Here is a 288,358-nt window from a genome sequence, read left to right on the forward strand (position 1 = left end):
CGAATTAAAAAAAAAAAAGTTCAGTGATATGAAGGAACAAGATTAGGTTAGAAGTAGATTTATAAGTCAGGTGGAATTGTAATGGATAAGATACCCATAATTTAATATATATATATATATATATATATATATATATATATATATATATATATATATATATATATCACTTACAACAACAAAAATTTATTTGGGACAAAGTTATTACATTAAGTGGAGTAATTCCACAAACCTATACTTATATCTAATATCCTTTCACTTATTACCTCAACCCTACACCATTGCAAATATTGAACGTCTATGGAGCTACAAAATACCTCGTCTTAGGTCTGCTCTTGTAGAATCCAGACACTCTCCTGTCTCCATATTCAAACACAAGCTTCTTTTTCATCATACACCTTTTGGCAGCTTCGTCAGTTTCATCAGAAGTTTTAGCAAATGTGGGAAGGTAACAGTAACAGATGTGCTGTTTAAACCCTCTTCTAACGTTATGGGCAACTTCCTATACATACCCACACACACACACACACATATATATACACACACACACACACATATATATATATATATATATATATATATATATATATATATATATATATATATATATATATATATATATATGTAGATAGATATATAAATATACACAACACACACACACATATATTTATATATATATATATATATATATATATATATATATATATATATATATATATATATATATATACGTGCATATATATGTGTGTGTACGAACTACAAATTTTTATGAACATTTGCTCTCAGCCACAAATCCAGTTTTATTATATTCATATGTGCAAGTTATAAAGATGAAGCCACCTTTAGGGAGAAGTGCTGCTTCAATCATTGTTTTCTTTTATAAGTATCCTGTTTTTTTCATTCTTCGTGTAATTTGCGTAAAACCTCCCCCAAAGACATCAAGTAACACAAGGTGACCATATGTTAATTTGGAAAACTTTTTTTTCTTAGGAATATTTCCATAGTGAGAGTTCCCTTTTTCATTTATTCCTCACAAGCATTCGATAATGCCTTCCAGTTATGGTAGCCGATACAAGAGACAAAGAGGCATATCGTTACAGAAAGAAGCAAAATAAGAAATGGAGATTAAATAACTATTTCATTTCAGTTCAGTTCGTTTCTTTATTCCTGTTTTGGGACAAACGAAATAATAATCTTACCAATGAAAGTAAAAATATTAAAATTTAAGCTGGTAACCAGAATTTATTATTGTTATCTAGGAGCAAAAAGAAAATCAGAACAATGAATACAATTACTGTACTTCCTAATATTTTTTGATAGAAAATATTAGTCGGCCGTGTCAGTATTTTTTTCATTTATGAAAGTTGAAGGTTTCATTAATAATGTTTTATTTGAACCTAAAATATTTTATTTTTAATTTCTCCAAAATGAAACTTCTGTTACTGCCATAAATAATCCCCTTGAGAAACGTCCGGTAATTATAACATTTCATTAAAAAGTAAATACCTGACATGCAGAGTATTTTTGGCTTCAAAGTACCAATAATTGGAAGTAGAATTCAATGCGATCTTTTCACGGTACTACATATTTCTTCATTATCTCTCCATTTTTTTTTTTTTTACATTTAATAAGTCCTGGGATTGTAAGGTACTCGCGAAATAAAATATCATGAAGCTTGCCACAGAACAGCCACTGAAATACCAAACACCTTTTCGACTACTCAAGATCTGTCATAATTGTCTGACACACTCAGCATTAAACCGAAGACTTTTCTCATTATGCTTAATGAAAAATTAACCAGCCAATTACCGACGAAAAGACTGAAAATTAGATTCTCGGTCTCTCCGAAGAAGTGATAACGAAAGAGTTTGAACTTTCGAGGATATTTTCATGAAATCTTAGAAAAACAGCCATTCCCCACTACCCACAAAACGCATATTTTCACCTCCAGGTAATTGTAACTTTTTTAACCTCTCCGGGAGGTTTGATTCTTACATTATCATTGCGAACAATATGTCGTAAGTTTAATACCATAGGTATTTAGTAAATTCTAATTTTTCGTTATGCTATTTTTGCATTTTATCATAAATCATTTTACCGTGCTTAAATATGAAACGAATGTTAATAGCCGCCTGAGATCACTTTTTTTTATTAATTCCGAGGAACCAATAACTAAAGAACACAGGACCGCTTGACTAACTACAACAATGTGATGTTCAAACATTATCCATTCTTCAGTGATGTATATACTAAATATTGTTTTCAGTAAGGACGTCAAATAATTTCCAAATTATAAACTTGATCAATTTTTACAGCAGCTTGTTTACTGTCATTATAAATATGATTAAACAACTGACTTGTGCAAGAAAAACTACGCAAAATGATTTCATCATCAAAATACACACTGTGAAATCTAACGCCTCGGGAACTCCAAACATAATTGTAAAGGTAAAAATGATTAAAGCAGCACTTCTCTTTAAACGTGGCTTCATCTTTACAACCTGCACAGATGAATATTATAAAAATTGATTTGTGGCTGGGAGCCAGTTGTTCGTAAAATTTTGAATTCGTACACACGCACACACACACACACACAACCAAGCATAGACGCCCTCATAAACTATCAAGGAGTATAAGACAATTTCTTATGTAAGATCTTAAGGAAGAATGAATGAATGGCCACCACTAAATCCGCGCTGCTTAATGCTGTGCCTTGTTAGAGATAATATATTCCTTAAGAATAGCGAGGAAGACGAGGTTAATTAACATGATTGGGTGATAACCAGTAGATATTGCCAGATCTCCAAAATTACATTGTTTGTTCCTCGTTGGACGGGTCGGTATAGTTCTCGTCTAGCTCTCTGCTGGGCCCGCGTTCGAGTCTCCGGCCGGCCAATGAAGAATTAGAGGAATTTATTTCTGGTGATAGAAATTCATTTCTCGGTATAATGTGGTTCGGATTCCACAATAAGCTGTAGGTTCCGTTGCTAGGTAACCAATTGGTTCTTAGCCACGTAAAATAAGTCTAATCCTTCGGGCCAGCCCTAGGAGAGATGTTAATCAGCTCAGTGGTCTGTTTAAACTAAGGTATACTTATTTTTACACTGTTTGTTTCGTATTGTCTGGGACGCAATTATGGATCCCAATATAGCGAATATCGTGACTCCTGTCTAGAGTAATAGAAATATTATGATTTTCTTAATATATTTCTTGGATTATGGAAGTGGCATTTGTTTTCATCTTTCGTCATACATTAGTGTTTGACGATCACTAGCAACAGATTTTGTTGAAATGAATCTCATTGTAGTTTTGAGTTGGCTGACCTCATTCCAAATGTTCCCATCTTCAAATGTTTGAGTTCGGCAACGTCTTCATCTCGCTGTTTTCAAATTTAATATCTTTCGGATCTTTAAAGAAGAACATGATTATAGTCCTGGAGGATTTGTAACACTTAACAGAAAACATCACTAACTGTAAAAAATAACTTCCTTTGTTTCGTTATTATAAACAGATTATGCACTGAAGCTGACCTTTCAACAGACACTATAATTTCTTTAATGAAACAAATTATTGAAGGTACATCAATAATTTGCTAAAACAGTTTTCCTTAATTTTTTAATACGTTTTATGTTTTAGTTTTCCGTAAAAGAAAACTATTGTGCCGGCTTTATCTGTCCGTCAGCACTTTTTCTGTCCTCCTCAGATCTTAAAATCTTCTGCCGAAAATAGATCATCCACCCTCCAATCATCAAACATACCAAATTTCAGCCCTAGCCTCAGTATTTTATTTTATTTAAGCTTAAAGTTAGCCATAATCGTGTTTCTGGCAGCGATGTAGAATAAACCACCACCGGGCCGTGGTTAAAGTTTCATGGGCCGCGGCTCATACAGCATTATACCGTGGGAGATCTATTTTCGGTGGCTTGATTATACGCTGCTGCCAAAACTCGATTGCGCCGAAAGCACGATTATGTTTGCTCCTAATTCCGCTTAATCCACTTAACACAGATATAAGCCTCATGAGAAAGATTCAGATTTAAGACTAAAAGGGTCATAATTACGAACTTACGCTATAATTAATATATGTGCAGGACACAGTAGGATGATAGAACATACCAATCTATGCATACATTCTGTTTTCGATATACGTGTCAAATAGAATTTTTCTAACGAATATAGTAGTTCTTTTGAGATCACGGGAATCTGCTTATTTATTAACCAGCTAATTTATCTTTGTTTTCTAATAAAATCTCTTCTTTCTCTGGATTATCTAATAAACAAACAAATTCCATTATCTAATAGCTTTCTTTCTGCAGTGATCTCTTCTTTCTCGGTTTCCTATTATCTAAAAGTGATCTCTTCTTTCTCTGTTTCCTATTATCTAATAAGTGAAAATCTAATAAGGACTTCTTTCTCTGTTTCCTAATCTAATAAGTGATCTCTTCTTTCTCTGTTTCCTATTATCTAATAAGTGAGCCTTTCTGTTTCCTATTATCTAATAAGTGAAAAAATCTAATAAGTGATCTCTTCTTTCTCTGTTTCCTATTATCTAATAAGTGATCTCTTCTTTCTCTGTTTCCTATTACCTAATGATTTTACTGTTTCCTAGCTAATAAGTATTAATCTAAAATATCTGAGTGATCTAATAAGTGATCTTTCTTTCTCTGTTTCCTATTATAAATATGTTTCAGATCTAATAAGTGATCTCTTCTTTCTCTGTTTCCTAATCTAAAAGTGATCTCTTCTTTCTCTGTTTCCTACTAATAAAGTGATCTCTTCTTTCTCTGTTTCTTGTTATCTAATAAGTGATCTCATCTGTTTCAAAATCTAATAAGTGATCTCTTCTTTCTCTGTTTCCTATTATCTAATAAGTGATCTCTTCTTTCTCTGTTTCCTATTATCTAATAAGTGATCTCTTCTTTCTCTGTTTCCTGTTATCTAATAAGTGATCTCTTCTTTCTCTGTTTCCTATTATCTTCTGCAATTTCTAAAAACAAAAGCTTGTTTTAGTCAATGGCCCCTGTAGACCTAGTCCATAAAAAGGGTTCAAAAAAATTTTAATAATAAATAATACAATAATATTAAAACCACGAGATATCAGGAGTCTTAACTGAGTTGTATGTAGCTTCTGTATGTGCTTAGTAAATAATGACGCAGGAAATATAATGCGTTTACATCTGAACGTTTCATGAGTTTGGTCATTTAATGGAATAAAGAACTATATATTGCCTAAAATAAGTTTCAAAAACGATGCTTTAATTAATCAACTTCAGCAGCAAAAAATTAAAAACAATAAATTAAAAATTTAAAGTTAGAAATATTCTGCAGAAGTCTAACACCAACAAAAAAAACAAGGCAGTTGTTTAAGGACATCAGTTCTATACTAAATGATAAAGTGCATTTTAAAGAAAGAAAAGGAAAAAATGCGCCAAAGTTTCTTCGGCGAAGAAGTTTTCTATACAGCGTTTAGAAACTTCAGCCACGGCCAGGTGGTGGCCCGAACACCTACCAGACGAAATCATGGCTGACTTTAACCTAAATAAAACAATTCGACAAAGGGCTAAGTTTGGCATGTTTGATGATTGGAGGGTGGATGATCAACATACCAATCTGCAGCCCTCTAGCCTCAGAAAACTAAAAGTATGAACCCCAAGGACTAAAAATTATAACATAAGGGAGCCGCTGCCCCATTTAAAGAAAAAAATCTTTACCTATATTTTACTAGCTTATTAACCGAAATATCAGAGTGACAAGACGCTTGTCTAACAATAAATATGCAGATAAAACGAACAAAATCGCTGACGGGCTCCAGCATAACAGAACTCATCCAAAAATGCTGGCTTTCTTCTTCTTGTGGAAAAGGTGGTGTGGGTCCAGTGTAACTTTATAGGTTGAAAATAGAGTGAAGTAAACTTATGGTGGTAAAACCAAACTGTTTTAGGGAATTAATAAAAAAAGAAAAAAAAAATTTTCTTAATACAATAAGATTAAAAAGAACAGGAGGCAGACGATGATGATGAGAAGATTGAGCAGGAGAAGGAGCAAGTGGCGGAAAGAAAGGAAGAGAAAGAGAAGAGGAAGAGAGGCAAGTAAGTCATTTAGCCGAAGTCTGCAGAATCCAATTTGTGACGGTTTGTTTCTTCCCTGACAAAGATAAACAAAAGAAAGGAAAAGGAAAAACTCTACCGAAGAATTAGGTTTATTCTCCTCTGTCCCGAACACTACCGGAAATCACATTATCTAATATCCAATTCGACAAAGGAAATAAGAGTGCGTCGCTTCTGAAAAGCTGACGGGAAGAAAAATAGCATGGTGAAATATAATAAATGGGAGTAAAAATTCCGCGGCAAATATTATTACTGACTTGGAAAGGATGTGTATTGCAATGAACTTGCTCTGAATGATTCACTCTCACAGAAAATTATTATTATTATTATTATTATTATTATTATTATTATTATTATTATTATTATTATTATTATTATTATTGCTAAGAAATTCACAATCTCGTGAAAAACAGTATGTGTAATAAAAATCAACAATTATATAGTAAACTATATTGATATGTAAAATACACAAGCATTGTATATTTTACAGTAAAATAGTTTACTATATAATTGTGGATTTTTATTCCACATATTATTATTATTATTATTATTATTATTATTATTATTATTATTATTATTATTATTATTATTATTATTTATGTAACTTTTGTGAATTACTCAAACACAAAGGAGATTACTGCTATATGAAAATGCTGTGAGCAACAGTCTCAAAGCAAATTATTATTATGACCTTCCCAAGCCAAGCTGAATAGCAATTTTCCCACCCACGTCTGGGTGACAAAGCAGAATATCGCAAGAACGGGTGAACGGATCTTCATGAAATTTTGCAAGTTTTCTTTTGGGACCTTCGAGAGATAATTAAGAGATCTGAAGAAAAGTAAATGCTTCAAAACCGGATATAAATTACACGGCTCATACCATAACACAGAAGTGCATTATGGTTTATGTTCAACTTTGAAATTTACTGTAAGGCCACATTAAGTCTCGTTGTCAATAATGGGAACACCCAATTATAAAAAGTTTGAGATATACATGATAAAAAGATGGATTGACTATTATGAGAGCTCTGGCTACTTTTATTAGTATCCAGCAAGCAACTGTTTCTCCTTAAAAGGATTAACTCCAGAGAAATAAAAATTGTAAATGAATCCTCTGCCTGCTAAATCAAAGAGCGAACTCACTATGCAGATGACGTTCACAAATTCTCTCTTCTACAAATTCTCTCTCTTCAGGGATATTTAGGACTTACCATTCCAAGGGTGAGTCCATACTACATTAAAACGTGTCTTAAACACACGTCAACACTCAACACACATAACACAAACAGGTTGAATACAAGTCAGCGACGTACAGGAAGTCCTGGCCAGTGCTCTACACGATTATCCAGCATTCGCCAGAGATTCATTTTCCACTTGAGGTCGTCGACTTGTTTTCAACCTGTTTGTGATATGTATGGAGTAAGTTGCTTGCGTGTATTTATGACATGTTTTACTGTTGTGTGGATGCATCCTTACCTGTTAACATTTCAGTTACATTATCAGCTTGGAACGTTTTATGCCCCAATCTCCATCATACATTAAAAATACTAACAAACGCAGGCAGAAGGCGAATATCTTCATTTCCCAAAATGTAACTTGAGCTACTAAGGGGGTTTTGAGACTTACAGGTCTGCCTGTTGTTTCTTGTCCGTTAAAATCGAGGAATTCTCCTGTTAACGATTGTTACTTCTTACTGTTTTTGAGCGAATTCCAAATCTTCTCAATTTGGTAACTTGTCACTTTATCTTTGAGTGGGATTCGAGCATATTTTGTGTCCTTTACGGTTGTTTCTTGCTCTTATAACGAGCGTTCGAAACTTTCATTATGCTTGCAACTGTCATTTCCTGCTTATTCATTGAAAATTAGGAGCATTTTCCAAGTGTGGAACTGCTGTTTCTTGCCCATTTAACGGGAATTCGAGAATTTTAGACCAATAGGTTATAGATGAAAACGGAACTTCAAGAGCCGAATCTAGCAAAGGATATTTATTGTTACTAAGAGACATTTGCGTATTAATAGTAATATAAAATGTAAAGCCAAACTGCAGCGGTTGTCCTACGTCCAAGCAAGAACTATCTGCGAAAATTGAACAAATATTCAGTGACTGGAAATTGTTTTCTCTTAGGAAACGTAATCATGTATACAAAATACTAACCAAGATTATTAAAGTACATGCAGTTTCTAGTCCTGTAACGAAGAGCATGAAGCCTAGTCAAATGTCTGGTAAGCTTAACCAGGTTATTGGAAAAGTTCAAACCCTACAATGTTCTCCAATAAATCATTGGATAAATTTTAAAGTCCAGCAACAAAATGACCAAGTAAATTGAGATTTTCGTAAATCCAAACTACCAATTTGAACATATCCTTCATTCTTGCTCCAAAAGCTTTAATCAGAACTTTGATACCTGAACATCAGAGTTTCTCGTAACAGAACCAAATTTCTACTCAGCGATCAAAGAATGATAGAATATTTCAAAAGACATAACTCACCGAGGCATGTATTGCTCTTCTGGCAGCGTAGAATCGAAAGGTGACCCACACTATCAGGACCTGACATTAACCAAAAACAAAAAGGTGAAGAGTTATTTCATGATTCAAAATGCTCCTTCAAAATGAGATTTGAAGGTTTATCACAAATATTTATACGAAGACCACCAGGAGTAGAGGATTCGAGTTCTCAGGAACGCATAAAGACTGAAAAACTGAATAAGAGAGTGAGAGAATTCTGGGTAAGACCTATTAAGAACAGGTGGTTCGAAAAAAAAATATGCAAACCAAGAAACATAAAGAATGAAGAAAGAAACAAATGAAAGGTGATAAAAAAGGGCGGAGTTGGCCGAGGCAGGGGAAAAGAAGAAGGACAGAAAAATTCGACATCCAAACTTTTATTCTTTAACAAGATTCCAGCGATATGACCTAAGGGCAGCTTGCAATCCACATAACTCTGGCGCGTCATCCCCGCTGAACTCGGGAAATGTCTTATCGTCTTATCATCTTGCATCTTGTGTTCGAGCCTTGGTACAGAACAGACCTGTTTTAAATATGGAACTGCTTTTAAAAGAACTCTAAAGGAAATTTCTAGCTAAGTGTTCTGAGGGACTTAAGTCAACGAATGTTTTATATCGTGGTGGAGCAGCTACTGTAGTGCAAGAAAAAAAAAACATTTATACTTGTCTGAACGGAGTGCTAACAAAATTACTTGACGGTAAATATGAAAAGACAAATTTGTCTCCATTATTTTTTTTTTCTAATTTAGTCAAACAACTACTTAATCTAGGCCTAGTGAAGCCGGGTAGTTGTGTCTTTATAGTGAAATGGCAAAGTCAGACAAAATGAGGATTCGTATCTTTAGTAACAGTCATAGTATTATAGAGATTTTTATTCTTGCATTGGTTTTATTTTTTGGTGGGGGCTTTTGATTCTTTAAAAACAGCCATTTGCATTTTTAATCTATATGCTGTCACACGTAAAATGTTATAGTATAGAGAAACACAAACTTGAATATGCAACGTCAGAAATGTCCCATGATATTATCTTTTACAAAATACTTTATATTACTAGTACTGACTATATTACTAGTCCCGACACTGCCGCACATGTAACTGACTTTGCGATATGTTGAAATGAAAAGTCTAAAGTTAAAAATAAATTCACACACACACTATATACAAATATATACATATATATATATATATATATATATATATATATACTGTACATACATACATACATTTGTATGTATGTATTTGTGTGTGTATGTGTATGCCCGTGTATGTGCTTGTGCGTATGTTTCTGAATGTCAGCAGCAAACATCATCACGATGTATATACTACATATATAGCAAAATACTCATAAAACAACACGGACTGTTATTTATAGATAGTTCCTTCAAGCACAGTGCATTCTTGTTAAAAGTTACAGAGGTAAAATTATTTATTGTGATACCTGGTACTGATTGATGCCTAATATAGGCACAAAATCAAGTTTTTTAAAACTATAAGTCTCCAGACATTACTTATTTCTTTTGATTTTTCTATAAATGACAACACAAAAAGTCTGAGGCCACTATTTCATTTTATTTTTTCAGTATTTTTGTATAACGGAAATTACAAAATCCCAGGCCACTATTTTCTTTTTATTTCTCCTAATTTATTGTATAAAAGGAAATGTAAAAATCTCAGGCCACCATTTTCGTTCTAATTTTCCTACATTATTGTATAAAAGAAAACCCAAAAAGTCTCAAGCCACTATTTTCCTTCATTGTTGTGTAAAAGTCTCAGGCCACTATTTTCTTATTATTTTTCCTAAATTGCTATATAAAAGAAAGTTCAATCTAGTCTGAGGCCACTATTTTCCTTCATTATTGTATAAAAGTCTCAGGCCACTATTTTCTTATTTTTCGTATATTGCTGTATAAAAGAAAGTTCAGTCTGGTCTGAGGCCACTATTTTCTTATTTTTCCTAAATTGCTATATAAAAGAAAGTTCAATCTAGTCTGAGGACACTATTTTCCTTCATTGTTGTGTAATAGAAAACCCAAAAATTCTCAGGCCACTATTTTCTAATTATTTTTCCTAAATTGCTATATAAAAGAAAATGCAGCCTAGTCTCCCTAGACCCTTGCACGCAATTAAATCGTGACGGCAGATCCCTTAATCTTTTCCCCACGGACGCCAAGTTCTCCCCTTGTTATTTTCCCTAAATCTCGATCGGCGGGAGATTTCCCAAATCCTACACCAAAACCCCAGGTTGCCAAGAGGATAGAAGGACATCCCCTGATCCTATGAAAGATTTTTCGCTCCTGAGATTATCTTTGTGCCCAGTTTATCTTTTATTCGTCTTTGATCAGCACAGAATTTCCTTCGTCTCTCTTGCTGTTTCTCTCTCTCTCTCTCTGTTGCTCGCTCTTTTCCTTCGTTTCTTGACTGTGAATTCTCTCTCTCTCTCTCTCTCTCTCTCTCTCTCTCTCTCTCTCTCTCTCTCTCTCTCTCTCTCTCAGAATTTCTTTCTCTCACTATCCCTATGTCTCCCTCTGTCTCTTGCTCTCTCATGTTTCTTAACAGTGAACTCTCTCTCTCTCTCTCTCTCTCTCTCTCTCTCTCTCTCTCTCTATATATCTCTATCATTTATCAAAGAATTTCCTTTATTTCTCGATCTCTACGTCTCCCTATCTCTCACTCTATGTTTCTTGACTGTTAATTCTCTCTCTCTCTCTCTCTCTCTCTCTCTCTCTCTCTCTCTCTCTCTCTCTCTCTCTCTCTCTCTCTCTCTCTCCCCCCGCCCTTGTTTCTTACCTCCTAGTCTGCTACTGTTTCTTCTTTCTGCCATGACATCAGCCCAATCTCTTGATTCGTCTAGCACCGTTTTTTCCTCGTAAAATCTTTCCTATTAACCTCAGCCCTGATTTACCGATGACTCTATTTCCCTCTCTTCTTCTTCTTCTTGAAATTACTTCCAGGTTTAATTTTCCTCAGTTCTCGCATATCAGGCTGGTGAAAATATTGCAGGCTTCTGTTGTCTACGATAAAGTGCATTAAGCAATTTATTTTATAAGGCTTTGATCCAATTTCTAGCGTTGCGATGCCATATTACACGAGCAAACCAAACAGTCGTGTCCAAGACATCAGCTACAAGACGCATGCGCCTGATGTATGCATGATAAAATGCATACATCGCTACAGAATGCGATGCGCTCTCTGTTTATCGGAACCTTATACCCTATATTGCACGTGTTTACAAAATAAGAGTAACTAACACCTTTTGGAGTTATTATTTTAGTGTAAGGGGATAGTTGCTATATACATACGCACGCACACACACACACACACACACACACACACATATATATATATATATATATATATATATATATATATATATATATATATATATATATATATATGTATGTATATATATATATTTATTTATATATATACATACATATACATATATATATTATATATTATATACTGTATATATAGATATATAAAAAGTATGTATGTTTGTATATTCATGTCTATCTGTTCATCAGTGGTGCCGTCATCTCTGTTTTCCGGACACTCAAAAATATACACACTCTCATACCATCATACCACTAAAAGAGTAAAGAGGAAGGTACTTATGCAAAACAAATGGTAACAAGGGTTTCCATCAGCGGCCTTTGTTAGGCGAGAGGCTGAAAGAAGTCGTTTGGAAAAGCCTCGGACGCAAAAAAAAAAAAAAAGGAAAAAAGAAAAGGGGGATTATGTGAAAACAACGAAGGGGAAGCCAACGTTCTGGAATAATAAGGATAAAGAGATCATATATATTAAATAATGCGATATATGGCAACGATTGCGGAAGGTGGGAGGAAGGTAGATGTGCAGAGAAGAGAAAGGACAAATTGAATGAAAGAGGGGTGTAGGAAAACAGACAGGAAAGGGATTAAAGGTAAACTATGTGCAGGACTATATATATATATATATATATATATATATATATATATATATATATATATATATATATATATATATATATATATATATATATATATATATATATATATATATATATATATATAATATATATATAATATGAGTGAGAAAGTAAAATAATACTTCAATGTATAATATGAGTGATATACCTATTATATACATATATATATATATATATATATATATATATATATATATATATATATATATATAATGTATATGTATATTGTGTGCAGATAATGTCCAATTCATTGTACCTCTGGAATAATACCCAAGGTGAATTATAATTGATAAATGTTTCATCTCCTGTAGGATTCGAACCGCTGCCTGGTTTAGAAACAACGATAGACAGTGACTTTCACCACCAGGCTATCAAAGAAAGTATTGAGGTGAAAACGACTATGCTATACATACGCCTGTCGAATTGAGGTTCTATACCTAGACTCAATACCAACCCTCCTCTTCCATGATACCTGATTGGTCAGTTTGTATCAGTTTGTATGACTGAAATTTATTGTAGTCGAATGGTTTTGAACAATCGAGCCTCATTCTTAGTATTTCAAAAACCTCTTTTTGCAAGTATTTCCCACTTCGTAAGGAGATAGTGCCGTCAGTGCACCTCGCATGGTACAAAGTAGGCGTGTTTGCAGCGTCCCTTCTGTGTGGCCAACTTTTAGCGTTTTACTTTACCTCCATCCCCACTTTCTTTCTTCCATCTTGTTGTCCAGTCTCTCTAACTATTACTTCTTAGTGCAACTGTGGGTTTGATCCGGGTTCCACCTTTAGATCCATGCAATTCATTGGCTTTATTTACTGGATATCCTTATCTTGCTGTCCAGTCACTCCAACTCCCTCTTTTCTTTGCCTGAAGTGGTGAGTGGCTGAAAGTGCCTGAGTGCTTGGCTTGACAGCCTAAAGTTCGCCATCAAGCGAGTGTTTCCCGATAATAACACTGAAAATTTAATATGGTTTCCTCTTTTCAGAACTCCAGTTTTCATCCGTTTCCATATTACAGTTCTTGGGAGGATTATTTTTACTTTTCTTGGGATGGATATTTTTCCTTTTCTTGGGAGAATTATTTTCACTTTTCTTGAAAGTAATATTTTTACTTCTCTTGGGATGGTTATTTATATTTTCTTGGGAGGATTATTTTGACATTTCTTGGGAGGATTATTTTGACATTTCTTGGGAGGATTATTTTTACTTTTCTTGGGATGGATATTTGTACTTTTTTGGGAGAGTTATTTTGACCTTTCTTGGGATGGATATTTATACTTTTCTTGGGAGGATTATTTTTGCTTTTCTTGGGAGGATTATTTTTACTTTTCTTGGGAGGATTATTTTTACTTTTCTTGGGATGGATATTTATACTTTTCTTGGGAGGATTATTTTTACTTTTCTTGGGAGGATTTTTTTTTACTTTTCTTGGGAGGATTATTTTTACTTTTCTTGGGAGGATTATATTTACTTTTCTTGAAAGGATTATTTTTAATTCTCTTTGGATGGTTATTTATACTTTTCTCGGGAGGATTATTTTTACACTTCTTGAAGGAATTATATTTGCTTTTCTTGGGATGGATATTTATACTTTTCTTGGTAGGATTATTTTTACTTTTCATGCGATGCTTATTTATACTTTTCTCGGGAGGATTATTTTTACTTTTCTTTGGAGGATTATTTTTACTTGTCTTGGGAGGATTATTTTTACTTTTCTTGGGAGGATTATTTTTTGCTCTTCTTTCAGAGTCTCAAGGAAGAAATATGCAAACGCCTTTCTTAGTCATTTTCCTACGTAAATGGCTTCATGGAAGGAAGAAATATCTCGAAACTTTCACCTGTGAAAATGGCAAATGTTGTCGACCAACCAAAATGTTGGGTCCAACTTTTAATTTCTTATCGATTGTTATGGGTTTTCGTCTCCTTTAATTATCATCGACTCGTATCGGTCTTGTTGTCAGCATTCTTACTTAATTAATGGGGAAAAGGCGTAGATTATAGTATCATCATAAAAATGGATTTACATATTTATTTTGAGAATACCGTACAATTGTATCAGTAAGGCTGCCAACCGTCTCCTCGAAAGATGCCAGATTCTCCCATATGATAGAATTAACGTTAGTCTTTTTATCTGTATGTCTGCAGAAATTCATATCTCAACTCATATGATATGAAGTATCTGAGGAATACGTTAGTTGCAAGGAATTCTGCCTTCATTGCGACAACCTTATTCACCCTGTCTGTTTCGATTTTCACGGGTACAAATTGCTGCCAAGTAAATAAGAAATTTTAATTACTTAAAAACGTCTTCTTAGGAGGAAATTAAGAATTACAGCATCATATGCAAACGTAACCCATTCTGACTTTTTGAAACATTTAACGGAACTTAATGTATTATTTATCAAAGTTTGATCAGTAGCAGAGTAACTCGATTTTCTATTTCATTGGAACAAGCTGACACATATCCTTACCGAACCTTGTCTCCTAATTCCATCCTCCAGACTCTTCCTACCTGGCGTCGGGTTTTGAAACTTTTCTCACGAAAAAAATGTAGTTTTCTGTTGTGCTTTATATTTAAAATGATGCATGTTACATGCAGATTAGCTTGAATTAAGATAAAAATGAATGCTGGTACTGAATTCCACACAATTATATCTTTAAGCGCACCTCAGGTGTGGTGGAATTTCATTTTTTAGTTTTCTGAAAAGAAAACTATTGTGCCGGCTTTGTCCAAGGTCTAGACCTTGGCTTTGTTTGTCCGTCCACATTTTTTTCTGTCCGCCCTCAGATCTTAAAAACTACTGAGGCTAGAGGGCTGCAAATTGGTATGTTGATCATCCACCCTCCAATCATAAAAAATACCAGATTGCACCTATCTAACCTCAGTAGTTTTTATTTTATTTATGGTTAAAGTTAGCCACAATCGTGCGCCTGGCAACGATATAAGCCAGGCCACCACCAGGCCGTGGTTAAAGTTTCATGGGCCGCAGCTCATACAGCATTATACCGAGACCACCGAAAGATAGATCTGTTTTCGGTGTCCTTTTTAATACGTTGTACAGAAAACTCGATTGCGCTGAAGAAACTTCGGCGCATCTTTTACTTGTTTTATGTTGTTGTTGTTGTTGTTGTTGTTGTTGTTGTTGTTCAGTCACCGACGATACCGACAGGCAAGATGTTTTCATTGCTTAACATTTGTTTACATTCCGTCAAAACAACCCAGTGATTTGGTTATAGATGTAAGTAAATATCGAAAAACTTCTTCGCACCTTCTATGTTAACGAAATCAGTTTTAGAAATCTGAGAACTGCTTTTTTAATTTGGTTGTTGAGAACAGCCCCTAAAGACCGAACGCCCCCGAATTCAGTAGCCACTTTCACCAGAATGATACTAATTGAGCGATATTTATTTTAGTTTACTGTGATACCTTGCGAGTCTCGCATTCAGATACATACAACCTTAATTAATACATTGTATGCTATACTCAGCGTGACGCTCTGAAATAGGGTGGCCAGACGTCCTGCTTTAGGAAGGACAGTCCTGTTTTTGAGCATTCTGTCCTCTGTCCTGCTTCACCTTAAGAAGGACTCTAATTTGTCCTGATTTTGGGTCTGTCTAAAAATATATATATATTAATACTATAAATATAAATAAATACATATACTAAAACAGTGAGAACTGATGGTCAAAATAACCATTGATTTTTTTTTTCATTAGGCCAATAATTTTATATAGTGGCTGTTGGCACAGTGAGGAACACTAGGCATGGAGCCGCAGTGTACTTGTATAAAGGCTAGTTTACACAATGACGTATGCGGCGCCGCATAACTTATGAATAAAATTGAATATTAATTAATTTCAGTTCTTTATTCATATACTATTTGACATTTAAACATTCAAGTCAAGTCTTATATATATATATATATATATATATATATATATATATATATATATATATATATATATATATATATATATATATATATATATATATATACATATACATATATATATACATATATATATATATATATATATATATATATATTATATATATATATACATATAGTACATTATACAACATTTTATATTTCAACTTATACAACATTTTATATTTCAATAATCATCATGTTTAATTTAGGTTAAAAATTGGTGTTGGAAAAAAAAATTTGTCCTTCTTTTTGGGAATTTGGAAATGGCCACCGTAATCTGAAACGATCCGTTAACTTAGATATTTAAAACTTTAATTATGTTTACGTCATCCTTATCCGTGCATTGTTGCCAGATCAGCAGAAATGTCAGAAACATGTAACTACATCTTGCAAACGAACTAAAGCAGTGCAGCATTCGTAGTGAACGTCTGTTTCAAATATGTTATTTATTATTTCTCACAAAGACGAATGCATTGTTTTTAAAGCACCATAACAAACAATTGCGTGAACTTGAGCGTATCGATAGTAGTTTCCACGTACCCTTCACAGTCCTTGTCGAGGTGGGTTCCGCTTATAGACTGTGGCTTGATGACGTCACATTGTCTGCGTCAACAGCACTCGTATGGTTTGCTCATCTTCGTAAGGCAATGCAATCTCTAAGGTTGATATACGGATCTTGGCAATGCGTTTCCTCCTGACTTCGGGACCGCTGCATATCACTTAAGCATTTTCTCTTCTGTCTTTGCAAATAGTATTAATTTATCCGTTCCTTAGATGTTCAGTTGTTTATAAGTACTGTTTTATGGTAGACGGATGGTTTGGAATTCAATTCCAGCACTTAGATCGTACATTCAGTCGTAACGTACAGACAATTGCATTGTCAATTAGATAAATGGGAAATAGATAGGTAAATGGACAGGATGTTTACTCGAATCATAATTCTGTTGACTGTTAATTAATTAAGAGCTATTTATTAATTAAGAGTCATTTATTGTAATAGTAGATCAATGCTGTTACTAACAAAAAAAGTGTATTTTATACCACTATTTACGCTAGATGCAAGAATTCATATACAAACTTTATTTTACCTTCGTTGAGCAAAAAAAAATAATAATTAATTGTTCATGTACTGCAATATATTATTCAAGTGTAGGAATATATGAAGGAAGTTTATTACTCAAAAATTGGCTGTTATAGAGTAAAAGCTTTTTGCCTTTTGAGTTTGCACTTGTTATTTTATTCTTTAAAAATTATTTGCTTCGGCGTTTAAGTAGACAGATAAATTGGTATATAAATCAAAGGGTTTGTTTTGTAAGCCTTAAATCTGCATTTTCTCCGTTACTAATTTTTATCTACTTTTCCCAAATTAATAAAGACCTCGATTTTTTCACGACAATTAATAGTCGTACATAATGATCTGTACTAAGTTCGTTACAAAATACCATCCTTTCCAGACGTGTGAATAATTGTCTGTACTAAATTAATTACTAGATACTACCACTTTCAGACGTGAAAATAACCCTCTGTACTAAACTAATTACTAAGTACCATCACTTTCAGACGTGTAAATAATTATATTACAGTACACCATCATTTCCCAGACTAAATCATTATCTGTACTAAATTAATTAAAAAATACCATCATTTTCCAGACGTCAGTAATTATCTGTACGAAATTAATTACAAAATACCATCATTTTCCAGACGCAAACAATTATCTCTACTGAATCAATTACAAAATACGATAATTTTCCAGACGCTTTCGTGAAATTATACATAACCAGAAAACAACGGAAGCCACATAGCTACTAGATGGCGCCAAAAGCTTTCAAGGAGCCAAAAGAAACGGAATGTTTTCATCCGTCTTGCCCTTCTCTGCTCCTTGTTCGAGCTAAGGTCGACCGCCTCTGAATAATGGGGGGTTGTTTGTCATTGAGTTTCGTGTTTATCGTTAGTGCTTGAGCTCAATATTTTCAAGTGATTCTGAAACTTTGGTTTGTGGTCACGATACTTCGGGGAAGATTTTAAGTGAGTACAGTCATTTATATAATTGGAGCTGTAACTGTACAGAACGACTTACTGTTTGAGTTAAACATTTCAGGCTACCGGTTCTGATGAATTTAAAAACGGCATGCGTATTTTATTACTTAAACGGGTTTGAGTACTACACAGTACGCAGTGTGTATGATTTTGGATTCACTTAGAAATGTGCCCCCACCGTCACTGTAGGGATACCATTTGTGAAAAGGGATTTATGAATATGAATTATTACACTATGGATCGCATAATATTTCTCTTGCTTGTATTTTTTTTTTAACTGTGGTAGGCATACAGTTGTAATGGGGCTTTTAATCCATCAATTCCTAGTTTATGAAAATAGTCAATTGTGGGTGTTTACTGTTCATGAAGGTAGATCTAAGCCAGCTGTCCGTGGTGAGCTGGCTATGGCAGTTGACGTTTTTCTATAGTACTTTACCTGCCGAACAAGAATTTAAAGTAATATTTTGTCGCTCGGATGTAATTAAGCTGTAAATTATCTTAGAACTGTAGCCAACGGTAAAGGGGTTTTGGGTGGGGCAAAACACTTTCGAGAATAGCTAACGGTAAGGGAGGCCCATTGGGGATTTGGGGTTTTGGGTGAGATAAATAACTTGGGAAAAGGTTTGGGCACCCTATTGTTGTATTTCCTCTTACATATGTCAGTTGGAACACGAAAAACAAGGGTAAAGAAAAGGGTGAATAAATGGAGCGGGAGCTGTTCCAAAGGCACTTTTCATGCGTTACTACTACTCCTGATTCTAGGCCCTATCACACATGCGCGGTCTTACAGGCGAGCCAATCACCTGATGCCTCCAACTGAGAGAGTAGTATTCTAAGCCAATATTCCGCATTGAGTTACTGTAGCAATTGACGTTTTCCTATGTTATTTTACTTGCTTTACAAGAATTTAAAGTAATCTTTTTACATTTTCTGTAACCCCTGTGGCTAGTGCGCACAGCGTAATATTACCACATGCCAGAACATACGAGCTTGCCAAGAATATTTCAAAAAGCAGATAAGGCACGAAGCACCACTCCGCAACCTATTTACGTTTCTTCGCCCTGACTGAAAGCTTCGAATAGTGTCCAGTTGAGCTAGACTATGGTAGTTGATGTTTTTCTGTGTTTTACTTATTTTACAAGAGTTTGAGGTAATATTTTGCCAGCTGGCTGTAGCTAAACTAATTTACCTTTGAACTGTATAGATCGGTGCAGGGGACCCGTTGGTACCATCGTGTAGCCTTCAAAGGTCAATTAGTTTAGTTACAGCCGGCCGACAAAATATTACCTCAAACTCTTGTAAAACAAGTAAAACACAGAAAAACATCAACTGCCATAGGCTACCTCTGCGGACAGCCGGCTTAGTTACTAACTCGACTGGCTAAGTCTCTTGAAAATCTTTAAAGTAAAGAGGAACTGAAAATAGGAGTTTACTTTGTGTGGCAATTGAAAAGAGCTTTACCAGCAAACTCGAAACATTGCAATAAATTAGGACTATAGGTTAAATGATACTTTTAAATAAAATTTAGGTTAGTTTACCTTAATCACAAGGTATGGAAGGTTCTGTAAGGCAGTATGTATATCCTAAATTTGTATGAATTATAATAAGTATTGATAAAACTTAATCTTGCCAGAAATGTTCACCAGTGTCAAATTCCTTGTAATTTCCTGTTGAGCCTATTTTTTTAAACGTTGGGTTGACATATCCGCTTGTATCGGGAGGAGTTTTAAGTTTTATGCAACCAATTTCTCAGGTTTGTTTTGTTATTTTTAGAGTATGGCTGATTTTTTAAAGTTATTTATGATGGGATAATTGTGTGTGCTGTGTTACAAGTATTTAGTACTAGGCAGATTAAGGTTGCTGGTGTTAGGCAGATTTTTACTTTGTCGGGTCACCAAAAGCTTAATAGTGTATAAATGGTGTGTGTATTTATGGTGATGTGGGCACTTAAACCTCATTTTTGGGTGTTGGACCCTTTTAAATGCACTTTCCATCCTGGTATCTATTTCCAGTGCATTGTTGGTGGTGGGTTCACTTTCTAGTGCTTTGTCAGTGTTAGGGACACTTCTCAGTGCACGTTTGGTTTTGGGGGCACTGCCTAGTGCATGTTTGGTTTTGGGGGCAATCTCCAGAGCACATTTGTTTTGGGAGCACTCTCCACTGTGCAATTGGTGTTGGGGGCATTCTCCATTGTACAGTTAACGTTGGGGGCACTCTCCAGTGTGCTGTTGGCGTTGGGGACACACTCCAGTGTGCGGTTGGCGTTGGGGGCACTCTCCAGTGTGTGTGATTGGTGTTGGGGGCACTCTCTAGTGTGAGATTGGTTTTGGGGGCACACACCAGTCTGCGATTGATGTTGAGGCCACTCTCCAGTGTATGATTGGTGATGGGGGCACTCTCCAGTTTACAATTGATGGGGTACTCTCTCCAGTGTATGATTGGTGATGGGGTACACTCTTCAGTGTATGATTGGTGATGGGGTACTCTCTCCAGTGTATGATTGGTGATGGGGTACACTCTCCAGTGTATGATTGGTGATGGGGTACACTCTCCAGTGTATGATTGGTGATGGGGTACACACTCCAGTGTATGATTGGTGATGGGGTACACACTCCAGTGTATGATTGGTGATGGGGTACGCACTCCAGTGTATGATTGGTGATGGGGTACACACTCCAGTGTATGATTGGTGATGGGGTACACTCTCCAGTGTATGATTGGTGGGGCGCACTCTCCAGTGTACAATTGGTGATGGGGTACAATCTCTAGTGTAGGAATGGTAATGGGGGCACTCTCCAGTGTACAATTGGTGATGGGGTACTCTCTACAGTGTACAATTGGTGTTGGAGCACACTCCAGTGTTTGATTGGTTTTGAAGCACACTCCAGTGTTTGATTGGTTTTGAAGCACACTCCAGTGTTTGATTGGTTTTGAAGCACACTCCAGTGTTTGATTGGTATTGGAGCACACTCCAGTGTTTGATTGGTATTGGAGCACACTCCAGTGTTTGATTGGTGTTGGAGCTCACTCCAGTGAACGATCGGTGTTGGGTAGGGCTTGGAGGCACACACCAGTGCACAGTTGGGCTTGGGGGCACTCTCCAGTGTGCAAATGGTGTTGGGGGCACTCTCCAGTGTGCAAATGGTGTTGGGGGCACTCTCCAGTGTGCAAATGGTGTTGGGGGCACTCTCCAGTGTGCAAATGGTGTTGGGGCACTCTCCAGTGTGCAAATGGTGTTGGGGGCACTCTCCAGTGTGCGGTTGGTGTAGGGGGCACTCTCCAGTGTGCGGTTGGTGTAGGAGGCACTCTCCACTGTGCGGTTGGTGTTAGGGGCACTCTCCAGTGTGCGGTTGGTGTTGGGGCACTCTCCAGTGTAAATTGGTGTAGGGGCACTCTCCAGTGTGCAGTTGGTGTAGGAGGCACTCTCCAGTGTGCGGTTGGTGTTGGAGGCACTCTCCAGTGTGCGGTTGGTGTAGGGGCACTCTCCAGTGTGCGGTTGGTGTAGGGCACTCTCCAGTGTGCGGTTGGTGTAGGGGGCACTCTCCAGTGTGCGGTTGGTGTAGGGGGCACTCTCCAGTGTGCGGTTGGTGTAGGGGGCACTCTCCAGTGTGCGGTTGGTGTAGGGGGCACTCTCCAGTGTGCGGTTGGTGTAGGGGGCACTCTCCAGTGTGCGGTTGGTGTAGGAGGCACTCTCCAGTGTGCGGTTGGTGTAGGGGCACTCTCCAGTGTGCGGTTGGTGTAGGGGCACTCTCCAGTGTGCGGTTGGTGTAGGGGCACTCTCCAGTGTGCGGTTGGTGTAGGGGCACTCTCCAGTGTGCGGTTGGTGTAGGGGCACTCTCCAGTGTGCGGTTGGTGTAGGGGCACTCTCCAGTGTGCGGTTGGTGTAGGGGCACTCTCCAGTGTGCGGTTGGTGTGCGCATGGGGCACTCTCCAGTGTGCGGTTGGTGTAGGGGGCACTCTCCAGTGTGCAAATGGTGTAGGGGCACTCTCCAGTGTGCAAATGTGTTAGGGGCACTCTCAGTGTCACGGTTGGTGTTGGGGCACTCTCCAGTGTGCGGTTGGTGTAGGGGCACTCTCCAGTGTGCGGTTGGTGTGGGGGCACTCTCCAGTGTGCAAATGGTGTAGGGGCACTCTCCAGTGTGCGGTTGGTGTTGGGGCACTCTCCAGTGTGCGGTTGGTGTAGGGGCACTCTCCAGTGCGCAAATGGTTGGTGTAGGGGCACTCTCCAGTGTGCAAATGGTGTTGGGGCACTCTCCAGTGTGCGGTTGGTGTAGGGGCACTCTCCAGTGTGCGGTTGGTGTAGGGGCACTCTCCAGTGTGCGGTTGGTGTAGGGGCACTCTCCAGTGTGCGGTTGGTGTAGGGGCACTCTCCAGTGTGCAAATGGTGTAGGGGCACTCTCCAGTGTGCGGTTGGTGTAGGGGGCACTCTCCAGTGTGCGGTTGGTGTAGGGGGCACTCTCCAGTGTGCGGTTGGTGTAGGGGGCACTCTCCAGTGTGCAGTTGGTGTAGGAGGCACTCTCCAGTGTGCAGTTGGTGTAGGGGGCACTCTCCAGTGTGCAGTTGGTGTAGGAGGCACTCTCCAGTGTGCGGTTGGTGTAGGAGGCACTCTCCAGTGTGCAGTTGGTGTAGGAGGCACTCTCCAGTGTGCGGTTGGTGTAGGAGGCACTCTCCAGTGAATCGTTGGTGTAGGAGGCACTCTCCAGTGAACGGTTGGTGTAGGAGGCACTCTCCAGTGTGCGGTTGGTGTAGGAGGCACTCTCCAGTGTGCGGTTGGTGTAGGAGGCACTCTCCAGTGTGCGGTTGGTGTAGGAGGCACTCTCCAGTGTGCGGTTGGTGTAGGAGGCACTCTCCAGTGTGCGGTTGGTGTAGGAGGCACTCTCCAGTGTGCGGTTGGTGTAGGGGCACTCTCCAGTGTGCGGTTGGTGTAGGAGGCACTCTCCAGTGTGCGGTTGGTGTAGGAGGCACTCTCCAGTGTGCAAATGATGTAGGTGGCACTCTCCATTGTGCAAATGGTGTTGGGTGCACTCTCCAGTGTGCAAATGGTGTTGGGTGCACTCTCCAGTGTGCAAATGGTGTTGGGGCACGCTCTGGTGTGCAAATGGTGTAGGGGCACCCACAAATGGTGTTGGGGCACTCTCCAGCATGCAAAAGGTGTAGGGGGCACTCTCCAGTGTACGGTTGATTTCGGAGGCACTCTCCGGTGTGGGATTGGTGTTGGGGGCACTCTCCGGTGTGGGATTGGTGCTGGGGGCACTCTCCGGTGTGAGATTGGTGCTGGGGGCACTCTCCGGTGTGCGATTGGTGCTGGGGGCACTCTCCGGAGTGGGATTGGTGCTGGGGGCACTCTCCGGAGTGGGATTGGTGCTGGGGCACTCTCCAGTGTGGGATTGGTGTGCGGGGCACTCTCCAGTGTGGGATTGGTGTGCGGGGCACTCTCCAGTGTGGGATTGGTGTGCGGAGCACTCTCCAGTGTGCGATTGCTGCTGGGGGCGCACTCTTGGTGTGCGAATGGTGTTGGCGGCTCTCTCCATTATGCGATTGGTTCTGGGGGAACTCTCCGTTGTGCGATTGGTGTTGGGAGCACACTCCAGTGTGCGTAGGGCACTCCCCTTTGTGCAATTGGTGTTGGGGGCTACCTCTCCATTGTGCGGTTGTTGTTGGGGGCTACTCTCCATTGTGCAATTGGTGTTGGGGCACTCTCTATTGTGTGATTGGTAATAGGGGCACTCTCTATTGTGTGATTGGTGCTGGGGGCACCCTCCAGTGGGGGATTGGTGCTGGGGCATTCTCCAGTTAAGGATTTGTCGTGGGAGGGCACTCCAGTTGAGGATTGATCTTGGAGGCACACTCCAGTGGAGGATCGGTCTTGGAGGCACACTCCAGTGGAGGATTGGTCTTGGAGGCACACTCCAGTGGAGGATTGGTCTTGGAGGCACACTCCAGTGGAGGATTGGTCTTGGGGGCACACTCCAGTGGAGGATTGATCTTGGGGCACACTCCAGTGGAGGATTAGTCTTGGGGCACACTCCAGTGGAGGATTAGTCTTGGGGGCACTCTCCAGTGGAGGATTGGTCTTGGGGGCACTCTCCAGTGGAGGATTGGTCTTGGGGCACTCTCCAGTGGAGGATTGGTCTTGGGGCACTCTCCAGTGGAGGATTGGTCTTGGGGGCACTCTCCAGTGGAGGATTGGTCTTGGGGGCACTCTCCAGTGGAGGATTGGTCTTGGGGGCACTCTCCAGTGGAGGATTGGTCTTGGGGGCACACTCCAGTGGAGGATTGGTCTTGGGGGCACACTCCAGTGGGGGGATTGGTCTTGGGGGCACACTCCAGTGGAGGATTGGTCTTGGGGCACACTCCAGTGGAGGATTGGTCTTGGGGCACACTCCAGTGGAGGATTGGTCTTGGGGGGCACACTCCAGTGGAGGATTGGTCTTGGGGGGCACACTCCAGTGGAGGATTGGTCTTGGGGGCACACTCCAGTGGAGGATTGGTCTTGGGGGCACACTCCAGTGGAGGATTGGTCTTGGGGGCACACTCCAGTGGAGGATTGGTCTTGGGGGCACACTCCAGTGGAGGATTGGTCTTGGGGGCACACTCCAGTGGAGGATTGGTCTTGGGGGCACACTCCAGTGGAGGATTGGTCTTGGGGGCACACTCCAGTGGAGGATTGGTCTTGGGGCACACTCCAGTGGAGGATTGGTCTTGGGGGGGCACTCCAGTGGAGGATTGGTCTTGGGGCACACTCCAGTGGAGGATTGGTCTTGGGGCACACTCCAGTGGAGGATTGGTCTTGGGGCACACTCCAGTGGAGGATTGGTCTTGGGGGCACACTCCAGTGGAGGATTGGTCTTGGGGGCACACTCCAGTGGAGGATTGGTCTTGGGGCACACTCCAGTGGAGGATTGGTCTTGGGGCACACTCCAGTGGAGGATTGGTCTTGGGGCACACTCCAGTGGAGGATTGGTCTTGGGGCAGACTCCAGTGGAGGATTGGTCTTGGGGCACACTCCAGTGGAGGATTGGTCTTGGGGGCACACTCCAGTGGAGGATTGGTCTTGGGGGGCACACTCCAGTGGAGGATTGGTCTTGGGGCAGACTCCAGTGGAGGATTGGTCTTGGGGCAGACTCCAGTGGAGGATTGGTCTTGGGGCAGACTCCAGTGGAGGATTGGTCTTGGGGCAGACTCCAGTGGAGGATTGGTCTTGGGGGCACACTCCAGTGGAGGATTGGTCTTGGGGGCACTCTCCAGTGCATGTTTGGTCGCTGGGGCACTCTCCAGTGCATGTTTGGTCGCTGGGGCATTCTCCAGTGCATGTTTGGTCGCTGGGGCATTCTCCAGTGCACGTTTAGCACGTTTGGTCTCGGAGCCACTCTCCAGTGAACGTTTGGTCTTGGGGCCACTTCCCAGTGAATGTTTGGTGTTGGGGCCAGTTTTCCTGTGCATGTTTGTTGTTAGGCATTCATTATTGTGCACTGTTGGTGTTGATGACTTTCCAGTACATTTTTGATGCTGAGGTTACTTTCCGGCAAGTTTTTGGTGTTTAGGCTACCTTTCTTGTGCATGTTTGGTGTTTGGGGCACATTCCTGTTCATTGTTGGTGTTGAAGATTTGCCAGTGCATGTTGTGTGGAGGCCACTTAACAGTGAAAGTTTGGTGTTGATGCAGGGGCCACTTTTCCAGTGCGTCTGGTGTTGGGGGCACATTCGTGTGTACTGTTGTGGAAGACACTTCAGTGCATGTTCAGTGTTGAGGCCATTTACCAGTTTGTTGAGGGCACTGTCTGGTGTGTGCTTGGTGTTAGGGAGCACTGTCCAGTGCAAGCTTGATGTTGGGATCCTTGTCCAGTTCATGCTCGGTGTTGGGGGCCACTGTCCGGTGCATGCTCGGTGTTGGGGGCCACTGTCCGGTGCATGCTCAGTGTTGGGGGTCACTGTCCAGTGCATGCTCAATGTTGGGGGCCACTGTCCGGTGCGTGCTCAGTGTTGGGGGGTAATGTCCAGTGCGTGTTCAGTGTTTGGGGGCACTATCCAGTGTGTGCTCGATGTTTAGGGGCACTGTCCGGTGCAGGCTCGGTGTTGGGGGGCACTTTCCGGTGCGTGCTTGGCGCTTGGGGCACTGTTTTGAAATGAGGCATGGTTTTATTGGTTGGAGAAATTAAAAATGACCCTGTGGAACTTCATAGGACCTATAATTATTAGTGTTTGTGCATTAGGATGTCAATTCGTCATGGATGACTGGTGAAATTCTAACATAAAAGGCTAAAGGGTTTGAGTATCAGACTTTGTGGGTAGTCTCAGGAGTCAATTGTATTGAATTTAGAAGTCAGGTGAATGGCAGTGCTTTGTTTATAAAGCCTTTGTTTAGATTTAACTACAGCTTTTTGACGACAAATGTTGATACACAGTGGTTTATATTTGACATTGCTAAAGAGAACCCTTAATTAATAAAACCAGATTAAAAACTTTCATATTAGGTTGTATAAAATGACTTTATATCCTTAAATTTCTAATGCAAAATTTTTCATGGATTGACAGGTCTGCTTCAAAAGTAGCATGAAGAACTAGAGGTTGTCAGTACACAAATTTCTAGCTTCAAACAACCCATCAGCATTGCAGCTTGCTTTGGACCACAAGCATTTTTGGTAAGATGGGCCAGCCACGAAGTAACAACCTGTACTAATAGATTGGTGAAGTATTCAGAAGGTGAGTAAGCCAGACCCAAAAGGTCCGCATGGGAATGCTATGGCCAGACTGATGAAAGCTTTGTCTTAAGAGGTGGTAGATGGTTGGACTAGTTGATAAAAAGCTTGGTAATCTCATTCAACAGGGATTGCATTGAGTATGTGGTGTCAATGCAGAGTTTTGACGTGTAAAATGGATCTACAGGACAGCAGTGTAAGCCAGATGTTAATCTTTGGTGCCAACAATGTGCAACAGGTGAGAATTTTGACTATGGTACCAAGCATATTCATCTATGATAACTCTTACGATATGTGTGTGAATTTAGAGGTATTAATTATATTAATGGAATGATTAGGATAACTTTGCAAAATAGTTAAGACCTAGAAAGAACTAGACCTAGATGAAATATATTTTCCTGTCAGATGGAAGTGGAAGTCGAATACAGTAGCAGGAGGCACTGTAAGGGAACTACTATCGTAGTAAACTGAGTGAAAATTTAACTTTATCAAAAATTCTAAAACTTAGCTTTAACCTTAGGGTAAGTTAGTTTTACTGTTACTTTACACCAACTGATCTGTGGAGTAGATTAGGAAGTAATTTTTTTACCATTAATTTTAGCTCTGGTTATGTTATTTTAAATCCGTAACTTTGTTTTTTATTTATCGACTATCAGTTTAAAACGCTGTGCAATGACTTACTGCTTGTGAATTGCAGCTGTGAAATATTTTGATATATTTGGGTTTAAACGAGTGAGTTAATGTTATCTCAGTCTACAATAACCCAGGCTTCGACTGACATAATGAAGTATATATAGTAGTATGAGAGATGTATAAATCTGACAGGAGTGTTATTTAGGTTCCGAAAACATTTATACAGGCAACATTTATGTTGAAACCCGTGTAGATCTGAACAGATTTTTGTGGTAGAAACTGAGCTTAAGGCATAACATGGAACCTGGCTGCTTGAATGTTCAGTAGAAAAAAAATCGAAATCTAGATAGAATAAAGCTGTGACCATTTGGAGTAATAACTAAAATGAGTAAATTAAGACAATATTTCAGACTGAAGAAGGCCAAAATAATTGGTCGCAAAGCCGTATTTCCTGTCTCTGACGAACTTGACGCACCTGGACTGTGTTGAACTTGTGAAGCAGATGGTCACATTGTTTTCCAGTTTGATTACTGTAGGAGGTTAAATGGACTTTATAATATCCGGGTAGATATACGGGTAGAAATTAAAATCTCTACTGTAATTTGCGTATTAAGTGCACATTTGTTGCAGTTTTAAAATGTAATTTGTTTGAATTCCTGAATATTCTATTAAGTTTAATATTCCTTTTTAGAACAGCTTCTAGGTTGACTGGTAAATTAGACTAAATTTGGTTTACCATATTAAAGAAACTAGTACTACCGTGAATATCTGTACTTCAGTATTAACTGAACTTAATATTGCTTTAGAGGGTAGTTCACTGTTTTAAAGCCTTGTTAAGTGAGTGAACCTACCTTGATCAGGCTTGCACTTTTATATGGAGTTTTGTGCAAAGACTGGAAAGCAAGCTAGTTTCTAATGCTGTATCTTGTTTACAAGTGTTTGATAATTTGGTATTTAGAAAAGCTAATCTTTGAAGGGGAGAAGAGAATGTGAAAATAAGGTGGTGAACATGATCCACAATTAACAAAAATATTAATAAAAAATATTCATGAGGTGAACTCGAACTTATTTCCACCTTTTCTGCGAGGTTGTCTTGTAAATTTAGACGCAACGGGACCATTGTGGCAGTGGATGAATAGTTTAGGTATAAATTGGGGTTTAACTGTTAACTAACAGACTGTAGGTAGTGTCTCAAGTTTTCCACTAAAATGAAAGTAAGAAAATTTAGGTTTGTGGTGCCTAGTTTTGACCAAATGTAAAATGGGGCATTTTTAACGATCATGTAACAATTTGAGAATTTATTTTTGCGTATTTTGCAAAGCTGTAGTTGTAAAATTTAGTGAATTCCACAGGTAAATACTTGAGATTAGAGTTACCTCGAGACAGGAAGTTGAAATAGTTACGTAGAGAAGCAACGTTATCAAGCTGGGGTGTCATTGACTTAGAAGCAACGTTGTCAAGCTGGGGTGTCGTTGTCAAGTTGGGGTGTCGTTGACTTGATTCGGACTCAACTTATAACAACGTTTAAGTTCAAAATGTTTTAACAAAATGAGTGAAGAAAGATCATTGCTGTTGATTAAAGTTTAGTCTTAATTTGCAGTAAGTTTTTTCAGTATGTAGACTTTTCGTAGTATATTTGGTATCAAAATGTAAGATAAATAATTTCATTGTGCATCGATGTCAAAACTGATTCCACAATCACCAAAAAATCAATAGTAAGCATAGTGGATTTGAACTTAGGAGTGGCATTGAATTTTTTGGTGTGTTATTGCAATAATTCAAGTGTTCTTATGCGGCATTTAATTTGCAGGTGTGTTATGAAGATGAATTTAGACAAGCTGATTTTTGAAGGGCAGAGGATTCTTAGGCTACATTGGGGTGAAGATCGCTACGAAGAGATATGGAAGAGGAAATTAGGCTAAAATGTAGAGAGGACTGTATACGGAACTTTTGTACAGACTCGGGAAAAAAATACGAGCTTGATTGTGGATTCCTAAAATTAGTGGAAATAACTTGGAGAATAGGATTCACAATAAGAATGTTAACTACGTGAATACTGAGTTTTCTTCACTACTCAGTACATTTTGTGTAGACACCACGGAATCTTTGGATGAATTAACTAGGTAAAGACATTTGAGTTTCAGAGCCTTTTTTTGCAGCTGACAATGCAGGCAGTTTTTTCCTGATGGTTCTCCATTACAAAGAAAGCTAGAGTAAAACGTTTTTTTGAATCTGATTGGCAAAAGAATTGTAAACTAGGCATTTAACGGTTTTGTAACAATTTGTACTAGTTTATTCAACTGTAATTACAAATGTAGGTATGCATATTTTGAAGAGTTTTTACTTTAATATAAATTCCACAAGTAAATCTTTTAAGATTAGTTACATAGAGAAGCAACAAAGTAGTAAGTTGTGGTGTGACTTTGTGGACTTTCAACCAAAATTGGTTAGTACCTTATCTTAAAATATTCAACCAAAATTGGTTAGTACCTTATCTTAAAATATTCAACCAAAATTGGTTAGTACCTTATCTCAAAATATTCGACCAAAATTGGTTAGTACCTTATCTTATTTTAATATTTGAAAATTATCAGTGGGGAAACGTAATTGCATTGCTGTTGATTGTTTTAAGTTTAACTCTCTCAAGGTTTTCGTAACAAATTAAGATTTGTAATTTTGATTTGATTCATTCAGCTGATGTTACGGGGTTAAGTCCACATGTTTTGATATGTTGTACTTCAATTTTTATTGTAATTGGCTTGACTTGGTTATTCAGCTGAGGCTACGGGATTTTTATTGCAATTGGTTTGGTTTTTCAGCTTAGGTTACGGGTTAGTCCGTATGTTTTGATAAGTTAAGCGTAACGTTTTTTACATTTCGCAGGTAATTGTTTGTAAAAGTTGAGCCTCGAAGTTATTTTGGTTAGTTGATTCTACCTTGTCGACTCTGAAATAACGTTAATTGGTAAGTTGCTTGAAAAATATTTTTGTTCAAAGATTTTTAAAAATCAGTGAAGAACAACTTTATTGCTGTTGACTGTTACCTTTTGCCTCTTGATTTTTACAATGTTTTCGTTATATAGAACTACTACTAGCTATATTTGCTGTAAAAATTTTTAATTATAGTGTTACTAGATTTGCCGTTGAAATTTAATGTTACTTACTTTACTAGATTTGCCGTTGAAATTTAAGCGTTAACTATAGAACTCTTGCTGTCGAAGTCATGTATTTTTTTTTGAATTTGTTAGTATTCAAACTAATGCTTTTTATAAAGCTGATTATTTCATAATGTGCTGACTTTTTTTTACAGAAGTGTGATGAAGCGGGACCAGTGAATATAAGAGAAAAATGGAAATCATCACCTGCGTGATTGAGGAGGAAATACAAGCTGAAATCTGGTCTTTGAAAGACAACTTAATTCGTAGGTTAAGAGCATCGCTACGAAAATGAGTTGAAAGAAAAACGTGGCGAAGTGAATCATGTAGGGAAAAATATTGCGGTGAAGATTCTACATGGAGAGATGATCAATTTAGACAGTCAGGGCGTTTAAGTCATCTGGACGAAGACGGCAGCTCTTCGAAAACGATGGAGGGAAATTAAAAACTGTCGTGTATTGGGGAGGTGTGAAGATTACTTGGGAGCTAAAGAAAGCTGTGGATTTTTTTTAGGATAAGAATGATCGGAACATGAAGGCGAAATGTGAACAGATGTATAGACGTAAATGTAAGCAATAAATATAATAAAAGCACTTGTATTTTTTAACTTTTAGTTTTAACTCCCTAGGGCGCTACAACAATTTACAACGAATAGTTATCTCTAATATATATAGTGTTTAAACTTTTTCCACAGCTAAAGCTCATGGTTGTGACTTTCGAAACTGTCACTTCCTTTCTCCTACGGCAATTTCTTCACTACTATACTAGGTGTCGTCGTGTTCTACGAATCTCTCCTCTTCGCCTATTTCTTAAGTGCCTCAAATTCGTTTTTTTCTTCATTTACAAAACAGCTTAAATCCAAGTTTTCCTTTAATCGTTTTTTCTTCATTTACGCCGACTGCTTCTCTGCTTCTAAAGCAATTTTCTTGTACCTTTAGCAACCATTTCATTGTCTTGCTGCTTCTATGTCCTCCTATTGTAGAGCTACCACCAAATTTTATATACTGGATACACTAGAAACCCTTCCTTGACGTACCGACTTCCTGGTTTCCATCAGATTGAAGGCGCGTGTTAAAATCATGCTCGCACCGCGCTTTACATAACGTCCTTCCGGAAATGCCTGGTGCTCAGTCCCACACCTTAATTCCCTCTTGAAGTCTCCTGCTGAAAGAGAAATATTGGGAGGTTCAATATAATCTTCTAAACACATCGTACGATAAAGAATTATTGAACAGTTAACTGGAGCTTCAAGTTAATTTATATAAAATTATGAACCTTTCACTAAAAATAATGAAATCCCTACCCTTGAAAACCTAAAATAAGATACTTTACACTATAAATTAAAATTCCCACCCCTGAAAATATGACAAAATACATTCTGATTATCGCAAGTTATACCTATATGCTCTAAAATCTCCCCTGAAAATCTCAAAATTATGAAAATTCATACTTTATCACTGAATAAAATTTATACCCATTTTATCAGAAAATACTTTTTCTACGGGATCCAATTAAGAAAAATTCAAACCTCCAGCTTTGAATAAGGAGATTTGCAAGACAAGCAAGTGGTCACCTGTTTGGTCAGGTTATCGAGAACGTTGTAACCCATACATAATCATTATGCATGAAAAACTGCACAAAGTTTCCGCTGAACAAAACAGCCAAGAAAAAAAAAAAGGAAATTTGCAATAGTCATGAAACTCCATTTTCCCATACTAAGAACAAAATCGAGCATTCAAATAACCAGAAATCCTGAGGAAGAACACTTGTAAGTCACGAATTGTACACAGAAGTTTCTTATAGTAACTGACGGTCAATATTAAACTTCTCTAGTAGCTGCTTATAATTTAGACCCTGTGGCATGTTTATTTTTTACGCTTAATCTTGGCTATTCTCGTCAAGGTTAACTGCTCTCGTTAAGGTTAACTGTTCACAGCCTTATGCTGCTTTTTCATGGACTGAAGAACTTTCAGAAGTGTAACTGCAATAACTTCAACACCAGGGTCTCACTTCACGAAACGAGAAAACTTTGCCTTTTTCGGATTAAAAACGACAACTCAAGTGTCGAACTTATCACTAACACTGACTTCATCTTCAAAGCCTGACGCTGTAAATTCCACTATCTCACCTGCTGCAGGAAGAAACTAAAGAAACTATTTTAATTACCACCATAGAACATGACTCTGCCTTTCAGTCTCTTCCCAATTCATTGCAGAGAGTTTTCAATTTAGACTCAACAGCGCTCACAATTTAGCATTTAATCAAGAATCAAAACTGGGGAAAATCCCTCTCCAAGTTCTCTGATAAAGTTAAAACAAATAATCCACCTGATGACTGTACACTTCAGCAGAAAAGTACAGCACAGTAATCTTGCGGTTAAGGTAGAACAAAATCTGTTCACAACCATAGTCCATAAAACCCAGCATTAACTGCTTTAGATATATATACAAATTAAATAGATATACAAATTAAAAATGTCTCCTTTCGTGCCAGTTTATAAAAGTTGTAAGGTTACAAGGCAAGAAATCCCTCTAGAAACGTAGTGAAAGGGAAGAATATTTTATGAAAAGATTGAGCAATAGAGAAGTGGACCAAAATAATTCCTTTCATTATGACCCTTATACAGGTAACATAGAAGTCTTTAATCTCCTGCACCAGCTTTACTCCAGTCAAAGTGGAGCATGCGAAAGATTAAACTAGATCAATCTTTGTACACCCAGCACCAGGCCACGTTCCAATTTCACACACTGGCGCCTCAGCATAAACACTGGATTGGAACTAAGTTTTCAAACTACCAGTTAAGAGGAACAAACCTGAGGTTGGAGTAAACCAGCATAATCTAAAACACTCGACAGAGGCCCAGCGCCAGAAGGTTTATTACCAATGAGTTCAGTCTAGCTTCACGAAAAACATTGTCTGCCCTCTCAAAAGGGATACTGGGGATTGTTGGCCATTCCTTGAGGTGCAGGACAAGCAAATTCCTCCCATACTTAATATGCAAAATCTTTTATTGACCGGTAATCTAATCAAAGCTGAAATTCATCCCGAGACCTAATCACAAGAAACTTGAATCTTATGACATCAGGAGACATACAGATCAGCGAATATACCTCCAAATCTTTTTGTCTTAATGCTTCACTGACCGAAATGTCCTTAGGGAAATATAAGTACGTAAGACTGACGCTATCCCAGTGTGAAAATGCTTTTTTAAATGCACTTACAATACTTAACATATATTACCTGTATCAGATATATTTTATCTCCACGCCTTTTACGTGGAATTTTTTGCACGATTCATACGATGGGAAAAATAAACAGGTGAGGTTCCACAATCTTGGCTTCCACAAGCTCTTTTGTTGCTCGAAATATATCTGGCCCATGGTGCGTCATCCTAGAAAAGAGATTGAACGCTTAAAGAAAGTTTTGAGGTTATTTCATTAAAGTTGCACAACTCTAGAAATTATAGCGAAAATAACCAGTTACAAGCTTCCGCTGTGATAGACTTAAAATTTCAATTTAACTGACAAAAAAGTTTCATTTTAGACCTTTAAGACAAAATGAATGCATACAAGGCGCCCATTTATTTTACAAAAAAAAAAATTATGTACAGCTGACAATCTAAGAGCCTTACTATTGCTATTACTTACATTGAAGCTAGGGTTACTCGAAGTCCTCCTTAATGGCATCACTATTACACTCCGTCCTTTGAGCAAGAAACACTTGATACAACAATGCCCGTAGAACATGGCCCATTAATGTACCACGTCCGTTGAGTTACATCCACCTTCGAGTTCTTCGGTAACAATCGTCCTACAAGATTCAGTTACATCAGTCGTAAATACAACACCATACCATGTGCAACTAAGGATTCCAGATTCCTAAAGTGTCAATTACATAAGCTTAAAATTGCAACCTGCTTTTACTATTGTTTTAACATACAGATTACAGAATTATATTACCTGTATTGAGACCAAGGTGACTTCGGGTACTCCTGAAGTAAGTTACATTTACGCCACGACCAACGACCAAGATCTCACGTTGGGCTTTGATTCAGAATCGTCATCCACATTATCCATTTACTATGTCAAGACTGCCTCGAACACCAAACTTCTAACCGGTCCCCTTCCACAGGCTACACCCTTCAAATATTTTCTGTCTTCATGCCTTCTGTGTAGAGTTTCGGACCAATTTCAAACGGGGGATACAACCAGGTATGCTTTCACAATCTCAATGTCTTCCACGATCTCAATGTCTTCCACGACCTCATCTTATTAAAATGTTCTACACCATCCTAGAGATATGGAAGGTTCCCAGGTTAACTTTTCGGAACTTTTGACATTTGAACAACCACATACATATTTATGCAAAGACTTAAATTTCAGCTATAATCGACAAGGTTTTCATGTCAGGCTTTTGGTAACCTTAGGGAATTTTTTCAAAAAATCAGTGCAAGATTAAACCTTTACATTTTACTAAAAAAGCAATTTTGTACATCTGACAAGAGATATGCTGCTATTACCTGTAGTGCAGTCAAGATTATTCGAAGTCGTCCTAAATAACATCATAATTACACCTCGTTCTTGGAACAAAGACTTCATCCATTCAATGACGCTAGTGAAATAAGATCTGTTGATAGATCACGACCGCTTAGTGTAGTTACCACCATCGTCCAGTTGTTTGGTAACAATCGTCCTACAAGATTAAAAGTAGCATCAGTCAAAATCAATATAATTATGCAACACCCAATGGGATCACGATTATAATGGCAACTTATGATTCAAGATTCCTAAGGAGTGCGATTTACATTATGAAAACATTAAAATTGAGACCTGCGTTTACAAATTTTTTTTTCACAGACACTATTACCTGTATTGGAGACAAAGGGGACATCAGTTCCTTCAAGAAATTGAGTTTACGCCACGACCAACCATCAAGTTCCCAAGCTGGCCTATGAATCTGAACCATTGCCCATTAATCATACCAAGACAGTCTCGAACACTAAACTTCTAACCGATCCTCTCCCACAGGGTACGGCCGTCTCGAATACGCTGCATTGTTGAAGTCCAAATAAGTCCTTCAAGGAAAAAATGCACACATTCTGAGCAACCAAATTTTCCAGGTTATTTGCCATTTTTCTTAAACACTAAACGCACTGCACGTTCACTTACCGAATGTTTGTATTTCTCATGCTACCTCAAGATGAACTTCTGTAGTAGTGTCTCAGGAATACTTAAACGCCCCACATTATAATTCCAGGATGCTTTTAGATTGTTACTAGTAACCTTCTCAATTTTAGTTTCTCAGATCTCTCTGGATCTAAATAGCTTAGTTGCGTCGAAACCTTTGGCATGTTCATTATGCCGTGTCCACACGGTCGAACTGTCCGCAGACACAAAAGACATTCTGTAAATGGGCAATTTAAGCGGACAAAACCACGAATTGTCCGTGTTTGCTGTTAGAGTGCACAAAATGCCCTTGTTCTGACTTTGAATATGAAACTACGACGCTGCCAGACAAAATCAGTTTTCAGTCTGTTTCTATCCTGACTGAGTCAAGAATTTTTTTTTCTTAGATTTACTACTGTGCATCATGTTAACCTCAAACACGTATTGGTCTCGGGATAACATTGAATTAATCGAATTACTGCACGAACATTGTTTGTGGAAAGTAAGTGATTCTTATAGGAACAGAAACCAACGTGCTGCAGCCCTTAAAGAGATAACCGATAAGATTACCAGTAAAAGCTTCAAAGTTTTGACAAGTGATTTAAGAAAAAAATGAATCTCAGGAACCAGTACCGTAGGGAAATGAGGCAAATGAAAATGTCGTAGCAGTCGGGGAGTGGAACAGATGGTATATATATACACTACCACAACCACACGCTGCCTCGACTTGCTGCCGACAGATTAGTGATAACCTAAAGCCCGTAAGCTGTCCTGTAGCTCTGCCGTTTGGACGGAGTTTCGGTCAGTTTGCATACTTTGTATGGTAAAGACAGTCTGAAGACAGTTCGACCGTGTGGATGCGGCATTAGATTGACAAAACATTGACCGTTACTATGCATGTTTACTCCATCTTCAAGCACGTAGAAAATACCGGTCTGATCAAGCTGCTTTTTAACAGACATGCTGCCTCTAATTTCATTTAGCCTGATCAAGAACGTATCTTAATTTATTAGTTTGCAGGACTGTTGGCAAACTTTCCTAACCGATTTCTGCCATGAGCATTTGTGACAGTTGGAATTTTCCCGTGTACCTTACATTGTTATTTTCGCAACCTTTACAAACCCCAGTAGATCACTGCGGTGCAACATTGGTTAATCAGATCAAGGAAGGACTAGTTAAGTTCCACGCTAATTACCCCTTTAATTACAACATATGCCCCAAGTGATCTCCCGAGTCCTGATAACTTCTGAGCTTTGAATTAAAATACTTAATGCACGTAAATGGACGTCAGCTGAAATGATTTTCACCAACATTAGGGTGAACTGAGCGTGCTTGGAACCTCTCACGCTAACCTAATTATTCTAAATACATACGTCAGTATACTAAATTAACAGAACACTGTCAAAATCTTGAAGGCATTAAGTCGTGCACTCTACATCCAAACGCTGTACAAAACATTAAGCGCAAAATTATACCAGAGTTCTCTCAGACTTACATTATCCAAAAATTACATTCCTTTACATAAAAAGTGAGATTTCAGTCAAACTTTGTCCTCTGTAGCCTACAAATGACAGTTACATATGCTGATATACACGAATGCCACTTGTGCCAAAGACGAAGCAATTACCAGACCAAATTAAAAGTGAACTTGCACGATAATACCGCAAGCTTACTCTATTCTTGACCCACCCTTCCTAGTCCTGCAAAATGGTAGTGAGCAGGTAATTCCTTTGCACTTACTACAACTATACCAGGTGTCAGTTTTTAAAAACTAGGTTTGAGATATTCTTATAGCTTCAGGTTTTTTACATATTTATAACCTATCTTCAGATTTTTAGCGAATTTTCTTTGCAGAAGCACTTCCGAATAAGATATAAAATTTTTCCTCAATATCATGTACTTATTCATCTGTTTATTAAGAGTTTAGTTGTGCTGTAACTAGTACAGTGCTCATTACACAATTTTATAGCTTAAGGTTATTGGCTCTAAACTTTAAAGGCTCCTCGTAAGTTATGCCATTAGTGAGGAATACAAGTATTCTAGGCATACAAGTACTCTACATCACAGTGTGAAAACTTTCATGCACAATTTAACAGTAATTAAGTTTAACTTAAGTTCACCAAAATCAGCTTTTTAAACACCGATACCATAAAGGAACAATAAATGCCCAAGAACATTAGTTATTTATTGAATACCTTCTACAAAGATTTTTTACAAGCAATAGAAGCCACGATATTTTTCAACAAAAGATAGTTATTTATCGTAAGTTGTCCAGTGTGTAGTTTTCTTTGTCCACGTTGTAACTAACATAACGGCGGCGGTGGAATACAGATTCCTCTATGCCATTGGCAATGCATTACCTACAGAAGAAAACATTCAAAGATTAGCTAACATTACAATTAGAATAAGCCTTTAAATGCATTAAAGTTCCTATACGAATAACCAAGATCTTTGATAAAACGATAAAATTGAAATTACGATTACTTGTCAAGTACTTAATTAAAATAGTCTTAAAATATTACAGTAATTTTCACAGTCTAATTACGAAATCTTTCATAGTTAATTCTGAAATAATTCTGCTTCGAGATTTACTGAACACAAGAAGGCTGTTATGTTAAGTTCCAATTAACTTAGGCACTAATTTGACGTGACATGTGACGACCATTTTCCTAAATCATTCCTCCGTTACATTAGACTAGAGCAAAAAAAAAAAAAAAAAATTCAAACTTTAAAAACCTATGACTTAAAGGACTTCCTGCAAATTCAAATTACTTTTCCCTTCACGTAAACACCAGTGAATCAAGATACTTAGGTTTCTCATTTTTAAGGATATTACGCGTATCACCACAACACGCATAACCTAAGGAGTAATGAATATGGCTATACCACAAATATAAATTCAGTTCAACTGCATCAGCATTAAAACATTAGCGATGAAAAAGCTGCAAAACGCCGCTGCAGCAGCACCGTTTAGGGCATCCTCTAGATAACTTTATAACGCTACACCTTACCAAATAAAATACCTTTCTACTCTACCCATGTTAGCCATGACCCACCCAACTGTCAAGGTCGTTATGCAAGGTTGACAGTTCAGGAAAATTAACTCAAATCACCGGTTTAAAAGTGACCGTTAAACTAAATATTCTAGGTTCAACGCAAACTTCACCAGTCAAGCACAGACGCCCACATCAATCTTAGTGGCATCTTTGACAACCCCTTTCACCATCCCATGAATATTTAACTTACGAGCAATAATAAATAACCCTCTGATCATGGAGCAGCAGATTTTACGATAGCCAATGACTAATTTCGTGCAGTCAACCCGTACCAAAAACTAAGGCTATTCCATTTGACCCCTTCATTGAGACTCCCAGTAAACCTGAGCACTTTCCTTTCAGATACTGAAGTTTCTTAACGGACCTGTTCCCAGTTATGGTTCCAAAGATATGGAGTTAGTTGGCCTTTCAAGGATATTACGTGTTAAACCTAGGTATCTCTCGTGCCCTGCACACCACACCAGGTTTAAAAGATGTCTTACTCTCATATTGCACTCCGGACACGAACAGCCAGTACACTATGCAAAACCAAAATAAAGGCTGCAATTGCAAGCCAGTTATGAAAAAACTGCCAACTACCCAAAAATTATAAACCCCTTCAACATATCAAAACAGAAAAAATTATTTCCTTTATGATCTACTAAATGGCCCCGAGTACTATACCTACTAAAACCGAAATCTAAAGGCAATTTACCTTTGATGTTTCGTGCGCTCAAGCACTAGTAATTTCACTATTTTCGTTCCCCCCTATACTATAAACTGTTGTAACTCACTGGCACCGTAACATTAAGCTCTAGCCATTTACTTTAACTAGGGGTTTGCTGTTGCGCCTGAGCCCGTGTAATGGTTTCTTCATTCAAATACTAAATGCTAACTACCGTAAAGACACTTTCGCTTCTGTAGACCATACACTGATCCTTTGAACAATTAAGCTATTTAATTCAAAATCCACGCTTTTAAGCGGGTTACTAGGTAAAGTTATTAGACTTCAAAAGTATTAGAAACGCCAGCAATTAACCTATGTGTCAGTTTCACAAGTATAGCTATATCTAGTTAAAGAAAAAGCTAGAAAACCTTAAAAAGTCACCAGTAATTCGAAACTATGGAAAATTTCGCTGTGATGGTCGAGCTACTAAAACCTTGAGGATTTTTTCTGCAGGATCCAGATTTATGTTAACGTTAATTAATACGCAAAGAGCTTTTCGTATTACGTATTAGTATTTCCTTCTAGTTTCAAAGGAATTTTTAGTTTGGGTGTAATATGCTCTCGTGTACTTAATTTCATGTTCAATGTCCTTTGATGCCGGACTGATCAAATCACGATTATTCGCAGTTCACCTGTAAACCCATACGGACTAAATGAAGTGACCAATTGCTGAAGTCCAAAACCACAGTTATGGAAGTTTTCCGCTGAAGGATGCATATCTCCTATCCTCAAAATTTACCACGTTTAAATTCCACAGTCCAGTTACACAGCGTCGAAATAAAAGACGCCGTAACCACCAAAAACAAACTAAACACGAGCAACCTAGAACTACTGTATATATTCCTGCCACCAACCCGGAACCCAGAATTAAGATATGAAACGAGAAAGCCATAATTTAACCACAGGGGAAAAATTTCTCCACGAGTTACTCCAAGTCTATTCAGCTCCTCAAAATATTTCAAAGGGCTTAAAAATAAACCACGAACTAATTAACCTACGTACTCATCACACCATACTAAATTGTGGGTAACCATGAAAATTATTTTTAAAGTAAACACGTGCACTATCAGCCTTACACAAATTTTGACAACTGGAAATATTTCACCAACTTCCAAAACATTTTCGTAAGGCAGTTCCACCCCAAAATAAAAAAAACTACACAAAACTCAGTACTAAACCACTGAGTTAACAGCAAGTGGGCAGTCAAATCCTTGAACAAGCTTTAATTCACTTTCGACAAAAAAAAAATATGAAGAGATCAGGACAAATGCCAAGACTTCAGAAAACCACAATATTAACTGAGCAGGGAAATACGAAAACTTATCACCGTTCACATTATAAGCAAGACCCTAGAACCACTGAAAACCCTATAAACTAAGCCACAAAATGAAAAACCCGAATTGAAAAACCAATTCAATACTCACAGAATATAGTTTCATTGCCAAAAGATGCAGATATAAAACAACTTCACCACACAGAACTAACAAACATATGACACAGTACATTCAAAGTATATCCTGTCGTTAACTTGTGGAAAACAAGGACTCTGAAATATAAGAAGTTAATATTTTGAATACCTGTGTATTGCTTTAGCATCCTTGGAAGACAAATAGCGCCATCTCCATCTATCATGAATCTTTTACATTACCTGCAAGTTATTCCCGAGGTAAGATGAAATGATTTTGTGTTAATATATATATATATATATATATATATATATATATATATATAAAACTAACTTACAGGGGTGTAATGTCAATGATTCACGATAGATGGCACTACCTGTCTTCCAAGGACACTAAGCAATACACAGGTGTAATGTAAAAGATTCACGATAGATGGTGCTAATCTTCCAAGGACACTAAATGTAATGTAAAAGATTCATGGTAGATGGCGCCATTTGTCTTCCAAGGACGCTAAGCAATACACAGGTGTAATGTAAAAGATTCATGGTAGATGGTGCTACTTGTCTTCCAAGGACACTAAGCAATACACAGGTGTAATGTAAAAGATTCACGATAGATGGTGCTACTTGTCTTCCAAGGACACTAAGCAATACACAGGTGTAATGTAAAAGATTCATGGTAGATGGCGCCATTTGTCTTCCAAGGACGCTAAGCAATACACAGGTGTAATGTAAAAGATTCATGGTAGATGGTGCTACTTGTCTTCCAAGGACGCTAAGCAATACACAGGTGTAATGTAAAAGATTCATGGTAGATGGTGCTACTTGTCTTCCAAGGACACTAAGCAATACACAGGTGTAATGTAAAAGATTCATGGTAGATGGCGCCATTTGTCTTCCAAGGACGCTAAGCAATACACAGGTGTAATGTAAAAGATTCATGGTAGATGGTGCTACTTGTCTTCCAAGGACGCTATACACAGGTGTAATGTAAAAGATTCATGGTAGATGGTGCTACTTGTCTTCCAAGGACACTAAGCAATACACAGGTGTAATGTAAAAGATTCATGGTAGATGGCGCCATTTGTCTTCCAAGGACGCTAAGCAATACACAGGTGTAATGTAAAAGATTCATGGTAGATGGTGCTACTTGTCTTCCAAGGACACTAAGCAATACACAGGTGTAATGTAAAAGATTCATGGTAGATGGCGCCATTTGTCTTCCAAGGACGCTAAGCAATACACAGGTGTAATGTAAAAGATTCATGGTAGATGGTGCTACTTGTCTTCCAAGGACGCTAAGCAATACACAGGTGTAATGTAAAAGATTCACGATAGATGGTGCTACTTGTCTTCCAAGGACACTAAGCAATACACAGGTGTAATGTAAAAGATTCATGGTAGATGGCGCCATTTGTCTTCCAAGGACGCTAAGCAATACACAGGTGTAATGTAAAAGATTCATGGTAGATGGTGCTACTTGTCTTCCAAGGACGCTAAGCAATACACAGGTGCAATGTAAAAGATTCACAATAGATGGCACTACCTGTCTTCCAAGGACCCTAAGCAATACAAAGGTGTAATGTAAAAGATTCATGGTAGATGGTGCTACTTGTCTTCCAAGGACACTAAAGCAATACCCAGGTATTCAAAATGTTTTTATATTTGCTTACAATTTATGTATATATCGATGTTTTAATATGAATTTTTGTAAGATAGTTTCTTAACAGTTGCAGCCCTGAAAATGTGGCGATAGCAACTGTTGTGAAATGTTGGCATAATAAACTGTGGTAACAATGGTGCTCTTTCCCTTCGCCTTCGAGACTGTATATACATACATACATATATATACATATATTGTATATATATAAATATATATATATATATATATATATATATATATATATATATATATATATATATATATATATATATATATATATATATATATATATATATATATATATATATATATATATATATATATATATAGAAAGAATGAAAATATCTAAATTACTGAATTTCTTATTGTGGTCTATCGCTTATAACTTATTAAAAAGACGGGTAAAAATGATAGTGTCTAATACTATCAAAGAAGAGAGAAATTTCTTCTTTAAGTGTTCCATCTACGTTTCCCAGTCGTTCTACACTTTTTCGTTTACAAGAAAGTTCCATCTCTAAAAGCCTTTTAGTTGTTTCACTATACAATTCAGAATTTTACAATGATGATTTATACAATTTAAACCTTACAAAATTCGGAGCAATATTATTATTAGGTTGACAATACTAAAAAAATATCAAATCAAGTTTGGCTTTTTCCAATTTTTTGGTGTGTTTTTCTAGAATTCTACACTTGCTAAGTACCGTTTGAGTGCTCTGGATTAGTCAGGTTTTAGAGATGGAAATTTCTTGTAAACAAAAAACTTTTTGGTTGTTTCACGATGAACGTCGGTGCCTTCTTTTATGCTATGTTATTTCTTCTCTGTCTACATTCCTTGGGAATCGATCACTTCCATCAACTCATCAGGGCTAGTAATTATAAACAAATGGAATTCAATGAAAGAACAATACTTCTCAAACGCAAATCCAGTCCAAATTCGTTTTTAGTAAGGAAATATTGTATTTAAGAAAAAGTCCCCTATTAGACATTGGATTCCTTTCCGTCCTTTCTGCTAGATATTGGATCCCTCACCCTCATGATAGACGGTAATTTATTTTCTATGCTCTGTCTGAACGACAGAATCTGGAACCAGCTTATCTTGGAGTAATTCGTTTCTGTTGTAAATGAAGTGAAAATAGCTCTTCAAAACGTACTAATTTGAATCACTGGGAATAAACAGCACCATCATCAAATACGGAAATGTGGTGCTCATATAAAACGTGAAAATATACATCTGTAATAAAACTATAAACAACAGTTAAGTTGCCCATTTAAAGTTGCTAAAACTACATTTTTCACACACTAAACCTTCAGCCGTTTACGTTTTCTGTCATGAAATGACGTCATTACACAAGGATAATAAAGCAAAAAACTAAGTGAGACACTAAAATACAAAGTATATAGCACCTCAATGAAAATATAATTAACTTGATTTCTTTGAATTGCTGATGCCTAAAACACATATGCTGATTGACAATTTTCATATATTTCATAAACTGGTCTTTGAAATAATACCGATCCTGGCACAAATTTCTCTAGACTTGGCAACATTGTTGAACAAGGGGGAAATGTAAACTAACAAACCAGCTATAAAGAATTCGTGTAAATGACAATTTTTCGAATAATTCGATATCAAATAACGGCATCGTTTTCCAAATTAAGTCAAATCCATGGTAATATGAATGCCTTTAATCACCTCAGTAGAATGGCATATGGAAGACTAATCGAAAGTCTTACAGAATATGGCATCAATCTAAGGTTTCCATGACAACGGTAGAACTTGAGGTGAAGACATTCTTAATGATAAAATTAATTGTTGTTTCTCGAGACTTTCAATGTATACTTAAGTTTCATCTAAGTAATTAGTTTGCATAGATTTAAAATTGACATTTCAAAATAAGTAGGATACAATAACTTGGACTTACTTGGAAGAGATCTCATTTCCATCTATCGGTGCTGACATAGATAGTTAACAATACTTTCGAAATCTGGATAACAAAAATCTGATGGTTTTAGTATTTGATAAAAACAATCTCAAATCGATTTTCAAGCTTACACTTCAGATGGGCATTATCATTTAATATTTCTTAAGATAATATGTTGAGAGCTATTACCCTAATCCACTGAACAAAGGAAACGGAAGTCAAGCACTTAGGTATATGTCTCCTCTGACTGAATAACCATCAAATAAGAACAATTTATTTTAAGAGAATCAGTGGTATTGTCACTAATAAATACGTTTAAAAATAATGAATCCAATAAAATCATGTCTAATGTAGTGCAATACTATAATTATTTATATGGACTAAGCGTAAAAAATTGAATGAAGCTCTGGATAATCATTTAAAAAGAACCGATAAATTTCACACAGTGGCAACGATGGGCTGATGACATCCCATTAATTCAGGGTCGTGCAAGAAATCTTGATGCTTAACTACTCAGAATCTTATGTATCATGAACAGCATAACAATTGAGTTTATCTTAAACGCAGCAACTAGCTTGAATCTGTTTACAGAACATTAATATTCAAAAGCTTTGGATGCTCATATCGATCAACAAGGACGATTTGGTTACTTCATGGTACTGTGGTAAATGTATCGAGATGGAACGATAAGGTCAAATGCTAATATTCATATTTTAGGAAAATGTCTTACCCCTATGGAAACAAAATGATAATGCGAGCAAAGGTCACACCGTACTGCTAGCGAGACAAATAATGTCCCAATTTCGAACCTGATCTGAAGTGTTGTCGAATAAATGAGAAGCATTACTTAAAATGAGACTCATTCGATCACTCGTACCTATGCAAAGAAACGAAAGCCTATATCACGAGATCAACAAACTGTTGCAAAAACAAAGGAAAACACTCAGAGAAGAGGGTCTAGTAAACCAGTCAGATGAATATTTTACTTTAAGAACGTCCAAGATTCCAAGAGGCAAGTAGAAAAGCTCACAGAGAATATTAGGTTTCATTTCGATGATCGAAGCCCACCAAGTGACATCAGAGATACCGCAAAGAATTAACCTAATCCTAAACCTCCTTACTGGATCACTACCTATTGAATTCAACACTACTTATCACAAGCATACTAAAAAAGCTCATCTGACCCACGAAATCAACAACCGATTACAATTACAACAATTTCACCAAAGACATCTAAAACTGTCCTGTTTGTCAGGTTAATCTATCGACTTGCATCATGCAAGTTTGGTTTGAAAGCTAACAACTCAATCGATACCTTCATCTTTATTCTGAAATAACTACTGAATTATTATATCCTCGCCCGTGTTTTAATATTCTTTTAGTGTGAGAAAAGTAGTTGACAGATTAAATAACATAAACCTATTCCTGAAGCTTCAGAGAAGATAAACTTCCTAATAGTTTACTATACAGGTGATTCTTCGCAAGCCAAGTCTTTGCGAAGTGCTTAACGTGCTATCAAACAACTTCGACTATCCCAGTTGACTTTCATACAGTTCATAGCGATTCCAAGTCACTGCAGTTCATTGGTTCATATATTTCTTATCACAATGAGGATCCTCAAATATTCCTTGGAACCACCATTTGGAATACGTTCATAAATTACCAAACTGGGGTATCAAAATCACTAAGGGACTGGGGATTACAGCTAGCATCGAACGGACGGGACACTTTTACACTAACGGCAGCTTGGATGCAAGGTTTGGGTCGCCATGAAAACGAAATTGCTCTTGTTTCTTTAGTAGTGCTGCATCTCCCTCGGGCGACCCTTTCACTACAAATGACATTCTTAGATAACTGACTAACCACCACCAGCTCAAGCCTCCCCCAGCCCCACTCCCGGAATTTTGCTACAGAAATGTTCCTAGAAAACTCTTTAAACAAAACCAAAATCATCATTCGATCTTTGCCCAGGATTAAAACCCACTAAATAAACTGTCAAAAATCATTAGAGTTCAGCCATACACGCATATACGATTACCTACATGCACGTATAAAACACTAATAATTATATAATACGTGGGATTCAGTGAAAGAACAATACTTTACAAACATAAATCCATTTTAAATTCGCTTTCAGCAATGGAAATCTTCCTTTCACAAAAAGCACTCTGTTCAGTATTGGATCCCTTACCGTCAAAACTGGCGGTAATTCATTTTCTATGCTGTGTTTGAAAAAGAACCTGGAACCAGCTTACTTTGGAGTAAATCGTTTCTGCTGGACATGTAATGGAAACATGTCTTCAAAACGCACTATTTTGAATCACTGGTAATATAAAGCACCCTCATCAAATCTGGAAATGTGGTGCTTTTATAAAAATCATAATTACTGAACTGAATCAAAATATACATGTGTAATAAAACTATCAACAACAGTTAAGTTATCCATCAAAAGTTGCCACAAAACAACATTTCTTACGTGGAGCCTTCAGCTGCTTACGTTTTCTTTTATAGAATGCCGTCAGTGAACAAGGATTATAAAGCAGATGACTAAACGAGCAACTAAAATATATAACATCGAGCCTCTCATTGAAGGTGTAATTAACTTAATTTCTTTAAATTGTTGAAGTCTAGAGTAAATATGCTGAACGACAATTTTCATATACTTCATGAACTTTTGCTTGAAATATTGAAGACCACTGCCCAACTTTCCCAATGCTTGGCAACATTTACTGGAGAATGTAAACAAATACACCAGCTATGAAAAATTCGTGTTGACGGTATAATTTTCAAAACAGTTCGATATTAAATGGTAGAAACGTGTTCCAAATTAAAATACGTCAATTACACGGGAATATGAACGCCTTTAATCGTTTTGAGAGCACGCCATAAGGAAAAGCAATCGAAAATCTTGCCGAACATGGCATCAATCCACGGTTTCCATGACAACGGTAGGTGAGGTTGAGACATTTCCACAACAAAATTAATTGTTGTTTCTCGAGACTTTCAATATATACTTAGGTTTCATGCAAGTAATTACTTTGCATAGATCTTAAGTTGACATTTCAAAATAAGATAGATCCAATAGCCTGGATGTTTTTGGAAGATATATCATTTCCATCTATCGATGCTGACATAGATTCTTAGTTAATACTTTCGAAATCTGGATAACAAAAATATGATGGTACTAGCATTTGATAAATATAATCCAAAATCGATTTTCAGGCTTCAACTTTAGATGGGCATTACCATTTGACACTTCTTAAAATAATATAATGAGACCTATTACTTTAATCCTTCAAACAACGTAAACGGAAGTCTAAAACATAGGTATTTTGGCTCTTGTGACTGAATACCCAACGAATAAGAACATAATTTTTTAAGAGAATCAATGGTAAAGTCAGTAATAGATACATTTACAAATATTTAATCCAATAAAAGTATATCTTACGTAGTGCAATACTACGATCACTTATATGGACTAAGCCTAAGAAACTGAATTAAGCTCTGGATAATAATTTAAAAAGAACTGTTAAAACTGAACACACTGGCAACGATGGAATGACGACTTCCCAGTAATTCCGGGTCGTGCAAGAGATCTCGATGTTGAAGTAATCATAATATTATGCTTCTTATACAACACAACAATAGTACAATTGAGTTCATCTTAAACGTAGCAGCTAGCGCGAAAAGAAATAACGCCCTTAACCCAATCTGATATTCATGTTGACAATTCATTCTGAAAAACATTATTTTCTTGTAAATCTACTAGCGGAATTTTAATAAATTGTTTCTTGCGCTAATTTAAAACGTACACGGTAAACATGAATGGAATGCGTCCATGACGTTTTCACGACGCTTGCGCGATATCCACATTCGTGTCTCATTATCGACGACAGTCATGAAGTTATCAGTTATAATATCATTAATTAAGAAAGGAGATAAAAAGCAATAAATATGATTCGTTCTGTAATGCGTTCCGATTCGGACGAATTGCAAGTTGATCAAATAAACTAGAATAGGAACGACAACTATTGCCAATTACGAGTGTTCATTCCTTGGGAAAGAAGGTACTGCTTTAACATAAATCCGAAGCACAAATTAATGGTGTTAACACCACGGAGGTCCCATGACCAGTATGCGTTAGGAAAAGGGACTGTGTAACCTTGGAGCGGTGCAGTGGCTGAAACCTGCCAAAAAAAATTGCTCGGAGATAATGTTGGGACCTCTGTAACCGGAAAGGAGCTATAGTTATTTTGGGTGGCACAAATTAGCAGTCCCAAAAGCTCTCGACAGACCTAGCAAGCCGGTGAGTTTTTCCTGAATTGCTCAAGAAACCCACGGCTTACCTCAGGATGATCTACTGGCTCTCAATACGTAGTTCCCGAGGCAGGACGACTGACAGCTTGATAGCTTCCCAGGCGTCTGGTGGAAAAGGAACATAACGAAACTAGGAATATAATCCTTTGGAACACTGTAACTACTTCATAGTGAAAATGGCACCGATTTAACCCTAAGAGGAATAGTGTTTTGCACGGAATCAGAAAGAATATGAGCAGTAAATGCGGAAAATAAAATTCATTAACTTACAATGTTTCTCTTCCTTTGAGTTTTGATATAGAGGCGCATATCTTTCACTTTACCCTGAAAGTGAACGAATTTTTATTTCAGTAAAATTCTGCAAGTATGAAAAATACATTCTTCAAAATTAGTGTTGGATGGTTATTTGAATATTATATCTATGTACTGTACCTGTTCATTTTTTTTTTTTTTTGCTATTTGTTAATTTTGTGGAGTTCTAAAGAAGTGATCTTATCATTCACTGATTATAAAACTAGTGAATATATATATATATATATATTTATATTTAAACTACAGGGGGGGTGAAGGGGGAGAGAGAGAGAGAGAGAGAGAGAGAGAGAGAAAGAAGGAAAAGTTAGAGAGAGAGAGAGAGAGAGAGAGAGAGAGAGAGAGAGAGAAGCTGGCTTTATGCCAGTACGGACTCCTGCCCTGGGTGGGACGAGGTATGAAAGAGAATAGGAGTTTTTGTTCCCTGGATCAACGGTTGTTTCTCTCATTCCATGACCTTAACCTTTCCTTCTCTTCACAGTTTTCTATTCCTTCGGGGAGGTGGCGTCCTGTTCCCTTTTCTACAGATGTTGTTTCACCCACGGTTCCCTGAGCTAGAGAAAGAGCCGCTTACCTCCTCTGGTTCCATCAAGTAACATACACCAAGCCAGCACATCCTAGACTTATTCTTTGGAATAGATTGCAAAATTCGGTTCCTCTTCTTTCCCACGTCCACCAAACTTTGGAGTACTCTGCTTCATAGTTCCCTTTCCTTCGATTCCCATACTCTCCCTCTTTAGGACCCCATCATCCTTTTTCCCTTTCTTCAATTTACCATTTAGGTACTAGTCAGGATAAAACGTTGCGTTGCCCATCCCATCTGCCTTTCCATAGGGAATATAAACATCAGCATCAACACGGGCCAGTCACAACCTGTGAGACCAAAAGTTACAAAAAAAAAAAAAAAAAAAAAACTTTAAAAGCCCTTCCACAAAAATAATAAAAGAGATACATTGTTATGGAAAAGGTTGATACCCAACCTATTTATGGTAGACCATACGACGCCCATTCATGTACCGAGCTTCTTCTAAAGTTTTTTTTTTTAATGCCTGCAGTTACTCTATTTCTTCCCCTCCATCATCCCAAATACTTAATGAGGATGAAACATTTCAATAGATTCATTTAAACGATATAACCGAAGTAACGGCTTTGTATATGCATTTTTTTTTTTTTTTTGTTTTTGCATTGGCAAACTGTGAGAATTTCGTCCAGTAAGCACAGGGGAGGAAAACGAAACGGGAATTTTGCCAATCCAGAATTCCTCATTCCGTAGGTGCTTCTAATTCCTCCGCTGTTCCTAATTACGCCTCGTGTGCCCGAATGAATTCGCCCGTCTCAGACTTCACAAACAAACGCCGAAAAATGAACGCGGAAGTGTAAAAACGAGCATCTCGGAATTAATTTCCCAAAACATCAAAAGTCAAGAACCGACCTTTTTCCCGGCAACTCTCTCTCTCTCTCTCTCTCTCTCTCTCTCTCTCTCTCTCTCTCTCTCTGCCAGAGGACCAAGTCATTACACAGCTAATTATAAAAAGTAACCGAAGGAAAACAAAATCCCTCTCAGTTCTCAGAACTTGCTTAATGGAAATACGGAAGTTTTTCAATGAATAAGGTCAGGGAAAAAGTATGGTCCGGCACGTTGGGCCTATAAAGCTTTGTGAGAATGTAGGTTACATGTTCTGCTAACGAGAATAGGAAATAATAATAATAATAATAATAATAATAATAATAATAATAATAATAATAATAATAATAATAATAATAATAATAATAATAATAACGTTCCATTTCATAATGAGAGAAAAAGACCGATAAACGAAATTTGCGTTTGAACTATTTACTCAGTCATAAGCTATGAACAGTGTCGTGTAAACAGTTCAAGTGTAAAGATGTAGCCTATATATAACAGGAAGGAAAACAGAATCGCAGACTTCACCAATGGGTCTCTTTTCCTATCAATAAAAGACTGTAGGTTCCACTGACAACAACGACAGATAAAGGACGAAAAGCAGGGTGATTAATCGATGTAATTACCGGGTTTTCACTTTGGAATTTGTAGTTATAACAGTGTGCTTTAAGACTAAAGGAAAACAGTAGACCTATGTATTCTTTCGGACCCAGAACTTAATAGTATGGTAATATCAATTTCTTCTCAAAGTAGCCGGAGCTCATAGACATGCCGTAGGCTTATGTGCCGCAGTACATTTTCATCTAATTGGAGTTTTTGGTTATAAACTGACCTAAATGCATCTGGAAACTGGGATTTCATCACATTCTCCATTATTATCATTGTTGTCTAGGCCTCATCAGTTCTTCAAGCTTTTACCAACGGGTTTAACGATCTAATATAAAGACAACATTTTACTGCAATTCCACGTCAACGTTTCCCTGTCAGTGTTGAACAATACCATCAGGAAATATGGACTATACAAGTAATAAAGAGTAGCAAATGATTTCTGGCTATGATATTTGTGAAAAAGAAATTCCGCAGACCGCCGTTTTATTTTCATGCAGCAATTTTTACCTGTACTTTTGACCGATACAAAAGAAGGAAAATTTCGATCGGAAAACCATCGGCAGTATATATAAAAAAATGACAGATTCAACAATAATAGTTTTAATACCCAATTACTTAATCATTCTCAGACAGACACAATATATATATATATATATATATATATATATATATATATATATATATATATTATATATATATATATATACTGTATATATGTACGGTATATATGTGTGCCTAGGTAACTGACGATTAAAACTATTATTGTCTAGTCTGACATTCTTTCTATATAAGGATAAGGCATGATTTATTTTATATACTGCCGACGGTTTTCCGATCAAGAAAAGGGTATATACATATATAAAGGCCATTTCTGAGCCTATACTTGATTTAAGTCTGCTTTATGAACAGAGGTTTGATCTCGCTTATCCTGAGACATTGTGTGATAGCAGGTAACGTGAGCCGGCATCATAAGTTATATCTTTCCCTAACTAAAATCTAAGGACTACTGGAATGAGATACTAAGTACAAAACTAAAACCCTTTATTGACAAAAATCAACGAAAAATAACTTCTGAAAAATTACGAAGAATGAAATCCAATGTTTCACATAACTATCAGAAAATCTTCTAAGGAAATAATGCTCCAAAATCATAAACACTCAAATACCTAAGGGAATACAGAAAATAACTGATCTGTCAAATCATGAACAGGTCAATCAGTAAAAACAGGTCATCTCAAATGTCATATATCCTTGTAGGAGGGAGAGAGGAATAAGGAATAGGAATGGAGTGGAACAGAAATACCTGTGAAAGAACAAACGTCATTAAAAATCATAAAATGTAAAAAATTGCAGAAACACACATTTCACTGTCACAGGAGATACCGTGTGTTCACAGTTCTGAAAAACAAAGTCTAAAAACGTATATGAATCTTACTCACTCCACAAGTCCTCTGGGACAGTCTCCATGTGAAAAATCACTATCTTCAGACACACATGAATCGGATCTCACAAGTCCGATTCGAACAACGGTTCCTCCCATTATATTCATTATGTAACGCACGAACGAACGTACTTTTGTATGACATCATTCGAGGTCAAAGTTCGGCAAGACACGCCTCTGTATTTCAAGGCGTCACTATCGACATGCATTCTTCAAAACCGGATTTTGTAACTAGTTCAGCTTCTAGAACGTTCTTTGCTGAAAACGCATTTGCCAGCCCGTGTCTTGTCACCAAGAGCCTTTTGCACTTCCTGTGGTATGAACGGTTCAGCACTTTTCTTATATGCTGTGTATAGTCAAAATGGACCCTGCATAGCTGACCCAACTTTTCAAAGGTCACCTTTTGATATATATATATATATATATATATATATATATATATATATATATATATATATATATATATATATATATATATATATATATATATATATATATATATATATATATATATATATTACGTGGCTTAGGCTATAGAAGAGGCCCCACACTCCTCGTATGGTGTACTTCAGAGGGTGACAATCCGACGTAATGAGTCATCAACTCAATCAGGAAGTCAATACCATCGCCTCCAGCATGCAATCAATCAGAGATGCATCTCGCTAATGGAATCAACGACGTGCCATCATCGAGAATTTGCGCCAATCGTAGGAAATCAAATGGCCAAGAGGCTACGGGATTAAGAGTGGGTGCGCATAGAAGGAGAGAGCGGGCGGAGGCTTGGTAAATGTCTCGACACCTGACCCGAGCGAGATATGAAGGGGTTGGGAAACGAAACCCCAGGGAAAGAACGAAAAGTGCTCGATAATGACGATGATGATAGTCAAGTTCTTTAAGCTTTCATGAAATTACCCAGTGTTAATTTAGATGTAACTGATAACTACAGGCTACAACAAGATGAGTTCACACGGTTATTTCTTTTCGCGCTGACTTACGATGAAAATTAGGAACTTGAATTGTGCTTAAACTAATAGTCAGACTGTGAAGACATTGTTAACTCAGTTCTCATATCTGATGTCTATCTTTCAAAGATTTTCCTTTAATCTTCGTCTCTTTCAGCACATCTAAATTTAAGACTTATTTTATAGTATGTCAAATTTTTGTAACGAAAATGTTTCACGATTAGATGAACAATTTTTGAAAGATCAACTCCGGAAAAGAACTATTTCTAAAAAACAAAAACAAAAAACATGAAGAAATCATAAGCCTCTCACAGATAATAATCGCGAGCGCGCACACATACATACACACACACACACACACACACACACACACACATATATATATATATATATATATATATATATATATATATATATATATATATATATATACATACTATGTATTTAATAATATATATATATATTATACATATATATATTATATATATACATATGTATATATCCATTTCAATCTGCCTCGGGAATGACATTCACCCAGGACCCACTACATACACCGCAAGTGGAATTATAATTGTATAAGTGCTTCGTCACCAGAGGGATTCGAACTGCCGATTTGCTGGGAAACAACGACGTAAAGGGCACAGCGTTATCATTTATAATTCCCCACTGGGTGTACGTTATTACAGAGTTAGAGTAAACTGTATGTTATGCGAAATTTGTAGCTTGCTTTATATATATATATAATTGAAAGGCATTTTGTTCTCTATCCATTTATTAAGAAGCCGACGTTTCGTATCGCTTGATACATTTTCCAGGCTGAAATAGCGATTAAAATAAGCAGTATTTGCGCATAAAAGATAAGAGATATACACATTACATACTTATTGACACCACATTAGCAGTTAAAAAACAGAACAAGGGGAAAACCAAAAGCAGAGGCAAGAAGCACAAGACACCTACCCACAATGGTAGCGTAAAACACACTAACAAGAAATACAGAATAGGTGGGGGAGAGAGAAGAGGGGCGGGGGAGCACAGACACAGAGGCTAAAAGCAAGAGCAAACTATGCAATGAACAGTTGGGTTGATACTGACTGGTGAGCAATGAACAGTTGGGCTGATGCTGACTGGTGAGCAACGAACAGTTGGGTTGGTGCTGACTGGTGAGCAATAAACAGTTGGTTTGATGCTGACTGGTGAGCAATGAACAGTTGGGTTGGTGCTGACTGGTGAGCAATGAACAGTTGGGTTGGTGCTGACTGGGGAGCAACGAACAGTTGGGTTGGTGTGACTGGTGAGCAATAAACAGTTGGGTTGATGCTGACTGGTGAGCAATGAACAGTTGGGTTGGTGCTGACTGGTGAGCAATGAACAGTTGGGTTGGTGCTGACTGGTGAGCAATGAACAGTTGGGTTGGTGCTGACTGGTGAGCAATAAACAGTTGGTTTGATGCTGACTGGTGAGCAATGAACAGTTGGGTTGGTGCTGACTGGTGAGCAATGAACAGTTGGGTTGGTGCTGACTGGGGAGCAACGAACAGTTGGGTTGGTGCTGACTGGTGAGCAATAAACAGTTGGGTTGATGCTGACTGGTGAGCAATGAACAGTTGGGTTGGTGCTGACTGGTGAGCAATGAACAGTTGGGTTGGTGCTGACTGGTGAGCAATGAACAGTTGGGTTGGTGCTGACTGGTGAGCAATGAACAGTTGGGTTGGTGCTGACTGGTGAGCAATGAACAGTTGGGTTGGTGCTGACTGGTGAGCAATGAACAGTTGGGTTGGTGCTGACTGGTGAGCAATGAACAGTTGGGTTGATGCTGACTGGTGAGCAATGAACAGTTGGGTTGGTGCTGACTGGTGAGCAATGAACAGTTGGGTTGGTGCTGACTGGTGAGCAATGAACAGTTGGGTTGGTGCTGACTGGTGAGCAATGAACAGTTGGTTGGTGCTGACTGGTGAGCAATGAACAGTTGGGTTGGTGCTGACTGGTGAGCAATGAACAGTTGGGTTGGTGCTGACTGGTGAGCAATGAACAGTTGGGTTGGTGCTGACTGGTGAGCAATGAACAGTTGGGTTGGTGGTGCTGACTGGTGAGCAATGAACAGTTGGGTTGATGCTGACTGGTGAGCAATGAACAGTTGGGTTGGTGCTGACTGGTGAGCAATGAACAGTTGGGCTGATGCTGACTGGTGAGCAATGAACAGTTGGGTTGATGCTGACTGGTGTTCCACCACCAGTCAGCATCAACCTAACTGTTCATTGCATAGTTTGCTCTTGTTTTTAGCCTCTGTGTCTGTGCTCCCCCACCCCCCTCTCTCTCCCCCCTCCTTGTCTGCATTTCTTGTTAGTCTGCTTTACGCTACCATTGTGGGTAGGTGTCTTGTGCTTCTTGCCTCTGCTTTTGGGTTTTTCCCCTTGTTCCGTTTTTTCACCGCTAATATGGTGTAAATAAGTACGTAATGTGTATATCTCTTATCTTTTATACGCAAATACTGTTTATTTTATTTTAATCGCTATTTCAGCCTGGAAAATGCATCAAGCCATACGAAACGTCGGCTTCTTAATAAATGGATAGAAAACAGAATGCCTCCCCATAGCTCCATTATGTCTACTGTCTGAGTGTCTGCTCCCGCCTTCGTATATATATAAATAAATAGAAAAGGAACAAGGCTTCAGAAAGATCAAAGCAAGCTATCAAGGCTCTTATGAAGTCCAAATTAATTTCAATTGCAATATCTCTAGTTCCATTATTTGGCCAATTTCAATTTTCTTTGATAGAAGCGGTCTCTGTCAGCCGCAAAGCGGGAACCAGTGTAAAAAGTGAAGTGATGACTGCAGTATTCTCGATTTCAAAATCGCGTATTTCCTTGTAGCCACTGGAGAATGATAAGAGCTTAGAAACACTGAAAGGTTAATATATAATATATATATATATATATATATATATATATATATATATATATATATATATATATATATATATATATATATATATATATATATATATATATATATATAAATTGATAATATAGGTGGCTTCAAAGAAAATACAGCACAGCAGTCACTGCCACACTTATTAACTAATTGCTGAATCATGGATGAAACTCCTGCGCAGTAAACTTCCAAAACACACTATTTAGCTTTCTGTGCATTAAGGTTCCTCCTTTCCAATGCCTCTTTTACACCATCTACTCAACACTTTCTAGGTCTTCCTCTCCTCCTTCCTCCAACCACAACCAAATTATGCATTCTTTTCACCAAGTTACTGCCCTCACTTCTCTCCACATGGTTAAACCATCTCAAAACACTTCTATACAACAAACATTATTCATTGTGGGTACTATTTAAATCGGGTAACGTCAGTGATAAGTTTATTGATTGACTAAGTGAATGTCCCTTATTTTGTTTACTCTCGCAATGAGACAAATTCTTTGCATCGCCAAACAAATTCATATATTAGTTTTTATATCAATGTTCCCTTTGGCGTTAACAAATTCATATCCTTTATTATCTGACTGAAGGTCTACGGCTCTCAATAGTGCAACTCTTCTATCTTTTTCTAATAAAAAAGATTGAGGATCGGTAAGATTTTCCTTGAATATAGTTCATTCATTGAATGCCCAGGGTTGTGACGCGCATGCTCAGGAGGTGAAATCCGAAAGTGGAAACTGTTGAGATCATGAACTGTAATGACTCTATCGAAATATTATTTGCACAAATCGTTCAGGTTAAGATTTATCGAACCGATTTTATTCGTTATTACTCTATATCATAGCAGCGGTATAGATTTCCGCCAAACCTCGTTGTTTAAAAAAAAAGCTGACATGATAGCCCGACACCAGTCAACAAAATTTCCGCAAATGCAAAAAAGGTGGCGCCAAAAATCCAAACTATTATCGCCCATGCATTTTAAAATCAGTGTCGAGTTTTAACAGATATAACCAAATTTTATACGCAGCTATTCACATTTTACTGAATATATTTTCATACCAAAAGCATGCAGTATTACCCGTTTCGAAAAGTGAAAACTACTCCCATTCGACCATGACAAAATATCATATACATATATATATATATATATATATATATATATATATATATATATATATATATATATATATATATATATATATATATATATATATATATATATATATATATATATATATATATATATATATATATTTATTTATATATATATATATATATATTTTTTTTTGTCATGGTCGACTGGAGTAGTTTTCACTTTTGGAAACAGGTAATACTACATGCATTTATATATAAATATATATATATATATATATATATATATATATATATATATATATATATATATATGTGTGTGTGTGTGTGTGTGTGTGTGTGTGAATCATTTTTACCAATGTGTTCTGAAATAGAACGTTCGTGCAATGGCAATATTCTGCAACTGAGCGCACATTCATTCTGGTTCTACAAGATCTTAAAGCAACGTTAACGCTTTTCCTCCTTCATTTTCCAGGAACTTAAATTATTTAAATACCTTCAGAGAACAATGAGTAATTTTACAGCCAAAGCAAATATACTCGTTTCTCGTTTTTTTTTATTTAAACACTTGAAATGAAGATAGTTTATTTAGCCGGAAGCATCACCACATTCAGCTGTCTATAAGAATACAGTGAGGTTATACTTTTCATCACCCCAGCTTAACCCTTCGAAAATGTATCTTATCAGAATTTCGGGGGAATGACGGAGGAAATTTCCATTTCTCATTCCATTCCGTTCGGGTGTTTTGCAAATGTTGCGGAAATGCTTTTTTGTTGCTCAATAATTGTAGGGATGATTCTCTCAAGACTGAATTAGCGCTGGACATTAAAACGATCTTTCCTGAGTCCATAATGTCTATTTTTACATACTTTTGTAAGAGAAATTCATCTTTAAGGAACTATTAGGTTGCCATAGAAACTGAGTCCACTGTTTCTCTGTTTATTCATCTCTTCGTTTTTTTTTATGACAAAATATCTAGCAAGGTACCACTGACTTCTTTAAATGCGTGGTTTACTTTTCTTTGACAACTAGAATAATAAAAATACTTGGTAAATAATGTTACTCTTCTGTTTCAGTTTGGCCAGATATTAAAATATTCTAGTCATAGTATTATGACTGAATATATAAATACGAGTAGGTACCACGTACTCAAGCGCCATGTAGATACACAGGTATATTACACTGTTGTCTGAATATGGCCTAAAATAGCACCTCGTGCCACCCGGATATACAGATCCAAGTACATATTGTGGACACGATTGTTATACAGGTGCGCAGGCATGTACGTACATACACGTAAGGCCGAGTAAAACAACAATAACAACAAATATCTACAGTATGCCTTAAACCGTCCTCTTGGTGGTAAGTGACAAACACTTTGACCTGAATTATTATTATTATTATTATTATTATTATTATTATTATTATTATTATTATTATTATTATTATTATTATTATTATGCAGAAGATGAACCCCATTCATATGGAACAAGCCCACAGGGGCCAATGAATTCAAATTTAAATTCTCAAAGAACATGGTGCTCATTAGAAAGAAATAACTGAAGGTAATGGGGAATACAGATGACCAATCTCATTTCCTTTAAAAATATGTGATTCGAACTGCTTTGGGTAGCATGACGATTGTTACTACAGGAAAAAGCAGGTGCTTTGCTATTCTAGTAGCATAATTTTTTTTTTTAGTTATAATGGTCAAAATAATGCTAAGTACTGAAAGAATGATCACAGCAAGCAGCTATCAGGAAAGAAGGTATGTCTCCTCTGCTTAATAAGGATCGTACTGTTTGTGGAAGAATGTACCAAAGACGCATATTTTCCGTGTTTCCATTAAACCAAGCAGTTACCTTTGAAAATAGCTAAATATCGTGAATTGCAAACCTCCCTCTTCAGCACCATTTACAGTTACGACTACCAAAACAGAATTAAGTATGTGGTTTCTTCAAATGCGTTAACTAACTCGGAAAATAAAATGATGTGATTCAAAAAGTCAATGACGTTTCTTTTTTCCTGATTTTACCATTTTGAGATAACAAAGGCTGATTATGTTGAAGAAGGTTGAAAATAAACCTGTCTTTCTTACTGAAGAGGAGTTACTAATTTTCTTCAGCAAGGAGGACAAAAACAGAATTAAGCAATGTGTTTCTTCCTTTAGCTTAACTCATTACGAAATTAAAATGATTTTGTCCATTTCTTCCTTATGGCATGTGAAATGACCAAATATTGATACACTGGCATCCAAAAAAACCTTGTCTTCCTTTTCATGGACAGAGGAGATAAATTTTCCGAGAGGAGTTTTCTTTGAGAGATGTGCAGTTCTAGTAAATCCAGTGCAGATTATTTTTTAAGACCATTAGTTCCTAGTTAAATGACCAAATGGTTTTCCCTCTGAAAAAACTTTCTTCCAGTTCTAGGTAATCTTGTGCAGTTTTTCTTTGAAAAGAAAGATGCGCACTTCCAGTTAATCAAATGCAATTTTTCTTTAAAAATATGCACAGCTCTAATTAAGCTAGTGCAGTTTTTCTTTGAAAAGATGGCCAGTTTTAGTGAATACAATGTAATTTATCTTGAAAATATGCGCACATCTAATTAATAGAATGAAGTTTTTCTTTGAATATATGCGCAATTCTAGTTAAACCAGTGCAATTTTTCTTTGAAAAGATTCGCATTTCTCGTGAATCCAATGCAATTTTTTTTAAAAGATACACCAGTTCTAGTTAATCCAGTGCCGTTTTTCTCTGAAAAGATGCGCAATTCTAGTTAATCCAGCGCAGTTTTGATGGTGGCATGCACAGTTACAGTTGATACGACGCAGTTTTGTTTTTAGAGATGCGTAGTTCTGGCTAATTCGGTGCAGTTTCGTTGGGGAGACCGGCAATTCATATTCTGGAAGACGAATTGACCTCCTGTGCCGAGCTCTTCTCAGATCCTATTTTCGTTTTCATGAACCTCATTAAGTAATGGATGAACCTTTCTAAAAGCCATTCACATCTATCTTTGCCCTCTGCTTTTCCTTGCTCTCCCACGCCTCGGAATTATACATTCATTTTTCCATATTATCCTGAATTCTTTCCACATGGTCAAACAATTGCAGAATACTCATCTACCTATTCGTTCATCTAGAGAGTCTCACACTCTGATGTATTTCCACATTTCTCGGTCTTTCAATGCACACACAACATGGATATGTACATGTATATGTATATATATACATATACAAATATATATGTTGTGTATGTGCATTCAATGTATGTATATATATATATATGTATGTATATATATACATACATATATATACACATACACACACATATATACATATATATATATATACATACATGTAGTTTGCAAGAGTGTGCCTTCGTACAAGCATATCATTTCATACAAAGATAGAGGTCATGCATAAAATACACGCACGCACTTAACAACAAATAATCTCGCAGTGACAAACCCGAACCTCACATCAAGATGGCATTTCCGTCAACCTGAGAGCAGATGGCTCCCTTGATAACTTATTCATGAAAGGGCCTTTCGTCGCCCACCCTCAATACTCTCTTCCCTCAGTGAAACTTCCAACTTACTTCCAGCGATCAAAACAAAAGGGAAAGAAAATCCAAAGACGAGAACAAGAAAACCTTTCCCACGTGCATCGAACACCTGAGGTAATCACTTGAAAGGTCTTCTTTCTTAATCCTCTTATAGTTCTCCTCTTTCTTCCTCTCTCTCTCTCTCTCTCTCTCTCTCTCTCTCTCTCTCTCTCTCTCTCTCTCTCTCTCTCCTCTCCTCTTCTTTCATTAATGTAAGAGGTAAAACCTTGGAGGATTGTCCCGGCAGAGGACGGTGTACGGCTCGATGTCCACTCAGTGACTGCTCTAATGCTTATCCTTAATCAATTTTCGTCTTCCTTATCGAGGTGTGATGATTCCCATCGGTCTGTCACCTGCAGTTCCTTGTCTTTCAGACTTTTTATCTTCATCATCAGCATCATCTCGTGACGTGAAGGGCTTCAAGTGAAACTCCACCAACCATGGCTACCCTGCTGTGCCTTGTCTTCCACAAATCTCCACTCATCTCCAGCCTCCCATCTCACAGTCCTCATCCAGGTAGGTTTGGGTTTCCCAACAGGAGCCCTGCTCACACTCTCTCTTAAATTCTCCCAGAGGTTGTTCGAATGACATGTCTAAGCCATATCCTCCATTTCATCATTATCTCATTTACATATGGAACTTCCGTTAATCTCCCTATAACATAATTTCTAAGTCTATCCGGCAATCTGACTCCTTCTTAAAGCTTCATTATCAAATCGACAAAACTTTTTAGATGTAGTGCCACCGTCATATCATGATTAATGTCCGTATTGCAGTTAAGATCGTACTAAATTTATGCATAAGCTTACTTTCCCATGCAGTTTCATGCTATTTGATATCCAAACCTTATCCAGTCTGCCCACTGCTTGATTAGCTTATTTTAGTCTTTCATTCAGCTCAAACCCAAGAGAACCTGTATTGGAAATCACTGTTCCTATATATTTGAGAGATTCAGCCTCATGAATCCTTTCTGTAGCTAATGTTATTTCAACCCTTTATGCATACTCTACTGTCTTCAAGAATTAAGAATCACAGTTCTCTCTCTCTCTCTCTCCTTAAAGATTATCGATAATTGCGGTTCGTCCACAGAATTTAAAGTGCATGAAGTAATAAAAATAAGATGAGAAATATGATAGTACTAAAGTAGCCTAGAATACATCACCTGTTCCGTAAAAAAAAAAAAATAAAAAGATTCATAAATAAGGAGAGCTGTACCTGCCCTAAATATTTTCACCTGAATCTTCTCACGGAATAACATCCGAGTCAGGTGAAATCCTCAGGATCTTCCAATTAAGAGCAAGAAGTTTCTTTTCCCTTAAGGAAATGTTAAAACTGATGCAATTCCGAAATACCAAAAGCTTGTTATCTTTTATATAAATTTAGTCTAATTTTCTGAAATAATTAGTCAGATTATCACATGAGAAGCATTCCAGGTCCCTCTAATCGTCACTTTACCCGAACGCTTATGGAATTATTTCAGTCACTTTGTAAAGAATAAGTATATCTTAGTTTAACCAGACCACTGAGCTGATTAACAGCTCTCCTAGGGCTGGCCCGAAGGATTAGATTTATTTTACGTGGCTAAGAACCAACTGGTTACCTAGCAACGGGACCTACAGCTTATTGTGGAATCCGAACCACATTATGACGAGAAATGAATTACTATCATCAGAAATAAATTCCCCTAATTCTTCATTAGCCAGGTAGGAGAGTCGAACGCTGGGCCAACAGCGTGCCAGGCGACAGCTCTATCCACCCCTCCAACGAAGAACTAAAAAAAAAACAGTTTATTTCCTTCTGGGAAATAATTCTATGAACATATAGTGAAGGTGAGAGAGACCTCTAAGGTTCCTTATATGATGCCAATATATGCATTTTAACGGAAATTCATGACGCCTGTGAAATTAAAGTATCATTAATTATATCAGAAAATTACACAAGATTTGTATAAAAATGATAATCGTCTAACGTTTCTGAATAAAAGAACAATAACAACATACCAGAGTCAAGACAACCGCGACAGATGTAAATTTGTGTTCTCGCACTTCCATATTATTATTATTATTATTATTATTATTATTATTATTATTATTAGGGGCAATCTGAAAGCGTCCATAAGAGACACAAAGGTCCTGAATAAAATTCTTCTCCAGAAACTGATGAGTCACCTGTTGCTCAGGACGAAAGAAAAACTGGCAATCAGCAAAGCTTGATTTCTTTTCTAAACGTGACCTAGATGGCCTTTTAGTTTGAGAAAAGAGGCCGTAAAGATGCAAGCTCAGCAGATTAAGGAAAAAAAAAATCTTAAATAAAAAGATGTTGCCACTGTAAAGTTGCCGCACGTCACCAGAGAGGAAATTACGCCCATAACTCCCCAGTCGCAAGTCTTGTTTAATTTAATTTAGGTGACAACACCAGCGGAATTATGTAACGGTATTTTTATCTTGTTGCCAGATATTGCCGTCCACCTCTCTCAGACAAATTATTTCCGACTCTTTCCACACAAACTTTCTTTGGCCTTATTATTTAGGCAGCTGTACCACCCACCTCTCTTCCCCCACCCTCACCTATCTCCCCCCAATCTTTCTCCACCGCATCTATCCTCCCCTACACCTTCCCCACGCCCACCTCTCCTCCCCACCCTTTCTCCACCCCCATCTATCCTCCCCTACCCCTTCCCCACCCCCACCTCTCCTCCCCACCCTTTCTCCACCCCATCTATCCTCCCTGCCCCTCCCCAACCCTTTCTCCACCCCATCTATCCTCCCCTACCCCTTCCCAACCCCCACCTCTCCTCCCCACAAAACCTTCTACCTCTTCGAATGAACAGGAATTTTCCCAAATTAAAACAACGAAATATAATACAAGGGAAGAAGTAACACTGGGTTTTGCTAATGAATGACTGCCTACTTAAACACAGAAATCACCAGTGATAACAGTCACCAAACTGCTTTAAACGAGTAGTCAACCAACTTCAAATAAGGGAGAGGAAAAACTCGACTGCTTTAAAAGGATCATCCCTTAGATTTTATAATATTAAATCTCTCCAAAATTTTGACTGAACTAGAGCGGTTAGCTCAGAAAGGTCGACTCAGACGAGCCCTTAACGTCCATGCAACTTACCTTCTATAATGAAGGAGTCCCTGCAGTCCACAATCCACAGTCGATGACAGATGGTAAAGGCTTCGCCTATACCCATACTAGCGAATATAAGTTTTCCATTCAGGAGTTCAGTTGCACAAAATTAGGAGCTATGCGTGAATGTAATTATCCCGCGATGCAGTGTACTCAACACAAATTATAATCCATTTTAATATGCGAAGTCACGTTATTGCCAATAAGTGCTGCTTGCTTACACCGTTGTTCAGGTAATACTGTAGTGTCGTGTTGACAGAACTACCGTCTGTATGCCCAGCGAAGGAAAGGACAGTTTTCTCATTTCACCTTCTGCAAGAACCGTCGGAAGTAACTTCCATCTTTAAAAAATTATTCAGTTGCAGGGAAAGAATCTATTCAGACCTTTATCAAATAAAGAGGGAAAGTTATTATTTAATCAGTAATTATTAAGAAATGATACTAATGAAGTATCCTAAAGTCTTCTAAAGGGCAGTGTTAAAGCAAGGAAACACAAATCATTGCAAATGCAAAGTACGTAATAAAAAAAATGATATACTTGCAATCCCATTTTCTTCGTTCTATGCCCAAACTTTTAAAGGTGAAATGCATTATACTTCTCCTCATTTACGGCCTCATCTAAATGTCTGTTTTTCGACAAGGAACACAGATTGTGAGGTACACAAATTTGCTCAAACAAAAGCTAATAAAATTGCAAATGAGAATGAAAGGTTCTCAATAACAGACCACAACTTAAACTTCAAAGCTTGTAGGAAATGAAGACGATACTGACTTTCCCAGAAATGGAACTTTGGAAAACAAAGTGAGTAAATAATTAAGTATGTTATTTGGCAAAGGAAATAACTAACGTTTTTTTGGTACACAACGTCATTTTAGGTAACCTTTTCAGGTACTGTATATAATGATAAGAAATTACATATCAGAATCCTTTTTCATAATCATACAATGACAGTGAACCTTTCAAGTTGTATTGCAACTTATATATACAGTGTAAAATAAGGTCAAGATAATTTGTATTAAATGACTGTCATTTCCAATGACGAAAACAATTATTGCCGGTGGACCACCGAATCTCAAAACAAAATCAACATCTCTAATTTCATAAGGAGTTTAAAGTAATTGTAGCTCTAATATCTGAGTGCCTCTTTTTCTTGTGCTAGAACATCAGACTAGTCAACTTGACCCAGTTCAACTAAAGTAATCAAATACATTATCCAAACTAAAAATTATTTCTTAACAATACAAAGTCCGCCATATTCCTACTGGTGATCTTCAGGGAAATACACAGAATTAAAAAGTAAATTTTTAACCAAGTTCCAAGCCAGCTCGTTACAATAAAAAATAATTATAGCAACTTCCAAAAGAGACCATTGACTGAATCACTTTGGCTTGTTATCTACGCGTCACCTACTCCGAGGTGCTAGTACTAAACAGGGAAGAAGCTCCTTGGGACGCCGTGTTTAGTACTAGCCCCTCGGGGATCAAAGTATTATATACACCCATTTCTATATTGTGTGGTCGACAAATTATATTAATAAACAATATCTTCGTGCGGCCGTCTACTTTACATTTAGCATACGGTGTTTAGGACTAGCACCTCGGAGTAGGTGACGCGCAGATAACAGTTCAAAGTAGCACCGTTCAGCGAATAAGATGCGATTTAACGCTCTCCCCACTGAGTGTGTATCTTTTGCCAGATTTTTTTGCGAGCCCTCAGCTGGTGTGCAAGGAATCAGTAGAAAGTTAGATCTTCTCTGACAGTTTATAGTCCTTTTTTCTAAGAACTATTCCACGCAGACTTTACTTCAGACTCCATTAGAATTTATGAGCAGAATATCATAGCAGTTGTGGCACTAGTTTCTTGAAACCAAATCAGCCATTTATGTTATTCCGCACTCCTACAGTTTACCAAAACTAGGTTTGGTCAAAATTCGACCAACTTTGAAGTCTGAGCCTATTCGTAACCCCACAAGATTCATTGGTCCTGTATATCTATTTATCTATCTATCGTCTATCTGTCTATCTATCTATATATATATTCTATCTATCTATCTATCTATATATATATAAAATATAGATATATATATAATATAGATATGTTTATGTATATACACACAGTTTATAATATGTGCCTGTCTGTCTGTCTGTTTATGTGCTATCTATCTATCTGTCTATATATCTATTTCAGCTTCAAGATAAGAAAATCTCATGACATCTCATGCTTACTCTCCATAAACAAAGCCGCTTAGAATCTGACTGACGAAAAACAATCTTCAAATGACCTTCAGAAGACTCAAAACAAATTTAAAAAATTCCTGTGTATTTCAAAACATCTGAACAAGCCTCTTGTAAACCTAAAACTCTGTAATGCAATCTTTAATGGACAAGAAATTCCAAAAGCATTTCACTCGACTTTCGGATAAAAGTCATGTTTGATGGAATAAAAAAAAAAATCTGATGCTCAAGAAGTTTGAGAACCAGGCAAAAAGTGGAAATGAATTCGGAACCATTCCAGAAAAGACAGGAAAAAATGAGATGGAATTTTCCCTCTTGCTCTCCCTGATTTTTTAAAAAGTTCTCTGACAAAGACCTTAGGTTATACGTAAACCCCCCCACCCCACCAACCTCTCTCTCTCTCTCTCATTCATTACACCAAAAAAGGATGATCAAATGAAGGGAACTAAAAAGTATGAAAATAGATGACTAACAAAAAAGGTTATTAGTTCCGTTGTCGTACTGCATAAAAATAATATATAAGGAATAAACCCATTTTTCAACCTATGTCACAAAATATGAATACCAATTATCATGGAAGTTCTTAAATTCTTCTGTGCCATCATACTACTGCGAACTTTATAAAAAAAAATGCATTTTTGCTTCCTATCCGTAGCTGAAATGCCATTTCTAGAATTTGCACATCACCCACATGTGGATAATTTCGCAAGCATTTTTCTACGATATTGTAGCAAGGCTGCAATTAACTATACGTTCCTTTGAAGCCCATGAATGTGCCAAATCCTAATATTAAAATATTTGTTGTCCGATTTCCTATCTCCTTTTACAACAGAAAAGAGAGTAGAAAAGAAAACTACTTTCGAAATGTTTATGTCACAAGACATCATAAAAAATTACATGACACTGCAATACTGAAATTTGAGGAGCAAATTCTCCAAGAACATTTTTCGAACTAAAACGACTGCATTAAAGTTAACGTAAGCGGTGAGTCTAGGTCGATCTTTCCCGGGAAAAATGGATACGCAAACTTGGCTTGCATAAAACTCCAATCTGTTTTTAACATCTTATTTCATTTCCCGCACAAACAGAAGAACGAATCCACACGGAATCGTCCATAAAATGTATGACAGAATAGAAGGAAATTCGAGGGATTTTTATACGCATTTCTGGCTGTTTTCTTATTAGTTAATGGAAGCGGAATTTTTCAGAAATAGAAGATATGAGTTTTATTTAATAGGTTTCCTCCCAAGGGAAAGCATTAGACATCATTCTCTCTCTCCCTCTCTTTGTATCTTGAGGATATAAAACAGAGAAATGATGGCCATATGACGAAGAACAGAATGCTTGAGTCGTATTTCACTTTCTTATTCGTGCAACAGTTTGTTTTACTGACTGCCCATTTCCCCGCAGCTGTGATTTATGACAGAGATTTCCCTCTTCTTATTCTTCTTCGTAATTAGGTGTAGCATAAGAATATGTTCCCGTTATATTGCCCCAAGCGAAGATGAACTCCTTAAAGAAAGGATACGGATCTGTAATTCCAGCTACAGATGAGAGCGTAATGGGGATCAGAGTAGGAAAAAGTAGAATAAAATAGGATGACGGTTTTTCCTTCTATTTGCTTCCCGCTTTGAAGCTATAATCACAAGTGTGTAAATGTAATAAAGCATGTTATTGCTCCCACAGAGGAAATTGCAGGGTCTCAAGACGGCAATGAAAGTCTCCGTAAATCATAAAGAAGCAGTTATAACAAGGGATATTTTTTTCGCGCAGCATATTTGGTGTCATGCCAGGGTAGGGTGAACCGTGAAGTAAAGTAAGTTTACTCGTAATTAGAATGCAAATATTTTAAAGTTGGCCCACAACGCGGACATACAAATTTATATATACAATGAAGGTTTATCACGAAATTTATGAGTGCTCTCTCATGGTCCATAAAAATTTTATAAATATATACAGTAAATGTATATATACATATATACATTATATACATATATAAATATATATATATATATATATATATATATATATATATATATATATATATATATATATATATATATATATATATATATATATATATATATATATATATATATATATTATATATATACATGTATATATGTCTGTCTGTATAAGTCAACAGGAAAGATATATGGTGAAGAAAAAAACACTAGAAGACTTTTTAATATTTTTTTATGAAAGCAGTCTAACTCTAATTTCTGGTTCAGTATAAATCTCTCGTACACTGTACACCCTTTTCTAATCTGCTCAATTTTTATGAAATCCTTAAGACTTAATTTGGGAAAGGAAGGGATGAAATATATTGGCGTAAGTGGAGACCGACTAACACTAAATGATCAGTGAATTCAAGAGCTGCATTTCGCGAAGCCCACGTTAGGGCGTCGACATCTTATTCTTAAGTATATGGTATCGAATGTCTATCGTTGCTAAAAGATTATTGTTTCTTGAGTAATTTAAGAGCCTAATAGAATACTATGGTGCATACTAAAAGACGACTCTTCGCCTCAGCTAACGAAAGCACCTTGCAAATTATGACTTGAGGAAATGGAAAAAGAGTAACCGAAGAATTAATAACTAGTGCTCTGAAAGAAGTCTCCTGTTCCCGATGACTATTTGTTAAAATAGCTAGTGCTCAGATGACTATTTCTTATACACGACGACAGAATAGACGAAATCCACGAGATAGAACACGGAGGCTATCCAAGTCGTAGCCGCCATGGCGTATGCTTCGGTCTCATTGTTCTTGGCGACCTGTCCGTCATGGATGTTGACATATCCTACGATGATGCCACCCACTGCGGCTAACCCGATGAACATAGTTATGTTTATCATCGGTTCCTGCGGGAAGAAATGACTTTGTGAGGATTTTTATTTGTTAATATTGGAGGAGAGATTCTCGAACTATTGTGACGAAGCATCGGGGATAAGGAAGAAGGACGAAATAAGTTGTATCATTTGCTTCTTCTATGTCATTTATGGATAATTAAAAAAAATAATTCCGAAAATACCCACACCTTACATAACGATATTAATGTGAATATAAAGTCAATGAGAAGGTATAAATAGTTCCAGCTGAATGTCATGTGAACTTAAACAGAATATTTTCCCAACTTTTCCCATTTTTTCTGTACATCAGGCACAAATCTGTATTAATGATATTTTAACGAATCGCATCCTACATCTGTTAGTTACAAGCTTACAAGCATTGTCTTAAGCAAAGGTGCACGGTATGAGAGTGGGTAAAATTACCGTGACTGATATTTTGGAGAGACCATCATATTATTCTTGTGTCGTAAAGAGGGATGATTTTAAGGTATGAGCTCTCTCTCTCTCTCTCTCTCTCTCTCTCTCTCTCTCTCTCTCTCTCTCTCTCTCTCTCTCTATATATATATATATATATATATATATATATATATATATATATATATATATATATATATATATATATATATATATATATATATATATATATATATGTGTGTGTGTGTGTGTGTTGGGGTATGAAACCGGTTTCCCCTCAAACTAAAAGTATCATAAGTAAAATATAGTTAAAAGAATGAATTCAGATCAGAAAAAAAAGCTATAGCAGATGTGAAAACATTCTATAAAACAAGTAAAAGACTATGTACAGAATAGTAAAGATAAGCAAGTACACCTTGCAATATGTTTTTGTAAGCTACGGCATTTTGGGGTTGTTCCACACGAAGATTTTTCACGTTCCGAATAACGAGGATTAAAAACGAACGTAACGGACCAATACAGAAAACGAACGAGACTGATGAAAAAAAAAAAAAACTTTTTTTAAATAATTTATTTACCAAGAACGTCTGCTGGAGGAAAGCCGTCTGCCCGACGAGATAGCAGATGGATAAGATGATCGTGATGACGGTGCCCGTAACGAACGTGCCCGAAAAGAAGGTGTCGATGACGACGGCATGGGATCCCGCGAAGGTGAGATTTGCTCCCTTAAAAATGCCCACCGAAACTATCAGAAATGTCTGTGAAGAAGAGGAAAGGATTTGAATTAGTTTGTGCAATACACGCAAACATATATATATATATATATATATATATATATATATATATATATATATATATATATATATATATATATATATATATATATATATATATATATATATATATATATATATATATATATATATATAAAATCCACAAAAGGAAACGGAAACACTGGAGTGCTGCGAAGCCTTTCGACACTAGTCCTTTACTTAGTCTGCTAAGTAAAGGACTAGTGTCGAAAGACCCTGCAGCACTCCAGTGTTTCCATTTCCTTCTGTGGATTTTATCTTTATTTATATATTCATCACGTTCCATATTTCCGTGATTCAGTTATACATATATATATATATATATATATATATATATATATATATATATATATATATATATATATATATATATATATATATATATATATATATATATATATATATATATATATATATATATATATATTCATAACAATACATATATATATGTAAATATATAAATAAATAAGTACATATATGCATATACATATATAATATATCAATGCCTTAAATAATGTGGAATGAGTAATACACTGTAATATAAAGTATATAAAGTATACGTATACATGAGATACTCGTATCTTCTGGATACATATCACTATAAATCTTTTATAGATTATTTATACTTTAAGGAGTAAAACAATGTCTGCGTGAATACAATTGATAATGTACTCTTATATTTTAAAACTGTGTAATGATACGAAAAATACATTACTGACTAAATAAAGAACAAAATAATATCAGTGAGGAGAAAAATACAAATTAATCTCTCTCTCTCTCTCTCTCTCTCTCTCTCTGTGTGTGTGTGTGGCTTAGTATGTTTAAAGTATAAAAAAAAATAACTTGTTTATCGGTAACTAAGAACAGAGCCTGAATTCGACGGGAAAATGGACAGCAGAGTCGAAATCAACTTATATCTCTCTTGATAGTCTAATGGAAGAGTCCCTGTCTCGGCCGTGTCAAACCCAAAAGGATCAAGTTTGAATCTTGGCCTGGCCAGATGCTCTTCTCACACCTAATTCCCTTTTGGGTTGCATTACTCCCAAGGTAAAGTGAACTGAATAATAAAAGGTGTTAGTGGCTTGATATTTGCAAATACATGTAAATATACATGTGATGATTGTATTCATGCATGTATGTATGTATGTGTTTTTCTTAAGCAATAAAATCCTAGTTTACATAACAACTGCGGAATAACAAGTGACGTAAGACACTGGCCACTTTGACGTCTGTTTTCCTCCTTATTTTCAAAAAACAGCCGAACACCATCACAAGGCAACGAACGACATTACGCAGGCAGAAACCGTCTGACGTTTTTGCACGAAACAAACTGGAATACATGTGGAGAGAAACTCGTAACAAAAGAAGACAGAAATATGGCTACGTAATCATGACAGAGAAATTAATCAGTAAATTGCTAAAGTAAAAAAAAAAAAGAAATTGGAGAGCAAGCAAGACTAAGATTAAAACATGGATAAACTGAGAAGTGAAATACAGGAGAAAATATCCAGGATTGCTTTATAATTTTCTTTAATACTTTGGGAACATTAGCGCTTGACTGTCTTCATCCGTTGCGATCACATGACCGTAAGTGTAATAAAAGCATGAACACTAGATAATACTGAAGAGAGAGAGAGAGAGAGAGAGAGAGAGAGAGAGAGAGAGAGAGAGAGAGAGAGAGAGAATTTACACTTAGATATCAAAGAAAGGACCAAAAATAATTATTTTTTAAAAGAAATTCTTTAAAAACTTAAGAACACTTGCGATTACGGAGGTCAAAATAAAGTAGCTAAGATAAGAGAGTTAAAGTGGCAAAATTCAGGTCTCTAGCTCCACGATGAAAAATCAGTGGCAGGATAACGCAAGTAGGCTGCATAGCCAAGACAGTGGAATCAAGAGAGCCTCCTCTTCTCGACAATAAACAAAGAACTTGAGACAGTTTACAAACCAGCTCTGACAACTTCAGGATGCCGTAGACGCTGGTCGAACGGTTTGGCTCCAAAAACATTATTGCCATTTTCTCTGGAATATATGGAAAAAGTTATGGATATTACTTTGGCAGTTTCGATAAGGACTAATTTACTTTACTTTTTTTGTGCATTTCTCTGCTATTAACTCGTTTACACCTCGGCTTAACAATAATGCTTTTATAGAGATTTTAATTTCTGTCAGGTACTCCACGTGAACAAGTGGAATCGGTGATCAAACCATGGATTTTGTATCTAAATTCCCGGAGGACAAGTTAAGGCGTCACGTTAAAAACAAAAATCTACCTTATGATAAATTATTATTCAGCATTGTTTGTCCTCCACGAAAATGAAGTTCTCATGGTGAAAAATAATGAAAACGCCTTTCATGGTTTTCGTTAACAGATACTTGAAGATTATTTTATCGTTGTAGACACTTTATTGAGAGATATCTTAGTCTAAGATATACTGCTTCAGTTTAAATTTTATGTTGAATAAAATAGAATACAGTATAGAATTTAAGCTGAAAGGGAAACTGGGTGTAGAAAGGTTTGAAAGGTGTAACTGGAGGAAAGCCTCGCAGCTGCACTGTGGATCAATTGTTATGAGAAGGTGGAAAGTAAGATGGAAGGAAGAGAATATGAACGGAGGTACAGTAAAAGGAATGAAAGGGGTTGCAGCTAGGGACCGAAGGGGAGCTGCAAAGAATCTTAAGTAATGCCCCCTCACGGCACGAACCCCCTACGGAAAGATTATATGTTGAAGAAACAATCAAAAGGTAATTAAGATGGTGACCATGTATAAGCTGCTAATACTACCAAAACCTCGCCCTATTTTTCACGTTAATAGCATTTCTGTCTCCCATTATAGCATCTGCACATCCATTCAATATTCCTACCTATGATCTCTCGTCAAAGTACATGGCGACACATGACACCTAAAAATATTAACAAATGACCACGCCTCGCGAATCCCAGAATCTTTAAGTTCATAAAATCTGAGAAATAACATTACAGTATGTACTGGGTTTGAATCTCCGGATAGGTATCATTACCTTGGCTTAATATTAATAACCATAACAAGAGTAAACTTTGATGCTGAAGGGTCGACACACGTGCTTGCAATTCGTCCGTGAAAATTGAAACAGAAGTTCATCTTCATCAGAGACAGAAAAACGTCATAACTTTTTTTCTTTTTTTGCCTCCTGACTATCAAGTATTTAGCAAATTTTTTAATCACAGAGTCATAAATATATATATATATATATATATATATATATATATATATATATATATATATATATATATATATATATATATATATATATAATATATATATATATGTATATATAAGGAAGAAACCTGACGCCATATCTTGAAGTTTTCAATGTTTGTGGATTAGATGAAGAAGAAAAGGAATGCACATTAAGTCATATCGTTTGATGAGAGATAACTGGAAATTATGACACTTTGCGGGACCAAGGTGAAAGGGCATGGTGTTTAGAACCAAAGCAGAAATGGGCCTAGTTGTTATGTCTGGGTTGATTGAGAAGTGGTGACCAAGGGAGTGAAGTAATGACAATAATTGTTCGGTCCTGAATACATTCGAAGAGCCTTCGTTGTTTTCATGATTAGCTCATCGGAGTGATCGTCGCTTTCATCCTTGCAGCATCACGCAAAAAGGAGAATAAGCATCACAGCGCTGCTCGGGACAGACATAACGCTGCTCGGGTAGACATAAAAAAAATATCCTCACTAAGGTCACCGGACCGACGCACCAACGGCAGGTAAAGCAATTAACCTTGAAACGAGCTTCAACGTTTCTTTGCAAAACGAACTCCTCATCGAAGGGCAGAGAAAAGTCGCGATCTCTCCTACGGAAATTGAAATACGTCGAGTTAATTAAGCGCGAATGTGATTTATCTGAAAGGGCTTCTGAAATAATGGATAGGGAAAAATCCAGACAATTTTCTTTTTTTCTTTTTTCGTCATGTCAAAGAGCAGCTGCAGCAGCAGAGGCGCAGTAGATGAAATCCATTTCAAAAGATGCAATACACACCGTGTGGACAAAGTGAATTGGAAAGAGAGAGAGAGAGAGAGAGAGAGAGAGAGAGAGAGAGAGAGAGAGAGAAAATGGAATCAGAAATGACTGCTGGTTTCCACTTCATACGATGTCATATGTTTTTTTTTTCATTCCGCTTTTGAATTTGTGCGCTTTTGACCTGGAAAATGACTCCGTACCTAAAATGAAAGAAATCCCGTCAATTACTAATTTTATTTTTTTTTTTTCCTGGAATTTCAAAAGGGCCGCTTTAGCAATGCTACTATGCGACTGAAAACATGAGAGTCCGAGTCATTATTGGAAATAAAACAAACTTCAAAACAGGCAATGTTTATATTCTATTACTGCATTAGTAATACTGTGCATTCACAGTCTATTTGTTTTTCATTACATAAATAAGCTCTAACCAAAAAGCTATTTACGAGCTGTTTAACCCGGACCATACGATTTCAAATGTGGTTTACAAATGTTTTAGACTCATCGCATCTACTGACAGATAAATAGACAGATAGAGAGCTAGGTAGACAAACAGAGAGATAGATAAATTCTAATTCTTTTCACCAGTTTAATAAAATCCTGTGTGAATAACACGACTCTCTACCCATCTATAGTTCCTAATTACAAGTAAAATTCAACATTACCCACAGAAGCACAATATTAACGTCCATTGAGACATCTGAAAATATGCCATTGGCGGTTGCTTACTTTTCTTCTGTTACTAGTTAATAGAAATTCATCTCTCGGTATAATGTGGTTCGGATTCCACAACAAGCTGTAGGTCCCGTTGCTAGGTAACCAGTCGGTTCTTAGCCACGTAAAATAAGTCTAACCCTTCGGGCCAGCCCTAGGAGAGCTGTTAATCAGCTCAGTGGTCTGGTTAAACAAAGGTATACTCAACTTTTTCTTCTGTTACTTAAAACCAACAGAAATAAAATCAGCTTAATAGGATATATTTTTAATACAACCACAGGAACTTCAGTGGAGTATTTAAATTCTTAGATAGCTTTAACTGAATTCTTACTTTTAAACCTGGAGCCATTCCTTCTTAGCTGTTACTCCTGTCTTCAGCAACTTCGTTGGCCTATGTACAAGTTGCGTCAGTATTCTCAGTGGTCACCCATCCAGATAATGACCGGACCAACTGTTGCTTAACTTAGCTGGCTGGTCGACCAGTGTTACAGGTGAGCATATTGCTATCGTCGGCAGCAACGTGTGTGTGTGTGTGTGTGTGTATACATACGTGTGTGTGTGTGTGTATAACTGAATCACGAAAATATGGAACGTGATGAATATATAAATATGTGTGTGTATGTATGTATATATACATATGTATGTATTTATATGCATATATATATAACATATATACTGTATATATATAATATATAAATATATAAATATATAAACTTCATCAACAAAGTACCTCCTCAGATAAGATTTGGCTCTAAAGAAAAATAAGGAATCATTCATTGGAATGTTGCCCTTCAACTGCAGAATGAAAGGGGAAACTTCTGAGCAGAAACCTAAAATGACATCGGTCGTTTTCTGAATCTGTTACAAGGCCCATCACCAGCTCGTCAACACACCTACACAAAATATACCACTTCTCTTTATCTTGTAAGCATTCTCACGCTTCCTCAGCAATATGACACTTCCGTTTCCAGTACCTAATCCGCACTCTCTACTTGATACTTATTAGATGCCCTCCTCCTCCTTTCAAACAGTACCTCCATTTTCTCTTCGTGACCATACCCTCTCAAAAACTCTGACCCATTGTTTCATATTTTTTAGTTTTTGCACTAAATCTTTGTATCCCAACATTTATGGGCCCTTCAACCATTCTTTTTAAACTTAAACTAAACAAACCAACCATCTTGAAAGCTTCGAGAATTACTCTTTCCTTCATAATCAGTACCTACACTTCACTTCCATAAAGGGTAGTAGGCTTAACAATCCCTTCATGCATCCCAACTTTGGCTTCCATACACATTCCTTCTCTTCCAAAACTCTTAGTCTCATCCTATTGCCATTCGTTAAATTTACTTATAAAGACTAAATTTAAAAACCTGCGCAAACTACCACTTCCGTCCTTTCATGGTCCAAACACATAAATTTCTCTATTTTCCTGGTTTCCATTTACTATCCTCACCTTGCTCCTGTAAACATTCACTTTCAAGTCCTCTCTACGAACTCTTTTAAATCTTCTACCAGTCTCTGCAGCTATTATTCACAATCGCCACCTTTTACTTTATAAACATCAACAACTTCACGCTTCCTTCATGACCCATTTCTAATCACAGGTTTTCTTTTACCAACGCCAAGCGGCCTCGTGTCACCTGTCAGGTGACTCCCTCCCACATGTACTCCGAGGAAATCCGTCATCCTTGGATTGCAAAGTACGATGACTTTTTTTTTATTTTTTTTTACATAAGTGCACTTCTTTCCCTTCCATACCGTTGCCATATCCCTTCCTGTTTTATTCGCATGTAAAATACCGCTAAAAAGTGTGGTGTGCAATTCGCGACGGATTCTACTGTACATCTCCCCTGCAACATACATAACAAGGCCATTGAAGTGTGTGCTTATAACAAATCATCTATAACGAAATATTCGGGACTAAAAGCTTCTTTCCTCCGCACGAGAGACGGGCGAAATAAATTTTATTCCATAAGCGGGAAGATGCGCCATTATTCATCCCCAAAAAGAGTTCTCGCGGCGCGTTTTTGCTAATTCCGGGAAAGGCGAGAGATGGAAGCTCTCTGTCTGCCTTTTGCTGGCGCTTCCTTCATATTTTCCCGGATATATTTTCCCTTCGTAATTTCGGTTCGTTTTCTACGGTCGTAAAGAAGAACCGTCGTTATTAACGGACGAATACTTCTCTCTTTTTCATGACCACTCTCTCTTTCGCTGTCATTATCTGCTTTCGTTTTCGTTATTATTTCACCGATATTCCACATGAGACTCATTTTTTCCAGAAAAGATTGATGGGTCGGGCAACCAAATGCCCCTAATGCCCTTTTCTAGCCCGGGCCAGAAGAAACCAAGAAAAAGGAAAAGAATGGAAGAAGTATAGAGCTAAACCACGCAAGGATTCTTAAATGAGGATAGGTCGCAAGTCAGGAAAAACAGAAGAAGGAAGTGAATTCCTTGGCAATAGGATAGCAACAGTCACTGAGGTGTGTTCTCTGAAAATTACCGTTTTCCACGAAGCGCAAGTGGAAAGAGGTGGCTTGACAAGTGTCACCAGGCCACCTGAGAGAGTGATGAATCGCCATCTTTAAGTTCAACAAAAGAGTGACCGTATTATTACCTGTAGAAGAGAGAGAGAGAGAGAGAGAGAGAGAGAGAGAGAGAGAGAGAGAGAGAGAGAGAGAGAGAGAGAGAGAGAGAGGTTGCCTTAGCTCGACTGAACTTCGCAATATGTCCGAATCTTTTATGTTTCAAGCAAAGATTATTATGAGCAGATTTCGTTTTCAGATGCGCATCTTAATGGCTGATGTTTTTATTAATTTTTTCATTTTTAGTCCGCGTGACTCTCAAACTAAGGAGTAGTGAAATAAAGTACAAAACCTACCTTAAGCAGACAAAAGCAAATATTAGTTTAAAGTGAGTGAGGTGGGTAGCCACTAACTAAACAAATAGCGTCTCAGTTTTTCCAAGAGAGGAGACAAACAGGGTCCCCTAATATACGGTAAACATTTCAAAACAGATTTTATGTAGCCAAAACAAAACTTCAATAACCAAGATGGAGAAAAGAATATATGACACCAAGAACGAATACGCAACATGCTGAAGGAGACTGAAAGTTTGAGTTTTACCGTATATCAGAGGCAAATATGAATTCATACGAACACTGAAGATTCATTGTAGATGAGGGAGACTACATTTTGTATACAGAAAACCGAACAGAAGAAGATCTGGGCAAGAAAATTAAAAGAGAAATAGTTAAAACAGAGCTCTGAAAGCCTTGAAATTATTTACATTACAGATTTCTCATTCAAGAAATGTTTTTAAGGTCAGCACCATTAGCCAAAGTAAGGGTGATCTGTGAATTAGATGAAAATTAGAGAATAGATGGAAGATGAGATCGGGAAAGACAAAGAATGCCAACCTACTGGTATGCGAAGGAATCGAACAAAATTAAAGAACATTTTTGGAGCTTAGTGGACGAGAGAAGAGGATCCTGAAAACCACCACAGTATGGTAAAAGGTGCCATATGGCGTCCTGAACATTTGGCGTCCTCAAGAAAGGGTGTCATTTGGCGTCCCTAATTATTATTATTATTATTTATTTATTTTATTTTTATATTTTTGCTAAAGAAAATAACATGCATATATAAAAAAAATTGTGTAGTAAGTAGGGTAAAAGGTGCCATTTGGCGTCCTGAACATTTGGCGACCTCAAGAAAGGGTGTCATTTGGCGTCCTCAAGAAAGGGTGTCATTTGGCATCCTCAATTATTATTATTATTATTATTATTATTATTATTATTATTATTATTATTATTATTATTTTATTTTTATTTTTATATTTTTGCTGAAGAAAATAACATGCATATATAAAAAACAATTTCATTTATATACCAATTAGAACTACAGACGTCGTTTCTCTCGGAAACTATTGCAAGATTCAGTAGCGTAAACTGAACATTCACCGAACTTGCACTGTTGCTAAACTTAGCAGAATACTGCTTATTAAAACTTACGCAGTATTCTTGCCAAGAATGCTCTTTGTAGCATAACCTATATTTACATTTCTCTTTCTGTCTCTCTCTCTCTCTCTCTCTCTCCCTGGCATTTCATTCCTCTACCCGAATATTGCGCTAAATAACAACACATACAATTGCCTCGATCTTTACGCTCCAAACTGCTACAGCGTGTTCATTTGTGCCGAGCAATAGTTTTCGAAAACAAATTACAGCGGCATAATTGCCTCCGATGGACCTTGATTCCCAATTACTAGAGAACTCGTTGCAGGAGCGGTGCAGAGCCAGAGCCAGACTCCGATATTAATCCACCCGAAGTTGTAATAATCGCTACAGCACATTCACGGTAGTCACAGAAATAAGCAACAACCTGTACCAAAAAATATGGTTTTCCTTTCGATGAAGGGCTGTTTGCGCGTCTTCTGTTGATCCGTGTGCTAACAAATATAGAGGGAAGTTGCGAAAACGTGAGGTCCCAAAACACAAAAGCAGTTTTGCCTGCGAGTGTTGAAGTGAATATGGGAAGCTGAAATTCGAATTTCCTGATCTTGGCTGTCTAAATATCGAGGTAATGATTTTGTATATTATTCCTGGCTGAAATTAACAAACCGTGAAAATCTCACCCTTTACACTTTATTTCCCTGACTGAAAATGAACAAACTCCTATACTGGCGACTTCCCCAGCATCTGCTTTCTCACATATAAACAAAGGAAGCTCATCAGAAGCACGTCGACCCCGAAATCCTTCCCCCTACTCACTGCTTCATACTGCATCTTTCACCTCCTCCTTGCTCATAGTTTTGTGCTTTATAAATACTAATGCCCTTCCAGTCCAGTATCTTTCACTTTATCCAGCACTTTTCGGTTGTCTACTTGTCCTTCCCCTTCTTCATGCCCTATTCCAGCTCACCTGCTTCACCTATTCTCTCTACGTGACTAAACCACCTCAGTATACTGACCCACCTTTTAACCTATGGTTATCATTTTTCATCCCTGTATCTCTACTCTCTCAACTTCTCTTCTTACTCCTCATAATTTAGGCAAACAGCTTCTTCCTTTAGTCTTTCACCACCATCCAGTATTCACACTCGGCTTCCTAAAAGGAAAGACCACTCTACAACGCCCTTCAGACAATCCAGATAAAGCTTACCTAAACGTTTGTTTCTAGTAGAGCTTTTGTAGCAGAGCTCCTGCTAATTCGCTTGCTTCACCAGTTCTGTGATTTACCTCTTCTCTCAAAATACAGTCATCCGTAACATTTACTCCCAGATATCGACGAGAATTTATCACTTCCATTCTTCAATTGAGTACACTAGCATTCACTGATTAGAATTTTTAAGTATCCTTCCTGGTAAATCGAGATTGCAGTGGGCGTACGTTCTGCAGAAACAATCATATCACTTTCTATCGCCACCTGATACGATAAGTTCGCAGGATTTTCCCACACTGAAGAGGAGACGCATTTGCGGTTTTTCATATGCATAACACTTCTGCAATTGTGCTTATGACAATAGGCTCCCAAGTCCGAGTGTGTTACCGATGAGGAACAAAAATATTAGAAATCTCATTCATAAACATAAATATTCCATTTCACATTCTGTTCTACAATTCCACTGCAACAAGTTCGAAAGAAATATAGAGGAAACAGTTCTAGGCAGAACTTTTTATCGCAAAGAAGTGCTCCTAAATAAGAAAAAACTAGAAATGCTCAGCGTGCGTGATGTTTTTGGTTGTACGTTTTGTCATGTCGTGTTCGCGGTATTGTTGCCCAGGAGGCGTTTTCAAATCAGTTTTTATCACAATGATGTGGTCATTCTCGTTGATCATCCACCCAACTAAGATCACGACAGAAATAATTGTATATATATATATATATATATATATATATATATATATATATATATATATATATATATATATATATACAAAAAAACACACACATATATATATATATATATATATATATATATATATATATATATATATATATATATATTATATATTTTGTATATTCATTTATCATTATATATGTATATATATTTCCATATAGAGTGTGAGAAGTCACATATAACAGTACTGATACACAACCGTTAGAGGCTCCATATAGGAGTGGCCTTTAAAACTCATTTGGCTAAAAATCACAATAGATTCTCAGGGGACATTGCTGATAAACAGACCATACCTCACCTACTGTCATGGAGGCGGAGTGCTTTACAAATATGATAATCTGTCCTCTTTTATTTAAACAATTTACAAATTTCTTTTGATATTAAAGGATATTACTCCCTTGACTGATATTCATATTATGGTTGTAGCTGACTGATCCCATTTATCCAGTTGCATTGTTCTCACTAACATGTACAAATATGACTGTCCCTTTTTTCTTATGTTGTTCATCCAGAAATTACTGTCTAAATGCGACATTAACACCAAAATTTTAAGAAGATGAGGGATATAAGTGTCCCATTTATCCAAATATTACTTTTTAATTGATGCTGACTGTCCCATTTAACCAGTTATTACTGTGTTGTAAGGTTCCTGCTAATGACTGCTCTAATCTTATAATAATAGTCAGGCTGAAGATATCCATAGATCTTTTATCCAGGTAAACCCCACTACTATTTCTTATAATTTTCCATTTCTGTGACTGACTGGGAACAGTGGTTTACCTCTTATCCAAGTATTACTGTAGTGACTGTCCCATTTATCTAGTTATTACTGTGGTGACTGTCGTTTTTATCCAGGTATTACTGTACTGACTGCCCCTTTTATCCAGGTATTATTGTACTGACTGTCCATTTTATCCAGGTATTACTGTAGTGACTCCTATTTGTCCAATTATTCTGTGGTGACTGTCCTTTTTATCCAGGTAGTACTGTACTGACTGTCCTCTTCATCCAGGTATTATTGTACAGACTGCCCATTTTATCCAGGTATTACTGTAGTGACTGTCCCATTTATCCAGTTATTATTGTGGTGACTGTCCCATTTATCCAGGTATTACTGTGCTGGCTGTCCTTTTTATCCAGACATTACTGTGGTGACTTTCCCTTTCATCCAGGTATTATTGTGGTGACTGTCCGTTTGTCCAGACATTACTATGGTGACTGTTCCCCAGGTGTTCCTGTGATGTCTGTCCCATTTATCCAGGCATTGCTGTCCAGTCTGTCGCTTTTATCCAGTTATTACTTTGCTGACTGTCCCATTTATCCAGGTATTACTGTGGTGACTGTCCACTTTATCCAGATATTATTTTGCTGACTGTCCCATTTAACCAGGTATTACTTCGTTGACTGTCCCATTTAACCAGGTATTACTGTGGTGTCTGCCCATTTTATCCCGATATTCTGGGTGACTGTCTCATTTATCCAGGTACGACTGTGGTGACTGTTCCTTTTATCCAAGAATTACAGTGCTGACTGTCCCTGTTATCCAGGTATTACTGTGGTGACTGTCACATTTATCCAGGTATTACTGTACTGTCTATCCCTTTTATCCAGGTATTACTGTGCTGACACTCCCTGTTATCCAGATATTACTGTGGTGACAGTCCTATTTAGCCAGGTATTGCTGTGGTGACTGTCTATTTTATCCAAACATTACTGTGGTGACTGTCCCCCAGGTATTACTGTGCTGACTGTCCCTTCTGTTCAGGTATTACTGTGGTGACTGTTCATTTTATCCAGACATTACTGTGATGACTGTCCCATTTACCCCCTACTAAACCTAAACACACACCCCACCACTTAACTGAAGCACCCCCACAAAATCTAAGCTCACCCACCCTAAACTAAACACACCCCCACTAAACCTAAACACACCCCTTGCTAAACCTAAACACATCTCCACTAAACCTAAACACACCCCTTGCTAAACCTAAACACATCCCCACTAAACCTAAACACACACCCCTATTAAACCTACACACAAACCTTGATACAGAGTTGTTATTCACAGAGAAGAAAAGCATTTTCACTAGTATATTATTATAGTACATATCTAGTACATGAACTGAGGTAGGATAAACCCCTAAAGTTTGTTTACCACGTTAGTTACAAAAGAAAGGGGGAAGGGGAAGGAAGTACGGGTTTGAAACCTGCCCTATTATTCAAGTTGGGTCAAATGATGACCACCTGCCAAATTTTGTCTAGATCGGTCAAGTGGTTACTACATAAGTTACAAAGGGAAGGGGAAGGGGAAGGGGGTACATGTTTGAAACCTACCCTATTATCTCAGTTGGGTCAAATGATGGCCACATGCCAAATTTTGTCTAGATCGGTCTAGCGGTTACCAGTTAAGTTACAAAGGGAAGGGGGAAGGGGAGCGGGGATAAGAGAAGGGGAAGGGGAAGGGGGTATGAGTTTGAACCCCTACCCTATTAACTAAGTTGGTTCAAATGGTGGCCACATGCCAAATTTCGTCCAGATCGGTCAAGCGGTTACCACATAAGTTACAAAGGGAAGGGGGAATCAAGTTGGGGAAGGGGAAGGGGGCAGGGGTACGGGTTTGAAACCTACCCTATTATCTCAGTTGGTTCAAATGGTGGCCACGTGCCAAATTTTGTCCACATCGGTCAAGCAGTTACGACATAATTTACAAAGGGAAGGGGTAAGGGGATAGGGAAGGGGAAGGGGGTATGGGTTTGAAGCCTACCATTTTTTCTAAGCTGGGTCAAATGATGGCCACGTGCCAAATTTTGTCTAGATCGGTCAAGTGGTTACCAAATGAGTTACAAAGGGAAGGGGGATGGGGAAGGGGAAGGGGGCACAGATTTGAAACTTACCCTATTATCTAAGTTGGGTCAAATGATGACCTTGAGCCAAATTTTGTCCAGATTAGTCAAGCTGTTACCACATAAGTTACAAAGGGAAGGGGGAAGAGGGCAGGGGGAAGGGGGATGGAGGAAGGGGAAGGGGAAGGGTGTATGGGTTTGAAACCTACCCTACTATCTAAGTTGGGTCAAATAATGGCCACATGCCAAATTTTGTCCAGATTGGTCAAGAGGTTCAGATTTCTATAGGGCACAAAGTTACAAACATACATACATGCATCAAACATTTACTTTTATATATAAGATATATATATTGTATATGAAAACTCCCAATAATATATATATATATATATATATATATATATATATATATATATATATATATATATATATATATATATATATATATATATATATATATATATGTTTGACTCACATCAAGATCTATCCCAGATCTTTCAATTGAACTGAACCAAACAAGTCATTAAAGAGGTTGGGACCTAAGTACCACTGCACCTAGGGCTTTTACATGGGCAAGCTTAATCTCCAGCATACCAGCAAGTTTTGCTCAACTTCCTTACTCACAGCGACCCAACTGATAGCGCTTTCGAATTATCCCTTCTGAGGGAATAAGACAGAAGCAATCAACACACAACCACGTGTGGAAAAGCAATAAATTTCTGATTCACACTGAAAGACCTGTGTTTGATCCCAATACGAGACAAATTTATTTCTGTTGCACATTGATTGTGATTACCCAATATGAGACAAATTTATTTCTATATATATATGAATGTCTTTTCCTGTAATACTACAGTGTAATATATATATTTTATATATGTATATTGATTATATATATAATCTTTTGTTAGGAGTTTTCTAGCTCTCTCTCTCTCTCTCTCTCTCTCTCTCTCTCTCTCTCTCTCTCTCTCTCTCTCTCTCTCTCTCTATATATATATATATATATATATATATATATATATATATATGAATGTCTTTTCCTGTAATACTACAGTGTAATATATATATTTTCATATATATATATATATATATATATATATATATATATATATATATATATATAATCTTTTGTTAGAGTTTTCTAGCGCTCATTATCTCTCTCTCTCTCTCTCTCTCTCTCTCTCTCTCTCTCTCTCTATATATATATATATATATATATATATATATATATATATATATATATATATATATATATATATATATATATATATACATACATATACATACATATATATACACATATATATATACAAATATATACATATATAATATCTGAACAAGGGTATTGACAATAATACCTGAAGCACATTTTGGATCTCCCTAGAAACTTAACTCAACATGAAATTCGCGTTACCATTCATTACGATAAAAAAAACTATGCGCTTTCATTTTGCTCACTGGGATTTTTTGAGATTCTAAATCAGAGCATTATTATTATTATTATTATTATTATTATTATTATTATTATTATTATTATTATTATTATTAAAAATCTTAGATAACGCAGGTGTAGTAGACGCTGGTCATTTGGCACGTCAAGGCGCATTTTAATATATCGAAAATTAAAGCTTGTTTGATATGAGTACGTAATGGCCATCAGTTTTGCCATACTGACGCAAGTTTGTATCAACTGCTGTAGAAAGTACGTACTTGTTAGGTTGCATCCACGCAACAATAAGATATGTCATCAATACACCTCTACAACTTATCGCATACCTGTCACAAACAGGTTGAAAACAGCCACATACATATTGCAAACAGGTTGCAAACAGTAACATACATAGGCTACCACAAACAGGTTGAAAATAGGCACATACATATAAACTTTTTTTAAAGCAGTCACATATATACCAGAAACATGTTGGAAACAGTCACATTTTTGTCACAAGCAGGTTGAAAACCGTCACATAAACATCACAAACAGATTGAAAACAGCCACATACATATTGCATACATATTGCAAACAAGGTGAATAAATGTACGAAGCACTGGTTAGAACTACCGGTAAATCGTTGGTTAGTTTTCAACCTGATTGTGATATGTAAGCGGTAAGTTACAGACGTGTGCTTATGTTTTACTATAGCGTGGTCGGATACTACTGGTAACACTCCTTTAATCTCTCGTCAAAATGGTCTTCTTTGTTTCGATGAACCAGTACTAAAGACATCCATACGGATCGATGAATATTGTTACAAAAAATTGAGCATAATTAGAAATGCACTACCGATTTACAGCACCCTTCGTAATGTTAACCGTCACAGAAGGTAGGTAATAACCGCGGAACTGTGTACACTGCGTATATGAAGAGGGGGATCCTGAGTACTCGCAGGTAAAGCGAGACGAGGTTGCGACAAAGGAACGGACAATTCTCCCCCACCGAATTACATATGCAGATATCCCTTTGTTCCCTCGCGTCGTTCTGGGCGGAAGGGGGAAGCGGTTATTATAGTTAATGACGTTATTCAAGCTTATCTCTGGTGTCTGGTTATCTCTTGATGCCCTTCATGTGGTGCGGTTTGGGCTTCATAAAACCGAATCAATGCTGTCATCTTTCGCGGTGATAATGACCCGATAAGGGCTAGGAAGAAAATTACGAAAATTGGGGGTTGCGGAAGTAAAAGGATGCACTGGCCAGTGGCCGAACTGGAAGGGAATAAACTTCATCTAAAATTTGCGAGAAGAATGCTTGGTGTGTCTTCTCTTACTGGACTACACAGTGTGTCTACTTTTTGCATTATCGGCTAACGAAAATAATACTTCAATAAAACTTGTTCATAGCCAAAAATTATTTTGTATCCACCAAAATGATGCACACTCAGCTCTGACATCAAACGTTCATAAGGTCTAATTTACCTTAAGAGTAAAAACAATGGAAGACCTTTTCCGCTATTACAGCCATTCCTATAACAGACGTAACATGATTTCAGTGAAACGGTTATTTGAATATAATAGCAACTAATTAAAATAAAGAAATATACTGTTATTTTATAATAACATTCATAACTTGCCAATATTAAGAAAAAAGATATCAGAAGCTTCAAATTCACTGTCTTAATGTTACTGGAACATTTATCCTTCTCTCTGGATAACAGTATTCATTTCACTTTCTCCAACAAAGGGAATTTTGATTTATCAGATTATCTCCTGTTTGACCTCCGTAAGCTTTACTATGCTGGCGAACTACGCAATTTTCATCTAGAGCCCTCGTCTCTAAAGGGTTAGTGTATTCAATTCATTTTGCGTGTCAGCATCCAAAAGTCAAAATTATATTGCGCATGAAAAATTGGAAATCTAACAAAGTCGAGCAAGTCTGAATTCCTTCAGAATTTTTTTTTAATGGTAGTGCTAAACACGCGGAGAAACTGAACGGCATTTCAACCCTAAGAAATAAGAATTGGACTCTCTCTCTCTCTCTCTCTCTCTCTCTCTCTCTCTCTCTCTCTCTCTCTCTCTCTCTCTCTCTCTCTCTCAAAGTATAACGGAGGAGTTGAGTAAACAACGCCAATACGTTTTTGTTAATTCTGTTTTGTTCTAAGAACTGAAGTTGACATGTCATACACGGAAAACGGCAGCCAATGCATGACTTTTGAACGAGACCGTGGTTAAACTAATCAGTCCATACCGTGGTCTTATTGTCTTCATTACTCTTTGCCCTGCATCTTATTTTCGCCGTGAAATGTGTAATTGGCATCTTGGCGAACAGAAGTCATTCTCTCAATCGATTTTACATTCCTCTGACATCATGTCTCGTCCCCCTGTTCCCTGTACTTAAGCAGTAACTCTGTTCAAGTGTGTCGGGTAAGGTACACGAAACTTCATTTGCTTCTTTCCATCAATGAATTTCAAACAAAAACCTACGGAACTTAATTCTGAATTAATTATTCTCATTATTCAGAGAACATGCCAGCATCGCTTCGGCTAAGAGATTAGCAAATATATGGCAGCATTTTTCGATAAAAAAGTACAAAATCTGATCTCAAGTTCATTTCGCGTCGAGTTTTGTCGGTTTTCTTTTTTCAGAACATTAACTAAACAATGATTTTACTATTTAATGACTAACAATACATTAAAGTATAGTTTCGGCGTATCGTAATATTCATCATACTGGCAGCAAGAAAAAAACAAAAAACTTTAGCAACTCATGCAGTCGAAATGACTATGCATACTAAACACGCTTTGCTACAACAACAACAACAACAACAATAATAATAATAATAATAATAATAATAATAATAATAATAATAATAATAATAATAAATGCAAAGTATACACTGTCAAGAGCAGTTCAGACAGTAAAAAAAAAATATTACTAAGCACTAAGTAAATGGGGTTAATGATTGGCTAAATTAAAAAAAAACTTAGTTTCATTTATGAAACTCGAGTGAAATCATTATGCTTGAATGATGGGAAACTTGCTCTTGTATAAATCGAAAACACTATCATCGATATCAGTGACAGCTCACGCTGGGAAGATGTGGTAAGCAATTTAAAAGAAAGTTTAGGATTTAGTGCATACGAAATTCCTAAGCAAATGCGTTTGAAAACACTCCTAAGCAAATGCGTCTGAAAACATTCCTAAGCAAATGCATCTGAAAACATTCCTATGCAAATGCATCTAAAAACATTCCTAAGCAAATGCTCCTGAAAACATTCCTAAGCAAATGCGTCTGAAAACATTTCTAAGCAAATGCGTCTGAAAACATTCCTAAGCAAATGCGTTTGAAAACATTCCTAAGCAAATGTAGCTGAAAACATTCTCAAGCAAATGTGTTTGAAAACATTCCTAAGCAAATGCATTTGAAAACATTCCTAAGTAGATGCGTTTGAAAACATTCCTAAGCAAATGCGTCTGAAAACATTCCTATGCAAATGCGTTTGAAAACATCCGATGGACATCTTGTAAAACACTTTTCTGTTAACATAATGCACATTCGAAACTGGAGCTATTATTTTAGAAAGACAAGACTTTATATTAAATATTAGCATTTTCTGATTTAATACGACTTGATCCCACCGTAAAGCCCCTTTATTTTATAAAATACATAGCAGGAGGTCTAGGAGAGCCTCGATGGCCAAGTCAGTTAGAGCAGCAGCTTCGGACTTCATAGAGGTCTGCGGCGCGGGTACAAATCCGCAGCCGACCGGTCAGAGAGGCGGACACTTTGCTATCCGTGTAGACAGGATTATGTATGTAATCAACGGATAGGTTTGCTTAAAAGCAAATGGATGTTACAGACTAATACACACACAAACAAAGCCACTCCAACATCTCCTAAAAACATAACAGACACCTCACACGTCTTGACTGTCGACCTAACCGTGCAACAACTTCTCGCTGCTGGGAGAAAGGGCGCTGGTGACTGGTACATTACATGTACATATGCTACCGGGGTCTAAGCAATGACAGGCAGGGCAGCCGATCGAGACTACGGTCTACCCCAAAGCCAAATCAAAGTCCTTCAAAAGAAGGCATCGTGCTTACCTCATACAAATGGGAAAAAACCACGTTAAAAGAAGAAGATAGCAGGAGGTCTAGGCCGAACCAAAAATACCTTATTTGCTGAATAGGATACTTACACCTAAAGTGAAAATTTTAACTTTAACAAGCGTATTTCACGAAAGTTTTAATTGCTATATCGTATAAAATGTCTTTAGTAACCTTAGAAAGTACCTTACTGACTTTCTTATGAGGAATAAAACTAGTAGTTTCCACCTCACTTTTGAGTTCGCTAACTACTAGACAATGACCGGAATGTTTATCAATATTCACATAAAAATCGAAAGACACTTCTGGCTTCAAAACTTCCTTAGACTAAAATCTTCGAACATTATCATGTCAGCAAAAAGTAGGCCTACTGCTGTATTTTCTGGTAAAATTATACGTTAAACCATCATTGCATTTTGGCCTTGAAAATATAATTTTGTGTTTTAATGTGTGCCATGAAAGTGTCTGACATTTGTTTTGTTAGCAAATATGTAGTTACAGAGTTGGTGGACCCCATCTTTATAGACTACATTTCAGGGGACCACAATGGGAGATTAGGGTGCACTGTAGACATTAGTAAAAGTTCTTTGCAGCGTCCCGTCGGCCCCTAGCTCCATCCCCTTTCATTCTTTTTACTGTACCTCCATATTCATATCTTTCTTCCATCTTGCTATCCACCCTCTCCTAACAATTATTCCATAGTGCAACTGCAAGGTTTTCCTCTAGTTACGCCTTTCAAACCTACTTGTTCTCAATTTCCTTTCCAGCGCTGAATGACCTCATAGGTCCCAGTGCTTGGCTTTGGCCTAAACTCTGTATTCCATTAGGAGGCTTTATCCTCCCTGGACACCCCTAATAAACCTAGAACCCAAAGTCCTCGCCTAGACCCTGAACCCCACTCTTAACCTAACCTAGGGGGCTGCATCCTTACAAGCCGGGGAGGCTCACCCCTTTGGACCCTTACCTAACCCAACCTAGGACCTGACCTAGCCCTAGGCCCACCATCTGACCTAACTAGGGCATTGCAAATGACTATTAGTATGGTTATTATAGTCCGTCAGACGCACTTAGTCAAAGAGGGTGTAGGGAGGCTGAAGAAGCAATGCCAGACGTGATTTCCTCATTATGCGAATCTGCAGTTAAAAAGAAGACTTTGTTACAGAAACATGTAATTGTAATTGAGGGCAATGATGAAATTATGATATCGCTAGAAATAGCATTGGAAATTATAGTGAGGGACAATGATGAAATTACGACACTGCTAGAAATAGCATAGGAAAATATAACGTACGAAAGTAACACCTCTTTCGCCACGTGCCAAATCTGCGTTTGCCCTGAGGGGATGGTGAGGGGGGTAAACAATTATAGTTCTGCGTCAGCAGCTCTGGGTGAGCTCTTTTCTTTAAAGGACCACTGTACTTTACAATCATGCAACCGTGACAAACTTTGGCAAAAGAAAAAAAAGTCCCCGAAAACCACAATTATTAAAAAGGGATCAACAAGCTTTTCAACGAATGAAAACTTTGTCGACTGTGTCGATTAATGTATGATAACTTGTCGTTTCGAAAAGAATCGTTAACTCTAAACACAGCTATTTATAAGGAAAAGAACAGGAGGAAACGCCACGGAGGATTATAATAAGCCATGGTCGAAGGAAAGGGTATCCACAATTCGCGAGTTACCTTCTGGTAACGGTAATGTGTCAACAGTGGGAGGCGATTTGGGGCCGTTTTGACTGACTTCTTGGTTCACCTATAGCCTACCTAACCAACACCAACTAACAATATAATCTAGGGGACTAGATCCTCACCCTTGTGTATGGTACTAGTTTTAAGACATTCCATAAATTTACCTTAATCTGAATCGAAGAACTCACTTGGACTGGCGTCTTCCGACTGAACTGGACTGCCTTGGATCTTCCCTAGATGTTGGAGGCTGATGGGTATCAGACTGAGCACGTTAACCAGTGGTTCACGAACAATATTGACTTCCATGGAGGTGAAAATCTCCCAAAAAAGATACAGTTGAAATAACTAACCGAGAAATAACAATCTTCCTGTCTACGACTTAGCTTCACTGTAGTACTAAACTTAAGTGCCGTTCTTCAATTCCTATTGTTTAATGAAGAATTGCACTTGGAACATTGCAGACAACTAGGTAAATCACGTTCCCCTAGGTTAAAAAAATTTTAGTAAGGAAATATGAAATTCTGAATGGAATTTAGCAATGCAGCCAAAGTAATCCACAGAACATGCTTTTTCAACCAACTCCTACTTTCCGGAATCACCGTCACTGAACTGTAGCCTAGACGTCACAGAGTCGTTACTTTCTTTACCTCCCGTTCTTGTTGTTTTCCACTCTGTCACGGCCCATAGGCCGTCCATTGTCGTGTTGAGGCTTCTTTGATAATACGCGAGATTCTTATTAAGTGGCGATATTAAAAATTTTAACCGTCCTCCTGTTTGGTGAATGACTAACATCAATCTACCTGCAGAAGTATCAACCATCCTTCCCTTCAGATATATGAACATGCCTTATCAGTCATTAGTATTTCATCGACTCAGATCGATCGTGTACCCTCAACCGGGGGCCACGTTTTCTACCGTGTACTCCTCGATACTACTAATTGATTGATTTATGAAATTTAGGCTGTCAAGCTAAGTACTGATTGACTGATTTATGAAATTTTGGCTGTCAAACAAATTCTTGGGGGACTTCCGGCCATTCAGCGCTTAAGATGGGGAAGTTGGAACGGGTGGACAGCATGATAGAGAGGTCCAGAAAATAAAGGTGATGAAGTGTAATGATCTAAAGGATGAACTGGGAGAAAACCCCATAGTTGCACTATTAAGAGAGGTTGGACAGCAAGACTGAAAAGAGGAAGGGGGAAACTGGGTATATAAGAGTAAAAGCTAAAATGTTAGTGCAGCTGGGGGTCGATGGAACGTTACAGATAACATTTAGTAATGCCTACAGTACACCACCTCACAGTGCAGCCTGGGGGACGAAGGGACTTACAGATAACTTTTAGTAGGCTAATGCCTACAGTACACCATGTGAGGTGCACTGACAGCATTAACCCCCTACGGACTCGACACTGCTGAATCTTACCTTAATACAGAATGCTGCCTTAAAATTGAAAGAAGTGCATGCCACGTAATTTTAGTATCATAGCTTAATGTTCGCCGAGCAGCAATGGAGTTCATGTACAGTAGTAGCAATGATGTTAAAAGGGAAAAATAAACTTGCCTTTGCTTTTCTAATTCTCACACTTCCTTTGTAATCATTGAAAGCTACCACTCTAAAGCTGTCCCCTTTTACTGTGTTACACTTGATCAGACTATTATAGGAGGTATCAAACTAAACTAAAAATATATTCTTCCTAAATATGATCTCTAAATCCCTAGTTTTGACATCCAAATAAGGAATACGGAATTCAAGTGTTGACAAATTTCTCATTGTTATGATTAAAGATATGGACTTAGCAGGGCTTACTCAAGTGAGTTTTCGAAAGTATAGCCATGAGTTTAAAACTGAAATTTAAAAAAAGTTTGACTTTGGATACTTTCACTGGAAACCTAACTGTTTTCAGAAAGGCAAACAGATATCCCAGCAAACACACAAGCATTTGGCCATACATTGGTCCAGTACTGGACTTCCTGAATTTTGGGACATGGGCACAATACTCCCTAAAATGGTCAGAAGCATTGGTCCAATTTATATCCATTATCCGTTTGCACACTGGGCCACTTAATGGCACTCACTGTATCAAAATTTTGGGCCAATACATACAATCCATAATCATCCCAACGCATGTACTGGAATGGTACTGGAACAATTATGTACCATTTTACTGCACTGGGCAGATACTGGCACGATTACCAGTATCCAATTTAGGTTTCAATATGGATTGCCGTAATCAGTTTTAATTATCAGCCCATTTTCCGATGCATGTACTGGATAAGGACTGGCACAAATAAGGGATCCAATCTTATGCATTGGGTAAATAATGCAATAATGAATGATACCCAGTATGGACTTCACAAAGGAATTCCAATGCATGACAGCTTCGGGTACCTATTCCAGTGATAAAATCCACCTTCGTGATTATGTCAACTCTCCTGCAGGCTCCATTCATTGGCAGGAATCAGTGATTTAAGAAGGCAGTAGAAAATGCCTTTTCATACTTAAGATAGTCATGTTGAGAATTTTTATAGCTTTCTTAAAGAAAAGTTAAAATAAAAAAATATGTATATTACCAAAAATATTGTCTTTTAAGTTGTAATCATTGTCATATTTATCTATATGTGAAATTCTCAAAGTACATCAAAAATACTGAAAATCTTGAATGCAATATATATTTTACACAAAATAGAAAATGCCTTTTCACTTATAAACTTCAGAACATTCTAATAAATTGTTTTTGGTTGCAATCAACTCACTGACTTATTTGGATAAAAGGAAATTATGTTTAAAAACTATGTAATCGTTAAAATTCAAAATATTTATATTATTAGAGGATATATTTATCTTATGTTGTATTATGTGTCATAACTCTATGGAGACACATAAGTCACTGGCATACACAATAACGTTAGTGGGGGAAGTTGTAATCCCTTCAGTTCAGTAGACATGATTATATTCTACTTTAGGTTAGGCACACACACAACCGAGAACAGTCAAATGACTATTGAGATGGGTTTAGCCTAGGCTGAAAATCTAATAAACATCGGCTAGGCTTGGCATAACCCATCTTAGTAACCTTAAAATTGCAAAAATCTGAACCTTACTTAAAATCATTCAGGGTTACCAAATTGTGGCAGTAAATCTTGCAGCTAGAATCTTCTTTTGACTGAGTGGCTCACCCTTCCATCGAGTTGTATGTCCAACATTGGAAAAGAGGTAATCAAACTAAAATTGGATATCCAGTGTTATCCAGCATTGAAATGAAGGTCAATGTCCAGAACAACTCCAGCATTGAAAATAGGTCACATTTTCGTTTGAACACTTTTGATAAAGTTCAATGATTATCAATGATCCTCGAAATCTTACTGGAGTTAGTCGAAAATGATTTTTTGCTGTCATGTTTCTCAAAGAGTAATCCAGAAAAACTGGCCCAATATATTTTCGACTGTTTCCCTGGGACTGCATAGTTTTTACTTGCTCATCATAAGTTGGTCCAAACCTTTAAATCCTCGAAAAATGTTGGTTTTAATTTTGTATTTATGAATGGACACCTGGTCACATTAACTGGAAATTATCGTTCTTAATGATTCCAATCAGTTAATATAGTCGGATTTCAAAGAACCGAGTTGGCAATATATCTGTGTTTCAAGGAGATTGCAGTTTTTAGTTAGTTATAAATGATTTGTTTAACCAGACCTCTGAACTGGATTTTATCTTAAGGTTCTTCTCATGCTCAAGGAGAAAAACTGCAAAGATTTTGCTACTATATCACTCAAGCTGAGCTGTAATTATTTTTTCTTAATTCTTACCACATGCTCAAATATCAATCAGTTGCCTAAATTGATTTTCTCGGCTTCTCACAACAAAGTTCTAATCGCAACTGACTCAAACGCGTGAGTCAAAAATGACGGTCAGTGGTGGCTGACCGTGGCTCCACTTAATCCGGGTCAGGGATCTCCATAAATCTTACTCGAGCTCAAGCTGCCATTGTGATAAGACATCTCTCTCGGTGGCCTTGATCTGAGGCCGAATGTCACTATTTTCCTCACGTATTCATTTACACATTGTCAAAAGAATGCATTCTCTTCAACAAGTTACGCTACCGGAAAGTAGGATACAATTTTTAGAATTAGTTTACCGTGGTATTTCATTCATACTGTACTTCTCTCTACTACTTTCCGTACTTTATATGGACTTGTATGTGCGTAAATTATGGAAAAGAGCAATAACAATTATAGCAAGCAGGTGTTGTTTACTGTGAAAAACAAATATAATCATAAAAGGTTGCAAAAACCTGAGACTTAAGATTAAGTTCCTTTTAAAAACATTCCGATTATTACTACAAATAAATTTAAGTCACTAAAATCTAGACTTTACATAAATAAAAAGAACAGGTCAAGAATTGTAAAATTCTCAAGAAAAAGCAAAAAAGAAACATACAAACCAATGTTACTAAACTAGACTTTATTTAAATAAAAGACCAGAGATCAAGAATTATTTAAAATTCTCAAGAAAAAGCAAAAGACACTACACTTCTGTTGTGCTACGCTATCAACTCTGCCTCCTGAGTACCATAACTATGTCTCCATTGGGCATCACATTTGTCAATAACTGCTCATGAGCTCCGGAAACACCATACGAGCTTTGTTTATACCTGAAAAAAAGTAAATCATAATATTATACAAAAAAGGGGGTATCAAGGATATTCATTATACCAGTCCTGTACTATGGTAAACTAATTATCATCAATTTTTAGAATTTAATATACTAAGTTATGCTGACTCTCCTTCAAGCGAATAATAGATTATTACAGCTGCAACGGTATAAATTAATTTCAATGTAAAATTATTTAATTTGGAACTCAACTAAAAAATGTTAGCTTTCAAGGATAAGGTTTGATCAGAGAGCAATACCGATTAGATTAATAATTAAGAAATTTCTGCTTCTCTCCCCTCTGCATCAGATACTTATCACTATTTTTGTTAAAAACATATTTCGGAGTCTATGAGAAGAAATAAATGTCTTCATAAGCTGAATTTTGAATAAACTCAAAATAGAATAAATTATATTTTAAAGATAATTATACAACAACTGCGAAGTTCTTATAATTCAGAACAAATACAGCTGAAACCTGCACGTGAAAATCGTTATAGATAGATAAGCAACGCCAAGTAAAATTATATCTTTAAGATTATCTCGAAATGAAATCGCACCGAAAAAATGCATTTCTTAACATCACCCTCCTGAGTTCTGACATGAAAAAAATAAATTAATATTCAAGATGCAGCAACATGGTAATGGTTAATTATGGTATAAATTACAACTGGAATTACGAAACAAAATGACAATTTCTGAAGAATTGTATACGTTGAAAAGCAAACAGAAAACAAGAAAGGCGTTTACACAGTAAGTTCACCAATCGACCATAAAACCGAGCTTCCACAATATTCAAACACGATCAGAAAATGCAAAGTAGCTAGAAAGTAACATAAAACACTGCAGAGTAAAGATAATGACGCTTACATACGGAATTAAAGCACTCTTAATTAGAAAATTTTAAGGTAGACTTCCACAGAATTTCACAATCTCTTCGTTAACAACATCTGCTGATAATTGTCCGTCATACTGCAAACTTGAGATCTTTTGATATTTTGTACATGCACTTTTATTTAAAAGTACATAAAGTATTTACGTAGACTTTGTATTCTGGTATGCAACGTACCACTTGAGCTATTGTAATTGATAAGTAGGTGTTAGTTTATCTGTCTTCACAAGGAATTTCTAGCATTTTAATAACACTGTTTCCACATGCTGTGTTGTCACCGGGAAATGTCTTCCTGGCGGTTCCTACATTGAACACGAAACCGAGGTTGCTTTGTTTTGGCCTAGAAAACTTTAACCACATTCCATGAAGCAGAAACTTTCAAGATGAAAGACCCACCTCAGCCCTCCTTACTATATTCGTATATACCCGACTAAGCAGACCAAACAAAGCACAGACCAAAAGTTAGCCAATGGCTATACGCAATAAGCTCAGACAAATGAGTCATTTAATGTCTACACAGAAGCGGCCTAAGCCTGAGGTTGGGAAAATGCACTTAGCAGGACACGCTGTTACGTCAATCGTTCACTGGCTATTGTATTAATTAAAATTTCTGTTGGTAAACAAGTATTTATATTTTTTGTACTTTCTACAAAACATATAATACAGTACAACCATAGTTTTGGTTGGTTATGCTTTTTCATCTGTGGTTGCATTTGGAAACGTTTTGTTATTGTTACATCCACCCATGAAAATGTAAATTTCCTTTACTTCATTGTTTCCACTTCCCCATACGTTTTTTTTTTATTATTATTATTATTATCAAGGTTTCAATGGTATTCTCACTATGACAACGTAGTTTCATTTGCTTGCGAAGAGAATAGAATTGCTTCTATGCTTTTGGTATCATCATGGTTGCATATCAAGGGGTTATCCTGTAATGAAGCTTTAGTTATTTTGTCAGTGTTTTGCTGTTTACTAGTTCCATCTTCCAGTTTTATTTATTTACGTATTTATTTTTTACATGTGGAACTTCAAGATCATGGTCGATTTCATTGCTTTTCTCAAGATGAAGTTGTATTACAGTTTTACGTTAGATGACACCAATTATTTGAGAAGCCTTTTCTAATTAGACCTCTGTGGGAACGAGTTTTTCTTATATCCAGTATTTCTGACTTTCAACTTAGAGTTTAGCCTTTTATGCAACAATTCCTATCCTAGTCGAAAATAGTACTGTGAACCTTGCATGATGTACAAATCCACATTAATCTTGGGGTGGCCCACATACATTTTATGGTGCATTCTGCCAAATTATAAGCTGGCCATAGTTCTAACAAAGGAACTTTTCATTTACCCACATTTCAAGCAAGGATATACTTGTCTAGTCTCATCACCATTCGGTTACTCTCCACTCCTATCTACGGTTTTGTGTACTCTACCTGAACTCCCAAGTGGTCTAGGTATCCATTTATGACCTTGTAAATGATTTGTCTTGAATATGTACTACTTTCCTAAATGTTCCTCCTCCCTTCTCATCATATGGCAAACTTCTTATTCTTTTAAGACCTTAGTCAGGTTTCTAGCGAATGGGCACCACAATTCTCTGCAGGTTCCTCATTTACTGTGTGATCTTCCCACCTCACTCCAAACAAATCAATGTATTTTAGCGAAGAATTATTTCTTCCTGTAGCAGACTTGTCCTCTGAAATGTTGCTGCTGAAATTGTGGGTGACAACATTCTTTGTCCCCCAGTCCTGGATGTTAAACCAATCTCAATTATTTCAGTACTATATGTTTTTCACGTAACTCTTCATTGTGGGGCATAGGAATGGAATATAGTTTTTGGCCCAAGCCAAGTGCTGGGACCTATGAGGTCATTCAGCGCTGTAAGGGAAATTGATAGTTGAAAGGTTTTAAAGGTGTAACCAGTGTTAGGAGAGGGTGGAAAGTAAGATGGGAGAGAGAGAATGAACAGAAATACAGTAAAAGGGCTAAAGGAATGAAAGCGGTTGCAGCTAGGGGCCAAAGGGATGTTGCAAAGAACCTTAGGTAATGCCTACAGTGCACTGCATGAGATACATGTCGGCACTATTCCCGTACGGAGATTGTGGGGCATAACCTGACAAAGTAGTAACACTGGAGGTTTTGTTTGGGAAGGTTACCCACATCCCTAATTGTTGCTGTGACCTCTTTGGTTAATTTAAATGGAATTTTGCTTGAAGAATACAGATCATTAGCTTTCTAGGATCAACTTTTCAATCATTTCTGTATATGGGTGATACCGGGTTGGATTTTTTTCAGAAATAGCTCTCTGTGGATGAGGACACAACATCCAACCTCGTCATCCTTCATGTTGAATGAATAATTAATAATAATAATAATAATAATAATAATATTATAATGGGGTTTAACCAGACCAGCTGGCCATAACACTGACTCTCACAGGGAGGAGATATTAAAAAGGGCCTAGAAGTCCTGGGGAACTAGATAAAAACAAAATTGAATTATCTCACGATCTGACACAAAGCAAGATGAGTGAAGTCATTCTCCCACTTAAAGGGAATTTGTCATCCTCCTGATATTTATACATGACTAGTTAATCAATCTTTTACATGAAAAATAAAGCACAGGTTTCTACTAAGTAAAAGTATTTAAAGTAACATGTTCATCTTGCTTTGGACACTACTAAATAATTTGATTTTTCATTCATTTTCTCAACTTAATTTTACACAGATGGTTTCTCTAAATCTTTGGTAATAGCCCTTTACCTCAATACTTTTCATAGTGCTTTGCTCTGTAACTTGAGAATTTTTTGTCACTTTAGTTCTTTGAGAGTTCTCAGTTAATTACTCAATCATTCATCAGTGCTATATTTCCCTTAATGGCCTCTTAACAATATGGTTTTTACAATGAATTACTACAGCATATTTTCTTTTTACTACAGAGCCTACAAAAAATTACTACAGAGCCTACATATTTTCCTTGCCAAAAATTTACTACAGAGCCTACATATTTTCCTTGCCAAAAATTGAGTAAAAAAAAAAAACCTTAAGCAAGGCCTGACACATATATAGTTTCCTTTTTCTGTTCCTGTTCCAGCCATACAGTAATTGGAACTCATTCATTATTTAGATTTAATTTGGGGAGGGTTATCTCTGTACAAAAATTCAACTCTGCAGGTTAGTCAGGGACTTAATTTGTTTTAAGACTTATATTAACACTTTGCTTCTTTGACCTAGAAGCCTCTCCAACTGTAGTGACTTCTTAAAAGTGAAAGCTATTCTTTTTTAAGCAAAACCATTTACATATATATATGTGGATTAATTTTACTTCAGTGAGTTTCATGTTATGGTGAAAATAATTTTTATTTCTTGAGCAACATCCAAAATACTGTATTACCTTCCACAATCTAACAGCAGAATGGAAGTGAACATGTTTAACCAGACCACTGAGCTAATTCATTAACAGTTTGGTGATGAGGGAGAAAGACCTTCATTTAATATTATCTAGAACAACAATAGAGAAATTTCCAGTATTAAGTGAAAAAATGCTACATACAAGGAATGTGCAATTGTCATTAATATATGATCAATTTAAACATCACAGATTCAATTTCTAAGCTTCATAGGGCTGTACCGAAAGATTCAGTCTTCATATAGGCAGGAATTAGAAGAGAAAAAATGTCCAAAGCTAGACATCAATGTGAAAATGGATCAATGCAAGGAAGTGAATAGTACAGCAGGAAGCTATAAAGTTGTTAGCTGAAGGTTTACTTCCAAGGGCCTTTAGTACAGTACTGCCTAAGTGTACTGTGTACAGCTAGCATGCACTGTAGGCAATACCCCATAAGAGTATAACTATGCAAAGACTTACCCACTTGTCCATTAACACTTATGGACTTGAGATCAGGCTTGAAATGTTATCATTACTGTACAAATTAAAAGCCAACTTACGAACAATTCAAGATACTGTACGAACAGCCATCTGGAACATAACTCGTTCGTAAGTTGGGTAACAACTATTAATCTCATTGAGGGTAACAATAATACTCAATCATATAGTGTATTCATATTGTCATTAATGTTATAAACTGTATATACTGTACAAAAGATACTGTATTCATAGAAACATTGTCCAAGCTCTTTATATCGTTTCCCCAAGAGAGCAGATTTGTCACTTCTACAACTTGCCACCATACTCAAAGTATCTTTTACATCTATTTTGCAAACTTTTCAATTAATTCAATATGAAGATGATTGTCTAAACATGGTTAATTTCAAACCAATACTCTAGTGGGGTCATGGTTTGTTGTAAGCAGGAAACAAAATGTGTTAACACATATTCTCACTAAAATGGGAATTCTTTACCTTTGAATCAACAAAAAATCTGATGATGGGACTTGAGGCGTGTCTCAATAAAATGGTGGAAAATTTCATACTACAGTATACAGTATACCAAGGGGGCCAACTGTCAAAACAGATATGGCATGCTATAAAATGCTAAGCCCATAAAAATTATGTCGACAGATACCTTGGGCCATGATTTGGGGGACAATCTTGTGAACTATCTGCTGACAATTTCTGGTAATCACCAAAAAGAAAATGTGCTTCTAGCAACAATGACACTAAAATGATCATGGTTGTGATGGTATTCTGATACGTTACCCATGCCAAAGAAAAGGTTTGCATGTACAGTACATCCATAGAGTTTACACTGAAAAAAGTTTTCATTTAGGGTCTTTTCAGCTATTTTATACCTGAAAGAAGCTCAGATCAAGAAAATGCAGTTACTCAAAAAGGCTGTTATCCTTTCCTGCTGTTTAGATATTAGGATGGATGTACCACAATGGATATTAACAGAATGTACTGTTAGTTCTGTTAGTTTCTAAAACCAGATGGGCAAGAGTGGTAAAAAGCTGAAGAAAAAGTCGAGGAGAGAAATTGTCTGTGGACACTATGTGTGTGATTTACCACGACTGCTCAGGGAAAAGAACTGACAAAAGGGAACTGCAGCAGAATGAAGACTTACAGAACTAGGCACTAAAGTAAAGGCACTGGTACTGTCTCAGTAACTACTGCACCATGTGGCTGTAATACCAACACCACTTAGCAATGAAACAACTTATTCCGTCTGCAACCAAACAAGCAGCAAGTCGCTCATCAAGATGAACAACAGACTAGGCCAAGGAATTGTCCACAACAACATGCAATGCTGACTAACAAGAGAGAGAATGAGACACTATGCAACAGGCTGAAAAGGATAGTGGGTTGATCCCAGTCACACTGTGTTGGGGCCATAGAACACTGCAAGTCTTTATGATGGACAACTTGGACTGGCAAAAGAAGAACTTCAACTATTGATGAAAATCCTAAGCCAACCAGTGTCCAAGCTAGGTGGGATAACAATGCAACACTTTCAAGGTCATCTGAGGACAGAATAAAGGCACTAAAATGTATTCGAGAGTGCCAGTGCCATTCCTTACTGTCATATCTTTGTTAGTGACAGGCAGGTATCTAGTTCACTCCGCAGCATTGGTAATATCATAACTCTAGAGATACCCTTTGGTGGTGTGGCTGAAAACATGCTCCTGATTTGGCATCCTGTTAGACAAGGAAGAATGTTCACAACTACTGGAAATGCCATGTGAAGATGCAAGACTTCTAGGGTTCTCTGCCTTCTGTGCAAAACTGTTACCACACATCACAAATGGATATGTTCCACTGATGCTGCCTTCTCCAACAGATTCTGCTCTAGGCTCAGCACAATGCAGAGTACTACCCTTCATCCAAAGCCTAAGTGAGCGTGATGTCACCAGCTTCCCTTCTTCACTGGTAAGAAGACATGGCTGAGATGCAGCAAAGAGATAGAAATATCAGAACTTGAGGAATTTGGTAATAGAGATTTAAGTTCTTCAAACATCACAACAACAGACATCATCCAGCATGCTAGATCTCTGCTGGTGACTGCAAATGCTTAAAAGGATGAAGACTTCAAGGGGACTGAGCTGGAGAACCTAAGAGTTCACAAGTTCTTGAACAAGTCAACACTGACAAAACTTCTGACCTCAAGTGAAGATACACTTGTGTTGCAAGTCAAATGGCCAGCACTGGCTGCACTCCTAAACAATACAGCATATACTGCCCAGCCAGATCTGGGAACATTCACAAGTTATGGCTGGTCATTATGGCCAGATCAGGTGTCCAACAATATTTCATGTGGCTGTCTGAAAAACTGCAACAGAGACTGTGTGTGCAGCAGCAGAGGCACACCTTTTTCATTGTTTGCCATTGCCTGGGATCGGCAAACAAGTGTGGTCACGCAAAGTTCACTGCTACATTGGGTAAAAAAAAAAAAAAAAAAAAAAAAAAGCAGTCACTCTGATAATGACAGTTAATACACATGATACTCTTTTGCATACAATAGTCTTACATTAAGTTTTTAAATATTTTACCAACAAAGTTACCAAGGTTCACAAAGTATAATGGAATGTTGTTTTCATCTTGCTCTTTAACATGATGTTTTTCTTTTCCATAAAACACTATTAGATTACTGTGTTTGGTATAGTTCCCATAGCAGTAACATTTTCACTGATGTTCTTTTGGCTGCATTAAGTAGCAAACAAATTGTGAATTATCTGGTTATTTTACTATACATAAGTAAACTGTGTACATGTATTTCATTCTGAAAAGCCACAAATATCACAGAAATTAATCTAAACCCATTTTATGCCTTCAATATTCTATATTGAAGGCAACTACATAGGGATACAAAAGGCAATTTTCAAGCATATAGGGTTACAGAACTTAGCGATTCCCCAATGCTTTTCAGCAGCTTGTTCAGAGTTGTCCCACTAGAATATGTTCTTAGACATATGCAGATACGGTTAGCACTGGCAAATCTTTTACAGAATGCCACATGCACATTTTGAAAAAACTGGGTTTGGCCCCCTGGGTAACAGCAACTTTAATTTAGTGACATGAAAACAAAGGCAATACAGGACATAAATTAATAACTAGAACAACTAAAATCATCTCATGCATGGTAAACCTCAACAGTCACACAAGACATTACTGAAAAGAAAGAAGACTGAATGAAGATTATCTATCTTAGCAATAAAATACTTAGCATAAACAAGATTTGAACTTTAGACATACATGTATCACAAAGGACATTAGCAAAGTTACAATATTTAATCCACATTCTTTCTTTCATTAAATAAACAATGCAGGCAACTGACTATATGCCAAACACACTTAACACAACAGTGCATGAAAAAATCAATCCATAAAGTCTTGAACTAGTTCAAGACATCTAAGACAAAGCACAAGGGTAGTGTTTAAGCTGTTAGCTCAAAAGACAGTTTAACCAGACCACAAATCATTAAAAGTTTACAGTCCCCTTAAGAGCACAACATAAATGCCTAAAAAACATGTGCTCAAGCCAGATATAAGGCAACATACATCCCCTAAATGTGCTGTTCAATATAAACATACCAAAGTTTGATCTAGTTTAGTTCGCCATCCTAAAAGCTTTTACACTTATTCCCAAAAAATATATTAAATTCTGCTCATTTTATGACCTAACACTTTAAAACAATTATCACCTAAGCATTACAAATTATCTCCCTACATTACCCTCCAAGAAACTTCCCATCAACATCACAATTTACTAATAAAAAAACAAACAGATGATAGTTTTAGTTACTGTGTATCATCAACTAATAAAGTCCTAGTTCATACTGTAATACCTTATCTGATAACATGATTAATCCAGATATTTAAGCACTTAACTTGAAGGCCAAAAAATATGGAAAAAATAGCTGCTCTGTACCATGAAAAAATTTATCAGCCTAACAAAGAAAACCTATTTATCAATTCTGATACTTTAAATAACCACACTTAAATTTTTATTTAGTAAAAAATCCAGGGACTAGCCCAAAAGATTGATTCCAATTTAAAACTTAATTTGTGGATAATCATAAAATGATATTTGCTAACAAAATTTCCTTCTCTATTACCAAAACTGATGCTTGCGATTTGAAATTTAGACATACACAAAATGTTTAAATGCAAATGTAAAACTACATTTTCTACATACATGGACTGGGTCATGTAGGATATCAATCAAATATCTATGGGTCAAATGAATGTGACCAATTCACTGATGAAATAAAATCACAAGATACAATGCTTTTGGTATGAAAAGTGCATTAATCCTACAATGGGTTTGAAAACTGATCCATACACCTCACGTCTTTCACTTTTCCGGTACTGTAGTATATTGTCATCTAGGCTAGGACAACATGAAGAATCCCGTGACAAAACTGAGAATTCCAAGCCATTGTCTCCTCAACCGCTCTTCCTACCTATAACCAACAGGATCTTCGTTACCCAAGACCATGAACTTTTCATGTTTCTGACCAACACAATATACTTAACAATGCCAACACCTAGTTATCTTCGCTTTAGCAAGGGAATAAAAGGGAAATCATGCCAAGATTATTTTTTTTTTAAATACAAGCAAAAACATATTTTACCCTGAAGTGTTCCAGTACTTCCTCTAGAGTAACTAATCTACACAACAAAGAGCCAATGCCAGAAGCACCACGGATGCCTGAATGAGATATACAGTTAAATCTGACTAAAACAGCTAATTCTATATCCTTACAGCAAATCTGAAAACACAAAATTTGTTACCATCGGCTACACCCAATCACATAAAATGGCACAAAAAATCCTTCACTAACACACCAGCATTCAAAGATACACAGCACTAAAATCTGGCTCAAACGCAATATCTAAAAATAGAGTAAACAAAGACCCCTCACTCTTCACTTTCAAAGAGACCATCTAGATGTAGGAGATTTGGGCAAGCAAGTCAGGGCTTTCCCCGTTGGAGTTTCTTAGGGGCAGCCATTTAAGTGCTGAAAATTTTGGTACAGTGGTCTGGTTAAGCTACCTCATGATCAATCAATCACGCCTCATGGTCTGGTTAAGCTACCTCAAGATCAATAAATCAATCAATCAATCTCTAACTAATAAAAACTTAACCTAATAAAATATTTCAAACAATACAAGTTACAAACATTCAAATTCTACAGCTTTAACTCCTTTATCTGTGCTTTAGCTCTACCTTTTTTTCTAACATTAAAAATTTATCATGTTATTTTGATAATGGATTCCACAAAACTATATATATATATAAAATAAATAAGGAATTACCTAAGAAGCAATAACTTTCTGAAATAATATACTGTACATCCAAACATTTCACTTCATAATCTATTCCAAAAAGTTGGGAAAAATAAAAAAGCCAAAGATGTGGATTCCAATTATAGTTGAAAAGGTCACATGTGGAATAATGTTCCATTATTCAGCATCAGCATGTTGCCATACAAATACAATATAATTATTTGGTTATGTATCAGTGGACATGAAGCATAATCTAGTAAAACAACCACATCACATTGCAAGCAATTACAAGATGAAGTGTAGAACTATCCACTGTAGCAGAAACCAGTATACATTACTGTATATAGTAATATGAGCGTCACAAATAAGTAGGAATGGCAGCTGTTTAAAAAGCCCTGAGATAAGCACATACCCCATCGCTTGGTCTTGGCTCTTGGAAATCAAATATTATCATTATACACAAATCAAGAGAGTAATATTCATGAGATTGTATTTTTGATTTGTTGGAGAACATGAATAATAATTCAAGAAAAAAAACAAGGAAATATATACTGACCCATTAAAATACAGTATACCATGGAACAAAACTCAACGAAGCACAGACACTCCCCAAAATGAGCAGGACAGGAAAACTTCTAAAACTAAATTATTTACAAAATCAATTTCTCAGAAAAAATTTCAAGATACAACATCCATGAACAGTATAGGTTACAAAGGCATGCTTAAAATGGCTAAATAAAGGCAGAATGATATCCTTGGTACATTTCAAAATAATTAGTGAATAAAGCTAAACATTGCTGGAGTTCACCTGTCTTCACAACTCAATACATCAGTATTTTCATGCAACATCTGTCATGACAGGAAACACAAAGACAATGTCAGCAAACTGTATGGTATAAGGGCTTGGATAAGCTCTCAACATGCACCATCATTAGCAAATAAGAGATGCAATAACATAAGAATACGCAAAAGTCCTTTCTGATTTAGCGTAACAATAAAGGTTAGAAATGAAACTGTTGATTTTATAAAACATATAAATATAATAATGTACTCTATAAAATGTCTCATTTTCATAATCCTTTTTTGCACAAAATCTAACAAGCACTGCAATTAAGAACTTTATCACAGAAAGCTACACAGAAAATGAGTAAAACTTGCAAACAGATTTTAGGCACAAGTCTTACTCTAGTTTTCATTCGTTTTTTTCATTTGGCCCTTCCTTATTTCAGGTTTTCATTTCCTTTTAAAAATTTGCTTACAATATCTGTTTTGGCTTGTAGTTTTCTGTCTGTTGCTGCTGTTTAGACCAGTTCAAATATTTTAAATTTTGTTTCCATACGGTCACAGCTTTACTTAAGGTTCCAAGCTTTCAGTATTTTACTCTGATTCTTCATTACTGTACAATGAGATTTCCTGCACTCTCTTTGGTTGCTTCCCTTTCTTTGGTTTTTCTCTCCTACTTCCCTAATACTGTACTGTATACTACAGTATAATGACACTGTTGCAAAAAAGGCTAGCCTGGCTTGTAGAAATGGAAATACTGTACTCCTCTGTTTACATAAATAAGTATAAATACCCTATTTAAGCTGGGGAGTGTCTGTGAAATCAGTGTAATAAAAGTGATCCATGAGACAATCTCTGACAATATGACTGGCAAAACATTATTTAAGCCACTAGAACAAAAAAAAAAAAAAAAAAGGAATGTACAAACATAAAATGCATATTATTCTAAATTGGCTGACCTGTTCTAAAAATTCAAATAAATCACAATCTATACATACATACCTTTCATCTTATGCTTAATGCCTGTTACTGTGGTTTGGCAGACTGCTTCTACAATCACCATCACAGAGTTGAAGCAATTGTTGCCGAATAGGACAGAATAATGGCAGTGCACATTATCAATAAGAGTTTTTGTTGACAAAACACAATTTACTTGATATTTTGTTTATTAAATGTACATTCCTCTTAGTTTACTAAAGCTGTTATGTTTATATTTATTTATTCCAAATTCTGTTAAATCTGATTCCTAGTACTCATACTAAGTTTAAATGTAAAGGGGAGGTTCACTATTTTTGACTTGTACAGATTCTTTCAGGGAGGACGTTATGGATTCAATCTAAGTTTTTTAATGATGAGTCTGATGCCAAGCCATATATTTGGTTTCCAGTCTAAAATAGATAGGACACTTGCTGTGCACATGAAATCAGGGTTGATCTGTCAGTTCCGAAAATTGTATGTGATAACCTTCTTATCAGGTTTAATGCTTTTAGCTTTTACATATGCAATCTTAAGAAATGGAAACAGGCACTTTCCCACCAACCACCAACTTTACTAGTCAAGTAAAGAACGGTAAGATGTAAGGGGTAAGGCAACTTTGCCTAGAACGTGTGAAATACTCACCTATGAGAATAACTCAAACCTTTTGTTGTTTACTGAGGCACTCTAATGGACCATTCCTTACTGGCATTAACATAAGTAAAAAAGTTTGTACATTCTAAAAACACACAGGATTTGTGTATGTATAAGACATGATTCACACTATGCACCTACATAACACTTGAGTTCCTGTTAGTATTCTGACAAGTATATTCAGCATCATCTTAAATATGGAAAATAAACTCACCTCCAGCATAATTATTCTACAACACCAACATAGTATTGCAAAAGGACACTGCAAAGTGATTAAAAGCCCAAGACATAAAACTACTGAAAAATCAAACATAAAGCAACCTTCCAACAAGCTTATCAAGATGTTCTTTTTCACAATACAAAACTTAAAATGTTTTTAATTTTCAAATGTCAAATTTCTGAGAGTGTCAACTCTACAAAGCTTATCCTTCAAAACTTAGACTAGTTGATAGAAAAATTATTACTAAAACCAAATAAAAACCACATTTGGCATCAAATTTGATATACATTATACTCAAAGGTAATTTCATGCCTTATAAAAAAATCATATAAATTCACTAAAGACAGGCAACCTATTCAGGGGCAGATCTCATATAATAAATAAGAAAAAATGGCAACAAAGGGGCTAACCCCTCGAGAAACAATGGACATACAAGAGTTATGAAAGTTTAGGCACTTGATAATATTCTATCATATTATTTACATCATCTATTCACCTAAGTCTGTACTTCCCTACGATGAACTTATTACTTTCTTTATAGCTCATTATTATTCTATCAGTACAGTTGAAACTGTCTAAATGCTAAAGACTGTAAAAGAAGCAAAATAGAGATAATTTTCTAATTGCTAAAGACTGTAAAAGAAGCAAAATAAAGATAAGATGTTTAAATACATTTTAGGAACTGGACATGGATAGCTGAGAGCCTTTACAATTCTGCAAAAGAAGTTAAGAAGCAATGATAAAATTTTTCTAAAAGAAATAAGGAGAATCCAATATCTAAAAAATAAACATGCAAACATTCAAGAGCATTATCTGAAACATAAGAAAGAATGTCACAGTCTCTAAAAAAAAAAAAGAAAACCAAAAACCTATACTATCAATTTCTTAAAAATACTCTTAGAAATGGACAAGCAATATTGAGAATCTCTTCTTCACTTTCAGTGTGAAAAGGAACTGTTAACTGGACCATATTACTGTAATATACAAAAGTTGTAAACTAAACCAAGTCATGTCCAAGCAGTTGACACAGTTATGCAGGGAAAGAATCACAAGACATATACATAGATATGGCCTTTAGAATCTAGGACAGCTGGTTTTTCCGTGCAGACTGCCTTATTTGTATGGATCATTATTTTCTTTTTTCATATCTGTCATTCATAAGATGTAGTGTATCTTAAAAATATATATCAAAACAGTCTTCTCCATAATTTCTTATAAAAATATGAGCTCGTATAGAATTTAAAAATAACATGCTACATTTAATATGTACTGTATTTGTAATACCTACATATGTATACTAAAGAAAAGAATTAGCCTACTATAAAACTTGATATACTACAAAATCTTCACATTTACCTGAGCTTAACCTTGTTAAAGCATGTTAAGACATCAAGAAAAGGCTTCATCAATCTATTAACAAACTAACTATAGAAAAGTACATTATGCATAATAAGATTTCTTCCTGCACTCTCTTTCTAACTATACTATTAACTCCCATTTCAATTCTGGTAATATACTCCAATAAACCCTGCATACCAAGCACCTATTACATGGAAACCTTCAAACACTAAACTAATGGAAGTACTTAGCTTTATATCTAAAAAATAAGATTTCATAAAGGCTGACTTGGCAATGGAGGAGACAACACAAAACAAACTGCCAAGGATTCTGAACACAATGTTACAACTTTCCATCACGAAAGCATTTCCATTGAAATATATATGTTGTGCCATATCTCTTCCCTTCACTTTTTAGATGGTGTCCTCAACTCACTTACAGATAAGATACTCTTATGAAATTCAAATCCTTGAGATTCAGTAAATTGTGCACACTAATATTTTTTATTCAACAAATGCAAATGAACTTTTGCTGATTAAACTGTCATCAACAAGATACATTTCCTTTAGTTTTCACCTACAGTACATTAAAAGATCAAAAGTATCAACACTTTAAGAAATATTTATGTAGCACTTTCTTTCAAATATACTCTCTCCTGACTATGTGTTACTCTATATGAGCTGTACTGATTCTAAGTAGCTAACTTTATTCTGACTCCACTCAAGATAGGCCTTCCATATTTGTAAAGGACTTCAAGTACCTGAAAAGTACATCTTATATAAAACAGACTCACTACAGATTCCTTACCATCAAAAACACCTACTCAGCTTCAAAAAGTGAAAAGACCTCAGGTGTGGAAGGCTAACAACTGCTAATTTTTCCTACAACTTGTGCACTACACAAAAATAAGACTGTTTTCATTAAGTTCAATAATGACAAAACAACCAACAAGGACAGAAGCTTTTTTCCCCCTCTACATAAAGCTTCAAGCTAAAACATCTATGTTTAATACCACCGAGCTCTCTGTAGTGCTATCTGGTCCATGAGAGATCGTGCTTGATGGGTTACATACATCTGAAAATAACATAGGAAAAATAAATCCTCAAAACACTTACACAGAAAGTTCAAATTTTTCTCATAAAATTCAAGTAGTTTAATTAAGGAAACAAAAAGTGCATTTTCAAATACTGTACTACAATTAAAAATGTACTGTATTGGACAATGTACAGAGTTTTATAAACAGCTTGCGAACAATATATAACCAATATTTCCAAAATAATATAACAAGAGAATTTATGCATTAGAAGTTAAAATAACAAAATACCTGAAACAAGGTTATTCCGAAAATTATTCCAGCTGCCCAGTAAAGATTGGACTCCAGACTATTTATGACCGCTGTAACACACCCAGTTGTGTATATTACATTACCAATTTGATGTTTCTGAAAAAAAAAAATACAACCTAAACAACAAAAATATAGCAGCGAAGTACAATGCTGAAAGAACGGTTTATACACGAGAACTGTAAGTTTAACTTACCATCAACTTCCAACAACACATGGAGAGGTCTACAATTTGTTTGTTATATCCATCTCATATAAAAATAAGATCTCTTACTGATATTTTGGCCCTTCCACACAAGAATTCCAAGAGGGAAAGAATGTCCATATTACAAATAAAAATTATTCTTTGACAATCCTAGTGATGTTAAGATAAGGAATGCTTTGGTTGTCCTACTGGAACATTACTAGGTCTCGGGATGATTTGTTAATTTACTCATTAGCTAAGGCATCCCTGATTGCCAAAGATCCAATGCCATCAGCCCCCCAGCTTGAAAATCTTCCATTCAGATATGAGGGCCTCAGAACCAGAAGGTTGTAAACGCCACCCCCACCGATTTGGAGTTAAGATGTGCAACGTTTCCTTTGTCTATTTGTGGCATTTCTATGCATTGTTTCAGTAAGGTCAAAATCCCTACTGGAACAGTAGAAATTATCGATTTTAGCTAAATGAACTGATGTCGCGTAGGAGCTTTCATAAGAGCTCAGTTACAACCAGAAGGTTGCATGTGAAGTTCAGAGCGAGCCAAAGATAAACGGGTATTCAGTTCTAAGCCAATCAGCATTTTCCAGCATAAGGGGCTCGTAAATGTGTTAATCACCGCGCTAGTTTACATCTCCGCCATTGTTTACAAGTCTAGTGATTTTAAGAATGTCCGTAGTGTTGGGATTTGTTTTTTTATTATCCTTTATTTAGCGCCATTATGTCTTCCTCTGGTAGTGAAAGTGATCACTGTGATGTCATTAAAAAAAATGGTGTTAAGTTACTGCACGATGCAGGCCAAAATATGGTCCTGCATGTAATGTAGGCCAGCCGTTTTAATGGTTAAACATTATGATGATGGAAGGTTATCATCGTCAACATCATTATTACTGTATTATTATTATTATTATTATTATTATTATTATTATTATTATTATTATATTTTCCATCACACTATATTGATTACTCATCAATATTATTATTATATTATTATTATTATTATAATTATATATTTTTATTATTATTATAATCATTATCATTATTACATCCATTGTTGTTATAGCACCAATATAATAACACTTTAATCATTTTACACATTTAACTATGGTTTAAGTGCATGACCAGAATATAAACAAATGTGAGGGATTAGGCGGACATTTTGAATGCAAAGATCTAAATTTTTTTCAAATTTTCACAAAAAATTCTAAAGAGTATTTCATATGAAACTTAGTTTAAATCAATATCTTTCCTAGAAGCAGAGTAATGAATGCTAGACTTTGAGGGCAATTTACTCATTTTTTAAAAAGTGGCGTTTACAACCTTCTGGTTCTGAGGCCCTCATATGTGAAATGTATGTTTTCCTCTGGTCTTGTTTGAGTCTATTATGAAGTTATGTAAATTTTATTCCTTAACACTCCTACTGTAATCTAGTTTCCCCACAAATTAGTGGGCAAAACTAAACGGTTTCAAATTTCAGCATCAGAAATGGCATTCATACTTCTTTACAATTCCTTATAACCAACTGTGATCTTTCTTATTAAAACATATTCTAGAATCATACATGTGGTGCCACTTCTCATACAGTGGTTCTTGGATACTGACAATACTGTGATGTGCCTCTGAAGCACATTGATTCAATTAGTTAAAAAGTTAAAATATTTAATAATTGTACTGTATAAGGGAAATTGGCCAATTTTCAGTAGAGTACATAAGGCAGTTGCAATACTGCAATTGCTCTTGATGTTTGTTTCACCAAAAAGTCATCACTCCCACATACTCCTCATTTGTGATCTCCAAGTGTAATAGGCACTGCAACCCTTTTTCCAACAAACAAAAGAAGAGCACTGGTAGTCCTGTCCATATGCCTCAGGGACCCAAGGTATTGCAACACTCAATTGCCTCTATAACATACTTGTGCATGTGTGGGCCTCAGGGTTTTCCAACATACTGAAATCACTAGTAACTAAATTAAGTTCTTGTGCTTATAAGCTAGGTCAATGAGGTTCCTGTCGTTCAAACATACAAATAGTCTTAATTCATTAGAAAGTGCAGCATACTAAATCTAAAACTAAGTCAAGACTGACTGATGAATATCTGCAAAATAACACAGGAGTGGGAACACCCCAAAATGACAAATTTTAAATCAATTTGTATTTTTCATAACTAACAAACCTGCGTTGGTGAAGAATATTCAAGTACAACCACCACATTATTAAAATTTCACTGATAAGTACTTATGGATTTTGTGTTTAACCATAGCCCATTTCTTAATAAAATATATTTATAGTGCTAATTACAGTGGGAAGTTTGGGGTGATACTTGACGCACATACATTTACAATACAATTATCACTTTGAGGATGCATTATATGGCCATTACTTGCCAAAATGTTGCCCATGCCTGCTCTACAAGATTACCTTATAATCATTAACTTATAAGCATTTACATTTCACTTTAAATTATTATATTCAACATTTTCACACCTCTTGACTTCTTGCTTTTATTAATTAATTTTTGAGGTATAAAGAAAATTCACAATATAATGTTGACAGGAAGTTCACCTTCACTTAAAACATGGCCTTTCAAGCTGCTTGTTAACAAGGAGTATATTATAAGTAATTTTCCTCCTCTATTCTGCAAGTACTCTACTGTATATGACGGGGCATTTTGCTCATGAAGGGGGACAAGAGCCACCAAGATGACTTTTCATGCCCAGTTGGAAAGCACTACTTTAACCCTCCTTTTATTCATGTGGACGTGAACCTTAGGCTACATTATACAAGTAACTTATAAGCCTTAACACAGTTTTTTTTGGTCCTTATTGCCTTATCCTAACAACACGTCTCTTATGTGAACATTACCTGCTCAGTGGATAATTACGGTAAGACACTGAAAAACTTCATTCATTTCAATTTTGATTGGCAGAGAGAGAGAGAGAGAGAGAGAGAGAGAGAGAGAGAGAGAGAGAGAGAGAGAGAGAGAGAGAGAGAGAGAGATGAATTTACCATTTAACAACTCATTTACTATTAACAGTAACAAAAATTATAGGTGTTTGACAACCCACATACTCTGCTGGTATTTTGGTATCTTAGCTTTTTCTGGTGGTGGGCATTAATCACGTAACAAGAGGTAACCTAGCTAGCTAGCGAATTGTTCACCACAACTTCATTAATTAAACAGACCCCAATGCCCCTAGAAAAACCCATGCAGAGGTGCACCTTTCAACCATCAGTTGCAGGAAGTTACCCAGCTCTATTACATGAACTGCAACTCTAAATATCATTAAGAGGCTCCATAAGGAAAACTCAGCAAAACTTAATTACACTAAGGGAAGGAAGAGGAAAACACAAGAGAACCACTTGAAAAGGAAGACGATATAAAAAGCGCACAAAATGAAAAGGATGAAAAGTACAAAAGCTAGAACTCAGTGTAGTTCAAGAAACATGCTCGTACGCTTGTATGGTTCTTTGCACTTTTGCAAGTCTTGGAGGCTGGGATTTGTCGAAAATGAATAAGGTCAATTATGACAAATGGGCTTTGTACAAAATGATCATGAATCTTACAATAAAAACCAAATACATATTCAGAATAATTTTTTAAATTACATACCTTTGTTTCATTCCTTATCCCATATCCACACATGATGTCATAATTCATCTGAAAATCAAATTAAATTTTAATATCTGAAAAAGTCAACTGTGAAAAAAAAATACAAAAGCTTACATGCAAATACTGACTTCATACTAAAATTATCATCTTTTAAATTTCACATACAATGTTAAACTTGGTTATTCTACAATACAGCTGAATGTTACGAATCAATCAAAATTCTCCAACTAACTTAAATATCCAGTTTTATAAGCATTACACACCTTTCACTGAAATGCTGATTACATAAATAAATGTTTAAATATAAATATTTAAGATATGACATAAGTATACTGTAAAAAAAAAAGTTAAAACATCCTTTCCAACATAAATTTATGAGTAATTTGATTTTGATATCAATAACTGTCTTGATATTAATAACTGTAATAAGTAGGAATCGGTGCAAAGTAATTTTCCTAACCTACATCAATACAGTACTGTAATTTCTTTTTCAATACTAATTTTGTTTTGCAAATACAGGTCGACCATCACTAATCCGGAACTAATTTTGGCTAGCGTAATTTCAAATTTCCTAGGCCACCAGACCAACCTGCTGCTACTGTTTGTTGGCACTACTTGTGTGCCTACGTATGTACCCTACGCACACGATTGCATTTATCTTTTGGGTTGTAAAAAAATTGAGAAAATGCAGTCAAAATATAAATGAGAACTGCGTAAAATATAAATTAAAAAAGTCATAAGCGTAATTACACTAATCAAAACAAGTTGTAGCAAGCTTACCAATGCCAACAAATGAGTTTGTGCATTTGTAAGTACCCTATGCACATGATTGCATTCATCTTTTGAGTTGTAAAAATAAAAAATGAGAAAATACAGTAAAAATACAAATAAGAATAGCATAATATATAAATAAAATATCATAAGCGCAACAACACAAACCAAAAAAGCTGTAGCAAGTTCAATGACGCCAGCGAATGAGTTTGTGTGCTCGTACGTACCCCAAACACAACTGCATTTATCTTTTGGGTTGTAAAAATGAAAGTCATAAATAAAATAAAAAATGAGAAAATACTGTAAAAATAAAAATGAAAATATAGTAAAATATAAAAAATGCCAAGAAGATGGGAATCCTGACAGTTCTTCACCTCAAGACATGTAAATGTCCCTAATTACAAATTCCAGCTCTTCACTTTGGAAGCAGCACTGACAAACTTTCTTGTTTAAGTCAACAGAATTACTTGTGCCTTTTATTTTGCCTGTGCTTCATTAAAAATTTCACTTGATTTTCATTAAATATTCAATTTTCCTTTCTAACCAACTTGTACTGATTAACATGGTATTTTAAAGGCAGGATGATGGATGGCATGGAATTTTTTTATTACCTGAAAATTGAAAACTCCCAAAGAACTTGAACATTTTCTTTTGTAAGCAACTGAAATTCACCATGATTTCTTCCAGTGGGCTCACCCATATTAAACAAATGCGCAGACAAGTAAAATAAAAAAGTTATCCAGTTTGTATGAACATAAACTTGCACTAAATTTTTTCATAATTCTGCTCACCTCTTTCTTGTAAATGATGCAACATGATGGAGGTACGCCACATTCCTCTGCACTTGGGTTCAATTCTGAACATTCAAAATACTCATTTGAATTCCAGTCATGATAGCCCTCAGATGTTATACCACAGCAATGGAACTGGGAGAGAAAACAACATTTCAGTATAGTGTGCATATTAATATCAAGTTGAAAATTCATCTATGTTTCCACTTGTCCATCAATATTTTTGCTTTCAATCAAGTTTACACCAAAATGCACTTCAGTAAATGGAAATTCTTGTCATCTAAGCTAGTCATGCATAACAACATAAGTTATAACAAGTCACAAACATTCTAGGACATTTCTGAACCTAAAATGCATCCACTATATTGTATTCATTTAACAGTAGGCATCCACTGTCTGCAGACTTTTCATTACTGGAATTTGGGTAAATATTAAAAAAAGTTATAATAGACAAAGAAAATTTCTATAGAAAACATTTCTACAGCTAAATACCAGACTGTATTCATGCTATCTTTTTAAAATTTCATTAAAAAACCACTATAAACTGTCATTTTTATCATATAAATAAAACTAAAATATTATGCAATTTACTAAGAATAAACTTAATGGGAATAGTAACCATTTTTGCAGTTGAATACTTGTTGAGAGCCTAGCCTTGTCTTATCATTAACAAAATTTACTTGAAATAAACTAGAAAACGTATTTTTTACCTAAACCTTGTTTATAAGAATAAACTTTGGGAGTAGCTGGGGATAGTTGAAGCTTGGGAACGAAATCTTAAAACTAGGAGTTTCCCTTGTGTGGCTAACAGCCTGCGCACAAAGTAGTCCCAGCATCACTTTCTCCTCTGTAGTAAGGCAATTTAGGGCAGTAGAGGTAGAAACAACCTATCCCATAAAGATTCAGGTTTGTATATCTAGGAAAAATATAAATTTTCATAATAAAATTTATTATTTGGATACTTACTTACTGTCAAAGATAGCTATATCTTCGGGTTGACAGACAAGTCAGCATTTCAAAATAAAGAATATCGCTTGATTGACCATGATGGCTGTCTGGTTCACCTGTTCTCTTCCAGATGTATCTTGAATGCTTTTGCCCTTGTCAGAATTCTTCTTGACTGCCTACTAAGTTGTAGGAAGGCATGAGGGTTGCACTTTAACAGTAGGTGAGTATCCAAATAATTAATTTTATGATGAAAATATATATTATTTTGGATGAATTTTACCTACTGTAAAAGATACCTGATTCCCACATTGAAAGGATGATGGTGGGTTACTGCAATTAGACATAAATCCTCAGCCAAGCAAGTTAAGAGTTTCTTGCTTTAGACCAAAAACATTCTTACCTGATCTGAAATCCTTCCTAAATAGTACGGCCGCTAGAAGATGGATACCATGCAAGGATAAAGGGTCCCATGCAAGAGCAGGAAGAGCAGCCTTGCAGAGAAAATCACCTCCGCAGAAATGATGTGAAGAGACCACTGTGCCTGGATCCAAACGTCCAATAAACAAGAGTCCAACTAAAATAAATACATAATGATACACAGGTACAATCCTATACAAACAGGTACCGTACATACATGCTCCCCACATACTAAAATCTGGGATTTCAGTCATCAGAAGAGCATAAAGATCGCTCTTTCTATTGGGCCAAGAATACACATCCACATCAATCTCCTCATCCACCAGGGCAGGAATCAGGGCAGCAGCAACTGACTCCTAAAATAAAGCACCTGGCACCATGGGAGGGGAAACATCAAGGAGCATATCCTCCTGCAGAGTCACCATGAGACGTCTGAGAAAAATACGACAAAGTGCCATCAGACACCATAGAAAATGGGGAGGAATGCTGGGAGGAGGAGGTAAGGGAAGGGCCAGCAATACCTGACACCACCAAGACTGAATGTCAATACTTGCAGAAAAATTCCTGGAAAATAATACTGCTAGAGTGGCAGCTAGCTTAGGTTCCACTGAAACTCCTGAAAAGAGGCTGAAGTAAAAAAAGGAAACATTAACAGAGAAATAGAGAAAAGAGCCACCGACAGTCAAAAAACAGAAGATTAAAGTTGAAAAAGTGTGTTTTGATGAGAAAGGGGAATGGAAGACAAAGTATCAAAATATGACAGAGAAACAGAAGCAGGTTAAATGACTAATCAAGTTGCAGTAACCTTAGAATTTAGAGCCACTTACCACAGAGCTATTACCTTTCCCAATACATTCTAATCCTATACTGGCAGCTATAGCAGATATCTGGTGCAAGGACTTACATTTACCAAAAGGATCCTTTGGCAAATGAGCCAAACGTTTAACAGAGCATGATAAACGAGAGGAAGATGTTCAAGGACATAGATAAACCTTGTCCCCAGAACTGACCCACTTCCATGGCAGCAGACACTTCCAACTGTCGCACAGCAGTCCTAAGCCCAGGCTACTGACACCTTACATCTCAAGGGGAACTGCAAAAATGATCGCACACTACGGGGGGGACACAGACTGTTTCCCTACAATAAATTCTGTCAAGACTCCAAAATAAGAGTCATAACCTGCTCTAACTTTTCTATATGCTTTTCCTGAACCAAAGGGAAGGGGAAAGGGGGCAAAAGGTGGAGCTAAGGAAGAGGGCTTAGGTCAAGGTAAAGAAGGTGCAGAGGGGAGAGATGGAGATGGAGGAGTCACATTTAATACCAAAGGCACTTGAGGAAAAGCAACAGACCTATGTCCTGACCTAACTGCTTCCTTAATCTGTCTGATTCCCTTCTTTTTTTACATTTAGGGAATTTAAGCATAGTGTCCTTCAACCATTCCCTACACTCTTCACATTTAAGTTTGAAATTACACCCTTGACCCCTAAAGCTGGCACAAACAGTGTTCCTATCTAGTTCAAAAGAAAACATCCTGCTTACACAGTAACCATTTCTACAAAACCAGTTCTTCAGTTTGCTTCCTATAGAAGACATCCTACTGAACAAAGACCAACATTCACAGCAGCATGATAAAGCAATAGCCAAACAAGTAAAGCACTAACAATCATCTTCTGAAGCAGGATGAAGAATTCTGACAAGGGCTAATACATTTAAAACACCCCTGGTGGAGAACAGGTGAACTAGACAGTCATCTGGATTAGCCAAGTGACTTTTTATCTTTAAATACCAACTTGCCTACTGGCACAAAGATACAGGATCTTTAACAGTAGGTAACATTCATTGCAAATAATACAAATTATCTAAAAGATTTGCCACTGGTTCCTACAAGGGGTACAAACCATCATCTTTACAAGGAAACATTTTCCTTGGGAGGAGGAACTACCTTGCATTTATGTCTGTTCATGTGCCACCTTCAGTGTCAATCTCAGTCATGTGGGTGCGCTGTGTGAACCTGGATCTCATACACTCACATCTTACCCAACAAAGAGAAGTTGGGCCAAAGGATTCCCATGCCAAAGCAACACTTGGAAACCACCAGAAGGACTCAGTCCCCCATGTGGAAGACCAATCCAAAGATAACATAAGATCACTTACAATAAGATAGTATGTTCTACTGGTCCAATCAACTTGTCTACAAGAATTTGAGGGAGTCACAGCTACTGCCTACTCATAGTCATAGATGAGAGGCTCTGCCCTCTGTTGAGTAACTCACCAGCAACTGACCCATTTGGCTTGGATACTACTCTTCTGAGACTAGATGGTATACAGAAGGAAGGGAAGAGACTATTCACGCACCATACATCCAAATATTTTCATCATAAAACTGAGGCAAGATTCTATTCTATCCAACAGGAGTTTATGAGTTACACAACTTGTTGAGCTGCCACAACAAGGCTTCCTGTAGGTAGTAATAGGTTAAGGTAGTGTGGCAGCACCACACATCCTGTCTCAGTACCCGTGGTGCCAAAAAGTTCCTCCTATCTACCATGGAAGGGGAAATGCTCCTTACCTCATGAGCTCTCATTCAGGGTATGTTCTACACTCAAGCCCTCTGACACATGTCAATTTGATCACTTAACGAAGCCAGAACAAGATCATATTCTCTGATACTACTCCTTATGTCCACCTGTACTCAAGAAAAGGGTATGGCAGTCTGGTCTGAGGCAACATGTCCTCTGTAAGCAGTGACATGTAGCCTTCAAAATACAGAGGAGCATCTCTTCTTCATCATTAACCACAAAGTATTAAAGGGAGGAGACTGAGACCACTTGTATCATTCATCAGGAACTGACAAGTTCTGCAATTTCACCACAAACTCGGATACAAAACGAAACAAGGGTAGAGTCTCAGCCTCAGAGCATCACACTGTGTAAGAAACATGTAATTCTCCCACTCTCTTCACTGATACCAAGAAAAATATGCATATGCATCTTAAACAACCAGAGTAAAGCTGAAATGATTGCAGGGCACACGTGTTCTGTTGTGGACAAACCAAGAAAAATTTAAGGGTTCAGCCACATAAGTGGGCGAACTCACCCTGTCACTCATCATACACACCTTAATTGCTTGTTGCAAAACTGCAATGATTGAATCACTTTTCACATGAAAATATTCTGCCCAAAGGTACTACAGTATTATGTACAGATGAAAGACTGAATATATCATAGGAACATACCTCAGAATGGCTTATTAGGGCATGTATTATCCACCTGAAACCACCCAGGAATAGATCTAAGAATCAAAACCTGTGTCTTTTGACATATACAGGCTGCTTTGTTTGAGGCAGAAACACTGATATGGAAAAGTAACTCTGGGATGTTTGCATTTTAACTATTCTGAGTTACAATGTACAAGCACCATCAAGGAGAGTTCAGTACAGCCTTATGATGATCCCAAGAACAATCGATAGATCCATACCTCCATGTAATGAGTCAAAGTTCAATCGGATTGTCCTTTATGTCTGACAGACCTCATCCAAAATAAATACAAAAGATCAAGCATTTGCCATATTCCATAAACCTACAGCAGTAAGAGTCATATTACTTTCCATTCATCCATTTTCCAAATAGGATCAAGCTAGAACTAGTCTCAAATGTTACTTGTAGAAAACAATGAATTCAGTATGAAAAGGTAAAGACTGGGAATAAGCAAGTTCAGGCAGGTAACATAAGCTGGAGGAAATCCTGATCAGGGTTTCAAGGAGGAATATATCAGTGGTGAATGTTTACCTTCCTACAGCTGGAATCTAGAGCGACATTTTATTCCAGAGTTGATATGTGTAAGTCCTTGTAAGGAAGAAAAAAAAGAAAAGTATAAAAGAGAGAAACTCAACTAAATTTGATGAAACTTCAACAATACTGTCAAATATCAGTCGATTCATAAAGAGTATAAAGCTATTTTATTAATACTGATTGTTCTTACAACCACAAATTACTACACATTGTTCTCGTTAGTAATGAATACACTCCTGAAAAGCAATTAAGGATTGCCCCTATTTTTATCTTAAAATCGCTAGTCAAGAAATATGGAAATATACAAATGGAATCAGTTCAAAACAAGAATTAAACATACAATACATAAGCTAATGTGCCTCAAAACATAAACAGTGCATGAAACCTTACCTCACTCTGAAGGAAATCTACAAAGTTCTGAGTGTTTTGGCTTTCCCTGTATTCTTCAATTAGTCTCTTTGATAGGACAGACTCAAGGATTTCACGCGACTTCCATGGAAAGATAATGCAAGCAATGGCAAACATCAATTCAGCAATCAGGAAGATTGTAAGACTCCAAAAGTACTGGAAAAGAAAAAAAATTAATTTTCAACTATAATTTCATTTTAAAAAGGCTATAACTGACACATGATGATATATTCAGGGCATTTATGCTATGTCTTAAATGAGCACAAGTATCAGGCAATGTAACTTATATAGGCTACCTAACAAGAAATATGTAATGCACATCTGGAATGCACAATGCGCGAGTCACTCTCACAAAGCCTAACCCACACATTCCATGTCACTCAATCAAAAGCAGGTGTAGTACAGTACCTGTCCACCCACCATTAACAATTCTTTGATCACACTTTCCACTCGCTAAGAAAGCAATTTTTGCCTGAACTTTCAGCTTGTCTAGGTCTTCAATTTGGCAATTTCTCCATGATTTTCTGGTCCTTCATTATTAGTCTTTATCATTCTACCTCTCTATCTACTACATTTATAACTGCTTATCACCCTTTCTCAAAATAGCAAAATGTATTCATTTAAGATTATAAGACCATGAAAATCTAATGAAAACATGGAAAACCCACACAAAGCATAACTTACCAATTTTAAGAGACAAAGATTTTCTCTTAAAGCACCAACACATCCAGCAAATGAAACTATGAAGATGACACTTCCTAAGGCAACCATTACTCCACTGAGGTCCGTTATGACAATGTAAGCAATTTCTACTGACTTAAGACCATAGAGATCTTGTGCAGTAAAGACGACTCCATACAAACCAATGGCTATTATGAGAAGTCCAAAAACCTGTGTGAGTCAGAGAGAGCTACATTAATATACATTTCATAACCACAACAAATATATGTTATATGCTCAAAATAAAAAATCTTACACAGCATATACAGTGAAACACCCCCGTATTCATGGAGGATGTGTACCGCAACCACCCCCCCCGCGAGTAGCTAAAATCCGCGAATACTTAAAACCCCTCTAAAAACACTTAGAACTGCCTATTTTGATAATTTAAACACAAAAAAAAACTCTAAAAATGCTTATACCTGAGTATTTTAATAGTTTTATCATAAAAAGTGCATTTAGTCATAAAAATATGAAAATACAGTAATTAGTGAATATTTCTCAGTGAAAAATACTGCGAATGGGGGAATTTTCCGCGAATACAGTAATGGGTATATATGTTCCACAGAGAAATCCGCGAATACAAGAGTCCGCAAATAGGGAGGTTTACTGTACACCTGTGCTTCTGTTTAGCAATTCTGTATCTATACTTTTTAAAGGGTTACTTGTCACAGTCTTTTAAAAGACTGCCTACAGATGTACAGTGCAAGAAACAAATAACAAACATCCAACAAATAACTGCTTCTACAAATAAAGCTTCACTGCAGCTAACTACAATTTTCATTATTATCAAATGTATAAATTCCTATATCCATCCAGATTTACCTGCTATGCAGAACTGCAACTTATTGAGCTTCCTAATCTTACTTGGCAACACAAAACCTGTTCTTAACATGCCACAATTATGAACCACACTGGATACTTTTTATTATACTACACTACTCTTGAATTTTTAAATTTGTTTTATAAATGAGAACTCTCAGTATAGAAATCATGTTCCAATTCTGACTGAATTACAATTATAGAAACTATGAAAGAATGTTTTACAATTACAGAAACTATGAAAGAAAGTTTTAAACAGGCATGACTAATTATCCTTAAAAATCCTAATCTAATTTCTTTAAGATTATGCTCAGCTAAGGAGTGAAAAAGGCAGAAATAGCAAAGCTTGAATGCCTATAATATGTCTCCCTGTCTTACAGTATTTCAATGTTTTCTAAAAATAAACGGAGGTCTTGGGACGAAGCCAATCCAAGAACTGCAAAATGAGAGCTTTAGGTTATATTTATAGGATAAGCAAAAACTTATAATGTAGTTTGTTTTCTTGAAAGTCCATAAGCTAAGCTAATAAAGAAAACTTCCAAGCTAGTTCATGTGATTGAGATTCATCAGACTACTGAGTTGATGTGTACAGCACTGGTAGCAGCCCCATGGGAAATACCCTACCAATTTAATACCAGGAATGGTCAAATAATGGTCATTTTGGCATTTTATCCACAGGGAATATATGGGGCACAGAAGTAAAAAGTCACGTTCTACAGTACTGTATTTACCAAATTGGATGTGAAAACTTGCATTTCCAAGTCCAGTGTTATTGTTTCAAGTTTGTTCCATTCCAAGTTCTTTATTGGGAGGTGATAAGTAGTTATAGTAGAGTGCTATTCGTTAGCACTTATGGGAGCTTTTTTGTTTTTCTGTTACCTGATAAATAGGTGGCCAACATTTCCCAACCAATTAAAACTTCATAAATTCTTATGCTACCACATCCTGATGTTGTCCGACTTCAACCATTTTTCGCAATAATTTCTCTAGTTTGGCAATAAAGGCATAGTATTTAAGAAGTGCTGACAAGATCATAAAAGATATATTTTTTTATATTGCAGAAGGTGTAAAATGACTCTTTATCCATTTGCAAGCCTGATAATCCCTTTCGCTGATTAAATGCCTCTCCTCCGCAAAACAAATTGAAAAAGTAAATTCGCCAGGAATCAGAATGGGACAAAAAGTGTGTGCTTTTTCCCTACAGGGGTCACTCCCTTTTGCAGTTAAGAAGTAGTGTTAAAGGTCAGACTGGGATAAATTTCTGTATTTCACTTTAACAAATAAATAAATAAGTACTTTTAGAGACTGTGACCCCACACTTGGGCTATGTCCTACAATTCAAGGGACCATATGTAGTGGGAATGTGGGTTGAGGTGGTGAAAACACAAAATGATCAAAATACAAGGATGTGGGTTTTGGGTGGTGAAAACACAAAATGAGCAAAATACAAGGGTGTTAATCCCACTCATAGTTCTCATTCAGATTAAGTAAGTTTACGGAATGTTTCCAGACTTAACATCAAGCAATGTAATAATGATCTGGTGCCTAGGTTAGGCTGGTTAGGTTAGGTTACGTTAGGTGTGACGGATTAGGTCAGAAACTGCTAACTGTAAAGTAGACGGCCACATGAAAATATTGTTTAATATAATTTTATGACTAAGGTATAAAAGAAAGGGTGTAAATAGGCAAATGCAGTACAGGTGAGATCATTTGAGAAATTTCCTGTCTTTTATGGTTTTGCTTTCACCCCCGAGGGGCTGGCACTGAAACCAGTTCCTCAGGAATGAACATAAAAACATAAAACAAAAACAAATGGAATAAAAGGGGAACATAAATAAACAAAAACAAGTCTTAGGGGATACGGACACATAGAATTTTGAGAAAATCGTAAATCTCTACATCTGCAATCAGATAAACTGATCATTTTTACAGATTTTTCAAAAAGTGGCTGCTGAAGAGCAATAGCCTGTGCCTGGTTCCTATCTGGTTCCTGGTTCCTGAGCACTCATTCCACAGTTGCGGGGAAATTAACACTATTTGGAGAGCTTTATTCTCTTTGCTTTCTTACAATTTATGCTTCTGTAAGCAGAAAAACTACTCATTTTTTAGCCAAAAGAAGAAATTGAAAATAGAAAAAGCACTTGAACACACAAAAGGAAGCAGTGAATTTGGACCCCTAAAATGTAGGATTACCCCATTTTCTAGTGTTTAACCAAACAATCATATTAATAAACACTATCTTCATGCACCCGTCTCCTTTACATTTACCCTGGCACTTTCAAACGACAAGTTAAAACACAGGAAAATTATATTTTCAGGTCCAACACGCAACAGCCCTAACAGTTTTAAGTATAATTAACTGCATAAGCTAGCCGATATGGTTTCAGGCATCTGGATACAAATTAAAAGTATTGCAGCATTACCAAGACATGAAATATTATTTAGGTCTAATCTAACATGGGCCTATGGCACAGAATCATACGTTCTACCATCAGGTAGAGCTAAGCAATAGCTCCGCATGGGGTGTTACTTTGGAAATTGATTTTTCCTATAGAATTTTGGTTGTTTATCAAGAATTTACCATTATTTTTTGTTGGTCAACTGTAATTAACCTGTAATTAACCTCATAAGTTGTATGCTGGCCATCCTGGAATGCTTCTGCGCATGTGCAATCTTATAAGGGAGCTTTTGGTAAAAGCTTTTGGTAAAGAGTGAAGTTTCTTTCACCTGGGGGTTCAGGGGGCAGAGTCCCCCAACTAAGTACAGGTAACACGGCCTGCTAGGTTAGGTAAGGTTAGGTTAGGTCATGTTAGGTTAGTATATTTCCTTTAACAATAGGTTTGGTAAAACTGTATTTTAGTTGTGCGGCCCGATTCCCGCCAGTCGCCAACCGGGACAGGTTACGGCCTTTTGGGGGGGGGGGGGACCTGGCCAGGTCAGGGCATGTCACCCTAAGTTAGGCTAGGTAGGTAAGATCAGGTTAGGTCAGGACCTTGCATTATAGGAATGGTTATGTCTATTTATGTATGAGGAACCTGTCCCGGTCGATGTCGGGCGGGAATCATGCTGTGCAACTAAAGAAAGTAAAGTTTTTACTATAGGTTTCCTTAACCAATCCCTTCTTAAACATATGCCTCCCCTCCCTAATGACTTGCTCATGCGCTGAACTATTCCGGTCTGGCAGTCCAGTCCACCTCCCAATGTTTCCTAAATGCCGCCTTCCCAAAGGGTCCCAAACCATGTTGGGCAGATATGAAGTTAATAATAATGGACCAACAATAAACAACACCACCTCCTTCACCAGCAACACTAAAAGTATAGGAAAAATCCATGGTAATTCTATATATTAGCTCCGTGCCTCTTTTTACCTTTTCAACTGGTTTTTTCTACACATTTAGGAGTTCTGATGCTGGTGGTGCATCTGTTTGTTGTCAGCCAAATGGAATGTCCCTTCACCGTGTTTAGTACTGGCCCGGGGGGGGGTACCCATACGTTAACAAGTTATTGCACTTGCCAGACGGGATATGAACCGTTCGAAACAGACGTACCCGTGTTCTGTCTTGTGAAGATCGCATATGGAAACCCTTTGTTGGATGGACTTCAGGGGTTAATTACAGGTTAATTACACTCGAGCGCCAAATAAAGGTAAATTCATAATTAGCAACCAAAAAAACTGTAGAAAAAGTTAAGTTAGAAGGCAGTCGCCGTCGTGGAGCTACTATATAGTTCTATCAAATCAATTTCCAAGGTAATAGTCTATGTGGAGCTCTTACCTAGCCTATATACCAAAGTACCTTATGTATTACCTAACGGAGGCCTCAGCCTAAACAAACACTTGGGCAAAACAAAAAGTAGCATAGCCTATCGTACATGGTTAAGTCTATACAAACCTATAGGCCTACTCTGTAGGCTAGCCTAGGTTACGGGAAGCTGGCTAAAATACCAACTTAAATTTAATCACGACTACTATAAAATAATCTTAGTATCAACCAAAAATTAGGCAAATTCAAAAATTAAAACCTAAATCACGAGTTTAAAAAATTTGGAGTTTCCAAGGTCCAAATTCCAGGTAAAGAAGATGAGCTCACTGGCTACCCTGCCTTTGACGCACAGGCCTAGGCTGAGGAACTTCCTGTACTCGACTCACCCAAAATAAGAAGTTGAAGAAAAATAAAGTCCACTTTATGCAGGGACTAATGTATGTGTAGTCTCTCCTTCTCGCCATTTTGAGTTCAAGTGACCCTGCTAGAGTTAGAACATGAAAAAAGTTAGGGAAAGTTCCTGGGAACGCGTACGAGACCACTTCAACTAATTGTACACAACAGTGACTAAACCAAGTTCTTCCACTTCTCACTGCAAGTTAGACAATAACAAATACGTCAGGACGAGTATCGTACAGAAGGCTAAAAGTGTCGGTTCTCCTCAGTCCGTAGGTGTCCTTGATGAGTTTGTTCTTTTGTTTGTATGTATGTTTTTTCTGTTGCTGCCGCTCTTTAGCCGTGGTGTTTGGGTTGAAAAATTACAGTAACTACATACAGACACGTACACAGACTGTATTTACTATGCATATATGTATGTAATACATACACAAACATATGCAAACACACACATACACACACACACACACACACACACACACACATATATATATATATATATATATATATATATATATATATATATATATATATATATATATATGTGTGTGTGTGTGTGTGTGTGTGTGTGTGTGTGTGTGTGTGTGTGTGTAGTGTGTAATGTGTGTGTGTGCCGTGTGTGTGTGTGTAAATTTGCAAAACCCTTTCATCTAAGAAACCTCATAGTAGCCTGCTCATAATTATGAATAAGCATGTCTCTTAATTGTTTGCACTTTTTTTTAGATATTTCTTATCTCTTAAAAAGTACTTTGTTCCTACGACTGATCTCGGCAGCTGGGAGCGATCACTCCAAAGTACTTGGTGAAAAGCTACACATAGATAACGATTTTCAGCCAGCAAATTTGTAAGATTTGGCAACCAGTAGGCTAAACACATTCTTATACACTAATAAAACGCTAAATGTACCAGAAGGGAGAATCCGACTTCTAGAATTATCACACGAAAATTACTGAAAAGTTTCATTCGTGTAAAATAATTATCGTACACTCAACACATTCTCACTTTCTCATATCGGTGACGTCACCATTACCAGAATGAAAAAAAAACTTTCGGGAGAGAAAGAAAAATAAGACAGAGTATTGGTGATTGTAACAAAATATATGATAACGATTTATATTTTTTTAGACACTCCCTTCTGAGTATTCAATCAAGTCTTATTGCCACTTTAGTTGTCTTCTATAGTTTCTAAAAGGCACAAGAAAATTAGAACTAACGATGCAGCATAAAGTTTTCAAATCATTTCACAAGCTTATGACAAAGCAAAAAAATAGTGATAGAAACAGGTAAAATGTTGTGATGCAGTAATAATTTTATTCATGGAGGAGCAATAGTTTTATTGTTATTACAGAAACTTCTTTCACGATTCTACGAACTGTTCGTGGGTCTTATTACTCACAATTTCCTTATTTGACCACTGCCAACTCTTACAGCAAAGAGGTTCAAACATTAATTAAGTACATGAATTCTACCGTTTAGGATTCGTAATTATCTTAATAGATTCTCTCGGTTGGACTGAGAACGAAGGCGACAACTGAATGTTTTTTATTTGTAAGATTAGCAACGTTCCAAAAGCCAAGTGAATCATAAACTGCTTAACTCAGCCATGGTGTAGCACACGAAAGAGGGTGAAATGAATCATTGGCGGAGACCTTTAGCAACAGTTTCACTGAAACTGTTAAGGTTTCAAGGGCGATGAGAAACTTATTTCATTTTTGTTTTAATCTAGTCTAGTTTGTTTGTTTATCGTTTATGATTACCTTAATGCTCTCTTATCAGTCCGTATTTGGTCCATGAGGCGTGGCCCTTTTGTTAGTCGGACAGTTGTAGTCTTCTTGAATCATTTTTTTCTTCGACGTCATAGCCGTCGCTCATTCTTATTAAATATTTTTAGCTCCAAGCTTTGGCTATTTTTATTTCCTGAGGAAAATTATTTTGTTGTCCGCCTGCTTTCTATCAATATCTTTTTTACATCTTAGCTCCGTTAATTTGTATTCACCAATGCTCATGTTTGCAATTAAACTTGATGCAGTTTATAGCTTGATCAGGTCTCTTACATGTGTCTGCCCGTCCTATTTATTTCATAGTAAGTCAAAACATACATCTTGCCTGGGTGTACGCGCCGAAGGCCATGGTGTGACCAAGTTACTAGCCCATCATGAGCAGTAATGCTTGATGGAGCCCCTTCGCATATTTAAAACTTGCATTTTATATTCATCTACAGTACTTACACAGCAAAAAATGATAATATAAAAGAGGGCCGAGACTATATTCTTCGGGTTATGAACTTAGATTTCAATGTTCTATTTTCAATAAATTTAGTATCTAATCCTTAATATTTAGGTGCTAATGAATTAGTACTTCTTCGTTCCTCTTCTTCGTAATCTTTATTTGTGTTTTTTTAGATTTTAAACACTTTAAAAGTTCAGTTTTTACCCCACCATGCGTGTGTCCTTTTTAATTTATTTAGTTGTACATCCAACTCTCTACTTCCTCCACTGGGGTCTTCAATTTGGAATATATTTTCAGCGCTGTCTATAAAGTGGCCAGCCTCGGCAACCGAGGCTGGCCACTGTTTAACGGACGCTCCTTTTCCCGACACTTGCAAAACAGGGTTGTTCATTCAGGGGAAATGAAAAGAATTCTAGGTATTTTGCCAGTTGGAATGAAGAGCCAGATGGTCCTACCCATTATAAAAAAAATAAAAAAAAAATTGTCTCACGTCCCTTCACACAACAGAAGACATTTTATAGGTTTTGTATTTAAATACTTTTCTTCAGTAGAGCGAAAATCGTCCTACTAGGTATCCGTTCCCGGAGCTTGATCAAGTGTTTTATGAAAGAATTACTAACCAATACGCATCTTTCTGGCGTTGTCTGGGCCTGCTGAAAAGCTGATCGTCAAGCCATTAAATAAGTATCTTGAATCTGATTGCCAGCATGCCTACAGGAAAAAATTATGTACTAATGAAGCTTTTTTTTTTTTAGATCGATATAGTTGCATCTAAAGCAACCTAGACCACAGATGAGTCTAAACTTGTTTAAATTTTAGTGTTGCCTTTGATTTGGTAAAGGCACTTACATGTAATTTTTGTAACGTGATGTCATTCACAGTTCAAGATAGGGAACAGAGGCTGTTCATGGTGTTTTTAGTAAGCCTAGGCCCGTCTAGTGAAACATGCCAACGAACAGTGTTCTTGGACTTTTCCTGGAGGTATGCATAAGTCCGACATATTCCAAGGAAAATCTGCTGCTCTTATCCTCATTTTTGCGCGCACTTCTGCTATTGTTCATTCAGATCTTTACCCAGCTCTCACTTTTCAGACACTTTCATTCCCATCTCCCTTTTTAGATTATCAGTTAAGGTAACCTTATTTCTAACTTTCCATGAAGCAAATTATAAATGTTGTCAGCTCATCATCTGGTCTCATTCATATTTCTTGGGTGTTCCTCAAGGTTTGGATTTCTCATGAGGAGGTTATGAACAAAAGAAGTGGAATTTCAAATTTGTTAGCAGAAGTCAGATTTCATAGAACTATACTTGTTTTCTCTTTGCTTAAATTATTTATTTCCTCCTTCGATTGCCATAAACGCCGTGACGCTAGTTTGTATCAGTCAGTCCTTCTCGTAGAGTATTTTTTCCCCTCATCGCAAATGGCTTTCTTATGTCTCCTCTTTATAGTCTGGTACGTCTTCAATTCAAAATATGGTCTTTATTCCCAATTCATCCCCAAGGAATTATGTTCGTTGCTTTGCTCGCCTTAGGAATAGCATTCGATGCGTGACATTGGACAAGCATCAGGCTAGTGACTAGAAATAAAAAAGAATAAACTTTATTCATTCTTTACTGATTCCTGCTTCAAAGAATTATGTACTATTTACAGCAGGAGTGTCTTACTACCCGCTGGCTCTTATAAAGGTCATTGTTAATGAGCGCAACTCCCGTTTAGAACTTCTTGTTGCACAGTTTAACATAACAGATCTTTTACTTCAAAATAATGATGAAAATAATGGTGCTCAGCATTAAAAAAGATCAAAGAGGCATTTCTCTTTTGTATGTTAATGGCGCCCTTTAACGAGTAATTCATAGTCAATGTGAATATCAGTAAAATGAGCAACGCACATTGATTAATTTATTCACTCATAAAATCTGATCAGCTTACATTACCTCAGCAGCCTCTATCTAAGAATGAATGCTCATTTGACTGCTTTTGGCAGATAGCCGCTTAAGCGATAAAGATACATCGAAGATGGATTTTTACATTAATGGGAACAAGTTATCCACTGAAATTGATTACAGGACAGTAGATTGACAACGGTATGTGACCGCACACATCAGAACCGTTGTGAACATTATTAAAGAAATGCTGTCTGATACCATGGGTTGTTTTTCGTCGTCCCGTTGATTCATACATCAACTGAAAAAAAAATGCAAAAGAAATTATGTACTTAAAACCACAACCTTTTGCAACGTTTCCGTTATTTATTTATTTTTTCATTCTCAGGACTTGGGGTTTCTCTGTACCAAAATCATAACCAATAAAACCATATGTTATTGGGAATTGTTCAAACATTTTCACACGAAACGTACTTGTTATTTCACACAGGTACACATACTCAAACTTGCAGTTGACGTCAGCCCATCGCCACTTGTATCCTAGGAACATCTGAAATAAAATTCGAAAAGTTACCCACGGCCTTTCCGAAGTAAAAGCACCAAACTGGTACATATTCATTTCATAACATCAGTTCTGTGTGAACGCAAAAGCGAAATTAGGATAGTTCACTTGGCTGGAATCAAGTTTTGAAATGCTGAGCTGAAGGGAGGCAAAACACAGCATTCTAAATAAACCACAGAGGGCTTCAGTCGAGAAAGAAAACTTTACCGAATTTTAGGTTTACCTCAAGAAAATCCACAAGCATAAACAATTTTGATTTACTAAAGAGCACTTATTTTTATATTTTTATAAAACGCCTTATCTTATTTCTAATGTTAGGTGGTAACTACATAGGCCATCCAATGTTTTCAAAATGCGAGCGATGCCATGGACACAGTAGCTCGCCAAGACCTTCCATAGTCTCAGAAAATTTTCCTGTCTGAAGGTACATTCGGCAGCATTTTGCTAGGGTTATTCCTACTTTTAAGCATTTATTGAATCTGTCTCTTTTAAATATATGAATCAGATTCCTTCTTTTATTATGTTTTTTTTCATAATCAGGTCCTTGTTTCTTCTTAAATGCTCTTCTTATTTCTAGTTTTTTTTATTTATCTATTTATAGAGATAACTGTAAATTTTCGCCGTTGATATCAGTGATACTAATTGTGGCTGGTGGAACTTCAAGTTGATGCCTACCACTCATCAGAGGTTACACTTTATCAGCCAGCTAAAAAATAAAAAATAAAGACGATCGTTTTACAGCAGTTCGTTTTATTCCGTGAAATAAAAGTTCATGGAATTCCTTCTCGTTTCACTAATGAATCCAATTTATGAATAAACAACTCCTAATCACCAAGAAAAAGCCCGTAGGTATTAAACCTTCGACATTATCCTGAAATCTTGATTAGGCCTATACCTAAACAACCCGTTCATTGCGGGTATGGAAATAAATCTTACAATATCATCTCGAAGTTATCAGCATTATTCCTGAGAATGACTCTAAATCCCTGGGCTTTCAACTGTGCATTAAATATGTTTGATTTAAGTAAGTTACTTAAAGAGAAATTGATTACGTCAGTTCATTTAGTTTTCATTCATTCCTGGTAACTTTGGAATTCCACGTTTTTTGCAAATTTTAAATACAATAAAGCAAAACGGCGAAGTAAAGGAACGTTACGGGGTTTCAGCTTTTTAAAGAAAGAGAGAGAGAGGGAGGGTGGGGTGGGGAAAGCAGCCTTAATTAGACCCATAAAGCAGTAGGAGGCTACCCTGCACCCCTCGAAAAAATAAATCAATCGAACACGCAATCTCTCTCTACATAATTGACCGGAAGAACTGAGTTCTGGTTCCATTTATTAAGTATAAGAGACGCTGGATATACATTTACCATACCAAGTGACAAAAGAAGAATGGCCAGTTTCTATATCATATGCGTAGCAAAATTATTAAGGATAGTAAAGGAAGAATTGGTAGGAGAATATTGCCACCAGTATCTCAACCGGACCGACAGCGAGAAACTGGTATGAAATCGAAAATTCCCTTCTCTGATTTCACTGAAACATTTTAATATATAGATGTAACATATGATAATAATCTCTCTGCTTCAACATCGATTGTGTACTAGAATTATTGGCCAGACAAAAGAAATTCCTGGTTACTTCTTTTTTCTTACAACAGTATTCCTCGGCGTTTCAGAAATGGCCTCTTGTGTCTACCCGTTCCTTGTTCCGTGTTCCTCTTTGTCTTCTTCTCGATGGCGTCTTTCGGTATAGATTTTTTCATGTCCGCAAAAGGACTTTATAACATTAAGATAAATTTTCTCTGTTTTTACTCTCCAGTTTTTTAGAATGCAACTCTACATCAGACGACTCTTTCCAAGTCACTTCTTTTGAACGTCGTTAAACCTGTTTAAAAGATATTAGTCACAGTTATGAACGTGTGTGTGTGTGTGTGTGTGTGTGTGTGTGTGTGTGTGTGGGTGGGTGGGTGCGTGCGTGTGCGTGAGAGAGAGAGAGAGAGAGAGAGAGAAAGAGGAGAATCAGCTAATCCAACCAAAATAGACCGACTCGACTCACCACAACGCAGTGTTCCACAGGGTTGTTAGGCTCATTTCCTCCCCAGGCAAAGAAAGTCGCTTCGGGTTGATGGTCGTCGTGATGCACTGGGTCATCTGATCCTGCAGCTCCCTCGGCAAAGTTCTGTAGGCCTCCGTACTTGTATTTGCCACTGTATTCAGTCAAGCCGAATAGTATGCGGTCTGACCAAGCCAGGTGTCGTTTCATTATTGCTGGCAAAGATCGTGTAAAGCAACATATGACTAGCTTGACTTCAGAACTGCCTCCGTAGTACAGTCTATAGAATTGCACATGTACGGTACATATAGCTGTACGCAGCCAGTAATGCATATCAAGTCAGCGAAATACGTGTTTCTCATACTTCAAGTAAATTTAAGTCAATCAAATCCTTTTTTCGAGAGAAGATTTGCACATGGCCATGTTACTGTATTATGCATAAACGGATAATCAGTGAAGGCTTTAAAGAATGGTGGGTGATTTTTGCTGATTTTTTGTTGTTTATTTTTTTATTGTTTATCTTAACTACGGCTCGTTGCTATGGCACTCCCTCTAAGGTTACGCTTGTTACAATTTCCTTTTTGAAGGACAATAGACCAAACATCCCCAACAATTATGGTCCCTCTTCTTCCTCTAGTCCTCTCTCGCACCTGGTTCTTTATTTGAACTGTATAAGAGAAATATCTCTGTGGATGGAGTGACCAGAGAGGTCTGAGAAAAGACAGCAGATATAGGTGCAAAGTAGTACGGTAAGAAATGAGTCATGAACGGGATTTGGAAAGGTAGATGTTTACAGATGATAGCCTACGTTACTGATGGGGAGTAGTGATGAGAAACTGCAGGAACTAGTGAAAGAATTTGAAAATGTTTGCAAGAGGAGAGACTTAAGAGTAAACTGAAGCAAGAATAAGGTTAGGTTAGAGAACCAGGGAGGGAAGTAATAACTGTTAATATGGATGGCAGAACTACTGAAGCTATTGATTTGTATAGGTATTTGGGAATAATACAACGGTTGATTGTACCATGAGAGAAGAGGTATGAAAACGTTGAGGCAGCTTTTTAGGGGTGATCAAGAGTTTTTGCAATAAAACTGAAAATTTCGTCGGTAAAAACAAAATACGAGTTATGGTGACTGGTCTGGCGTTTAAACAGGTATCAGCGTAAGACGTGTTTGTCTAGACATGTTTCCTATGGATATAGCTAAAACGTGTCACTGATAATTTTATGTTGGAGCTAAAATGGATGAAAAGCTTTAATTCTTTTATAATTGTTATTGTTCTTTCTTTAATCCAGTGGTTGGAGAATATGTTGCATGGATAGCTGTATAAGAGAAAAAATTCTGGAACAAAATGATGATGGAATATTTCTCCGGATTTCCAGAGATTAAGGGATTTGAGAGAGAGAGAGAGAGAGAGAGAGAGAGAGAGAGAGAGAGAGAGAGAGAGAGAGAGAGAGAGAGAGAGAGAATGAATAAACACAGACCACTGACTAATCAATAAGTTAAGCAATAGAAGATCAGACATAAACATAGCAGTGACAACTAATTACTGTACTGTACTGTACATCTCATTAGCCTCTCCAACCTGCCAAGGCCAACTGCTCCTCCATATCAGTGATCTCTGCTATTCTGCTCTTCGGGTCCAACGACGCACACTTCTCGAAGGCCGCCTTTGGTTTGGCTTTCTGTCGGCTCAGGTAATAGCATTCGGTTCTGTTGGAGAGTTCTCCAGTTATCCATCCCTTCGGGCAGTCAACTGAAGTCAGTTCAATAGAATTATTAATAGTAGTACTAGTGGCGCCAGTGCTATCATTTCTTTAAGTCTAGGAACCAGATTATAAACCCATTGAAGCTTGAAGCGTTTTTGAGATAGCAATGATGATAATAATAATAGCGAGAAGAAGCAGAAGACGAGACGGCAATGTTCATTATTTTCAGATATGGGCATACAATAGTCTTTCAGCTGGGCACAAAATACGTCCTTCAGAACACGGTATTTGAGTTCCTGCCTGGGTCAGTCAACAGTTTCAGTAAGAGGACACTTGCTTAAACTTTGCCTCACACTATTGTACCCATTAAATGGCACTCAAGTTTCTTTTCTCTAAAGAAATCATGACTTTTTTCTTGAACTCTATTCCACTCTGCTGCGTGAGTCTGCATAAATACCGAAGCAGTAAAAAACTACGCGAACCGGATGCTCTAAGCCTGGATAGCCAAATTCGTTGTAGTTAAGCACGCTTATTTATGCGTGTCATTGAGGCATTTATACAGGTGTCTTTTTTCTTATTTATGTGTGATCTATTTCAACAACGATATATACAGACTTAGTAATGAATTTTAGTGTTGGCTTACGAGCAACATGAACGGCGATCAATTCCAAGAGACATGCCCATGTCTGCAATTTGAAACCTAAAACCACTATTCTTCTCATACCCTATCTGTGGGATTTACCTTGGTAGAGGAACTGCATTGTCTGTGCTAAGTAGTACTAAACTTTAACGACAAGTAATTTCGAAATATTTCTCGGTTACATCTGGTGGGAAATGTCAACTACTTAATAACCTCCAATTTTATCACGATTCAGGAAACTAAATACTAAAGAAAGATACTGCCCATAATATATTCCCTCGATCCCAGAAATGAAGAGATCCATGAATAGCAACAAATGGAGTTGAGGTTATTTCTACAACTTTCATTAAGTTCTCATTTTTCTTTTCGACAAAAATTAAGTACCTATTGTGTACATGATTACAGAAGTTTTACTCTTAATGATTCTCTTGTCTTTGGAAAACACAACCTGAAAGTTACCCAGACTATACGGTCACTTTAGTCATTCGTGTATCACTTTTCAGAAACCTGCAATTCCTGCGTGCTTTCAGTGAATACTATAAAGAATCGAAATGAATGCTATAAAGGATCGAAATGAATATTATAAAGGATAGAATTGAATACTAGGATCAAAATGAATACTATAGCGGACAGAACTGGGTAATATAAAAGACGGAAATGAATACTATAAACTATTGAAATGAATACTATAAAGGATCGAAATAATTACTACATAGGATAGAACTGAATGATACAAAGGACAGAAAAAATACTATAAATGATCGAAATGAATACTATAAAGGACAGAACTGGATAATATAAAAGACAGAAATGACTACTATAAACGATCGAAATGAATACTATAAAGGACAGAACTGAATAATTTAAAAGGCAGAAATGAATACTATAAACGATTGAAACGAATACTATAAAGGATCGAAATGAATACAATAAAGAATAAATTGAATAATATAAAGTACAGAAAAAAATACTATAAATAATCGAAACAAATACTATAGAGGATAGAACGGCATTGCATAAAGGACCGATATGAGTACTATAAAGGATCGAAATGAATACTACAAAGGATCTAAATACACACCTGAGCACACGCCATCTCGCAAGAGAGCCCCAGCTTTGCACTGACATTCTCCAGCATTGCACTTGGAATAGATGTCATTTGCATAACATTCGGTGTCGTCTTTGCAGGCGTCACCCACTCGAGCTGAGAAAACATGATGCTGAAATTCGGGAGAAATTCTCTCCCATACCTCTAGTTTATCTAAATGGAAAAATAATTAATTTATAATTCGCGTGGAACTTTCGTATGGTAATGAAAGCATAAATGTTTCGTAAATAAATCAAGTTGAACAACACAAATTGAACTATATTTTCCAACGGTATTTTCCTTAATTAAACATGATCCTCTCTCTCTCTCTCTCTCTCTCTCTCTCTCTCTCTCTCTCTCTCTCTCTCTCTCATATGCTAAAATTACATGGAACACGATTATAGTTTAAAGTATAAAGGATCTCCTAATTTCAGACTATTTATATACATAAATGCATAAAAGCATGCATGCATGTGCGTGTGAACCCTTTTTTGAACGTTAACTTAGACTGAAGGGCGTGTCTCGTTATCATCACGAATTACACGTGTTAAAATTAAAGTTAGCAATTTCTGCTGTCAAAATCAGAACAATCACTGGAATAAAAATTACCCTTGAATAAACATAGACGCTCAAGATTACGCAACAGCATTGAGGAAAATAACCTGATCCTGAAGGTCTGATGATTTAAAATAGCTTGCAGGCAAAGTCTATTTATGAAACCTTTTCGTGAGACCATGATTTGTTACAAAGCCGAGATCGCTATTTTGTGCTTATTTGCATTAAAAGCAACAGTATTGTGCAGTCTGCGTGATCGAATTAATATTATCCACACTGACGAAATGTGATGTCTCAGAATTGTTTTAACGTATACGCTCAACTCTCCAAGCTTGTTTTTATTACATACATGTATTATACCTAATAAGGAGGCAGAAACCTTCCCTGTGACGACAAATCCGTACCGGCATTCTCGAGAGGTCCCTTCAGCCGTGAATATCTGATGTCGTCCTGACAACTGATCCTTTAATACGTTGCACTTACCAACACTGGCCCTTTGATAAACGGTGAACCCGGGTTGATAGACGAGATTCTTGAGGTGACCTCGGCGGTGTGACAAGAAGCAGGTCACAAGCCCATCACTCAGTGCTCTGGCGGCCACACTGAAGCAGTTCAGCTCCACTTGGCACAGTACCTGACATTCACCTGCCATGGGAAAAAAAAAGGAAGCTCAAAGACGCATCGCTCAAGATATGCTTTGCCTGTTTTCTTTCCCAGATCTCATTATGAGGCATATTTTGCACAGAAGAAATAAAACCTGCATTGGTATCTCGTTTGGGATAAAAGGACAAAAAAAAAGAAATAAGGATATAAGGATAAAAAACTTTAGTGAAAATATTATTCATCATCTTTCATGCAAGTGTGATTTTACACAACAAACCAACGCATTTTTAAATATCAGTTTGAAATCAGAATTAGACCGATAGCTACAGCTGTTGCTTACACCAGGAGCTCCTGTTGACGGCCAATGAGACCAAGCTATCGTTGATACGAGCATGACCTGGCGTCCAGGGTGCTTGTTCGAGGTTGAACCAGGTCATCCAGTTATCCTTACTTGCTACGGACCCTGCTTTGTCCCAGTATGGTCCCTTTGCCAATACCCTTGCGTCCAAGAGGAGGAGGACAAAGGGAAGAAGACGAAGGTATGGCTGAGAAGTCTTCCCGCTTTTTCCAAGGCCTGGGTTCCGCTGGTGTATAAATTCATATTTGTTAGGAATTATAAAATGTGTGGGAATTTATTTCATTATCGAAAAAAAGACTATACAATCCTATATATAATTTTTAAATTTTCCTTTAAACTGAGTTTTTCTACTTTTTTTTTGCTAAAATATTTATTTTTTGTTATTATTGCGTTTTCACTTTTTCATTACTGTACTATCCCTCGTACAAGCATCTGAGAAAGATGTAAAACGTGGTTCCGAAGAATAAATGCATACATACACATCTATCTAGCTGTCTTATATGTATATGTATGTACACACACACACACACACACACACATATATATATATATATATATATATATATATATATATATATATATATATATATATATATATATATATATATATATATATATATATATATATGTATATAAATAACCATATATATACACACATATACTGCACATACAGTATATATACATATATATTTATATACATACATACATATGTATGTATGTATATAAATATATTAATATATATACATAAGCACGTGTATATGTTTATGTGCACTCACCGTAGGAAGTTCAGATGATAATTCAGGTGCAAACGCCGCCTTAACTAGACAATTATCAGCCAGGACCGCCCTGGCTAAGTGCTTCTCTTGATTAGAACACAAAATAAGCAGTGTGATACCAACAAGAACGTTTTGTGATATTCAGGATAATCGGGACAAGCACAACGGAAGTTGCTCCTGACCCACTACATTTAGAGTTAGAACGAATTTGACAGGTGACAAATAAAACTTCTCTCTCTTTCTCTCTCTCTATCGACCTTATTTGTGCTTGATATTTTGACTCTCTCTCTCTCTCTCCCAATCGTCCTTATTTATTTTGACTATTCCCCATTTTGTTCTCAAATTTTGTACAGTAGGATGCCCAGCCAGTCTCAAGATCAGCTTTCTAGAGGGGCAAGATATCATGAACGACATCGACGATTTAGACCTAAATATCACCAACAATATTTGTGAAATTATAAACCACAGGATGAATAACAATTGTAATAATCTTGCTTACCACGTAAACTATTGTGTTTCTGTCAAGAGATATGCAGTTCCATTATACATTAGTTTATCAGTGACTTTTCTAGCATCTTAACACAGATATACAGTTAAATCTATTATCTGAGGATATACTTCGAATGATCTCAGAGTTGAAATGCTAATGGTAAATAGGATTTACAGTCACTGGGATCATAAGTTACGTGAGTGTAGGATCTAAATCTGCTCTAAACCTACTCTAATCCCATTCTTGTCTTTTATTATTATTATTATTATTATTATTATTATTATTATTATTATTATTATTATTATTATTTTAGTAGATGAAACCTATTCACATGGAACAAGCACACAGAGGCCAGGCCACTGACTTGAAATTCAAGCTTCCAAAGAATGTTGGTTTCAGCCTCCCACCGTAGACCCAACTCCGCAGCGTTAACTGATCATAATACAGAACGAGTGTGTTTCATCGCCCTGGGGGAGACGCGAACCCGCGACACGTGATTGGTATTCCACGACACTAACCACTATACCAGCGGACCAGCTCTGACAGAACTAAAGGGCGAGATGGAAGTTTAAGAACTTGTCGAAAAAGATTTTTGTTAATTCTCTTAAGCTTAAAATAAATAACTGCAAAACGGATTTTCAGTTCCTCTTACGAAACCAAAATGAAGGAAAAAAAATACTGTAACAGATGAGTGCATCATAGATTAAAATGTCTTTCTGCGATGTAAAATCAATTGTTGTTAACGTAACAAGTCTTTCCCTAAGAAGAATAATAAGGTAAGGTATTCAGGTGCCGACGGAGACACAAACACGTATACACTTTCGGTCTCTGTTTCTCTCAATATGTGTTCTTCATTGAGGGGGTAGGTAGAGCTCTCCTGCTAGCGCGCTGTTAGCCCAGCGTTCGACTCTCCGACTGGCCAATGAAGAATTAGAGGAATTTATTTCTGGTGATAGAAATGCATTTCTCGTCATAATGTGGTTCGCATTCCACAATAAGCTGTAGGTCCCGTTGCTAGGTAACCACTTGGTTCTTAGCCAAGTAAAATAAATCTAATCCTTCAGGCCAGCCCTAGGAGAGTTGTTAATCAGCTCAGTGGTCTGGTTAAACTAGGGCATTCGGGTCGTTTCGGCCGTAAGTCATTTAGGCCGTAAGCACGTTTACGTGCAAAATGGGCGCCGTGTTTAGTACCAGCCCCTTGGGGATGCACGTAAAACATGAAATAATAATGGTAAATACCATAAACATAACGTCTTGCATTGTTTTGGATGTTACGGCCTAAAGTGACTTACGGCCGAAACGACCAGGACGGAAACTAAGATATACTTAACTTCTTTCAATATGTACAACCAAATCCACACACCGCAAAACAGATAGATAAATTAGATAGGTGGACAGATAGATAAGAATTTCTATGAAACATAACACTGTTCTCAGAACTGGTACAAGAACACGCTGTTTACGGTTGCTTCGTTTAACGCTAACTGTCTTTATTGGGATAAATGAGCAGGAATTGAACTTATTTGGCAATGCCATTTTTTGTTTATCTCCTTTATCTAACGTTAACTCCCGCGTGCCCTGCACTTCTTTGCAACAGGATGTTCTCTCCCTTGATAACGGGACTACAAATATAATGACTTTGGTCATTATATCTAGTCATCGAATATGTAACACGTATGATATAACTGAATGATTGCTGACCATTATTTAAAATTTAATGGCTGTAATATATATATATATATATATATATATATATATATATATATATATATATATATATATATACATATATATATATATGTATATATATATGTATATATATATATATATATGTATGTATATATATACATGTGTGTGTGTACAACTTATGTCCTAAGAAATCGGGTAAATCATATGTAATTTTCTCAAGCCTTCACAATAGGTAACATAAGAAAAAAACTATTAAAACCGAATCGAGTAGGAAGAAAAAGCATAAGCTACACAATTGCGTTCGAGAAGTTGATTTTTAACGGAAACGGAAAAGGACAGAGAGAGAAGAGAGAGAGAGAGAGAGAGAGAGAGAGAGAGAGAGAGAGAGAGAGAGAGCGTAAACAAACTGTGATAATCGAGATCTGAAAGAATGGCTCGAAACATGTTCAACATTGACAATATTGAAATTTTTTTGCCTTACTCTTTTACTGTACCATTTTCTGATTTAGTTTTCACTCATTATATAATTTTCGGAACTTACATACTTACTATACGTGGGTATGCACATAAATAACAGCGAAATTTGAAGTTTTCTTATTTGGCATATTCTCCCTAAAAGAGCAGCAGATGAAATAGCGCTACATTAACATCCATAAGAACAACAAACAAAAACGCTACAAAAACTTCACGTGTTATTAAGAGAATACTTTACCCCATTACTTATCATGGCGACGAGCTTAACCCCAACTGCTTTCGCCAGCTGCGACTCCAGTGTCATGGTCTCCTCAGGCAAATTACCTTCTCCGCTAAATATATTGTGCAGCGTTTGCACATGCGCGAATTGCCCTTAACAATGACAATTTTTGCTTCTCCCCTAGCTGCGCCCTCTGCTGAGCGGGGTTTCCCTGTGATGATAGCTCGCTGATTAAAGGGTTGGGTAACCTTGGACTGCGGCGTGGAAACTTTCTCTGGATCGTACATCATAATTGTGAGACTATTGCCACTCAATGCGATTTGAACATAGCCTACAAAAAGCATCTTTAGGTCTGGATCGTACTTAGTTTCACTCATTTTTAGCTTTATTATTTCATTTGTTGTTGTTTTTATCGGTGTTTTTCTTGTTGTTTTCCACCCTTGACTAGCTCAATACGTGGCGGTTACACTCCACGAATCGCGGCATTAATCAGTGACTAGCGGTCCTGATCCTATCGCAATCGACCACGTCCTTTCCATGGATGAACTTTCCAGTTCCCAATATTACTGTCATTATCGTTATGATCATACAAAAATAAGCAAACATATATAAGGAAAAAGACTAATTTGTCGTCAATTTGCACTGCGGACTTGAACAGAACTCAGTATCCAAAAATATTAAAATAGGAAACACAATGAGTAACTGAAGAATAAAGATAAACCGACAAGCATGAACGTATACAAGAATAAACAGTAAGCAAGTCAGAGGAAGGCGGGGGTGCATACCACTGAGCTCCCTTTCAAACTGGCATAATCATTATGTAACGGATTCCTCTCCATTTTTTATGGAAAAATAAGTAGTACAGAAAACATCGACAAAAAATTACAAAATAAAAACACATCGTGGTTGAACAACCTCAGTCTGAGTTCGCTTCCCACACAATGACATGACAGTGTGACTAATGACATATCTAAATGAAGTGCCTGTCTGTCTGTTTGTCTGAAACGATGCAGAGTGAGGCCTCGACAATCAGGGTTGTATGAAACAAATTTAATCAAGAAGACCTGTAATATTTCTTTATACCCTTTTCTAGGTGGTAAGTAAGTTTCCATCTGTATAGAAATTATATGTAATTTGAGATGCTACGAAAGGAATGGAAATAGGGACAGGAGAGAGGGAGAGAGATAGTATCTCAAGTTTAAAGTATAAATTCTAAGTATTTATGTTAACTAAGAACGCAGCTGGACTAAATACTGACCAGAGGTTGAATGATGGTGTTAGTATTTACATAAGTACAAGGCCTATGAGTACTATATAGTACTTATCAAATATCTTAACTTCTTCAAAATAACTAAAAGAATGATGGCTATATGAACCTTTAAAATAACGAATGACAAATTTATTCCACCGTAATAATAATGATACCACCGTAATAATAATAATAATAATAATAATAATAATAATAATAATAATAATAATAATAATAATAATAATAATAATAATAATAAATTGAAAAACACCATAACGTGTCTAGTGTAGAACTCTTGTGTATTATAAAGCCAATGTCATATTATCGATCTATTAGCTATTCCATCGGTAGTGTGACTGTATTCTAATAATAATAATAATAATAATAATAATAATAATAATAATATGCATGATTACCTTTTATTATTGTTTCCACTTAATAGTTTTTGGTTTTTGTCATATCACCCATTCAGTTTGGAGTTCAGTGTTATGTCTTTGTTAGGTATCTCCATTTAGTGTTGAATTATGGATTCAATCGTTTTATATTTTTCACACATATTGGTCAGGAATGTGTTTCATCTACGGTTGAGTTTTTTTCATGTTTCATTTACTGCATTTTGAAGTTCGAGATTACGTTTTTGTTTATTGCAAAGCCCGCTAGTCATCATTATTAATACTATTCATAATGTAAATACTTTCGTATCGTGTTATTAACTCTGAAGAGGCTTCCAATAGATTAGAATATTTATGTTAAAAAAATAATCTAAAGAAAATTGAACGAGGAAAACAGACAAAAACAAGCAAATGAAGATAATCATGTACCAAAACCAAAAGGAAAATGGTAACGGTACATTGCGGGTGCGTGACGGAAGTGCGATTGTATATATTTGTAACAATTTCACACGTCCCACTTTTTCCTTCTTTTAAACAGCTCATCTTAACTAAGATTCATATATTGTACAAATGCTAAATTCCTATCAGTTTTCTGTGTCAATATATCTTACCTGACTCGGTTTCCAAACCTTAGTTACACGTTTGCTTATACCTGTCCTGTGTCAATGGATTTCCCGTAGAGGTCATTTATAGAATATTAATACAACATTTGTTTGTAGCCATTACGCTACCTTCGCACACCCTATTCTAGTTAATCCATTTCATTTTCGGTATCATCAGAGGTATCATGGTTAGCGGAGTAAACAAACAGGTAAATAAGGCCATAATCCCACGAACTTCGGTGTACCTATATAAGCTAAAACACTCGGCCCATAGCTTCCAGCCGAGGCCACAATCCCTCCCAGGCGTTCAATCCATCCGTGCGCTTGGTGCCTGTCACCTGTTGTCAAATCGGACAGCGCTCACCTCGTGAACTCCGATCGGGAAATAGTTCTAGAATGGTTCTTACTATTAACTTGAAAATACAGATTATTTGTACTAAGCATTTTTAAAACTATAAAAGCGTGTTTTGTAATGTTGCATCCTTAACTCTTTAGCGAATTCACATAGAGATGACTACATTTTTAATCCTGAATACAAGTAAGGCGAGATTTCACCAGGGTCTGCAGTTGTTTTCTTGATAAAATGGTTACTCTTAAGCTTTCTTAAGTAGTTAATTATGCGCCTGTTTTTGCAAGGTTGCCTCCTGTATTTATGTTAAGAAAATATTATACTTTTAATGTCGTAATTGCTAACGATGATTGATAGCCAGACACCCTTAAAAGATTACCTTTGATTAAAATGAAACTGGAACTGACCTCAAAGCGGTTTGGCTCCATATTTTACTGATATCCCGTTGTCCCTTTTTTTTTCTAATATAAAAAATCTTATTCCTTTTTACTTTTTCCAAGTAGACGAAGTAATCTCGTCAGTTAAAATCAAATTCAAAATAAACATTATTAAGCAGTAAAACTAGTCCAAGATCATATCACGGAAAGTAAGTTCACAAGTAAGGCTGCAGAAGAAACGAAAAAATGAGATCGTTTGCTGTCACTTATGCGCGATAGCTGGCCTTGCTGATTTCAAAGGATTTTAATCAGCGATATATATATATATATATATATATATATATATATATATATATATATATATATATATATATATATATATATATATATATATATATATATATATATCATATCTCACACTCTTATTGCAGACTCCTGGCTCACGTTCAAGATGGATATAGCAGAATGCAGTATCAGAATACAATTACAGATACTCACAAAAATTACAGAAAAAAATGAAAACTTACAAAAATGTACATATATAATTAGTACACGTAAAAAATCATCTGAAAAATCATATGAAGCACATTCCTTCCTAAGTCTCATTATTTGAGAGAGAGAGAGAGAGAGAGAGAGAGAGAGAGAGAGAGAGAGAGAGAGAGAGAGAGAGAGAGAGAGACGACTCATAAGGTATTGCATACTCCGTCCTCTTCATATACACGCTAGATGTTGGTGTGCGGTAAGAGTAGAATGAAGAACAGAACGCGAACAGAAATATTGAACAAAATTCAAAATGACAAGACTAATAAAACTAAATTTAAATCAAATAAATATGGGTCAATATGAGTCTTCCAAAATGGTCATGAACTATTTCATCCCTCGTGCCCCAGCAAGAGAGCAATAGAAATTTATTGAATGACAGCAGAACACAGGCAAACATTGCATGCACGTCATGTGACCTAACAGCTTGACGTAGATATTTCCAACAAGATCGTGTCATCAACGAGTTGATATGGCGGTCTCTACCTTTATAACTCCTCTTTTAAAATCGAAAATGTGAAACATAGATTTCGTTTTGAAATGAATCCCTTGAAAGGGAGTATCAGAAAGTAAAGGAAGATCGTGAAAAGGAGAGTAGACAAGAACAAACTATAATTAAAGAACGAGAATTTAAGCTGCGCAAAATTAATGCATAACGCGCTTCGAAAATCTTAAAAAATCGCAGACATTTGTAATCACGCCAGCAGGTTTCTGCAGAGCAAAATGTTGATTTTGGAGGCTTGAGGAGAGAGAACTGCATCTGTGGTAGTTTAATCGATAAAAACGCTGGAAGTTTTACAAGGTTTACAGTTCTGTGCAGCTTCCCTTCAGCCCCTAGCTACAACCCCTGTCATTCCTTTTGCTGTACTTCCATTGATATTCCCTTTTTTCCATCTTGCTAACCACCCTCTCCTAACAATGACTTCAAAGTGCAACTGCGAGGTTTCCCTCCAGTTTCATCTTTCAAACCTATTTACTCTCAATTTCCTTTCCAACGCTGAATGATCTAATAGGTCCCAGTGCTTGGCCTTTGGCCTAAACTCTATATTCTATTCCGTGTAAGGTTTTCCCAGTGAACCATATATCCAAGGACATGGGACTCAGTATCTAGGGAGATGGGACTCAATATCTAGGGAGATGGGACTCAATATCTAGAGAGATGGGACTCAATATCTAGGGAGATGGGACTCAATACCTAGGGAGATGGGACTCAATATCTGGAGAGATGGGACTCAATATCTAGGGAGATGGGACTCAATATCTAGGGAGATGGGACTCAATATCTAGAGAGATGGGGAGATGGGACTCAATATCTAGGGAGATGGGACTCAATACCTAGGAGATGGGACTCAATATCTCAATATCTAGAGAGATGGGACTCAATATCTAGGGAGATGGGACTCAATACCTAGGGAGATGGGACTCAATATCTAGGGAGATGGGACTCAATATCTAGAGAGATGGGCCTCAATATCTAGAGAGATGGGACTCAATATCTAGGGAGATGGGACTCAATACCTAGAGAGATGGGACTCAATATCTAGGGAGATGGGACTCAATATCTAGGAGATGGGACTCAATATCTAGGGAGATGGGACTCAATATCTAGGGAGATGGGACTCAATACCTAGGGAGATGGGACTCAATATCTAGGGAGATGGGACTCAATATCTAGAGAGATGGGACTCAATATCTAGTGAGATGAGACTCAAATCTAAGAAAAGCCTAGGGAATGGGAACGAGGGCAGATGGACTCAAAAGGAGATGGGACTCAGTAAAATGGGACTAACACTGGCTGGGAAAGGATGAATAACGTAGAATTATTCACATGCTTAGCGCAGTTCTGAAATTTCGTTCATTCTCCTTTTCTTTCACGCGTGAAGTAAACTTATTCTTTTCCGATGGCCAGGATAGTTCAAAGTTTTCCAAGGTAAAGTATTCCCCTCCTGCCACAAAAAAATAAAGCTAGCCTGCGTCTATAGGCGAAGAATTTAATAGATATGGACGCATGGACGGGCGTACCAGAATAATTTAAATATGAAGAACTTATCGAATTTATTTGATTAGTCAGGAAAAAAAAAAATTCGTTGTATCCAATGCCAGTTTTATAGCGTACGTAAAAGGAAATAGTGTCTCCGTAAAAAATATGTAATTACGCTCTTTACGTCAGTGACAGTGTATACATAATGAACATTGTCTGTACTTACAGTAACTTTTAATAAGTACAAGAGACTAAATAATGCAAAGGTGAACGCATGATAATTTTTCTAAGTAAATTAAACAAGATTCCCAATAAAAACAGAAGACAGAAAGTTGACAAACAAACACAGTTGAAAAATTGCGCAGGAAATAGGCTCCTATACGAGATAAGCATGGATCAATGTGAAAACAAGAAAATCCCGTGGATTCTGCAAGTGAAAGAGTATATGAAAGAATTAAACATAAACTTAAGTAAAATTGAATCGCTTAAAGCTAAGCAGCTAAAAGAAATAATAAATAACTGGGACAACAAAAGCATGGGAGAGAGAAGTGAATGACGAGACAACATTAAGAATCTACAGAGAATATAAAGAAAACATAGGAGAAGAAATCTGGTATAATAACACTAAAAATACAATGCTAATCAGTAGGGCTAGAATAGTCACACTAGAATTAAATGATAGAAGCAGGCTAAAAGGGGAAGATACAAAATGTTTGTGCTGTGAGGGACTAAATGAAAACTTTTTCTTACTCTACTGCCTAGCATATAATGAGATTAGAAATAGATGGTTTTGTGCAACACCCATATCAGGAAAATGAAGATGAATTGATAGCTAATATACTTTATTTACAGATCTGCCGAAGGGGCAAATTGGAAATAGGAAATAATTTATAAAAGAATTACGGCTTACGGACAAAAAACTTAAACAAACACAAAGGAGGATTAAAACGAGCAAGGGAGCCGTTTCAGAGCCAAATTCCGCCTATTACTACTACTATAACATTTATAAGTCGATGGAAGCGATAGTCCAGCAGCAAATGCTATTTGTTTGCTGTAATCCTAGCATGTCACTATACAGTTAGATATTTATAACATCAGCACACCATGTGGGTAAGCGTGTAATGGATTCGTAGGCTATTTAACAAAACACTTGGTCTAGGCTACTGTACCTTACATCTTTATTTCTTCCACTGCCTACAATCTGTTGGGGGTAATTCTTTACAACAAGTCCGCATCAATATTTGGTGTCTGACCTTACTAAAATAATACAAAACCCCTTAATATGTACAGTAACTTAACAGAACCACCTAACCTAACCTAGGGCGCCGTGCCCCTACCTAGGCCTAGCCTAGCGGCCCCCTGCGACCCCCCCCTTAAGGGCACAACCCAACACATCAAACAAATCCCAAATATTGATGCGGACCTTATGTAAAGAATTACGCTGTTTTATAGCAAAGCCAGGATGGATTATTGTGGTTTAATGTATTTTAGGCATAACCTTCATTGGTGGAGGGAGTACTGCTGTCCGTATTAGGCTATCTGATATTTTATAAGTTTTGCCCTAAACCCAAAGTCTTTATGCATATGAAATAGGGTGTAGCCTAGCTTCTCTGATGAAAAGATGTTAAATTAGCCTAACACACGTCTGTCCCGTCCCATTTCAAACAACTATAGGAAACCAGATAGCTTTTGTAACTGAAAACTTACCAAAGGAGAAATTGCTTAAGGTATGCAGGAGGAAGAAAAATTGCAAGAACCACCTTGGGTGAATGATGCAGTAAAGCAAGCTTACCAAAGAAAGGAAAACAAAAATTTATATTTATATATATATATATATATATATATATATATATATATATATATATATATATATATATATATATATATATGTGTGTGTGTGTGTGTGTGATTTGATGCCCTATCCCACATAAAGCTTCCCCAGTGGGGACACTTCACCAACTACAAGGAGAGAAAAATATTCCTTGAAAAATTGAAAAGTCAGGAATGTTGAATGGTGGGGACTTACAAAGTTATGAGATGGAGAAAGATTGCATTAATTCTAAATAGCTACATGTTTGCATTTAACAAAATATTTTATTTCCAGATTTTAAAATTCACTTGTATATAATTAATTTTTTTCAAAATTGTGTACTTATCATAAAGGCATATTTTCTATTATACTTCATCTTCTTCAGGGACTATGGCATCTTTGACAAATTCAGGTTCTTCTGCCTCGGAGCGTACCTTGATGCCGAAGTATAACAAGAAACTGATAACCATAGTGTGGTTCGAGTAGAGTCACCTTGTTGCTTGGATCAAAGCAGGTGGTTCAAAAAAGGTAAATTTAAGTTCTGATGTTAATCTCTTTATTTGAAAAAGACAATTTTTTGTATGTATGCTTATTTCTTTGTTGTTCCTAGTAACTTGATCAGTTTCAATTTAAACTGCCTCATTTACTGCTTGAAAGTATCAAGTGAACTAGTTCTTTTGATACAGTATTGAATTTCCTCTCACCTATAGGCACCACCTTGCTTTAGTTGGTCTTTTGTAAACGCTCTGCTGCTCGTTATTGGATTTTTCTCATATTCTTACCCCCTTAACCCTCTGGTGATCCGATGATGCGAAACCGCCTCAATAAATTTTTTGCCGTAAGTGCTCCGATGACGCGCTTTCCGTGTCATCCGTGAGTTATTTTCGGGGGAAATTCACCAAAAAAAATAAAGTCATCCGAAGAAAGAGAGGAATGTGCATTGTGTGGGCAGATCTTGGACCTACAAGAAAACGTAAACAGGAACCCGATAGGTATCTTGCATGCGCCAAAGTCCTCCCCCCAACTAAAGACACCTTTTTTGACCAAGTTCAGCATGTCTTTTAGGCGCTCTCACGTTTTTTGCTTTGTCGTCATTTATCTGCGTTTGTGAAGTGCTTTCGCTTTTGTTATTGTTATAAACGTGTTTGCAAGTGATTGTTGAGTATGTTGAATAATATTTCAAGTGTTTTTCAATAAGATAAATAGTGAAGAATTTATTTTTTTTTTTACATAAGATAAATAGTGAAGAATTTTTTTTTTTTTTTTTTTTACATATATTTGTCTTTCAACAACATTTCCTTCTTTCAGCTTCAGTTGCTCAGTTTTATCTGGCGACACATTGCTTTTATGAGGGCTATTTATAGAAAATTTAGTCAGCATTCCATTGCAATTTTCACTTTTTTCTTAGCGTTATTCATTACCGAGTAATTACGAAAAATGTAAGTGTAAACATGAGCACTCAAGAACCCAGTCAAGCCGTGTAGTTTCTCCTAGGGTTTGTGTGCGCGTGAATAATTTTTCGTACAGCTGTTTGTGCATCTATAAATAGCTTCAATTGCATGCATTACATATCATTTGAACGGCAATTCTTTGTACTTTACCGTGCTTAACGGCAAAATGTAAAAATATCAATGTTCCTATATAAAAATCTTTAGCGAACAATTGACTATGTGAAAAAACGACTACGTGAAAAAACAAAACTTACGTCTTTGATCTTTGAGCTTAAGTTGCTCAATTATCCACCGGGAACACCTATTGATTTTAGGTTATATGAAATCTATTCAGCTTTCCAATGCCACCTTTATTTTTTTCTATCTTTATTTCTTACTTAGATACGATACGAAACGTCAACTTAAGTAGGTTGGAAAATCTGAAAATTGCACTCTGTAAAAAACTAGCATTTTTTAATCGGTAACAGCTAATTAGCAAACACATTTATAGCAAAATGTTTGCTTCCACGTAAAAGTTCAAAAAATTTCCACACAATTTATGTATAAAATCAACTCCCCAACCCTACTTATTAAATTTTCATGATTATTTCAAAAAATTATCTACGATTTTCCTTAAAAATTTCACGTTCATCACATCTTTTTTTTTTATTATTGCTAAGCCTTGCAACGATTTTCTGATTGCTTAAGGAAAAAAATTAAATCATTTGCCGACATCCTAAAACAAACCAGAAGCCTATATCAGTTATAGTCTGGACGCACAGATTTTTACGAAGAAACTTTTCTGCATGAGCCCACTTTTCCCTCCACAGGATAAATCGCGTACTGGGCATTGCTATAGGAAACCCCCATAATCGTGAGAGGGTCAAGTATTTTAATAGATGGGTAGTTAGTATTCCATGTTACTTTATATTGTTTATTATTGCTTGATTTGATCAAACCTATGTATTGTTTGTTTTTTATTACATGTAGTTTTAAATTGTGGCACTCTGGAATGTTCATGCAAATCATAAACTTTTTTTTTTTCCTTCAGGTATGCTGCCAAATTAGGTGGAATGTGTTCAATCATCATTAGATGGAAAAAATCGTGACTCCTAGAGTAGTATCCGATGCTTTTACTCTTTAGTATACAATAATTAGATTTCTCTCTCTCTCTCTCTCTCTCTCTCTCTCTCTCTCTCTCTCTCTCTCTCTCTCTCTCTCTCTCTCTCTCTCTCTCTCTCTCTGTTGCCAAGCCAACAATAGTCAAAGATTTAAAACAAGACACAGAACTCTGGCAAAATGATACTCTCAAGAGAGGGATAAAAAAACCAACAGCATCTTTAACAATTATTTTACTGCAGCAAAAAAAAAAAAAAGTCTTAATGATACAAAAGATGTCCTCCCCAAAAAAGAACTGCTCTAGGACGTAGAAAATTTACATGCACCTACAAAGCTCATGCACTTCCTTCATTCTTCTAGCTCCCTTTCATAAAATAGAGAATTAGGGAAAGAACTATTAGAAGGTAGAATACAACGCTTTCCCCTTGACAAAAATATCAACACTCACTAGACAGAAAATATCCTTAACACTAATGTATGAATATAAGAATATAATAAAATAAATTTCCAAAAAACCTTCACGGTCTAATATAATTACATACGTGATATAGTTTAGTTTGTTTCCCTTTCCAAGATCGCTGGGGTGCTGACAAGAAAAGAATACATCGCTGCCGTATCTATTTATCCTTTTTAATTTCAACTTCGAGGTTAATCCATTATTTATGGCTTTACCTGAGATCTGTCATTTACTGTACTTGGTTTTCTAAAGAAACAGCGCCGAGTAAATTTTGGTTGTTCTTAATGAATTTTCTTTCTTTGTGTGCTTAATGAAATAATAATCACAGTTCTTATAATAATATAATAATGTTTTTAATGCATTGAAATTAAAATTTGTAAGGGTGGTTCGGCAGGAATAGCTTTTCAAGTGGTGGAGAGATCTGATCTGCTTTGGTTATCCCTCGGGCTATCCATACTGTCCACTGACACTGGCTGCTTGAGGTGAATATCATTGTTGTTCTTGATCGAGCTACCCTTTTAAATGCCCTCACTGACCACATGTCGGCGAAATTGAGGTGGCAGCAGCAACTAAAAATTATGCCATATCTCTTGTTTTTATGAAAATAAAGGAGGTTTGTACAGAAAATATATGAAGTCAAATATGTTTTCATTGTTACATTTAAATGAATAGCATTTTTTTTTTTATTTTGCTTGAGCAGGCTCTAACAAGGCAAAATTTTTAATCATAACTATGGGACATTTGACACAGCAGGAATTCCTTACTCACCCGGACCTAGCGATCTTAGAAAGGTAATCGAACTATATATATTATACAGCATATGCAGCTAATCCACGCTGTCCTTTTAGAGTTCGCAACACTGGGGCAGAGAGCAGATAAGGATCCCACACAAGATGGATAATCCACAAATTATTATGATAACGGATGGAGAGTCGAATGAATTATTCTCACCCTTCTCTAGCCTCAAGAGGTCTCCTGACAACTTCAATAGATTCCAGCAAAAGCACTCACAGGTGGGCAAAAGGTGAACCCACATGACTGCAGGCCCCACCGCTGATATGTGGCACAGGACACAGGGCAAATGAGCGTGTTCCAAAGTAATCGGGCCTCAACCCGCAAAAACAGTCAACCGCCAATGATGCAGAGGTCAATGAGCGCAAAAGATTCGGACGGGGTTGGATCTCCTCTCAGTGGAGCGTAAACACAGTCTAGTACACCTGACCAAAAAGCAAATGGTGAACAGGTAAACAAAGCAAACAATGAAGACCAAACCTCCGCTCGTCAAAATGGAAAGGAGAAAAACAAGCGGGTAAATAAAAAAAAATAAACTAATATAATAAACCCTTATAAGGGAAGCCAGAGAAAAAAAAAAAGTCCTGAACCAGCTTCTTGAGACATGCAAAACAAATGCAAATTTTACTTTATATTAAATTTCATGAAATAAATTTAAGCAGTTATTACACTGCTTATAATATTAACTCCCATTTCAATTCCAGTGGTTTATTCCAATAAACTGCATACCAAGCACCTATTATAAGGAAATCTTCAAGCACTAAACCAGTGGTTTTCAAAGGGGCAGTTGGGGACTACAGGGTGGCATTAACAGCATTCAACTTTAAGCAATAAATAGCTTGCTTGCTGCTTTTTTTTTTTTTTTTTTTTTTTTTTTTTTTTTTTTTTTTTTTTTTTTTTTTTTTTTAAATCTGAATGACAAAATATGTCATAAACAGTAAGCCTAAGGTAAAGGAACAGTATGCCATTTATAGATAATAAAAGTGACATTAGAATTATATATGATAATGAAAGTGACAAATTCTGATGGCAGATTATGACCAAGTGTACTGTGCGCATCTGGACGAGTTACAAAGAGACATGTCCAAAAGATTTCAGGATCTTTTATTGCTTCAAATACTAGGATGGGTAATCAGTCCCTTCTTAGGTGTCAGCAATGAGGAACCAGGAGTTACAGAGGAAGAATTAGTTTCAATCCAAAATGACATTGAGCTAAGGCCAATGTTCAAGAAATCACATCGAGATTTTTGGTTACAAAAAAATTTCTGACTTCTATCTAGTACTGTGAAACAAAGTGAAGATGTATTTTATAGCCTTTTCAACATCATATTTGGTAGAATGGGGCTTAAGTGCATTTGCCTTGCTTCTTTCCAAGAAAAGTAACAGACTTAAAACTACCGAATGTCGGGATCTACGACTTCTTAGTCAGTTCCAGCCTGATGTGGAGAAACTGATATCCCTGCACCAAGCACACCCATCCCATTAACAGTAATTGTGAAGAACAAATAAAATTTTTTACTAAATTAAGCATTATTTGTGAAATACATCTTTGTGTTTAATATTGTTTTCAATTTCAAGCGAACAAAAAAAAAAATATGCTCTCGTGTGTATCGGGGGGAGGGGGGCACTAGGAATCCATCTGGAAGCCAAGGGGGTGCCAGCTTGAAAAGTTTGGGAAACTCTGCACTAAAGTAATGGAAGTATTAGCTTTATTTTAAAAAAATTAATTGACTTGGCAATGGAGGAAGCAACACAAACAAACCACATGGATTTTGAATGGGATGTTACAACTTTCCATCACAATAATGAATAAAGCATTTCAGTCAAATTATATATGTAGTGCCATATCTTTTTCCTTCACTTTTTAGATGTGTCTTCTCACTCACAGATAAGATACTCTTATGAAATTCAAATCCTGAGATTCATTAATTGTGCACACTAATATTTTTTATTCCGCAAATATAAACGAACTTTTGCTGATTAAACTGTCACCAGGAAGATACTTTTTCTTTAGTTTTCACCTACATTAGAAGATCAAAAGTATCAACACTTAAAGAGCTATTTATGCAGCAGTTTCTTTCATATATACTCTCTCCTGAATACAGTACAGTATATGTTATTCTATATGAGCCATACTGATTCAAGGTAGCTAACTTTATTCTGACTCCACTTACAAAAGGCCTTCATATTTGTAAAGAATTCATGTACATGAAAAGCATTTCTCATATAAAACACACTTGATGTACTTACAGATTTCTTACCATCAAAAACACCTACTCATTTTTGAAAAACACAATAAAGACCTTAGATGTGAAAGGCTAACAACTGCTAATTTTTCCTCTGGTCCATGAGAGAGAGAGTGCTAGATAGGTTACAATCATCTGAAAATAACACGGAGAAAAACCCTCAAGACACTTACACAGAGTTCCAATTTTTCTAATAAATTTCAAGTACAGTGGTTTAATTAAGGAAACAAAAAGTGCATTTTCAAATATTACAATTAAAATGTACTGTACTGTACAATATCAAGTTTTATAAACAACTTCAGAACAATATATAACCAATATTTTCAATACAGTATACATGTAATGTAAAATACCTGAAACAAGGTTATTCCAAAAATTATTCCCGCTCCCCAGTAAAGATTAGACTTCAGATAATTTATGACTGCTGTACCACACCCTGTTGTGTATATTAAGTTACCAAGTTGATGTTTCTGAAAAGAATAAATACAAACTAAACAACAAAAAATATAGCAGCAAAGTACAATGTTAACAGAAGGGTTTATGCTAAAGAACTTAAAGTTTAACTTCTACCTCAATCTTCATGAGCCCTCAATCTTCATGAGCTTCAATAAAGATTTCAACAACACAAGGTCTACAATGTTGGTCATATCCATCTCTTATAAAAATAAAGATCTCTTATAAAAATAAAGATCTCTTGCAGATACTTTGGCCCTTCCACACATGAATTCCAAGAGGGAAAGAATGTCCATATTACAAATAAAAATACTTCTTTGACAGTCCCGGAATTAAGATAAAGACTGCTTTGGTTGTCCTACTGGCACATGACTCAGCCTCAAGAGGATTTGTTTACTTACTCATTAGGTAAGGCATTCCTGACTACCAAAGATCCAATGCTTATTATGAAGCTATGTAAATTTTATTCCTTAACAACCCTACTGTAATCCAAGTTCCCGCAAATTAGTGGGCATACAAAGCTAAAGTTTGTTACAACGTGGAAACAAACCCCTGACATCATATTTTAGGAGGTCCCTAGTTGTGGATGTGCACCTCGGGTAAGAGTAGAAACGTTTTGTAGCAGTCACCAACTCCTGTACCTTATCATGCCTCATTCGTTTTATAGCCACTTGTGTGCACAAGTTCTTTTTTCGCTCTGCACAGAGTAGAATTTCGTTTACTAATTGTTGGGCTTTAATTTTTGTCTACTAGCCTTCCCCTGAACTGATGATTGAGTGTAGCGTTGTTTTGATAGGACATCTGGTATCTTTGGAGAAACTTGTACCAAGGGGCAGAGCCCACACTCGTTCCTTACAGTGGACCTTGAAGGAGACGACTGAAAATCAGAAAAGAACAGGAGGAACTAATTGCACTATCAGAGAGAAATAAGCAAGATCTGCAGTGGAGAAAACCACTTACAAAACCTGCTCTTAAGCCAGTCAGTTCCGGAGATGCTAGTATTCTCAGACACATCCTGAAGGGGGTGGGGTACCCACCTAAATGGAAAGTGTGTTTCAGGGAAATGGAGTAAAAGGGAATGTCAGGCACACATCAATACCCTGGAGATGAAAGCAGCTTGTCTGGCACCACACCTGTACTGCACTTTCAAGGGTGTTTTCAAGGGAGGATAACAGTACTTACAAGCAACAACACCTCAGTCATTCACATACTTGAACAAACAAGGAAGGACAATTTCATGAGCACTGAACCAGTTAGCAGAGAATGCATATGAATGGTCAGAAATCAAGGGACTAGTAATGACTGCCAGATAGATCCCAGGAAAGAAAAACATCTTGACAGACACTCTGAGAAGACAAGACCTGACAGTGGGCACAGAATGGTCTTTGGAACAGGCAGTAGCGGACAGACTGTTCAAGTTGTGGGAGGGTCACAAATTGGATTTGTTTGCACTATTGAGGAACCACAAACTCTCTCTTTACTGCTCTCCGGTACCCAACGAAAAGGCAGTCGTGCAAGATGCATTCCAACACCAGTTGGAAACTTGGATGTGTACGTGTTCCCTCCATTCAGCCAGATCTGGAGAGTAATAAACAGGTTATCCATCTCCCATGGTCTGAGGGTGACACTGGTAGCTCCAAAGTGGCCTTAACTGGAGTAGTACATAGATCTTCTCCACCTGCCAGTAGACATTCCAAGACGTCTGCCTCTAACACCAAATTTGTTGAGTCAAGAGCACAGCGGCCACTTACATCAAGCAGTAGCCACCCTCCAACTTCATGGATGGAGGCTATCCAGCGACTTCTCAGAAAGAAAGGTTTTTCAAGACAAGTTGCGGGGACATTGCCAATTCAGTTAGACAATCCTCTCTCAACCTCTACCAAGGGAAGTGGAAAGCCTTTCTGGATTGGTGCAGTGAAAGGAATTTACATCCCCCCAAAACAACTGTAAAGGATGTAGCAGATTTTCTACTTTTTCTGCGGAATAAGAACATCTCTGTGTCAGCAATAAAAGGTTACAGAGCAGCTCTCTAAAATTTTTAAGGGGAGCACTGACTCCATAAGGTCCCATTATAAAGTACGTATTTATAACTACCTTATGAATCAAGGGATATGCTTCAAATTTTTACCATTCATTCTTCTACTAATAATGAAAATTTTCAGTGTGGGAAATTTTGAAATTTGACTTTTAAGTTCATTTTTTTGGCATTTGATAAAAAGATTTTAAAACTTAAAAATATTAAAAAAAAAGTTTCACTCAAAAATGAATTTCCCATGTGCAAAATCAAGGTATATAGATATACTACACTCTGTAAAAGTTTTAAAAGTTTCATCGAATTTGGTTGTCTTCTTTGACTTATAAGCATTTATTAGAAAACTAAGTTTTGAGAAAATCGCAAAAGAAAAAAATTATGGTTATTTTGTAATAACTGTGAAACTATGACAGTTAGAAGGCTGATTTTTGCACAAAAAACTATTTTGTCACATAAAAAATATGCCATGAAATTTTCAATATAATCGAATAGAAATGTGCTCTCTCTTGATTTATAAGTTATCTAAAATTTGCATTTATACATACATAAGTGTGTGTGTGTGTGTGTGTGTACGTATATAAAAAAAAAAAAAGGCCCATAACGCTGCAACCATATATTTTGAGCAATTCCTTCTGTGCCCATGTTCACTGGTAAAACATGGACACGTGATGCATTACAAGAGTACATATATATATAAAGCATATGTACTTCTGCTTATGGCAAACAAAGCACTAGGATATCGCTAGTTCAAACAAAGCAGTAGGATATCGCTTGAACCAGAACCACACACAAATCGAGATGGTTTACTGGTAACACCCAATGCTCTGTATGTATACTAGTTGGCAAGGTACATCTGTGATACCACTATGACGAGTTTAAAATATCATGATACAGAGATAATTATATATTTACTTTGACTGATATTTTTTTTTAGAGAATGAACCAGGTCTATCGTAGAAAATGGGTAGTTTTAGTAGGATACTGAGGTAAATTTCTCACTTTCTACTATCCAGAACTGGCAAGTCATACAGACAATGTACAACAATTTGTCGCTCTGTCACTCACAGGGCGATACTGCCTGAGATATAGAGATACATATTTACTCTTGATATATTTTTTAAGGGAAAGAGCTAGTTTTTATCATAGATATGTGTATTTTAGTAGGAAAAAAGTAAAGTATATTTCTCACTTCCACCTAAAAAGTCATACTGAAATTTTGCAACAATTTTTCGCTATACACTGCTCAAATGCCGGTAAAAGCGATGAACAAAAATGTAAAAAATATACCATATAAAAAAAATTTTTTTTAGAAATAATATTTCAGGTCATTTTTATTTAAGACATATACCAGCCCAAAACCATACAAATCTAAAATTCAATAATTCCTCAACATTCGGCGATCAGCACAGCCCTTAAAGCAAGAGGCATAGTCATGGGAACTTTCTGATATGATGAAACAGTTTGAAAAGAGTTGTGCCACTAGAGGATTAAAACTACCTGAGTGGACTGTAACCACAGTTCTGGCTTCTTGACTAAGTCTCCCTGTGAACCAGTCAAGACTGCTTTGGACAGAGACGACTTTGAAAACAACTTTGGAAACAGTGTTTCTACTAGCTTTGGCATCGGCGAAGAGAGTAAGAGAAATTCACACGCTCTTGTACGTTGTCACTCATACTCGTGGTTGGGCAGCGGTGGTGTTTAATTTTCTCCTGAATTTCATAGCAAAGATACAAAAACCCTCTACACATGACCCAAACTTTGACTGTTTTTCAATTCCCTCTCTCAAAGACTTCGTGGGTAACTAACAGAAAGAAACGTTACTGTCCCCTGTCAGAGCTGTGAATGCATACCTGAAATGTACAGCCGACTGGCGACCAGCCAAACGTAGACTATTCCCAAGTACAGGAAGGACTAAGAAGGAAATGTCAAAGAACACAACATCCTCCTGGCTAAATCCTTCTGGCTAAGAGATGTGATAAGAAAGGCTTATGGTTCTGAAGGAGGTGCTAGGCCTGCCCGACCAGAGTTAAGGCACACAAGAAGTACAGATCCTACAGTAGTCTTAATGAAAATACTCTGTAGGACAAGTCCTGTGTGCCAGGGTCTGGAAGAGACAGACTACCTTTACATCTTTCTTTTTACAAGATGTAACATATAGATCCTTAGATACCTTCAGTTTGGGTCAGGTAGTAGCAGTTCAACATGTGGTGTAAGGCATAGAGCAACCACAATACTCCATTAAGAGATGCAGAGCTAGCCTTATAGCTCCGTCACACCAAATAGATGTCACAATGGAAAACCAGAAAAATAAGTCAGTAATGTCCATTAAACTTTTGCCTTTTACAGGTTGAATAATTTCTTGCTCAATTTTTGGAAGAGATCGTCCTCCCATCTTTTTATTAGTCTCCTAAAATATGATATCATGGGTTTGTTTCTGTGTTGGAACAAATAACAAATTACAACAGAAATTTGTATTTCCTACCTTACAAACCACTGTCATAATATCAATAAAGTTACCCTCCTCGTACCACCCATCTTTGCCCAATCTCTCTCTCCTATTTCCAACATACTGATATCACTAGTAACTAAATACGTTTTTGTGCTTATAAGCATGGTCAGTGAGGCTCCTGTGTTTCAAACAAACAAATACAATAGTCTCAATTCATTAGAAAGTGCAGCTCACTAAATCTAAAACTAAGACAAGACTGACTCATGAATACAGTACTGTATCTGCAAAATAACGCATGAGCTGGGACATCCCAAATTTCTCTAGAACTGAAAATGTGGTGAAGAATATTCAAGGACATTCATCTCATTAATAAAATTTCATGAAGTATTTTTGAATTTTTGTATTTAACCACATATCATTTCTCAACATAATGTATTTAGTGGTAAATACTGAGGACAGTTTGGGATGATACTTGATGCACATACATATATAATAAAGTTATCACTTTTAGGATACATAACATGGCCATTACTTGCCTAAATGTTGCCCATGCCTGCTCTACAAGATTACCTTATAATCACTGCCCTATAAACATTAACAATATTACATTTTAAATTATTATATATTCATCATTTTACACTTCTGACTTCTTGCTCTTATTAATCAATTTCCTAGGTATAAAGAAAAATTTACTCTATTACCAGTAACAAAAATTACAAGTGTTTGACAACCCAATTACTCTGCTGGTATTTTGGCATCTTAGCTTTTTCTGGTGCTGGCCATTAATCAGGTAATAAGAGGTGAGCTAGCTAGCCAACTGTTCACCACAAACTCATTTATCTTACTAAGCCCAATGTCCCTAGAAACACCCTTGCATAGGTGCACCTTTGAACCATCAGTTGTAGGAAGTCACTCAACTCTAATACATTGAGAGGCTCCATTAGGAAAACTCAGCAAACTTAATTACATTATGGGAAGGAAAAGGAAAACAAATGAGAACTACTTTAAAAGGGCGACAATATGAAAAGCACACAAAATGAAAAGGATGAAAAGCACAAAAGCTAGAACTCTATGTAGTTCAGGAGACACGGTCATACACTTAAAAGTCATAGAGAAGAATGAGTAATATGGCTCATGGTGAACAGTGAAATGCAGGCTGCACATGTGTGGTGGTTCTTTTCAGTTCTTCAACTCAATGTAACTGGGATTTGTCAAAAAGGAGTAAGGTCAATTATGACAAAAGGGCTTTGTATAGCACCCTACAATATTTAAAATGATAATAAAAACCAAATACATATTCAGATTAATTTTTAAAATTACATACCTTTGTTTCACTCCTTATTCCATATCCACACATGATGTCATAATTCATCTGAAAATCATAAATTAAATTTTATCATCTGAAAAAGTCAAATGTAAAAATACAAACGCTTAATTTCAAAAAAAAGATTTCACACAAAATAATCTATTAAATTTCACATAGAAAGTAAAACTTGCTTATTCTATAATACAGGCAGTCCCTGGTTTAAGATGAGGGTTCCATTCCTACGATGAGTAGTAATCCGTCGAAAATCGTAAGAAAACCTTACTTTTAATCCTTTGGGTGTCTTGAAAAGAACATAACCTGCATTTTTATGAGTTTTTCATCAAAAAACCTCCACATGAAAGGAAGTAGCACAGCTGGTACTACTGTAGTAACTTGTTACCCACGAGGGCCAAAACAACCAAATTGATTTTTCTTTTCCACAGTGCCACTAATCTGAAGTACTGTCACACAGTGACGCGCTTACCTATCTGTTTCTTCTTACCTTTCCTTTTTCTCCCACTTATTAGTTACGCTCTGCTTGGGTAGAGTGATTTTCCCTTTAGTACAATTAGTTATACTCCAAGACAAGTGTTGATTCCTAGGAAAGCACTGGCGCCATAGTGCCACCCAAAAACAATGTCCTGTGTGAATAAGCTACACCTGTACCTCGAGATAAAGAGTGCCATAAGTGTGACCTTTGCACGGCACACTCAGCCACAGTGCCACCTTATTGAAAAGATGTCACGCCACTAAGTGTTACCCAAATCTGGGGGACACTTCCCTAATTCATTAGTAACTCCAGTCATCCCAGGCAGATGTTCTTACCCATCCTAACCTACCAGACCCATGGCAACAGAACATTACAGAACATTTCATGGATCTGGGGTAAGGAGGCAGGGCTCATGGGACAGGATCTTAACCAGTGGGTGAAAGAACAGCTGGATGCCTTGGCCAAGCAAGAGAAAGAAGAAAGAGTGGAATGGAGGAAAGAAAGAGAAGAAAACAAGAAGTATGCTGAAGAACAGAGGCAGCTGGAAGATGCAAGAGAAGAGAAACCAGCATGTGTTAGCCCTCAAAGAAAAGGAACTCGGGCTGGAGAAGGCAAAAAAGGAAAGTATGGAAGCTATGGCTACCCAACAAGCCTCCGAACCCACACCTGCTGCACCAAATGCTCCAATCTCAAGCATTAATTCCCTATTCCCAAAGTGGACTGAGGAAGAGCCAGAAGCATGGTTGGAGAAAATAAGTTGCTCTTTGAAAACTACAACACCACCGAGACAGAGGGGCCTTAGTGTTTGCCAAGCACATGGAAGGTAAAGCTAAGGCAGCCCTCCACTCACTGGGGAAGAGTCTAGGAGGCGACATGGTCAAAGTTCATAGGGTCATAACAAAAGCCTAGAAAATAACCCCGGAGAAATGGAGACAGCGGTTCCGAGGTCTTGCCAAGAAAGTCAGCTGGTCCTGGACCGAATGGGCCTGTCACATGACCCAGTCTGGTATACACTGGTTCGACTCCCTGTCGTGGACTACATTCAAGGACCTATTCAATCGGACCATGCTGGAGGATCTTTTCCAATGTGTCCCTGGGCGCCTTGCTGTGTATCTAAATGACAAGCAGCCCACAACACCTCTGGAAGCCTGCCGTATGCCAGATTCATGGGAAACCTACAACCAGTCCCCCAGCACATCTCAATGGCGCATAGTGGACTGTCCAGCAAGCCTACATACACCCCCTGTAAGAAGGTGGGGCACACTGAATCTGATTGCTGCTACAAGTTGGGCAACAATAAGCAGTTTCCTACCAATAACCAGAACTCCTCTCCCTCTACTTCCACTCAACCCTCTCCAAAACAGTCAGTCACCACAGGTATCTGAGCCCCGGCAAAGGGCCCTTGTCAATCCTGTGGCACTGCCGGCCACTGTAGTGCTGGACATCCGGCCTGCCCAAATCATGTCCCAACCACCAAGTTCATCAACTTAATAGGCACCTCATTCTCCGCGGCCAGGCCACAGCCGATACCTCACCCCAAGAAGTTGGATACCCAGTTCATCTTGGTGGCACCCCTTGATGGCTCTAGCCTGCCCATGGCCCTACCGGTCATGGTGGACACTGCAGCCAATGTTAGCCTGATTGCCAGGCCCCAAGTGCCAGCCAGTGCCACAGTTGATGCGAAAACTCAGTGGGAGATGACACGGGTAGAGGGCCACACCAAAACCATTCCCACGGTCAAGTTCCAGGTTACGACACCTTGGGGCACGCTACCTCACTGCCTTGGCGTGGTGAATCAGGCCCGGAATGGAATTCCTGTTGGGTCGGAACCTCCTCTGGGGAAGTCCTTCCCTAATGCCACTCTGCAGCCACACTACCTACTCAATGGAGGCCTCGACTGTAAGACCACCAAACCTGAGCACAGCCACTTTGACTGGTGTGCCACCGAACCAAGAAGAAATACCTTCCATGCACTGCAGTGGTCAATGGAAGGGGCACATGCAAAGCGATTCCAGGCCTAGTACTCCCTCTCCACGAAATGACAGCCAGCAACGAAGTCCTCCCTCTCTATGAAAGGACACTCAAGGGAAGCAGTACTGCTGTAGAGCGCGCAAGGTGACAGGCCACTCCACTAAGTGGGAGGGCTGTCCAAATAAGCAACACCCAGCGGACGGCCCCAAATCAAGATTCTCCAAGAGGCTCTGACTTCCAGCTGGGACATCTCTGTCTCAGCCCAACTCAAGCTATCTGCGAGGTATTGCACCTCCGGACCCCTCGTCAGGCATGCCTGGCCCTCAACCTCTGCCAGTGCCACTTGTGAGCCCTTAGCAGTGCCACCCTCCGTCCATCTCAGACATTGAGCCACCACAAGAATAGGATCCTGTGCCTGATCCAGATCATGAGATGGATCCTCCTATGGGAGATCCAGGAACCTTCCCAGCATTACTTCTAGCAACATGTAAGCTCGCAGTTGCCTGAGTAGGGAGCCCTTCAGTAACCTGAGGTTACCCATGACTTCGTGCCCGCTAGCCCTAGGACTGACATAGATAGGCCTTGGAAGAACCGGGAGAAAAAGAAGAAGAAGAAGGGGCAGAAGAGAGCCAAGTAGTTGCAAGAGCCACGAGCTCATCCTGGCAATCGTGCCCCCCTGGCACAGTGCTCTTTCCATCTCAGAGTGGGGTAGCCAGCATGATCTCTGTCTTAGTAACAGCCTAGACCACATTCAGTCAGTAGTAATAGTAACCTTGTCATTTAAATCTTGCAATGAGCAGCAGTAACTATGTAAGTATACTGTAACTTGTAACTTGTGAAGCCAGTAATCGTAACTATTGTGAATAGAGCTACTGAGCTCATGACACGCATGGCATAACAACTCAGTTGAGGCAAGCACTTTCCATAGAGAAAATCATCATTTAAAGAACTCAGATTACACCTTTGTTTACTGTGATTGCAAATTCTAGTGTAAGACATTGTATATTTGTAAGAATATTGTAACTTACCAAGTTCACTGTCATTTACGTTGGTGCTACGGCAGTGTTCTAATAGGTTATGTCATAAGAGATACCACTGAATGTACCATTGGGCTACGACTGAATATCACGATCGTCAGAGGTAGCACGTAAATATCCGCAAGCACCTCTACGTAGTGTTAGGATTCTGTGGTAAATCAGTTATTAAAGCTTATATCCCATTCTAGAGTCAGGTAGATCCTTACCTAGTTGCATTGCAATGGCAAAATCTGTTCAGGGGAAAAGAGTAAAGTAATCAAGGCGAACAGCTTGCTTAGTACAAACCTTCACGCCCCCAAGGGAGTGAAGGCCTTTTTAAGGGGAGGGGGAAGCTATTATAAATATTATACTATCTGTTCGACCTCTCTTCCTTGCTTTAATCAAATAGCAGACATTACCTTTGTTAGTTAAAGTAAGAGGGAATACCATGTAGGAAGAAGCAAGTGAGCAGGAGTTATTTTGAATAGATCCCAACAGTCAAAAGGGGTAGGAATTTTAGTTTAGAGGGATAATAGACGGGATAGGTTTTGATAGGAAAAACCTTAGACAGGCTGTACCACCAAGCTCACTTTTCTATGACCTTTGTACTGGCGAGTTTTTTGTCATTTTTCAGATGCTACCTGTGCCCTAGCCAAGTTGGCTTGTGGGAGGAGCTGAGACCAGTGGCAACCCAAGCTCCCCCAAGCTTCAAAAACAGACTAAGCAAGACATGTTTCTGGGGCAGTCCACTTACGACCGTCTCTGTCCTCTTGAACGTGGGGGAAAAATTGACATCCCAACGGACCAAGGAATTTTGATGCAATTGATCAATGCATTCTCTCTCCCAGCAGTAAGTCGGATTTTGACAATTACTCCCAGTTCTCTTTCCCTTCAATTTAAACTCATTTTCGTGTTTCAAGTTTCCCTCTCTTAAACAGCCACTGATTAAGAGAATCCTAGCAAAACCATATCCCAATTATGAAGTCAAGCATATTAAGTACAATAACTGTTGCCTAGTAGAATTGGATAAGTTATCCTCCATGGTGTTAAAACTATTCTTGATCTGGGATTCATCCCTTGCATTTAATTAATGATGAGTGAGAGTTTCTGTAATACGAGAGAGTTATCTTGATATGTCTCTTCCCAAATTTGCACGCCTTGGACCTGGCCATCCTCTTGTTTGGAGAAGAATTAGCGTCCTTGATACCAAGAACCTCAATTCATGTTCTTGCAGTAATTTGCCTCATAGAAGCGTCACAAGAGGCCCCGAGCTGTTGCGTTATTCACCCTTTACGTTGAAATATCTTATGTCCGAAGTGGGATGAAGTCGGAGCTGTTGTTAGCTCCCGTAAGAAATCAGTTAACACTTTTATTTTACTTTGTTGAATCTAGTTGTTTGAGTAAGGTTGTTGATTTAGTTCATGTGTTCAGAATAAATAACTCTAATCTCAACTGGCGACCTGATCTGATTTTAATTGTTGTCTTTTTTTTTTTTTAGGTAACTTTCAGCCTTAATTGACAGGATTATGTGGGTCTTAAGTAAAGCAAGGCTAGACAAGTCCAAGATTCTTAGGTGAAGCAAGGCTAGACAAATCCAAGATAATACAAATTAACTTAATCAGCCAAATGACCCGTGTAACATATGAAAATTTATATTATTTAGGATAAATCTTGCTTACTGTTAAAGGTAGCCAATTCCAACATTGAGAAGAGGATGGTGGGTAGTGAATCTAAGACAAAATCCACTCAGCCAGTCGAGCCAAAGGTTTCTTGCATGAAGAAACCAAAACAACTACCATTTTCTGTGCATGAAAAACCTTTGATGACTGATAGAAGCATAACTGTTCTCACTTCTTCAAAAGTGAGAAGCATAACTGTTCTCACTTCTTCAAAAGTGAGTTAGTATAAGGCCTTGACCACAAAAGTCCAAAACCCTTAGTCTCTTTCTCACCAAAATTCCTCTGGCACCAAATTCCTTGAAGCTGGCGCCACAACCTCTCTAAGCTGGCACTACAAACCCTCTAAGCTGGCGCAGAGAAGAGGCGATCATACTAAGCAAAAGTCCAATGAAAGATAAATCGTCAACAATCTAAACTGAGACTTTGGACAACAAACTCCACCTCAGCATGTCCGTTTCAAAAGTATGCCTCTTCAAAGGAACAAGACAGGCAAAGAAAACCGAATCTTCTGCCCGTAAAGTTCCTGTATCATTAGAGGCAGCTTTCTGTGACTTCAAAAAACTAGGAGGATAAGAGCTGGCAGATTCAAAAGAAGTTTTGTGCTCCAGAGCACAAGAAAACTTATGAAACATTCTCTAATTGACGAAGAAAGCCTGGGTTTCCTCAAATACTTAATGAGTGTTGAAATACTCGATGATAACAGAGACCTATTTTCTATATGGCCTCTTTCATCTGCTAAATGAGGATAAAGCAAAGTGCAATGCTCCAGCAAATACTGAAAAACCAAGAGAAATTCCTCCAATTCAACTCCTCTTCTGCCAGAGGAGGAGTTGGGGTGACCGCAGCCAACCACCAGCAACAAATCTGTAACTCGAAAGGGGAGACTGAGGGGGAAAGCAGCCTGAAGCACCTAACCTGCACCAACACAAGTTGCTTGAGCAAAAGAAGACAAAGCGCCACCAAGCGACAAAGAAAATGGAAAAGAGGAGCAACAGTGAGGGAAGGCAGGATACAGAGGGCACAGAACCACATCACCCAAAAAACCTACCAGATTCCCTGGAAACTGAGTCTCCCAACTGTCACAGGGCAGTCCTAGGCTCAGGCTACATATGGGTGAGGGCAATGACACCTTACCCCTTACAATGATTGCACACTAAGGGGGGACCCACAACAGTTCCCTAACAAATTCAGACAACCTTTTACTAAGATGAGCTTTACGTCCTGTTCTAATTTCTCAATATACTTTTCCTGAAACAAAGGGAGTGGAACGTGGAGCTAAAGAGGAAGTCTCAGTACTAGGTAAAGCATTAGCAAAGGAAAAAGCCATGAACTGAGTATGGAAAATATAGATAAAGGACCTGGAGAAGGGGGAGAAATGACAGGTTATCACCTGACCTAACTATTTGCTTCCACAATCTATCTGCTTCTCTTCTCTTCCTACACTAACAAACGTAAGCATAACGGCCTTCAAAAATCCCCACATTCTTCGCATCTATTCTCAAGATCACATTTTGTACCCCTGCAGCTTGCACAAGCAGTGTCTGTCTACCTCAAAAATCAACATGCTACAGAAACTGATATTCTCAGCTTTGATTCCAGTAGAAGGCATCGTAGGTAAAATTAATCTACAGTACCTTGAAATCAGCAAACAATGGCGACAAGGAGAATTTTGACAAGCTAAAAAATTCAAAATACACCTGGTGGAGCACAGGGTCAGCCATTCGATCTTCTTTTGTTTAAATGCTGACTCACCTATCAGAGAGCATCTCTCCACTAAACCATAGAAGAAGAACCAGCTAACCCATTCCATAATGCCCTGAGAGCCTAAGACATGTCATCAGAAACATGGATAACAGATGAAGTTTCCAAAGACAGACACATATATGACACTCGAGATAAAATGTAAACAAAGACATGGTAACCTAAGATGTAGGAAGTCTGTCTTTGACACAGTAGCACCAAGGAAGATCAGTTCATTTTTAGCATGTAGTCTTCACTGCCAAGTTTCATCATCACACACTGAGCATGTGTCACATTAGGAAGAAAAAATTGATTTATGAAAATCTGGCTATAAGGCCAAGCACTAGGGGCACTTTCAGCCATTCAGTGTTCAAGGTGAAAAGAGGGAGCTGGAAAGCAAGATGGAAGAAAGGAAGTAGGAACAAACGTTAAGTAAAAGGTTAAAAAGTGGGTGCAGCAAGGGGCCAAAGGGATGCTGCAAAAGACCTTTAGTAATGAGTTGTACTGCTGACACTAACCCTATAAGGAAGGAAAGACAACAGGACTACCTGATAAATCAAATAACAGTTGTTGCAAAGGTATATAAAATTCTTGCAATATGGAAAACCCAGTTTATGTTCGACCCAAACAGCATGAACTTTCAATAAAGACAACTGAAGGTAAATTGTTTAGTCCATCTTTTAACAATTTTACTGCATTCAATCTTGAGATGGTGGTGGTATGCGCTTCATTTGACTGCCAGCTAGGCAAGAGATGTTAAAACCTACACACATGCAGTTTTCTCTACTAATAAATCCTCAACTACCAAGCTACTATCACTTGAGATGTCCTGCATTTTTTTCTTATATTACCAGTGAAATTAGAGGTTGCACAGAATAAGAATAACAGAATTGGAAAACAAAACAGACATTTTCTTTTTATGGCTAGGTATAGCATTTGGCAATGTGAACAAGTATTTCACCCAAATTTGTTATAATTCTGTGGCTGTGTGGAATCTCACAAACCTATAAACGAACTGAAGCAGTTGATACATGAATTGTCAGTACAATGTATTGTCTGTTTCATTAAATTAAATGAATTTTTACTGAACAACAAAATTCTCTAGAAGCACCTTTTCCCAAACTGATACTAGACATAATATGGATGCTTAGCTTTCAGTGAAACCTTGATTCAAGTATAACATTGAAATGTAGTAGCCACAAATTTTCAACCAATTTCATTAACATCTCAAACACACTAGGCACCTGTCTGACGAATGGCATAGAATTTTTTTATTACCTGAAAACTGAAAATTCCCAAAGAACTTGAACATTTTTCTTTTGTAAACCACTGAAATTCACCATAATTTCTTCCAGTGGGCTCACCCATATAAACAAACGCGTAGACAAGTAAAATAAAAAAGTTATGGAGTTTGTATGAAAACCATTAATACAAGTTTGTATAAACTTGTATTAATGTTTTTCATAATTCTACTCACCTCTTTCTTGTAACTGATGCAACATGATGGAGGTACGCCACATTCCTCTGCACTTGGGTTCAATTCTGAACATTCAAAATACTCATTTGAATTCCAGTCATGATGTCCCTCATCTGTCATACCACAGCAATGGAACTGGGAGAGAAAATAACACTTCAGTATAGTGTATATATTAATACCAAGTTGAAAATTCACAAGTGTTTCCACTTGTCCATCAATATTTTTACTTTCAATCAAGTTTACATCAAAATGCACTTCAGTAGATGGAAACTCTTGTCATCTGACCTAGTCATGCCTAACAACAAAAGCTATAATGCATCACAAACATTCTAGGAAATTTCTGAACCTAAAATGCATCTATTATATTGTATTTATTTAACAGTACGCATTCCCCGTCTGCAGACTTTTCATTGATGTCATTTGGGTAAATATTAAAAAAAAAAAACATAACAGATAAAAAGTCCTTAAATAAAAATATTATGAAATACAGAATATTTTACTGACAAAAACACACTACAAGAAATAATGGGAATAGGAACCATTTTTGCAGCTGAATACTTGTGGCTGAGAGTCAAGACACCATTAGCCTACCTTGGGTCTTATCATTAATTCCATTTCATCACGTTTATGGCATTTGATCATAAACATGGCAAATTTTTAGGAAATCTTGTATTTTTTTACATATATAATAAACCTCAGCTTTATAAGAATAAACTTTGGGAGTAGCTGGGGATAGATGAAGCTTGGAAACAAACCTCAAAATTGGCAGTCTCCCTTGTGTGGTTATCAGCCTGTGCACAAAGTAGTCCCGGCACCACTTTCTCCTCTGTAGTGAGGCAATTTAGGGCAGTAGAGGTGGAAACATCCTATAAAGACTTATGCTCCCCACATACTAAATTCTGGGATTTCAGTCCTCAAAAGAGCATAAAGATCACTCTTTCTATTGGGCCAAGAATACACATCCACATCAATCGCCTCTTCCACCAAGGCAGCAGTCCGGACTCCTCAAATAAAGTACCTGGCACCATGGGAGGGGAAACAACAGGGAGCATACCCTCCTGCAGAGTCATCAAGAGACGTCTGAGAAAGAGATGACAATAAAGCCACCAGACACCATAGAAAATGGGGAAGAAAGCTGGGAGGAGGAAGGAAGGGAAAGGCCAACAATAGCCTACCTGACACCACCAGGACCGAATACCACTACTTGCAGGAAAATTCCTGGAAAATAATACTCCTAGAGTGGCATCTAGCTTAGATTCCACTGGAGCTCCTGAAAAAAGGCTGATGTACAAAAGAAAACATTAATAGAGAAATAGAGAAAAGAGCCACCAACAGTCAAAACAAACAGAAGATTAAGGTGGATAAAGTCCATTTTGAGGAGAAAGGGGAATGGAAGACAAAGTATCAAAAAATGATAAACAGAAGCAGGTTCGACGACTCATCACGTTGCAATAACCTTAGAATTTAGAGTCACTTACTACAGAGCTATTACCTTTCAAAATACATTCTTATCCTACACTGGCAGCTATAGCAGATATCTGGTGCAAGGACTTGCATTTACCAACAGGGTCCTTTGGTAAATAAGCCAAACATTTAACCGAGCATGATAAATGAGAGGAAGATGTTATAGGACATACATAAACCTTGGCCCCAGAACTGATCCACTTCCCTGGCAGCAGACACTTCCAACTGTCGCATGGCTGTACTAAGCTTGGGCTACTGACACCTTACGTCTCAAGGGGGACTGCAAAAATGATTGCACACTACACGGGGGGACACTGGCTGTTTCTTTACAATAAATTCTGTCAAGACTCCAAAACAAGATTCATAACCTGCTCTAACTTCTCTATATGCTTTTCTGAACCGAAGGAGAAGGGGGAAAGGGGGCAAAAGGTGGAGCTAAGGAAGACAGCTTAGGTCAAGATAAAGAAGGTGGAGAGGGGAGAGATGGAGATGGAGGGGTGACATTCAATGTCAAAGGCAATTGAGAAGCAACAGACCTATGTCCTAACCTAATTGCTTCCTTAATCTGTCTGATTCCCTTCTTTTTTAATATTTAGGGAATTTAAGCATAAAGTCCTTTGACCATTCCCTACACTCTTCACATCTAAGTTTGAAATCACACTCTTGAACCCTAAAACTGGCACAAAAAGCATGCCTATCTAACTCAAAAGAAAACATCCTGCTGAAACAGTAACCACTTCTACAAAACTAGATGTTCTTCCGTTTGCTTCCTATGGAAGACATCCTACTGAACAATGACCAACATTCACAGTAGCGTGATAAAGCACTAGCCAAACAAGTGAAGCATTGACAGTCATCTGCTGAAGCAGGATGAAGAATTCTGACATGGGCTAATACATTCAAAAGTTCAAAACACCCCTGGTGGAGAACAGGTGAACTAGACAGTCATCTGGGTTAGCCAAGTGACTTTTTATTTTTAAATACCGCCTTGCCTACTGGCACAAAGATATAGCTATCTTCAACAGTAGGTAATATTCATTGCAAATAATACAAATCATCTAAAAATTTGCCACTGGTTCCTACAAGGGGTACAAACCATCATCTTTACAAGGAAACTTTTTCTTGGGGGGAGGAATTGCCTTGCATTTATGTCTGTTCATGTGCCACCTTCAGTGTCAATCTCAGTCATGTGGGTGAGCTGAGTGAACCTGGATCTCATATGCTCACATCTTACCCAACACAGACAAGTTGGGCCAAAGGGTTCCCATGCCAAGGCAACACTCTTGGAAACCACCAGGAGGATTCAGTCGCCCATGTGGAAGACCAATCCAAAGATAACATAAGATCACTTACAATAAGACAATATGTTATACTGGTCTGATCCCCTTGTCTACAAGAAGTGGAGGGAGTCACAGCTACTGTCTACTCATAGTCATAGATGGGAGGCTCTGCCCTCTGTTGAGTAACTTGCCAGCAACTGACCCATTTGGCTTGAATATTACTCTTCTGAGGCTAGATGGTATACAGGAGGAAGGGAAGTGACCATTCATGCACCATACATCCAAATATTTTCATCATAAAACTTAGGCAAGATTCTATTCTATCCAACAGGAGCTTATGAGTTACACAACTTGTTGAGCTGCCACAACAGGACTTCCTGTAGTTAGTAATAGGTAAAGGTAGTGTGGCAGCACCACACATCCTCTCTCAGTACCCATGGTGCCAAAAAGTTCCTCCTATACACTGTGGCCTTACCTAATGAGCTCTCATTCAGGGTATGTTCTACACTCAAACCCTCTGACACATGTCAATTTGATCACTTAATGAAGCCAGAACAAGATCATATTCTCTGATACTACTTATGTCCACCTGTACTCAAGAAACGGGTACAGCACTCGTCTGAGGTGACATGTCCTCTGCAAGCAGTGACATGTAGCCTTCAAAATACAGAAGAGCATCTCTTCTTCATCATTACCCACAAAGTACTAAAGGGAGGAGACTGAGACCACTTGTATCTTTCATCAGGAACTGACAAGTTCTGCAATTTCACCACAAACTCGGATACAAAAGGAAACAGAAGTACATCAGGAACTGACAAGTTCTGCAATTTCACCTCAAACTCGGATACAAAAGGAAACAAAAGTCTCAGCCCTCCAAGCATCACACTGTGTAAGATGTAACATATAATTCTCCCACTATCTTCACTGACACCAAGACAAATATGCACATGCATGACCCAGCAATGGCCACCTTCTCATAGAGTAAGCTCTCTCAGCCATAGCAGATTCACATACACATAAACTCAGCAACTGACCATACAAAGCAAAGAACAAATATCCCAAAAGTGGAAAGTCTTAAACAACCAGAGTAAAATTGAAATGATTGCAGGGCACACGTGTTCTGTTGTGGACAAACCAAGAGAAAAGTAAGGGTTCAGCCATGTACGTGGGCAGACTCACCCTGTCACTCATCGTACACACCTTAATTGCTTGTTGCAAAGCTGCAATGATTGAACCACCTTTCACATGAAAATATTCTGCCCAAAGGTACTATTATGTAAAGACAAAGGACTGCATACATCATAGAAACATACCTCAAGATGGCTGATTAGGGCATGTATTATCCACCTGAAACCATCCAGGAAGAGATCTAAGAATCAGAACCTGTGTCTCTTGACATATACAGGCTGCTTTGTTTGAGGCAGAAACACTGATATGGAAAAGTAACTCTGGGATGTTTGCATTTTAACTATCCTCAGTTACAATGTACAAGCTCCATCAAGGAGAGCTCAGTAATGGCCTTATTATAATCCCAAGAACAACTGATAGGTCCATACTTCCGTATAATGAGTCCAAGTTCAATTGGATTGCCCTCTATGTCTGATAGACCTCATCCAAAATAAATACAAAAGATCAAGCATCTGCCGTATTCCACTGACCTACAGTAGTAAAAGCCATATTACTTTCCATTCATCCATTTTCCAAATAGGATCAAGCTAGAACTGGTTTTAAATGTTATTTGCAGAAAAAAATGAATTCAGTATGAAATGGTAAGGACTTGGAATAAGCAAGGTCAGGCAGATAAACTAAGCTGGAGGAAATCCTGATCTGGGTTTCAAGGAGGAATTACCTTCCTACAGGTGGAGTCTAGAGCGACGTTTTATTCCAGAGTTGAAATGTGTAAGTCCTTGTAAGGAAGAAAAAAAAGAAACTAAATTTGATGAACTTCAACAATACTGCTAAATATCAGTCTATTCATACAGAGTATAAAGCTATTTTACTAATATTGATTTTTCTTACAACCACAAATTACTACACATTGTTCTCATTGATAATGAATACTAAAATAACACTCCTGAAAAGCAATCAAGGGTTACCCTATTATTTTCTTAAAACCACTAGTCAAGAAATTTGGAAATGAACAAATTGAATCAGTTCAGAACAAGAATTAAACATACAATACATAAGTTAATGCACCTTAAAACATATACAGTATATGAAACCTTACCTCACTCTGAAGGAAATCTATAAAGTTCTGAGTGTTTTGGCTTTCCCTGTATTCTTCAATTAAAGTCTTTGTAAAGACAGACTCAAGAAGGATTTTATGTGCCTTCCACGCGGAGATAACGCAAGCAATGGCAAACATCAATTCCACAATCAGGATGATTGTAAGACTCCAAAAGTACTAGAAAAGAATAAAGAAAATTAATTTTCAACTATACTTTTATTTTAAAAAGGCTATAACTGACACGGTATATTCAGGGCATTTATGGTATGTCTTAAGTATCAGGCACTGTAACTCAGATTATATACCTAACAGGAAATATGTAATGCACATCTGGTATGCACAATCCATGAGTCACTCCCACACTTTCCATGTCACTCAATCAAAACCAGGTGTAGTATAGTACCTGCCAACCCATCATTAATAACTTTTTTTTTATCATATTTTCCATTCACTAAGAGCAATTTTTGCCTGAATTCTCAGCTGATCTAGGTCTTCAATTCGGCCTTTTCTCCATGATTTTCTGGTCCTTCATTATTAGTATCACATTCTACCTCTCCATCTACTACATTTAGAACTGTTTATCATCCTTTCGCAAAACAGCAAAATGCATTAAATTAAGATTATAAGACCATGAAAATCTAATGAAAACATTGAAAAATACTTACAGAAGGATAACTTACCAATTTTAAGAGACAAAGATTTTCTCTTAAAGCACCAACACATCCAGCAAATGAAACTAAGAAGATGACACTTCCTAAGGCAACCATTACACCACTGTGGTCCGTTATGGCAGTGTAAGCATTTTCTACTGACTTAAGATAATAGAGCCCTTGTGCAGTATGGATGACTCCATACAAACCAATGGGTATTATGAGAAGTCCAAAAACCTGTGTGAGTCAGAAAGAGCTACATTTAAATATATTTCATAACCACAACAAATATACAGTTAGTTATATGGTCAAAATAAAAAATCTTTAAGCATATACACCTGCACTTCTGTACAGCAATTTGGTATCTATACTGTACTTTTTTACAGTGTTGCTTGTTACAGTCTTTTACAGCACTGCCTACAGATACAGTGAAGAAACAAATCACAAACATCCAACACATAATTGCTTCTACAAGTAAAGACTCACTGCATCACTGCAACTAACCACTAATTTTAATTATTATCAAAGATATATAAACTCCTATATCGACCCAGTTTTACCTGCTGTGCAGAACGGCAACTTATTTACCTTCTCAATCTTATTTGGCAACACACAAAATCTGTTCCTAACATGCCACAATTATGAACACACTGGATACTTTCTATTAAACATTGTTCTTGAATTTTTCAATGAGAGCGTAGGTATAAAAATCATGTTACAATTCTGACTGAATTATAATTAGTATAGAAGCTTTGAAAGAAATGTTTCAAACAAGCATGACTAAGCTTTAAAATCCTAATCTTCTAATTTCTTTCAGATTATACCCAGCTACGGTCTAAAAAAGGCAGAAATACCAAAGCTTGAATGTCTATAATTTGTCTCATTGCCTTACTGTACAGGGTTTCAGTGTTTTCTAACATAAATGGAGGTGTTGGGATGTGGCTAATCCAAGAACTGCAAAATGAGAGCTTTAGGTTATATTTATAGGAATACGCAAAAAATTATGGTTGTCTTCTTGAAAGCCGATAGGCTAAGCTAATGAAGAAAAACTTCTAAGATAGTTCATGTGACTTAGATTCATCAGGCTACTGGGTTAATGTGTACGGCACCAGTATCAGCCCCATGGGAAATACTATGACTTAACTCCTACCCCTACCCAATTTAATACCACAAAAAAAAATAAAAAAAAATTCATTTTGATGTTTTATCCATAGGGAATATTGGGGCAGAGAAGTAAAAAGTTATGTACAGTACCCTATTTACCAATAAGGATATGAAAACTTGCATAACTTTCCAAGCCTAGTGTTATTGTTTTTAAGTTGTTCCATTCCAGGTTCTTGAATATTGGGAGGTGATAAGTAGTTATAACACATGTGCTATTCAATAGCACTTATGGGAGCATTTTTGTTTTTCTGTTACCTATTAAATAGGTAGCCTACATTTCCCAACCAATTAAAATTTCACAAATTCTTATGTTACCATATCCTGATGTTGTCAGACTTCAACCATTTTTCACACTTTCTCTAGTTTGGTAAAAAAAAAAAAAAAGGCATTGTGTGTAAGAAGCGTTGACAAGATCATAAATGATATTTTTTTTTATCCTACAGATGGTGTAAAATGGCTTTATCCACCTGCAAGCATGGTAATCTCTTTGCTGATTAAATGCCCAACTTTCACAAAACAAACCCATGTTAAAAAGGTAAATTTGCCAGGAATCAAAATGGGAAAAGAGGTGTGTACTTTTCACCGTTAAGAAGTAGTGTGGAATGTCATACCGAGATAAATTTCTGTATTTCACTTTTAACATTCATGGTCTCTAAAAACCCAAAAAAAAGGGTCAAGCAACCTTTGTTTGGCTAGGTTGGGAAGATTAGATCAGGTTGCATTTTAGTGTTTTAATCTGAAACTTTCAGGGCACTGTAGGTTAGGTTGGGTGGAGGGGTTCCAGACATGGCAAGGCCCTTAACTAACTAAGGACCTGGTAGCCTAAAGTTAGGTTAGTTTTCATGCTTTCTAAATTTTTATAAACTGACTTTGTTACTGTTGATTCATATAAACCACTTTCTTCCTAACCAATTATGATGTGATTTATTCATTTCCTCCTTTTTTGATGTTTCATTACAACTTTTTTTTTTTCCCACCCAGCCTAATAAACTTAGTTTCCCACTGGTGTCCGCCATAATATGAGACTATGGGAAACCACAATACTATGTGGTTTCTACTCACAATAGCCTAATGATTTGAAATCCATAACACAAGATAACCAGTTGGAATAATGGTAAATCTTAATTTACTACCAAGCCCACTTGCATCAACAGTGTTCAGTACCAGCCGTACAGGTATGAATTTTGAAACACTGGCTAAAGACAGTAATAACTCAGTGATGGTAAATGTGCTATACAGTTTAGTTTGATCTTTGCATAAACGTATGAAGAAGACATGAATAAAACACACCACTTTTGCTATTGAGAGCTGGTATTAAGCTAATACTGTAGCAAAATAATAGCCCAGGAAGTATGATGTTACTTAAAATAATTAGATAAAATTTTGTTTAAGTTGCCAATAAGACTCCAACCAGCCATTTCTGTGTGAAAAACCATTTTGGGTTTTTCATGCAAAAATGACTAGGAATTGATAGGGCACTAAAACAATATAAAAATACCAACCTACTGTAACCTTGGGTTTACTGGTTACAATTTTGCCATATTTGCAAGGAAGGGGGAGGCCGGTATCGTCTTACTTTATAAGTCATCATTTCATTAATTTTTTATTTATCATTTGCTCATAATGTTTATGGGGCTCAAAATAACAAGAATGTAGAGCTCTTTTAAAAAATGTAAGTTACAATTTCATATTGTGTACTGGCAGTTCATAATAACAAAACACCATTGCATTTTGGACTTGCAAGTATTGTATCAACATCTTATGTTCTAATGAGTGCTTTGAATGTTTCTCACATTTACTTCATTAGCAAATATGTATTTTTAGTGACTGTGAACCCAAACTCACATGCAAAACATAAAACAAAAGATGATACATTTCAGACTATCTTGGTACTGTACATTTCTCAAATTATCTCACCTGTACTGCATTACATACACCATTTTCTATAATGTTTACCCAATTATAATTGGGGCTATTGTAGAATGACGGGAATTGGTTCCACAGTGTAAATGCCAGGTCCTGAGCTTACCAGACCTTACCTTTCTAACCTCACTTTGGATGCTGTGCCCTGACCAGGCCCGAGGGGGGGCGCTGCCCTCCTGGGCCACTAAACATCGGAGACAATCACCTTAGTTTATTGTAGGTGGTTCAGTTGTTATGCAAACAAACCCAATTACATTAATAACCATTACCATGCACTCACCTACTGAACATTTACCCAAAACCTTTTAAACAACAGGTTAAAACGGGGAAATGATGTTTTCAACTCCAAATTGCAAGGTCTAATATTAAGTGAAAGTTACTGCATAGAATACAGTATATGGTTTCATGTACCTGGATACAAATTAAAAGTAGCCTATTGCAGCATTATCATGACATTAAATACTACTTTGGTCTAATTTAACCTAGACCTGTGGCACAGCAGCATCATACGTTCAACCATTACCTATTTTGATTCCGACTTACGATACTGTGAAAGTAGCCTACCTAAAGCACTAAAGCTAGGCGTAAGCCTAACCAAACTCTTATACAAAGCGTGGCATATCGTACATGCTCAAGTCTATGCAACCCTATAGGAAGCTTGCTAAAACTAGCGTAAACAAATTTAATTACGATTAGCTGTGGAATTGACTCACCCAACACAAAAAGTTGAAGAAAAATAAAGTTTTGATGTAGGGACTAGTATACGAGAGATCTGTCGTCTTAACCATTTTAAGTGCAACTGAATTTGCTAAAGTTTTAACATAAAAATGTTGGGGGAAAGTTTCTGGGAACGGTAGGTTCTTAACTCGCAAGTAACACACTAATGACTAAGCAAACTTCTTACTAGTTCCCACTGCAAATTAGACAATAACAACTGCGTCAGTGCGAGACGAGACGTGTATCGTACAGAGAGTTAAGTGGCGTTTTCCTGCACTCGTAGGTGTCCTTGATAAGTTTTTCTTTTTTATTCTTTTTTTTTATTTTGCTGTCGCTGTCGCTCCTCCGCTGTGATGTTTGAGTTGAAAAAATTACACTTAACTACACACAAACACATTATATTTCACAATGTATGTATTTATGTAGCCTAAACACATACACACACACACACACACACACACACACACACACACACACACACACATATATATATATATATATATATATATATATATATATATATATATATATATATATATATATATATATATATATATATATATATATATATATCTCAAAAAAATATATAAATAATTAAGAGAAATGCTTATTTATAATTATGAGTACGCTACTATGAGGTTTCTTGTGAAAAGGTTTTGCATATATATATATATATATATATATATATATATATATATATATATATATATATATATATATATGCAAAACCTTTTCACCAAGAAACCTCATAGTAGCCTACTCATAGTAATAGCATATCTCTTAATTCTTTGCCATTTTTTTTAATGTTTGTTATCACTTAAGATGACTATAATTTTAATGCTGAACACAAGTAAGGCGAGATTTCACCAGGGTGTGCAGTTGTTTTCTTGATAAAATGGTTACTCTTAAGCTTTCTTGAGTAGTTAATTATGTGTCTGTTTTTTACAATGTTGCTTCCTCTGTATTCATGGTCAGACAGTATTATACTCTTAATGCTGTAATTGGTAACGATGATTGATTACCAAATTCTCTTAAAAGATTACCTTTGATTAAAATGAAACTGGAACTGACCTCAAAGCGGTTTGGCTCCATATTATACTGATATCCAATTTTCCTTTTTTTAAATATATAAGATCCTATTCCTTTTTATTTTTTCCAAGTGTACGAAGTAATCTCGTCAGTTAAAATCAAATTCGAAATAAACATTACTAAGCAGTAAACCTACTCCAAGATCATATCAAGGAAGGTAAGTTCACAGGTATTTAATCAGCGATATATATATATATATATATATATATATATATATATATGTGTGTGTGTGTGTGTGTGTATGTATGTATGTATAACACGCTGATTGGAATATACATGTCACTAGTACACGTCTTGTAGCCTACACCCTGTAACATTGCACCAGGACCCTGCATTGCACATATCTCTGCAACTCCTCTTCCAGTATTGCAGACTCCTGCCTCACGTTCAGGACGGGTATAGAAGAATGCAATATCAGAATACAATCAAAAGTTATAGTAAAAAGGAAAAATCACAAAACTGTACATAATTAGTACACGTAAAAAATCATCTGAAAAGTCATAAGAAGCACATTCCTTCTTAAGTCTCATTAATTGAGAGAGAGAGAGAGATGACTCATAAGGTATTGCATACGCCGTCCCCTTCATATACACGTTCGATGTTGGTGTGCGGTAAGAGTAGAAAGAAAAACAGAACCGAACAGAAATATTGAACAAAAACATCGAAATGACAAGGCTAATAATACTAAATTTAAAACAAATAAATATGAGTCTTTCAAAATTATCATGAACTATTTCATCCCTCGTGCCCCAGCAAGAGAGTAATAGAAATTTGTTTAATGACAGCAGAACACGGGCAAAACTTGTATATACATCATGTGACCTAACAGCTTGACGCAGATATTTCCAACAAATCGTGTACTGAACGAGTTGATATGGCTGTTGCTACCTTTGCAACTCATCTCTTTTTAACCGAATATATGCGAAACGCTGTAGACTTCCTTTTGAAGGGAATGACTTAAAAGAGTGCATCAGAAAGTAAGGGAAAGTCATAGAAAGCAGACTTGACAAAAACAAATAATGATTAAAGAATTTAAGCTGCACAAATTTGGTGCATTACGCGCTTCGAAAATCTTTAAAAATCGCAGATATTTGTAATCGTGTCAGCAGCTATCTGCGCATCAAAACATTAGTTTTGGAGGTTTGAGGAGACAAAATTGCAGCTGTAGTAACTTAATCAGCCTGAACATGGAATTGCAATAAAATTAACTGAGGAGGATTCATGACATTTCAAACATACTTGGTCAAAAGGAAATGAACATAATTATTTCTTTCGTTGGTTATTATATGTAGAACATCATCGTATAGGGGTAAAATGCAAATGGTACACCGAGCTAACGAGTGAATCATTTTTACACACGGAGAATTCAAGACTTGGTATTGTTATTATGAAAGCTTGAGGAGCAATTTTTTTTGTACTTGACATTGAATATAAAAGTTTAAATTATGGCTGTATTTATACACCAGGGTTTTCTTACAATTAGTCATGTCTACAAAAATAAAAGTGTGGGCGCCAAACATGGAAAGAAATGCTACAAGAAATGACATAAAAAAAAAATTCTTGTAGTATTTCCTTCCATGTTGGTGGCCACGCTTTTATTTTTGTAGACATGATTAATTGTAAGAAAATCCCGGTGTGTCTCAAAAAATTATTTGTTACTTTTTAGTGCATTTTAATAAAAGCGTGTTTAAACAATTTTTTTTATCTTATGCTTTTTAGTCTTGACAGAAATTGCAACCGAGTTATGATTTTAGCTAAAGAAATTGAACGTGATATTCTGAAAAATCGGTAGAGTTATCAACTTAGTCTTCTGGATCAAATGTACGTTTTCAAAATAAGAGTCTCCTTATATTTTATAACTGTCTCTTAGTGTTTTATCGTCATTATCGTAGCTCCTGCAGAATAGGAGAGTCTTTAGTTCTTTTTCAAATTTGATTTCCTCTTGTACGATCTTCACTTCAGGCGGTATTTTGTTGTATAGTCTTGGTGCCCAATGTACAAATGCTCTCTCGCCTGACGTACAATTTGTTTAAGGTTCAAGCAGCCTATATGCTTCACTTGCATGTTTGATTACAATATTCATTTCTGGTCTAAAGAAGCTTAAGCAATTTCTCAGATATGCTAGTTCATTATATTTTAGTGCTTTAAAGACTGTAAGTAGTATTTCATAATCTATTCTAGCTTTTACTGGGAGACAATGTAGGTCAATTAATGCTGGGGTTATTCTATCATGGGAATTGGGAACGTAGTCCTTTTATTAACCTGACGGTTCTATTTTGTATTCCATGCAATTGTCTTAGTAGGTAGTTAGGGAGACCGTAGTATATAACGTTGCTGTAGTCAAGCCTCGAAAGTATTTGGTTGCAAATTGCTGTTTTCAAAGTATCTTCGTTTAGGTATTTTCTAATAAATGCAATGTTTCTAATATGATAGTTACAGGTTTTTGTAATAAGCAATATATGGTTCTTCATCGACAATTTATTACCAATAAATACTCCTAAGTTCCTCACTGCTGCTGCAATATTTATTGTTGACGAACCAATATTTACTCTTTTGAAGTGTTCATATTTTCGTAGTGCACTGTCAGATTCAAATAGTATACACTCAGATTTGTCTTCATTAAGTTTCAATTTCTTCGCCGAAATCCATTTTTTTTATATCTTTCATTATTGCATCAGTTTAACCAGTGGTGTCTTCTACCGTTTCGACAGGAAAACAGAACCGAGTATCATCAGCATAAAGTTTATACTTAACCTTGTGCTTATTTAGAATTCTAGATAATTCAATTGTGCAAATACCAAATAGCAGTGGACCCAGAACGCTGCCTTGGGGCACTCCTTTTGTTAGGCCTTTCTTTACTGATTTCACATTTGATATAATCACTGTAACCTTCCTGCTTTCTAAGTAGCTTTTGTACCATTTGTGTAAATCATCTACGATGCCTACTGCTGTCAGGTCTTCAAGCAGTAGATTGCGGTCAACTGTGTCAAATGCTGCACTTAGGTCAAACATAACCAGGATGCCACATTTTCCATTTGCTATAATTTCTACCATATCATTTATAATTGCACACAATTTAGTCTCTGTTGAGTGGATTTTTTCTGTATGCTGACTGATCATCAGGTATAATGTTGAGTTGTTTCAAGTGTTTCCATGTTTGTTTGTGCACTTCGGTTTCTATAAGTTTTGATAAGCACAATACGTTCGATATTGGTCTATAGAAGCTTAGATTTTCTTTATCACCTTTTCCTTTATAGGCCGGCTTTATACAAGCAAGCTTTTCACTATTTGGGAAAGATTCCTGTGCTAGACTCATGTTGACAGTATCAGAACATAGCTCCTGCAACTAATTAAAGTTTTTTGCCTCTTTTATATCACTTATGGGAAACAGGTCGTTTTCACAATAGGTGTTTTTTACTTTTCTCATCGTTTTGTCAAAGTAACTCATGTTCAGTTCTTTAAACTTACTGAATTTGCTGTTTTTCATTGCGATCTGAGATACTGGGAGAGGTCACTGCTGACCCACTGATCATGTAAGGTTGCATTGTCACCAAGAGTGAGTCACCATGCAAAATTTTAAGGCCATCGGATGAAGGGAACAGGGCGAAAATTGAGTTACAAGATTTGACCCAGACAAACAAACAGACAAAAAAGCAAGCTAAATAAAAGCGTATAAAAATACACTACTTTATCTGAAATATAATTTCAACGGCAACAGGAATGAATAGCCTTCCTCAGGGCCATTCTGAGGCAAACGTTGGAAATTTAACTTTGGACAAAGAAAATTTAAACGAGTTATTTTCTTGCAACAACAAATTATAAACTAATTTGAATATAGTATCTATTATTCAGCAATAATGTTTCTGATCTACTATTTGTCATACTGAAATATTTCCTAATATTGTTCCCCGAAGAGACTAGTTTTGTTCGATTTGCCCCATCGATAAACAGCTTAGTCTCCTCTGTGAGATTGCCATGGACCGGGCAAAAGAAAGTGTATGAAAAAGTTAAATCAACTTCTGAGTAAGAATGGGAAAATTAAAGGAAAGTAATGTGAATATAATCAGTTTAGAAAGGGAGAAAGAGAAATACTGTCAATGAAGAGCCAACCATGCATACTTTTAGAAAATTAAAAACAGGATATAAAAAAGAGAAATAGTATAATTACACAGTATGACAATGTTTATAACAGCTACATTAAACGCTTTGGGGCTAAATGCCAGAAAAAGATTTCAAGGTAAACAGATCAAATACTTACTATGCGAAGAAATAAGTGAAAATTTACAGCATTTCTTATTTTATTAACTTGCCAAAAAAATCAGAAACAGATTTAGTTTCATGCAGTAGCCGTACCATGATATGAAGACTAATCAGAAGCTGATATTTTACCATTCACAGATCTGTATAGAGAATTAATTAACGGCATAGGGAAAGAATTAATAAAAAACATATAGTTACATATAAATAATAAAAATTTACAAGCACATAGATAAAGAAAGTAGAGTTAGGGAGCCGTTTTAAAGAAGTAAGCCTTTCATTACCACTACCCGTTAACTCCATGTGTTGACATGACAATTATAAGTTAATGGCAGTCATATAATAATAGTAAGTTAATGGAAGTGATATCCTAATAGTAAGTGTTATTTGTTTCCTACAATGCTATTATGTCACCGTCCAATTAGATATTTATAACATCAGCACACCATGTGGGTAATAAAGTGAAAGACTGATAGGTCATTTAGCGAAAAAATATGCCTATAAAAAAATAGGCTATGTAACCAGCCCTTTAATTTTTTTCCATTGCTTAGCTACAGTCTGTTAGGCTGTTCTACAGCAAAGTTAGGCTAGGGTAATTGTGGTTTAATGTATTTTAAACATAACCATCATTGGTGGAGGGAATAATGCTGTCTGTGGTAGAATAATGTATAGAACAGCTCCGCATGGGGTATTACCTTGGAAATTGATTTTTCCTATAGGCTAGTATTTTGGTTGGGTATTTTATGGTGGTCGACTGTAATTAACCTGCAATTAACCATGGAACTGATATGTTATTGTATGCTGGCCATCCTGGAATGCTATCGCGCATGCACAGTGCTATAGGGGAACTTTTGGTAGAAAGTGGAGTTTCCTTCACTTGGGGTTCCAGGGGCTTTGCCCCTGACTAAGTAACACATCCTACTAGGTTAGGTTAGGTTGGAGTACGTTAGGTTAGTATAGTTCCTTTTATAATAGGTTTCTTTAGCCAATCCCTTCTTGAACATATGGCTCCGTAATGACTTGCACTTGCACGGAACCATTCCATGACAGCCCGGTCTTTCTCCCAGATTTCCCCCACCCAAAACCCCGGACTCCCAAAGAGTCCCCAACCATGTTGGGTAGATATGAGGCTAATAATAGTGGATTGACGATTGACAATAAACAGGACCATCTGCTTCATCAGCAACACTAAAAGTATAGGAAAACTCAATCTCCAAGGTAATATTTCATGTGGAGCTGTTTTGTTGTTTTACCCTGTCTGCATTAGACTATCTGATATTTTATAAGTCATTTTATAAGTTTTGCCCTAAAACCTAAAGTCTTTATGCATATGAAATAGGCTGTAGCCTACCTTCTCTGATGAAAAGATGCTAAATTAGCCTAACCCACGTATGTCCCCCAATTTCAAACAACTGTAGAAAAACAGATTTTGTAACAGAAAACATACCAAAAGAGAAATTGCCTAAGGTATACAGGCGGAAGAAAAATTGTAGGAACCACCATGGGTGAGTGATGAGGTAAGTAAAGCAGGCTTATCAAAGAAAGGAAAAACAAAAAGTATATCTATCAATAAGATTTGGTGCCCAATCCTACATAAAACTTCTCCAGTGAGGACCCTTCACCAACTGCAAGGAGAGCAAAACATTCCCTGAAGAACTAGAATGTCAGGAAGGTTGAATGATGGGGATTTAATAAGTTATGAGGTGGAGAAATATTACATTAATTCAGAATAGCTACAGGTTTGCATGTTACAAAATATTTTTTTTTTTACAGATTTTAAAGTTTACTTGTACCTGTATGCTGTTGATCTTTTTCTGAAGTGTTCATGATTATCTCCCTCAGGAACTATGGCATCATTAACGAATTCAGGTTCTGCTGCCTTGGAGCGTACCCTTGATGCTGAAGTTTTACAAGAGACTGATAACCATGAATTGTGTTATGAGTTGAGTCGCTGTGTTGGTTGGATCAAAGCAGGTGGTTTTAAAAAGGTAAATTAAAGTTCTGATGTTAAATCTCTATGTTCATGTGAAAAAGACAAACATTTTCTGTACTTATGCATATTTCTTTGCTGTTCCTAGTATAGCTTGATCAGTTTCACTTTAAATTGCCTCATTCACTGCTTGAAAGTAACAAGTGAACTCATTCTTTTGATATGGCATTTCCTCTGACCTATAGGCACCACCTTTCTTTTGTTGGTCTTTTGTAAAAACTCTGCTGCCTGTTATTGAATTTTTCTTATATTCTTACCCTCTTAAGTATTTTAACAGATTTGGTTGTTAGTATTCCATGTTACTTTATGTTGTTAATTATTGCATGACTTGATCAAATCTGTGAATTGTTTGGTTTTCCACATTAGATATAAATTATGGCACTCTGAAATGTCCATGCAAATCAGAAACCTCTTATTTTTACTTCTGCTGCACTGCCCATTAGATTAGATGGAAAAAATCCTGATTCTTCCTCCAAAAGTAGTCCCTTAATATGGGGGCCACTCTTACTCTTTTGTATAGTGTAGGTATTGGTTTGTGTGTAATATATACTCAATTTTACACATTTTCTGCTTGCATGAAGTCAGTATTAAGTTGTTATTTTAAGTTTAGTGTTAAGATATGCAGATATTTTGTAGCAAGCATAAGCTTTGTTGTAATATGACAAGAGAGAGGAAGTATGGTATTTATGTATATAAGTCAGGGCATGCCATGTTTAATATATAAATTTTATTTTGCTCATTAGACACGTTACTGTATGCACTTTGCCAGTTATAGTTAATATTCATTGAGTGTGTTAACAAAATTTTTATTATTTTTAGGTATGCTTGCAGTTTCCAGATGAACTGTTAGCTGATGCTTCAACAGTTGCTAGGACTTTGACGTTATGTTTGAGTCAGAATGTCTATATTCTTGGTGACACAACTTATGGAAGGTCAGTAGGTTTTTCTTGACATGTAAAATTCATATCTGTTTGCTTCAAATAAAAAAATCTCTCTTTGACTCTATGACTAGAGCCAAATAGTCAATACTGTTATTCAGATGGAATTGCATTGTGACAGTAGATGTGACCTTCAGTAGATTGAGACCCTGTCTCAGTTGTGAAAGGCTTGCATTTCTTGTCCCAGTTTGTTGTAAGTGGATATTTTTGGAATTTTCTTGTCTGCTTTGTTTTCTAAGTGCCTCCATTTCACTACTGTTATTATTATTATTATTATTATTATTATTATTATTATTATTATTATTATTATTATTATTATTATTATTATTATTATTAAGTTTAACAAGATCACAGAGTCTCATCTCTTAGACTTTCACAGAACACCCAAAGGATTTGTTCAAGAACCCATTGTATTGTTTCTAGTGTGCCATATTTAGAATATGTAAAGATATTTGGTTTTCAGTGTTGTCTTTACACTTTTTAATTGTCATTAGAATAGTGGTTTTATAAACAGTCCTGTCTTCTTATCCAGTGTTTGTCCATAATTAAATTAATAGCGCGACAAATATCTCATCACTGAAATAAGATTAACTGAACTACTGTTTAAAAGTGACTATGGCAGTGTGGCAGTGTTGAGGGTGATATAAGGGTGGGATGTACCTTTACTTTACATTGGAATTCAGTTAGAAATAATTTAGTGGAATTTTTTAGGGGAAGGAACATAGTGCATGGTAAGGGGTTAAATTATTTGCCATAGTAAATTGGCTCCAGTTACTCAGGTTTATTGACTTTTAAGGTAAGGACATAATCCCTCAAGTTATCAGACCTCACTATGGGGTCTTTTTACTTATCAGAAAGCCTCCCCAGAATGTTCAGATCTCTTTTATAGCTGTAGTTATAAACTGTTTGGAAACTTCCTGTATCTTGAAATGATTACCTTCGGTGAAGCTGGAACTGGCCGTTAAACTTTTAACAAGGTGGTAAGGCAGGGGCGTCATTTCAGATTTTTGTTGGGCGGGGCAAAGACGGTTTGGCCAGCAAAGCGAGCCTAATCAGCTGAGTTTTTTTTTATTTTGAGCTATTTTATGTGTTTTTGAAGCCACATGAGCAAGGTATTTCAGCAAAAATTATATACTCCCACTACTGTGTGTTTTATCTCATCATCACTGGTAGCTAGTAGACAGACAAAGATCAAGAAACATAATATTTCTGAGAAATTTTATATATTTAGGACTGCATATTTAAAAAGAAAACATGCTGTTACTTCTTGGGCTTGGGGTTGAGGGGGCCAAGTTGAGGCTTTGGAGGGGGGCAACTTGGGTCTTGGGGGGGGCAAGTTGAGTCTTGAGGGGGCAGTTGACCCCCCCATGATGCCTATGTGGTAAGGTAGTTAACTACTCAGCGACCGGGTGGGAGTCTCACCTGCCCAGTCGGCAGAGCGCCACTTTTCTTTCGGCTGTCATTGTGAGTAGATGTGCTTCGCTGCCCTCTACCCTGCTTGCCGTTGCTTTTGCTCTGTTTTTCTGGGTACATTGCCTTTTCCCGGTCGGATTGTTTCCTTTGGTTGCTTGCCTTTTTTCTTTGTGTGCATGCTTATATGAAGTTGTCTAAGCCAGTGGAGTGTAAGCCGGTTACCATGTGCAAATGCCCTGCTACCGCAGATAAGGCTTGTAGTCATTACCACTCCGCTATTGCTGTATATCCTCATTTCCTCTGCATGTTGTACAGGGGATTTGAGTGCAACCCTGATTCTGTTTGTGAGGAGTGCTGTGACTGGACTCCAGAGCAATGGAAGAAGTTTCGTTGAGGAGGAAGTACCAGAAGCTCCCCAAGTCGTCATCTGAGGGTAGTACACCCCCGATGACATTCTTGGCGAGTAATCCTTTGGATGCTTTCACCCCTCCAGTGAAACTTTCATGCCTTGCTACCTCTCCTTCGGGAGGGGGTTTCCCCTTCGTCGCCTTCTCTCGCCTTGTCGGAGGAGATTGTCTTCAGGGAACTGGAGACCAGGACGACCTCCTTGCATTCCTCGGAGCAAATTGAGGTGGCCCCCCCGACCCAACTTTTGTTCCAGGCGTGGAAGTGGAAGGGCTCCGGGAGACCTGGCAGTCTCCTGGTCTCCAAGGAGTTCCTTCGATGAAGGGCATCCTCAGTCACCTCCGAGCGACACATGTCCCTCCTCCCTCTCCTGTGACTCATTCTCCAATGACAGTCACCACATCGACTGTCACAGTGACAACCAACTACTTGATGCCTCTTCCACTGTCAGTGCACCCCATGTTGACGACCCCGGCAGTAGTGCACAAGACGCTTGTCCCCTCTGTGGTGCCCGTTCCTGCTCCCTGGGTGTCTGTTCTTGAGTCTTCCTCCAACCTTGGGGAGCAGATCCTCCACACCCTCTTGAAGTAGGCAAAGAAGAAGAAGAAGTCCAAGAAAAGATCAAGGAGAGTGTCATCTTCATCATCATCTTCGCCTGCTTCTGCCTCCTCCCCTCCCTCTTGCAAAGCCCGCAAGCGGAGGTGAAGGAGGTCACTTCTCCCCCCCGGAATAAGTGATGGCTGCTCAACAAGTTGAATAGCTTACCCAGCTCCTCTAAGAGGACAGGTAGCATCTCGCCTAAGTGTACGGTTGTGAACGAGAGTGTGTTTTGAGTGACTGTTCCTTTCCCCTCCCTCATTCCTTCAACATTACCCTCCCCTGCGGGCAGAGGGTAGGTTATTGAGCTTTCACAAGCTGGAACGGGTGTCAATGCAGGTGAGTTATATAACTGAGTATCCTTTCTATAATCTCTCAGGTATATAGAAACAAATCCTTCCCTCTCTCTAGCAAGGGGGAAGAGGGACAGACAATGTGAACTCATTGCTTATACATGGCCGCATAATTGTCTATGACATGATTCGACCTAACCTTTCTTCTTGAATGATGTTGCCTTTCAACCCATCTCTTCAAGGAAGTGCCCAGAAGTCTGACAGTTGAGCATGCAGTTCCTATTCGTTCATTTTGTCAGAGGCACTGCCCTCTTCCTCGATCTCTCAACCAGGAAGAAGACCTAAGCGCGGCGAACTGCCAGTCAGTTCAGAGACTTATCCAGCTTCCTCCCTCCAATAAGTAAGTCTTCCTATATAAAGACTGAAAGGTTTGTATATCGTGTAGGAACAAATAACAAATTGTAAAAGCAATTTGCATTTTTCCTAACCATACAAACCTGAGGTCTTTATAGTTTAATGCCCTCCTCATACCACCTCTCAAGCTGACACAATTTACCTGGGCCGAAAGTAAGTTGATGCTCTACCGACCAGGCATGCGGGACTCCCACCTAGTCGTTAGGTAGTTAACTACCTTAACACCTTGTTAAAAGTTTAACAGCCGGTTTCAGCTTCACTGAAGGTAATTCCTATATCTTCACTGAAGGTAATTCCTATATAAAGACCTCAGGTTTGTATAGTTAGGGAAAATACGAATTACTTTTAAAATTTGTCATATTCTGCTGTTTCAGGTGCTAAGCACAAGTAAGAAAAGATATTTATATTTATGGAACCTAAATATTTGTGTTTTTATCTTTCCTAGCATGAAAGCTAGCCAAGAAGTTTCAAAATATTTTTGTGACTCATCTTTACAGAAGTTGCGCATTATTGCAATATAATCTAAATTGTGGTTTTCCTTCAATTTTTTTAGTTGTTGCGTTGATGAGGTTGCTGCTGAACATGTTGGTGCAGATGCCATCATTCATTTTGGTCGTACTTGCCTTAGTCCATCGAGGAGGTTACCTGTGCTTTATATATTTACCAGGATACCCATTGATGTCCATAAAGTGGTATCAGAACTTTGTACAACAGTTGAAGATTCCTTAAGCAAACTTATTTTTGTTTATGACACAAGATGTCATTATATCGCAGGTAAGTGTGTTCCTGGATAATGTACTGTATTGTTCTTATATTAGCATCACTGAATCACTGAGCTGCACAGTGTACAGAATTTGTACACTGTGCAGCTCAGTGATTTGTACTACAGATCATAATACTTTTCAGAGCTACTATCTACTGCCAACACTGAAATAGACTTCTAAAGGGTGAAACTACTGCTAGGGTATTATTTTCAGAATTTTCAGCTAATATTGGGCATATCCGTAGTTCTAGGGGTGACAGACAATTCAGTACTTACACGTTTGTAAAGGTACTACATGTATGTTTAAATTTTTTTTTGAGTTTTTTAAACTAAAGTATTTGAGCAGATTAATTTTCTATTTAGGATAATAGATATATAACTCAGAAGAGCTTAAGGCCCCTACACACGATCAATTTTTTTGTCAAAAAATTGATATCAATTAATTGACGAAAAAATTGATCGTGTGTAGGGGCCTTTAGGCCAATTTGGTATTTCTTGATCAAATATGTAAATATCCAAAACTGCTTGAGAAAGTGTTGGTTTGGGCTTTATGCATTATGCATTAAGTCTTAGTACAGTATATTGTGTTTTAATTACTTTTGGGTGAAAAATTACCTGATGTATCTTTTTTGCAGGAGAAGTGTTTCAAGAACTTAAAGAAAAATTTCCACACATTGTATCATCAGTTCTTCTAGAGGAAGGTTTCAGTAAGATTGCTGGCGATGAATTGGAAAGCATTTCTGAAAATAATGAAAATAAGAAAAATGATATTGAAGAGAACTGTGATATATCAAAAAACAAAGATAATTTCTTTATTTTTAATGGAAGAAAGGTTGTTTTACCTCATAGTGATGATATTAGAGACTATAGTTTTATTTTCCTAGGACCAGAAGGGCCAACTCTTACAAGTATGATGTTAAGATTCTCAGAAAATACATTTCACTGTGTGATACCAGAAAGTGTTACAATTAAGACTTTGTCTGGTGTTCGTTCTCTTATGAGTCGTAGTGCTAAATTAGAAATGGCCAAAGATGCCGAAATAATTGGAGTGCTTGTTGGTACCCTTGGAGTTGCAAATTACTGTGATGTTATTAACAGATTAAAAAGGCTTATAAAAAAAGCGGGAAAAAGAAGTTACACATTTGTTGTTGGCAAACCAAATGAACCCAAACTTTGTAATATACCAGAGGTAGATTTATTTGTTTATGTGTCTTGCCCAGAAACCGCTATTATAGAACGTCATATTGACCCAGTGCTCTACAAGAAACTAATAACTCCATGGGAATTAGAAGTTGCCCTACTAGATGAACAAGAGTGGAGTCTTCAGTTTGAATCTGACTTCCGGCAGCTGTTGCCAGGTGGTACAAGACATGTTGAGATGAGTGATGCCCCAGTAGAGGAACAAGTGAATGTGTCTCTTCTAACTAATAAAACACAAAGGCTGGGCATAAGGTAGGAGATCAAGATTTTGTTGTTTAATTAGACTAGACATGGCTGTAGGTCCTTAAATAATAATGTTTTACTGGTTTGGCATAATTGCAATTACTGAAGTTAAGTTAAATGCTATTAACTTTAGCTCTTTTCCACTTGAACTTCAAAAACTATCTTAATTTACACTAGTGATGTAGTAAAATTTTGCAAAATGGGTCTTACATTATTTAGAGTTAATTATATTCCAGTATTTGTGTAAGGTCTCTTTATTCTATTAAGGATTTTTCAGTCCTGAATATTATTCACTGTTATAGGGATATAATTTAGTTAATAAATTTGGGTGCTTTTATCAAAAAAGATGTCTTACCAAATTTGGGTGATTTATCAAAAAAGAAGTCTTACGACTTCTTTTAAGAATTTTCCGTTTGATTGAATATCCTGTACAATATAATTAATCTTGAATCATATGGGATGCAGGGATAGCTTAATATACTGGTACTTAGCCCCATGAACCTTACAAATTTCTTAGATAAAAGTCAGATTTTACCTATCCCCTTGAACTTTACTTATTGCTTAGACCTTAGAAGAAAAGCTGAATATACTTATCCTCTTGCATCTTTACAATGACTAAGCTGGAACTAAGGCAGCATTTTAAGGATTAATACTGTATACTGTGTCATCCAAATTCTAGGAGAGATGCTCATATACAGTATACAGTACAGTATTTTAAAATTTCCCTATTTCTTAGATTGATTACTATAGAACTAAACCTTAATGCAAAGATGACATTGCTGAGGAGAATTGAAGTGTATTCATTTCAGACAAATCAATGACTTATACATTCCTTTTTATTAAAAGAGATTGGAATCACCAGATGGTAATCTTACCCTCTTGTTAAGATTAGCAGGTATGCATCCTTCAAAGTGTCAGTGACTAAAATGAAATGAGCATTTATATTGAATACTAATGTTAAAAGAAGACAAAGCATGTAAGCTGCACCCTTTAAACAATGTTTGGGTGTCTTAGGTTGAGTTCCCCACCATTCTACAAGTCTAGGAAGAAGCAGTGACATCCCCTTGAGGATTGTTTATATAAGGCAACAAAAATGACAAGCCAATTGAGATATGGCAGCCCAGGTTCCAATCTTTAGAATAGGAAGCCAGGTCAGCAGATTTGTTTAGCTGTAGTCCTAAAATCTGATTACAGATAGTTAAGATCCCTCCCCATGAGTTCCATGTCAAAACTATTTCTCAGTCCATTTTTATTGTTTTGGTACTGTTGATCTTGCAGACAGCACTATGTTCATTTAACACATCTTTAGAGCCTGTTTCTGCTGCTGCCCCTGACACTCTCAGTTGCTTCATTCTTCAAATTCTCATGAGAGCAATTTGTATCTATATTATATGAGGATTTATGTCTTGAGATGTCTATACACTCAGTTTCAGTTCTTTGTGTGTACCTTTCCACAATATGAGGTTCCTGAATGTCATCAGGACAATAGATAATAACTACTGTCAATCCCTTCAAGGAATCCTCTCCTTGTGCAGCTGGCTTCAGGGTTATGATAAAGTGATTAAGACAAGCAATAAGATAACAGCTTTCACAGGGTCCATGAAATCTCTTTCCTCCACATGGAGTACAGTAGACACTTTCAGATCCTTGGATAACGTCTTCCTAGAAACGAAATTATTTGGAATGAATCTTACATACTGTTAAAATAAGCTTTATCTTTGCACCTTTTGGTGCAAAAATAAAGCTAACTTTAACAATAGATAAGTATCCAAATAATTAATTTTTTATGAAAATTATCATGTTAGTCAGTCAGCAACAACAATTGCTGGACCAGCTCTTAATTAGAGAAATATCCTCCTAAGACCTGTGTCACTTGCATACCCTCCAGCTCTGCTTCACCAATATATATTCTTTCCCCTCTGATAGTCTGAGGCCTGATTCCATTTTCTGGTCAAGAGGTACCCATCTTGTTGTCTGCAGTATAACCTTAGGGTTTAAATGAACCAAAGTTACCAGGTATACCTGCAGCACCATACCATCTGCTAGTCTAATTTCAAACAAACTTAGTAGTTTGAAAGTGCAAGAATCAATTTTAGTACCTCTAAGGGACTCTTAGATTTATTAGAGTGATCTCTTAGTGATTTGTTTAAACACAAAAAATTATTTGAAATTATTTCTGGTGATACTTTCAAACAAGCAGTTTTATTTTGGGTGTCCTCCTCAGTACTTTTTATCGGTATACATCTCTGAGCTACCGACAGAATCAGAAGGTGAGAGAGCTCAGAAGTCTCTCCCACATTTGAACTACAATATTGCTCTACCTGTTTCAACATGCTGTTCTGATTGTGATTTGTCTACTGAACCAGGTGATAAGGCTTCAGTATAAAGCAGTAAATTTGTATGTTTGAAATGTATGTTCATTATATTTCTTGTACTGTACTTGTATACATTTTTAATTGCTGTATACAGTAATAGTCAGATCTTGTGCCATAGATGCTTATATTTAAATATTATTGCATTGCAATGAATGATGAACAGGAGACAAAAAACTACTCAGCTAGTGTAACTCACAGTTGTACAAGCCTCAGTTATGAGCACCCACTAAATTCTGTTGCCTGGTGTAAAACATCACATATATACAATATAAAATTTCAGATAACAGCATTGTCTCAACCACAGTGAAGAGGCCATTCTTTGATGAAACAGATTATTTTTGATATATGATTTGTGTCAGAATGTGGATAAAATTTACTGAACATTTTTTAAGTACAGGTTGTACAGTCCAGTTTATTAAGGGAATTATTACATGCTGACCCTAGAAACTAGGCATTGTTCTCAATTCCAGTGAAACAACTCAATCAAGCACACATTCTAAATAAGTATATTTATTGTAGGGAACATTAGAATTGCTGAGAAAATTTTAGATGTGTGATCTATGCCTTTTTGTAAATTTCAGTGAAACAGTGGAAGGAGTAGTAGACAGCATCACAGGTGCTGTTGTTCTGCAGAATGGCATGGTTGTTGCAGAACTGCATGCAGGAGGAGGAGGAGAGTTACTGAAAAGCCGCACCTGGCAAGGACTTGATCCTTCACTTCCTGCACCAGCACCACTTAGTCATGTTGTCGAGGGAAGGCATGGCATTGCATCTGGGTATAAAGATGAAAAAGATGATGGTAATATATGATTGATTAGTAACTCTTGGCCTTTTTTTTATTCCTGTCACTTTATTTTGTATCTTTTTCCATGGTCTGTTACAAAATCTACAACAGTTTATAGTCTTTGTTACAAATTATGGTTACTTCTACATCAGTCTATATTTACAGGTTGGCATTCTGATGAAGCTGCATTATAATGTCATCATTGTAATTTTAAGGGAATATTATAAAGTATCTGCCATGTTCCTTCAGTCTCTTCTGAAAGGAAAATGTTATATACTGTACCATATTATATAATTACCTTCAAGTTGAATAGCTTTACTTTAAAGTTATATCCTACAGCATTTTAAGCATTGTAAAGGTAAGTAATGGATTGTCTGTCTAGACCTAGCTTTTACACTCATAAAAGGTTTTTTTTTTTTTAGAAAGAATTAAGAATAATGCCACTCTGGATTACTGTCTCCCTTCAGAGGCAGTATTAAAGATCTGCAAATTACACATTTTATAAACCAAATCTTTATCTTTGAGTCATTTCCTGTTTCTAGCATGTTCAAAAGATATTGCTTTAAGTTATACAGCAAGGCACATAAACTGGTTTAAATCAAAGTTAAGACAAATTCAGAAAGTTGATGAACCTAGGTATGCCAACAAAGCACTGATGAATTAAAATGCCAAAGTCCAGGTAGTTTCTTCCTAAGAGCAAGTTAATTCTCTTGGTCTCTATTGTTAATTAATTTCTGTCAATTACATACGTAATTCTAAATGATCAGTTCTAATTATTGCTCATTATTATAACTTGTATCATAGATTTTGTTTATTTTGAACATCACCTGGAGCACTGGCAACCATAGGTAGAGGATGTGTACAAGAATAATTGTAGCTTGGTACTGCTGTACATGTATAGTGAAAATTGAATCATGTTTTTGTTTGTAACGTTATCCTCACTAAAGGTATTTTTCCATTTCATCCTCATTATCATTCTCTTGTTTTGTTATTACTGCGTGGGTGTTGGATGTCTAATGAACTTTCTCTAATATTTTCTTTCTTCACCTTGTGCCTTAGTCCTGTCTGGTCTTTCAGAATCTTTATCTTTGTTCATGGTCTCAGTTTTCTGGGCCTCATATATACCACCTTTTTAACCGATTGCTCCTTTCCACATCTAATCACATATTCAAACCATCCAATTTTTTTTGGATTAGTCTGTTGTCAAATACAGTATCTAAATTTGCCATATCTGTTATTCCCTCTATTTTAATATAATCATTTGCAGAGTTCTCTAGATGTAAATCTCAGCATTTTTACCCATCTGTAAAAGCTCTGTTATCTATGTAATCACTTGTTTCAATGTATAGAGGAGAGTAAGTCTTATACATATAATAAGGTTGCTGTTGTAACTTATGAAATATTTTATTAGTAACCCATCACAGATAAGGGCTAACTGTAAGGAAACCCTCCTTTGATCTTTGAAAAATCTGAATCTTGCAAAGTTCTCACTGTGAATATCATGAGTGTGTATTAGATTAATATAAAGGTACAGAATATATTTGTTTTTCATTAAAGAATGATTGAAAAGTGAATTTTTAAAATAAAATTTATGTTTTTGTAGAAACCTGTAGCTTTGCCCTTTCATTTGTCAACATAAAGTTCCAGGTAAGACACTTCCAAGGCAAGGAGTTACATATGCCTTTCATTTAAGAGTCCTTGGTTCAATCTCAATTTTTAAGTTAGAGGTAATTTGAATGAAATATCAGTTGAGTCACTGATGGTTTGAGAAGTTACTTAAAACTCACTGGTAGCGGGTGTGTAGCCTGCCTAGGACAAACTTAAAGTACCTGTACTATGCAAGTACAGTACTTAGTGTGTAACCTCAATTGTGACCCATATAGTTCAGTTGGTAGCACCCTCACCTTTCATTTGGGAATCGGGTTCAGTCCCATTGAGAATTAGAAATTTATTTCTATTACTGTACACAATATTCCGTGTTGATTTCCATTCCTAGTGTTGCAAGGGAAGTGCCCAGAGTGGTTGTGGCAGCAAGACGGCAGTTAGACTGGTGAATCCCACTTTGAGTCATTGTAGGCCTTTTGTTAAGAGACTTACAATTCAGGCCCTCTGATGAATGAATGCTTTTTACATAAATTGCAACAGTACAATGTTTTGAGTGTTATAAGTAATGCTGAGATGATATAGAGCACATTGTGTATGCAGAAGGATGTGTACAGGTTATGAACAAGTATGCATTAAACTAGATTTTTTGAGAGATATGATCATAAATGAAATTTGGCTTACATACGTAGTTTTGTAGCCAAATCCCCATGTAAGCCATGAGCCAACTGTATAGTCTTGTAGCCAAATCTCCATGTAAGTCATTAGCCAACTTGTATTTCGTTACATGGTTTTCATTTGTGTATACAACAGTGTGGAATTTTTACTTTAAGTTTTGCTATATTTCGTATAAAGAAATGACAACTGTGTGTTTATTCATTCAGATCGTAGTCACAAATAAGTAATAACTGCAAAGTAGTTGCTAATAACTCTGAAGTAATCTAAGAACCAGCTTCATAGGGTGACTGTATAAGATTCAGAGTGATTTTCAATTTATTTTTTAATTTTAAATATGCCTTATATGTCAGAAAATAAAATATTGTGGTGCTTTATAGAAGTTAACAAGTTGCTTATTTATATATTTTGAAATATGTCCATGTTCGCTTGTGTAGTTATTCATTTGTTTTGGAAATAGATAATTGAATGTAATCCAAAATATGTATACAGATGATGCAGTTCAGGCAGCAAAGTCAATGTAGATTTAAACTTTAACTCCAAACCAGACAATAAATGGATAAGAATTGACAATAAATGCAAGCCATCTTTGATGAAATTGGTTTGTGATGAAGACCGGCTAAAGATGGTAAGCAACATGATAAAGTTCAGTACACAAAAATATATGGATGCAGCTTAACAGCACATCAAAGTAAAGTGTTACATCTACCAAGGTTTACAATGGGATTCACACAAAATCTTTGTGTTTGAAGGCTGCTGATATGGTTTTGATGATTGGCTTGCTGAAGTTCTGTCTCATTGGGTGCTAATTTCCAAGGTATTTTTTCATCCAGACATCTTGTCAAGTCTACCACAGTCTTAGAAAAGTCTAAGCCTTTTGTTTCTGGCAAAAGACACATCATCAATCCAGCAACAAAAGAACAGGGGGCAAATATAGCAAAAGGAAGCTGCTTGATGGCAAGTTCCTCCAGAAGTATAGTAGAAGAAGCATTGCAGTTTACATATACAGTACTGTATAAGATGAAAAATATCTGGTTAATAAGAAAATAAAGTGGTCACGTTGTAAAAATATGAAATACATAGAACGGTCATGCACTATCTACAGTGCTTCAAAGTCTTATTCTCCATAAAAAAAATGACAACAAACATCTACCATTAACTTTAACACTCAGAATTGCTTGAATTCAAAATTATATTGTAATTTTGAAGGTAAATGAATGATAGCAGAAAAAGCGAAGAAAAAGATTGACGCTGACAAATGCCATTATGAGAGGACACCTGTATTTATTATTAATATTATTCATATGGAGTATACATTAGAATAAAACAAGCTGAAAGGCATGAACTTTCATAGCAAGCTTCCACATTAAAGAACGCTAATATAATGTGTGTGAAAAGCAAAACAGAGGAGAGAGAAAAAAGGATAAGAAATTCATAATCATATTGTAAGCCATAAACTGAACCGGAATCCTGTAACAATAACCGACTGAATATATGTAATTGGTAACAATGATAAAACCCAGTAACACTGTAACACTGCACTGATGTACTGATACTATGGCACTGCCAAAGGTTTTAAAACATTAGTTACATGGTCATCTTTTAACATGAGGAAACTAAATGTGGCACCTGGGATGGCCCAGAAGGTTAGTAATAGCAGCCAGGCACAGCAACAGTTAAACCTAATTGAAATACAAATAATGATAAGCTTGATGCACAAATGAAACCTGTGAGACCTAAAAGTTATATACATTCCTTAATTATTTTACTTGAATAACTTCCTGTAGTGGAAGGTGTGATGTTGCAGTCCACCCAATGACAATAATTTGCTTAGACCAGAAGAGAGATTCTGCAGCCAGGAAATCTAAAATCTTTCTGGGATGAAAGGTGGGAAGTTTTAGGCAAGGAGACATGAAATATTATTATTATTATTATTATTATTATTATTATTATTATTATTATTATTATTATTATTATTATTATTATTATTATTATTATTATTATTATTATTATAAGGCAAACATGAAACAATTTACTGATTTGCAAGTGGGGTTTTGTAGTCCACCAAATCTAAACAAACTTTTCCAGATGAAAAGGTGACATTATAATCAGGAAACCTGTATAACTCATGAATGTGGAATTACTTTCCAATGGCATGCAGCATGCTGTGATCCACTAAAACTGATTAATTTGCCCACTTGAAAGGAGCGATGTTGTATCCCAAGCAAACAGCCAAACCACCGGTGGTCAAACCCCATGACCTCAGAGTCGTCGGAAATAATTCGGGTGCATATACAAGGTTCACTTTGACAATAATGAATGAATTATAAAATTTAGGTTATAAAGCCAAATGCTTGGGCACTTCCAGCCATTCAGTGCTTAAGAAATAAAAAAAAAAGGAGTTGGAATAGTTTAGACAGCAGGATAAAGAGATTCTGAAAATCAATATGATGAAATACAAGGATCTAACGTTGAAATTGAGAAAGTCCCACAGTTTCACTACGAAGAAAAAGAAGGGCTGAACAGCAAGATAAACATCGGTCTGGAGAAATATGGTAGGCAAGTGTGTTTCTGTGAGTATAAGGATTATCATCTGCCTTATTTTCCTATAAATTTGTTTAACATATCTGTCATACTTTTCTCTACATAACAATAATTGTAACGTAACCGCAAGAAATACGATAATTCCCAAAAGATCGCTTATTAGTAAGTGGTCTTCGGTAATTACCATGGAGAACGTGGCACAGGAATGATCCCTTTCTGTTTTATCTCATACAATTGTCTATCACCTTTTGATTCTTAAGACATAGGTAATCATACATATGTGCAATAGCTGGATGATATTCACTATTGTCAATAGGAAAAGGTATTATATCACAATAACTAGCAGGTTCATTTATACATTCAACAAAAACTTATAATACTCCCTCTTTTGCTCTTTTATTCTGTGATTCATATTTGTTCATTTACATTTCTCACTGTATTTGTTTCCTCGTAGAACGTCTTATTCAACCTGAAGTCCTTGCTCACCTTCCTCTTCCCTCTTGCAATCTTGCACACGATCTTCTTTTTTGCCTTTTATAACACCGAAAATAAATTTTTCATTCATTAAACCACGTGACACACACACATATAAATATATATGTATGTACGTATGTATATGTATGAATGTATAAAAGCTGACATGGAGGATCACTAAACCCTTCGTCTAACCCAGGCTAAAAGAAAAAAAAAAAACAAGCGATTACTCTTAAGTTTATTTTCCTAATAAGGAAAATAAAAAAAAGTAGCACCAGCATATACAGTGTTATTAATATTTGCTTTTAAAGCTAATACTTAAAATAAAAACTGTTGCCACAGTGAGTCCAGATTATAACTCCATGTGTGTCAAGCTTTTATGACCTCTTCCATATAGATTATTATATAAGTGAATGTTGTCTGAAAACTGCATTTGTCGAAAAAATCACAAATAACAGAAATAGAATTAATATCGGGAAAATATCTAAGATAACCTAGAGATGACATAGATTAAAGACAATAAAAAATAAAATTATAGATATCGTTCTCCGGGTTTGAACTATTTTTTATGTATGAAAAGAGTGTAAGTATGAAAATTCATACGATTGATTTTGAGTAAGAAAGAAAATAATGATATGTGGAAAAATTCGAAATCTGTTGCATTCAAACACAGCCCACTGCAATTATGCAACATGCTTTCAGAGTGCATAATAGGAGGAGCAAGATGGCTACTTCATGTTAGTATTGGCGTCAAGTTGGAGAACTCACAATATTAGCTATATCAGTGCCTTTATATTTTATTATTCAATCGCCGTTGTGGTGGAGTCTGCATCTTACCCCACGTTTCTGTAAACAAAAAGATATTGCTCAGAATTTCCAGTCATGATGCAAACGGCTAGGATAATCGGTTCTAGTAATTACAGCGTCCTTACATGTTGTCTGAGGTATGTATGCTCTAAAAATGTAGATTCAGTCTCATCAAGGTGGTCAACGTCAATTAAGGCCCATATTTTTTTCTCTCTGATTCATAGATTGTTCCCATCATTGTAGGTGTAAAAAAAAAAACAGTTTGTTTTCCCTTCTGAAGTATGTAACCAAGGTAGTAACGCGGGTGGGGACCTATCATCCGGCAATAGGCCCCTTACATAGATGTTTCACCCCGGCCGGTGAAACCCAAAAGCGAAGGAATTTTCAACAAGAATTTTAAAAAATTAAATCCCAAAGATAAGCAGACATGCACATATGCCACGTTATTCACGTAGGCCTGCAATCACAGATAGGTAGAACTCTACTTAGTAAACTCTGCAGTGCTTATTACCTTTGAAATTGTTTTTTTTTATAGCATTTTGGTTACTTATCAAGAATTTACCATTATTTTTTGGCGGTCCACTGATGTGTTATTGTATGCAGGCCATCCTGGAATGCTATTGCGCATGTACAGTGTTATAGAGGAGCTTTTGGTAAAAAGTGGAGTTTCTTCACCCTCAGGTCTGGGGCTCTGCCCCCCTCCTAAGTAACACAGCATATTAGGTTGGGGTAGGTTAGGTTAGTATAGTTCCTATTGTAATAGGTTTCCTTCGGCAATCCCTTCTTGAACACGTGGCTCCCATATGCCTTGCGTATGCACGGAACCATTCCAGGGGGGCCATCATAACAATAACATGTCTGTTCTCTCTCCCAGTGTTTTACTCCCCCATTCCCAAAGGGTTCCCGATAAAGATGTTAGGTTAATAATAATTGGCTGCCAATAAACAACACTACCACTTTCATCAGCAACACTAAAAGTATAGGGAAACTCAATTTCCGAAGTAATAAGTCATGCAGAGTTGTTCTGTAGTTTTAACCACAGGCATTTTAAAGCAAGATGTAGCAAAATCTACACCTATCAGTACACTAACTTATAGATGAGAATGCCATGACCCATTAAGCACAGAGGGAAATGGAAGGATGCACCACAACATAACCTAATTCAGAGTTTCGGTTTCTTCCTAAATGGTGCTTGGCTGGGTGTGGCTACACCCAGGGTGGTTAGATGGTAATACTACATATAGCCACACACATGCCATTCTCCTGTGTCCAATATCTTGTTGAGAGGCTCCAGGAGGGGTGGGACGGTGAAGTCCCCCTGGCCAAGTCAGGGCACAATACCCTTAGGATGCCTTAGGTGAGGCAGCATCCCAGGTAAAATATGGCTTTGGTCTGCTCTTAAGCAGGCTGCAACCGCAGGAAGAAAATATGTGCAACTTTTAGCCTATGTATTTTTACAGGCTAGATAACTGGAGATAAATTCCCTCAGGTTGTGTTCGATGGAAGCCACTTTTGCTGCCTGTTTTGAGTTTGACAGCTCAGTCTTCCCTGATTTGTACTGCACCTTGCATCTTTGTAAGTCAGTTTGTATTCAGAATAGTTTAGATTTTCAGTGAATTGCATAAAATTATGAACTTTGAAAATGGATAGAATTGCCATGCTATTGAAGACCATTTAGAGGGGGATAGGAGGAAATATGTTTATGGGATATTTCCATATATCAGGGCTATGTTCTCAAGAAATGGCTAATTTTTATCAGCAATGCATACATGTACTACCAAACTAGGCATGTGCAGATGTTTAGTAGTATGATAGTATCTGAAATTTATAATGGATCTGCAGTGAATTTGTCTGTGATACAAGCATTCATTTATTAAGATTACAGTAATATGGAAAATACTTTTCCGCATCAGGTAACACAGGAGCTAGATTATATATTTTTTAATCCATGCGAAATTTGAATATACTATTGGTTAAAAATATTTTGGGAAATATAAAATTAATAGACGATGAAAGTAATAACATTCAACAATCATTGAGAGTCACTTTTCACACATAATATTCCTATCAACTGGGATGTATTTTTGTCACATCTCATATACTCATACAGCATTATCAAAAGTATACATTGGTTGTAATATTTATAATGATGGCTGTCATATTTACCCATAAAAATTGATGTCATTGACTAACAAAACTCTTTATTCATTATTTTCAATTATTCAGCTCAGCCGCTGGTGTAAGTATGCATAATAAAGGGATTTTGACAAAGGAAAAAATCTATTTCTGGGGGAAGACCTGTGTCACCCAGTGAAATGGTTCCATTAGCACTCATTTCTAGGCATAAATATTGCTAAATATACCAGAGAAAAAAGCTATCCACAATGCCGGGGTTACTACCCCCCGGAGCGAACACCATAACGGTGTCGGTATGCACTAGGGGTAAGCGGATTCCACTATCACAGGCCTTCGTCCGATAGATCTCTCTATTCTCAAATTCCCAATATTGTAAGTATTGCCATTTTCATCTGATGTTCACACAAGGCGTACTATTCAATGGAAGCTTGCCTGACAAATTAATGGCCTTTTAGGCTTGTTCCATGTGAAAATTGGCACATTGTTGAATAAAATTTAATATTAGGTCTAAAGGCTCTTTGCCTTTGTCATTCCTTGTGAGCAAATTATGTAATTGTATACAAAATTTATTTATGTACTTTTCATAAAATAGTCATGTAATTTTATAACATTTTTAATCAGTATGTAGTAATTATTTAAAATTGATTATTGTGTCCATTGCCAGTGAAATGTTATTGTAGCTTGATTGGGTACTTTTCTATGATGAAAACATTTCTAGTCACCGGGCAACCCAGATTTCTTACGAGCTGGTTATTTCAAGATATATACTACTGTAACAATAATATATTGTAGTTTGATATCAACAAAGTTTCATGTCTGCACAGTAATGTTTTTCATCTTCTTTCAGACAAAACATAATAAGGCATGGTGCTGCTGTTAATTTGATTCCACATCAACATCGATTTTTAAGTGCTGAAGCGGCATTGTCAACACCCACTGCTGATGGAGCACCTAAGGTCTCAGATTTTATTCTTTTCTTGTAATATCACTGTGTAAATAAGTTTAATGTTTCTATGATAGTATTTTTTTTTTTAACTAAGTTCATATTTACAAAAACTCTACAGTGTAATGTATGCATATTTTTGATATGATATGTTTTATCTTTTCATTTCAGGTATATCCAGAAAAAATACAGAATATTGTGTCACAGATTACCCAGCTAACTGTTTTGGAAGTGGCAGACTTGAATGACTTATTAAAGAAAACACTTAACATATCTGACGCTCCTGTCATGGCATTTGGAGCTGCTATGCCAGGGGCAGCTGCCCCAGCACAGGTATGTTCTTATGCTTTAAATGTGTCCTTACTGCAAATGACATTTATCGGCAAGGGCAGTGGAAACAAAGAAATGCAGTTCACTAACCCATAATTACATTTTGGTGTTCTTGTTGCATTTCCGAGCTTAGAGGGGGTGAGAACTAAGCATGCCTTTCTCTCATGAATCATAAAGTAAATGTATTTTTATCATGTTTGATGTTCTCTAGTAATTTCATTGTTCCATCTTTTTTCTTATTATTCTAATCTATTAGTGTTACAGTAGGTGGTGGGTTATGTTTCTTGTGTAGCATTTACTTCCTAATTAGCTTATACTGGGAACATGTATGTATGTAGAGAACACACATTTTAAGTTGTTTTATCTTTTTTTTTTTCTCTTTTTGAAGAATATATATAGTCATTTATTTAAAACTTAAAACTACGGAAGATGTTCTTTTAGAAGCAAATCAGCTCGATTTTTCATTCTTCAGGGTTACAGTTTGGTAGCTGTATTCTGTCTGGAAGACATAGACTTCAAGATTGCATATAGTAACACACCTTAAAATAGAAGGTGTAAAAGGTATAAATAAGCGATAAAGAATAATTAAGAATTATGTCGAACGGCAGGCAGCAGCAGAAACACATCTGTGTCAGACGCTGCCAAAAGTTACAGTGAATGTATACCAACTGGATGGCGGGGATTCCTCCCCTACCATCGGTAGCCAACTACCAATACCCACTTTGTTTTTAGTTAAAAGGCTGGCTCCAGCTTGTGCTGAAAGTAAATTTTCGTATGTAAAGACCTAAGGTTTGTATGTTAGGAAAAATACAAATTACAGTACTTAAAAATTTGTCATTTCATATATTTTTTAATTGGTAAATTACATACAGTTTTTATTAGAACTTTGTATAGCCAAATGTATTTAATATTTTTTTAATTTTCCATTTTTGTGATTCACTGTTTGATTATATTTTAAATTGTTGAAAGAAAATCCTTAATGTTATTAATCTTTTTTTATAACTTAAAGGAGGAAGATGAGGAGGCAGTGGGCCCTGCAAAAGTTCAGACAAGTTTCACTGTGAAAATGAATAAGTTTGATGCTGCCAAGAAGGTTGCTGTGATCAAAGAAGTCAAGGCACTACTTGAAGGCTACAATCTTGTACAGGTATGTGTGTTTTTGTCTTTCAACAAACTTTTATTTTTTGTGAAATTCTGTTCAAATGTGTCATTACATAGAATACATGCTGTATTTTATTGTAAAGTGACTTCATATGCCACGGGCAGAGAAATATTCAACTCAGAATGGCTGAAAGCATTAGATGGTGCAAAACAGTGAATTGGAGAAAGTGTAATGCAACTGTCACTTGAGTTGCACTGAGGTCCAAGAGTTGAACAGAATAAATATAAGCATTGTTTAGTGAGTGTGTTTTGTTCATATTAACACATGACTTAACATCATCATTCATTTCTCTGAGGTTAGACATAGATGAGCTTTCTCTGTCTTGATGTGCTTGCTGTGTGGATTATCTTACAATCCATGTCTTCAGTTATATCTTTTATCAAAGGTTTTTTTTTTTTTTTTTTTGCTTAACCATTGATTGGCATAGTGCACTTTCTATGTATCCTATTCCTCTGTTTGCTTTGGAGGAGCAAGGTGCTGACATGCAGCATATTTGCAGTATTTCAGGAGTGGGTCAGAGATGTTTACAGTTTTTGGTCAGTTCATAAGAGACTCATGGTCTGTCCACAGGAGAGGAGGCAGCAAGAACAGCAAGATCATAATACTGTTGCCATGGCCATGGTTTTAGTACCAGTGTGCTCCGTAGAATTAGTATGCTGTTTGTTTTTGTCATGGGTTTTACACAGGCTTAAAAATGGTGGTGTGAAATAATTTAACAAAATGTAACTTTTTTTACAGATACATCTTCCAGAAGGCTTTGGTTCAAAGCCCTTGTGACTATTTCTCTGTAAGGTTATGTAGTCCTTTAGATAACAGATCCTGGAAGAACAGTCTGTCAGAGTTATTAATGCCAACTGAGGAGTAACAAAAATAACAAAAGCATTCTTATATAACCTCGCTAGTTATGCAGCCAGATGGAAAAGGTGATTATCACAGACAAACAAAACAATAAAAGCAAGATAGGAAATTAGAAAGGCAATGAGTTAATTAATTACAGTACAACACACAATGGTGACACAAAGTTAACAGAATGGAGTGTCAATTAGACATGCACAGGATTTTACGCCTTCAAGACCTTTTAAGTTGGTGTGACTGGGAACCATACACATAAAATAAGGCAAATTATGGTTAATAGGATCATAAGGACAAATCCTGATTACAACTCACCTTTCTTTGGTAATCAGTATAGCTTCTGCAAGGCAAGGTCCATGGACTATCTCCTAACCTAGTACAGTATGGTTGATCATATCTTCAGGACTTAAGAATTTACTCTTTTGTGAATGCTCTTCTTGCATATTAATGTTTTGTTCTTGGCTGTAAATGATCTGTTTTGAAATCTTGTGTTCCTCAGGGTTGTTTTCCTATACTCTGTCTATAATTGTTTCTAGTCGGCCACTCCTGTTCATACGATTGCTAGAATTTTAGCTATCCTTATTTCTTCCATCATCTCTCAAGCCCTGTTCATACGATTGCCAGAGTTTTAGCTATCCTTATTTCTTCCATCATCTCTCAAGCCCAGTTGTTGTTCATCCTTAACACAAATTTTGATGTATTCCTCTATCCGTTTTATCTCTTATAATTTACGACATAAGGACTTACTATATCCAAGATTGCGACTTCAAACATATTTTGATATCTAAACTGTGTACAGTATTAGCACAGTTTAGATTGCTAAATTTGCTCTCTAAGTAATATGTTGAAAGTTATTTTCCTCTTTCAGCTTGGTTAGTCTTTCCTTTGTGTTGATCCCTGTGATGAACTGTTTTGGGGGTTTTATCTGTGGTTTCCATTGTTGATAAGATTTAATAAAAGGCAGTTTTTTAATTAGTGATCCAGCCCATTTCTTTCCATTGCAAGTCAGGCTTTCCTAATTTCGAGAGGTACTGCATTACTTGGTCCACCTGTATTTAGCTGGAGACAACACCTCTTCACAGGGGCCTCGTAACATGTCAGGGCACCATTTCCCATACTTTCTGTGGAAATTGGTAATCTTTGAAAATTACACTTTACTTACTCTTTCCTCCTAAGTTAGAATTCTCCAATATGATTTCCTTTTTCCTGGATGTAGTTGTTTTTGTATTTTGATGCCCTCTTTTAGAGATGAAATTACATTTTTTTTTCCCGCAAGCCATTAATTACATACTCAGTGATATGTAATTATTAGTCCATCTCTCCTTTAACTTCAGCCCTAAATAGTAGGGTCATTTAATCCAACAAGTGAAACTAGGGATCAGTCTCTTCTTTCCTGAGTGACTTGATTTGTTAATGAAGAACGAGGTCTGGTATGTTCAAGTCTGTAGAGTAGATTTTAAAAAAATATTTCAAAATAACAAGACTACCTTTGTTTTACAACCTTTCCACCAACAATTGTTGTGGATTGGTGCTGGTGAGCAGAGTAGGGTGCTCAAATGGTGGAACATTGTTTTAACTGCCATTTGGTAATTGCATTGCTCTGCAATTACAGTACAGTACAGGTAGTGCTCGGGTTACGATAATTTGCCTTACGATAATTCGATTTTGCGATGGGTTAGCAATTAATACTGATACGGCAGTATTAGAAAATATTTTCAAATTTCGCGCGGGCACAGGCAGCAGCATACAATCAGAGCGTGGGAGAGACCAAATTACAATAAACTAACTTCTTTTCCTCCATCTCTTTATCCCATCTTCTAGTTAAAAAAGTAGAGGAGAATGATAAAAGTATTGTTAGTAACGTTATACTCTTGCATACGTGCGTACAGCCATAAACAACTGAGCGAGAAACTGCTGTTTTGCTAATAGCCGAATCGGATAACAACAGCTGTTCTGCGTGTATTTCAACCATTGTACAGCAGTAAACATTTATCGTAGTTATGTTACAAATGACGTTAATTAGAATAGGATTGATATATTTTTACATTATACCCTTATTAGCTATGGAGAAAAGATCGGCAAGGAAATATACTGCTAAATTTAAGCAGCAAGTTGTAGCCTGAAGCTGAGAAAACAGTGTTCAAGCTGCTAATGACTATAAATTATTGTGCATCGGCAGCATGGATGAAACTCGACCATAAATAAAATTGGAAAGAAAGTATTTTAATCAAAACTACTGGGCATGAAAGAACACATATTACTGCTGTTTTCACGCCAATAACAGGTAAATACGTAACGCTTGTATTTTGATGAAATCAAGTGAAAATAGCGAACAGAATCTTTATATTTTTACACGAAACAAACAAGTCCCCAACGGCCAACATCATCTATTAACAAAAAAAGTAGCCAGATTAATTTGAAGTGGGCTTTCATGGTTGTAAGAATATTTCTAAAATGTGAAATTTTAAAATAGTAGGTGCAAAGGTTTTGTCTATTGCTTTTAGTAAATGTTAAGATGTTAAAATTTTTATAGTTAAGGTAGATAAATTGTAAAGTAATTTATTCATAACAGAAAAAGCTGGTAAGCATGGGAATTGTATTTGTTCTTTCATCACTGAATGATTAGTGTTTTAAGTTCTAGAGGAAAATATGTAAATAATCCTGTGTCTCAAGGATAACTTTTCTCCAGGTTTCATGGGATATTTTACTTTACCTTTTTTTTTCCTCATTTCACATGGGACTAATTATTTGTCTTCATGTGATGAAAATGGCTTAATTTCTTTGGTGCTTATGCTAAAATTAACTTAGACATTTTTATAATTTATGACCGTTCTTTTGCCAGGCAAAGAAGTTTGTTGAGAGCTGTCCTGTTATAGTGAAAGCTGACATTCCCAAAGATGAAGCAGAAAAACTAGCAGAAGCTCTAAATGCTGCGGGTGCCGATTGTATTGTAGAATAAAGAATACGTGTATATTTATAGTAAGTTTGTGAATTTGCATATGTTAATGTACATAGATTACTAGGAGACTTTTTTTTATTTTGCTGTTGATGAAGTATTTGCAGTAGAGTACATTTTTTTTAAAGGTAATTATGAAGTATTTGTTTTTCTCTCCTTTTAAAAAAAATAATTGATTCTATTGGCATGAGTTACATCCATCATTTGTATAGCGTAATTAATACTGAACTCTGGTGCATTTGATCATGTAACAACTCCTCGTTCACACAGTTATAGCAGTTTATGTATGAGTAATCTTTGCTCTGTGTGGAATGATTAGTATAATGATTCCCAAACTTACTGTTTTCTTGATCCCCACTGCCAGCTAGTTACAGCTTGTGGAGATATGCAGAGGAAATACTTACCCGTATCCCATGAAGACAATGAATGACTGTCGATATTGTTGCCAGATCTGAATTCGTTTGATGGTTCATACAAAGACGAACTTTGAGGTGCAAAATCACATTTGGTTAAACTAGTGGAAATTAGCTGAAAGTTGCTAGGAGCCAAACAAGAGTTTACACATGTGCTGAGAGATATTGTAATAACTTGAAAACAAAACTGCAAGCAATAACTTGGCCTCATCTTTTGATGGATGCACTCTTCATTAACCCTCTTGTGTGTGTGAGTAGGAAGGTTTATGCTATTTGTTTTTTATTTTGGTACATGAAAGGATGGCAATTGGACTTCCAACAGGAGGGCTGAAACTAAAGTGACCTTTAGAGAGGTCTTCAGCTTCTGGGAAATACTGTACTTAGGAAGGTAAGCACATTGTCGCCAAAAAACTTTGCAGTTTTAAGATTGATGTATCTTACACAATACACCCAAACTGTTATGAAATCATGAAGATTTTACGTTGATGTTTATTAAATAATACTTTTTCATTGTAACGTGTTTTAAATAACACTTTTGAGAGAGAGAGAGAGGTTTGCTGTATCAGGGATAATGGACCATGTCTCTGCTTCATTCTCTAAAGGAAGCTGAATGAGGAACATGACCAAGATTCATAAGGGATATCAAAAACAATCGAGACTGCACTATTGTTTCTTTTGTTAAAATTTATAAAGAATTTTTTCGTGTGCTTGTACAGAAGATAAAAGCAGGGAAGACATTGTAGTATGTAAAGTTCTCAGACATCATGAAAAGCACTTTTGGTACTGGAATTCTGCACATTTGTTGAGAATTCAGTAGTGTTTACATACTTTTGCCTCATTATGAGTATGTTATGGCTCAGTTTCTAGACATATTTTGTTTTAGCTAATATTTAATTTGGAGTTAAAAAGGTCTATTTAGATCATGTTTATTCTCTGGTTTTAGTTCCCTTGTACTTCCATGTAATTTCCTTGAAATTCCACTTAAAAAGTGGTGTGGTTACCCTTTAATAAGGAACAAACATCAAGCAGTGAGGTCATTTGTATTTCTTACCTAAAATAAGTGTCCCTGTCATTCAATATGGTTAAGAGGGAAAAAATACACAAATCTTTTCCAATACATATTCCATAACTCCTAATTTGTGTTAATTTTTCACAAGTTCTGCAGATTAATATTTGTTATTGTACAAATAAAATTATATATGGAATGCATTACTTTAACAAAATTTGTTTTGGTAAGCTAATACCATAGCATAAGAAACTGACATGATGATGGAAACGTGAAAAGAATGGCCAGTGCTGTATACACTTACAAGATATTAGAATATTTTTATTAAAGTCACTTACACCAGATTTGAAACCAGTAAGACTATCTGAGGTACACTGCCAATTCTCTAAGGTAATAATTTAAAGGTCAAACAGTAATCTGAAGTGAAGTTACTAAGAGCATATTACATTACTACTTGGCTACTGACAGTAAAGAACTTCAAAGAAACAATGAATACTGATAAAGTTATTGATAACAATAAATCTCAAAGCTAGGTTAATTACCCAAGGCTTTTCTGACAGCTTTCCATTCCTCCTGTGAAAGGGGTTTGATATTGGTTCCTATGGTTTCTTGTTTGTCCTCCAAGTCATTCAAGTGATTAACTTTATTGCGCAAACCATTGCGGAGGTTCTTGATTTCAGTGTCTAGTTGCTTTTGCTCTGCAAAATGCAAAGGTGATATTTATATTGATATAAGTTTCAACATCAGGGAAACCATGAATTCTTAAAATATATATGTGAAGCAAATTTATGATATAGAAATTTTTCTCTTGTAAAAAATTTTCTTCTCAATTTGTATTTTGAATGTCTAAAAACCAAATATTTAGTTTTAAATCATAGTACAGAGTACAGTCACAAGGGAAACCATCATTCAGTAAAACAGAGAAGAAAATGAGAAGGGAAAAAGGAAGACTTATGTCATTTAAAGTAAGCACACTTAAAAAAATAACCAGAGTAATGAATTCACTCAAGAAGTACAAAAATATTAAGAAAAAGTGGTATGGAACAAGCCAAGTCAAAAGTAGAATGGAAAAAATATAGATTGTACTAGAAAAGATAAAGAGAAATGACTAATGTGTGCAGATGACTGAAGATAGTTTAAGACTGCTGTGTACAAAAGTTGGGGAGATTTCAGCAGAGAGGTGTTGATATTCTTACAGAAATAAAAGTTATGCATGCTAATGATAGTTTGTACTGTATCTACTCCTAGGCCCATGGTGCAACTACAATCGCTTTCCTGTCTGGAAGACAGAAGATATGTGTATTTCAGGACATTCAAGACCAAGACCACAAATGTGGGGCCTATATAATATGATGAGGTTGTGATGAAAGAAACAGCAGTTGTTAGTCTGGCTTCTTGTTGGAGAAATCAATACAAGAAGAGTAAATCTTGATAATGAGGTGACTAATCAAGTTGTAAATATATCAAATGAAAGATTTCCAGATCTTATGGTGAATGGAAAGAAAGCAAAGGATAAAGTACATATATACAAAGGTTGCCATGTGGATGTTGTGGCAGAGATGTAGGGGTGAACTTCATACTGTTATTCCAAACAACAGGATTTCTAAGAAGCTCAGGATGGCAACATAAAACTGAGGATGGGATTTTCTGTAGCTAAAATGCATATGAAGGAGGAGTAATTCCATATTGTGTTGGAAGGCCAGCTATTAGAAAAGGTAAACATTTTCATTATCTTTGGATATATAGACACAGAAGCATGTATTGAGATAAAAAATTGCAAAAGCAAGGATGACATGAAAAGATGATTGCTGTGTACACTGTAAGGCCAGTACTATTCTACACATCAGAGACAAGGTTGCTTATAAAAGAAAAGGACCTTGAACAGGGGTGACTAGAAAATGCCAAGATTCAAGTTGAAGTGCATTAGAAAAATCACACAAAAAATGGGGAAGTTTCCAAGGAATGTGGGGTCCACAGGCTGAAAAATTGACAGATCTCAGGGTGAAATGGTTTGGAAATATAAACAGTCTCATAGGAGGTCCCAGAATTCATAAGGAAAACACATTCAAGCAAAATATGCATATGAAAAAAGACTGGAGAGAAGTCATCCTAGGTCTGAAGCAGTAAAGGGAGTATCTAACATAAGGTTAATGATGATGATAAGGCGTTTGGTGATGTTCTGGGAAGCTTTTTTTTTTCAGGTTCACTGATTACAGTGAAAAATTTTACTTTCTAAGACCCTGCATTACAACAGATTCAGTCTTTCCCTCTGCTACTTTTAGTATCTCTGAGAAAGATGCTTTGCAAGTAAAATGGTATGTACAAAAATCCCACATGAAGATACAATACTTTTAGTCTTAGATGGTAAGTACAGTGCACTAAAACACTTAACAAAAATAATGCAGTCGTACCTCTTTCAATGCTTTCCACAATAAAAGGCTTTGGTAACCTCATAAACATATTTCCAATACATATCCAGTTCTTTTCTGCAGGAGTTTGATTTCCAGTGCCTTTTGTCTGGAGCTGTCTAAGGGCTTCTCTATTTGTGTTTCTTCTGCGATCTAGGGAGATAATTTCTTGTTGATCTGATATAATGTCTTCAGCAGCCTCCTCAACTTCAATTAAGTATTGCTGTATCCTCTCTACAGACTGAGCCATGGTAGCCACCTGCAGAGGAAAAGAAAGGCTTTAAAGAAAAACTTAATATCAAAAGCAATATTTGCACATTTGGCATACTTTTACATATTCTATAATCAGGTTGTATTATGGCAAATAGGTCGATCATCCCATGTTGAAGAAACTGCCAGATGGGTAACATGGAACAGGTTTAATTTGAAAGAAGCAAGTTGCCCAATAGAGAAATTTCCCAGTTCACTCAATGATGCAAATTATCACCCCAGTGTGGATGAGGTATAATCTCAGGAGAGTTACATGGATGGTGCATGTAAACTGTTGGTTTGAAGATCATATAGTTCCTGATACTAAACAAAGCTTTCCACAAGCTTAACTGATAAAAAGTTAGACAAGAGATATACAACTTGAACTAACCCTGGCTCAAGTATGAAACACTTCTTACCAGTGTCGACTGTTCATCACACAAAGAAAAGCAATGATATCAATCCTTGTTAAGTTCTGAGTGTCCCAACTGCCAAAGAAAGTACTGTAATGAGAATTTTTATTTTATAAATATTCTACGATAAAGTGAAAATTTACAGTGTACAATAATCAAGGTAACCACCAACATCTGCAAACATTCAGGTAGTGATGTTTAGTAGAAAACTGAAGAAATATGGGGATACAAAAATTTTATACTAAGGGAACCTACTTATCCTCATCAGAGAGCATGTTAAAATCAAAGCTATTGAAATAATTTCTGAGGAAATGGAGAGAACCTGAGAATTTAGCATATACTCTGAAATCCTCAAATATTTAAACACTTCCTATTATGCACCCTCCCTACTTTTAGTTGCAGAGCTAGCAATGGACTTGGTTGTATATCATACAGACACACTGTCTACATTTAGGAGTAGAAGGCAAGAAGATCTATTTTCTGTCATGAAGGAAGGACAAAGTTGAAATGGTACCAAATATTTGGGGTCAACTTTAATTACCAATATATCAAAAAGGTATCTACATTGTTTTAAATATTCCCAGGGGTTCTCCAAATTTTCCAAAACACAGACCCAGAGTAACAAACATCCTTATCTCCAAGATGACAGGCTCAGAGTCAACAACAATGACTTCTATAATCTTAATCCTTTGTAAACACTCAATGTTAGCTTAGGTTAGTTAGTTAGTTATAAATGATTTGTTTAACCAGACCTCTGAACTCTTTTAGGGTTCTTCTCGAGCTGGATGTTAGCTTAGGACTTGAAGTACTTGGGAATGCTGAACATTCTCTCCTTTAATTATGCCTTACACAACTGATAAGACCTATTTTGCCCTTATGTGCATGAAATGGATCAAGTGAGATGTCCTATTTACCACAGTTGACTTATGTCAGCTAGTGTCCATTACAAACATTCCCAGACCTTGGGCTGCAATATCCTCTTTACCACACCCTTCCTTTCATAACCTAAGTTTTGAGTTTCATTGCTTGAAGCTACATTCTAGTACAGTACAATCTTCTATCTTTTGATCATTGGACTTACCTTACTGGCCCTTAGTTACTGCTTTAGCTTTGGTTGTTATATCATACTTATTACTGATGGATGGACATTTGGCTTATGGCAGAGATCTAAGCACTATTTATTTGCTATTCCTTTTTCAAATGCATTTGTTTTTATAACACTGCTAGTAAATTAAATGACCTTTGGTCTTGTTCCATAAGAAGCAGTGTGCTGTACAACAATAACATTACATAAAGCCAGGAGGGAGCACTTTGAGAGCATCGGTGATAAACAGGTAAACTTAAAAGAATTTTTTTTTGTATTTACTGTGTCGGAAATTATCTATCCAAATTCTAATTTACCGAGTCTCCTTATTACTCCTGAAGGCTAACTTTCAATAGAAAACCTCAAGTTTTCCCTTGAAACTGTTTTAGTTACATATAATTTCATATTTAACATGCACATATTTTATGTACTGAACCTTTTTACCTTAGCTTACTATGCACTGTTACAGTTATTACAGTATATTATTAAAATTCTTTTAAATTTTCTTTATTCTGGCATGTCACTGATTATAACTAATTTCGACACTGTTTCATTATTATACACATTTCTAATTTTTAACTTATAATATTGTGGTACTCTGCTTTTTATGACTACTCATTTATATTTAATTTTACTTGTTATTATTATGAATATCTGAGCCTGCATCATGGTCATGTCACAAGACTCAGACTGTTTTTTAGTTTTCTGTAAAAGAAAACTACTGAGATAGCTTTATCTGTCTGTCTGTACTTTTTCTGTCTGCCCTTGGATCTTTAAAACTACTGAGGCTAGAGGGCTGCAAATCGGTATGTTGATCATCCACCCTCCAATCATCAAACATACCAAATTGCAGCCCTCTAGGCTTAGTATGTTTTATTCTATGTAAGGTTAAAGTTAGCCATGATCGAGCATCTGGCTACGCTATAGGACAGGTCACCACCGGGATGTAGCTAAAAGTTTCAGCGCCCACAGCTCATACAGCATTATATGATGTACAGAAAACCTGATTGCGCCAAAGAAACTTTGGTGCATTTTTTACTTGTTTTTTTAGGGTGGGGGGGCATTCCATAACACTACTAATATTAAACTTTATATGCTTAACAGAGAAGGATAAAAATATTTACAACTATGGAAGGGACGTCAACTCCCTCTGGCACTGTCAGCTATTGCATGCTGAGGGCCAAGTCCAGCCTGCAGTTTTCTGGATGGTGTATGCGAGTGTCAGTCAACAATAACCTGACCTCTGGTTGGGTAATATTTGGCTGTTAATATTTACAAGCTGTATGCTGGTGAAGTCATTTGAAAAACTGCCACATAAAAGATTAATGGCAAAAGTAAGAAGTCTAGGTATCACTGATGAAATAAGAGATTGGATGCAAGACTGGCTAAGTTACAGAAAAGTGTTGTCATCACGCAACTTTCTCTATTTCTCCATATATTACTAACTCTATACTTCTAAGCCTATTAGAATTATTTTACGATAACAAATAAAACAAAATATACAGTGGCAGGGCTTGCATACTTAGATGCTGGAAAATCTGGTAATCAACTGTAATCAAATTATTTGCTAACATACTTGCTATCCCTCTTACCAGATAATTCGAAAGCACTTGATCCATTTTCATATGCCAAGAATTAGTCTGCTGATGTGGAGATTCCACTTCTGCTATGACCAAGAGCTTATCATCCTTATCAGCCCTAAGTGAATATCAAACATTCTGCTCGGCATCACTGAAAAAAGCCTATGGCAATACCCTAGTCCAAGTACATAGCATTTTTATAAGTAAACATGCTTGCTGGATTGTTAATAAAATTATGTTAGTTTTCCCTTCTCCATTATCTATTGCTTTAGACAAAGTCTAAAGTAAATGATTCTGTGACACGTGTAGATTTAGGTTTTATTTACTTGAAACATTTTAAACAAAACATAAAAACCAATGGTTCTCTTTGAACCAGCCAGCACCCACTTTTGGGGATAAGATTGGTCCGAAGAGTACACCACCCAAAATTTAGGGGTTGTATGCCTTTGTTAAGCAATGGTTTGTACTCTTGCATCAGAACATTTAGGTGAAGTCAAGAAGTTCATTACTATTACAGCTTAACCTCTTAAATAAACTAAGTACACTACACGGTCCAGTATTACCATCACTCAACTAAAGTGCTGTAATTTCTTACTGGTGGGCAATAAGCTTCTAATTATGAGCAACCCACCTTTTCAAATAAATAGTATTACTTTCATAGAGCACTACTGTATTTTCCTGTATAACCTCACCTTCAAAATTTGCATCATCATGAACTGCTATACACACAGCATTAACTTCAGTACTTCAAAAATCTGGTTCATTTAAAATTCTCCTTATATCTCTTTCTCTTTTCACATCTTTCTGTTTCTCCATCATTTTATCTATTTTGTTGACCGTCTTTATTCGCATTATTCGTTCACTTGATTTGGGACCCTTCACAGCACTTATGTCACCTGGTCCAAAATGTGTTATCCTTGCCTGTTTTGCACTAGAGGAACCTAAACCCTCTCGGTTCCGCTTTAATACTGTTTTTATAGGAAACTTAGCACCATTACTCTTTAAGCCAAGACCCTTCTCTGTGTTCCAGCCTTGATTTACCAGTAGCTGATAACCTTTATTGCTGGGAGAGATTCCATAGACTGTTCTATTTGCACTTGACCCCATGTTAAACTGATGGATAATAGATGTTTCATGCTGAATGGGAGTACTTTCTTTGACTGCTGTCTGGCAGACATCACAAAAAAATTCTGTCAAAGGTATATCACATGATGGAACTGTATCTTCCTTCACTTGATCATTTCCTTTTCTTGAACAGATAAGCAAGTCAACAATCCTTTTGTGCCCTTTCATACTTGCTAAATATATTGCAGTGTTCCCATTAGCATCACGAATGCTAGCCTTGGCTTTATAGTCCAGAAGGACCTTTACCACATCAAAAGATCCAGCACAAGCAGCAACCATTAGCAGAGACCATCCATGCTCATCTTGTGAATTGACATTTAATCCACATTTCAGCATGTCTGTAAGAGGAGCCACTTCATTATTTTGTGCACACTTCATTGCTTTATGAATGGACCTAATGTCAAAATTAAACTTGGGTTCAGTTACACATTCACTGTTATTACAAGCAACAGATGTAGAAGCACCTGTGAAATCTGTTACTTTTGGATGTTTTTCTTTTAAAATGAGGTCTTTTTCTGTATGTTGCTCAACAATGTTTTCATATATGTCCTTGGCCTCTTCACCAGTAAATGATGTACTGAAAGTTTTTAATTTTTCAGGCGTTGGTACTTGTCTTTCATCTTTAGCTTGGACAAACACTTTCCACTTTAAATTACACGTTGCCAAGGCTTTCCAGTTTGAGTGCTCAGCTTCTTCCATTCTGAAAAGCAAAAATAAATTTAGGTACTCTGCCCCAAACCAAATATAAAAATATAAGAAACAAAAGGCAAAGTAAAATAAAATATTTGTGAAAATATTAATATGACCTGGTTGTAATGCACATCTACTTCGCATCACATATCTGAACCATCTCAATCTTCTTCCAGTATCTTAACACTGTCTTTCCACCAGTTCCCCATTCATGATGCAATCCTCCTATGACACTTCGGCCATGAATCTTAACATTCTATGATCACACCTTTTCAAAATCATGGTCAATGACCATGTTTATGCAGGATAAAGGTTTACAGGATTTATCTGATCACCATAAGTCTTTGTTCTCTTTACTAATGGAATATGCAAATTTACCAGTAGACCTCCAGAAGTGCAAAATTGAGAAGTATCAACAAAATGGAAAATGGAGTCATTATACAGCAAATCAGGCACCGTAGATGTGAAAAGGAATGTTTTTTTTATTTAACTATATGAGAAATAAACTCTAAAATAGCACTAAAAAAGACATATCAGGATTTAATGAAATTGCAACAGTGATAATTACTTAGACCTGTGCAATAAAGCACCTTAACCTAACCTAAAGCACCATGTATTGCACTGCCAGAATGGGCCTGGAGTGGACAATAATTTTTCAGGAAGGCACTGGCTCCTAACTTAACTTTGAGAGACACACCCCACTTGACCAAATATCTAACAACAATAGCAAAACTTTAAATATATTACCCTTAGGCATCATTGGGCAAATTTTTACCCCAATTTTAATAGGTAAAACTCAAGACTACTATCGCAGCCTGGTTCCTGCCATGCACTGACTGGAATATTTACCGGCTTTTGTTTATACTTATGTATGTGATATTTACCATATTTTGCTTATGTTTTTATGTTCACCCCAAAGGGACTGGTCCTCAACGCAGCGCCCACTTAGCACATAAACTGGTAGTTATCGGTTATCGAGCCTGAGGGGCACAGTAGTAGTCTTCAAGTTTACCATTTTAATATATTATAGGATACAACCTATTGGACAGTAATGTTAATATCTGCTTTTCTGGACACCCTAATCTCTCTGGGCCAGCCATATTCCACAGTAGTCGGGTAGTTTGCATAAAGGTGGAGCTACCTCTGAAAGGAAGCCAAGTTCATTGTCTCCGATGTTCGGTGTAACTTGAGGTGGTGGGGGGAGGGAGTCCACCCAGGCCAGGTCAGGGCACAGGGTCCTAAGTTAGGCTAGCTTAGGAAGGTAAGGTCTGATTAGGTCAAGACCTGGCATTCTAGAAAAGGTTAGGTCTGTTTACGTCTGCGGAATCTGTTCCCCTCGTTCTACACTCGCCTCCCCCCCCCCCAGCAGCCTATAACCTTGGGCCAGGTTGTCTTACTGTAGTCAAAGAATAACGAAATAAGCAGGCCTAACGCACGGCAAATACAACAAACAATTATGTAACAAATAATCTTAACCTGGGGTAGGGCTGAGCTACTAACCTTGGGATTGTATCACATCAGGAGCCAAGATTAGGCGACAACGGCTGCAGGCCAGGTCTAAGCCTACTTATTCTAAAATCAAATGTTCGTATTAGGCTTATTGTCACAACAGGCTATACCAAGCCTTAGGTCAATTTAAACGAATTCTGACAAGATTTACAGTCTATAGAAAAATGGTGTAAGCCTGTAGAAATGCCTACTTTTTGCAGTAGGTAGATGGTTGTTTACACAGCTGACATTTCTTCTTCTTGCGTGTCAACTTTCAATGCACGTCATTCATAAAGATTTAGTTGCTCATGATAGAAATTAATCCTAATGTCTACATAATTCTTTTACTAGGTAGTAGGCGTTGTAAAGCAAAATACACCTCAATCATTCATTGTAATTTCATATTTGACAAATATTCATCCCAAAATCCATACACAGTAATTCTTCGATCATTGCAGAATCTTTAATGTTTGTATTATTTTTATAGGTATTTGGCTTTGCAAAGTAAAGAAAATCTTGAGTTAACTTTCTGTCAAGTTGATACAGTATTAATAATCTATTTGAAATTACGTGAAACAATATTAGTGTGTAATATATCGAGTATTTCTATGGGGAAAGATGGCTAGATCAGAAAACAACTCTAGGCACTTGAAAAGAAATCTTGAAAGAAGTGATTTCTGATGGACTTGAGGCAAAATCGCTTTGTGTGTGTGTGTTTTTTTTTTTTTTTTTTAATGCAAGGGTTCTGTAGAGGTGTCTTGGAGCTTTTCCCTCCCAGTCATGATCCTACTGTGTCTAAATTTGAATTTGTACCTTCGAAATTGTCTAAATTTAGAAAATAATAAGATAATGATATCTACACATTAAGATGATCATTTACTACCTTTAGGCAACATATTTTGTAACCTTATGCAAAGGTACATTACTTTGAATGGATTTTCCCGTAAAATAATTCCTGAACTACAAGAACTACTAGCGAAGGGTAACGCTGGTATTGTATTTAACCTGCCTTCTAAAATCACTTGAGGAGCTTTGTCCAGATAAATTCTGCACTCTAATTCTTGAAGGACCTTGTGAAACACCAAACCACACCCCTATCCCCCCAAAAAATTTCTGTGAGAATAAGACATAAGTTAGCAACAGAATGGTGGTAAAATATTGAAGAGGGTATACAAATGCTACTGCTATTTTGATCCTCCAGGGCATCTTAGCACCTTCAAATCAGACCATTTATTTTGCAGAGGCACCAAATGGCTCTGCCATTTGTTTGGTGGCTTCTAAATAAGACTTACTTTAAACCATAACCTGGCCATGGAGACCTTTGGTTTGGTGTAACTCAACAGAAATCAAAGTCATACAGTTCTTTAATCTTATGACAGAAACGTCTGCCACTACTGAAACAGGTGGTTCTGTAGACGAATCATGTTCTGCTGATGCACAGAAGTTAAGGTGTTTTGTCTCAATACACTAAAAAAAAAAAAAAAAAAAAAAAGTTGAGCAAGAGGAGCCATGTGCCTCAAATGTAGGAAAATGACACTCTCGTGATATGTGCTTATCGGTTTCAGGCTTTATATGAGCATCCATTTAGTGTTAGCGAGTATAAATACAATTAATTGCCTTGGATGATGGAGAAACAAGAAGTTCTGCTTCATACAACTCACTCACTGGACTATCATGGTCGTTGTTCCTCGTTGCACTAAGAAACATAGAGGAATACTAATAAAACTCACATCTTAAAGGGAAATATACTAGGTATGTATTACAGCGCATTGCGTGATTTCGTGACGTGGTGTTAAACACCACGTTTTTCTTTGGCAAACCTGCCTCAACGTTATGTTTCTTGCATGAGCTGACTTCATGTACGATTACACCATGATTTTTCCAAAACGGTCCCACCACAAGCAGGCACGGGAAGAGAGAAAGAAACGAACTAAGGGGTGTTTGTCCTTATATAGAATACTTGAAGCAAAGAAGAGACCAAGGCCACAACAACCTGAACAACAAAGTATACGCATTTTCAGCACAGAACAACAGTATATAATATTACAAAACGTTTTATCGTCACTGTCCCTAATTCACTTCAATTTTCCCCAAGGATGAAAAAAAAAACAATAAAAAGAAAAATTCTTTCCGATAATAGTATGCGGCCTAGACCATCCAGAAGATGGTTTGGTCGCCTTCCATGAGATATATTTCAATGAACTTCTGTGATTAATAACTGGTTAGTGGTAACAACTTCACAGACATAAATAATAAATGGAATATAGTGGAAGAGTCCTAGAAATAACTAAGATAAATGCTTCAACGTGTTCCGTCAATGATCCTTTAATAATTTTAATTATATATTTAATGTTTTATAATGCTCCGATAATGTGTTTTCAGTTTAATTTTCTGAAATTTATACCTGGAATAATAAAAATGCGCCGCCAAATTGGTGCTCTAATGGTGGTATGCTCTTACTAAGTACATTCTTGATGTGTTAAATATATTCCACTCTTAATAACTTCCCTCCATATATTCTATTTGTTCTTAAAGAAGAAAAGGGCCGGAGGCAGAAAAGAGAAAGCTTGTCAAAGAATATAGAAAATGTGGTTAACACGTACGTATCTTTTAGACAATCATTATATAAAATTAATCCCCGTTAAAATGAAGTTTATATATAGTTTTCAAATCCTGAACTTCGAAATAGCCGAGTGAAGGCAGCATTTTTAAGTGATTCACAACAGGGATGGTTCAGTAAACGTATGGTTTCAGTTATCAAGAATACGCAGAACTCACGGTTACGTTTTGTGTAACGAGTTTTAGAATATCTCTTTACTGCTCATTAACAATTTCCAGATGGAGTCTTATGTCCATATTAAAATATACATAGAATGAATGAAAACACTCAAATATAATACGTTTTAACGATAAGTATACATCATAAACATGATAATATAACTCAAACCAATAACGAGTCTAAGGAATATCTTCTCATTGCTTTTTAACAATTTTCAGATGGAGACTTTTAATTACGTTAAAATATACATTAAATGCAAAAAACATAAAACAGTACATTTTAATGATAAGTATACAGTATACATAGGGCAATATAGTTCAAAGCGGAAGCGAACACACCCATCGGTTTGTTTGGGCTAGAAGAGCTCTCGGGCGAAGATAGGGAAGCGACGAGAGAAATGCCTGGCTATTAGTTTTGTCTATCCAGTATTTCTAGAACCGGTATCGTTTTCAACCCGTCAAAATGAGCGAGACAAGCGCCGTTGTAGAGAAATCTCTACGTTCTGTTTTTGGTTTGTTGAAGAGAGATTTGTTTTATGTATAACAATAAATTGCGTTTGGCGTGAGACATGTTGCTGTATTAACCTGGACTGTCTTTCGTAGGCTGTGGAAGGTCACATCAACCTAAATTCACTTTGGTGTATAGGGAGAGAAAGTTGATTAAACGTTGTTGGTAAATTGAAAGAAATTTGACTATTAAAACCATGACTGTAGGGCAGGCTAACGGTTATGACAGGCCTAGACCTTATTAGGCTTAAAACAGCCCAACGTGACGCGCCCCAAAACCACTCGGCAAATTAACCTTTTCCTACTCGTAAAGGTTGTGTTCATAACCACAGTTACTTTAATTCTATTGCATTACAGAGAAACTGTGAACATACAGCATAGGCTAAGCCCAACAGGCCTACTTTTGGTTACTTTTGAAAGCAGTAGAAATATCTCATTTAGGTAGACCTAATTTAGTAGATCCTTTTGGATCAGCCACTATGGTCTTTTTGTGACTCCCAATGTGAGAGTCATCTTACGATGTAGGCCTAAGTACTTGGATATGAAGGAAAGGGATTTATCCTCTTGTTAACCTATAAATCATTCCTTAATGTAGCTAATGCTGTTTACACAGAGAAAAGTTTTTTTTTTAGAAATGCTTGCACAAATAGCCCCCTAAGTTGACCCTAGTATGTCATAAGCTAAACCTACCCTAACATAAATGTGATGGCCATAAGGTAGGCTAAATTACACAATCTAGCCAACTGCATGGGCTTATCCATCATCGTAAAACTGTGTAGCGTAATGTTAGCCCGTAATATGTGTTTTGACAAAGTTCTGGTGTGTATGGATAGGCCTAGTTGTTCTAGTTTTTAAGTGCAGTTCCAACAGAGCAAATAACCAGTTTTTGGCAGGTTAAAGAGTAAGGGAGATTAGCTGCATGGCCTGTTATAATAAGGTGACTTAAGAATTCACAGAAAAAACAAAGTAGTCTTTGCCATCTTCAGACTGTAACTATTGATTCATGGATGAACCCACAACATTAGCAGCCTTCATAGAAGGGTTATCAGCACACAAATCTTGCATGTACTCTTGAATATTAAGGCCCTTCCTTTCCAATGTCTCATTCATACTATCTGCCATGCATTTTCTAGGCTTTCCTCTCTTCCCTCTTAATGCTTGTGAATTTACCTGGTTTCCCCAACTTATTGTTCATTCATTTCATATGAGCAAACCATTTCTTATTATAATCCATCCTTTCACTTACTGTAACCAATTACCATTTCTTGCATGCATTGCCACATCTCTCACTTTTCAGTTCTGCATACACTACGTATTCTACTCAAACAAGTCATCTTATTGGTTTCATTTATATTCAGCCTTTATATTTTGATGCTGGAAAGTTGACAAAAAATCCCATTGTAAATTTTCACCTTGGCTTCTATAGACATTCCAAGCATGTTTCCAATTTGTTTGCATGGGAATACAAACTATTAAATTTTATGTAGGAGTATTCTTCATTGTGAGCTGGGAATGGTGGTTGAATTTGGCAATAAGGTAAGTTAACGGGTAGTAAATGGGGGTGAGTAGGGGACTTTCCCTCACTCTCCTGTCATCACCAAGCACCTTTTCTTCAGTGGTCACATAGTGCAGAAATTGTGCTTCACTCATTGCTAGGCTGCCTGTTGAGTATTTTCTTTTGTTCAGTAGTTGATACTTATTTTTATTTGATTTTTATTTTGGAAAAAACAAGGACAAAAACATGGTGAGGGTCACCCAGGTACATTGCAGGTATAAGGAATGTAGTGGTAGATGAAGCTCAGCTGCCAGGGTCAGGTTGTGTTGATGGAGTGGCCTCTACACCCTTGAATAGTGGAGTGGCTTGCTCGTATGCTCCAGCCCCTGGGCAGTGCTGGAAGATGACTTCCAACACCCTACAACAATCCATATGTCTATGACTTTTCATTATTCAACTGGATTCTCATGTGTCTCAGGATACCGCTCATGCTGCCTTGTTGGCCACATGCCAAGTGGTTCCTCAATCTGCTGGCCCTTGTGATCAAGGCATTGAAAGAAACTCCTCTTTGCCCCCCACCCCTCCTTTGTCAGTCACATGTTCAGAGGTACTACCAGATGGTTCACTCCCTTCAGCTTCATGAAAGGAGGCTATCGGGCATATCTTGCAAGAGAGCTTTTCTAGCAAGACTGCAAGGGAGATGTCCAGGTACTTTTGCCATTCCTCTTTGAGCATGTACCAAGGAGAGCGGACAATCATGTGATTGATATTGTAGGCGGGTTCTCTTGATGAGACAAGCTTCTGTTGATCTTTGTGGTGGAAGGTTATCGCTCCATCTTGAGGAGAATGAGGTGCATAGATCTCTCTTGATCAGTTGAATTATATATGCTCGCAAGGAGTTTTAAGTAGTCATGTTCTCCTCAAGAAAGTCATCCTCCCATGTGGAATGTCAATCTTGTTCTCTACAGCCTAACTCAGGTGCCCTACAAGCTATTTGGGGAAGCCTTGGACCAAGCTCTCACACTTGTGTCTACCTTCTTGCTAGCTTTAGTCTAAACAAAGCATATCAGGAAATACTTGGATTATCCCCTTTAGTCAATCAATTGTAGTGATGAGGGGTCACTTTCATTGTCATGTGACCCTGAATTTGTGGTGAAGACTGACAAGAGATACAAGACTTTTTGATTCTCTCCCTCAGAGATGCTGATGGCGGTGGCTTGGAAGAGATGAGTTTGTATTGTGTGTGGTGCTAGGTGTTAGGTAGTTTGAATAGAACCCGTCCATTTAGGCCAGAGTGATAGAGTCTTATCATTAGTACTGGCTAGTACAAGAAGGTGCTCAGGAACACACTTTTTTTCTGGCTTCTTAATGTAATCAAATGGGCTTTCAAATCCTCTAGTGAGGATGCTAGTAGTTAGTCCTTGTGAAAGCTTACAAAGTGAGGGGCATGGAACTGTCCCATGCCTTTTGGAGAAACTTTCAGGTTTTTCAGACATTGAGGGCAGGTGTCTTGAAATGTCAGACAACCCTCACCTTATTCTATCAAAGGGACATCACCCAGAAGTCCCTGGACTCCTCCTCTTTGGGACCTTTGGTGCTACTCAGCAAATAGTGTAGGCATTTAGTTTCGTTTGGACAGAAAAGTATCTCGTCATAGTACTTAGCTTAGTGTAAGTTGGGGGTATGAATGTAGAGTGACTGGTCTCTAGTCTTACCTCTCTTCTTGCCTAGCAGAGCAGCAAAGAAGGATGACTATCCTCTGGGTTGGACTAAGATACAGGTAACTACACAATTAACCTTCCAGTCTTAGAACTTCATCTTTAACAGGTGGGCGCACAGTGGTAGAGCTATACTCCGAACCAATCACTTTTTGTCAGTCAGATTTAGCTGGCTGCCAGCTTATATTATGTATCCTCATGTGGATATTATACCACTCAGGCATCCTTATGCCAGAGCAAGTAGGAGGATACAGGGGTCATTTTCCTCTTTCCTTGCTCTCAGAACCGGGGTTATGACAATTCCATGCGATTACAACATCCAGTTTATTGACTGAGACAGTTTCCCACTTAATGAGCGAGTCTCCTACCTATAAGTTGGTGGTTTGTATTCCTTTAGAAACAAATGTTAAAATTTTCAAGTAACTTTTATTTTTCCTAGTTATACAAACCAGAGTCTTATTATAGCTCCCATATCAACCACCCTGTTTTGTCCCTGAGGCCAAAGGAAAAAGTGCTTAGTGATGGAAGGTGAGTGAAGGGTGTTCCCCACTCTCCCTCCCTAACTATTAGTTAACCCAGGTTTTTTTTTTTACTAAGGTCAACGGACTGTTTCTAGCTCATGCTGGAGGATGTTTCTATACATGACTCTGGTTTGTGTCCCTGTGAAAATAACAGTTCTTTAAGCTTTGTCATATTCATCTAAAAGTGTTAGAGATTTAATATGGTAGCTTAGCAAAATAGCATAATAATGTAACTAGTAAGTATAAAAATCTGTTAGGATGAGGTGTTACCTTTTAAAATTTTATTTTTTGATAATACTGTACACAAAATTCCTTGTCTTGTTGCTGTCTTAGATTTTTCTTTGTTAAGTTGTAAAAATGAGAAGAATGTTAGTGATATTTTATGTACTTTTGAGATAATTGTTTAATAAAGAATTAATTTTTCCCTGTAACAAATCAGTGTACACCACTGTATATATCTTAATATTATAACTTCAACATCAATGACTATAGTTGTTCCAGTTTTGGGAAATCAATCGTAGGCAAGTATGCTCATACCATAAAAGCTTTGTGTGCGAGAGTTCCCTATATCTGCACCGGCTTGGGGCTTGATTTGAGGGATATTGCTCCAGTAAGAGAAGAATTGTCGGGACTTAGAGTATTACCAACTTCATAAGTCAGATGAATTATTGTAAAGAGCTACAGAGATCATCTCTGTATATTATAATGATTTGTCGTAAATCAAATAAGAGGCTTGTCCATGTTATGTCTGCATAAAATTTTTATTAATTTCCATGTCTCATACATGTAAACATTTTTTATTGTAATTTCTCTCCCCCTTGCCCCTTTAGTTAATTGATAATTTGGAGACTTTGTTTCAGTCCACAAAGATGTTAAATAAGAAAAGGCAAGTGGTAGGATCTGTTGACTCCCGTGGAGTTGGTGAATGCTTGCCAAGAGAAAAGCATAGAGTTTTGATTATCTATGTGTAGAATCTCAGTGCTTGTCTGATATGAAGATTTTAGGTTATTTACCTTAAGATGTTGTATTTGTGGATTACAAGAGTAGTATAAAATTTTTTATTCTTGTATGGCTATGGTAATCTTCAATTTTAATTTTTTTCCAGTGGGGAACATTCCTTATGAAGCCACAGAGGAGAAGCTCAAGGATATTTTCAGCCAAGTTGGCCCTGTCCTTTCATTCAAGTAAGTTTAGGGTTATTGATTTGTTGTGCTTTACTATTTAGACCATTCAGATATATGCAGTATGTGTATTACAAGGCATCTGTGGCTTGTCTTAATCTTCTTGACATTGCAGTCCATGGTATTTCTGAGGTTCTTCTTGAATTTTCTTGAAAAGTCTTAAGAGACATTGTTAAGGTTTCATAACTCTTCATTGTGATAATGCTTCATCTTTATGTTAGAGCACAGTATTTTTTAATCCTAGTACTGTACCAGGAAAGTCTTTGAGAGCTGAAAAGTATACAGTGTATATATTTTGGAAATTTTTTTGTAAATGCAAATTTTCTTTCAGGCTTATGTATGATCGTGAATCTGGCAAGCCGAAAGGTTATGGGTTCTGTGAATATAAAGATCAAGAGACTGCTCTTTCTGCAATGCGTAACTTGAATAGTTATGAAATAGGAGGAAGACCGTTACGTGTAGATAATGCTTGTACTGAGAAGTCGAGGATGGAAATGCAAAGTAGGTTATATGTGCACTAATGCACATTGCCTTTCTCTTTATATGAATATTTTTATCTGAAGCAGGCAGTGAGTATATATGAAACTCATTTTGGGGGTGCTGTTTTGCTGATCATATCATGTGTTTATTCAGTCTAGTACTGTACCTTAAAAGAGAATATTTAATGCTTTTTATATATGTATTTACTTGCATTGCTCTCTTCAAGTTATTTGTTTTGCATATTGTTTTGACAAAATTTTCTTCTAGGTTTGATGATGGGTCCCGTTGTGGAGTCACCATATGGCCCTGAAGTGGAACCAAGTAAGGCACCAGAAGCTATCAGTAATGCAGTTGCTTCTTTGCCTCCGGAACAGATGTTTGAATTAATGAGGCAGATGAAATTATGTGTCCGTAATAATCCTACCGAAGCTCGCACAATGCTCATGAATAATCCACAGCTAGCATATGCATTACTTCAAGCTCAGGTTTGTCAATGGATGGTTTAATGCTACCACTCTGAAACTTAATTTTATTAAGTCTTATTCATGTCTAAGTATGTGGCTTGTTCAGGCTACTTAGGAATCTAACCTCATTTATCTCTTGTAATGTTTTAAATAATATGAAAAACCTGAATGTGCTCTACAATCGAGTACTGGAATATAATTTTTCCTACATGAACATAACTACCCACATAACATTGCTGGGATTCAAAAATACAAGAAAAAACAGGAGAGGCCAAACATATACTAAAGTTTATATTGCTAATTCCTGTCAGAATATATTACTAATTATGAAAGATATTAGTACGGATCTTATAACTATATGTATGCCTTGAGCCCAATTTCCATAAACTCACGGAGTAGATTGCTTTGGAAATCATTCATTCTACAGCTTAGCGTGTTTCCAAATTATTGTTAGAGCCAAGTTTTGACTTGTTAATTGTTTGGTTTAATGATTTAAGTGATTCTGCAACTGTCTTGTCATTGAAGGGAAAAATGGGTGTCAATGTAAAAATTTTTATCTATGTTTTAAAGACAGACAGAAGTTGCATGCAAAGCGAGTAAGTGGAAAGCAAGATGTTAATTATGCATGATTATATTTCATTTTAAGTCTTTCTCAATAGCATGTAAGATGTGTAAATGACTGTGATAATGTAGAAGGGTTGTACTTCATTCAGAGAGTTACTTGAAAAGGGAAAGCTTAGGCATTTCATTATGAAAAATTAATAGTTCCTCTGCAATTGAAGTTGGGTTATTGATATGCTGCACAAAGTATGCAAATATCTTTTAGTTTACTACTTGTGTGAAGTGAATGTTATGAGTTCTAATTTATTGTTTCTCTGATAAGGTTGTAATGCGGATTATTGACCCAAAGACAGCTGTTCAAATACTTCATGGAGGACGAGAAATTGTTGAACCATTGTTGCCACCTTCAGGACCACCGCCTACTTCTATGGCTCCTACAATGAATGGTGGACCTCCTGGTCCTCCACCGGGACCTCCTGGACCTCCTGGACCTCCAATGCCCCCTGGTGGTCCCCCCCCACCAACAAACTTGCCTACACGTTTTCCTCCTCCTGTTTCTGGTGGACATGGTGGTTTCCAGGGTCCACCACCAGGACCACCACAGCCACGAGGCCCATCCTTCCCAGGTGGGCATATCTTTGTGTAGTAATGTATTTAGTATTTTTACAGTTTAATTTTCAATATATATTGGTTAGCAGTTGGCTTTGCATTATACTTTAATTATTCAGCAGAATGGATATGCTAACAAAATGCTAATTAAGTATTGGTAGGATAGGGTCATGTAAAGATGATATATTCATTAATTTATTTTCATTGCCTTTAACCAAAATATTATTGAATGTACTTTTACTGAATGTACTTCCTGTCAACATACCAGTTTTCACTGATCACTTTTTGATACTATATTTGCTATCTGTTGTTTGTTAGCTACTAGTTTTTGAATTTTATTTTTCAGTTTCTGTATTTATATTATTTTGAATGGCTCTTTTTTTTATTTTTTTGTCTTTCCATCTGTTAAGTAAAGCAAGCATTGCCTGGTAGAACAGTGTAGTCATTTTCACCTTTCCATGTGTTGTGTAAATTAAGCCTCACCTGATAGAACATGTCCAGTGAATCCTTTTCTTTGATGCTGTTTCTCATCTAATAAAATTATTTTGTTTTTGAGCTCCATTCTTGATTTATCAACTTCTTTCTAGGCTTCTTGAACATTATGTTCAGTAACTTCAGTTCTTGGCATTGGTAAAATTCCAGTACAGTACTGCTTTTCTCCCGTGATATCTTTTTTCTAAGCTATTTTTACCCATAACATTGTCAAAACCACCTCTGTCCATTCCTATGTGGTCTCCTGTCAGTGTCCAAACTTACTGTCCTCTTCTGTTACTGCATCTGATAGCCTTCCCCAAAATTTTTGTTCATTGCCATGTGATCATCTTGATTGTGGTGAGTAAACTGAAACCGCATCGGTACCGTCTTTCTAAAGATCATCTTAATCTTCATTATACTTTCATATATTCACTCCGTTTCTATAACATTTTCAGCCATTTCATCTTTGACCAGTGCTGTATACCTAACCCACTTTATCTTGTCTCTACCAGATTTTACATGTATCTATATCACTACTAATTGATTTTGTGCCAGCTTCTTAAAACCTTGCATCCAAAACACAGAATGTCCTCATTTCTTTTTTTCATTATTGCTATCACTTTCCTGGTTTTTCCCACCATTTTTCTCAAATTTGTATAGCTCACTTCTAATAAAGTTGCCCTATTTTTTATCCTTCTGGAGATTCTTCACACTCCTGCCTACATAGGGCTACAGGTTCTGAAGACCATTTTGTATTGAGAACTCACTTTTACAAGTTTTGTATGCCCTTACAAATTTAATCCACCACAAGGTTGACTCATCATTTAGTCAGATACTCATTTGAGTTTTGCAGCTAAAATGAAATAAAGAAATATGTAGTATATCCAACAAATGCTGTTATGTTGAAAAAGAGAATGTGTAGAGAATATGTCAGAGTATTTGATATAAATGTGGGCAAATGACTTGGATTTGCATTTGGATTGTGATATGATTTATGAAGCAATACATTATTCAGAGCTTGCAAACCATGTTAATGAACATTACAATCTACATAGCTATGATACCTTTCTTTATGAAATCCCTACTCTATGAAACTAATTTTTTTTTGACAAGTTTGACAGGTTGCTATCTTATTATTTACCAGACTATGTTATAACTCTTTGAAATTTATGTACGTATTATAGATAAGTAAATTTTTTTTTTAAGCTGGTGACTTTGATATGCGACAAATGAATGTACCTCCACGGGGTCCACCTCCCCAAGGAAATGATCAGGACATGAGACTAGCACCTCCTGGAATGGGTGGTCCTCCTCCTCCACATCCCCATGAAAACTTTGGTGGGCCGCCTCATGACTTTGAGAACAGGTAAGTGTCATTATTAGCCAATTATTGTAGCTTTCTTTTTGTAGTATTCTGTGAGAAACTCCTTGTGAAAATGGATGCAGATTGATGCTTAAATTACATTTTAGTCCTCATCCCTCTTTAAGATCCATATATTCATGCAATAAACAAATATGTTATTCTTCAATGCCTGGTAAGCATAGATTAGCCGAGTACTAAATATTTTTTAAAATTTAAGTAGCAATTATTGCTGGGTGAGACCTCCCAAAAATGGAGGTCCTTCATTTCTCTTGCTACTCCTTTCACTTATAGGTTTGTTTGCAAAGTGAACAATTAGTGTCAGGGTCAAGTGATTTTTAGTTTTTATAATTTTTCTACAGTCTTTTTCATCCTGTTTTCATCTTTTCATAGTTTGTGCAGTATTAGGTTTATTTTGTTATTATTTTGAGATTGGAGGTGTTTGTGTGAATATTACAATGGTATAAGTGTGGCCATTTTTTTACTAATTTTTTGCTGTATGTTGAGTACATGTTTTTAGTACATATACTTCATATAGTTTTGTATTGTATTTATTGTGTATTTTTATCTGCAAGGTAATAGCTGTCTTTTAAAAAAATGTTTTCATGATTTGTACTATTTTTATTTACTTTTTCAGCATAGCCTAAGACCTGACTGAAGTAGGTTATTGATGAGGAGTCTGTTATTATAGTATGAGCACATGAGCCAATGTGGTATTTTACCCTAATCCTTTGGGCCAGCCCTGTAAGAGCTGAAAGTCACCTCAGTGGTCTGGTTAAACTACTTTAATACTACTACTACCATATCTGTTCTTTCCTTCCAGAATTAACTATTGCTCTTGGGTAGAACCTGTAAAAAGTGCAAGCGTTGACCCACTGTCATGTGGCAATGTTACAAAATGAGAGGGACCTACAGTGTCGGGAAGGGAAATGGTTCTATAAGTTTTTATCTTATTAGGCTGAAATCAGCTGGAATATAATACAGGTATGAGCAGTTTAATTAGGCTGAAATCAGCTGAAATATAAGTACAGTACAGGTATGAGCAGTTTAATTAGGCTGAAATCAGCTGGAATATAAGTACAGATATGAGCAGTTTAATTAGGCTGAAATCAGCTGGAATATAAGTATGAGCAGTTTACCCGTTCTTTTCTTATGTAGACTAGAGTTTTTTTTCTCAGATTATGCTGTCAGAGGGAGAACTAACCCTGGCAATAATTTGGACCAGCAGACCCCATGGCACTGAGGTCAACTTGTAAGTTATGGATTAGATAAGATAGCAAGCCTTTAATCTCAGCTTAGTAGCAGAGGCATCTAGGAACCTGCTTACTTTATGATGACCTTTAATGTGCACCCAGAATCCAAATGCACTATTATGGGATTTGGCTTTAGAAATTCCTAAACCAAAAGTAGCTTCTGACTTGGCAGAAAGAGAGAAGTGGTCACTTTGAAGAATAGAGGAGGAGGATAAGGCAGACCTACTTGGAGAATGATAAACAAGAAAGATGGAACTCATGAGAATAGTTATGACTGATCTGAGGTGATTGGAGAGTAGAAATGTCATAGGCAGTGAAGCAAGATCAGTTATAGTTACTGTGGTATTGAGAAGAGTTTGTCTCTGGTTGGTAGAACAGAAAGGAGATATCAGTCAGCACTTGGTTTGCCTAGTGTTCAAATTGGTGATCATGTTAATTAATGACAAATCAGGCATGAACATGAGTGACCCAACTGGCCACTATGTTGATTACATAATCAGACTAGAGCAATGGTTGTGCATGCAGGAGGCTGCAGAGTACAAGGTTAGGCAGGAAACTAGAATTTTGCATGGTGTCTGGTAATTGACAGAAGACGACTACAGCCATTTAGTTTGGCTTTACAGATGACCTCATCATACCTACTCATGGATGTCTTAGGACAGTAACATAAGAGAATCACGAGAGGCTATAGAGGAGATTGTGATGTATTATTTTTTCCTTGTTATTGGTGTTGAGGATGGATATGGACAGTGTTAAGATTAAGAACATTACACTTACTATTATAGTAGATGTGTAACAAATGAAAGAATACCAGATGACTGGAAAAAATGAAAAACAAGGAATAAGCTGTGTATATTCTTTATCTTCATATAATAGTAAGAAAGTTGGAAGAAAATACAGCAAAATTTTAGTGGATCAGTTTAGTGCCTGCCTTAGTGTCTACCAAGTGACATTAGCTTTAGCATTTGGAAAAGAAAATTTTCTTTGAAGCTACCATTCCCTTGGCAAAACCATAGCACTGAAAAAAAGTTAATTAAATGAATTGCTATACTCTGAGGAAGTAGGAGCAGTATTAACAACCAATCCAATTAATATGTGAAGGGAACTACTAAAAGCTGGGTTGAAGACATTGTTTACTGGCAACAATGGTCAAGAAATTAGTATTCAAGCAACAGTTCTGAGGAGAATTAGTGTAAAGACAAACATACCTAAGGTATTGGGATAATTTTTCAGCTGATTGTTGAATGCTCCAAGATTGGGACTGATGATTAACAGTATTATATATCTATTCAATTGATTCTTTAGGTGCAATCCCAGCAAGACTGTGGCAGCCCATTTTAGAGTACAGTACCTATTGACAGCAGAGAAGCTGATTCACAGAGCAAATTGCTGGGAGTAATATCTTTTACTTGATCAGGTTTTGAGTGGGTTCACTATTTTCAACCTGCACAAAATGTTATCTGAAATATCTTTTTTTTTTTTCATTCTTCGTCAACTCTTTCGCAGCGACTGATCTCGGTCATCATAAGTCTCATCCATGACATGGGACTGATCTCCTCAGTCATTCTTTTGGTTCTAGTTAGGTGACTCGTAACAGATTTCGCATTTCCCCTGTCATTGTAAGGAGCTTTTGTCTATATTCTAGTGACAAGTGGCTACATTTGACTTCCAACTACAGGATAACCTCAGGACAAGGGCTAGACCATCAGTAACCATCAAAATGCTACAGAGGGATGAGTTTTCTCTTGATGATGAAGTAGTACCGAGGCTTTTATTTGGAAATTACGATGATAGGAGTAGACCTGAACTATCAGATAGTTCTGATAGTGAAAGAAGTGAATATGGTTATGTTGATTATATTGTGGTTATAGAAAACCTACCTTAGATAATTGTTTGACTTTAGATTTTATCAGAAATGATCATGAATCAGAGGAAATGACAGATAAGGAAACAGATTTGTTAAGCACCACCGGTGGTGTGAGTTAACAAAGAAAATGTGATAAAATTTGTGAATGGAAGACCATTGAAGATTCAGTTTTTAAAAAAATTGTTGCTCTGAAACTTTTATTGGAGATAGATTCACATTTTCTACAGAATGTCAAGTCTATGTTTTATTATTTGTGAGGTTTTTCCAGATGAAATTTTTGCCCAAGAGCAAACTTTCAAGGTTTGTAATAAAGATTTTCAAACTGAATAACGAAAATGGCATTACTTTACTCTATACTTTGAGAGGTATCACACTGAAATGAATCGCCAGTAAAAGTTATATAATTCAATATTTGAATAATTGCCTACATGTCATTTGCATATTTTATCACTACTATAATAAACCAGGCACTCTACTATGATAAAACATTATAATAATATATTAGCACAGTGTAGTATTATAACAGTAATGAAAATAACAAAGAATTGAAGTACAAATACAAAAGGGAGAAAATAAGTCAGTTGCACAATTAGCAGTACAGTACACTGGTCTCGTCGCTAGTGGCAATAACAGGCTCATAGCAAAAGGGTTAAGTTTCAATTTATTTAACCAATTCTTCTGTTTGTGTAAGATTGTTAACTTTATGAGCTATCCCAAATTCTCACAATTTTTATTTGATTTCTGCATTTGAGTTGGAAGTTTGGCCTATTTTCTGAAAACTACTGTATAGTGTTTCTTGTATTTTCCGACAACAAAAGCCATCTGAGAGGATTAATCTGCAGAGTGAAACCTATGGGGGTTGTGTAAAAAAAAAAAGTATACCTTAGTTTTACCAGACCACTGAGCTGATTAACAGCTCTCCTAGGGCTGGCCTGAAGGATTAGACTTATTTTACATGGCTAAGAACCAATTGGTTACTTAGCAAGGGACCTACAGCTTATTGTGGAATGCGAACCACATTATAGCGAGAAATGAATTTCTATCACCAGAAATAAATTCCTCTAACTCTTCATCAGCTGGCTGGGGAATTGAACTCCGGCCCATCGAGTGACAGTCTGCAGCTCTACGGACTCACCCAACGAAAAGCTGTGTGGGTTGTGTAGTTGAGGACAAATTCTGTAAGGGAGGATGCAACCAATCGCCTTTGTGATGCTCCTAGCAACTGCCTCTGCAGACATCTTGGCAGGTAGCTGGCTGAGAATGAAGGGGCAGACATCCTGGCAGACACCAGGCTAAGAATGAAGGGTAAGAGGATGGCCAGGAGCTATGTATGTCTAGCCAATGGCTGCCCCCCATTCCAAACACAGGTAGCAAAGCTTCTATAGATTCAGAAGTGCCCTTTGCAGACACGTCAGCCTTCTTCGTTGACACATGGAGTCACCAAGGAGGCTCCAATGTCCTTCCCTTCATATGGCAGCTTACCTTATGCCTAGGATTAGCTCCTAAATGTTGTCAGCCTGCCGTTGACAAAGGGAGCCAGGTTGCTGGAGGTAGTCTCAAAGGCTAGGAGGATGGTACTAAAAGTTGGCTTGGTGTCCATTCTGCAAATCCTCTGTATACATGATGAAGTAGAAATCAAGAGACTTGAGAGTATCAGACCTGTAGAGAAGGAGCTCACAGAGGAACTGATTTTGACAGTGATCAGAGCACCCTGGGTCTCCATCATCATCTTGACAGTATCCATACCCATGGCAGGAGAAGTCAGGGATCCAGTTCCTCCCAGCTGAGACCTGACTGCAAAGGACTGTGGATATCATTTGGTGAGAGAAGGTAATGGTTGCCCTTTCAGCCCAAGAAAATGGGGAGATATGCAGTAAGGTACCCTTTTAAGAGGCAAAATAAGAAAAAGATTTAGTTTGATTATATCGTGAGTCTTCAGCTGGTGGGACTTTCCCCAGAAACACTTGAGATCCGGTCTGCATTTAGGAGCAGAGTTGTGGGTAGTGGAAATTGTCAAGGTCAGTTACCATCTCTTTCTTGAGATAAGTTCCCTCACCCACTCCACCCTTTTTTTATTACAGTCATTAACCTACAGAACATTAGTAGTTATCCGAAGATATACAAAGGCACCTGTGTTGGAATTCTTTATCTTCAAAATAGGCTTCATTGACGTGATTAGAGTTTCCTTTTCAATACAGAATTACGTTTTTAGTTGGTATACATTTAGAAATATTAATGTGTTAGTGTTATATTGCCCAAGAAAGTTGAAATCAATACAGCCACTGAAGCTCACAGGTAGGCTAGAAGGTGATACAAGTGTGAAATTCCTCTTAGGCTGCTTATCAGGCAGTGATCACATTCTTATGCTCCTTTGTTAAATAAGAAGCATTATATGCTGAGAATCGGCTATTGGGGGGTGCACGCTCCATATTCCAGTTAAGTTGCTTGTGTATTTACTGTTTGTTAAAAATTTTGCGAGAAATCAGGACAGGAAATATCAAGTGTACAAAATATACTACAGATATGCAGTATCTTTTTCTAATAAATAGTAAAGCATAAAGACATTTTAATTCAATATCACTGTAATAAAAGAAACTGTCTATGATACTGATACAGCCTTGTAATCATCAATTCCAGGCATTTAATTCCCAGTAACCGCATATGTTTGTGAGCCTGTTTAACCAGTGAGGCAATTCGATGGGAGTTGGCGGGTTTTGGGGGTGTTGTATGATTTCTGGATACCAGGACAGCCCTTCGTTTGGGACCATACAACCGTGATCGCCTTCGTATTGACAAATGCAATCATATGATTTCTGGATATGGCCCTATAACATAGAGTCGGGTGCAAAAGACTAACCTATGTTAGACCTGCTTGATGTGAAAAACTGCCTGCCACCTTGTAGGGTGCTCATATGCATTGAAAATGCAAAGGCTATCAGGAAAACAGTTTACAAGTGCTGAAACGATAACCCTCAAAGCAGGTCATATGTTGGCTTGTAAAACTGTTAAGAACAAAGGAGAATCCCACTTTGGCTGCTAGATAAAACTACAAGATAGCTCATAGTAGTGAAAGAGCTTTCTCAGATCGGTGGCAGAAGTTGCCTGTATATCAGTGCTCATGACTTCCTGCACTCATAAGAAAGCTGCCCTGTAACCTTTGATTGCTGAGACTGACAGCTTCATGTGGAGATGACAGCTTCTTATTGAGATGCAGATGAAAGTAATTTATAGTGGTGCCAGTCTCACTGCACAAACTTTACAGTCAACAGTACTCAAGTTTGCTTACTACAGGTTAATGGGTGAGGTTCCCTGAGGATAGAAGATGGCTGCAGTGTTGAACTCAGACTTGGCTTGATAATTTCTTGGTACAAAGGTGTGGGATGACTGGATCATCTTGGAAATTAGGGCATGACTGCCTTGTGAGTCTCCTCCTCCAGGTTGGTTGGTTCCTGGGATTATCCAAAAGATGCTGAGGAAGGTCCATGAACCACTCCTGCTGTGATCATAGCAGTGTAATTAGTATCATCACTGTCATGTGCTTGAAAGGCCTGATTTTGGCTAACACTTGCCTTACCCAGGCCAAATTCAGGGAAGGTAAAACATCCAGGTTGTTCTGTGCTTGTAGCATGGTTTCCATTTTTAGGTTTCTGGGTCTAGCTGAAGTGAGCTCTGAACAGGAAACTTGTGGTACCGTCTCATTGTGAATAGGTCCATCAGAGGTATGCCCGGGGCATACCTCTCTACAGTTGCCAGTGGAGGTTTGGCCAGTTTTATGGTAGTACAAACTTTGTAATGATTTCAACGCTACTGGTATCTGTCCACAAAAAGATTTCCACCTCTAGGCAACCCAGAGGTTTATATCTTGTTCTTCCTTAGCTCCTGAGATTGTCTACCATGGTGGAGTTGTCTTCTATCACCCATGACAACCTTGTTCTCTATAGATGCAGCAATCACCAGGAGAGCCAAGAACAATGGTTTCTATTCCAGTAGTTGATGCGGTGCTTTATGTTTGCCTCTAGCCAAGTGTTTGTTGCTGGATGACTGAGGTATACCTTTGAACAGGAGACTTTGGGTGTGAGGAACCAGAGGAGTGACTACTTCCAGGTGTCCTGTGTCCTTTACCATGGCAGATCCAACAGAACCACCTCTGAGGCTATTACAGGATTAGCATCTGTAAGAGCCAGACCCAACCAACATTTTGAGAGTTGCAGATGCAGGGACTTCATCCTGAAATGGTTGTGCAGAAGTTTCTCCAGCAAAGAAATACAAAGGACTGCCACAATTTGGCTAGAAGACTGGATTGGTGCTGGAAATTCTGGATACTTAGAGCAGGGACCAGATTTTAACAAAGGTTGCAAAGATGATTTAGGTTGTGCCTCTGCTCTGCTGTAGTCTTGGCCAAAAGCAGGCCTCCATCCAGATATATCCATAGTCAAATGCTAGACTGGTGCACTTAGGCTGCTACTAGTGCCAGTCTGGCGGGAGACCTGAAACGTTGTTGCTAGGCTGCTACATGGAGTTGAACTGAAATGCCTTCCTTTTTTTTTTTGTGAGGTGAAGGTACTTTTTTAGTATGGATATTTCTATGAAAGTAGGCATTTTGTAAGTCCCAGGATGCCAGGAAGTTCCCCTTTCTGATGAACTCCCTTGTTAATTCCACTGCCTTAATCCTGAAAGGGATCTACTATAAGAACTCATTAAACAGACTAAGGTGATGATTGGGCACCAACTCTTGTCATATTTAGTACCAACAGACAACTGAAGGTTGGGCAAACTCTTATCTCACTTCATTTTGTCATCCATCAGTTACAATATAATCAGGGACTTGTCTCCAGAAAGGGGAGCCAGTAACCTACTTTTGCCACATCCACTACCCATGGCCCTCCCCTTATCTTTTCCCAGCCTCCAGAATTTCTAGAGAAAAACCCCCTGCTGATGTAAAAATAGTCCTCGGGCAGGCAACTGCTTCATCTCGTATCTTCGACCTGGAGACAGTTGATGACTGTCATTCTTTCCTTGACTGAAAGGCTGAATTATTCAGTGATTTTGTAGGGTATCCTTCAATGAAAACAAGTGCCTGAGTAAATGGTAGGTCCTTCAGGCACAAGTAAAATGCTGTGAACATGTTCCAGGTGACACATGCATGGAGGCACTACCACTCTTTTGCTGCTTGTTAGACTGAAACATTTAGAGATCACAAATATAGTCAGTATATGATTGATGGATGTATTTACTAAAAAATTTGCTCTTGGTCAAATTTTTTAGGAATTATGTGTGAACCTGTATTTCTGAATAGGGTCTACCATAGCTTATCAGTCTTTGAAAAAGAATGATGGCGTAAGTTATAAAGTTTGTATCTATGAACATATAAAAAAATGGTGACAGTAGCATTTCCATGTGCACTGTTTTGCTGTATTGGTTACTGTAGCTGTCACCATAATATGTAGTTACTCAGAATTTCACAATTCATAAAGAGAACATTGAAATATGTAAAACCACTATCTACTGTATTCTCTCTGTTACATTCTTGGTAGAACAAGTAAGAATGCTCATATTAAAGCTGTTTAAGTTTTACATTGTGTTACACAATACTTCTCCATCTTTTTTTTTCCACATTCAAGCCGACAGTGTAAGGAGTCTGAAGGTGGTAATAGGTAGGGTATCCTGGATGAGAATCAGACATATAATCTATCCTTTGTAATGCTGAAGCTAAAGATAGTAGTATATTTTTTCTTTGTAGTCTTTGGTGAGAGAGAGTAAAGATGACATGAAAGTGATTGCAATTTTAAGACTTAAATTACATCTGGTTCAGCTCTAGAAATGTCCATGTGAATTACAACTCACTATTTGTACTTATGCTTTAATTCCTTGTCAGGGCAGATTAACAGGATGCTGAATAGATCTGTATGATGGGTGAAGAAGTCATTATGTGCGGGTTTTTCACCAATGGTGACCCTTGATGTCACTTGTCAGTCAAATTCTCTTATTCCTTGAAAATTCCTGGGAAATGGGAGGTGTGTGTGTGTTGAGTGGCCCTTGTTGATTATTGTGTTCTGTTAATTTCCATCAGCAGAAGTTGGTTGCTTTCAGTGTTATTTTTTTTTTAACCAGTTAGAATTGTATTCAAACAGAATCCTTAGGATAAGAGCTCCAAAAGTGAATAGGCTTTGATATTGCCACTAATGGAATGACCCAATCTTCATCAGCTTTTAAACAGACAGGTGTTTTATAAATGAAATGTTGCAGGGAAGGTAGATAACTGAAGGTGAGCACAGTGAAAGTGGGAATGATTGTAGGAAACAATAGGGAGGCAGTAAAATTGTTGGGAGAAGAGAAGTCTACCAGTTTCCTGCCAAGGTTTAATATAAAGAATATTGGGTATTAGCAGTGAAATGAAAATTTTCTGCAAAGAATTTATTCAAGTTGGCATAGTAAATAAAGTGTTAATAAAGATTAAAAGGATCCTATGCATTTGTTTTCAGTATGCCCATCACAGACAGAGACCAGGAGAAGAGAAATAAATTTGGAAATGTGCAATATGTATCCTCATAGTGTCTGTATTTTACTTTAGCTACACTGCCCAGAAAGGTGCTGTGCATTGGGGAAGTCATATTGCAAATGAGAAATTGCTGAGAGATGTGGGGTTCATAGACTTGAAATTAAAATGAAATGTTAAGGATTGGAATTATGTGGGCTTGCAAAGAGAAGGGGAAAAGAAATAGTGTTAGAAAAGTAGTAGGTACGGAAATAGCAAGTAGGAAGGCTTAGAGTAATTATGGAGAAGGACAGTTGAAGAAGTGGACCAGATAGGAATTCAGATAGAAAGTGCATGAAGGCTAGGGTTAGTTGGTAATTCAGGCAGAAATTGCATGGAATGCTTAGATGTTGTGCCCTCGTTACATCAATCAATGCCCATTTTCATAGTGAAAATTTTGTGGTAGATTTGTGAGTTCAAGACCTCATAATGTTTCCTTGATAAACTTATGTGTTCTGCAGGATTTTGGAATATATAATGTGCATTTAGTCCATGGGAAACAATTGAGGTATGGGCATGTATTGCTAATGTCTTGTGGATCTTCAGTTACATCTCAGGTGTAATCTGTCTTCCTTTTAGCTTTTTGTTATGAACAGAAATAAACAAGTATGTAAATCATATGGACATGCACAAAGTTTGAAGTAATTATTTGTTTCGTAGATACAATCCACAAACTTTTTTTTGGAGTAGCTTATTTTCATGGCCTCTGAATGATACACATTTTCATTTCACAGGCAGAAACATGAATTAAGAGAATTTGACAGTTGAGGTGGGCATTTTAAGGAAATTTCATCTGTTTCCTAATTACTGGTTTGCACACTGTTTGGAGCTTTTCACCTTTCAGTTTGTTCACCCTAGCATAGCATTCAGGCATAAGTACTAGTAAAATTACTTTACTTGGAAGAGTATTGGAAACTTATTTTTTAGAACATGAAATTAATCCTAAAAAATTTGACATTTGATTCAGGCAAAGATTTGAACAGTGGCAATCAAGAGCTGATTTGAATTTATTTCATGCATGGTTTAGCATAAAGTTGGTATGGTTAAACTTCTGTAAAAAGGCTAAATATGTTTTTATTTTAGTGACTTAGTTTTGTCACAAACCCTAATGTATTTTACATTAGCTTTATCTGCCCAAGTTTGAGGTATTTGGCAAAAGTATGAGTGTGGTATCATTGTTTGTTGCGCGAAGTAAGCTACCCCTGTAAAGGTGAATGCCTTAATTTTACTCTGTGTAAGAATTTATTTTCTGCCAATATGGTAATTACATTTATGTGAGATTTTCAACATTTTCTGCCAACATGGTAATTATATATATGTGAGATTTTCGATTATTTATTCGGACTTTTGTTATATTTTTTGCAGGTTCATGTATTGTTTAATTTGGTCAGGCCTTCAGAAAGTTACAGTATTGTAAAAATATTTGTTTCAGTTAAACCATTATGTACATATTCCCACATTTGTGATTTTTTAATGCTCCTAGACATATCATTCTTTCGTGTAACAGACAGATCACTAGTAGCTCAGATGCATGCACCACCAGTGAACCTCAGGTACCTAGGTACCCATCAATCACTTGTCAGCTTTTGTGTCTGCAGTGTTATCAGAAACAGCAGAATTCCCATTCTCTGCAAGATTGCCATTATAGTCGTACCTTAGTTATTGGATGTCACATTTAATGGACATTTTGGCCCAAAGGTGTTTTGTCTAGGAAAAAATCTGCTCCAATAACAGATGTTTGGTTGGTTTAAAGACAAAGACAACCAGGTAGAACATGTATGGGACTAAGTGGATCTCGTTTGTGTAGTTCCAAGCTGGAAGAACAAAAGAAGGTTCAGTCTACGAATGGATCTCACTGAGTGCACATCTCTGCCAAACTTAACTTTTTTTGTGTTTTTTGTTATTACTTATAGTGGAAAGTAATTATACTATATGGAAGTCATTATTACCCCTAAGAAGGCTAGAGGTGCCAACAAGGTTGAGCCTGTTGTGGAGGATATTGTGTCTCTGGGCAAGTCATTGGTCTTGGAGGTCAGTGATGATGATGTGGAGTTTGTGGAGGAGCACAAAGGAGGGCTCACCATAAAAGAACTGTAGGACCTTGAGAGGGGGCAGCAACAAACAACAGAGGTTGAGGAGGAGTAGGACAATTCCTTTCTGTTGGATCACTGGCATTACTTTTAACAAATCTAAACTGCAAATAATTACCTCTTTATTTTTCTTAGGATGATGTTTATTTGTGGCTATTAGCAATAGGTTCAGAATTTTTCCTTCTTATTTTGCATAAAAGATTAGATGTGGGGGTTAGCTGATAAGTGCTCTTCACTTGGTTTGTGCTCACATTAGGTGACATCACTAGCTTTGCTGTTGTCATTAATGTTTATGGAATTACTGTACCCTAATTTGCTTCCTTAATTTATGAAGTTACTCTCTTCACAATTGCTCTGTTTTTATTTTGCTTATTTTGATGTCCTAATACTGTACCTAATCTTTATCATGTACAACCTTGATACAGTATCAAAATTAATACATCACTATTTTTTGGTGTAGAATTTGTATAATTTTTTATCTTGTGAGTATGGTATCATAGTATTTTTGCTGTTTCTTGTGCAGTAATACCCCGAACTTGCGCGATTTGAGTTGCACGAATTCACAGGCGCGCGAACTTTTCATTGGAACCTAACTAATTGTCATACACGAGTTTTTCACAGACACGCAAATATTTGCGAATACTGAGAAACCCTGCAGAATTGTTTAAGTTTAATCATGTAATTTATAAGTTTTCAAGCTTGTATGTATAAATTAAATAACATTAAATAATAAAAGTAATAATTTCTCTCTTTTACTGAGATGAGAAAATTTTTAGGGTACATATATGTATTTATTTGTTTTGTAATAATAAGTACTAATTTTCAAATAATAATAATAATAATAATAATAATAATAATAATAATAATAATAATGATAATAATAATAATAATAATAATAATTACAAAATTTGTACGTGATACTTATTTTAAACAAACAAGTATCTTTCCCTCATCTTTTGAGAAGAAGCTTGAGGGCAAACCTGTCAGACATGTCACTTTAACATGACAAGAATGGCGAGTGTTGCTGATTAGTGGGTCAAAGGTTTCTCTCTCTCTCTCTCTCTCTCTCTCTCTCTCTCTCTCTCTCTCTCTCTCTCTCTCTCTCTCTCATAGTTAGCGCAACCTACGTATTACTGTTTCTGTGTCTTTACCTGTACAGTAGAGTTTTAAATTGATCGTATTTTACCAGTACCAAACAAACTGTAAATGCACCGTTCTAAAACAGAGACATGAGCATTTCAGAACAAAGAGAAAGAGGCAGAATAAAGAAGTTTTTAAAAACGAGGTTGAGATGACTTCTAAAAATAGATTGGTGGAATGGGGGAGAAAGAAGTAGTATACTAATCTTCACACTCTCCTATATTCTTACGTCAGACATTTATTTCTTTTTTTAAGGGTAATGCATTAAGCTAACTTTTAAATGAAATTACAGTAACTTTAATTAATTTTAAAAGTTAGTTTACTGAATTTCCATCCTTTGATATCTAACGTAAGAATAACTCTCTCTCTCTCTCTCTCTCTCTCTCTCTCTCTCTCTCTCTCTCTCTCTCTCTCTCTCTGTAATAATTCATAAATAATTTAACTTGATATTTCAAGTAAGGGCCATATCTCTCTCTCTCTCTCTCTCTCTCTCTCTCTCTCTCTCTCTCTCTCTCTCTCTCTCTCTCTCTCTCTCTCTCTCTCTCTCGTGTGTTATTCTCTCAGTCTCCGTAATAATTGATAAATAATTTCACTCTCTTAAGTAAGGGCCATATCTCTCTCTCTCTCTCTCTCTCTCTCTCTCTCTCTCTCTCTCTCTCTCTCTCTCTCTCTCTCTCTCTCTCTCTCTCTCTCTCTCGTGTGTTATTCTCTCAGTCTCCGTAATAATTGATAAATAATTTCACTCTCTTAAGTAAGGACAACCTCTCTCTCTCTCTCTCTCTCTCTCTCTCTCTCTCTCTCTCTCTCTCTCTCTCTCTCTCTCTCTCTCTCTCTCTCTCTCTCTCTCTCTCTCTCTCGTCCATAGTTAGCACTCACACATTTTTACAACTTTTCTCTGTATGTCTTTACCTGTACAGTAGATAGTTTAAGTTGATCTCATTTTACCTGTACCGTCTATGAAGTGTAAATGTGCTAGTGTGGCAAATACGTTCTAAAACATAGACATAATAACTAAGAGTTGTATTAGTCAAAATAAAAATTGTTCATGAAGAAGCATTTCAGAACAAAGCGAAAGGGATGTAGAATAAAGAAGTTATTAAAAACGAAGTTGAGAAGACTCCTAAAAATAGATCAGTCGGAAGGGGAGAGAGACAGAAATTCTCTTCCAACTCTCTATTTTTATGTCAACCATTTATTTCTTTTTTTAAGGATAATTTATAAAGCTAACTTTTAAATGAAATGATAGTAACTTTAATTTCATTTAAAAGTTAGCTTAATAATTTGGGAGCATGATTATGGTCATATTTTAGTGTTTAAACTTTAGAAATAACCATTTATTAGCATTTTTAGAGACCGTGCCAAACTTACGTGAAAATTCGCCTTGCGCGAGGGGTTCTGGAATCTAAGCTCGCATAAGTTCGGGGTATGACTGTATTTAATGTTCTCAAGTTTTCATGAGATACCAGGTAATCCCTGCAATGTACACATGTCAAATCTAGACAGGGATCTGCATCTGTTTAGCAACTACAGAAGACCTATGTTCACTTGACCTCATGTGTGAGACATGCTGGAGTGGTTGCTTGATTATTGGTCAATTTTTTACTAGAGTAGGGCTTTACCAGATGCTAGAGGCCAAGAGTACTACCACAGACATATTCACTTCTTGTGCTTCGGGCTTACAGTAACATAACGAATGATGGAACATACAAAAAGAATTTGCTTTTTGCACATTCTTTCTAAGAGATTCTCTTTGTAATTAGATGGATAGGGATTCCTTCGGATCAGTAATAGCTGTGTGCCTGATTCTCACTTCTTACTCATTTGTATGTGGCATCCCAAATATATGGGCATGCTTCTCCATCTCATATGCAAGTGTCCTCTTCTATTACAGTAGACGACATACAGTATAAAAAAATAAGCACTTTACAATCCAAAGAGCTCATCCTTATAACGCGCCCTGCATTTACCTGGCTTGTCCTAGCTCCCAAGTTTACTTGATCCTTGAGGTTTTGAATACCAGTCTGAGGTAGTCAACAACTAGGTTCTTCCACGTAAATTGTGATTCAGGCAAATGAGTGATGTAATTGTGATAGAATGGATTAAATATGTATAATAGTTTTTCTATTGTCTTCTATCCAGGGTAAATTAAGGGGCTCCTGATGGCTTAAATGCTCAGTTACCATTCACTATTATATGTCTGTTAAACAAGAGTGAAGTGTCTCAAGACATTCAAAAACCAAGAATGTGGATATATATATGATTGATGGGTTTGTGTGATGAGTTTGTATGGGCAAGTAATTTCAAAATAAGCAAAATTTCATTTTTTGAATTAGGGTAAATTCTCTTAATTTAGTGATGTCTTCTTGCACACTACCATTCTAGACAGAGAAATATAGAATCAAATTATTAGTCATAATGAGACAAGTCGTACTAAGAAGATTAGGAAGATAGCCCTCCAAAGAGATATCCTCCTCTCACCTCCCGAAAGTTTTCACTCTGTACTTAGTCTATTGCACTGTATGGTGGAAATGTTTTGTAATGTTATTTACCTGTTAGGCTCTTTTGGTTTAGTAATTTTTTAAATATGATACCTGTATTTAGAAGTTAAATACATACGATTTTTTTCTGGTGCCACAGATTTGTGTTGTTGGTAGCTGAGGGTTTATGTACACAAATGCTTACCATCTTGTAGTTTTAGTAAGGTTTGCAGTAAGAAATGCATCACTATGTGTTTTATTTATTGTTGATGGTGCTTATATTTATATAACTGGCCCAAGTATATTACTTGAGTTTCATGTTTGCTGTTTAGAGCAATTTTCTTGTTTTATTTATTAACCACATCTTCCTTGGTTCTCTTAATCCTTTAACAGAGTAAACATTCTCTTTGGGCCATTGTCTTAATATATCCTAAATAACGATACTTGGTATTACTTTATCTCATTAGTTCATGGCCTCTGTTGATAGGGACCCATTTAGGGATGTGAACTGCTTTTGGGGAGCTGTACCCTAAAGTTATTTTTCAGGGACTGGGCCCAGTGTAGTATGGTTGGCTTACCCTTTTGAGAATGGCAAACTCAACTTCCTTCAGACAGATGTTAGTTTAGATAAAGGCATTTATTGCTCTGGTAATTGTCATTGACCAGAGTTTGTTTTAGTTAGCTTTTCACTGAGATGCTGATAGTGGTGGCACACCAGATTGCTATTGATAGTACACTTAGTGGCTGCATTTCAGACCATGCCTGCCTCTAAGGGAAAAAAGGGAGGAAGGTCAAGTTCCATCTAGGAAAATGACCAGTGCAATAACCAAATGCAGACTAGTTTCAGAAAGTAGAGGGACTGACTAGACTTTGTAATGGAGGTGCCAGCATGCATGCAGAGCAGGTCAGGGTAGAATATACTAACGTTTTAGTCCAGCAAGAGTCACATTAGACTTAGTTGGTCTGGAATAAGGTGCATGAATTTGGAATCTGGTTTAAGAGCTCCAATCCCATGACTGAGTTGGTCAGTGTAAAGGTTGGAGACTACCCAGTTACCAGTCATGTGAACATGGAAGTATTCATGAGGAGCTAGTCTCTAATTGGGAGCAAGAATGAATGAGATGATAGTACTAGATAAGGCCTGTTTTATTGTCATATCAAGCAGGGGTGTAATAAAAACAGGAGAGACCATAATTCATAAGGATACTATAAGGAGATGGCTGAGGCCTTTGCCTTCCTCATCAATGCTCTTTTTATTTGTATGTGAAGGAGAGCAGTAGGGGTTCACAAAGTAGGGAGTGTTGTTTTACAATCCTCTTTGGGTGGCAGTAGGGAAAAGAGACAATTTGTTTGGTGTAGTCAGCTTGCAAGGACTGGCATATTGAATAAATGTAGGAGGACAGGCAGTGATTCAAATAAAGAAGCTTTTAACTCGTTTACCTTGAACTGCTTAAGGCTCTGACAAATTAGAGGGAGCTCATGGGGCCACCAATGAAGGTGGGCAGTGGCTTTTTAAGTTAGCTTGGCTTTTTAAGTTAGCTAGCAAAGAGCTGCACTCTTTACAAGGGTTCCAGAAGAGAACAGTTGAGTACATTCATTTTACCAAGTGGATAGTTCCATATCAGGATCTTTTACTTGTATTATTGATGGTATTTATGCCGTGCATTTGATATGGTGAGGGGCATGAACTTTAGCATTTATCCGTGAAGGCATGTATGAGTCATTTGATTTGGAGCAGCAAAGAAGGAAAAGAATGTAACCCTGAAAGATCGAAACTTCTCCCTTTACCATGTACAGTAGTATAAATATAAGGATCTGGTAATGCGCATATTGAAGTTCTTGCACATGCTGCAGTCAGTGATAATTTTTAAGAAAAATCTAAAGTCCAGAAAACTTCTTGGTGATAGATTTTGAACGTTTAGGCTGGCCAGCTGTCTCTGAGATATGTAAGGTTTTTAGCAGAACTTAAGCTGCAGTTGTAATTGTTAGTTAGGTCCTAAGTTTTTGTTTCAAGACTATCAGAAGGCTTCAGGTTAATTGTACAACTCCAGCAGAATGGTAGTCTTCTTGTGGTTGATGATAAATGCTGTATCGAAGGTTAATACCTGTACTTTGTTGATGTGTTTTGGACAGTAATACAGTAGCTTGCCTGACATTGTGATTTAAGGCTGGTTCATGATGGCATGTATTATTTGCCATTTTCAGGCATGCTAAGACCTCTTCAAGATCCTGTATGTATTTACCAAGCTGATGGCTTTGATTGTAATGCAATTCAAGCTTGTGTAGAGGATATCAATTGGAGCTGGTAGCTTGATGATCACCTAATGTGAATGACCTCCAGGTATAAGTTGAAAATGAATCCCATTGATTGGCTCATAGCTGCAATTTTTTATCGTCATGTTTTAGCTGCAATTTTTTTTATAGTCATGTTAAGTCAGAAGTCTGACCTTAACCTTTCAGCTGTGCTTAGTTGATCTCCAGGTAGATAAAGTAAAGATAGTAATATTGTACCATTCAGACAAGAGTGGAGTTATTCCAAGACAACTTTTTGGTTTCTGTGGTAGACTCCCCCAGCAATTTTATGGTACACACACTTAGGTCATTATGCTCAGTTCAGTATTCAAGGAAATTTGGATCTCCTCCCTTTGCAGTACAGTCATATCTCGTGCATTCTTGTTTCTGAAATTGTGAATTCATGGGTTCGTGAAATTTTCATTGGAACCTGACTAATTTGCATCTGTGATTTTTTCACAGATTGCATACAGTATGTATGTTTTCTTTATTTTATTGAATTGCACCTCCGTTTTATGACTTCTGTGACATATGTAGTTTACCTAGTTTACCTTCCTGACAATTACAAAGAAAATGTCAGTCATTAAGTTTACAGTCATATTCATTACAGTACTTGGTTTTACCTTACTGTGAGTGAAAAAGAAAATGGCAGCCAATGAATTAGTACAGTATATGGGTAACATTTTTATACCTCACTGTAAATGTGCTAGTGTGGCAAATACCCAATAGGCGATACTGTACTCTATTTTTATGTTTACCATTTATTTCTTTGTTTAAGAGTAATTTATTAAGCTAACTTTTAAATGAAATTAAAGTGCTTTGGGAGCATGATTTGGGTCATATTTAGGGTTAAACTCTAGAAATAAGCATTTATTAGCATTTTTAGTGACTCGTACCAAACATTTGTGATTCCTCCTGATCTGCAACGGGTTATGGAACTTTATGTTACGAATGTTCGAGGTATTACTGTATGCTGTTAAGATCTTAGTAAAGTTAATAATATATTATCAGGGAACAAAAAGTTTTTAGGCAGTTTGATCGTGTGACGACTACGAACTCCTAGTATATTTAATATACAGTAGTCACCACTTTTTGATCTTGGCAGAAAAAAAAAAGGTGTGCCACAGTTTTGCCACAAAAAGGCAAAATGCATTAACTCCAAAAATGTGATTTTTGTAAATTTGGTATCTATGGGAAGAGCAGAAAGAGGCGAATGTAGCCAATATGGCGCAGATATAAGTAGCAAAACGATATGAGCACTCAAGTATTTAACTTCAGTTTTCTCAAAACAAGGATTTAGGAGTTAATGCATTGTTAACTTCAGTTTTCTCCAAACAAGGATTTTGGAGTTCATGTGTTCTGCCTTTTTACTGCAGAGTTAGTGATGCAAAGGTCTCTCCCTTTCTCACAGGGGTAGCTTACCATCACTTCGTTGCTGATGCTGGTATACCATTGAAAGTACTGTGAACTTTGAATAGTTGCCTTTGCATGAAACAGTTAAAGCTTGCACCAAATATAAGATTATTTAATCACAACCCCATTAATCAAGTGTATGGTCATAACTTTGTCCTGAATGTTCCCAGGATCACAGAACTTGTGTCTAACGAACAGAAGAAGAATGTAGTCTCGCTGTGCATGACCTTGTGGACTCGCATGTATTAACCAATAACCTCACTATTTGTGATCTGTTTTTTCTCATTGAAAAATGCTTTATTTAAAAACTTTTCTTTTTAGTGCTTTATGTAAGCATGAAAAGGTAAATTACACTTCCATTTATATTAGGCATTGTTGAGTTGCCAGTATAGTTTATTGTCATCAGCGTTACAAATGCTAACTATTAGTGATCCTTGAAGAATGTTATTCTTTTGCAGCCCAACTTATATTTGTATTGTTGTGTATATAGTTCCTACTTTTTATGTAATTTAATGGACAAGAGTCATCTTTCACATTGTTTTACATAGTATAATAGACCTGTGTAAAATAAAGGAGACATACCAGATAAAGCCTAACAGAGATAGGTTGTCTCAAGAATCAGTATGGAAGAGCAGTTCTTCCTAGGAATCTGGTCATATTTTCTGTCTCCTCCCTTGAGAGTTTCTCAAGCAGCCAGTCTGATTTTTCTCCTAGAGGACAGGGACATCCTTTGTGTTTTTACACAGAAGGTTTTCCAGGAAAGTAGAGTTGTTGCAGTATTGCAGTTAGTGGTCTCCATCACATAAGCAGAGCTGTTTGGTGGTTGATTTAGTGGAAGGAATATCTTCCTAGTCTGCTGCATTATTCCTTTACTTACTGCCTTCCTCTTATCCATGGAGTTTATTTCTTAGGAGATGAATTGGCAAGACTTGCTCTATGTCTGAAATGACCATACACTTACTCTTGACTGCATGAATATCCAAATGACTAGTAGCCATGACTTTTTATCACTTTGAAAGGTTCAAAGGTTGCTCAAGAGCAGCAGAAGCAACGGATAGGCTATTAGACTATTGCACATTGTCCTGAAGACTCAATATATACATATAGTCAGCACCAAAGCCCATCTCAAACCAAGCTATGACCAAAGGGATCAGGCGGTGGCTGCTGATGACTCAGCAGGTGAACTTATGTCCCCCAAAATTCCCCAGCCCTAGCTCAAAGAGATGGTAAGGTTGAGTTACTGGAGAAATCTATCAAGCCATGCTGGAATCAGACCACCACACTGCAAAGTCCAGGTAAAACCACTGAGCTATTACAACCTTTTACCATGCTTTCCTTGTTTTCCATCAGCAGCCAAGTTCATGACTGTTAGCTTTTCCCAGTGATAGCTATCAAGCTTTACCTACAAAGGACCAGGTTTCAGGGGCAGAGCCTTCACGCTGCATCTCTCCATGGGTGAATGAGAAAAGAATTTTAGAAAACTTGGTCTCCTGTTAGTTGAAGAAAATATCTTGAAAATGATGTAAGAGAGTGCAAGTCACTGATTTTGAGAACTTCCTACTACTACTAATTTTGAACTCATTCATACAGGTAGCCATGATGGGTCAAATTACCTGTGGGGGGAAGAAGTCATGAACTCATCAGTCTTGTCTTCATAGAGTGTTCTTGGCACTGTTGAGAGACAATTTTTTTAATAATTTTTACTTTCTTGTATTGAAGATATGTATTCTTTTCCAAACATAAGACTTGTATGTCATTGGAACCTCCATTGCTCTATGTTTCATAGGTTTTGAACTTTAGACTTAGTTCCTAACACCTTACAGTCCTCAAATACGCTACTAGTTCTCGCATGTATTCACAGAACACTTGAACGTTCAGCATCTCAGTCTTCCATTTGAATAACAATTCAGGAGTGTATATGATTTATTGGGTTTTGTGGAACTTTTTGCAAAACAAAAGTTTTCTCATACTAACTCATTAATCATACAGTGAGACCCCTGCTCCCCATCCCACCAATCCTTGTTGATTCACACGCAACATTCATGAAAAATAAGGTTGTTGGTAATAAAAACTTTTTGTGTGCATAGTGAGACTACCATCTTCTATCTTACAGACTAAAGACTGATAAACCTGGGTGTATTTAGAACATGACTGTGGACATACAGTACATGTAATTAATGTATTTGTATGAAAAGAACTTGTGTAAAAATGTTGTTTACTGAATATAGGACTTTATTTTGTTAAAGTTTTATATATTTTTTCAGTTTTAGATTTTGCATGGAAATTCAGACAGGCTTTGTTTCAAATTTTCATAGTATCTTCCTTGTGCTAGTAATAATTGTTGGTTTTGTTTTGTGAGGTGATGGTTATACTGGATTGATTAAAAATGTACAGAAACTACATAGCATGCATAATTTCCTTATAGCTTGAGCATTCTATAGATTACTTCTCAGTCAGTGTGCTTGCAGTGTACATCTGTGTCTGAAATAAGGACAGGTGATTTGTTTAATGCTAAATCAATTATTTACATTTTCCACTGGCCTGTTGACTGTAATCTTGAACTTTGCATATTCCTCATTGCTTCTTCTACCACATTATCTTTGTCCCCAGCCCACTTGTCATCTACATCCCCAGCCCACTTGTCATCTACATTATCTTTACATGTTATTCATACTTCTTTCTCATTTAACTTACTGGCTTTAGTTACATACAGTACTAGTAAAATTCTGAGCCCTTCATATCCAGTGAAAACTGCTGTGCCTTCTATTATCATGTTTACTTTAACTGAGTATTGTACAGTAATGATCAGACATAGTTCAAGCTATAGTACTGTACATTTGTTGGCGTACTTTCCTTATACATGTAAGAGACATAATTGAACAAACTTTTTCTTATCTGTTTAATAAATACTATACTTGAACATTTTGTGCAATTTCTGAACACGGAATAAAGATGTCACCAAAAGTATGCAACTTGAAGGTGCATTACAGCCTCTCTTGAACTCTAGGCGTCAGCATCCATAAGGAGAATTTCTTGTAATTTAACAGTAAAATCAGCAAGAAAATTTTTGTTCTAGGTTGTGGGGTAACATGGCATCTTATTCACTTTAGTGGCACTTGTACATTGTAATTGTACTCCGGTAAAGGTTTTTGTGCTGTCCCCTAGTGGCACTTGTACATTGTAATTGTACTCCGGTAAAGGTTTTTGTGCTGTCCCCTTGGTTCAGTTCCATCATTTTCTACTTTTTGCTTGTCATCACTTCCTTTTTACTTTGTTAAACCCAGTTGCCAAATTATTTTTAACTAACTAAAATTTTCTCTTTTTATTGAAGAATGAGTATTCCAGCAATCCCAGAAATGTGACTTAGTAGTCCTGTTAAACTGCTGCTGTACTTCTTAATCATGATAGTGTAATGATAACATAGTAGAATAAAGGTACCTATACACACAAAAACATAATGTAACTACAACTCAAAAGCCAGGCAGTATGGAAGAAGGTGAAATATTTAAATTAAGCTTATGGATAATGGCCAAAGAGGAAATCTGGTATTAGCTATCACAGTTATCATTGATGAAAGCTATCTTCTGTTCTGTGCTGTCTTATGCAGTGGATGAAAGCCTTATTGTAAGGTACACTTGAATTCTAGATAGGTAAACAGTATTCCAAGAATGGTAAAACGTAAGTTTTGAAGCACGTAGTTGTAATATAATCTTGTCTGTTGGTATAAATGTCTTAGAAACAACCACTGTCTTTCTGGCAGCATTCAGTAAACTAACTTGCATCAGGTCTTGTTTAATGGTGAGAATAGTCAAGTACAGTGAAGTCAAGTACAGTGATACCACTGGCACAGTAAACTGTGGAATGAATGCTAATTGAAAGACCTGGTAATTGCAAAATTTTGGTTTTGCTAGAGTTCAGCCTCATTCCCACTGACTGCACTGCTTACTAACATGCACAAGATTTCTAAAGAATAGCTGCAATGTCATTTTTTCATTGGGAGAAATATAATGACAACGACAAAGTTTTTGTGATCTGCTTACTGTACAGTGTTTTTTCAAGGTCACAGCCACATCAGTAATAGTGAGTAAAACTATTTGACAGAGTCCCTGGATCAACACATGTTAGGCCAAAATTGTATTTTCACTAAAAACAGTGAAGACATCATTTCACTGCTGGTTTTTAACAAATTATGAAAGGAGTGCTAAAATCAGTTTGAGGAAGCCAACACATTCATGATACAATCTATATATATAATGGATGTATGTATGTACAGTATGTATGTGTGTGTGTGTGTGTGTGTGTGCCATCATGACTCTGAAATGCATTGAGCAATTTCAGTCAAACTTGGTATATAAATGACTCACTATCTACAGTAGAAGTCAGCACAGTGGGGGTAAGACATCACTAGCACCAAAGGGCACCGAATGGGATGGGGTATGAAGGGCTTCCCTGAAACGGGGCTGGTTCTGCCTGTGAAGTGGGGCTGGTTATACCCATAGTATTAGTAACTTTACAAATTTATCATACCTAATTTCAGTATACATGTGACTTACTATTTGGAAAAGAATACTATGGGGGTAAGACATCAATGGCACCAAATGGGGTGGGGGTTGGGAAGGGGTTGACAGAGAAAGAGTGAGAGGGAGAGGAAGTGGGAAAGAGAGTAGAGGGGGTGTTAGGGAGAATCAAGAGGGAAAGGAACAGGGAGGGTTGGAGAGAGAGAGAGAGAGAAAGAGAGAGAGATTGAGAGGAAGTGAGAGAGAAAGAGTAGAGGGGGTGTTAGGGAGAAGAAAGAGGGGAAAAAGTGAGAGAGAGAGAGAGAGAGGAAGTTTATCGGTTATCATTCAGAGTTATCTTTGGCAGTGGCGGGTTGGTCAGCTAGTCTCATAAAATTGGATGAATCCAAAAGTACCTTTCACATACTTTATTGATGTGTGTATGCATCCCAGCTTTGAGGGGAAAAAGAGAAAACACCAGCATTGCAGTATTTTGCTTGACAAAATAAAAATTATTCTCTCTCTCTCTCTCTCTCTCTCTCTCTCTCTCTCTCTCTCTCTCTCTCTCTCTCTCTCTCTCTCTCTCTCTCTCTCTCTCTCTCTCTCTCTCTCTCTCTCTCTCAAAGAATATTTTGTATCCCATAAATCAGTTCTTAGAAGTTTTTTTTTTTTAATGTACTGTACTATACTGTATACTGAAAAAGTGATCAGACATTGGTTCTTTGAAAGGTTTCAGATCTGAAACCAAATATGTTTTGTTTTAATTCTCAGTAGCTATTACTCATTAGCACTCTGGGGTCATCTTGACATTTTCAAATAAGAACTCTTAGTTATGCAGTGACAGCACTGAGAGTTGGGAGGCATAACAATTTGACAGCATTAATCATTACATGCACTAGACAAGGTATGTCTTTATCTTTTGTTGTCATATTTTAATATGGTATTGTAGGTACCCCAACCGAGATCCCCGAGACTTTGATCAAAGAGACCAGCGAGGTGATCAACGTTTCAGTGACATGCCACCTAATCGCGACCGTGGTAACTTCAACAGAGGTGATCCCAGAGATAGCAGGTGCGGTATTCATCTGTTTTCTGATTTTATCTTTCAAAAGATAAATTAATGTTAAAATGATGGAATATTAAAAGTTTTACTTATCATGTTTTGTTTTGTGTTTTCATTGAGCAGTTACATGTATAAAAGCAATCTTGATAAAGCAGTAGGAGAAGATATAAAAAATATTGCATTGATTAAACAGGACAGTCCACAAAATATGACAAAAAAAAGTAACAAAAAGGCAAATATATTGTGAATACTTGTTGACTTAGACTGAGGACCAGGTAGTAGGTTAGAACTTTTTAAGTTTTGTGTGTAAGTATAAAGCTCAAATTCATAAAGAAGAAAGGTACTGTTGTAGTTGCGCATTGCTGCTCAGAAACCAGCCTGAGAGGTGTATAAATGAAATGTGTACAAGAGATAATGATGTAACTTGAAAGAATGCTGGATGAAGTGGTTTTAGCATAGGATCTTTGAAATTAGAATTTTTGAAGATGAAAGGTAAAAGTAACATCCTTATAAATTTCATAAAGAATCTTTTTCTTAGTAGTGAAATAAAGTAAAATAGATTGTGCAGTATTAGTAAAGTTTTACCACTAGCTGGATTGCTTTTAAAGCAATTTTGAAACTAGTTCTTCAGTAGGAGGTGTGTTTTTCAGGGAACGGGATAGAGAACCCAGAGGATACCGTGATCCCCGTGATAATCGTGATCCAAGAGGTGATGTTCGTGATCAGCGAGATGTAAGGGATCCAAGAGGAGGAAATGAAAGAGATAGAGATCCTCGTAACGAGCGTGATATGGATTTCCGAAACAACCCTAATTCAGAAAGCAGAGATCCTAGGGGTGGAAGACCGCCATTTTCTCAAGACAAAGACTTCAGAAGTGGTAATATTTGTATTCTCACTTTTCACTCTGTAGGGGTTCCAGACATTACATGAGATGTAAGCTAGGAGTGCTAAAGGGTAATTCATTACCTTTGTCAGATATATAGTGATTATAGAAGTACTGTATAAACTTGGGTACACTTAAAAAACTTGTTTCAAGATGCAAGAAGCACTTACAGTACTTTGTTTCCACGCAAGGTACCGTTTTCCTTGATGTTGAAACGTGGCAAATCAGTATTATTTAATTACAGTACAGGTTTTGTTGAATTAGTGGTCTAATTATACTGATTATGTTTTTTATGACTTGCCTTAACTGGGGCCAAAATGGGTGCTGGAATATTTTAAGTGTTGACTCCTTACAGGAGGTCATGTGCTGCTGTTTGTCTCAACAGGATGGAAGTATTAAATTTTCAGATGGGTCTGTATTGTTCCGTGATCAGACACTTCATCATGATTGTTCCAGAAGTAATTTTGGCCTTTAAAATCCAAGAAAATGTGTCAAAAATTTACTAAAAACTTGTAAATATTTTTTTTTTTTTTTTTTTTTGTTTTGATTGCTTGCAAATATGATTTGATGTACAGAAATTTTGGTGAAAGTGATGAGTACGGGTAAACTTATCCAGTAGTATGGTGATCTATGTAGGGATTAAACAGTTTGTATGACAGAACTGCTTTAGATTTAGTGGGGAAAGGTAAGCTAAGCTTTAAACTGATATGCAATCTCTCTCGCCATTGTATTTCCATTTTATGTAGGTATCTGTTTCTATTTGTAGTACTGTAATGAATAAGAAAAAAAAGACCAAAAAATACACAATTGTTGACCAAGTCTTAGTTATTTAATGATTAGCATAATGAAGGGCCCTTTCATTTGTTGCTGTATTTTTTATTTTCTACTTAAACCCAGAGCTTGAAGTTTGCATTACAGTAATCATAGTGGGATTGCATTTACAATATTTAATAGAAGAATCTTCTTTTAAAAAGGAAATCCCTGGATTGCAGTTAGAATATTTAATTGAAAGGAATTTTAGCTGAAAATAAGGTCATATTTAGATTGTTTCACATTAAACCTATTACAGTAGTATTTATAACTGCTATTTTGGGATGCTATGTGGGACAAAGCATGCTGCTAGGACAGCAGGAAAAATCTTTTGTTTTTATCTTTTACAAGAGAAAGCAAGAGCAGTTTAGGTATAGTAGAAAACATTTTATAATACTCCCCTCTACTCTGCCTCTTATGGATAACTGCAATGTTAACACTGAATTTATGAGTGTGTAAGTTTGCTAACAGAATGCCAACAAAAAACAAAGTTGTTGGTTGAATATAAAAATTATTCAGAAGTTTGTGTACTAGAATAAGATTTTCAGTATGTTTAACTTGGTAAAGTTTTGTAGATGATTGTGCTTTTATTAGGTAAGGTTCATGTGTAAATCTAATCTAAGCTATCCTGTGTGTGATACACAAACATATGCATCATGTTAAGTAAACTGCACACTTACTGTTTCCCTCCACCCCTCCTCTGTGGTACAGTATTTTTTTTTTTTTACAATTATTCATTGCAGTACAATACTGTACTCTGTACAGTAATTGTATGTGTCTTATGTTGAATGCATCATGATAAGATAAACTATGCGCTTACTTGCCCCCCTCCCCACTCTCTCTCTCTCTCTCTCTCTCTCTCTCTCTCTCTCTCTCTCTCTCTCTCTCTCTCTCTCTCTCTCTCTCTCTCTCTCTCTCTCTCTCTCTCTCTCTCTCTCTCTCTAAGGTAATAAGAAAGATTTTTAACAGAAATGCCAGACTCTTTATGAAAGTTGCATATCAGTGTATGGATATAAGCACTCTTCACACTACTGTTGGAGTTAGATAATGTTTTGTTTTAAGATGCTGAAGGTTATTTAATAAAAAGCTGCTGAAAAATGACTAAGGTATTGTTTATTGATAATGAATGACAAAATGGTAGTTCAGGATACATATAGCATTTTAGAAGGATTTCTGTCTTGCAACAGGCAAATTCAAATAACTGGTAACTCTTTGACCCTAAGGTGCTGGTTATGAGGGAGCTTTCTGTAATAGTAAAAATAGTAATAATAATGATATTTGAGTAAATACTGATATTACAGTATTATTGAGTTTGACTAGTTACCAGTAATGGTAGTCTATGGCATCTGCGTAAACATTAGCCTATCAGATACCTAACTCCACATGTAAGATTCCACTGTATATTTTGAGCCAGTTTTTGTGCCCCCCCCCCAAAAAAAGTTTTTTTTTATGCCATTAAATATGGAATCTGTTGCAAGAAATATCTCCTGCAAGTTTCTAAAAGCTTAGGGGGTGCATGTTGCCTTCAGATGGTGTTTGTTAGTGTTCAAGGCAGGGGGATAAATGTGATTATTTTAAGTTAATGGTCATATTATATATTTAATCTTATGATTTACACTATTTGTCAATGTTCTAATCTTTAGGTGCCAATCCTCCTCCCCCTATTGGTGGTGGACCTTCTCAGCCTCCTCCACGAGGTGTTCCTCCTCCCGCTGGTGTTCCACCCCCTCCAAGCAGCAGTCTTACAGCAAGTCTTGCTGGGCAAGATCAAGAAAAGGTAAGGAGACTGTTTCATTGTTTACTCAGTTCTCTGTTCATTTTGATTTTCAGTGCAAGAATACTTTCTATACACAGCACAGCAGTCTCTGAGTTAAGGCGGAGATCTGTTCCAGAGGCCCGACTTAAGTTGGATCTCAACTTTAAAATATTTATTAAAATAAAAAAAAGTGATGAAAGCCTTACCTTTAATCCAGTGGTTGGCTTGCACACTGGGAGGATGGCGACACTACTTATTTACATGAGGGAGCTCAGAAACTAGTACCTAGTCTAATGTCACCTTAACTTCATATTTGTGTTGTCTTCGGATTTTCGCCTTAAGTGGGAGACAAATTTTTTATGAATACTGTATTTTTGAAAAGTGTTGTAAGATCAGATTGACTTATGTCGAGACCTCCTTAACTTGGGGACTGCCTATAAGTAAATCCCCTGGTTATTTGTTGTATATGTAGTCCATTAGTGTCTGTTTTTGGTATTTGTTGTATATGTAGTCCATTAGTGTCTGTTTTTGCTATACTTCTCATTGTATTTTTGTTAAAAGCCATCAAAGTTATGGCTGCTTGTGGTAGGAAAGGTTGAACATTCATGAAGGGCTTTTAGTGCTCTACCTTGACCTAAGTCCAGATCTGCCTGCAAGAACATTGTTATTGGCTACTTGTGTGGTTGTCAGTAAATTGTTGAATTATTGTCATAACTGTTTGTCCAGTATCACAGTGGTCCCATGACATATAAACATAAGAAGTGCTCGTAGGAGAGGTGAAAGGACAGATCATAGACACTGAGCTTTCGTCTTTATTTCAAGATCTGATCTCAGTAACGATCAAGTCTTGAAATAAAGACGAAAGCTCACTGTCTACGATCTTTCCTTTCACCTCTTCTGTGAGCGCTTCTTATATTTCATAACTGTGATATTGCCACATTCAGGTTCATTTCATGTTTTCCTCCTTTAGAATGATGCCTTCATTAGAATTTTTAGTTTATACAAGCTACAAGTTACTTGGTGTTGAGCAGGCGTATTCATTTACAAAACTGCACATCAGACACTTATAAATAAACCAATGATTTGTTTATACAGGGCTGTATGAAATTTGTAACCAAGGTTTAAGAGTTATGCATTAATTGAAGCTAAAATGGAATAAAGTAGAAATTTACCAAATGGATTGTAGTTAATGTAATGAACTTCAAATAGAAAAGACAGAGTATGGGAAACTAAAGTCTCACATCAGCCTGTTTAATATTTAGGTTAGGCCCTTATCACCAGATTAGAAAGTTCAGTTCTAACAAGCATCCTTGTGGCCTAGCTTACTAAGTAATGTACATTTCATTACTTTAATGTTTAAAGCTTTTACAGAATTACACAGAGGATATATTGGATATGATCATAGAGGAACACCTGTTTGGAAACAATTATGAACTGTCAAAAAATTTTGAAGATTGTTTGTATCATACCTAAAGAATTGTAGACAGTGTGTTTATCTTTTTGTGTCACTAAGCAGATAGTTGAGATTGAAGAATTGTGTGATATCAAAGCAAAATATTTTTTTTTCTTTAGTCAGCGGACTTCTGACAGATGTTAAACGACTATAGCTTTTTCTGTCTTTTTGCATAGTAAAATTTGGTATTATGTTCATAGTTAAGAAGGATTATAGAAGAAGAGAATTCACAGGAGTGATCAGGAAATATATTCATAAGAGGAAAAAGTAGTGAAGATAAATATTTTCACGATTCCAGGTGTTGAACCAAATTAAAAAGTGACAATGGTATTAGGCTACCTCCAGCATATTTCAGTTAAAGCTTTATAATTGATGGTTTAGAAAAAATTATTGTTTTAGTGACTTGAGCATTTTACTTCCAGTGACAGTATGTTAAAGTAAGAAGCATAAAAATCATGTGGTAAAGCCCAATATTTATGTAATTACTGTATATGGCAAACCGTTATGGACATGCAGTGTTTAAGTTTTGCTGTAAGTTAAAGCTTGGTGCAAATACCCTGTCATTGAGCAGGTTGACATGAGTCTAACTCTTAAGTTTATTTGTTATTTTCTATATATAATTTTGTAATTTATCATGTTTTTCCTTGCTTTCTCTGTTTATTCTGTACTTCTCAAGCACTCTTTTATGTACTAGGTTGTTTTCCTTATTGGAGGTAATGGACATGGAGCATTTTGCTTTTCCAAGTGCAGGTGCAGCTTGACTTGTAAACCAATTTGTACATTTCAACTCATTAATCATAAGATGCCTTATTCTGTGTAGAACTAATTCCTTGTCACACCCTTATCCTGCAAATAATGCATGAGTTTCATCTGGCTGGCCTCCCACTACTGTTAGCATCCACATGCATTCTTTTGTGTGAGTTCATAATCCATAACGATATCTTACCAGTTCTCTCCCAGATCTTAGTGTGCTCTGCCTTAATGTCTCCTTGTTCTCACGCTAATGTTTTCCTCACTTTTGTTCTTATACTAATCATTGCTACTTTTTCTAATTGCTAAATCAAGGGTGAATCCCATGTACAGAAAACTTGAAAAATGTGCTGGTGCTAGAAGAATTTATCCTTACCTCAAGACCGCAGATTTGTTAGCTATGAAAAATACAAATTAATAAAAAATTTGTCATATTTGGTGTTAATGAAATTAGAAGTACATTACATTAATTTTGCCATTAGAATGCTGTGGGTATAATAAAACACTTTCACACTTTGTGTAGTACTGTGTTGCATATTTTACATTTATAATGTGCAAAATAATGGTTAAAGAGTGATTTGATGAAATTAGCATAATTTTGTTTTTTTTAAAGCCAGATAGTATTTTCAGCACTTAGCTTTCCTTGCAGTTTTTTGTGTAAATGGGGTATTCTTTATGTATGGTAGGACAGGTGTAGAAATTGTGCCTGCCAATAGTGGGGGGTTAGTTTCATGTAAAAGGATTGATGATAGCAGTGTAGTGCGTAATTAAAACCTCATCAGTAGAAATACTTCTTAATTAACCATTATAAAAAAAAGATTGATGCAGTACAGTAGAAATATTTAGTGATTTTGGAAGTAGTATAACTAGCTGTATCATATTACCTTTACTGTTTTAAATCGGATAAATCATGTGATTGGTTTATTTAGGAGTTCAAACCAGATAAATCATGTGATCGGTTTAACTATGAGTTTTGCTCTTTGAGAATAAATACAAATGTTGCAAATGTCAGTGTTTTTTGTAGAATTGCAGTTGGTAAAAATTTTCTCTTTACAGGCTAATTTAATTATGCAAGTGTTGCAGCTGTCTGATGAACAGATACAAATGCTGCCACCAGAACAACGCTCTTCCATCATTCAGCTTAAGGAACAGATACAGCGTTCACAGCACTAAGTCTTTTTGATGATGTAAGAGAGCATATTGTTCCATTTCTTGCACACAAAGTATGTAAACACACGATAAGGAAACTTTCTTTTATTAAGGTATAAAATAGAAGTTGATGTTAACTCATTAGATTGTAGGTAAAGATAGTGTCATAAATAATTAAGTAATCATTAGTGATTTTGTTTGTATTTGCAAGGCTGCTTGCTTTTGGAAAATAACTTTATACAGCATGTTACAATGATTCTGTTAAAATTGTTCACATAGTGTTTAGACTGTTTATTATGTAGATTATGTATTTTATGTTTTTTATGTTTATTCCCATACTTATTTGGATATATTTATATGAATTCATATGCTAAAATTGGTAATGCCATTAGTTCCATATTGTAGAAATGACCAGAGAATTTTTGTATTTTGCACCAGAGAGGCGTCCTCCCCTGCCAAAGAAAAAGGAAACCGTAGTTTTATTATTGGTTAATATTGAGTGAGTAACACCCAATTTATTGAAATAGCTTTGCATATACCTCATTTTGAATATTACACTGGTAACTTATTTTTCAGCTTGGAGTAAAGCTCACACCTAACCAGAAGTGATGTACATAAGGATTCAAAGATATATGGTAAACTATTGTTCATTTCTTCCTATCCCCTTGTTTAAATAGAATATCTATGCAGTTTATTGATTTTTATGAGTTGACAGTTGTCACAGGAAATCTTTAATGATGTTTCATAATTACCTTTTATAGATGTATTCTAGTATTAGAAGTGGAAAATTAGTTAATTACATATGCTTTCAAGTTAGTTTCCAGGTATGTGCTGCTCGTGGGAAGCTGTTGCAAGTGGAGCTTGTGCTCTAATTTAGTCAGTATGTGTGTATGAAATAAGATTTTAAATTTCTAGATTTGATAACAAGCTCTAATTTTTGGCTCTCAAATTGTATGTCTAAATTACTAATGAAAAGATGAGAAAATATTTTTCAACTGGAGGGAGAACAAGATACTATGTAATATACCTTAAATATTTAGCGCTGTATAGGAATACTTTTATATAAAAAAAAATGCATATAAGCTATCTTTGTTTCATGTGCGATATTTTAGTTCCTACTTTGTGTGTTGTTTCTTGCAATTCATCGCTTACAAGAATATAGGTTAGTCTTCATTCACTTGATTAATTTTTATATATTTTTCCTTTTTATTTTCCTGTTTTAATTGAAATGTTTTATCAGTACAGTTTATAACTACTTGTTGTAACTGGAGTTGTGTTCATAATTTCCATTGTACTTCCAGCTTCACATTGGTTACTGTAAGTTCAAATTTATGTTGTGTGTTGTCGGGATTGAAGCTTTTAAGGAGGTCCAGTTAACAGTATCAGAGGTTTGCCACATAATTTTAAATACTTGATCCTTAAGGTTTGTTAATGATGGAATTGTACGATTGCTCTTTAGGCAGTCAGTTAGGAGCCTTTACTTAGAAGAGTAATTAGATATGTCAGGTACAAGCCTTTTATACTAGTGCCATCATGCATGTTGAAAGAGGGCAAACCAAGTTTTGACTAATCCTTACGACATGCAAAGTCATTATGAAAAAGGGAGGGGAGCCCCCTGTTTCACTTGCAAGAACACTCATTTCTACTTGTGCACTCATCTGTCTGACTGGAAGTTTTCATCTTTTCACGATTTTCCATGAATTTTGATTATTTGAAAGCCAGTAATAATTTGTTTCAATTTGAGAAATGGTCATGGTTATGCATGTGATGTTTTTGTTGTCATTTTGGTCTGTTTATTAGCAAATATAGTTTTTGTAAGAATTTTTTTTTAATTGAAAAGGGTAAACTATATTGTATTGGCTGTCAGTTGGAAAGATCACTAGTGCTTCTAAGAGGTTTTTTGCAACACCCTTTGGTCCAAATGTGGATATCTGTAGAAAAAATATAGGGAATGAGAATGCAGACCCATAAGCTGTATGTACCATCTGGGTATACCATTTTTATTTATTTTTATAGAGATTCCTAACCCTTTCAGTATCATTTTTGATAGCTCATGATAATTATCAGTCAGAAACAATTTGCAATACTATATGTGAAGCAAGAATATTGCAACAGGTGGTTCATGGTAGATATTACACCAAGATCTTTACAGTCCCTGAGGTAATGGGGCTAGAGGTTTGTGAAGTAAACTTTTTCTGGATAGCAGTGGGAGAGTCAGTCAAGATATGTAGCCGCTAAAGGGCTCCATGATGTTCACAATGTAGTGGTTTCTCAATAGCCTTTGTGCCGAATTTTTTGCAAATACTGGACTGGAGGTCCTCATGGAAAGGCTCTATGTGTCAGTTCCAGGCTCTCAGCTTCAGTCTCTCTACTACACTTTTGGTATTCAGCATGATAACTTCAGATGCCATTCAGTCCTATTCAGTGAGTATTAATTTCTGTAAGTATCTGGACAAGTTACCATGAGTATAATGTTTATATGTCAGCTTGCTTTTCTCCTATGGATTTAAAAGTTTAATGAGTGCTCTCCACTCTCTTTTGCTCAAACCTGTTTCAGCAAAAAATCCTATCTGGTCTAGTTCTTCATCTATTCTTTTTCCTAAATTTCTTGGCCTTTCAATAGGTTTTCGTCTTGCTGCTTCCATAATTATTACTTTTCTGAATAACTGTTTCTTATCCCATCTCATTACATGGATAAACCACACTAGTTGAGATTGATGTAATGACCACAAATATAATTATTACAAGCATGGATGAAGAGCCTGATCAACCAGCTCATGAATTTCCAGAGCAATTCAGGAGTTTCGTGTCATGTAGCTGTTCCCCTTCATCACTAGAGCTGTCTTAAAAAAACAAGACTGCCAGGGGACTGGTAGGAAGTTGCTAAGGGTGTATCACCAGAAACTGGTAGTCTGTAGACACAGAGAAGAACCATGTAATGCATAGGAAGGACATTTCATAGTTTGAGAACACAGTGCCAATGTAGATTAGATTTCCTCAGGTATCTCCAGATTCAGGTCATGTTTATGTTGTCCAGCAAAGAATGGGGCTTAAAAGGATAATGTGAGGGTGTCAGAAGTTTAGTATCTCTGAGAAAAAGCACCAAGTTGGGGTTAGTTGTAGGTAAAAACATTACATCTTTAATGAATCTCAGATTGAGGGAATAATAATCATGCAGTACAATACTATTATAGTTGCACATTTGAAGATGATGAAAAAACTTGGTTCAAAAGTTTACACGAGCCAGCACCAGGATCATATTTGGGGCCAAAGAGAGAGTTTGTGTTGGTTCTTAGATTTATGCTGTTTAAGAACATTCGTGCTGATTCCTTCAGGAGAAATCACAAGTCTCCCTTTGGAGGTATGTATCTACAAGCATCACTGAAAGGCATGGGGAGTTTTTTTAGCGTATTTGTTTGACTGCCATAAGGAGCAAACTCTCAAACATTAAGTACAAAATAACTAGATAATTACCAGTCTGGTAAATGTTCATGAAGAAAATTTTGGGAAAATGATTTCCCTGAAGTAGTTGTTCAATGCTAAAAGAAGTAATTGATATTAATTTATATATACATAGAACTGTGAAACATCTTTACTTAAAAATCTAAATCTTTAAATTGAGCTACCCTTCTTTTAGCTCCTTCAGTTAGAACATACTGTACTTTTGGAATGCAGACAGAAACAGAAATGAGTGTACTTTTTTAAGAGAGGGTCTCCCCAATCTGGGAAATATCTTAACTGCCTTTCAAAATGATCTGTTCATATCTGGTACTAGTAAATGCAATAGGTTTGTGTGTGTAAAAAAATAAAAAAAAAATTTGCTTTGAAAGGGATATATATTTTTATTTGCTGTAGTTAATGTGGACACATCTTTTTTTGTAATTTAACCGGGAATGCCTTCATATTACATGCAGCTGTAACATAACTTTTATGATTTAAGTCACATATCAATTTATCTTTTTCTCCAATTATTTGTAAATTGTCAAGCTGTCATTTTTGTATTTCTGTATTTCATTTACTTGAAATCAGATGTATAGAAATATGTATGAATAAATTTTTCTGTACTTTACAGCATATGGCTTTTGTATTGTATTTATTGTATAGTTGTGTCTTTGTCATAACAAGATCTCGAGTGAAGACAGTGGCAGGTATATCGTAAAAATTTGAGATAAATTTTGATATCCACCGAGGATCAGTGCAGAGATCTTTTTGTAATCACAGATATCTAAAATTCTCCACCTGGTGAATACCAGTGTCTTTGCTGCATAGAAGAACAGGCCTTATAACCCCCATAAATTTTTATTTGCTAATAGTCTTGTTTACTATTATTCTAGCAATCTCTTTCCATTTCGTCTATGTTGTTGCTACTCATTTTTTTTAGTACCCTCTCAATGTCTGCTTTAACGTCCATTATGTCTTGAATACAAGGCCTGTCCTCTCACCACAGCATCCCTGTAGGTGAGTATCTCTTATAATGAACCTATAAAGTTACATTAGACAGTCCATAGTGTTCTTTGCAACAATTATGTGGCCTCAGCTGTACAGCTTTCAGGTTCTTACTTTTCCATTCCATGTTCTCTTTAGTCTCCTGCAACCTAATTGTCCAACTTTTTCATGCTCCATGTGTTAGTTCTCATTTCAGAACAAATCCTTCAGCAGGCCTAAGGAGAGAGTAAAGATAAGACCCTGCTGTCTCATTTAAACTTTAAAAACCACTATAAATGTTACTCTTCCTCTTTCCCATTGGGTCTTACACATTTTGAATGCTGAAAATATCTCGTTCCATTTATCTTGAGCATGTATTTGTTACTCTCTTGTTGTCTTTGTTACACTTCTGTTAGATATTACTGTAATAAGTTTCTCTCTACAGTATTTTTATAGCATAGACAGCCACCGTCTTAACCATGTTTTCCAAAGCATTGTAAGGTGTTCATCCTTCATTAATGCATCATCTAATAGTCATGATGTATTTTGCTTTGTTGATTTTTAGTATGCTACTCTTCATTCCATTTTGTCTTTTAACCTCACAAAACCTCTTCTCTGATTCTGCTCTTAACACTATGTCATTATGTATACGTATAGTAGCATGTAGGGCCGCCTTCTCTTTACTAGAACTTGTAGTATGACAAAAATGCTATGCGTAAATGAAGACCAGGCAGTGGAAATTATTGAAATTTAATTTCCTCCAAATGTTTTGACAGGTACTGAAAAATTTATAGTAAATATAATTCCTGTCCAATATTCTCATTTTATTGTGGGCATGGCTTATTGCTGATTCTCTTTAAACCATTCTCCTTCCTCTAGTTACTTGTCCGTCCACCTTCAACAGTCACTTGCTGTATGTCCACCTCATTTAAGAGGAAATCCTTTATGCAACCATTGAGTATATGGAAATTTTACTTAGTCTGGTAGTAACCAACACCATCAGTGCTGTGGTACCACATTCTCCCCTTAAAAGAATAGATCTGAAATGAGCTCTCTGTGCTCTTCTGTCTTTTTGCACCTTATTCTATAATGTTTTCATTTGATCCAGGTCTTATGCCTATCTTGCTTTAATTTTGGGGCCTTCCTATTGGTCTTTGACCTGCTACCTTTATATCTGCTTGTTTGGTGCATTGTAATTTTTTTTTTTTTTTTTGCTGTCCCTTTGGCTTAGCCGTGTTACTTTTCATCCATTCTTTTTGGTTTCTTTCTACATACTGTCCAATTTCTCAAATTTTATTTTGCTCCTAATTTCACCTTTCATTTAGAAACATCTTTCTAATGAGTACTGTGAGTCGAGAAGATTTGGTGGTTCTGTGAGTTGAGAAATAAGACTGGATAGTCTGAAATTCATAATGGTAATAATCTTGGAAAAATAAATCTTGACAGAATGTAGATAAAGTCAAGTATTGAAGAGGGGCTATTCAATTTTGCTAGAGAGATGTGACTGAATACTGTAGCTTTGCATTTCCTTTTGTCTTTGTTTTGGGAAGGTATTATGCAACCTACAGTTCAGTTTCACTACTTGACCTATTCAGGAAGACATTGTTTTTGTTTGCATATTAATATATATGCCTAAGCATTTAACAGCAGTAACTAAAAACTAAATTACCATGCTGTACAGCTTGTTAACTCAATAAAAATAGTCTTTTCAAGAAGTTAAAACACATTTGTCTAAGAAAAACTAAACATTCATATAAAATCTTTAAAATCCACAACTATATACAACAAAAATAAGTTATGATAATCAATTATACAATACTCTATATAATTTGAAAATAATATAGTAAATAAATTATTTACTTAAAACAATTTCAAAGGAACATTCATCTCATCTGTTTGTTATATTCTTGCCAATAATCATTTGTCATCATCTGAGTTAACCTGGATACAGTTCGTTCAAAGGCAAACATCTCTTCTTCTCCTGTAAAAATACTAATGGTCTTGGTTTCCTTTTGTTTTTCCTTTAAACCTAAATCATCCATTAGCATGAGGCTGTCCTTATCAACAAACTCTGAATGGCCCTCCTCTCCTTGGAAAATCTCAGTGTGCGGGACATCACTAGTACAGACCAATCGTACCTGAAACAAAAGAAAACTCCATTAAGCTCTAGTGTATGGTCACTTGTTTTTATCAGTATTTTATCAAATTATTCAACCACAAAGTATCTAAACTGTATTTGATGAATAGCAGTAGAGCACCTGTGTAAAAGGGGTTTCCAATTCTTAATATTCCAAAGCAAAATCATTAAAAGACCTAAAATGATGTACACCTAATATAACAAAGTTTATTTCAGATTATCATTAATATTTCAGTATATAGTCAAGTAATTACAGTAATTAGACCACTGGGCCACATTTCTAGACTCGGGATTTAGAAGCTGAAATTTGGGTAATGGGATAGCTACATCAGATCTCCAAGGAAATAAGTAGAAGGTTAAAGGTACATAGTACAACTGGGGGCTACAAGGACAGTGGGGCTACAACGACAATGTACAAGAACATTTAGTAGTTTACGCTGTTGTATGATGAGAAAAGAAGTCTACAAATATATAAACAATAATCAGCTTTAGTGTACATATTTATATTGAGGGTTAAGTTCTGAGAGCCATATCAAGCCATATCTTTTTTGTCAGTCAGCTTTAGTATAAACTAGTTTGAATGTTTCTATATCATATTGTGCTACCAAAGGGTCCCCAGCTTAAACGATAGTTCTAGTACAGTACAGAATTGTTTACTGTAATCAAACACTTAACATAACTGTTATTAACTGTAATATGAATAATTCTGTCAAGTTAAAATACAAAAAAAAAAAAAAACTGTTTAAGTCTGTCCTGAGATGAAAAGCAAATGATTTGAATGATTTAATATCCCACACAACACATTTTCTCTCAAGATTCCAATAAATTTTCTTTTTTCAAGCCTGGTATGTGATGGATGGGGAGGGGGTTGTATGGAGGGTGGGTGTGAGGAGAATGCCAGGCCCTTTCAAGAAGACACTATATTTCTGGCTGTACTACAACACTACTCACAACTGCAGTAGTTTTTTTTTTTTTTTTTTTTTACCTGAATACACACTTTCATTTTCTACAATTTAAAAATTTATAATTTTCTTCCTATTATCTACCATCTAACTGTAATTCTGATGTTTTTACTTGATATGTTCATGGCAAATAAATTCCATGCATATGTATTACTGGCAAGAAAATCACATATGCTTGTGGCATCTATGCATTGTAATTTTCTATGCTTGTGGCATCCATGCATTGTAATTTTCTACTATCATTTTATTACCAATAATTGCTCAGGACAGAAATAAACTGTATTTATAAAAACAGAAGTTTACAATAAGTACTTGTGTAACTACTAGTTATAAACAATTTCATAATTTCTTTAATACTATATTTTCATTACTACCTATTATACTCAGTTGTTTACCGTAAGCCTTCTTAAATGCTTTAAAATAGCCAAATCTTTCTACTGTTCAGTGGTATTTTTAAATACAGTTTATACATGTAATCATTTACCATACAATTTTACACGTCTTGTTCCTACTGCATTTTACAATTACAGTACCCTTGAATATTGTATTACAGTATCACGAAAGGTTAGAAGGAAAGGTTTACAGTAACAAACAATTTGGCATTTGTCATTGTAATAATAATGGTGATCAATAAACAAAAACAAAACTACATTTCATGTCACTGACTGCTAATAGTGAGAATGAGACTGAGTAAGAACAACTGGTATTATTCCGAGTTGGTGACAATGGTTCTAGGAACATCCGCCGTAGGAAAACTCACCTCAGGAATTATCGCCGTAGGAAACTTTGCCGTATAGGATTTTTGCCGTAAGACAATTTCGTCGCATTTTTTTTTTTTTTTTTTTTTTTTCGATAACTCTTATCTTGAATGGTCCCTTTCGGAGTAATGTCCAATTTAATATGCGAAGTACCCTGTTATCAAGTACTGTATATGTCTCACACTATTGTTCCTTTGATTTTAACATTTTAATAAGCGAAGTACCTTGTTATCAAGTATATCTGATTTTTACATTTTGATTAATGAAGTACCATTTTTTTTTTTTTTGTTCCTTGTAAATGTTATCATAATTTGTTATAATTTGTGAATTATTTGACTGTGTTCCAAACATTGATTTATTTTGGTATGGATAGAAAAAAAAAAAGCTTTGCATGAGAGAAAAAAAAAAAGCATTGCATGAGCAGGAAAAATAAAGTATTACTTAACATGTCTTTTTTAAAGGGTCAAACATCAGACAAATTAAAAAGCAAACATTTAAAAAATAAGACTAAAAATATATCAAATTAACAAAGAAATAATTTAAAAAGTGTGCAAATTCCAAGCAATGCTTCGTAAATAATGTGTTTTTTGTGTTGGACTGTAATGAAGCATTTTCCGCTAAAGTCTTGCATTGATATCAATATATATTTTCTTCATTTGCACTGCATCTCCTTGATCTAAATCACACACTCTTTTTTGCTAATGTCTTCCTTTTTCAAATACGCAATTAGTGTCCACAAATTTGGGTGCATGTTAGTCATGGAACTCTGTACTGCAATGTAGAAGCCTTCTACACTGTTGTTGGTTCTGATCATACCATTCTGGGTTTGTTGAAGACATTCCACAATTCAATATGAAAAGTTGGCTGTATTCTTCGTCTTCGTTCACCTCGACGCTGTTCTTCTCCGATATAGTGAGTTTCAAAATATGATACAAATTCTTGGGGCAAAACATCATTATCAGTCAGTTTCAGTTCAAGAAAACCATCAATAACATCACACACTGGCAGAAATGCTAATGCAGTGAAGCATTTGGTTTTGGTGTTAAATTCTGCATCCGTAAGAGAGTGTGACTTTAAACCTATATCCACAATGTGGCGATAGATATTCTTAGCCATATGAAATAAACAACCTGCTATATTTGTTGTTGGAAATATATCACAGAAAGCATTGATAACTGTTTTCTCAAAACCAACCATTAAGGTTTTGGACTCTAATGATGGGTGTAAGTCCTTCAAGGCGCTAAAAAGTCTACTGTAGGTTACTTGTGATTTATTGTACTAGGTAGCAAAACAAAAAAGATGTGGTATGCTAATATGTCTCATGATATGTAACATTAATAACTGATAATATATATCTGGGTTACATTTAAAAGTGCCACCACAAGCCCAATCTTTATTATTAGCAAGGTCCTCTAACCCAGCTTGTGCCAAACACTAAAATTCTATCCAGATCATCTTCACCAATATCATACAATAAAAAGTTATCACCATTTTCAAGAGATCTATGTTCTTCAGGTATTGTATATCCACTCCTTCCAGTTGGGATTGGGGGAGCTTGGCTTTTCTTCTGCCTCCAACCTCTAATACTGCGAGACAAATGCGACGAAGTCGCTAGCAAAGACAATGCATTATTATCTAAACTAGATGAAATTTCTGCAATTAACGAACGTACAGAAGTTTGTAAATTAGTGGCTAGTGATTTCAATTTTGTTTTTGCTTCATACATTTTTGGTTTTGATGGATGGCAATGCTAGCCAAATGTTTTACATATAGATAAATTTTCATTTTCCAGCACAGTATGCACTCTAGCTTTACATTATTTTCACATTTCCAATATGTTTTTTCGCCTATTTTCTATCTATTCTGTAAACAAAGTTAAGATCATCAACTAATTTCACACCACCTCGGGTACTTTCCACTTGATAGACCATTGTAATGGGTTGGCTGCACAAAAAAATATTGTCGAATGAGTGAAGAAAATGTGAAGAGTTTAACTCAACTCTACTCCTTTTAGAGTTCAAATTAGGTATTCAATTTGGGTATTTTAATTATAAAACAAGGTACTTCGTCAATCAAAATGTAACGGTAGTAGGCTCCAGATATACTTGATAACAAGGTACTTCACTTATTAAAATGTTGAAATTGAAGTAACAATAGTGTGACCAAATATACTTGATAACAAATACGGCGAAATTGTCTTACGGCAAAAATCCAATAGGGCAAAGTTTCCTACGGTGAAAATTCCCCAGGCGAGTTTTCCTACGGCAAAAATGTTTACGGCGAATGTTCCGGATATGGGTGAGAATGCCATTCTCTTTTGCAGCCAACAGCATAGAGTTTAGCTTGCGCTATACAGTACTTGATAACATTATACAACCAGTCAGAAGGCTTTTGGACAATGGTTTTTTACTCTATTCTTATTATTATTATTATTCAGATGAAACCTTTTCATATGAAACAAGCCCACAGAGGCCACTGACTTGAAGTTCAAGCTTCCAAAGAATATGGTGTTCATTGGGAAGAAGTAAGAGGAGGTAAATGGAAATACAGAAAGAAGAGATCCCACTCACTAAGAAAGAAAAAAAATAGTAAATTAACAAATGATAAAATGTATTGAAATGCAAGGCGAACAGTATATTAGGGTAGATATGCATTACGCTTTTGCTTGAGCTTTTAAAGTTCCAATTGTACGACATCCTATGGGAGGCTGTTCCACAGTCCAACGGCGTGAGGAATAAAGGACCTCTGGAACTGATTAGTTCGACATTGAGGCACATTTAGCATATTGGTGCTGTTGTTCAGCGAATTTGGTTGCTCTCGGCAGGAAAAGGGGATCAGGGATCAATTGTGAATGTGAAAGATCTCTTGAAATACAACTTGTGAAAAATTGACAAACAGGAGACCATCTGTCGAAGGTCCAAGTCAGGATCATCAAACCCTGGGATTAAAAATTTGACCATTGACTTGTTACTACTTACAAGTCTCAGATAAAAACAACAAATCGTAGTTACGGGCACAACTCTGGAGATCAAGAAAATTTGACTTTAAGCCCCGAATATTTGAGTCAAATGCTTTGCAATTTTTCTTGCTGTAATGAGTAAAAGGTCCAGGGTTCAGCTCAATGTCTCCCAAAAGAATTAAAATTAACTACATAATATCAGAATAAAACTAATAATTAAACTTATAACGACAGTAACATTGTAAAAATCAACAGAACAATAAACAATACCATCAACAACAACAGTATTGACATTATTTACAAAAATTCTATTGAGAGTACAATTAAATGTCACCATATGTCATTGAAAGAGCCAGAAGAAACTGGTCAACAAGGTTGGGCCGGTGGCACACCACGTAAGGCAAAAGAAATCCCCCAGGTTTGGCACAACAACTGGGGGAGGACAGTTAGGATGGATTTGAGAAATAAAATGCTCAGAAGGAAAAGAGTACAGTATGTAAAGATGAAGGCACTTTCCCGATAATCCACCGAGCAACTTTTGCTTTCTCATCAGCTTGTCCTACATACTTTTCAAAAAACAAGAAAGTGAACGAAAAAGAGGATAAATGCCTGATTGTACCCTCAGGCAAGGAAACTCAAACCCAAGACCATGGAAGGCCATTACAATGGCTATGGCACAGTCCAAGGTTGGAGAACAAGGTTTGTACTTAGAAACCTTTTAGAAGGGTTGCCTACCAAGGCTAAAGAGTCCCTTCTACCCACTGGTTTGATTTCAGTGTTTTTCTCCTAGAAGAGTGAATGTTGCTATGAAAAGCCACATTAACCCACTACCACTAAGTTTCATGTCTTGTCTGCTATAAGTAGAGGTGCTGTAATCTAAATCTTAGCCTAACCTGACTACATATACAAGACGGTGTGGCAAGCAATATACAGCACTAATAATATGAATATAATCTAACAAAAGACCTGCTTAAAAGTACACCATATTGCTCTATTGAGCAAAATGTATGAGTCAAAGTATATGTTACGATAAGTGTAATATTAGTTAATTGTAATCATAATTCCCATAATATAGTACTGTTGTTTTAAACATTGTATAAATGAAAAAAATAATACCATTGTTAAAGAAAGCCCAACATACTAAAGTGGGCAATCGCTAGCCTTGGCTACCTGAATTGCAACCTAAACCAACGTTGCTGAAATGCAAATACTCTTCAGTCTATGCTGTACAAAAATTATGCTGTGAACTTCCACTGACTACAAAGGAAGAAAGCATTGTACATCATTTTACCCTTAAATGTAGTCAAACTTCATGTTCACTATATTTTGCCAAATGTTGAACTGGATGAGGCTTGCCTATAGGTCCCCATGCACATAATGATACTTGCAATGATCATTATCGCTAGTAACACTTCAGTATGTATGGGGTCATTGCATTGCTAAAACTTGGCGGGCCCTGGTGATCTGATTATTTTACCTGGAACCTGGCAATACCAGGTTCATGCTCCCAGTTTGCTTTCAATATCTCCAGATTATTTGGTTCGAGGGTTTACCTTGCAATAATCTTCAGCAGCTTAGCAACTCTTGAATCAAAAATAGGTCTTGTAGGCTATAGGCTATAGAGAACATATGACCTCAAGTGATAAAATTTAAGTGATTTTATTGAATTATATAAAGAATGCCCTTGTCTTTGGAATGTTAAAACCAAAGATTATAGTGACAAAAGAAAGATGAATAACGCCGACATAATTCTACTAAAAAAATTAAAGGAGGAAGAGTCAGCAACTAGTTTTAGTTCACTAAGCAGTGTACCACGAGATAAAAAAAAGTTTCTTTTCAGCAACCCCTCTTCAAACCACTTCCGCCTCTCTGGTTTGCCTATTTTGTTAAGAAATAAGCTGCAGCGGCCCTCCTAGTGCTCATGTTATCACTTCAAAAGATGATGCCATGTTTGCAATGAAAAAAAAAAAAAACTTTGTTGAGAATATCTTATCATTAAATGATCAAATCAGATCACTGAAATAGAAACTCTAGCTGTTACCATCTGATACGTTTCTTACTGAACAGTTATTAAACAGTAATTTCTGATGGGCAAAGTGCAAGAAGAGAAAATTCTTACTTTTTTAAAAAGCAGGAGAGGCATAACAAGCATGAAATGTATTCATCTTTCTAAACCAAGTTATACATTCTAACTTTATGGGATTCTTGTCACAAAAGCTAATTCACTTTAACCCTTAAACGTCGAGCCTCTATTTACAAAAACGTCTCCCGTATGCCGGCGGCGTTCGGGAGTTAGTGCCAGCGGAAAAAAGTTTTTCAAAAATCACAGCACGCTTAGTTTTTAAGATTAAGAGTTAATTTTTGGCTCCTTTTTTTTGTCACTGCCTGAAGTTTAGTATGCAACCATCAGAAATGAAAAAAAATATCATATATAAATATTGAAATATATGACAGCGCAAAAAAATGTTTATATAATTTTATACAAATCGCGCTGTGAGCAAAACGGTTAAAGCTAACAGGTTATTTTTTTTCTTTGTATTGTACACTAAACTGCGATGATTTTGGTATATAACAAATTGTAAAACGATCAAAGCAACACAGAGAAAATATCACAAAATGATGCATGAATTAAACGCGGGATGTAAAAAATGTTTTTCAAAAATTCACCATAAATCGAAATATTGTGCTAGAGACTTCCCGTTTGTTGAAAAATGAAGCTAATTGATTGAATATTACTAGACTGTAAGTGTTTTAGCTTACAATTGCAGTTTTCGACCATTTTCGGTCGAGTTAAAGTTGACTGAAAGTCGAATTTTTTCTATTTATCGTGATTTATATGAAAATATTTCAAAACTGATAAAAGCTACAACCATGAGTTATTTTCTGTTGTATTGTACATGAAATTGTGCACATTTTCATATATAAAAGTTTATGTAACGACTAATATAAAACGGTGCAAACATTACGACAACGTGACAAAAGAATTTCCGAGATGTTCGGCCGAGTTACCGCGCGCAGACGTAAGGAATAAGTTTTTTTTTTCAGAAATTCACCATAAATCAAAATATTGTGCTAGAGACTTCCAGTTTGTTGCAAAATGAAGGTACATGATTGAATATTACTAGAATGTAAGAGTTTTAGCTTATAATTGCGTTTTTTTACCATTTCGGTCGAGTTAAAGTTGACCGAAGCTGGAAATTTTGGCAGTTATCGTGATTTATATGAAAATATTTCAAAACTGATAAAAGCTACAACCATGAGTTATTTTCTGTTGTATTCTACATGAAATTGCACACATTTCCATATAAAAACTTTATGTAACGACTAATATAAAACGGTGCAAACATTACGACAACGTGACGAAAGAATTTCTGGCGCGGACGTAAGGAAAAAGTTTTTTTCAAAAGTTCACCATAAATCGAAATATTGTGCTAGAGACTTACAATTTGTTGCAAAATGAAGGTAAATGATTGAATATTACTAGAATGTAAGAGTTGTAGCTTACAATTGCGTTTTTTTACCATTTCGGTTGAGTCAAAGTTGACCGAAGGTTGAAATGTTGGCAGTTATCGTGGTTTCTATAAAAATATTTCCAAACTGATAAAAGCTACAACCATGGGTTGTATTTTGCTGTATTTTACATGAAATTGCACACATTTTCATATATAAAACTTTATGTAACAGCTAATATAAAACAGTGCAAAACTTACGACAAAATGACGAAAGAATTTCTGAAATTTTCGGCCGAGTTACCGCGCGGGCGTAAGGAAAAAGTTTTTTTCAAAAATTCACCATAAATCGAAATATTGTGCTAGAGACTTCCAATTTGTTGCAAAATGAAGGTAAATGATTGAATATTACTAGAATGTAAGAGTTTTAGCTTACAATTGCGTTTTTCGACCATTTCGGTCGAGTCAAAGTTGACCGAAGGTTGAAATTTTTTGTAGTCGACGTACGGTACGTCCACTCGGCACCCAACAGACAATTTTAGTCGATGTATGATACGTCCAGTCGGCGTTTAAGGGTTAATATGGCATACCCTAAGTACAAGTGAATGCCCAACAAGTAAATGCAAAGTTACTTGTCCTCGACCGAAAAAAGGCCGAAAAAGATTAGTATCACAGTAAATAAAAAATCTTATGACAACCAAACCTGCTATTACCTTGTTATCATATAGGGTGTCGATGAGTGTTATAAAACGTCTAGCTTGACCCTTGGTCTTCTGGTTTAAGACAGGAATGTCTCGGATGATAACAGTGTGAAAAACATGGCTCAGCTGGATATAGTCAGCAGCACCTAAGGGCTAAAAAAAATCATATATGGTTGCTTAAATGTCTAGAACAGATATCTTCTACTTTTCATAACATAATATACCAGAAAGTTACCTCCAAGAAAACCCCACAAACTTTTATTCTGTTGACCCATTAACTTTTTACTGTACATAAATGAATACTTTGCAACTTGATCATCCTCTAGTAAATGAATCAAAGAAATTCTGTGTATTATGTTTCCAACACTCATGTTTTTATACAGAAAATTTTACAATCTATTCTAATTCTTAGTACTCCATAACATACAAGCTCATAATTCATATGTGCCCTCATCTGATGAATATAAATATTAGTCTATCCCAAATGGATATACTGTAACTGCAATATGAGTACTGCGTTAGTAATAATAGCCAGCATGAATTTCTAAAGAACATTATATTTGTTTTATAACAAACAATAAAAGCTATGATGGTGGGGTAGGATATATCTGCTAAAAACTCCATAATATGCTGACTGAAAAGAATCCATTCAAGAACTGAAGTCTCTAGAGAAAACAGTATTATTTTTAGGGAATATACTCAGGGAATCTAAGTGATGTTAAGTCTGAAATAGCACAGTCATGGTAAACTTCTTAACTGTGCAGGTGGTGGCATTCATCCTCTAGGAACACCTCTGGAAACATCTTGCTTAACTGGGAGGGCAGCCAACTAGATAGGCATGACAAGAATAATTAAGAAAACTAACCCTTCCCTGGCAAAAACTGCAAAATTGAAATGGTTTTCAGTCAAAACTCTTCAATGCAGTATCTCTATGATGCATGTGGCAAAGAGGAGGAAGCAATAATACAAGTAGAAAAAAACAATTTAGGAATAAACAAGATTGTATCATGAATCTGATATTTTCATTTAAAACAGCAAATCAATGGATGGCTACAAACTAAGCCAATTTCTACAAACAAAATAACTATTACAATCTTAATTTCAGAAATTAAATCTGGAATTATTGTTTAAAAATGGCATGACTTCCCAAACTCTTGACTACTCTTATCAGAATACCTATGAAGAGAAACAATAACTGATAAAAACTAAGTGATGGAGTCGTTCCTAAAAACTACCTGAACTAGAACAGCGTACAGTACTGTGCTTTGGGAAATTATTTAACCAAAATTTTGACCTCAAACATTAACCACTCAGGCTGGAGAAACAAAGTGAAAAGTCAGACTCCAGAACAAAATACTAAGTATACAAACTAAACTGTGAATTAGCTGATCCCAAGAAACATAAGGATTTACAACGAAAACACTGGTGGTTAACATGTATTCCACGTACCTATGTCATTAACACCAATGCAAGAAAAAAAAATCTTACCCTTTCCCCAACACACTGAAATTTATGAAATATACAAACAAAAAGTTAACAGAGAATTAAAGTGAAACTTACTTGAAAAATGCATTAACTTGTTAACTGCATGAAGATACATGTCAAAACATTGGAAGATCAGAAAAAACCTGAAATAGCTGGAGCAGTATTCTCCTCTCAATATTTATCCTTTGCTAACTATCCAATATGGATAGGATACAGCAGTGGAAATCCTCTGGCCAGCAAAGGCAATCTTCATCAAGGAAACTCAAGGATTTCCAATACTATCTTTTTGTCACAAGAGTAAAATGGATGGAGATAGGGCTACATATCTGCTTGATAAAATAGTTAAATCCTGTGAAATCAATCGAGAGCAGTCTCAAAAATTGAAGAGCTGTTAGCTGGGACATGGGGGATCCATGAGGTATGTGCCATTCTGCCAGTTAGTAGACATTTTCTTTCAAAGAGTGAATGAAGACTGGGATTTTATTGATCATATATTTGCGTTAATTCACAAGTAATGGTTTGCTGAAAAACAATACTGTAGGTACTGAAAGTAGCTACACATTAACCTCTACCACAGCAATTGTACTTACCCGGTCACAGAGTTCAGTAAAGGTAGAATTCAGTACACCTCCACAAGATTTTTCAAAGCTAACACTTCTGCCAGCATAAGAGAGAGTCCGAGGGCGGACAACATCAGTTTCATTGGCACAAAGAATCTGAAGCAGGAATATAAATTTGAATGAATAAAGTAACTGTTTAATATATGATATAGTTCTTTGTATTTTAAGACCTACTACTGCTTTGTGGTTAATCCATATTGTTGCAACATGAAGTGGTTTCAGCTTAATTGAAACTTACACTGAAAATGTTGATTTTGGAAAAGTTAAATTAACAGCTTTGTTTCCAAGACTTAATATTCATTGTTGGATAGAAACTTGACAATTGCATAAAGTATGTTTAAATATTTATGTTACTCTGCATTCTGGAACTGGGTCATATGTGACAGATTTGAAGGCAAGAAAAAATTACCTCATTGTGGATTCTTTCTGAATGAAGAGCAACACAGTCCAACAGTGAGACTAATTTGTTTTATCATCACCATATTCACTGTGCCTTTAAGCTTGCCTTTTATTGAAGATGACAGGTTTTATAAATATCACTACCAGAAACAGCTGTAAGGTAAGGTCACAAAAATAGAAGCTCTAGCTGCTTCATAAGGATCCTACATATTTCAACATTTGTAGGCATTGTGGTTAGTACATTTCTATATTGGCGTCATTAGGCAAAGAGAACTGAACACCTCAAGCAAAGTTTTTAGCTGTTACAACTAAAAAACAAAATAAAAACACCAGCCCTTAACCTTACAAAGGGGACTGTCCATGAAACTACGTTTTACTTTAGTTTCTAAAGGTTACTAAAGATCTTTAAATGTCATTACATTCAGCTGATCATTTTACATACTAGTTACCATTAAAATAATTCCAGCATTTAAGGGGACTCTCTATGTATATAGATTTTGTATATACTAACTAGAATATGGATGCTATTTAAGCATTTGTATATGAGCATACATACACAAATAATTCTGATGCTATTTAAGCATTTGTATATGAGCATACATACACAAATAATTCTAATTAACAATTAAAAGGTAAGGGGTCACACAAGTTTAATCATATACTGTATAATGAAGTCCTCTTTATGTAAACTATATGCATTTTCATAATCAAATTTATTATTTGGATACTTACCTAATGTTAAAGATGGCTTATATCTTCTCACCTATTGGCACGGAGATATAAGCTATCTTTACCAGTAGGTAAGATTCATCCCAAATTACTGTAATTAATAATTCAATCCCTTTAACCAAAATCTAAAATTAGGCTTCCAGTGCCTCACCTACATAGAGAACAGCAAAAGTACAACAGACAATGAGAATTAACTTTGGATATGACAAACCCAAGAAATTAACACTTGAAAACTTATCTACATGAAAAAAAAAAAAAAAAAAAACTCACTTTGAAAAGAGTTTTTACTTCTGCTTCCGCATCACATTCTCTCTTCACAAAAAACACTTTATTGGAATCTGGGAGATTCTTTACTCTGTAATCTATACCAGAGTCCAAATTAATAACCTGAAATAAATAACATTGTTATTGACAGAAAATAATGTTCAATATTTCAACGATGAGCATGAAAAACATTCAGACAAAGGGCAAAGTAAAATATGCAGACATATTACAAAATGTATCAGATTACTGTCTATAATTATCATAACTGTACTTGAACATCCAAACCCATTACTTATATTGCCTTTAAGTTTGTCATGAAATACCAGACAAAAATTCTCAAATAGAAGAAGAATAGTACTACTCTACATGGGTATAGTGCCTCTACTGGTTTCCAGCTATCAACTTAGGCATTTTTCATTTGTGTGCATAAACATTGCTTCTTAAATATTTTTCACTTGTGTGTAAGAGGCATTGTTTCTTAGTCTGAGTTTTAAAGGATTGCCTGTTTCACGTGTTTTTACTCTTCTCAGCTTTTTAATCTTTCACATATCACTGTGCTTTATCTTTCCTTCACTTATTTATATGTAAGGTGTTTCACATGGATAGCTGCGGTACAGCCATCTGAAGATCAGCTATTTAGGGCTTAAGCCAGTTTGTACCAGTTTGCAGCAATTTTGGATATTTCACCCCATTTTCTCTTATAAAAGAAACACATGGCAGGGCTTGCTACATCTAAGTTTTCTATGTACACAATTGGTTTGGGGTGGTTTTGGCAAACTAACCGTTGTTAGCTTAACCGATTTTTTTTTTCTGGGGCAACAAGTCAAGTTCAGTTCTTTCAATAACTACTGGTTTTGTTTTTATAAGTTGATTATTTTAAAGTATGCTTGAGAAAGAAGCTGAATTCTTCCCTTACTTTCCGATGTACTGTTTGAAATTTGTGTGTCTTGAGTAAAGTATGTCCTTAACTTTGTTCACCATCTCGTGTAATTTTGTCAAATTATGGACTTTAGCATTGATTTTGCGCTGCCTCTGCCTTTGTGGTATTCCACAGTTATTTTTAGTTTCACCTCTATTTTTATGTGATTTAGTCTATTCACTTGTAATGTACTATGATTCTAGGGCATATTAACAACCTAGTAAGTTATGTACTGCTGATATGGTTAACACTGACAAGGACCTATGTGATAAATGTTTTGTCTGTCAGGGGGTTAGTATGCTTGCCCAATCTCACTCGTCCTACCTACAAGGATTAGTCGATGAAACAAATGGACCTATTATAATAAAAATTTACAGGAGCAAGGTTCACTATATATCTGATACTTTTGATGACAAAAATTATTTATAAATGTTACATTTGAAAAATTGTTCAATGGAAAGTTAATTTTATTGGTTAACTTTGTTCCCAATAAAAATGTTTGTTAAATTTTAAACACAAAATACAATTATTACTCTTCAAAAATTAGACTAAAATTAGCATTTTATCATAGAGGGAGTGAAAGAAGAAAATGATCTCTGCTTAAATGTGGTATGCCACAACCAACTGTTTAACTATAGATCAGTTCTGAATGCCCTACTTATCTCAAAGCCTTAAACTGTAGTACAGTAAAACCCCCGTATTCTCGGGAGATGCATACCGCACCCCCTGCAAATAGCTAAAATAAGTGAATACTTAGAACCCCTCTAAAAACACTTAGAACTACCCATTTTGATAGTTCAAACACAAAAAACCCTTTAAAAATGCTTATACCTGAGTATTTTAATAGTTTTATCACAGAAAGTGCATCTAGTCATGAAAATATGAAAGTACAGTAATCGGTAATATTTCTCAGTGAAATATACCGCGAATGGGCGAATTTTCCACGAATAAGGGGTAGATACATTCCACAGAGAAATCTGCGAATACATGAGTCCACGAATAGTGAGACCGCGAATACAGGGGGTTTACTGTAGTGCTTACCTTGCAATGTGATTTTAAAATGGGAATAAAAGGAATAAAGTTTGACCGTTGTAGACCATTTTTATACAGGTCATCTGGACATCTGTTACTTGTTGCTATGACTACAATGCCATTATTAAAAAGTTCTGTAAATAGTCTCTTCAGAATCATAGCATCACCAATATCCGTAACCTGGAAAAAATATACATCATATAAGAACTGCACATAATATCACTATATAACCAGTAAATTGAGTGACTGACTGGTAATTAATATGTTGATACAATTATGATCATCACCAATGCCAAAAATGATTTTATATTGTTCCTAAGTTTTCCAGTAAGAAAAAATCAGTGACCTGTAATGATGATAAAGCACTGGACCAAGTGCACAAAGTAAACTGATGAATAATAACACTCAACTTCCCAATGTCTAACATTTGTCCAAACAAATCTGCTGGATTTGTTCATCTATACTTTTTGTATGTGCTGAATAACAGAGATAAGTTCTGGTGCTTGGCCTTCAGGCATAAACCTCACAATCAATTTATCAGTATGTTTTTTTTTTATCTCTTCCATGATTAGCCTTTTGTAAAACTAAGGTCAGTTTACTTTCTTGATAAATGAATAAATGCAAAATACAAATGGCTAATTTTTTGTTTTACTGTATATTGTAGTGGGCATTCAACAATTTTTTTTTTTACATTGCATATTGTAAGAAGCACTGCCTACAGTATGTATTAGGTTAATACAAGTCTCTGTAAAGACAATCAATAAACAGAACAAGAGTTGCACCAGAAATGTTGCATTAATTTGTTTTCAACAACAATCAAATGACTAGTTAAGATAAAAACAAAAAGGCAAGACAGGTCTACATTCACAAAAGTTCACTACTGTATTTGCAATAACTAAGTAACATGATATCCTGCAAATCAAAACAAAACTGGCAAAAATTTGTTAGTTTATTAAGTACTGTATACCAGAAACATCAATAAACTACCGTATTTGACGGCGTATAAGACGCACTTTTTTAATAAAAAAAATGGCCTAAAAAATCCCCCTGCATCCTATGTACATAATGTAGGCTCAAAATTTAAGAATTTTGGCCGAAATTATAC

At 36.5% G+C, this 288,358-nt stretch overlaps 9 protein-coding genes and 3 long non-coding RNA genes across 36 annotated transcripts in view; 4 read left to right on the forward strand and 8 right to left on the reverse strand.

The window, feature by feature from the left end:
* Positions 1-18,404: 18,404 nt before the first annotated feature.
* Positions 18,405-31,555, forward strand: LOC136854096 (uncharacterized). 2 transcript variants are annotated; one of them, XR_010857624.1, is made up of 6 exons: positions 18,405-18,533; positions 27,080-27,247; positions 27,372-27,481; positions 29,687-29,999; positions 30,760-30,840; positions 31,186-31,555. It is a non-coding gene; the product is annotated as an uncharacterized lncRNA (long non-coding RNA). The 2 variants fall into 2 exon arrangements; XR_010857625.1 differs by having other exon boundaries at positions 31,189-31,318.
* Positions 31,556-31,817: 262 nt separating this feature from the next.
* LOC136854097 (uncharacterized) lies at positions 31,818-35,321 on the reverse strand. 3 transcript variants are annotated; one of them, XR_010857627.1, is made up of 4 exons: positions 34,990-35,321; positions 34,678-34,840; positions 34,271-34,421; positions 31,818-32,194 (listed from the first exon to the last, which is right to left on the reverse strand). It is a non-coding gene; the product is annotated as an uncharacterized lncRNA (long non-coding RNA). The 3 variants fall into 3 exon arrangements; XR_010857628.1 differs by having other exon boundaries at positions 31,818-32,191; positions 34,271-34,840; positions 34,990-35,313; XR_010857626.1 differs by having other exon boundaries at positions 34,271-34,840; positions 34,990-35,313.
* Positions 35,322-38,366: 3,045 nt separating this feature from the next.
* LOC136854098 (uncharacterized) lies at positions 38,367-41,496 on the reverse strand. Its single transcript, XR_010857629.1, has 2 exons — positions 41,382-41,496; positions 38,367-38,555 (listed from the first exon to the last, which is right to left on the reverse strand). It is a non-coding gene; the product is annotated as an uncharacterized lncRNA (long non-coding RNA).
* Positions 41,497-69,165: 27,669 nt separating this feature from the next.
* On the reverse strand, positions 69,166-92,591 carry LOC136854103 (uncharacterized). 2 transcript variants are annotated; one of them, XM_067130270.1, is made up of 4 exons: positions 92,558-92,591; positions 73,011-73,084; positions 70,829-71,008; positions 69,166-69,848 (listed from the first exon to the last, which is right to left on the reverse strand). In XM_067130270.1, the coding sequence occupies exons 1-4, from the start codon at positions 92,574-92,576 to the stop codon at positions 69,651-69,653; spliced, it is 471 nt and encodes a 156-aa protein (XP_066986371.1). In that variant the 5' UTR covers positions 92,577-92,591; the 3' UTR covers positions 69,166-69,650. The 2 variants fall into 2 exon arrangements, with proteins under 2 accessions (XP_066986371.1, XP_066986370.1); XM_067130269.1 differs by lacking the exon at positions 92,558-92,591 and adding an exon at positions 91,946-92,337.
* Positions 92,592-95,987: 3,396 nt separating this feature from the next.
* On the reverse strand, positions 95,988-128,647 carry LOC136854100 (tetraspanin-33-like). Its single transcript, XM_067130263.1, has 8 exons — positions 128,425-128,647; positions 123,420-123,626; positions 122,718-122,891; positions 117,171-117,305; positions 115,609-115,656; positions 111,783-111,899; positions 111,471-111,532; positions 95,988-96,409 (listed from the first exon to the last, which is right to left on the reverse strand). The coding sequence occupies exons 1-8, from the start codon at positions 128,500-128,502 to the stop codon at positions 96,307-96,309; spliced, it is 924 nt and encodes a 307-aa protein (XP_066986364.1). The 5' UTR covers positions 128,503-128,647; the 3' UTR covers positions 95,988-96,306.
* Positions 128,648-132,549: 3,902 nt separating this feature from the next.
* Positions 132,550-140,608, reverse strand: LOC136854101 (uncharacterized). Its single transcript, XM_067130264.1, has 7 exons — positions 140,093-140,608; positions 139,633-139,794; positions 138,589-138,711; positions 136,744-136,914; positions 135,164-135,375; positions 133,022-133,097; positions 132,550-132,848 (listed from the first exon to the last, which is right to left on the reverse strand). Exons 1-7 carry the CDS (start codon positions 140,187-140,189, stop codon positions 132,838-132,840), a joined length of 852 nt encoding a protein of 283 aa, XP_066986365.1. The 5' UTR covers positions 140,190-140,608; the 3' UTR covers positions 132,550-132,837.
* A 9,602-nt stretch (positions 140,609-150,210) lies between these two features.
* On the forward strand, positions 150,211-197,940 carry Dph2 (Diphthamide biosynthesis 2). Of its 6 annotated transcripts, none has more exons than XM_067130258.1 (9): positions 150,211-150,359; positions 151,445-151,587; positions 157,804-157,964; positions 167,455-167,670; positions 188,330-188,475; positions 189,297-189,409; positions 193,091-193,311; positions 193,936-194,752; positions 197,700-197,940. In XM_067130258.1, the coding sequence occupies exons 5-9, from the start codon at positions 188,335-188,337 to the stop codon at positions 197,926-197,928; spliced, it is 1,521 nt and encodes a 506-aa protein (XP_066986359.1). In that variant the 5' UTR covers positions 150,211-150,359; positions 151,445-151,587; positions 157,804-157,964; positions 167,455-167,670; positions 188,330-188,334; the 3' UTR covers positions 197,929-197,940. The 6 variants fall into 6 exon arrangements, with proteins under 6 accessions (XP_066986359.1, XP_066986358.1, XP_066986363.1 ...); XM_067130262.1 differs by having other exon boundaries at positions 150,235-150,355; XM_067130257.1 differs by lacking the exon at positions 157,804-157,964.
* On the reverse strand, positions 153,826-181,514 carry LOC136854102 (tetraspanin-33-like). 4 transcript variants are annotated; one of them, XR_010857630.1, is made up of 8 exons: positions 181,138-181,494; positions 177,368-177,574; positions 176,688-176,864; positions 171,717-171,851; positions 163,362-163,409; positions 157,457-157,573; positions 157,119-157,238; positions 153,826-155,282 (listed from the first exon to the last, which is right to left on the reverse strand). XR_010857630.1 is itself a non-coding variant. In XM_067130268.1 (7 exons), the coding sequence occupies exons 1-7, from the start codon at positions 181,210-181,212 to the stop codon at positions 155,274-155,276; spliced, it is 768 nt and encodes a 255-aa protein (XP_066986369.1). In that variant the 5' UTR covers positions 181,213-181,501; the 3' UTR covers positions 153,826-155,273. The 4 variants fall into 4 exon arrangements, 3 of the variants coding, with proteins under 3 accessions (XP_066986369.1, XP_066986367.1, XP_066986368.1); XM_067130268.1 differs by lacking the exon at positions 157,119-157,238 and having other exon boundaries at positions 181,138-181,501; XM_067130266.1 differs by having other exon boundaries at positions 153,826-157,238; positions 181,138-181,492.
* A 6,033-nt stretch (positions 197,941-203,973) lies between the features above and the next one.
* mRpL12 (mitochondrial ribosomal protein L12) lies at positions 203,974-215,022 on the forward strand. Its single transcript, XM_067130275.1, has 6 exons — positions 203,974-204,141; positions 206,988-207,096; positions 207,255-207,416; positions 208,423-208,560; positions 212,270-212,406; positions 212,748-215,022. Exons 1-5 carry the CDS (start codon positions 204,080-204,082, stop codon positions 212,384-212,386), a joined length of 588 nt encoding a protein of 195 aa, XP_066986376.1. The 5' UTR covers positions 203,974-204,079; the 3' UTR covers positions 212,387-212,406; positions 212,748-215,022.
* On the reverse strand, positions 213,902-223,125 carry Pdrg1 (Pdrg1 prefoldin-like subunit). 4 transcript variants are annotated; one of them, XM_067130272.1, is made up of 3 exons: positions 222,852-223,125; positions 216,214-216,469; positions 213,902-214,500 (listed from the first exon to the last, which is right to left on the reverse strand). In XM_067130272.1, exons 2-3 carry the CDS (start codon positions 216,458-216,460, stop codon positions 214,337-214,339), a joined length of 411 nt encoding a protein of 136 aa, XP_066986373.1. In that variant the 5' UTR covers positions 216,461-216,469; positions 222,852-223,125; the 3' UTR covers positions 213,902-214,336. The 4 variants fall into 4 exon arrangements, 3 of the variants coding, with proteins under 3 accessions (XP_066986373.1, XP_066986374.1, XP_066986372.1); XM_067130273.1 differs by having other exon boundaries at positions 223,052-223,122; XM_067130271.1 differs by lacking the exon at positions 222,852-223,125 and adding an exon at positions 220,229-221,361.
* A 2,836-nt stretch (positions 223,126-225,961) lies between these two features.
* On the forward strand, positions 225,962-270,483 carry CstF64 (cleavage stimulation factor subunit 2 CstF64). 4 transcript variants are annotated; one of them, XM_067130280.1, is made up of 12 exons: positions 225,962-226,129; positions 230,964-231,042; positions 231,371-231,540; positions 231,787-232,004; positions 232,867-233,170; positions 234,834-234,993; positions 243,729-243,761; positions 259,500-259,622; positions 260,264-260,490; positions 262,950-263,083; positions 266,322-266,452; positions 266,991-267,059. In XM_067130280.1, the coding sequence occupies exons 1-11, from the start codon at positions 226,081-226,083 to the stop codon at positions 266,436-266,438; spliced, it is 1,614 nt and encodes a 537-aa protein (XP_066986381.1). In that variant the 5' UTR covers positions 225,962-226,080; the 3' UTR covers positions 266,439-266,452; positions 266,991-267,059. The 4 variants fall into 4 exon arrangements, with proteins under 4 accessions (XP_066986381.1, XP_066986380.1, XP_066986383.1 ...); XM_067130279.1 differs by having other exon boundaries at positions 266,322-270,483; XM_067130282.1 differs by lacking the exon at positions 243,729-243,761 and having other exon boundaries at positions 225,963-226,129; positions 266,991-267,596.
* A 2,104-nt stretch (positions 270,484-272,587) lies between these two features.
* The window catches only part of LOC136854108 (putative ATPase N2B), a 329,373-nt gene continuing 313,602 nt past the window's right edge, over positions 272,588-288,358 (reverse strand). For all 7 annotated transcript variants that reach the window (XM_067130285.1, XM_067130289.1, XM_067130284.1 and 4 more), the window contains 5 exons: positions 287,263-287,433; positions 285,309-285,425; positions 283,881-284,006; positions 281,818-281,958; positions 272,588-272,977 (listed from right to left, as the gene is read on the reverse strand). In XM_067130285.1, coding sequence (XP_066986386.1) covers positions 272,723-272,977; positions 281,818-281,958; positions 283,881-284,006; positions 285,309-285,425; positions 287,263-287,433 — 810 coding nt within the window. In that variant the 3' untranslated portion in view covers positions 272,588-272,722. The remainder of the gene's footprint in view (positions 272,978-281,817; positions 281,959-283,880; positions 284,007-285,308; positions 285,426-287,262; positions 287,434-288,358) is intronic.

This window comes from Macrobrachium rosenbergii, chromosome 28, assembly GCF_040412425.1.
Source record: "Macrobrachium rosenbergii isolate ZJJX-2024 chromosome 28, ASM4041242v1, whole genome shotgun sequence".
Classification (NCBI taxonomy): Eukaryota; Metazoa; Arthropoda; class Malacostraca; order Decapoda; family Palaemonidae; genus Macrobrachium; species Macrobrachium rosenbergii.

Bases quoted from the DNA above. Each gene is read 5' to 3' on its own strand.
- LOC136854103 (XM_067130269.1), bottom strand. From the start codon at position 92,063: ATGGAAGTCAATATTGTTCGTGAACCACTGGTTAACGTGCTCAGTCTG. The intron at 71,009-73,010 runs GTTTGTAAACTG...TCTTCTTCACAG, and splicing joins TCCTGAAGTTGTCAGAGCTG to ACATTTCTGATAGTTTCGGT. The intron at 69,849-70,828 runs GTAAATAAATTA...TTCTTCCCGCAG, and splicing joins TCCTCCAGCAGACGTTCTTG to GAACCGATGATAAACATAAC.
- CstF64 (XM_067130279.1), top strand. From the start codon at position 226,081: ATGAGCGAGACAAGCGCCGTTGTAGAGAAATCTCTACGTTCTGTTTTT. The intron at 226,130-230,963 runs GTTTGTTGAAGA...ATTTTTTTCCAG, and splicing joins ATCTCTACGTTCTGTTTTTG to TGGGGAACATTCCTTATGAA. The intron at 233,171-234,833 runs GTGGGCATATCT...TTTTTTTTTAAG, and splicing joins ACGAGGCCCATCCTTCCCAG to CTGGTGACTTTGATATGCGA.
- LOC136854101 (XM_067130264.1), bottom strand. From the start codon at position 140,189: ATGACCTGGTTCAACCTCGAACAAGCACCCTGGACGCCAGGTCATGCT. The intron at 139,795-140,092 runs GTAAGCAACAGC...TTCCCATGGCAG, and splicing joins CGTCAACAGGAGCTCCTGGT to GTGAATGTCAGGTACTGTGC. The intron at 133,098-135,163 runs GTGAGTCGAGTC...ATTTTATTTCAG, and splicing joins CTGTGGAACACTGCGTTGTG to ATGTTCCTAGGATACAAGTG.
- Dph2 (XM_067130258.1), top strand. From the start codon at position 188,335: ATGGCATCATTAACGAATTCAGGTTCTGCTGCCTTGGAGCGTACCCTT. The intron at 193,312-193,935 runs GTAAGTGTGTTC...TCTTTTTTGCAG, and splicing joins AAGATGTCATTATATCGCAG to GAGAAGTGTTTCAAGAACTT. The intron at 194,753-197,699 runs GTAGGAGATCAA...TGTAAATTTCAG, and splicing joins ACACAAAGGCTGGGCATAAG to TGAAACAGTGGAAGGAGTAG.
- LOC136854102 (XM_067130266.1), bottom strand. From the start codon at position 181,212: ATGGTTAAGACGACAGATCTCTCGTATACTAGTCCCTACATCAAAACT. The intron at 171,852-176,687 runs GTAAGGTTTCAT...TTTCTCTCCCAG, and splicing joins TAGATTTCCTTCAGAGTGAG to TTCCATTGCTGTGGTATGAC. The intron at 157,239-157,456 runs GTATTTTACATT...TGTTATTTTCAG, and splicing joins TTGGAATAACCTTGTTTCAG to ATGATTGTAACCTATCTAGC.
- Pdrg1 (XM_067130271.1), bottom strand. From the start codon at position 220,249: ATGATGATGCAAATTTTGAAG. The intron at 216,470-220,228 runs GTGAGGTTATAC...TTTCCTCTGCAG, and splicing joins TGATGATGCAAATTTTGAAG to GTGGCTACCATGGCTCAGTC. The intron at 214,501-216,213 runs GTACGACTGCAT...TGCATTTTGCAG, and splicing joins TGTGGAAAGCATTGAAAGAG to AGCAAAAGCAACTAGACACT.
- LOC136854100 (XM_067130263.1), bottom strand. From the start codon at position 128,502: ATGGCGAGAAGGAGAGACTACACATACATTAGTCCCTGCATAAAGTGG. The intron at 122,892-123,419 runs GTAAGTTATGCT...TTTCTTTTCCAG, and splicing joins ATCTTTGTCTCTTAAAATTG to TACTTTTGGAGTCTTACAAT. The intron at 96,410-111,470 runs GTATTAAACATA...ACTTTTTTTCAG, and splicing joins GCACTACAGAGAGCTCGGTG to GTATAAACAAAGCTCGTATG.
- mRpL12 (XM_067130275.1), top strand. From the start codon at position 204,080: ATGATGCAAACGGCTAGGATAATCGGTTCTAGTAATTACAGCGTCCTT. The intron at 204,142-206,987 runs GTATGTATGCTC...ATCTTCTTTCAG, and splicing joins GTCCTTACATGTTGTCTGAG to ACAAAACATAATAAGGCATG. The intron at 208,561-212,269 runs GTATGTGTGTTT...TTCTTTTGCCAG, and splicing joins AAGGCTACAATCTTGTACAG to GCAAAGAAGTTTGTTGAGAG.